This window comes from Anabas testudineus, chromosome 19 (genome assembly GCF_900324465.2).
Source record: "Anabas testudineus chromosome 19, fAnaTes1.2, whole genome shotgun sequence".
NCBI classification, from domain to species: Eukaryota; Metazoa; Chordata; class Actinopteri; order Anabantiformes; family Anabantidae; genus Anabas; species Anabas testudineus.
This window is the reverse complement of record NC_046628.1, coordinates 1335571-1595899: the sequence shown is the minus strand read 5'-3', so window position 1 is coordinate 1595899 and position 260329 is coordinate 1335571. Positions and strand designations below refer to the sequence as shown.

The following is a 260329-nucleotide window of genomic DNA, read 5'->3' as shown; positions in this document are numbered from 1 at the left end:
TATATAAGTATCATTAACACTACAGAAACAAGTTCTTCATGCTGCGAAACCCCATTGTATTTGGCATGATGCAAAAAGAACATGTGGATAAACCTGCTGAATTTTAGTAGTCTGGTTCTTGAAGACTAGATGTTTTAGGGACAGAGATTCTGGGACCCATGGATCAAGCAGTACAGTATTTCTTGCACACAAGACCCCATAAAAACACATCAGAAAGGCCTAGCACACAGGTGGTTCCATCCTTGTTGGGGTGTTTTACTGCTCCAGGAACAGGTAAATTCAAGATTCAAGATTCAAATTGATTGTGTGACCAGTATCGTGGAAATCTAGGCCATTTTGAAGAAGAGTGTAGTTCCCTCACTGCACTATCCAGCAAGACTTTGGGCCTCATGAAAGAACCACTCACATGGACTGATTTGTTCTTAACTGCTACGTGCAGTCAATTAAAGACTGTGAATCTGTGGCATTCCCCAATTTTCTCACAACCTGAATCATCTTTTTTTTATCAAGTGGTCCAGACCTGATCTGACTCTGCTTTACCCTTTTTCCTTGTTTGAATCAAGAATTTTAGGGGCTTCATGTGAATGAATTTGGAGGTAGAGGGTTCAGAACCTCATGATAAACTACTAGAAATATTTAATGGAGGTCATAAAGATCAAAGCATGCTAAATAAAATATTGAATATGAGGGCTTAATAATTTTGTCTATGGGCCTTTTGGTGATAAAAAAATACTTACTAATACTACTACTAAGATGAATTTTATGTTTACAAAAATGACTTAAATTATTTTATTTTGATGAACAAAATTGTTCACATATAAATGACAAAGTTTAGCATTTGAATTCAATGATTTCTGGGTTTATCAACCCCGTCCCTTTGACAATTAAACTGCAACTGCAATAATCTCTTTGTAGGAAACATAGTCACATGATACTTATGTAGTTGGTAAATTGCTACATTTATTAAGATTTATTAATGGAAAGAGAATCACCTTAAGTCAGTCATTGGTAATGGAGTTTGATCCATAAACTTTCCTTGATAACACAGTGCTGCAAGTGCCTGATTCCAAACATAAAATAACTTTAGTGACATAAATTTGGATGTTGTACTATAAGATTGGATATTTTTCAGAAAACAATACTAAATGTTACATGACCTCGATTTCAAAAAGTTATTACAAATAATAAAAAAAAACAGGTTAATTGGCAACAGGTCCATATCATGATAAAGTATAAAAAGGGCATCTTAGAGAGTCAGAGTCTGTCAGAAGTAAATATGTGCAGAGGTGTGACCAGTCTGGGAAAAAAATACATCTATAAACTGTCCAACTATTTAAGAATACTGCTCCTCAATGTAAAATAATTGTAAAGACTTAGAAAAGAGACCTAAAGAAATATTTATTTGTCTACAGTGCAAAATATAATCAAAAGATTCAGAGAATGTGGAGAAATGTGCGACAGTGCTAACCACCACACCACTGTGTAGCTCCAGTTGGAAATAAATGCTCCATAAAAACGTATTTGTCAACCTGAGACTCGGTTGGGGTTTTAATACATTAGTATCAGCCTGATTTTTAAAACCATTGTCCACTAGGCTTCACTTCTAATTGGATAGAACAGTGGATAATTGAAAGAATGCAGAAATAAAAGATTATTTTTCTCTAAACATACATGCTTCAGGTTAAATTGAGGGCTGTGCAGCATAAAGGCATTGAGACTGCATGCTTCAAAGCCTGGGTATAGTATCAGGCATGCTACTGTTTGTCAGGCTGTCGAGTGAGGTTGTCCACAAGAGCTCAGAAAGCATCCACCACAGAGGAGGCATAGGGCTGCCATTTTTCACACAAGCACAATCAAACTAAATGTTCTTAGGGAAACTGCCAATTCTCTTTTACTGTTGCTTGATCTGCTCCACCATGCAATTTGAGAATACAGTGATAATGTATTATGCATGTATGATAATGCATATAAAAATAGATGGTACAAGACTACATCTCAAATGTAGAAATTTGTAAACTAAAGAAAAAAAAAGCTCATTTTAAATGTAATATCAGCAGTACATTATGGGATGGGAAGATGGTTTCCTTTGTGTTGCAGCTCCTCTTCTTTTAACAACATGCTACCAGTGATAGGGAACAGAGGAGACCAACTTTTTGGGACCTAATTTTTAATATTTTTTGCTTCATAATAAACCTGCAAACAGGCCCAGATTGTACTACTGAGCCACACTGTAGTAACATGCACAAAATGTGGTTTGTCATTGTGTTGCTGAAACAATCTTCCCTGAAAAAGACGTGGATGGATGTTGCTCCCAAACCTGTGTATACTATATCTTATACAATATTAATGATCTGCACAGATGTGCAGGTTACTCATGCTGTGTGCACTAATGCACCTCCAAACCATTACAGATGCTGACTTCAGAACTGTGTCAACATAGTGTCCATGATTTCTAAAAAGGATTTAGACCACTTCACCTCAGTCCTCCTTAAACAAACCTATGACCAGAGAAGGCAGTTGTGCTTCTGGATCTTGTTTATATATGTTTTTTCTTTTCTTTACATGACAGAGTTTTAGTTAATATTTGTGGATGAAGCGTACAAATTCAAAAGAAGACAATGTTTCCTTAGTGATCAATTTGCAGCTTAAACTGCCTTTGTCTAGTACCTTGTAAGTTGCTTTAGATCCAAGCATCTGCAATTGACTAAATGTAAATGTAATCAATTTGTGTTTTAACATCTGATATGTTGCTACTAATGATGTTACTATTTTCAATCAAATATTTAAAATGATTAGCAAATCATTACATTCTGTGGGTGTTTACATTTTACACAGCGTCACAGTTTTTGTTTTGTTCTTTCAAACCGGCTAGAACATGATATATTGTAATAAATAATGTGGGTTTTGGAGAGATGAGCTGGTCATAGTGGATGGATTCTGGGCAGGGGAACTGTGGGACAATTCAATTTAATACAGTATTTATAGATACTTTATAGATATAGAAATGCAGACAAAGAGGCTAGATAGAAAAGCGCTATATAAGTGCAAAACATTTACCATTTACCATGTGTACTGTGCTCTCAGTAGCACCTTACCACAGCCTGGAGACGTCTTAGCCAGTGATGGTGACTGGCCTGAAGCGTATGAGAATGATGTTGGAGATATCTAAACCTTTTTTGCATTTATGTAAACAAGGACCAGTACATTTTCGGCTCTTGTCATAAAGTTGACACACAGGTGAAACGTGTGTACTTTTTAAGTGCTGAATGCACCAGCGGTGGTGAAAAATCCTTTAAGATGGTGGTTGCATTGCCTCTTTTCCATTAGTAATGACTGCTACAATAACTTGCTAGGCAGACAGTATGGCTGGCACCTCATAACAAACTCCACTATCAGAGAATAGTGGTCGGACACAAGCATTTGTTTCTTCATCATCTCCATGAGTCCCATCACACAATGATTCCTTGCCAGGAGGCAACTTCTGACTCTAATGATATATTTTTACTCTTGATTTTTAAACCATATGTCCTAAATGGGTTATTTTGGGGTTTTTTTATTTCTTTTCAAAAGTGCATTGTATTAACTCTGTGACAATTTCTGGTTAATAAAACACGAAGGCCACTGTCATGTTTCATACAGAGTAAAACAAAAACTGTAAAGAGGCTTATTGTGAGCAATTTTGAGCAATTTCTCATTGTTGTTGTCTTACACCCTCCATTAATTCTTTAATATCTGCTCAGGTGGATTGTGATCTTCCTCCTTATCTCCATCACCACTCTAGGAGTCTAGTCTCACTGCCATCACACTCCACATTGCAGTATTGTGGAGCATAGCACAGACCACAATCTGTAGATCCAGTCAAGGAGGGTCCAACCAGTTTAGTTCAATCAGCAGAAGCTGCGTTTATGGACTTCAAATGTTAGTTCCTGGCTGTGCTGCTCCATCACAGTAGAGGTGGAATTTTTTGGCTGGGTTTATTTTTTTTTGAACAGATAAAGTGGCCCTGTTGTTAAATGTTTTATTAAGGTTTAGGGTCTGCTGAAGCTCAGGAGGTAAATTTTCTAGCTGTCCTTTCATATTCCCGCACCAACTTGAGGGTTTCAGCCCCAAAATGTGCAGCAATATGTTGTTGAAGATTCTCAGTCGTCCAGGTGAAGTTGGAAGTTGAGTCATGGCAACTGAACATCCTTCTTGTTCGGTTTATACATTTCGCTAGTCATCCAAGTAGCGTCTTCTCAGGAGGTAAAGTCATCTACCAGTCAGGAACAGTAAAGAGTATTAACAAATATGATGTGCCTTTCTGGTCTTTCATGTCTTTATTGAGAACAACTATAAAAACCTCATAGTGCAAGTTGAAAAAGTATGTGAACCCTTGGAATTAACCAATAAATCACATACCTTTTCCACTGGCACTATGAGGTTTTTAAGGTTGTTCTCAATAAAGAAACTAAATACCAGAATTTTCTTAGTGTTATTATTTCAGGCACATCATATTTATTAATACTCTTGACTTAGATAAAGATCAGATTACGTTTTATGACAAAGTAATGCAGAAAACTACCAAATTTCAAAAGGTTCACCTATATTTTCATGCCACTACATAAATGAATATACATTGTGTGGAGTATTTTGTATTTCCCATGGTTCCTGAACTGCTTACATGCCTTGATTCTGTCCCAATAAAAGAGACCCCCTAACTAATATGGTATTTCACATTCCTATTTCACTAGCTCTGCTAGTTTGACTGACACACTTTCTCTCAGATAAATGTGTAATGAACACAAAACATTCATCAACAGGTTGTCAATGGTGTTGACATGTTACTATGCTATTTTAAGAAATTAAGAATATATTTTACAATTTACCATATTATTAGATGTATAATGAGGAGGTTCTTGGTGAGCAGCTTCAATAAATGAAGTGTTGTCTTCAAACACATACTTGAATGACTGTGCTGTTTAAAGCTGAGATCATTTATTACTCCTCAGATCTTGCAATCTGCCATTAAGAACATAATCCTTAAAATTAAGCCCCTGATCAAGAGCCACATTGTGTAGTGGCCTCTTGTCTTCTGTGTCAAAGTATGTTGCCAGTTCTAGTGTATTGCCCTAGAACTCATCTAATCATGTTTTATGTAGTGGTTAGCACAATCATCTCACGGTTCTAAATGACCCAGACAAAGGCCTCATAATGTCTGATTTACTCCAGGTGTGAATACAGCAGGTACACTCTCCTCCAAAAGTATTGTAACAGTGCGCCAGTTTCTTTATTTTTGTTGTAGACTGAAAACATTTGGGTTTGAAAAGATGAATCTGAGACAAAGATCCACATTTTAACTTTTAGGGGGGCTCCGATACACACCTTGATAGATAGCACCTTTTGTTTTTATCCACCTATACTGCATGTGAGCAAACGTAGAAAAAGTAAAGAAATGCCAGACTGAGGTATCCTTGGACAAGACACTGAAACCCCATAGTAGCGACAACTCAGTCTGGCAGATGTCCAAAACGAATTTCCCCAGTAAAGTATACATTATTATTATTATTATTATTTAAATAGATTTAAGTGAATACGACTTAATATTTACTTGCAAATTTTGCCACACCTTTGAATTCTTCTTTTGTGATGCTTTTCCAGGCTTTCACTGCAGCCTTTCTCAACTGTTTTTTGTTTTGGGGGGTTACTCCCTTCGGTCTCCTCTTTAGTAGGTAAAATTCATGCTCTATAGAGTCTGGAGACTGCCTTGGCCAGTCTAAGACCTTCCACTTCTTGCCCCTGATGAACTCCTTTGTTGTTTTGGCAGTGTGTTTTGGGTCATTATCTTGCTGGTCTCCCAATCAGTTTGGTTGCATTTTCTTGAAACATTACATAAGACTGGTATTATTTATTTGTCTTTAAGTCTTTTCTGCTCAGTGCTACTGTCCATATCTATCTTTTGGGAAGAACAAAATGAACAAACGATTTTGTGTGTAAAAGTTTTAGATCAGGACTTATAGGAAGCCACTTCAGAATAGTCCAATGATTTGTTCTTGGCCATTCCTGGGTGTCTTTTAGCTGTGGTTTGGGTTATTATCCTGTTAGAGGAACCATGACTTGCCCAAGCTTTCAGACACTGGGCAGCACGTTTTGCCAAAAAGTTGCAATTTTGTCTCATCTGTCCAAAGGACATTTTACCAGTAGCTTTACAACGTTTCAATATGCGTTGTCTAGCTTTTTTATAATTTCCTTTCAACAGTGGCGTCCTTCTCAGTCGTCTTCTATTAAGTCCCTTTTGGCTTAAACAGTGGGATGTGACACTGCTGTACCTTCACCTTGGATTTCACCTCTGGTCTCTTTGGAAGTTGTTCTGGACTCTTTAGTTACCATTTGTACCATTTGGCCTCTTGGGGCCACTGACAAGTTGCATTTTTAAGGACAACTTTAAAACAACTGATGCTAATTACAGGACACACTTTGGTCTAACATGTCTTTATGGTCAAATAGTTTTCTGTCTAGTTTGTTTTTTTAAATGCTTCTGTTCAACCACAACTCACAACGTAAAAGCAGTTGTCAGCTTCAAGTTATTTCAGTGACCAGTGATACCGAAATAACTTAATTAAGTTAAGTTAATTAATTAATTTCTTAACCGAAGGGTAAGGACCTCTAGTTTGCTTTACAACATTGCTGCTCATTCACTTCCAGCCTGAAACATATGTTGAAATCAACATTATATTGAACTCATCCTGTTTATTTTACATTAATTGCACAGCATGAAACAGTTAAAATGTGTTCACTTTACTGTTGGGAGCATGATGCTAGCCAACAGAAGAGGACACCGTTGAAAGAAACACAAATTGTGTATCACAATTGTTTATGTATCCACCCCCACCCCCCAACCACCACTTTCTTTTACAGTTTTTTACTTTACATTGACAAAGTCATTAATTAAAAAACAAATTTAATAGCTGTACTTCAATGTACACATCCTTCATGAAACAGCTATCAACCACAGAGATATGATCAATCAGATGATAGCACACACACACACGAGCATGCACACACACACGTTATATATGGTATGATATGGCGTATCATTGAACATACATCAAAATTACATATGTAAAGCCCCTTTTACACTGCCCATTTGAGCTGGGCTTGCCGCACCAATACGCCGCTGCCCGTATGAAATTTTAGCGACATTTTATTGTGAGATCAGCTACTGGAGAAGAAACAGCATTTATGACATGATTTGAACACAAGTACAGTTGTTATTCATTGTAACCAGAAGGTCATTGATAACATGGTTACATTCTGCTTTGTTTGACCAACGTCTTTAAGTGATTAGACGTATGTTGGAGGATAGGAGAGACTTAAAAAGAACAGCTATGGTTGGAAGAAGGCAGCAGAAGAAGGTGTTCATATAGAAAGTGTGTGCTATGCGTCAGACATCTGCTTATGCTTATAGTGACATTCATCTTCTTTCTTACCTTTACAGATAATAAATACTGTAAGTTGTCCTCAATTCCCAAAAATATTATATTGCATGAGTAAGGAACATGACTTTCATTTATTGTCTTTGACACATAAAAATGAATTGTTTCGTTTCTAGGACTTTACATTCATTCTAAGGCCAGTATTATCCCTATGATGCTGCACTTTCCTACCATGGCTACACTGATTGTGCATTTCACTGATTTAATTAATTGACAATACATCATGCTTTTATTTGTGTTGTCTTTCTATGGATCTATGTGGATCAACCTAATTTTGGATTGTGTTAAACTGCACTGGTAGGTTTTCCACTTTTTTTTTTTCAAGTTGGAGTCAACATTTTGAACCTATAAAAACCTATTTCAAAGGCTTCAATATACTGTATATTTACCAAAGCACAATACTTTAAAGTTGATATCATAATGCAATATGTTTACAAATTATTCACTTTTATAATTTTTCACTGAAAAAATATATAGTACTGGACAATCATGCCATTTATATTTATTGTAGAGTACCTAAATAAATTTAACTTGTGACCATTGAGTCGTGGCCATTTAAATGTATGCCACTGTTGTGCAAACTAAATTAGTTTACAGTTGCACAATGCATTTACAGATTGTGGCTGTGATTTACAAAATGTATACCAAAAAAAAAAAAAAAGCAGTTTTAGGAGGTATGGCAAACAATAAAAGCTTATATATGATGAGATTTAATTTATTATTGTTATTATCATTATTTGGGATAAATAGTAAGAATGTGTAAACACTGTTACACATTTCTAAAAATTTTAATTGCAGAAAATGTCATTTCAAGTTGCATCTGCACAAATATATATTTGGTTTAGGAGTTAAGGTGGAATTATGCTTCTCTGTAGGTACACTTAAACATCTGCGCTGGCCTACACAGAGTATTACAGTACTATGGTATGGGCCTACTTCTTGGGTACTGGGTACTTATGTCTAATGTTCCAGTGTAGAAGCAACACATATGCATATAACAACACATAAACACTAATTTGTTGCTCTGAATGTATTAATGCATACATTTTTAAGTTACCCAAATGAGATTTCAATATTAACCCTGGTATTTAACACTGGTATTTTTTATGGCATTGTTTGTGTTTACATCTATTTCCACAACACTTTAGGAGCAGGTTGATGCATTCATGTAGATGATGAGGATGACAAAAGTTGGTGCATTCATTCTTTTCATTTAATGTGGTAAACAACATGAGGCCATTAATACTCTCAGTCTCAGTTTGTCAGCAGTTTCGGTTAGTTCTTCTTCTGTTATATTTGTAACTGACAGCTCCTCAAGATATGTCTACTGCCCCCAGTGGTCAATAATGTGTAATTTACAGAAGAGCTTGTGATGTTTTTTGTGAGATTACAGGGAATTAAGTGCTTAACGTTTATTATTGTTACTCAAAAGACTGGGCTATTTGTTTACCATTCTGCGTAAAAGGTGAAATTTTGTTAATCCATAAATGTGGCCGCACATTATAGGCTGCACAGGCATTAAGATGTAATGTACAACATATCTAATCTGTCATGACGTGTGATGATTCTAACAACACATGATTCCAGGTGCCTAGTGGCTCTGAAGCAATACCTTTCCAGGGGATAGTACAGCAACAGGCTCACAGATCAGGCAACACTGATCAAACTGGAAAAAATGAAAGAAACAAAATGTCCAGATTAGACAGATTAGATTGGACATCTTAATTCCTCTCACACAGTCTTTATGCTGTATGTATTTGTCAGTGACTCACCGCTGGTGACATGCATGCCGAGTCTACTGAGTCAAATCTTCATACCAAGCTTGGCTTTCTGTGGAAAAGCGACATCACAGGTGACATCAGAGAGATTTAATGCTTCATGAATATCCAAAATCTGAAACTGCACAAAAATCTTTGTGATACTAATGTTTAGTCAGATGAAGCATGTATGAGTAGAACCTATGCAAAGCTTGTTACATAGGCCACTGTTTAGAAACTGCAGGCTATAGGCTACAACAGCTAAAACAGCCCAGCATTCTTCATGATTTCTTTATCGTTTCAAGATAAAGAAAATATGTTCTTCGCTAATTCAGGTAAAACACAGGGAGCATTAGCGACTAACACGCTCTATTGAACCAAACCCTAAGTATCTACTGAAGGCATCAAACTTCCCCTTCTAACAACCAGAACAACCAGGTCCGGGGGTTTTCCCTTTTAGGTTTGCACACCCCCAGATCTCAGCAATCATGTCTCATAACAGCAGTTAGTACACTATGATCTAAAAATAAGCAAACATTCATATACTGTTTATTACTGTATATTAAATTAAAACATTTTGTTAATACGGAACAACAAAAGTCGGTAAAATGTATAATAGAGGTAAAGGTCAACTTACGATGCCAGAGGCGTGTTTAGGTTTGACACTGTAGGAAGCCTTCTCCTTGGCCTGACGGAAAGACTCTTCTGCTGCTTTTAGCCTGCACAACACATTATACCATATCACAGAATGTTTTATTGTAGGCGATTTGAATGTGGTAACAATGAAAGACAGAAGGAAAGACAGAAGCTTGCTCCCATATATAAAGGAAAAATTCTCTTAAAATTTGCAATTTTAAGAGAATTTTGGCGACAGTGGTCAAAATGGTTTCCATCTAACACAAGGACACCAGAATTTAGCTGGTATAACGCTTATTTTGAGCCTTGGACAACACCTGTGTAAGCAATAGTAAAAATGAATATTTGCCTTAGAAATGACTACTTGTTAACTTGTACTGTTAACTTCACACATGACCTGCAGCACATAACTGGATTACAGCTGTGCAAACAAAGTGATACAAATACACTGTTTGTGTGAAAGCCCTGTGCTTTGCTGTCCCACCCATCCACCCCAATCTCCTCCTGACAAACTTTGAGGCTCTGAATAGTTGGAGGCCATGTAATGTTCACTACAGCCACTTGTCATCATACAGTACGTATTATAGGGGTTATTTTTGCTAGAGTTATAAACTATGTTGTATTGTTAAGGACAGTAACACACATGATAACATACCTCTCCTTGAGAATGGCTTTGTTCTCCTTCTTCCACTGGTCCTTGAAGTCTGACGAGAACTCATGCCAGATGGAGAAAAGTGTGTTGGGTGAAATCTCCTTCTCTCCTGCCTTGGCCTTCACTGAGAAGAACACTGTGAGCTCCAGGAACCTGACAGGACATAATGTCAACCAATACCTCATAATCCTGTGCAAAGCTGTATGCTTCATCTTTGTATCGATTGTCCAACTTTGTTTTCTAATGCAGTGTGTTCTTCTCTTTCTCCTCTCACATTAGTGCTGTAAAGCCTGTTATAATTTAATGGTGGTGTTTATGGGTTGTATTTTTTTTACAATATTATCTAAAAGCTAACCGTTGCCAAGAAAGAACTCCAAATTGCTTTCACCATATTGGTGTTAATAACAAATATGGCTGTATTTATAGTTGGTGAGGATTAGAAACAGCAAATTTCTTTACAAGTGGAGGAAGTTGTTGCCTAGTAACTGAAACAGTTATTTTAGATAGGAGCAGAGCAGAGTTGTGGGAAATAATGCACTCTTCAGTCAATTAGAGTATTCTCTGTGGACATGGTCCCAGATCTCGGCACTGGCCATAAAGATTTCCAGTAACACAGTCACTTTCTAATAAATTTGAATAAACACATTTTTTTATTGGATATATTGCTGTTCCGTGTTTGCTCAGAATCAAGAGTTAAATCAATACACACATTTTACGACAAATGTGCACACACTACAGACACAGACTCCAACTGGGTATGCATAAAGGGACACTTTTAGGCTGCATGTAGATGATCATCTCTTCTTCTTCTTCTCTTTCGGCTTTTCCCATCAGGGGTCGCCACAGCGAATCATCCTTTTCCACCTAAATCTATCATGAACATCTTCTACCCTAACACTAGCCAACCTCATGTCCTCTGTTAAGACATCCATATATCTCCTCTTTGGTCGTCCTCTTGCCCTCCTGCCTGGCAGCTCCATCTCCAACATCCTTCTACCAATATATTCACTATCCCTCCTCTGAACATGTCTGAACCATCTCAGTCTTGCCTCTCTGACTTTGTCGCTAACACAGGCAACGTGAGCCGTCCCTCTGATGTACTCGTTCCTTATTCTGTCTAACCTGGTCACTCCTAAGGAGAACCTCAACATCTTCATCTCTGCTACCTCCATCTCAGCCTCTTGTCTCTGTCTCACTGCTACCGTCTCTAACCCATAGAGCAGAGCTGGTCTCACCACTGTCTTGTACACTTTTCCTTTGAGTCTTGCTGACACTCTTTTGTCACACAACACTCCTGACACTTTCCTCCACCCGCTCCAACCTGCCTGCACTCGCCTCTTCACCTCTTTTCCACACTCTCCATCACACTGAACTGTTGACCCCAAGTACTTAAACTCCTGCACCTTCTTCACCTCAGCCCCCTGTAACCTAACGCTTCTACCTTGATCCCTCTTGTTCAGACACATGTAATCTGTCTTACTACGACTGACCTTCATGCCTCTTCTTTCCAGAGCAAACCTCCACCTCTCCAGCTGTTCCTCTACCTGCTCTCTACTCTCACTGCAAATTACAATGTCATCCGCAAACATCATTGTCCAGGGAGATTCCTGTCTGACCTCATCTGTCAGCCTGTCCATCAGCATAGCAAACAAGAAGGGACTCAAAGCTGATCCTTGGTGTAGTCCCACCTCCACCTTGAACTCCTCTGTCTGACCTACAGCACATCTCACCACCGTCATACTTCTCTCATACATGTCCTGAACTAGTCTGACGTACTTCTCTGCCACTCCCGACGACCTCATACAGTACCACAGCTCCTCCCTCGGCACCCTGTCATACGCCTTCTCTAAATCTACAAAGACACAATGCAGCTCCTTCTGTCCATCTCTTTTCCATCAACATTCTCAAAGCAAAAATGGCATCAGTGGTGCTCTTACGGGGCATGAAACCATACTGCTGCTCACAAATCTCCACCTTCTTCCTAAGCCTGGCTTCCACTACTCTTTCTCACAGCTTCATTGTGTAGCTCATCAACTTTATTCCTCTATAGTTGCTGCAGTTCTGCGTGTCACCCTTGTTCTTAAAGATCGGAACCAGAACACTTCTCCTCTATTCCTCAGGCATCTTTTCACTCTCTAGAATCCTATTGAACAAACTGGTTAGAAACTCCACTGCTGTCTCTCCTAAGCACTTCCACACCTCCACAGGTACGTCATCAGGACCAACAGCCTTTCCACTCTTCATCCTTTTCAGAGCCTTCCTAACCTCATCCTTTCCAATCTCTTCTATTTCCTGCTCCACAACATCAACATCTTCCTCTCTTCTTTCCCTGTCATTTTCCTCATTCATCAGCTCCTCAAAATACTCCTTCCATCTTTTCTGCACACTCTCCTGGGTTGTTAGTACCTTTCCATCTCTGTCCTTAATCACCCTTACCTGTTGCACATCCTTCCCATCTCTATCTCTCTGTCTGGCTAGCCTGTACAAGTCCTTCTCTCCTTCCTTTGTGTCTAACCTGTCATACAGCTCATCGTAAGCTTTCTGTTTGGCCTTTGCCACCTCCCTCTTCACTCTACGCTGCGCTTCCTTGTACTCCTGTCTACTTTCCTCAGTCCTTTCTACATCCCACTTCCTTCTAGCTAACTTCTTCCTCTGGACGCATTCCTGTACTTCCTCATTCCACCACCAAGTGTCTTTACCTTCTTTCCTCTTTCCAGATGACACACCTAGCACCTTCCTACCTGTTTCCCTGATAACTTCTGCTGTAGTTTCCCAGTCATCTGGAAGCTCATCCTGACCACCCAGAACCTGTCTCAACTTCTGCCTGAATTCCTCACAAGTTTCTTCATTCTTTAGCTTCCACCACTTGGTCTTCTTTTCTGTCTTCCCTCTCTTCTTCTTCCTGACCTCCAGAGTCATCTTACACACCACCATGCGGTGCTGTCTGGCTACACTCTCTCCTACCACCACTTTGCAGTCACTAACCTCTCTCAAATGACCTCGTCTACATAGGATGTAGTCCACCTGCGTACTCCTACCTCCACCTCTGTATGTCACTCTATGTTCCTCTCGCTTCTGGAAGTAAGTGTTGACTACAGCCATTTTCATCCTCTTAGCAAAGTCCACCACCATCTGTCCTTCCAGATTCCTTTCCTTCACACCAAACCTGCCCATCACCTCCTCATCACCTCTGTTGCCCTCACCAACATGCCCATTGAAGTCTGCTCCAACAACAACTCTCTCTCCTCTGGGGATACTCTCTATGACCTCATCAAACTCACTCCAGAATCTCTCCTTCTCTTCTAACTCACAGCCAACCTGTGGATCATACCCACTGACTACATTCATCATCACCCCTTCAATTTCTAGCTTTAGGCTCATCACCTGTCTGAGACTCTTTTTACCTCTAGAACATTGTTCACAAACTCCCCCTTCAGGATCACTCCTACCCCGTTTCTCTTCCTATCAACACCATGGTAGAACAGTTTGTATCCTCCTCCGATACTATGTGCCTTGCTGCCCTTCCACCTTGTCTCCTGCACACACAGAACATCTACCTTTCTTCTCTCCATCATGTCTGCCAGCTCTCTGCCTTTCCCTGTCATCGTACCAACGTTAAGAGTCCCTATTCTCAAATCTATGTTCCTGCCTTTTCCCTTCTCTCTCTGACCACGAACCCTTCTGCCTCCCCTCTTTCTTCGACCAACAGTAGTCAAATTTCCACCGGCACCCTGTAGGTTAACAGCATCGGTGGCGGTCGTTGTTAACCCGGGCCTCGACCGATCCGGTATGAAAGTCTTGTGAATGATTCGCATGGTTATTTTGGCAATTTTTACGCCGGATGCCCTTCCTGACGCAACCCTCTCTATTTATCCGGGCTTGGGACCGGCACAGAAGTCACTGGCTTGCAACCCCTATGGCTAGATTAGATGATCATCTCTGGTGTAACGTAAATTCAAAGCATAAGGAACTCAGGCTTGATCATTGCCTCCAGAATCCACTGGGATAGAACCACTTCATCTTAGTGAGATTTAGACAGTTGAAATAAAAAATAAAGCTTGTTCTTACAGTTTGTGAGTGTTCCTGAGTTGAGAATCCAGGGCTTCCAGCTCAATTTTAGCTAAGGAAGGAAGGATAAAGGCAAAAGGTCAAAAAAAGTACAGTAAAAGTTGGTCTCAGCTGCTTCCACTGATTCATTCTAGTGTAAGGTAATATACCAAAATATAACTGTGTATTTCACAGTATTTTAGTGATATCTGGTCTATACTAAAACAAGTTAATTAGTGTGCCTTTCCCTGAGCTTGTCTTATTACATCATAGATATTGACATGATATCACATTTACAGTGTGAAAACAGTATACTAGATTTTGGTTGAGTTTCATAAAGTTGCTGAACTTAGACCTGACCAACTGCAGCAAACACAGATCATAGCACTGCCCCCACAGGTTTTTATGGTAGGCACTAGGAATAATGAGTGCTCCTAATCAGACCACTTGACCTTCTTCCATTGGACAGTTCTTAACCCAAGTTTAGTAGTTTCAGCAATCTCCTTAGATGTATTCTTTGCTTGATGCATGCCAATAATTTGAACTTTCTGAAACAGATTGACGTCTTTTCTTGGTTGTTTTCCGACTTCCGACTTGGTTGTTTAAGAAATGAGATGCTACGTACTGCATCAGTTAGGGTTAAATAACTTTGAAAAATGAAAAATAATCACCAATGCAGTAATTATACTCTGTAAGATCTTAAACCTTACACTGTAAAGTGCCTTGAGATGACTTCTGTTGTGAATTGGCGCTATTCAATTAAAATTGAATTGAAAAATTTTAATTCAATTAGTTATTCAATGGGACGCGCTTACCTATTTGCTTAGTTAATTCCAGTTGGTGACCTTTTTTTGGACAGGCAATATATTCAAAGTTTTTACCTTGTGTGAGGAAGTCTTCCATCTTGTCTTTGAACGGCTGCAAGTTGTCCTCCTCTGCAGCCTTGCACACCTTTTCCACTTCTGTTGTACATGCTGACAAAATAATGAAGAGCAATATAATTTGATTTTTCAGAGGGATTTTTGGTGGTAACTGGGTTGTTGAACATGTTTCACTTCTCATCAGAAAACCTTCAGTTCAGTTCTAACTAAATGGTAGGAAGTCAAAGGCATTTAACGTCTAAGGAGTTGTTCACATGTGATTGCTGTCAGGATTGCTGAGGTCAAGTATGAAGTTACTATGTCTTGTTTGCGTCACATGAGTCGAGGTATGGACGGCTGTTACAGTGCCTGGGGTTAGGGTTGAGGAAGTAATTTGCACTTTCGCAAAAGGTTTTCACAGAAGACAACATTTGCAGTACGCAAAATACAATATGGCAAATGTGTAGTTGTCAGTGTGGTTAGATTCATTAATGCTTTTACAATGCATCTCCTTTTACCATTATTCAGTGTGGTATACATGTTAAATGTACTGTTATATTGCCAGTGGCCAACTACTGTATAAATGCTGTTGCAAATGGCCCACAGCTTGAATTTCTCAATTCACCTACTCTGTTACCAGTAAATATTCAAACAACTACTAAATTTAGCTCCAAAATGCAGAATGGCTCATTTTATGTAGATTTAGCTTATATTATTGGATTTATAAATAATTATTGATGTATTATCACATTTATCACTGTCACACTATCACATAATGTTGCAGCTAGTATATATGGACATTGTTTTAACCCCTTATATGCTCTTTTAATTATGTTCATATGCTGTGATTCTTACATGTCATTTGAATTACTTTACATACTGCTGGATAGTCAGTGACTTTCATATCAGGAATCTTGCTGATCAGATTCCAATATAGTGAAGTGGGAGGCAGAGCCTTTAGCTACCAAGCCCCTCTCCTGTGGAACCAGCTCCCAGTTCAGGTTCGGGAGGCAGACACCCTCTCTACATTTAAGACTAGACTTAAAACTTTCCTTTTTTATAAAGCTTATAGTTAGAGATGGATCAGGTGACTCTGAACCATCTCTTAGTTATGCTGCTATAGGTTAATCTGCTGGGGGACCTCTACTGATAAACCGAGCTCCTCTGCTCTCTCCTTTCTCCTGTATCAATGCAAATGCCACCATTGCATGTCATTAACTTTGTGTCTTCTCTCTCTTTAAGTTGTGTTTCCTTCTCTCTGTCTCCCTCTCCCTGTACTTTTCTGCAGGTATCCTCGGGCTGGAGCTGTACATCTCCAGAATCCAGTTCATCTGCCCAATGTTTCTTAAGCTTGTTGTTGTCTTTATTGCCTGCTGTTCTTTTCTCTCTTCTCTTTCCACTCAGCCCAACCGGTCGAGGCAGATGGCCGCCCACTATGAGCCTGGTTCTGCTGGAGGTTTCTTCCTCTAAAGGGAGTTTTTCCTCTCCACTGTAGCCTAAAGCTTGCTCAAATGGGATTGTTGGGTTTTCTCTATAATTTTTTGTATAAATATTTTCTGTAAGGTCTTAAACCTTAAACACTGTAAAGTGCCTTGAGATAACTTCTGTTGTAAATTGGCGCTATACAAATAAAATTGAATTGAATTGAATTGAAGTAAAGATATTTGCCTTTGAAATGTATTTAAGTTGGAGTAATAAAAATCCCTCAAAATTGTACAGTCCTTATGTAAATATACTTAAGGTGCTGGAACAAAGGAAGCACTGAGAACTGTTGTGGATCATTGCTTTAAATTTCAGTATGTGTATGTGTGCATGTTACCTCTAAGGTCTTTCCTGAGTCGAGTCAGATCTTTCTGAAAGTCTTCGAACTTCATTTGTGAAGCCTGGAACAATTCGTGAGGCTCAGGGAGAGGATACACACACGTCTCCCTGCCAGCATCCTAATGAGAGAGACCCATACATCGTAAAACATTGATAATAATAATTCTGACAGTTAATCACAAATGTCTGACGCACTTTCTAGGTTGAACACGTGCATTATTTCTCACTTTGCTGGCTGCAGATGCCAGATGTGCTCAACACATCAACACTGAATATGAGGTACATAGGAAAGGAACGACTTACCTCATCAAAGTGTCTGAGGTAGTATGCCACAATGAAACATAGAAGACTTTTAGTGCTGTCCTATGTGTGTAGAGAAAAGAAAAGAAAAACTTCAAAGTTCAAAACAAAGTTAACTGAAGGAGATAGATTAGTTTCAAGAACATGATATCTGCTGTGTATGTATTTCTGGTATTTCTCTGATTTTCCAGCTGTAAAGATTTTCCAGTAGCAAAGTAGTAACTGATGACATAATTTAATCAGTCTGCAGCCCGACTCAATTCAATTCTTCCTCTCTCTTTGCTGTGCCACTGCATTAAGCATTCACAAGACACTTTATTTCTGCAGAACAAACAAGAAAATAACTTTTTGGGAACAAAGCTACAGAGATGGCAGAACAAACAGGGATTTTCATGTGATGCAATTTCTCCTGTTATGTCATTTAATTTGTATGCATTTGTTTGTCCCTTCAATGTCCTCTCTTTACTTACACTGCTCTTGACATCTTTAAGTTTGGGCAGGATGTCGAGGGTGAAGCCATCAGCTTGTCCTCTAGTTCGATTTCCACCGTTCATGAAGTTACCAAAGGCTAGAACCAGACCTAGAATTTGCTTCACTGTCTTACTGTCCTGTAATGCCTGCAGAAGTGATAGACGTTATACTGTTGTGAGTACAATGAGAGAGTTAAAGGAAACACATCTGAAGATAGAAGGTATGAAGGTAGTCAGACAGACAATTATTTCAACTTTTTGTAACTTCCTTGGGACAAACTTTTTCCCATGGTGACTTTTCCCGATAGTTTTTCACAGGTGAAGCGAGAATATCCCTGGTTCCTGAAAGGCTCTTTTCAGTCCTGCACAGTCACACAGTCCTGTGAGGTCTTCCTTGATCAAAGCTGATGAATTATCATATTTTTTCTGACTCACCTTGCATAGCCTTTGCAGTATGTCCAGTTTCCTTGTTATGGATGACATGCACTCAGAGAAGCTAGACTGGAAGAGGATGCAGAAGACTCTGCCAGAGAAGTTTGGGATAAGGGATAGCTGGTACAGAAACCTGTAGCAAATGACAAATGCATGTTGCTTTGGTTTAAGTCTTTACAATATTACACATGCTTAGCAGTTCATCTGCTCTATAGTGTTTATGTATTAGAGGAATAGCTCACTGCTCAGGTTTGTCCAGAGGTTTAGCATTCTCTTTGTCTTTTGAGGACTTGATGTGCTTTTCAATTTTGTCCAGCTCTTCCTGCTGTGCCCTCTGTAGAAAAAACACAAGCAACTGATTCCATCTCTCTTCTAAACCACTAAATTTCAAATTCTGTAAAAGCATTTACAGCGGCATCAAAAAGTATGTGAACCTCCTACATTTGTCATAAAACCTTATCTGATCTTCATCTAACTCTGGGGTGTCAAACTCAAATTCGCAGTGGGCCAAAATTAGAAACTGGGACGAAGTCGCGGGCCAAACTTAATCTTTATTGAAAAATTAACTGCATTTGTGCATGTTTTCCCATTTCTCCAGATATGTAATGTTTAACCTTTTCATATGGAAACAAACTTTAGTTTTGCGTAAACATTGAATCTGGAGCAAGCAAAGCTTAATATTATAAATAAATGAGAAATTAAATTTGAAATAAAACACGCATCAGTGGTATTAATTTCTTATTATGTCTCTATCTGTAGTCTTTCAAGTTCCTTTTTAATGAAAATCTTTTCTCATAGGCCAACAACAAAACAACCAAAAAATAATAATAATTTACTTCAATCTTTCAACTATTAACAGTCCATGCCTTGGAGTAGAAAGACAGCATTCATTCAAGCTCAGTTTGCTACACTCTGATTTACTCTGATGAACACTGGTTCAAGCCAGATACCTGACATCTCTTCTTAGATGCAAGTGCATCAACGCCTGGGGTTAGGCTCTGAGCTGAGGAGATCCTCAAGATTGAGTGAAGGTTTTGATCAGTGAGACGACTCCTGACTGGTGTTTTGTTCATCTTCATCAACATAGATATGTCTTGCCGAACATAGAGAGCACGGAGTTCGGGGCAGTGTGTCGGGGAGGAAACATGGAAACTGTGCAGCACCCACAGAGTCATACTTTGACTTGACCGTGTTACTACACTGGAGTTCAATCAGCTCCATTTGGAGGTTGGTTGGTGCGCTTTCCATGTCAAAGCAAACTGATTATTGAGCAGTTGAAATCTGCATTTCTGGGCTTCTCGGCAAATCATAAACTCGATGAGGAGTACGCTGATTTGTTTAACAAACTGTGCACTTTTGCACTTTTGTGCATTTTTGGGGAGGGGTGGATTAACTTTGTCTGAGGTGACTGGTTGCATGGATGTTAATTATTGTAAACAGATAGGATACTGATGCGCCAACGCACTAACAAAACATTCTTGTAGTACTTGCAGTGTATGCGCTATATACTGGGGGCCTAGCTCTAATACACATTTGATATGATCTGGCCAAATATAATATATCACGGGGGCAGATTTGGCCCGTGGGTCTGACTTTGACACCTGTGATCTAAGTTAAGAGTATTAACAAATATGATGTGCCTAAAAAGATAACACAAAAAAATTCTGATCTTTTATGTCTGTATTGAGAAGAGCCATAAAAACACCATAGTGCTAGTGGAAACTGTTGCCTTACAATAACCTCAACTGGAGTCAGGTGCTACAATACCTTACAGGTATAGGTGCTCTTACAATACCTATTGGCTGTGGCTCAATAGGTAGAGCAGTTGTCTGCCAATCATAGGGTCGGTCGTTCGATGGCTCTGCCATCGGTGTGAGAGAGTGTGTGCGCTTGTGTGTGTGAATGGTTGAATGAGATGCAGCGTAAAAGCTGATTTAACTATTTAAAAAGAAAACACAGCACTACATCTAGCATAAAAAGGAACCTGCATATCATCATGAAAACATCCTCCCAATCGTAAAGTTCAGTGAAGAAAACACCATGATTGGGGCCTGCCTTGCTGCATTGGGGCCTGGCCAGCTTGCAGTGATTGAGGGGAAGGTGAATTCCCAACTGTATTAAAAAATCATCAGGATAATGTGACAATGTCTGTACATCAGCTGAGCTATTGTAGAAGTTGGGTGATGCCAGAGGACAATGACCCAGAATACAAGTTCACAACAGAATGGCTTCAGAAAAACAAAATCCCCCTTTTGGAGTGGCCAACTCAGAGCCCAGACTTCAACCCAATAGAGATGCTATGGAACGACTTTAGGAGAGCCATACACATGAGACGAAGTATCTGGTTGAGCACTGTGAGGTTTTTATAGCTCTCAACAAAGACATGAGAGATCAGAATTTTTTTGGTGTTATTTTTTTAGGCATATCATATTTGTTAATACTCTTGACTTAAAGATCAGATCATGTTTTATGATAAATGAATGCAGAAAACCATATTTCAAAAGGTTCACATGCTTTTTCTTGCCAATGTAAATGCCACACTGCACTGTACAGTATATAGTGTGTATTGTAAATAATAGCATTTCTACAGTCTTACTGAGAATTGCCCTTTGTCCGCATGAAACGAAATCTCAGCTGTGTTGATACACTCTGCTGAGACACCTTAAATTATTTCTGTGAGTGTTCTACGCTTTTATGTCCTGGGTCTTGGATATCAGGCTACATTTACTGCCATCTCTCATGACTGCATCCATGAAAGCTACTTCATGCTTGTGACTCAATGTGTCCACAAGAGTCTGTGTGGGTCAGACTATCTATCTAATTACTGAATAATAGAATAAAATAACCGACTGTACATTTGTGGAGAGTGTGTGCTGCTCACATTTTCATACAGGGCCTGCAGGGTCTCCAGGTCCACTACTGTATTGTCCAAATTCAGAATGGCTGACAGAGAGAAAGAGAAAAAGCGAGAGAGAGAGAGAGAGAGAGAGAGAGAGAAAGACAGAAAGGGGTTTGATTTTAGCTGTTGAAAACTTTCAAACGCTTTAAAACCTAATTTAAAAAAAAAACAAGCACATTGTGTTTCTTTAAAAAAAGAAACAATAAATATACACTACTACTTCCAACAAAAACTCAAGTGCTAAAACCATTTTGCATTATTTACAACAGTGGGTGAAATGGGTGTCTTCCCTCAGTGAACCTGATTCCTGCTGAAGATTACTGGTTAATGTCTAGAAAATGTGCCAACTGAGGTGCCAAAAAAACCCTTCAGGCGCTACATCACTACATTGGACAAGCCCCGACCTAACATGAGCCTTTTTCCTGTTTTTCCAAATCTTAACAGTCCAATCCAAAGAAATAATTGAATAACACCAGAGTCAGTGTTTTATTAACTCATAGATAGAAAGATTATATTGCCTCCACGCATTTCTGCAGTGTTTTAATATACCTACTAAGTAACTCTATATTAAATTAGTGGACTATTGCAATTCACTATTGATAGGAGGTCCCGATAACTCTTTAAAAAGCTTCCAGTTAATCTAAAATGTTGCAGCCAGAGTTCTGCCTAATATTAGTAAGAGAGATCATATTTCTCCTACATTAGCTTCTCTCCATTGGCTCCCTGTAAAATCCAGAATAGAATTTAAAATCCTTCTCACATACAGTACATCCAGAAAGTATTCACAGTGCTTAACTTTTTCCCGTTTTCGTTATTTTACAGCCCTATTGCAAAATGGATTAAATTCAATGTTTTCTTCAAAATTCAGCAAACAATACCCCAAGAAAGAAAGTGAAAGAAGGTTTTTTGAAATCTTTGCAAATGTATTAAAAGTAAAAATGTAAAAAAAAAAAATCACATACATGAGTATTCAAAGCCTTTTGCTCAAAGGTGTTGAAGCGCCTTTAACACCACAGTCTTTTTGAGTATGATGCTACAAGCTTGGCACCTACGTTTGGGCAGTTTCTCCCATTCTTCTTTGCAGTACCTCTCAACTCAATGAGTTGGATTGGGAGCGTCGGTGCACAGCCATTTTGTTCAATCAGGTTCCAGTCTGGGCTCTGGCTGGGCTACTCAAGGACATTCATAGAGTTATCCTGTAACTCCTACTTTGTTATTGTGACTGTTTGTTTATGGTTGTTGTACTGTTGAAAGATGACCCGTCGGCCCAGTCTGAGGTCCAGAGCACTCTGGAACAGGTTTTCATCAAGAATGTTTCTATACAGTGATGCATTCATACTTCCCTTAATCCTTACTAGTTTCATCACTACATAAAGCTGCCACTATCATGGTTCACTGTAGGGATGGTATTGGCCAGGTGCTGAGAGATGCCTGGTTTTATCCAGACATGACACTTGGCTTTCATGCCAAAGAGTTCAATCTTTATTTCAGTAGACCAGTAGACTCGTCTATCATGGTCTGATAGTCTTTCAGGTGGCTTTTGGCAAACATTTACTGAGGAGTTTTAGTCTGGCCACATACTATACTGATTGGTGGAGTGCTGCAGAGCTGGCTGTTTTTCTGGAAGGTTCTCTTCTCTCTCTACAAATAAACTCTGCAGCTCTTCTTTCAGCTCAGTTTTAGGGCAAATTTAAGTCATGGCAAAGACTGTACTTATCTACATGTTTTTGCTTGTTTATTTTCGTTTTTTAATACATTTGCAAAGATTTAAACAAACTTCTTTCACTTTGACATTATCGGGCATTCTTTGTAGAATTTTAAGGAAAATAATGAATTAGTTAGAAGTTAGTTAGTTAATTAGAAGTTAAGCACTCTGAACACTTTCTGGATGCACTGCATAAAGCACTCAATAATCAAGTTCCATCATATCTTAAAGACGTCCCATATTATTCCAGGTAGACACGGGATTCGAACCCCAGGGCAGCAATCTTACCACTACGCTATCTAGCCGGACTACTTTTCCGCAGGGATCACCGGCCTCTGAGCTGTATATTTTCAGAGTGCAGTTACTGACCCTACCAACCTGCCCAGTGTTTTTGCTGCTTGTTGTTTCTGTGTCGGGTGCTGTTCTTCTCTCTCTCGTCTTTCTACTTGCCCCAAATGGTTGAGGCAGATGGCCGCCCACCCCCAGCCTGGTTCTGCTAGAGGTGTCTTCAATTAAAAAGAGTTTTTCAGACCTTGCATATCCAGATCAGAACCGGACCTCAGACCCTGATTTCTCCCTAACCCTGATCAATATAGTAAATCACTCTCTGACCCTAACAATTCTGACCTATTTTCCTAGCTTTGGACCTTGTGTTTTGGATTTCGATTTTGTTTGCTGTTGATATGTGTCTCTGACTTCTGGACTGGTGTAAATATGGAGTTTGGACCAGTCTCTCTGCAGTCTCTGCTTTCTCTAGACTCCTACCTCGGACCCTAATTGCAGCCTAATGTGTCCTTCCTGAAACCGGTTGAGTTCCAAACCTCACAGAACCAGCTGACCAATAGCAAACCAACAAACTGGTCCCTTGTTAGAGATGGCTTCTTTCCTCTCTCCTCTTCTATATTTATTCAAAAGCTACCATTGCATGACATTAACTTTGTGTCTCTTTGTGACTTTGGTAATTCTCGTAGTTGTGTTTCCTCCTCTCTGTCTCCCTCTCTCTGTATTTTTCTGCAGGTGTCCTCAGCCTAGGAGCTGTATATCTCCAGAATGCAGTTAGTGGCCGACGTGCCTAATGTTATTGCTGCTTGTTGTTTTTTGTTGCCTGCTGTTCTTTTCTCTCTCCTCTTTCCACTCACCTCAACTGGTTGAGGGCACCCACCCTGAGTCTCGTTTTGGTGGAGGTTTCTTCCTCTAAGGGGTTTTTTTTCTCTCTGCTGTTGCCTAATGCTTGCCTAATTGGTTTTCTATATAATTCTTTATACAATTATAGACTTGTAAGGTCTAAAACCTTACATTCTGACTGACTTCTGTTGTGATTTGGCACTACACAAATAAAATTGAATTAAAATATGGCATCCACTAGACACACAGTACTGCACACAGACACAACTAGGTAGGTAGATGTCATGAGAAGCAAAACTCCTGTCTTACTGTATATACCCAATAACCTGCCACATCAACTACAGTTATCACAAGTTGGCTCAAAGCTAGACAAAGGAGGGGAGACCACACGAGTAATAACGATACGATAAGTATGTTTATTATACATAACTAGACTAACTAACACAAAGACAAACCAAACAATAAAACCAAAGTAGACGCCCAGAAGGCAGAGAGAGACTGGCTGACTGCCACCAGTTTTTATACTGCAGCAAGACTAGGTTTAACCAAATCTTACTGAAAACCCAACTGAGGCCATCAGAGAAAAGGAAGGAAGGAAGGAAACTGGCCTTCCACTGCCATTTAATGTTCCCAACTACACCTTTATACTGAACATGTACTATGCGTTCTTCCAGCTTGTCCACCCTCAAACATCAGCAACCATTGTACAATCTACCATGTTAAGCCAGTGTCTGCATTAAGGCCCAATCCCTGTCCACAAACGACCGTGAAAGCAGCCAACTGCCCCAACAAACAAATCTGGCACAAAAACTCAAGCGCTACAACTATTGTGCATTATCAGCACTAGAAGGTAGCCCAAACAAACATTAATATACAACCAATCCTAGCCCTCTGGCAGCTACTGATGAGGGGATCCACTAGAAACTAGTGGGTCCAGAAAGTCCCTGCTTTGCAGTTACCCCTAGGAAGCCACAGACGTGATTCCGAGCATATAGCTTTACCCCCTTTCACTACCACTTTCAGAAATCAAAATGGAGATTGCCACCAAAACCAGAAGGGAGAAAACTGCAGTAACAAAATTGACTTCTTAAACCAAAATGCACAAATGTGTAACCAAATCAAAAACAACAGGCCAAAACACCAATACTATTGCTCTCCCCATAAAAAGAAAAACTGAACTCATGCATGTTACTTCCGAGATTTGCAGTTAATCAAGTAGGCATACATACATACTTTTTATGTTATTAATTATAAACACACATAAATACCAAATGCCTCCAAACTAGACAAAACAATACTGCAACATCACAAACCAATCTGGGTCAAATTACCACACAAACATCACGGACAAGGCCCCAATTCTACAATTCAACAGCCTGGCTAAAAGCTGGACAAAGGAGGGGAGACCACACAAAGTGGAAGCCCAGAAGAGAGAGAGGGACAGAGAGAGAGAGAGAGAGACAGGCTAACTGCCACCAGTTTTTTTTACAGCAGCCAGACCAGTTGAGCTGAATCTCACTGAAGACCCAACGAAGCCCTTCAGGCTCTTGCAATGAGAAAAGCCTGTAAAGGCAAAGGGTCGTCACACAGTATTAGAAAACAGATGGACTTACCATGCTGGATGTCTTTCATATCAAGGTGCAGAGAGGACATTAGTATTCCAACTGCTTGAGAACGCTTGTTGTTTAGAAGCTTCACAACCTAAAAAGAAAAAGATTGGAAGGTTGGATTCAAAGCTGGTTTACTTTTAGCATATCTTGTGGGTCAGATGATGATGAGACTGGTTATCTTAGAGATTAACAATTAATTAACAATAATAAGCATTTACATTTGGAAGACAGTTATGTCAGACCTGTTTGGCCTTGGACTTAGTGATGGTGTCAGAGAGCGGCTGCTTCTTCTCCTTTACAGCTGTTTTGGAGAACAACTCTACAAACTCCTCAAAGTCAATGTCAGGCTCCTCGATTGTTTCCCACACCAGTGAAGAAGAAACCTCCCTAATAAAAACAAAACTGAGATTACTGTATTTAGTAGCATTTAAAAAATAAAAAAGCAGGTATTAGAAACATCTCCTTAGTCTTACTGGTCTCAAAATGGTGTTGCAATTTTGCATAGGTTTGCATTGTGCATTTTGATCTAGTCATTAATTTGTTCTATTATTCAAAGCATCCAAGGTTTAGCTCTAAAACTGGGTGGGGAGCTTACAATGAACTGAGTTTAGGTTAGTTCAGTCCCATTCTAATCATTATAACCTGTCTGGTTCTCTGCCTCCACCAGTTCCTCATCGACCCCAACAATAGACCTGCACCTCATCTGTTCCTTTGTAATTAATCCGTTTCCCTAGTATCTGCGGTAGCTATAACCTACTAATGTTCTCTTGTCTATCATCATCATCTTACGACATCATCTAGTGCACTTATGTCATGTCATGTCATGGGGTGGCTGTGGCTCAATAGGTAGAGCAGTTGTCTGTCAATCATAGGATTGGTGGTTTGATTCCCGGCTGCCATGTCACATGCCAAAGTGTCCTTGGGCAAGATACTGACCCCCAAGTTACCCCCAGTGAGTCAGGTCAGCTGCATAGCAGCTCTGCCATCAGTGTGTGAGTGTGTCTGCTTGTGTGTGCGAATGGGTGAATGATACACGGTGTAAAGCGCTTTGAGTACCAGTTAGGTAGAAAAGCGCTATAGAAGTGCAAAACATTTACCATGTTTGGTTTACATGTCACTGACCACTACTTTTCCTATAACGTCACCTAATGATATACCTGCATCATCAGCTTCACTGAAGCCTTCTTCTCTATATATTAGAGTTAACTGATCCACCGTACCTGCCTTTCTGACGTGTCCTATATGAACTTCATTGTACAAAAAGTCAGACCTCCTTGAGTTTCATCCATTGAAGCATGTGTTCAGATGACCCTCAGGTGGGTTAATGGATTCATCAGATGCTTGTTAAATTAAATCAGGTTGAAGTCATTGCTCTAAATTGACATGTTATGAATATGGGTTTGCCTTAAATTGCTAACTAAGTAACATTATGATAGATTGGGTCAATCAGTGTGAGATCCTGTCTTTGTCCCTACTTTTTTTTTACACTATTCCCTCCATAAGATATATCATACTGTATTTGGCCTTAAGGAAGTAAATACAGCATCAATTTGAGGCCATCATGGAGACACCTGTTACCATCTTTACTTTTTGGTGTGCAGCTGGATTCTGGTCCAGTAGAGGGGCTTCATAGGTCTGGGAGGCTCCACTACAGACTTCCTGGGTGGTTTCTCCTGAGTCATACCGAGAGTATAGAGCCCTAATGGTAGAGGAGGAGGCAGGAAACCCAGAGCTCCTGGAGGAGCTGGAGGAACAACCATTGCTCCTGGTGGAGGTGGGGGAGGAGCAACACCACCAGGGAGAGGAGGAACTGTTGAACCAGATGGTAGAGGAGGTGGTGGAGGAGGAACTGCCATTAAGCCTCCTGGTAATGGTGGTGGAGGCGGGGGTGGTGGAGCTGGCATTGAGCCTGCTGGTAATGGTGGTGGAGGAGGTGGGGGTGGCGGAGCTGGCATTGAGCCTCCTGGTAATGGTGGCGGAGGAGGCGGGGGTGGTGGAGGAGCTGGCACATAGCCTCCTGGTAATGGTGGCGGAGGAGGCGGGGGTGGTGGAGGAGCTGGTATCGAGCCTCCGGGTAAGGGTGGCGGAGGAGGTGGGGGTGGGGGAGGAGCTGGCATCGAGCCTCCCGGTAAGGGTGGAGGAGGAGGAGGTGGTGGAGGACAGGGTACCATAATTTGAAACTGATGAGGAGGTACTGCTTCTCCTAGAAGTGGAGGCAGAGGTGGAGGAGGCTGCTGCTGACATGAACACTGTACACCATCCTGTATGGCTGGGGGCTGTAGGAAGCCCTTCCCACCAACCGACTCACTACAAGGCACTTTGAATTTAAAGCAGTCGTCCATGGGCGAAGTCTGAACTGACTTGGCCTCCAGGCAGCCCAGTGAGGGACCTGTCTCTGTCTGCAAGTGAGCATCGCAAACAACCCTAAGCAGGCCTTCCTCTCCTCCACACTCCTTGTCTGTAGTAGAGATGGTGGGTTTCATACTGTCCCTGTCCAGCAGAGAGGGCTGTCGCTCCAGCTCAGCAATCTTAGTCCTGAGATCCTCTATGGTTTGTTCCAGCTGTTGAATGACGTTAATATGTTTTTCCTTTAGATTTGCAGAAGGGAGAACACATTCCTCCTGCAATAAGACAAAAACCAAGGATGACCAAGGTACAAAAAGGCAATCAAAATAAAAGTTATGTCATCAGACAGAGTTTACTCTTGCTGACAGATCCATTCTATAGGTTGAATCGAAAATAAATATTGACTCTAAGGCATGAATTTATAACTAAATGATTACTAGCAGATTTTTGTGTTAACGTTTATTTTTTTGACGTTAATATGACGTAAAATGACCAATAAAATGCAAAACAATCCCAAGGACAAAAAAAAAGACTGAAAATACACACAAAAATGACTGCAAAGATAGAGACACATGACAAAAAATGAAATGAACCCAGAGGAAGCTGCTGAAAAATGACCATAGATGAAATATAATAATGACCAAAAACAGACACATCACTACCCAAAATAAACACAAAATGAACCGTGACAGACAAAACCTGGTAAGAACAGATTAAAGTTGCTGCATTTTCACTCTAAGCCACTAAATGGCAACATTGATTGCGGTAGAGGCTCTTCTTATTACGTAGTTCCTACAAACATAGCATATTAGTCAAAAACTTCATCTGCATAATATCTTCGGTGCTTCAAACTCCTACCACTACAAACGTCATCTGCTAATTCCGATAATTAATTCTGATTACGAAGACATAATATTACTAGTAATTACAATAGAACAAAAATAAAAAATCGAAATAGAGGAAGAGTCATTCCAAAGGTGATGACTGTACATCAGTAAATACTGTACATTGCACGAGTTCAGCAACAATCTGTCCAGTGGAAAGTGATGCAGAGTCAGTTTACTACCCAACATCAAGGAATTTCAAAATAAAATGGAGAAACAGCTGATGACACAGTCTGACTTTGCCAATTATTTACTATGTGTGTTTAACACATTAGATAAAAGACAAAATTAATAACTTGATGGTGGTGGATACATCAGAAAAAAAACATCCATTCACAACATAGAAAAATGTACTCAACAAAACACACCTCATAGTGTGAATGCACACATTTGTCAAAAGTGTAAAACAAAACTGTAGTTCCGGACTGGAGTTATTGACTGGTTGCAGGACTGGTCAGTTTTCTAACTACAGTATAGTTTGGTAAAGGGGGATATTTTCAGTAGATTTAGGTACAGTAAACAAACCTGACATTCCTGGTCCTCCTTCTGTTGTTGCCTCGAATCCAGGAGGGATGCATGGTGTTCTGGACAAAGAGACACAGGAGCTATTCAGTAGGAGTAACACTTTTCACAAAGTTCATGTAGGTGATTAGAAAACACAGTGTCTGTTTACTTCTATTATTAGGCATAACAGTTACTCTGCAGCAGCTGAGCTTAGAGATACGAAGATAAGAATGAATCTTATAGAACCCACCAATCTTTCACGTGAGAAAAATGTATTATTGGAAAATGTAGACCTAAAAATGTTTCAAGTGAATAGGTAATAACTAAATATTAAATATGATATAATAACTAAATATTAATATTTAGGTCTCATCAGTCTATAAAACCTTGTCCTAGGATTGAGGCTCATTTCTGCTATCCTATACTTCTTGCTAATGTGGTTTGCATCATCTAGTGCCGATGTTTGTCACTTAGGACACCAGTGGTTTTGTTTTTCTTCAGTACATTCCAAATGGTTGTACTGGCTATGGCCAATGTTTGTGCAACAGTGGATTTTCCATCTTTTCTCAGCTTAACAATTGCTTGTTTTTAACCCACAGACAGCTCTTCGATAGTCAATATATGCAGCATGAACAGGCAAAACCTAAATCTAAAATTGAGCATAGACCTTCAGTGCTATTTATTGTTTGAATACTCAATGTAATAGGACATATCTGGGCACAGAACACACCTGTCAGCCGAATTTTCCAATACTTTTTTCTCACATCAAAAATGGGTGGGGTTCAAACAAAGGGTTCAAACAAAAGGTCCGTAAACAGACGTAAACACGTGGAAATGAAAGCTGAAATGTTGATCTTTATTCTGATATTCATCTGATTTTCTACTTTAAACTGGCTCAGTTTAAAGTAGAAAACATCACATGCTGTTAATTTGACTAAGGTACAATAGTAGGATTCAGGGGACACTCCACCCACTATACCTTATTTAAAATGATGATATTATCAAACAGGCAGAATACTTTTTGTGGGGACTAAGATCACTAGAAATCTGCTAGTGTCGGCACATTGCCTGGCTTTTATTCAGCAAAAAAATACAGTCCTCAGTTACAGAAACGATTACTGACCTTGATCGTCCTCTACCATCACCAAAAAATGCAGATTCAGACAAATATTGGAAGGAGAAGAAAAAGGAGAGAAGAATTCAAATGTGAGAGTTCTTCCATTAAACCATTTCATGCTACTGGATGGTAAGAAGCCAGCAACAAGCCAGTACCATCTATACAGGATGTATAGTTTTTACTATAGGTTTGAGTTTTAAAATGAGTCCATGACATTTGTTACAGGAAAATTAGACATCCTATCAACTAATGTTTGTATAATGTAACAAAATTGCAGTAAGGTATCCACCACCAGGCTTAGGCTTCAAGTACAGCATACATTAATATATACAGTATAGTGTTGTTCATGTCCAATACCACTAACAACATCTGTAGGAAACACACAAGTAAATGCAGGATGTGTGTACAGTATGTGTTTTTACCGTCCTCTGTAGATTTGAGTCCAGTCTTGGCTGGGGGCAAGGGGCTCTTGATCTGCCCTAGTAGCTTCCCTTCAAGAGAATCCATAGAGTGTGGTGGTTGGTTAACTGCTGCCCACGTATACAGCTGGTCGTGCTGGGGAGATAATTATATGGAGAACACATTATTGAACATCATGTGCAAGTGAATTATAATTTGTGAGGGTGTAACTCACTTGCGTAGACAGTAAGTCTCCAGATATGCAAATACATTCATGTCTGGCTAATAATCAGAAGCACCAGGTTGCTTTAGTGGCCCCATAATGCTTTGCAAATGCATCTAGGGCTTGGGGTCTTGACCATGAGACCATGACCACTACTGACCGGAGCAAACATTGATCCTGATGGACATCTCTGTGGTAGGTAAGACCTGCAACTTGAAGTGTGTGTTCTCACTAAAAATCAGTGTTTACCAAACTGAAACACTGTGAACTGATAAAATCATGTCACCTTTGAGTGTGACACAAAGTTAACAATGGCAATATTCAAGTTTGAGCACAGATCATGAAGAATATATTAAATCAACTACAAAAAACAGTATTTGGAAAAATAACTACTCACATCAAACTTAGCTGGAGCTGTAGAGGTGATGTGGGTATTGCTGCCACTGAGCTGCTCTCTAAAGCAGTCAGTGAAAGGCAATAGGAGGCCCATAGCCAAGATCCTGGAGCAGAGTCTTTCAGCCTCCTCTGGTTCCTCCTGCTGCTGCTGTAGGAACAGTTTCTCCAGGAGTGTTCGACCTCGATGAGAGAACCCAGGTTTATGTGACTAAAGAAAGTGCTTAACCAATAAGAAAAATTGCTGCATACTAAAAGCTTCACACGCAAAACCTTCATCCATGCTTTGATTCTGGAGACACTGGAGACACTGGAGTCTTGTCATCGACAACCGATGACAAGATGCTGATCTGCACGTTTAGTTTTATGGTTTTATTCAACCACATTTCCGCCTACACTGTTACTATATAACTATATGATCTTAAAATAACCTAGTTTATTGGTCAGCAGCAAGAAACTTAGTGAGTTAGTTACATTACACAACATTTTAAAGTCACTATTTAACTACTAATACTATTCAGTACCTAATATTTGTTTACTGACATTTACTCAGCTCAACTAGAATATTTAGTGTAAAGTAAATTAGCTTTAGTTAGTTCCATCAGTGATTTCAGTAGTTTTTTTTTTTCTCATTCCTTCTAGTCTTTCAGTTTTAGTCATTTTTGTTTAGGATAAGTAGAAGAAATTTTATACTGTGACCTGTAATGTTATGTGATGACTCAGCTGAACCCCAAAGTGAAGTCATGTTTCTCTTATCTATGAAACTGTGTGTGCAGAAAACTTAGGAAACTCTGTGTACCAAGATAAGTGTTTGTAGTTTGTCAGTATCACTTAACAATACCCCATTGTCTGTGTGATATGATGTACAAATTACTTTCCTCTTTGTAAGTGCAAAACCAGGAAATTTGATTGGTTGAAAGTCTGTTCGCGGGCTTCAGCACACATAGAAAAGAAGTGCGTGGGCACAGAGTTTCAGAGTTGTCATGCAACACAAGTGATGTGTGCAGCTCTCCCCCGGGTGACAAAGCAGACTTTTCTCTCATCATTTTTTGAACCAGGATCAGCATGGTTCAGTAAAATTTCGTCCACAGATACAAGTTGTCAAAGACCAGTGTGATGTGAAGAAAACATTAAAAAAATGAAGTTAATTATTTTACGGTAGTTTACAACCCTGTCTCCTAAAAATGACGTTTCTATGAAACTAAAACTTCCAACACAATTATGTTTTAGTAGAAAATGCAACCATGATATGACTATGTAACTATATATAACACTATTTATTCTAGATCTTATGAGGGTTAGGGCTTTTTATGGGATTCCATGTTAATGATTTGTTCACTCTGTTCATGTGTTGTATGTATACTGTCAAAATATCTTTAAAAGGGCAGTAAGTTTGTATTTGTGGGCATGAAAACAACTACATGAAAGATGCCACAATTTGCCTCAAACTTTTATTGAGCATAAAGTTGACCAGGCTGTTGATGGTTGTAAATCCTTGCTCTTGAGATGGACAACTTGTGCAGACAAGGATCAATGTTAAAAGGTTGCGTGTGTCTCCAACTAAAAATATCTCTATGCACTTATTGATGTACTTCACACAAATGCTACATTATGTCAAACAGCAACAATATCTATTTTTTGAGCATTGACTAAAAGCCCTTGACTTTGACAGAGAGGACAAGATTACATGTGTAATGCTGTTTAGTGTCTTAACTGACCTGCTCATACAGAAATGTATTAGATGACAGAAATTGTAGTAACAGTGCTACTATCAGCATTTCAGATTTCTAAACTGCTGATTTGAAATATTTGTGTAACCTAAAATTAAAATTATACAAGACAAAAGCATTGCACATGTGCCATTGCCATTAACAACATATCTTAAACTACAATGACCAAAAACCAAAACTATAATAAAATTGAATAGAAGTCCAGTCCAGGAAATAAAACTGAAACCAATTGTGGAACTAAATAAAACTAATTTACTCTGCAAACTAAAACTGTGAGATTATGAAACCTACCCCAAATAATTGGACTGCATGAGCTGAATTAGCTTTTATATACATCTTACTAGAGTTTGCTGCTACTGTGAATGACCACTGACATCCTCTGTATACGTGCTAACCTCCATCTGCTTTTCCCAAAATGCAGAAATCATTCAAAAAGTACGAAGTACAGACTTTAGCTTCTTTCTTAGTGTCATGTACTTTGCACACATTTAGCTTATTTCCCACTTTAAACAGTAATTATTGACTGAACCAAAACTGAGTCCACTCTAACACTCACCTGAAAAGATGTCCGGGAAGCCACAGGTAGAAACCTGTCCACAGGAGGATCTCCTGGTGGCACATAAGGGCTGGCTGCCTCCTCCTCTGTAGCCCATCAGATATTCCCCTGAACCTCTAGAGCCTCCACCGTCCTCCTCTCTGCTCCTCAGCCTCCTCTCCAGCTCCTCTGTCCAGTCAGCTGAGCGACTCAGAGACCCGGCGAGGCTTCGAGAGCGCTGCCTGCGCACCTGATGACTCCCAGGCATGGTCCTGTCAGCATTCACATATCTAGTTAGTCGATCAAGTAGATTATAATTATTAAGTTTGTAATATTTATGTTAGTTCATTGTATTGATCCTGTTGTCTTAGTGAAATACACAAAACAGTGACATGCTTTAGAGTAGGGCCAGCAGCATGGCTGCACATGGTATGTTACCAACTGTTTCAAAAATGTTGTTTTTGCAAAATTCTATCATTTTAATTTTATTACTTAACTCTACTGTGATGGCTCCAACAACAGCAACTGTCTAAGCAGAGCTGAGCAACATAAAGTAGGCCCTGCATTTTTCATCCAGCTCCACAAACAACACTTAGTATCTGTAGATTTACACCAGCACTGTTTTATCATGTTTCAAAGCTACGGGCACAGAGATCTGTGGAATGGATAAAACACTGTTCACTGCCATGCTATGTGGCTAATTTAGGGTTAGGTTTAGGTATCACAGTATTTTGTAGGATTGTATGGTTGTACTGAAAATCAGCTAATTGAACTCCAAAATATACTGGTTATTGACTGAACTCATCACGCTGGTGTTCAACCAGCACCATGACCGACAACCGGCAAAGTTTTTTTATTGTCCTGTTTTATTGTAAAGCCATTTTCATTATGAGGGGAGCAATAGAGGAAGTCAGAAGGCCTATAAAATTGACAGAGTCCATGTATTGAGAAAGTCAGGGTAGAGATGGTTCAATAAAACACTGGACTTTAAGGAGAGAACTTCTCGTTCCTGAAGGTTTTTTTTACCCTAAACTGTGATCTCTTCCCTAAACCTAACAAAGCTGTTCTAATGTGGGCTGGTAACATCACACCTTCAGCACCAATAGGAAAGCTTGACAGGTGCAGCAACAGTAACTATTGGAAGTAGGTGAAGGGTGAGGAACTGTTCCAGATTATTACAGCTTGAGCAAAATAGTAACAACAAATTATTCAACAAGTAACTGCCATGAAACATGAGCAGTCAGATTAGTGAGATGACTGTATCAGAAGCACAGGTAAACTGCACCTGAATACATACAAGCAGCATCGCTGTGTATCAGCATCAGATATCTTGGTAAGTACATTAATATCATTAACATCCATTATTATAAAAGTAAAACCCAAGCTGTAAAAAACTCTCTCAGATATCAGCTGATGATCATTAAAAGGCTAATGAAATCAAAGTTTAAGTAATATTATAATAATTTAATTAATAAAGTTATGTAATAATATTTTGCATGCAGCGGCACCACAGTTACCTGTGGAGGTGTTGGTGGGCTTTGCGTGGGGACAAGGGGCTGTGGGAGGGGGACAGAGCTGGGGAGTGTCCCGGGGAGCTCAGCTGTCTTGTGGTGGTCTTGATGTAGGAGGGAAAGATAGGGGGATAGGGTTTCACCACAGGGATAGAGGAGGTGGAGGAGTAGCTGGATCTCAGGAGTCTTTTAGCCAACGTGGGGCTCTCCTGGGGAGGCAGTGGGCTGAAGCAGACACTGCCTGCTCTGCACTGTCGGCTGGAGGTGGAGTTAGTGGCAGCAGCAGAGTGGTTGAGTTCAGAGCTCAGGCAGTCCTCAAGGGACTCTGCACTAGTGCCCGAGCCCAACTGACCCTCACCTTCTTCAAACACGGTCCCCGAGCTCAACCCCTCAGTGGCTTCAGGACTTCTGCTCTGGCTGATTGCGGGAGGAGAACTGAGATCCACATCCAACCCAGGCTCCCTCTCCTCCACCTGTGGGGATTTACTTCCTGCAACCCCTTCCTCTTCCTCCCCCTCCTCATCCCCAGGGGCTTTACCAGAACAGTCAAACATGTGACCAAGGAAGCTGTTACCACTGGTTGTCATGGTGACATGGCTGACTGCTGCCCCCTCTTCAGTAACCATGGGGATGGCTGCATGAGGGGGGTGCTGCACCCAAGCATGCTGGTCTTTTGTGCCTGTGGCAACACAAAGAGAGGCTTCTCTCTCCCTCTCTCTCTGCCCCTTCTCATGTAACCCCAAATCCTCATCCTCCCTCCTCTCCCCTACCTCTCTGTGAAAGGGGAGGTGTGGTGTTGAAGGCTCGTCCATGTGCTTGACAGAACCAGAGAGTTTTTCTGTCTCTAGGAATGACAGGGCATCAGACCCCAGTTCTAATTCAGGGGTCAAGTCAAGAACCTCTGGAGGAGTTAATTTAACCACACCGTTACTCTGTTTTGTCTTTCCCTCTCCACCTGCCCAGCTCAGATCCCTTTCTCCCTCTCCTTGTGCTTCCATAATTGAGTTAACCACCCCATGCTGCTGTTGGTGCTGCAGCCTTATAGCTAGCTGGATGTCCGCTAGCAAATCCTCGTGGTCAGGTGCTGAGTGGAAGCTGTAAATATCCGTGTCTGACCCAGAGCTCCCTCCCTTCTGCCCCCCATCCTCCATGGGGGAGGTTGCTGCTGTTGAGGGTTTCCGCTGCATTTCCTGCTTCTGCTCTCCTCCGCCTCCAGCTCCATCCTTTTTCCCTCGCTCCGGTTTCTCTTTTTTCTCAGGAAAAGCAACCTCAGTGTCCGAGTGCCCAAGCTCGTCTGCAGACAGATCAGGTGTTTTTGTGTCCAGCTCATCATGCTGAGATGCTAAAACGTCCTCCTTGGAGCCTGTTACTGATGAACATGCGTCTCCTTTCCCTTTCAGGTTGCCCTTTCTCTTCCGTATGGAGAAAACAGAGGACTTGGACTCAGATTTGTTTTTCTTCTTGCCTGGTCCTGTGCCATGCGACCCCCCTCCTCCTCCTCCATTGATGCCTGCTCCTTTACCTCCATGCTTACCGTGGAGTTTCTTTCCTCCCTTCTTTGCTATGTCCCCTCCTCCATCTTTCCATCCCTCATCCAGTGATGGGTAGCTTCCAATACCCGATGCTGCTGCTGCTTTCTTTTGCTTAGCCTCCTGGTTGCCCATGTCGATGCAGAGCGAGCGATGGCTGCCTACCTCCTTCAGGTCATGCCTGGGAGAGGTACCTCCAGTCTGGAGGAGTGTATAGATGCCTATGCCTGAGAAAGGCCTAATCTGTGGCTGCGGGCTTGTTGGAGGAGGAGCAGCCGCTGATGGTTGTTTGTTTTTTTTTTTCTGTCTATGTAGTGTGACGATCTTCCTCGTTGTTTTCCGGTGACGAAAGCTGGCGTGGCAGTGATGCTGGCGCTTATGCACGAGAAGCACATAGCTCCCTCTTCCTCCTCCCCTTTCTTACCCTGCCTTACCCTCCTCCTCTCCATCTGATGAAAGGAGTGACGCAGGCACTGCATGCTCAGTGGACCCCTGTTAGAGAAGCATCCTGGGAGTGATGGGGAGTGACTGGGATGGCCACACAAAGCCAAGTCTGCTGGGAAAAAAAGGCAAAGATGTGCAAGAGGAATAAAGATACTACTGGCAATTGATCACATGGATCTGTCAGTCACTGTCTGTCAGTGTATCTACCGCACTGCATTTCCCATGATTCCATGCGACTAATTGTGTGCAGGACTAATAAAGGGGTATCTCAGGAAGCTCTCAGTCACTGCTAGATGCTGGTTCTGCTGGTTAACATGAACACACATTATTCTCTTGCCCAGCTGTCATGGAACTGTTGATTCTTCTTGTTTCTTTATGTCTAGTCGTTATTTTTCCGATAGATCTTCATCATACATATCATGTCTGAGATACTTCATTAATCCCAAAAGAAAATTCTGGTGTTACAGTAGCCATTACACAGAAATACTTAGGTTGCTTTCACAACTTAGTGCGTTCGCTTTGGTCCGAATCAGCTGATGAGTTCTTAAACCTGGAGCTGAGTCACGTCAAATCACGCGAGAACGTCCTCAACGCTTATTGGTCAGATTGTTCCTTCCGCGGGAACAGAAAAGTAAATACAGGAAGAAGGTGAAGTGTCGTGGACTATTATATGTTTGTGTGACAGTAGGGAGATGATTTCACTATGAATGTTAGCATGGTAGGTCATCCCGTTAATTACTAGTTATTACGTTACATCACCTAAGTGATGCGGATCGAGACCACCTGATTTCGGGGGTCTCGGTGGAGGAGGAGGAAAAGGCGGATTACAATAAGACAACAAACTGCTCATTCCTGCACACTAATGTCATCATGGACATGAAGTGTCTTTCATTGATTCTGTAAATGCATAGTCGCTTGTTCAGATAATGCATTGTGATGTGTAATGTTTTGCTGTTTTTTGTGTATAGTTTTTACAGTTACTGTGCAGTTTTTTGCTTGAGTGTCTAAACAAAGAGAAAAACTGTAAGATTATCTGACCGTCTACACTGCTACATGCTCATTGGTTTATGCAATTGTCAAAATATGTCAGTGCACATGGATAGAATCAGTGGTTTTAATGTATTATTTGTTTCTTATTTCTGAACTATCCACATCCATTGGCTGCACATTCTACTGGACTTAAGTTCATGTTGAAATGGATTTAAAAAAAATAAAATGAAACACAGAAAATTCCTACCACTCAATTCAAGTCATCTCAGTTCTTGAATATATTTCATTCTAACACTGATACCAAATGACATTGTTTTTCTTAGAAAGAACCAGACAATTCTTCCACTGCTGTATCTCCAAGGTGAATGTCTGGTGTGAGAAAATGAAAATCTGTGGTGGACTGTGACTTAATCTTCAATGCACTTTAATTTTGCACATTGTGGTTTTGTGTTGCTATATACACACGTTGGATATTTTGTTTGCATAGTATATATATTTGTTGAAACACTTGTTGTTTGTTTGCTTTTGACGGATGCATGAAATCTTTCATATCAATCATGATCAACATTATTTGTTTAAAAAATCAAAGTTTAATGATCCAGCAGTTTTATGGTGAAACCACTTGATAAACTTACACTTACAGTGACAGAGTGTTGCAGAGTTGCAGCAGTAAACCCCATGTTAATATATTGGTTGACTCTATATTGATTATATTCACCAATATGTTAAAGGTTATCCATTTCATTTTATTGAATTTAAGTTCATTTGTAATGTACATGTTAACATCACAGCAGAAATGCAAATCTTGGACACCGTTGCACGCATTAAGAAACACTCAAGTGTAAAAATAAAAATACAAAAGTGATTATCTCACATTATCTCAGTAGCTCATGCTTATATGTTCTCATATAACTGTCATTTGTAAAAATAACTTGTGTGTCTCTGAAGAAACTGCATCACCTTGATAACATCTGACTCATGGGTTCTGTCAGCTCTCCAGCACATACAGTAGAGTGCCGTACCTGGGCCGTACCAGGTCCAGTTACTCACTCACCAAGAGTGAACCAAATAAACCAAACCACTTTTGATGTATGATGTTTGGTCCATATTTACTATTTTACAAGTAGGCTATGTTCCGGTTTACATCCACTTTGCCCAGAAGACGGTCAACAGTGCCACATCATGGCCTAAAGTGGTTCACATTCAGTTCACAACATATTTCAATCAGCTAAGGTATGAACAGATTTCTGCTGTATCTGAATCAGTGTTTTCTGCCCTCGGTTCCATTTTATTTTGTTTCAGTAAATGACCAAACCATAGCCTCAAACACTGGATATCACAAGAGAGTGAGGCAGCTTTTAAAAACTAACTGCATTTAGTGTATTTTCTGTGTGAGAGACTCTTAGAGTTGATGCCTGTTTATTCGGTAGACCCAGCTGAAGTTAATGTGGTCTAGAAACAAAACTAATACACTCTGTTTACACAAGTGATATTTAGGTAAATATTAAAACAACTTAAAATGACACATAGAATTCCACAGAAGCATATCAAATCTCTTAAAAACATGATTCATTTTATGTCTGTTATGTTCAGGAACTAAGAATTTATTTCCAGAACTTATAACAATAATTTTGAAATGACAAAAAAAAACCACAATGATACATTTATGCCCAAAATTGTCTAGTATCAGTAGAAAAATATCTCTCAAAAAGTAAAGTTCTAAAACACACCAAACAGTTGCATCAGTGGGAGCAGAGCAGGAAATATTGAAATACATCTCCGCTTTGAAAACAGTTTCCTTTCATGCAGATTTTTTAAATGTTAAGTGACCACAAGGCGATATACGAAATGGAAATAGATTACCCTCTGGGGTAGTGAATATGCTCAGTATTTATTTCCATGAATGTATGCAAAATTGTTGTGTTAAAGCTGGCCCGAATGTGACAATAAAATAAACTAATTGAAAGGTACACTAAATATTGAGTTCATACTTTGAGGACCATGAATATATACTTGGAAATGATTTGTTTCTCAGATATAAAATTGTTGGTGATCTGTGTGATATCTTTGTCCTGTTGCTGTGTTAAACAAAAGATCATATAAATAATTATCTTCTTTGGGCTTTATGATTTGTTCCAAATTTGGCCAGCAGTTGTCAAGATACAGTGACTTGGAAGGACTTTATGCCCCTCTGCTGGCTTTGCAAAACTTTCTTTAAGTCCAGAACAAGTTAGGGTGGTCCCAACATCAGTTCAACATCTTTCCCCTGAAAGATGAGGCATATATGCTGCATTCCAACTTTGAATATGGATCGGGAAATGCATTTTTAAACACAGATCCATATAATAGCCTTCTGCTCTACATTGGGTCTTTCTTCCGAAAAGCTGCTCCCTGTCTCTGATGGAAATGAGGCCTGTTCTTCTTCTGATTCCACTGGCACATTAATATATCCCTGAAAGTTGTTCGGAAGGTCTTGTTACACAGGGCATAGCACATGGGGTTGACTGTGCTGTTTACATAACACAACCAGTAGCCCAGTGCCCATAGAGTTTCAGGGATACAGTCCTGACAGAAAGTGTTGACCAACACCATGATATTATATGGTAACCATGTTGTAATGAAGGCAAACAGGATGGCGCTGAGTGTCCTCGCTGCTTTCTTCTCATTTGCCTTCTTTTCATTCTTGCGCTTGTTGATCTCTGTCTTGGCTTTAGAGGCAAAGCGTTTGGCCATTGCTGCATCTTTCATAGAAATGCCTGCAGGTGATTGGTCCATAGATGATGAGCTGACTGGGCTTGATAGCTGTTTATCCTTGTTGTTCTTTTTAGATTTCTTACCATCTAGATAGATAGATAGATAGATAGATAGATAGATAGATAGATAGATAGATAGATAGATAGATAGATAGATAGATAGATAGATAGATAGATAGATAAATAGATAGACAGATAGATAGATAGATAGATAGATAGATAGATAGATAGATAGATAGATAGATAGATAGATAGATAGATAGATAGATAGATAGATAGATAGATAGATAGATAGATAGATAGATAGATAGATAGATAGATAGATAGATTAAAATCTAATGTCCTGGCATTGGTTAATGTAAATGAAAATGAAATATGTGTCCAACCTGTAGGAGGCCTTGATTGGTCTGCACCATCACCTTCGTCCTCTGAGCCACCAACTTCATTGTTGTTCAAGCTTTCACAGCTGCTCTGCTCTGCTTTGCCCACTGCAGCTGTCATGATGGCAGAACTCTTAGATGCATGGTGACCTGGCAGCAGTGATGAAAATTGGAAGCACAACCTGCAACATGACCTTTCTTTGACCTTGTCTTTGTTATTCTTCTCGGGAGTTTGCTGATTTACTTCATAGCTACTGCAGCTTTGAGAGCTCATCTGGCGCAGCATGGCTGATGAATTCTTCATGCTGTTGGTTGCACCTTCCCCACTAGCTCTTTCACTGCCACTCTGAGCCTGGTTTGAGCTGTTGCCTGACCCAGATCCCTTAAGACCTTGTACATCTTTAGCTCGCTTCTCTGTCTCCTGATAGATCTTCCAAAATAGGAATGCCATGATAGTCACGGGCAAGTAGAATGCAGCAATAGCAGTGCAGAATGTAATAATAGGCTCGGACAGGAACTGGATGTAGCACTCATCAGGTGGGACTGTTCGCTCACCCACAATGTACTGCCAGAACAGGATAGCAGGGGCCCACAGGATGAAAGAGATGGACCAGGCAAGTCCAATCATAGTCATGGCCCTCTTGGTTGTACGCTTGGCCCGATAGGTCAAAGGTCTGGTCACTGAGAAATACCTAAGAGGTCACAGAAATACAAAACAGAGCCATTCATCCCTGTTTACCTCACTGTGTGTGATAGTGCCACTAAAACTGGCTCAACTCATAATATTCAAAAAAATGTTGGTAACCTTCCATTAAAGAAAGAAAAACTCACAAAGGTCACTGAAATAATGTGAAACTGACAAAAGTAATAATAAATAAAAATGTACTAAAAATGAACTCATGAAAATCAGACATTTCTTTTGAGTTGAGGTTCAACCAAAGAAAAAAAAGTTGTTAGAAGTTGAGACAACCTGTGCCAGATGCAGCAAAACAGCCCCAGAACATAACTGAGCCTCCTCCATGTTTCACAGTAAGTATGTGATGATGTGACTTGCCAAAAAGTTCCAGTTTTGTCTCATCTGTCCAAAGGACATTGGACAGAAGCTTCGTGCCTTGTCAATACGTATTTTCTAGCTCTTTTATGATTTGCTTTTAACAGTGGCGTTCTCTTTCTCTCTCATCTTTCATTAACTCCGCTTTGGTTTAAACAGTGACTTATAGAGTGATCGTACACTCATGTAACTTGAACTTGAATTTCACCTCATTCATACCTCTATCAGTTGTCATCAATTCAGTGAGGTTGGCCACAGTCCTGTGCACCTTAAACTTCTGAATATGTTTAAATGTGGTCACACAACAAGCTGCTTGGTCTTAGAGCCTTTACTTTTAACACGTTCTATCTTCGATCTTTTTATTCGCCTTAGGTTTCTGTGGACCATGTTCAGTGTGGTACAGACCATAATGCAAAACAGCACAGTGTCATGTCCCTAAGGTCAAATCCTTTTCTTTTCTAGGGGTTCCATCATTCAAGATTTATTAGTTTGTTTTTTAAAATGCTATTGCTGAATCACAACTTAAAATTAATGTCTGAACTAATTTTCAGTAATCTGTTTTTATTGTTATTTTTGTCAGTTTCAAGTTATTTCAGTGACCAATGTGTTTTTTATTTCTTTAAAGGAAGGGTACCAACAATGTTCTCCACTGTACAATAGCATGAATAATACATGAACATGTCTAGGATGAAGTTTATGGACAAAAATAAAAGCAATCACATTCTTGCACCTGTCAAAGCTGATGACAAGCAGGTTCATGACTGAAGCATTACTGGCCACGTAGTCAATTGCAAGCCACAAGTCGCAAACCACTGGGCCCAGCGCCCACTGGTCCATGATGATGTAGGTCGTATACAGGTTCATTGACAAAGTGCCGATGGTCAGGTCAGCAAATGCCAAGCTAAGGAGGTAGTAGTTGTTCACTGTTTTCAGTGCCTTATTAATCTTAAACGACACCAACACTAGGATGTTGCCAACAACAGTGACAAGAGAAAGCGATCCAGTGAGGAAGACAATTATGATCACCTAGAGATTAAGAGATAACAGAAGACACGATCAACGATGATGGTTAAGTGCTTTACAAGGTGTAACACACTCTTAGCTGTTTATGTTAGCTTTTGAAATACTGAGGAACTATCCTAATAAGAGAAGGCTGTTTTTGAAAAGGCTTCTAAGCTGCAAATGCAAAATGCAGTTGGTGGTGATGTGTCTAAAAATGACAGTGTGCTATCCTGAACCTATTCCTGAATCTAGAGACAGATGTCTGACTAAAGTTAAGTCTAGAAGTACATAAGAAAGAGATCACTGATTAGTTTAGACATGTCTCATGGCTTTCCTTAGATGCAGTTTATCTTGGAGCACCAACTACAAGCAACTTTTTTCCAGTGATCCATTATTTGCCTGCAGCACTGAAGCAGTCATGTGCGAGCTGAGAGTTTGGACACAGAACAATCCTGCCTGCTCTGTGGTACAGTGTTTTTCAAAGTGCAGTGTTGAAATGCTTCATGCCTGTACATTTGGGTAGTTGTAAACCACATGAGGTATCAATTATATGTCAGGTCCAAAAAGTCAGTTAATGACTTATTGTATACATATTCATTGTTACAGTGTCACCCGAGCTGAACTAATGATTTGGTAAGACAAAAAGCTAACGTTACCTGCCAGATAGTATGTCCTCCCAATGGATCAAACTCCTCTTTTGACCTGTTAAGTGATGGCTCTGTAAAGTTTCCTCCTTGTCTGGAGACATGACTGACATTGTGCTGTTCCCACACACCAACACCATCAGATAATACCGCCATCTCCTGGTAGGAGCCACCTGAAGATGTGGAGAAATTGATGGTGTACATCAAATACACATACAAATTACATTAGTAGATTTGATTTGCATTATGTTTACAGATTATCTCAGCACCTTTTGGTTTATATCACAGAAAGCCATTCTGTTGGCTTACTCATTTCTATCTTTCTTCTTCTTTTTTCTCTCAAATTGACCTCAGTTATTTTGATTTTGTATCTAGAATGACATTAAAAGAACCTTGCATTGATAACCTTGCTACCATTTAATTTAGATTAATAATAAATGACAATGATAATTGAACAAAATAAGCTCTTACATTGTTGTTAGAGGGGAGCTTTGTGCTGTAGGCAAAATATAAAATGGCAGCATTGGCATTAGTAGGGTTAGGGTAGTAGGAGTAGTAGGAGTAGTGGTAAATTTAATTAGTATTTTGACATGTACAGTATGTGGCAGGTTAAAGTTTCACACAATCCAATCCAACAATAAACACATATATCTATGTTGTGGAGCTCAACAGTTTGGGTGGGGCTGGTGAAGAGTGTGGGAGTGGGAAAGTTGGGGGTCAAACCCTGCTATTGCCCACTCCGGGTATTACAATCCCTACCACCCGCTTTGCTCTGCAAGCAAACAACGCCTTGTGGTCCCCTCACATCACCTCAAAAGATCCCAGGCAAAACTTTTCAGCTCAGCTGGTGTAATGACCCTCTCACCTCTCCGAGATCAGCTGCCTCATCCTCACTCCCAATTCTCAATTTTTTCACTCTTTTTTTTATTGTTCTTCTTCTTGGCTTAGATATGTTGTTTGCTTTGTACCTCACTTGTAAGTCACTTTGGATAAAAGTCAACTAACATTGTAAATGTAGATCTACCTATAGATGGCAGCGTGGGATATTGTGTCAGACAGGTTTTACATACCAAGTGAAGTGTTAACAACGAAGTGCATATGAGTAGGACTGGACGTCAGATTCATGATGACCAAAGGACATCTGGAAAACAAACAAACAAAGTGTCAGAATGCGGATTAAGGTGCTTAATAACTTTACAAAAGATTTGGGGCTAAAGTAGATATACTGATATACAATTTCACTCAATGGCACTAATATTCAATACTTACTAAACGTTCTGCCAATTTCTTGGTACCAGAGGAAGCATATTTAAAAACCAGTGAGATGGAACAAACCTGAGACAAGACAAAGTGCCACAGTAGAAAATGCTGGCAGATTGATGTGGTCATGGGCCCCTAGACTGCACTTGTCGGCCTTTCCACCATTTAACTGAACACTTATAGAATAATTCACTGACATACATATATGCACATAAGCACAGGGAAAACAAATAAAAATCCTGTCTGGTCTTTGAAGTAAGGGCATGGGTTCAAACAAGACAGCGTAGTGTTCAACATTTAAGATTTCCTGAGATTTCACTCCTCATCTTCCTCGAATTGCTGATTCTGGCATAGATTAGCATAGCCTGTAAAGAATAGATGACATTACTAATACAGGCTGTACTAATTAAAGCCAGAACCATCATGTCTCCTTAAAAATGGATGTGGGAAAAGAATGCTGAAGTTAAGGAACAGAAAGGTTTGCCTGCATCGAGAAATCTGCTAAACCAGAAGGAAGAACGTGAAATACACATTTAACAAACTCAATCAGTCCCTTCAGCATTTACACTGAGCCTCATCTCACTTAGCAATTCTGTCCGACAGTTATTGGTACAGTATAGATAATAGTTGGAAAAACCAGTGAGTAAAAGAATAAATGAATTCTCTTAATTCTGGAAAGGCCAGATATGTCAGCTAACTAAATATAACAGGAAACCTGACATTTCCACTCACTGCTGTCAATCATTGGTCTTGACATAAAGCTAAAGACAAACAATTAGTCCATCACCCTCAGGAATAGCTCACATTTCTTCAGATGTTTCTAAAAATAATAAGTCGCATTCCACTGGAAGAGTTATTAAGCCACAGTGATTGTTCTTCCTGTCCAAAATGGCCAGTGAGGAGATCCTTATTAAAGCTATCTCAGCGTCAGTGATGGGGGACAGCATTCCTTCAGTGCACAAGTACTTTGTTAAGTTCAGCCAAAGATAATAGGAGGCTTCAGCGGGCTGCATTAGACAAATTGAGTGGATATCTTCCAGTTACACTGTTTTTGGTGCTCAATCCCCCTCTCTTTTGTTCTCTGATGCCTGCTTCAGTTGTGTTACTACAGGAACATGACTTTTGTCTCACATGGACTCGCCATATGTCAGCCAACAATAAGCCTTTCAGTGTACATATGAGCACTGATTGAGCTCTTGATGTGAGTACTGAGTAAATGTGAATGTGTCCTAATAAGGAAATATTGCTCCTATGCTGCCAACGTAGTTTTTATTTCAAGTTGTTTAATTGAACAACCTCTGCATGCACGAATTCGAAAAGAATAATGGAATGATCAGAACATAGTTTCTCTTATATTTTTGTCATCACAGCTGCAGGGGAAACACTTATAATACTGCAACAGTTTCTACCTTCACAAACCCTATTTAAAGAACAATTGAGACGCTGTGTCAAATATAAACATAAACAGAATTGACTGATTTGCACAAGTGTACAAAGGTAAAACACTAGTTAATGAAACTAAAAAAAATCTTATTTTGAAATTCTGAATTTTAAGCCAGCAGCATGGTTCAAAAGACAATTCAAGATTTTAAAAACTCTGGGATTAATAAGGTTTTTTAAATCGTGAATCTTAAAACATGACCTCATCCTACAAATTATTAGATTAACTTGCAACAGGTCAGTATAATAACTGGGTAGAAAAAAGCTTTATACTGAGGCTCAGTCTGTAAAATACAGATAAGGCAAATATCTCTCTGTTTGAGAAAAATATAAAATTGCAAAGAAATTTGCTGCTTTTTTTTTATTATCTGCAATTCATAATTAGGAAAGAAGATTAGGAAAATTCAGACAAATCTCTGTGGGTAAGCAAAAAAGCTGAAATCCAGTACTGAATCATAGACTTTGGGTCCTCAGGCAGCACTGTATTAAAACCAGACATGTGAACATGGTTTGTTGCTGTATCCACAAATACAATTCAAAATTATTCCATGCAAAGAAAAACAAAACAGACATAAATAAACAGGATTCAGAAACCACCTTCTCTGCACTGAGCTAAGCAGGAAATCATTAACACCACATCCTCCAGGACATAGAGGACAGGGACCATCTCCATACGTATGGAGGTGCATTAGTGCACACAGCAAGAGCAACTTTCACCATTATTGTTGTGTGATACATGCAGGTTCTTTTATATTACAACAACACCAAACCGCTTTCTGCAGCATGGCTCAGGTATTAGTCTGGTCTCTTTATTGGAAATATTTGGCACATTATGAAGCAAAAACACGATGAAGAAGGCTCCGAACTGTTGACTGCTCTCCTCAGTTTGCATTTACATTGAGTCATATGTAAGACGTACATATGTAAAAGTTTCCAAACACCTATGTGTTGTTTAAAGATGAGATTATGCAGCACAGAGGTGATCGTGCTCTTATCTCAACATGTTGCTGACATCAAATTCAAAATAACTTTGTAATGTACTTTGTAAAGAACTGTGCTTGTTTCATACCACGGAATATAAAACTGATAACGTCCAAACTGAGAATATAAAACTCACTGTAAAAGAAGCACATTTTATCCTGGACATGTTTTATATTAAAATAAAAAAAACATATGAAGCTTTTCACACTCTTTTTTTCTACTATTATTCTTAATGTTAATGTAGAAACATTTAACATGACGAGATTATTTAAGACAAACATCACGTTTAAAAGTCTCAGATTTTCATGTATTTTGTCAAATGAATCCATCTCTGTATTTCGGACCATGTGTGCCTCTAAAAAAGTGAAAGTGTACTTACTTGTGTCGCCTCTTGCTGGGAAGCTCAGCTCTGCTCATTCAGCATGCTCCTGTCTGCTGTGGCTTCAACTGCTCAGTTGATCTGTGACTGGAACCTCCGGCTCCTCCAGCTCCGCCTTTGAACGGCTGCTGTGCTACTGTCCACTGCAGTGGAACCTCTCGGATTCAGGCTGTCTGGGCGATTGTGAGGTGTTTTATGTTGGAGGGAAACATATAACAGCTAGTTTGACAGATCATTTATTACAAATAATAAAGTGACACACACTGTGTGAATAATACACTGTCCACTAAAAGTATGTTTTATGTGTCAGATCATTTAAAATAAGTGCACAAAGAGTCTTTGTTCAGAGTATTTCAACAGCTTTGACTGATGATGGTAGAGACTAAATACAATTCTAACATAATTCTACTGAACTGTGTCCAGTATATAACTGTGATGCTGCCAGTATTGTAGTGATTATACAGGCACAGTTCATCACTGCATTCGTAACTAACCTAATAGTTATGGCTCCTTTAGCACGATGGCTGGTTGTTTCGTTTTCATTTGCTGATTTGTGATAACAGACTTTTTTGACTGCAGCCTTATGTGGTAACTTCAGTTAGTTTAGTTCCATTTATTATTCTGTTGATCAGCTCTCAGTTCCTTGTGAATAGGTGCTGTTCATCAGTCTAAAATGAGCATTTTTGTGCGAACGAGGGTTTGGTGGCTCTTACAAACGAGCCTGACTCTTTATGTAATCCCAGACAGACTCCACGATATTCACTTTCAGGCATCGTGACATAATACTGAAAGAAAATGTGTTGAGTGTTGCTCGATCGGCAGTTTTCAGCTCCACTGAACACATTTTCATCGTCTAGGACAGTGTCTTAGACAGGGAGAAAAACCTTGAAGCATTTGCTATATGGAGTGCAGCAGGTTTGTGACAAGCTGTCAGTAGAAGTGGGAAAGTGAACCTGACCTGAGGCCTTGAATGGCACCTGGCTGGATTGAAATGCTCCTGGTATCTACAGTAATATTCCAATAGTACATGTACATAGATAGATGGTTACATTAACATATCTCTCTGCCTCAAGTTGAAACGCAGCTCATGTCACTGAGGACTTTTTCAGTTCAGATGATGGGAACTTGTTGCTCAAACCAGTGAGATTGATCAACCTGCTCTTTGACATGATGTCCACTGGTAGAAGCACAGAGTTCTTTTAATGTCAGGGAGAAAGACGAACGGTACAGATGGTGATGAGCTTTGTGGAAAAGGCTGTTTATTAGTTCACACACAGTGTCCCTCTGCTCTGTAAAGCACTGAGTGATTCAAAAGCTGGATTTATTGGAATTTGAACTAAAATAATGTTCACTGGGTTTAGCTTGAGGATCCTGGATCTTATTCTATTTCACCACAGGAACCTTTTTCCAGAGACAGAGAACCGGGATCTAAAGTTCTGTAGCACTTTATATGATCTCCCCTTTTTGTAATTGTTGCAATGATTTAGAAATTTGTGTAATTTGTCTTTATCAGTTTAATTAATAATTTGAATAGTATCATTGACTGAGTGTATCTGAACTGCTGGTGCTCTGTGAGCCCATCTTGCCAGTGCTTCAAAAATGTTGTCTGTTCACTAAGACAGCTGCAGATATACCATAGGCCGATGGGTTTGGTCTCTTTTTTCACAATTCGTCCTGAACAGCTGCAGTTTTACTCAGTGTACGTTCACAGAAACGACACCTGCACCAGCGTCCATGATTGGTGACCGGCTTTCTCACAGCAGCATGTCCACATTAGTCATACTGTGTATTTTGGTTTACTTGCTGTTGCATAATAGCTCCATTAATCAGCCTCTCAGCTGTTTGATGTAATTGTCACGGCCTCCTATCATCTCTATATATGGTTTCATTGATGCTCTCCGTCTGTGCCTCTCCCTCCACTCACTCTCTGATTACCTGATCAGCTCCACATGTGCTCCTTCACCTCCTTTATTAGCACATGTGCAGCCCTCCGTTCAGACTCATTGTGCTACTTCAACTATTCACCTTGGACCTGCATCCTTACAACCTGTTACTGACCTGATCTGCTCACCTGGACCTTGGTTCTCTGCCTAACCCTGGTTGCCTATAACTACTGGTTCATTTGCTCATATACTTAAGTACTATATAAGTCTTTGCCATGACTACAGGTGAGGGTGGCTGTTGATGAGTTGGCAGAGTAGTCATCCATGAAGTGCAGGGTTAAGGTTTGATAGTCACATTCTCATAGCCACATGTTGATGTACATATGTATTTGTATTATACAGTCCACTCATCAGTTTTTACCACACATTTGCAAACACAGCAGACTCATAAAAATTGCATATGCCTTGCATCAGATGACTGAGAGGTCCGACTCTTACGTGGCTGATTAGCAGCCATTTTGCATCTAGCAGAGCAGTACCTCTTATCAACATCAGGTGGATCATACTGTACACATCAGTGGTAAAGACATACTAATGACTTTCAGGTGTTGCTCCTGCAGGGGGTAGCTGGATGTTTATAATGGCGTCCATGCTCTCGAGGTTTTGGTGCCGTTTCATACCAATGGTTGGGAACCCATGCTCCTCCAGGGCTGCTGCCCTGCTTGCTTTTTAATGAATCCTGGCTCTGGATCCTATCTGGCTTCAAGGAGCATGCCCCCTTAGGTTTTTAGACATCCCACATTATGCAATTTAAAGCATGCACACACTCTAACACACACACACTTTCTCATCCATTCATTACATTTAGAAGAAATATTAACAGATTTTAGCCTTTTGAGAAAAATATGGTGCATGGACACTTATGTACAGTACTTGAAAGATGTGAAACAGTAGGCTTTGATGTCACTAAATGCCAGTTTCTTTTGTTTAATCAATTGTGATATTATTGTCTGAATATTATATTTTCCTTTACCTACACAGCCTTCAGAAAAAGATTTCTTTCTTCACAATGTACAATTCAAATATATTGTGAAAAGATTCAGACACTGTTGCCTAAAGCTTGCTAAAATGGGTTGTTGTTGGGTTTTCTGTATAATTTTTTATACAATTATACTCCTTACACTGTAAAGTGCCTTGAGATGATTTCTGCTGTGATTTGGCTCAATACAAATAAAATTGAACTGAACTGAATTGAACTATGGAAAAATTCAAAAGACCAAGAGCAGAAACCACTGCTGTTATTGAATATAGACAGACGGACGGCAGTATTTAAAAACTAAAACTCCATCACTCAAGAAGTCAGCTATACATAAATTCTGTGCAAAGATTCTGCTGAGCTGCCTCTGTGCATGATCTATATGGGCAAAATCACAACAAAGTTCATATCAAGGGACTTTACAGTGTAAGGTTTAAGACCTTACAAAATAAAATATAACTGCATATGGAATTAGAGAAAGACAAACAATCCCACTTGAGCAAGTTAAAGTTGGAGGACTTGTCAGATTTCTAGTGTTTAAGGACCCAATTATAATGCCAGACACAGTGAGAACATTACATGAAAAGCAGTTTATTGTCACGGACATAATAAGTTGGGCTAATAGAGGTGAAAACAAGGAAGCCAACAGGGAAGCACGGGATTTTAGTAGAAACAAAAGTCACAGGGCAGGGGTAATAAATGATTTTAGAAAAAGTCTCAACTTTTCTTGAAATGGGGTTTGCAACAGTCTGGCTGTGAGGTTATGGCAAAAAAAGGAAAAGCATCTTGTTGAGAGTAGCTCCGTAGTGTGTGGATGTGTGAAGGTGAAACATTCTATGGCAAGAAATAAAGGCAAATAAAACGTGGCACAAGAAAAGGTCAGGAAGTGAGAGATCAGAACTGGGGGAAGCAGATCTTTAATGTCCTTTAGATGGACTAGCCAGGTGCACCCAGGTTCACTAATACAGACTCCACCTATGAGGACCTGAGGAGGGACAAAAACCCAGCTGAGGGCAAGATACAAACCTAGAGGCCACGGCATGGCCAGAGGGCATTCACATGTTTGTATATAAAACAACACTTCAATAAGAAGATTTCCATCTTCACAAGTTAAGAAATAAAGTTTTATTCTCATTATCATGCAAATCAGACTCAGACCTTCTTTCCATATTTTCTTTCTCAGAAGTAGCACAGACTTACTGAAAACCATCATGCTCTGCTGTGTGGCAAACTAAACATTCCCTCTGTGGTAAATATGGAAAATATTTATTTTACATAAGGAAAATGCTGCACATTAGTATCATTACTCTGCCTGGTCTGGTATTGCAATAGGTAAAAAAGACAGGCATTACATCAGTAGGGTACAATGCAACAAAACATATCACCCACACTATTTGGTTGAAACTGTATCATCCATTGTGTGATCACACTTGTACAGTCATTCTGGCTAAATGTAAATCACACGTGCACTCGCCTAATGTTAAAGGCGCAGTCAGTAAAGATGGCTCTGCAGCGGTCTTTAGTGGCAGCTTCTATTAAACTAGTGTAGCATCTTCTGCTTAACCCCCTTTATCACGTTAAGTACATTTAAATAGAATTTAATTTATACTACAGTGAATATGGTAAGAAAACTTCTTTACAATCAAATGTCACTGATGTTTTGCACATTTGTTATATAGCAAAAGCTAAAATGAAGTAGCCAGCTTCTTTGGCTAAGTGCATCACTCTGTAGGTTGTTTATTAGATGCCCAAATGGTTCAATATTAAATAGATAAGACATCTATGAAATATGTGATATAAATACACACAGATGTCAACTTGCTTGCTAAACATAATGATGATTTTAAAGGACAGGGTCGCTATTTTTTAGATCTGTCCTGAAACCACAGATGTGCAAAAATGTGAACACTCTTCTTGCTGTAACTAATCCTTCTGTTCATTCTGTCTCTGATCATTTTCTTACAGCTCTTTCTATTAAAGAAATGGGGGGGCTTTCTGACCCCAGTCTTTGTTCTGCGCAAAAAGTGCATTTAAATGCGTATCCAATGCTAATATAAAAGAGTTAGTTTGATATAAGGACCTGTTGTTCTCTTTAGTAAAAACCTCTCTCTTAGTTTTTCCCTGTTGAGGAAGAAACATTTAGGCGACTGGTGTAATGCAGCTGAATTGACCTTTTACATATCTGTTTAATGAGGTTATAGAAGGTCTAAAGCAAGCGCAGAGTAGTAGATTATTCCCAGCAGAATCACCTTTACCTGTCAGGAAGTTGGTAGCTGAAACAGATGATGATGCAGCCAATAAATGATCACTTACTGCACTTTTAAGATTAAGTGCTGAGCTAATATAACATAAACCTCATGTTTATATCTTTAGTAGTATTTGTTAATGAAATAAAAATAAATACATAAATAGAAAATAAATGAATAAATACAGAATTTTATTTAAATCTGAGACAATGTAATGCAAGCTTTCATTTGTTTTGACTTTGTTTGCAATTTACAATGGTCAGTCATCTTTCATACACTCGTTGAAGGGCTATTGCTTGAGCTTAAAACTAAATGATTCTTAAACAAACCAGTTACTCATAATATATTAAAACAGTGATGGTTACGTGAGAGAAACGTAGGAGCCACCGTTTTTTTTTTTTTTTACTGAAAGGATGCAGTTGTGGCAAAGGACACGAAAAGTTACAATGAACACTTTTACACAATAGTACAGAAATCTTAATCAGTCTTAAATAATCCTATTAAACAATTGATGGGTGACATAGATTTTGTGTAATTGTTATACTTATTCATTAATCCTGAACAATAAACATGCAATGGCATTTTGTACGATATTATAGCTGTTTTTTGGGGGGGTTTTGGAGAACATTTGTACAAAAAGAATAACTGCTGTATTGCATTAGTCCATCACCAAAAAAAACTAAATAATAAAGTGAACAATGCTTATTTGAAAAGTTTCCGAGACGTGTTTGTTGAACATTTGCCAGCTCAATCAATCGACACACACTTCTTGTAAGAAAAAAAATAAATAAATAAAACATCCTGCAGTGGTAACTATGCTTTAAATAGATTAGTTAATTTCTGATAGTGCCATTCATTTGGCTTTTATTTATGCATTCAAAGTCAAATCCTACAAGGTCCAAACTTTGTATGTTGTGTTCTATGGAAGGTTGGAGCTTTTCATCCACTTTAAACCAGTCAGGTCATGTTCCTGCTTTGCAGTGAAGGTGTAACATTTACAATACAAAACAGAATAAAGTGAGAATACAATCCAACATTTCATATTGAAATGGCTGATTCTGTTCGTCCACATCGACTCCTATGTTACATGAGGCAGAATGTATACAGTATGTGTGTCTGCAGCAGAGCGTGCACTGTACTAAAGCAAAAGAGATTAACCCATAGTTAAAAATGTTTTTATGGCAGCATCGTAAATGACAAATATTACGTGTCATGTAAACACTGCTGACACAGCTGTCACAAACATAGCTTGTTTTGCGTGGGGACTAAACAACCACTGCATCTTGTGCTCTGATGGCAGTCTGTTAGATAGACCCAGCTAAAGCTAACACTGTGTGATCCAACTACTATATGCAATAAGTCCTACCTGAGGCTAGTTAGCCTGAGGTGTTTCTATATTAATATTAGAGTAAATATTACAAATTCCTTGGAATAACACAAGTAAATTAACAAAAACATCTAAACACTACAAAAACATCAATTTCAATAAAAAGAGTTAAAGCTGAACAGAGGATCTTTGATGGAGGAGGATTTATCGCACAGCTTTAGCTTTAGCTCTGTGAACATAGCTGACGAGAAACTGAGTGGATGTTTTTAGTCACAAACATGTCAGTTGTCTGTGCAGCTTTTCAGTCACTCAGGTCATGGATATGTCAACGGTGCTGCTCAGTGGCAACTGGACTTTGTTAATGTCCTTTTAAGACAGGCATGTCTACGTACAATCTATGTATGAATGACCATGGCTCAACAGAGGGGGGGACTACAACACCATCCCTTCTTACGCAGCTGTGCATGACTCATGTGACCCTAAGGACAAAGATAATAGTTAGGTGGGACAACAACATCAAAAAGTTATTGATTTAACTACTCCATAGAGGTTAAATATCTGGGACTCCCAACCAGCCCATTAGACCTGGAGAGGGCTTTCGAATGAGGGATGGAACATATTCAGGAATCTCAAAGAAGTCCAGTTGCCACAGAGTAGCTCCTTTGTGACGACATGTCAGTCATTTTATGTCTCGTATAATAGTCCTGAGGACATTTCACTCTACATCTTTCCATAATTTACCACTTGCATAAACAGCCCATCACCATCAATTTTAGATCTTTACATTGTATTGTATGTGAAGCTATCTAACATTCATTTCTCCTCCCCCAGCTTGCATAGCTCATCCCTGGCTTATTAAGGCACTGTATCCTCATGTATCCTTCATGTATTCATTCACAATTAGTCTTCAGCCTGCCCTTGCTGCTTTTCCCACTGCAGAAAACTCCGGTTAGGATAGATTATTTAATCTTTGCCAACAAGCACGCACACAACTTTATATGCAGCTTTACACAGATTAGTCACCATTTTGTTGGTTTGGTGTTGCTTTTCATAAAATAACGCCATTTATGAACAAAGCAAACCCGAGCATTAATTAAATAAAATGTTTTAAAAAGCAGTGTAAAGCCCCCATCAGTGGCACCCAGAGGCTGATGCCTCATATTCACCACAACACTAAAGAGAGACAGAACAACATGCTGAGTGTTGAGCTGGTCTCATATTGGTAGCAGGGTACTGATGGCAGCATCAGGGGAAAGGTCATGTGGTAGGTAAAAAATTAAAATGGAAGAATTAGTGGCTTCTGTAAATTTTGTGCCAATCTGACCACATATATCAATCTGGAGCAGGATGTTGGACAAACAGATCACACTGCTATTTGGGGTCAATATATTAATAATGCCTTCAACCATTTGGCAAGAAGAATTTAAGGAACATTTTTTTTTCTTTGAAACAAAAGACGTCGATAAGTGACAGGCCGATGGACTTGTCGATAGCCACATTTTGCGGCATCGCCAAGTTTCCAGGTCACTCAGCTCGACTGAACAGAATGGACTTGTTGATCACTTAGTAAGGAGCCCTTCACACACAGTGTTGGCATGTACAGGGTGTGGACACAATATCGGCACACTACTAGTTTTCAGTGCAGTACAATAGAAGTTCTATTTGTGAGATCAGATTGCGTTGATACCATCTCTGGTGTTGATTTAACTCTGTGGAACTCCTGGTGGCTGAAGTTTGATGTACCACAAACTAAAAAGCCTAGAAAAGTTCCCTTAGAGTTCTTTGACAGTCTTATCGTCGGATCATGGAAGATTCTAAAGGCTCAGATTTATCACACAGTTGTGTTGGATTACAGCAGGTTGTAGAGGTGGTGTTGTGTCCAACCCCTGTACTTACATGCAACGTGCACTGTACACATGAAAAGTCGTAAACAAGATAATTCTAATGGCTGTTCTTTGAGGATTCATCACTGTCCCGAATGTCTTTCAGGAAGCATTTATCATCCTTTCACTCTTTTCCTCCGTGCATCTTTGAGTCCTCCATTATTCCTTTTCTTATTCATATTTTTGCTTGTTACTGTCAATGTAGAATAAGATGAAGCAAAAAAGTCTGAGCCAAAAACCTTGACGTGCCCTCAGTCAAATATCATACAGCATATATAATAATCGGATATTTTCTATGTACAAAGTCTTAGAAGCATTCCAAACAGCATGTGTTGGAAGTGGGTGTAGAACTGGCGAGTTGACTTTCTTGACGAAGATGAGCTGGAAGGGATGATTAGAATAGGGGGGTTGGGCCTGTAGGTCCTTCTGGACAGGAAAGTGAAGCAGGGTGTAAAACCTGCCATTTGGTAGCCCTCCTTTAAGAGCAGTAAGAACGGCTTAGGGGGTAAGCAGAGAGACGATGGCTGTTAGACCATGAAAGCGAGTCTGTTCCTCCAAGAACAGATCAGTTGAGCTGATCCTCATACTGTTTCCGGAAACAGTCACCAGCAGGGAAAAACTCCCAGCAACGCTCCTGGTACATCTTCCATACATAAGACTCCTTAAAGACATAGAATGGAGGATATTTACATTGCAAATACATTTTCAGCATCTCTTGACTGATCTACACTGTCCTCTACTGAGGAAACTAACAGCAGCGTTAGTGGCAAATACTTCACCACTAATGGCCTCAGTATGCTTCAAAGTATTGAAAGTAGTCATCAGCTCATCTCACTTTAGCTGCTATTTAGCAGTGGAGAAACCAAAGCTTCTAAAGTATTTAATGTGATTCTGTGACTAGTAGAATTATCATGTATTGTGCACATTGAGTTGGAAGAGGAATAGAGAGACTTGCAAAGGCTGTTTAAGGTGGTGCGTTGTATGATGACGTATGATCATGTTGTGCTCGATATGCATCAACTTTGTTCGAGTCAGAATTTTGTCTTAAATGTGCAAAACTAGCAAACGTACGTTACGGTATATCGGTCATTATTTATTTCAAATCTACTCGATATACAAATTGTTCAAACTACTTTTTACAACAAAAGGGGTTCAGAGGATCCAACCAGCACCTTGTTTAAAGCATACTGAGGCTTTCAAAATGCAAGCAGCCTACAACAAAGACAACAAAACACTGAAGAAAGAGTAGTATAGTACCACAGTGAACAGTGAGTGAGTTAGTTTACCTGGCCTGTGTGCTCTGTTTCATCTTTGTTAATGAGATACATCACAAAGAATCTGAAAGACACACACCCACACACATTAGAAACATATCCACTGACAACATTATCACACATACACAATAACACAGCAACAGTGCTGGATGTTAAATAAAATCTAACTGTAAATGTCAAATAGCTGATGCTGGTGGAGTTATTTTAAATGATTTAAACAAAAGTATAATTACACAAACTTTAGATTAGGGGTGCCCATTTGGTGTTAATTTAAAACCTGATCCTATTTTTAAAGCATCAATGGTAATCCTACACTGAAGCAAAAATAAACCCTGAAGAATCACTTTTTCACCTTGAAATGTGTTTCTTTATTGGGGAGGACAAGTGGATATGGGCCTAAGAATTCCTTTCTATGTTTGGAAAAGTACTGTAAGTGTAAAAATGTAAAAATGGTAAGACAGTTCAGCTACTACTATTGGTACAGAATTCAGAACCTATCCCAATTATGAATGTCTGCTTGGTACAAACATAAACTGCAGAAGTACTCACAGATAGTTGGCTAAGTTGTGCTCCTGTAGCGTGTGCGTTTCAAAGCCATGTGGCACTGTGTCAAAGTAATCGTTACCTATTCCACAGATAAAACATTTGGTCTAAAAGAGAAACACAGACATGCTGAGTAAGTCACACAAAACATTTACCCAAGGGCTTTTATCTGAAAAGTAATTGTGGTTGTGGGTGGTGTATGTGTTTGTGTGTGTTCACCTCCATGTCTTCTTTCACTTGTTCCTGCTGATCCCTCAATTCTCCAAAAGCATCAATGATCAACCCTAGAATTTAACAGAGCATTGTTGATGTAGAAGTTACAAACAGACTGACCCACAGTCTTTAGCTCTTCAAGTCAACAGTGTGTTACTTGCTGACGTACATTGACATACATGGTTCCTGTGAGGCACAGTGTGATTCTGTCTGTTCCTTTTTCTCTTTTCTGTTAATCTCTTCATTGAAGACTAAACAGAACAGTCACTCTTGATTTCTTAAAGTGTGGTAGCAAAGATTACTTGTGAGTACTAGTGGGGGTTTTTTTTAGCATCACTAAAACTGCCTTTGTTCACTAATAGAACATAACTCTTTATCATCCATCCACGAGCTTTTCCTTCTCCTCACTTGCCTAGTACTTCTAAAGGGGTATTTGTTGATCTTAATATGTAAACTGAAAGTTGAGTCATGGCAATTGGACTTCCTTCTTGTTGACTAACTTTCTCTGGCGGACCATTACCGGAACTCGGAACCTCTCTATCTTTCCTGCCTGTCTCCTATTCTGCAATTAGAATTCAATTAATAATAATTCTCTTTGTCCTCCAGGAGTCTCCAGCTGGTCTCTCCTATGTTTGCCCGAGTCTTGCCTCTTGTGTGTGTTTGTCTTCTTTCCAAGGTGCAAAGGCCCAAAGTTTAGCCAATCTAACCTTGTTTTGTTCAGGTTCCATTGTCTGATGTCAAGGGTTGTGATCACACTATTGCTCAGCACACAACTCTCAGATGTTTGACCTTCTTGTTTTAAGAACAACAGCCACTTCTGTGCGTATTATGCATACATATGTATTACGAAGTACATTCAGCGCGCATGCATGTTTGTGTGTGTGTGTGTGTGTGGGGTGTATCTCACCCTGGATGATCGCCAGGAGGATTACAATGACAAAGAAGAAGAAGGTGATGTCAAAGATGATGCGATAGATCTCATACTCGTCACCTGCTGGGTCCTCGATCTGGTCACCAATCCCTCCACCTGCTCTCACACCGACATACATATGAAACATGTAGCACTGAGAAGGGGAGAGAGAAAGACACAGAGATGTTTAATATGCAGGATTTGAAATGAGGACCAGACAGATTGTTACAGACAGTGCAATTTCTACACAAACATAGGAATCAACATGAATGTTGTACAGATTTTAAAGCTTGAGGAAAATTCCGACTTATTAATATTATATATACAGTATTTTGGTGAGTAAATATGAGTAGATGGTGAGGACCTCTAATTTAAGTAGTTGTTATTCTTAGAAACAAACACCTTAAGGACATTTGTTCAAATTTGGTACAAACATGTGCTTGAACTTATGGATAAACTGATTAGATTTTTGTTATAATAGGTCAAAGGTCAAGTTCACTGTCACCTCATATATGTCATATTCTTGGCAATGCTGTATCTCAGAAATGCCCTGTAGAAATTTCATCACATCTGACAAATATAAATTTTTACTCATGCATAAACATCTCAGACTAGAATATTAATCTGGATAGATGTAAATGTAAACATGTAAACTACAACTTCATATATAATCGCAATGCAGTAATTTCAGTTTTATTGTGAAAGGTTTGTATCATTAATATTTGGCCAATACACATGAACATAAACAGTGAGGAGGCTTCTACTCTATGAAAATAAGGAACAGACTACAGTGTTGTGTATACAGAGGGAACAAGATTCGTAGAAGAAACTGAGCAAAAGAAGAGAGGGTGAGAAGAGAGGAACAGCTCCATACAGAGAGAGAGAAGAACAAAAGATAAAGAGCAACAAGTGAACAGAAAAAGGGAGATCAGCTCAGATCCTCTCACACTGCTGTAAGTGTTATTGTAAGGGATTTATTTATATAAAGGGGGGAGAGGAAAGAGCAAAAAACCTCTGCAGGGCAGTGGCCCTTCATCTGTCAATCCCTCCATCCCACTAAGCCTGTGTCACCTTCTTGTGGACCAGGGAGAGCTGCCACCTGCGGCCCCTTAATAGGAAACAGAAGAGCTCTATGGAATGCTATGGGTGGCTGACTATAGGGGATTAGAGTGTGCGTGTCCTGAAATTTCCGGGTGACAGAAGGCTCCCCCTCCTACCCCCAGAAAATACACACAACTGAGCCCTTATATAGTATTTCTTTTAGATGGCTTGGCAGCCATCACAGCTGTAATATATTCTGTCTTTACCTCTGCCTTCCCCCATCACTGACAACAGAATCCAGCATATTTGAATAATTTGATAAATCTAGTCTAAGTCTACTTTTCTTCCCTTGTTGAGCTAACATTTGTTACAGCCTTTGTGCAAATGGTAGTTACATGACCTAAAATAAAAAATTACAGATCCCATTATCTACAATTGCCATTATTAGCTTTAATGACGCCAGATACTGTAACTAATCATTTTAAAGGCTGGTAGCATAAAATTCATCCTTATTGTCATGTGCACTGTTGTTGTTCCTGAAAAAGCTAACAGATGCCTGGAAAAGAAAGAAAAAGATCATGTAATCTTACAGCAGCTCCTCCTGAGCACAGATAAAGCCTGAGGGTGAACACAGCCTGACTAAAAGCTCTGACCCATGGCTTTCTGGCCATAAATGGAGCTGGACCCTATTTCCTGACACGCTTCACAGGATGTTTCCCATTTCTTATTCACACAAAGTTAATGAAGCTTTAGAGAAAGTTCAGTAAGAAATATCTCTTGCCTAAAACTCTGCTTGTTCCTCTGTGGATTAATATAATACATACTGTACTTCTGATCTAATTCTCTCACCACTTTTCAAATGTTATAAAATCTCTACACTTACAATCCTGACATCACCATATCTAACCAATGATTTTTCTGTCTGTGTCCCTTAAACCAATCACACACTGGATGCCAATATCAGTGCCACACTACCTGTTTGTCTTTATGCTAACATGTAAATAGCATGCAAAGTTATCTTGTTGTATGTCTATATCATTTACCAGAAACACTTTGGCAGAGTTTTCAGGGAAAGTTAAGAATGTATGTTTTAGAAATAGTTGTGGGTGAGGCTTTCAGGGACAGACCAAATTGTAGGCAATTTGTGTTTTAGAAACAGTAAGAGTAAAATTGTGAGGTGAAAACGTCTTGAGTTGGAGTCTGGCTTTTAAGTTTTTGTTTTCAATTTAAGTTGTGAACTGAAGCTATTAATCGTTAATCAATATGTTGGCATTATTTTGCTTAAACTTTCCTCTGTTAACATTGTTTTCAACATACCTTGTTATATTAGTAAAAAGCTAACTAATATATATATACAGCATTTATTTATAAGCAGCATATAAGCCACATACAGTTTACTGTTTTTATTTTTCCTCGGTTAGGACATAACATATGTTGGAAATGTTTGCTCAACACAGTTTTGGCCATACACTTCTCATACTTACTGTCAACATGTCATCACACTTCATGTCTGGCAGTTCTCCGTCTTCACTCTTGTTGTAGAACTTCCTAAAGAAGTTGAAGGCCACTACAGTGTAAAGATACACCACCACTGCTAACAGGCCAACTGTTAACACCAGCTGCAACACAGGAGAGGAGTACAATTGTCAGTTTCTCATTTACTGTCAAGCTACCTTTCATTTTTAATGTTACATAGGTTTAGCCTCCTAAGGATCAAAATAAAAAATCCTCATGTGTTAGTGAAAGTCAGAGGACTTTCTTTAAGTGAAAGTACAGTACAGTACTGAATTGCAGTAGAGTTTCACTGATGAACAAACTCCAAAAAAATGCTGAAGTACAGTATTATCAGCCTCCTAGTCAGTGTGATACTTGCATATACTTAGTTACCTGTTTGCCATTGTGTGTGACTGACGACAGGATGGTTCGTAGTGTCTTAAAGCCCATAGCAATATCGAGCAGATGGGCAGCAAAGAAGAAGTTGTTATAGTGACCCAGGATGGACATGGTCATGTACCAGGCCAGGTAGAGGAAGGACTGAAGGGAGGAGGAGGAGGAAAGAGGTTATTCTTTAGTCACTATTGCAGAAATTGTGTAAGAGGCATGGCTATTATGTTTTCATATTCACAAAATGACGCGCCTGCTGTAAACATTCCTGCTGTTCATTAGAAAACACAACAAGAGCATCTTCCACAGTTAGTCTTTTTCTGTATCTGTCCTTTCCCTGTTTATCTTTTTTATGGGTATATTATCCATCATCACAGTTGATCAAAGAAACTCAAAGTGGAAATACAAATTGAAAAGAACTGCACCTTTGGATGTAATTCTGCCTTATATTAACTTTGGAATGTATTGCAATGTTAAATTGAAAAGAGACCGTGTCCCCCAATTGAACATGAGCATGTCCTTTAAATTATGATGTACACATCTAGTGCATGTGATATACTGATGTCTTCAGACTTAACAAGCATGGAGTTTGGGATTTCAATATTTTATTTTTGATACTGAATATGTCAGCTCCTGCCACACAATATGAAATAAGATGATTTCAGCTATTTTGAAATTGCTTAACAGACAAACAAATGATGAAAACAGGAAGTTTAATGGAAACATCTGAAAACTTCATTATGGTACTATTAAAATGAAAGAAAATTCTAGAGTAAATGCACATGTGGAGCCAGATTTAGCTTATACTTCAAAATACTTACATTATCTGTAAATACAACCCCGAGCTTCCAAATCTGATACTTGACATCAATGGAGTTAAGCCTGTAAACAGATAGAACTGCATTAAATATTTCTGTTTGTTTAGCTTTTAAAATTTAAATGTTAATTCTCTGTGACTGGAAAAAATTGCAAAGACATAACATGGCCACTGTTAGTAATACTGCATCTGTTACTCTTTGGTGTAAAATAATCAGAGTTGCTTTTTCACTGCATACAGATACAATTAAGTCAGCAACACTCACACAGCAGCCAGAGAGCTGTCCCTCCTGGGTTTTCTCTTTTTGTGAGCGTCACTGAAGTCCAGAGCAGCCTTGTCCATACCTAGCAGCTCGCTGATGCGGTCATGGCCATAAAACTCACCATATTTATCCATCACCTGAAGAAGAGCAGTATTTCATGGAGAAACACATTGTCAATCAGCTTCTGCTCATTTACTGCTCAAAGTTAATTTTGTCAAACTTGGACAGAATCATCTAACATGAGGAAACAGAATTATTCCATACTGTAGGTTCACTAAACAAATAATTGTCGTTAATGTTGTGTACATTGTTTTACTTTACTTGTATATTTAAACTTGTACATTGTCTATGTTGTTCTTTTTGAAAGTTTAGGGGTTCTGGAAGGGCTGTGAGACAAAGAGGTTAATAGTTAGTCTTGTATGACCAACTATGAACTATGATCTTGTAAATGTAAGTGTTCCTGTAAGATCTCATTAGTCATCTAGGCAGATTAGAGAGAATAAAGTCACTAACATTTATCCATCCTGTAATAACTGAAAAATCTTTTGTCCAAATTGAAAATACACTGCCCATCCTGGATTTAACAAAGCAAATAGGTAAGAGCCAAGTTATTTAACCCTAACTGAGTGAGTAGCTTCTCATTTCAGAAGACACACGCTGTGGTAGTTTTAGAGGTAATCAGGGTCTGAATTATAATCGCATCAGGGTAAGAAGAGAGGCGGGTGAAGTGATGCCCCCATCATGCCTAGTGTCTACCATACAAACCTGTGGGGGCAGTGCTATGATCTGGGGTTGTTGCAGTTGGTCAGGTCTAAGTTCAGCAACATTATGTGTCCAAAGAATAAGGTCTGTTGACTACCTGAATATACTCAATGGATTTTTTTCATTCCCTGATGGCACAGGGGCATATTCCAAGATGAAAAATGCCAGGATCATCAGGCTCAAAGACACATCATTTTCACACATGGCTTGGCCACCAGACCTAGGAGTCATTTGGAATCTTTTCTCTCTCTTGGCGAAAAATTAATGCAGCTCTGGACAGGAATAAATGTTGTGACATTGCAGAAGCTTATCGAAACAATGCCATGGCAAATGCGTGCCATTATTGAAGCTAAAGGCGAACCAACAAATTATTAGAGAGAGTACCTTTTTTTTTTTGTATGGGCAGTATATAATAAACATATACGATATTACCAGAAATATTCTTTAAAAAGTATTGTGTGTGATATTACTGGGGGTTTCTAGGATATTATTGTGATATGTACCTTCCTCTTTACAAACTTGTCCCAGTAGTTGTTGGGGAAAGACCTGAAAAACGAACAAAAGCCTGATGAATAACATTGTAATGCTGCATTATGTGGAAACAACAGCACACCCCCCTCCAAACACACACACACACACACACACGCACGCACACACACACACACACGCACACACACACACACACACACACACACACACACCATCCTTCCACTGCCCCCAACAGAGACTACTCACTGTGTGTTGATCACTAGTCTGTCCCACTGGCCTTTGATGTCATCTTCAGATGGCTGCTCTGTGATATAAAGACCATCAAATTCCAGCTTCCTGGCCACCTCCTTCTCTCTCTTAAAAATCACCAGTGGAACCTACAATACAAAAAATTTAATGAATAAAGGAGTGGTGTTAAATTTAAGGCCATTCTAAAGCTTGACTTAGAAACACAAAATTGTACATTGAAAAATAATTTAATGACAGACCATTAGAATAAATTATTTGTTAGCTGATATACAGGCATACCTATATACATACAGTGGCATATGTGCTTTTGGAATTTTATGTTTTAAGTCAAGAGTATTAACAAATACAGTGGAAAAAGTATGTCAACGCTTTTTTGTAGCCCATTCTTCCTGTTGAACTGCTTTAGCTTTGTCATAGTCTTTGGACATTTCAAATGTGTGGTTCTCTTCAAGTCATTTCATAGCATATCATTGAGTTGAGGTCTGGTCTGGGCTTGTTATGCTCTTAGGGTCATTTTGACTGACCGCCCACTTCTTGGTAGAGTAAATGAAACAAAACACCTTTATTTACATGTTACAGATGAAATTGGTCCTCTGCATTCAACCCATCCCCTGGGGGAGCAGTGGGCAGCTACACACAGCAGGGAACTAGCATGGAGTGTCTTGTCTTGACACGCCTGGTGTCTGTGACGGGGTTTGAACCCCGAACCTTCTGTATCTCTTGCCAATGATCTACTCATTGAGCCACCAGGCCACCTTGTGATTGAGTAGCCACAGTCTTCAAGTGTCTCCATTTGTAGATTGTTTCCTTGACTTTAGTGTCAAAGTCTTGAATGTCTTTATGTAAATCAACAATTCTTGATCGTAGATCCTCTGAAAAGCTCTTGGCGAGGCATGGCTTACATAAGCACATTCTTCTTGTGTTGAGCAAACTCAAAAGGAGTGCTTTTTGCCAGTTAAAGTAGCTGTAGTTCACACCTCCAAACTAATTTTCTTAATTTCTTAAACACCTGATTCCAATTAGCTTTTTGAAGGTCATTATTCAAATGATTTTTTCACTTCCACTTTTAAGGTTGGTTGGTATCAAAAAGACATGAAAGATCAGAATTTTTTGTGTTATTACTTTAGGCACATTATATTTGTTGAATACTCTTGACATAGATAAAGATCACATCACATTTTTATTAAAAATGAATGCAGAAAACCATGAAATTACAAAAGGTTCACATACTTTTCCTTGCCACTGTATATATACTAAATATTTGAGCCTGCCTTGAGACAGTAGTATCCAATGATGCAGAAGAAGGCGATGACAGTGTGCAGGATGGCCAGGATCCTTAACATGGGCTCCATGTACCCACTGCTCTCCTCCAGGATAAAACGGACCATGATGGGCTTCAGGGGCTCTCCAGTCTCATCCATCACCTCCCCCTTTGTCTCTATTGCTTCTTCACCCAGTGGATCCCACTGAACGTTGCTCTCTGGTTGGCCACTGTGATACACTACTCTCCTTTCCTCAACCACAGATGAAGATGTAGAAACCTGGCATGAACAATTAAAAAAAAATCAAAAGTTAAAGAAAAGGAGGATCAAGGAAAGGTCTTCCTCTCCAGTGGTTTGACAGTGTATTTGGATGATAGAGAGAATACTTTTTTTACAGGTGGTATACTCTGAGAAAAAAAACAATAATTTTTTGTTATCTTCCCAAAATACACTGGGACTCCACGAACTGCAGTCTTAGGGGCCAGTTATACTTGTAAACACAGATGCCAAGATCTAATCCTTGCTGTTAGCTAAGTAAATGGACACAGCTAGCACATTAACCAGTCAGATCATAGAGGCTTCACCTCTGTATTCAGCTTCTGTATTTAGCACCACAGGGTAATGCCTGGCTTAATAATCTCCTCTCACAGAATAACCCCTTATACGTTTTCTTCTTCTTATCACTTTACTTTTATCGAATCAGTGGCACAGGTGATAAGACAAAAAAAGCCAATTTGTTAAATTTGTTAAGAGGGTCTGTGGAGAACTACCCCCCTTGCATACTGTACCTTATAGAATAAGAGGATGAAGTTTATTGCAAAGGCAACAAACAGAGCCAGCATTCTCATGTTGTAGAAGTTTCTGGCAAAGTAGTTCTGCAAAGGAAACAGAAAGAGAAGATATTAATGTGTTTCTGGGTGTCACAGACAGAACTCAACATTAGACAAGCTATTAAATAATCATTTGATTTAAAATGGTGCTGTTGACACCATCACTTGAAAAGCGACTGGATAACATAGCAATAAGATCGCTGTCCTCCATGCGGGAGACTGGGGTTCAAATCCTGGCTGTGGCCTACTTCCAGTAGGGGTTCAGTAGGGGAGGCAAAACCTCTTTATGCTTATCCTGCCTTTGCCTTGAATCTTGTACGTCGCTTTGGATAAAAGCGTCTACTAAGTGCAAATGAAAACATCATCCTAATCCTTTCACTGCAACCAGCTTATGTTTCAGTTATTGGTGTTTCAGGTTCAAAGTTGGTGTACCAGTAGTTTTGTCTGGTAGGCAATGATCTTCTTCAAAAATGCAGACTCCTGTAGGTCCGGTTCATCAGACTTTGAGGTGTGGTGCCGTCGAACTTTTATTTTCATCTTCTCATTTTTCTGCTGTTTCTCTTGTTTCTCTGTGTGCCCAGCTCTGAAATGAAATAATGATGATATTTGAAATAACATTCAAAGCAAAGCTAAGTCATAAACTGATATTTTTTAAGCCACTAGATTTTAAACAATTTCTATTGATTATTATGTTCTCTCAAGAACAAATAAGTAGAGCAAACAAGTATTGTATTCATTGTGTAAAAATTACTTATTTTGTTTGTGTACAACCAAATAAACATACTTATTTAATGTTGTCAAATTCTTAACTCAAGGACTACCTACCTACTAGCTTATCCTTTTTTTCCAAGATAATTTTACAAACTTTCTTAGTCAATGGAGTTTGCCCAGTTATGGTAGAGATAAATCCTGCCATCACTATGTGACTTTCATCTATTGGGTAAGACCATTAGATGTGGTTGAAAGAGAAACAATTGACAAGATTTTCCTGGAGTTTTTGTCAGAGTTAATGTCCTATTATTGCTTCTGAAGAAATTTCATACAAAATATCTGTTTCATGAATGCCCTGTGTTTATAATAGAATTTCCACTATCTGTACACACTGTGTTTCTGTATCAAAATCCATTAAGCTATATTAACCAATTTGTGTACGTACTCTGTTTTCTCTGGTCCGCATTTAGTCTCTGATGTTGCTTCTTTCTCCTCTGAGGAAAAGCTCTTTGACTTAGAAAAAGGCAAAAACACAAGACAATTAATACAGATTGTGAATGAGTGAATTTTACCCATGGAAATCCTGGTTTCATGCTTTAAAGGCCCTGAACATCTATGTATCCATCAACTATCACTTATGACTGATGAGATATTACAGGAACACTTGCATTTACAAGAATATTTTCATGAAAGCCACTTTCAGTCACAAACTAAAATGGTAGTATTTCTTTATTGTTCTGTTCTTTCATTGTTTGCAGTAGGGGGATTCATTTGGTTGTTATCCACCAATCAAGAGTTAGCAACATTAGAGTCAAAATAATATTTTCTCATATGAATTAGATTGACAGTTACTACTAATTAGGGATAATCTAAAATATATTACACAGTGTGTGTGTGTGTGTGTGTGTGTATATATATATATATATATATATATATATATATATATATATATATATATATATATATATATATATATATATATATATATATATATATATATATATATCTACCTTGTCTACCAACTTATCTCAATACTTTGGAATTCTTTTTTTAATCTAATACCTGCAAACATACTGAAATCAGTTCTGTTTACTGCTAATTAGCAAATGTTACAGCACTACAACATGCTAACAGCACAGAACAAGATGATGAACGTGCTAAACATTAACAGCTAAATATCTGCATTTGAGCATTATCGCTGTGAGTATGTCAGCATGCTGTTGTTAGCATTAAGTTACAGTAAGTTCAGCCTATAGAGCTGCTACAGAGTGCTAACAGATGTTTTGCAGCCAAATATTTGAGATCATCTGTGATTGATCTTTGATTTGCTCATTATCACAGATATACAAAAATGTATTTGGAAGAAATAAAGCGAAAGGATTAGAGAGAAAATTACTACCTGATGCCTCTGTCTGAGCTCAGGTGGGGGTGCTGTGGTTGATGTCTGTGGGGTCGGGGAGGGAACTGGGGAGTTGAGCAGTTCAGTCAGGCTGGCGTTAGGGTTATGAGGAGTGATCTTGTACTGGCCCCCCTCCCTTCTTAGATCCAGACCAAAAATGTCTGACAGCAGCTCAGTCTCACTGGTGTTGACCGCCAGGTCAGCCAAGTCCTCCCTTGGGGAGCTGTGGTCAGATGGCCTCTTCTCTCTGTCTTCCCCCTCACCACGCACCTCGTCTTGGGTGGGGTCAGGCATGTTGGCCAGCAACTCTGAAACCTGTAGATATAGGCCGTTTAGGAGGAATTCTTTGCACTGTATTTACTGTAGTTTGTTTGAAGACCTGTGGATACACTGCTCTATTGTTATAAAATTACATATAATAACCTTTATGGTCTTGGCCCCCTCTACCAGATTGCCTCCCATGAAAGTGTTGTAGAAGATTCGGCAGAATCCCCGAGCCACACTGAATGCCACATGGAGAAGGCCCAGCATCACTGACCAGTAGAAGGACACCAAGGTGGTCACCATGTCTTTCACAGTCATGTTTTTTATCTTTTTCATTTGCTTTTTCAAGCTCTTTGTAGACAGAACCTGAAAACAGAGGAAAAGTAAACTGTTTGTTCACAAGACATGTAACACAATCCAACCAAGTCATGTTTCTGATACACCTCTTACTGTACTGAACTGACCACAATGTAGCTAAACTTACACCTCGGTCTTGTTAGTTGAATAATTATTAGTTGATAATAGGGTACAAATCAAAGTTCACCTTTATTAGCAGCATGACGTTGTATCTAAGAGCTATCAGGGCCATGCACACTGTGGTAACAGAGAAGAAGCCCATCTCTGGATTCTCCTCATCTGGTTTCTCCCGCTCACTCTCCTCTTTCACCGCAGAGCGTTCACCAGCGTCAGACATCTGAGCTGCCAGCTGCATCTCAAAGATGGTGTCCTCACAAAAATTCACAAACAGCTCCATCTTCTCCTTCTCTCCTCCCTCATTTACCACATCAAATATGAACTGGCGTTTGGACTCTTTGACCTGAGGAGTGTATACATTAAAGAGGTATTCTGTTCATCTTTGAACACCGTTAAGACGTTAAACATCTCTTGTATGTGACAAATCTCAAATGGCATTGTTTGCTATACTGTAACATCTTTACCTGTGGCTTCTCCCACTGTGTTCGACTGGACTCGCTGATCTCAAAGTAGACCCTCTCAATGCGCTTGGCGCTGCCCATGATCTCGATCCGGCCCAGGTAGGGTTGGAAGTAGTTAAGGACGCTCTCTGCCAGCTCCAGGAAGGTCTGTAGCCGGGTGTCATGAGGCATGTGCTCCGACAAATTGGTCAACAATACCGCCACATTGAAGCCAATATCCTTTAAAATAATATTACAAAGTGAGTTCCTTCTTTTAAATAAAACCACTTTTATTTTTAATATGGTCTTCGTTACATTGGCTTAGCACCTCTCAGAATCCTTGCTAGGAATCACAATGAAAGTGAGATTATACTCTTACCTCAAAATAGGATACTGAAGTTATCTATGAAGCCTCCTAATTTTACTTTAAGCGAGGAGTAGGACCACTCATAGGAAAGTGTATTATGTCACTGTTCTATGACAAGCAGCCTAGGAGTGCCAATCATAGTGATGTGTTGTATTAATGTTAATTGTGTTATAGTTTAATACAGTAAAAGAATCTAATACTAAAATCAACTCCAGTTTTCAAGAGGACTCTTTATGTTTATAGGCAAAACTGGTAACAGAAGACTATTATTATTATTTATTATTAATATTAATATTATTTAGTGTATAAACTTCACACTAATTCTATTTCAGTAGCACTGTACATAAGGTAATTGCCCCAGTGTAACCTACTGCGTTTTATGGATGGATGTTGATAATTTGCTCTTACTTGTACTCCTAAAAAAAACCCAAATGTATTGAAGGAGAAGCAGTGTAAATAAGCTTTTTGTACCAATAAGGTAGAAAAGTGCTATATAGATGCAGACCATTTACCATTCAGCAGTGATTTACTATCTGAGACAATTAGTAAATATGGGCACTGGATGGCACTAGGGGGACTTAAAATGATAAATTAATAGTCCTAAAATATTTGGAACAGCAGGGAAGTAACAAATATGCAGCAACCTACCAACCAATCAGAAAACCTTCAATATTTTACTTTAATTTTGAGAAATAGGGTGGAGGTTTCAAAAAAAGTTTTTTTGTAATTGGGAAAAACTGTAAGACACAGGTGGTTATGTAATTACACAGTCTAACAAATGGAATGTCAGGAAAAAAAAAAGACAAAGAAGACACAGAGGGAAAAATACCAAGAAGGTTCTCCTGCTAGACATATATTTTAAAAAGACATTTCAGTCATTCGGAGGGGCTTACATTTTGACAATGCGAGGCCTTTTTTAGAGTTACTGTAAACATCACGCCATTTACCTTGGCTGGCTCATGAAAGCGCTCAACAAATTCTTCATAGTCCAAGAGTTCATTCTCATCAGTCTCAGCACAGGAGAGAAGGAACTCCGTCTCCGACTGGGTGTAGTGTTTGTGGCTCTCCATGGCTTTATGGAAGTCTCTCTTGGAGATGACACCTGATAGTGAATTCATACACACATTTAACGTGTCTATGTGTTTTTAAAATCACATGATGAATTGAAATGACATAAATTCTGATGATTCTTCAATATGAGATGTATTTTTAGAGTCTTGCCTTTTCCGTCAGGGTCATACTCCTTGAAGGCATCTGATGAGGTGAGATCTTTCAATTTGAGAAACATGTCAAAAAACTTGAGGATCATCTCCACGTTGTTGGATGACTCCACCAACATGTCCACCATCTGCTTACCAATTGTCCCATTCACCACATTACCTGCCAAAGCAAACCAACCCATTTAAAATAACAAAAAATGTCCCCATCGTGGGAGAAATAAAGTCTATCTTATCTTATCTTATCTTATAAAAAATCACGTCACAGAGTGGCATAACACATGTAATGAACCAGAGAAGACAAACATTTTTGACAAGTATTTGTCAAAGTATTGTCAAGTTACAGTACTGGCATTGACTAGATTTGTCAATGCAGTTTGTTTGTTTGGAGATGTTTATGTCACCTCTATATTAATAAACAAATTCAAATGATTTCTACAAAATAATGTGCAGTACTGGGCCAAGACATATTATTAGTATTTTAAGATATCTTTTTATATGTGAATAACAGATATGAACTTATGTTTCAGTCTATCAGCTCTTTAATCAAGACACTCATGATTTAATATTTAATCCAACTACAATATGCTCAAAAACCTACCCTCCAGCATAGACAGCAGCATGACCACCATGTCTTTCTGTAGATCCATCAGTTCTTTCAATAAGTCAATCTGACTGGAGTCCTGAGGGGAAAAAGGATTTAAAAAAGTGGAAGCTTTAATCATTTCAAAAACCCAAATTTCAGTTAAAGATCAAATTATGAATATGAAATATAAGTCCCTATGGGATTAATCAAGTTTTGGGATCCTGAGTCTTGAAGTCCAGAGTTTCAGGTTTAATGATTTTATGGTATTTACACCAAAATTAAACACTGCAGGACATAGAACCTTTTGTAACACGTAAAATTATAATTAAAAGTATTGTACAGAAGGTTTTAAAGAGAATTTAAATCCATAAAACTTATTTTGTTTCAAATTTGCAATAATTAAGTCAAGCCTGTGACTTGCTAACATCCCCAGACTGTGAATTTCTGCTTTTGATTAGCTTTTCCAGGTTTTCATTACAGCCTCCTTCAGTTGTTCTTTGTTTGCACTTCTCCCGTAAATTTCCTTGCTAGCAGATTAAATGTGTGTTCAGTAGGGTTAAGGTCTTAACTAAAGGGTTAACTTTTTTTATTTTTTGCGCTCAGTACACCAGTGTTTGTTTTTTCTTTTTCAGAACATTCATTCCAAATTGTCCAATCTTGACTTACTATGTCTCTTTTGTCTGCTTCTCCCACAGAGACAGCTCACTGATTTTCAGGTTGATTTATCCATTCTTATTAACAATAAATGAATTCTTCACAGGTGACCCAAGGCGGGCGAAAAAGGCTATAATTGGGTTCTTTCTTTTTTCATGAGAGTGTCTTAAGGTGGGACAAGGTTTTTGACATGTAGCAAAGGTCCTCAGCCAGTCCCACACAAGACATAATCATTATATAATACCTATCTAAGACCCATAGTCTCCTCCACACTTTGTGATCCTAGCTCACCTGAGACAGTTTCATCTGCATATGAGCAAAGACATGGAGAAAACCAACCACAGCGTCCCACAAACGACTATGTGCCAAACTCTGCTGGTTGCCAGTGCACGGACCCTACAACATCAGTAACACATGCGTCACAACCAACAATCTCATTTTATTTTATCCTATTTCATTGTGGCAAATATTATATCACTTTCTCTTCTGTATAGTTGACAAAATATGACTGTATATGACTGTAAGAAACTATTTCAGACTAAATCATTCAAGTCTTTTAACTTAAAATATAAATTTTAATATAAACAATTGCATGTGATTCTACATAACAGTGATAACTGCAGAGGCTTAATTTACCTGGATGTATTCAGTCAGTGTATTAAAAACTTGCTTGGCCACATTAATTGCCTTGGAGAAATTCCTCTGGCCCTGTTCATCAATAACATCTTTGCCAGAATAATACCAGTAGAAATCACTAATCGACTCCTGGATGAGAGTGAAGAATAAGGCCAAGAAGGTAACACAGAGGAGGAAATTAGACAAGAAATTTGACAGATTAAAACAAAATACAAGATACTGTTCTATGATTAATATTAGCAGTAATAATAAAAGTGCTCCAGAGGCTAGGAATGACCATTGTTTCTTTCTTGTGGAAATTAATTTTTACAAAATAATGTGATGATGTTCATGTTCATGTTTTCAAAAAAACAACTAAACAAAAAAAAACTACAGTTTGCTGATATCAAAAGAGTAAACCTAGGCTACTAATACTTGCAACAGGAGTTACATGTTTGTAGTTTAGTTTCAGCTTAGAACAACACAATACAACCTTTATGAAGCATCAGTGGAGAACAGAAGGAGCTAACCTGGACTCTGAGGAGGTAGTCCACAGTAGAGATTATAATGTTGACAGTTGTATTGTTCCCTGTTTGGGTCCTTAAGTAGTTCTGGAAGTCTAAAACACAATTTGTGAAATATTGCAATGTCATGCTTGTAAGATGAGCTCAGAGAAAAAGCCTAGTGGTAGCATTACAGTAAAATATTGCATGATATTCTTATGTTTAAGCATCAAAATGAAACTCCTTTTTGAATCTAGTGTCAAAATATAAAATAAGGGGTAAAGTATTATTGATGTTGTGAAATATATGAGATAAAATGCCAGTTACTGTAACTGAAGTGGGAATCAGATTGGTAGCCAGTACAGTATTGTCAGAAGAAGAACAGCTAAAAAGTTTCTCCACATCATTTCTATATTTACCCAAGATTTTGATTCCCAACCATATTCCTATATTTAATCCAATAGTGATGGAGAACACACAAAAGCACACACACCTGAGTTGTGTCCTTCACAGAGCAGCTGCAGAAAGCGGAAAAGGTCACAGGTGAACTCATCATCCTGCATGACCTTCTCACCTGGCCAAAGAGAAGAAACACACACGTACCCACACAGCCAGACACGCATGCAGACACACGTATGCACAAGCGCATACACAGGTATGCACAAATGTACACAGACGCACACACAAACAATTGCATGCGCAAACACACGCATGAGTGCGCGCACACACGTTCATATAAACAGACACACATACACACAAAGAAAGTCAGAACAGAGAAGCAAGAAAGGGGACAGACAGACAAGGAGATGGAGAGTGAAAAACTTTTAAAAAGAGATGGTGCTAATGTGAGGAAACCCTCAGTGTTTTCTTCCCGTCAGTAAACCGTGTCAGGCCATAATTTACCAATCACACACAAACACACACACACACACACACACACTTAGACAAGTAGTGGGTAGTCACAGCATGTAAGGTGGTGTACTGATGTGAACTGGTCTTTAAACTGCAGCATTTTACAGTCAGCAGTAGATTTAGGCTATCTTTTCATATTTTCATTCCAAGGCTGTTGGATTTGGTTTGAAAAAACATATAGTTGGTGGCTGCTTCCATTGTAGATTCTGCACAGATCATAAACACATTTACAGTATGTAGCTGCTCTGACTGTGCTAAAATGCTGCTTTGAACCAAGGAGTGCACAAGGAAAAGAAAGTCAGAAGAAGGAAAATGAAATGCTGCACATTAACTCAATACGATAACAACATATACATCAACAGAATACATCCGTACAATAAGAAATCAAACTGGACAGAGCTGAATAGAGGAAGGAAAGTCTGTAGGTCTGAAACAAGCCTCAAAGTGAATTTCTTTGTTTAATGCAGGCAAATTGGTGGATGTGTAACCTTTTCTTATCAATAGTTCAATTAACTGTTGTTGTTTTTTTATTCATCATGGCTTACATTGGCTGAACTTGTGCCAAAATGTATGCATCCACTTGTGGTATGCCAACTAAAATGTATCCGACTGCATCTGTTACAAATACCAGAATTGAACTGTGATAATTATTTTATAAAGTATCTGCTAAAAAGGCTGATGATGATGATGATAAGGGGGATCACAATTAAACAAGCCAAATACCAAAACTTATTTATGTATTTGCTATGGAAAAGTATTGAATATTATGTTTGAGTGTCGCAAAACTAGGTGAGCCTCTAGAATGATTAGGTCATTTAAAGGGGAAATTAAGAGTCAGGACTTTTATTCAGTAAGATGCAGTCAGCTGTGAGTCTGGAAGCTCCTCATGTAAAGAAGAAAAATCTGACAATACAGGTTTGTGTGTCACCATTCAAAGAAAGGAGATTTCTGAAGACCGTAGAAGAACTGTTGATGCTCCCCAGGCTGGAAATGGTTAAAAAGAATTTCTAGGAGTTTTCTGAAACTTTTTTGGTTGGAATGAGAATAGTTAAGTTTGGTTATGGCTAAAATGCATTCATGCATAAGAAGCTGATCCTGTTTGTAAAACATGATGGTGGCACTAAAATTATTTGGACCTTCTTTCCTGCCTCTGGAATGGGACAACTTAACATAATTGATTGAGATAGGAATTGAGGGTGGGTCTACAGGAAAATGTCATTGTCAAGAGCAGTCGCTGGTCAAGTGTGGTGGTGTGTGGTAGTGCATGATCTTGGTCATAGTCTGAAGAGGCCAAAAAGAAGTAGAACTATAACATTTGCGTAATATGATATGATATTCTCACTGTGTATATATTGTGTTATTGTGTTATGTTATACATTATGGCACATATAACAGAATTACAAACATCTGTCTGTTTCTGTAATTGTCAGTAGTTCCTATTTCTGGAAAGGTTCTCGATCATCCAGCTGAGATTTTCTGAGTTTTAAATTGAGTCATGGCAAATGTTTTCACTACCCAACACTTTAGTTCCCTTGAGCAAGGCCATTAACACCAGTTAGGCATTGTGCAATGCACTTTCAGGCTTGTTCCCAACCCAGTGATAAACAGATGAGGGGGATACACTTTTCAAAACACTCAGATCATATCGTTTTATTTTTAATATCTCAACAAGTAAAACTCTGTTAAGCTAAGGATGTGGTGTAATTATACATAAAATGTCATCTAGTTGGACAGAATAATACATGACTACATCTACAACCAAATCATAAATTTTAAATAAAACATTTGGGTAGAAACAAACTAAAATCATGAAAAAATGGCAGGAAGTTTTCAAATTATCAATCAATGTCATGAAGGACAAATGCACTGATCAGAGAACACAGCTCAGCCAGGAAACAGAGAAAAGAAGAGAGGAAAGAAGGAGAGTTCCCTCTCCTCTTGTTGGGGAGGAGCATGGCCAAAAAAAGTTTAACTAGTAAAAAAATAAACAATATTTTACAGTCCAAAGTGCAACACTTACAGAATCAAGACGTCTACCAAACAGAGGAAACAACAGGGCTGCAATTTCTTATGTTGATTATTTTCTTCTCAAAATGTATATACATTATTAAATTCTTTTAAAAAATCGGGCACAACATTTTGCAACTGACAGGACTGTGTGAACTCTGGTCTTTGGTGTGACAGTTGCCGCCATCCATTGCCGTAATATACTGTATGTGTGCCGCAAAATGTTGCCTTATATAATGACTTTTTCCTGTTTTCTGTTTTTCAAATACAGCACTGCCTAGGACTGCCTTTAGATCTTTTGTTTTTATAATAATATCCTAATTTTATTGACTGTAATTTACACTCCCCTCCAAAATTATTAGAACAGCGAAGCCAGTTCCTGTATTACTGCTTTGACATCAAAAGATGAATATGAGATAAAACATCTAGACTTTTGCTTTTTTTTTCAAGTGTTACATCTGGATATAATAAACCATTTTAAAAAAGAAGATGGCAACTTTTGTTTGAACCCACCCTTTTTTGGAACATGTGACTGACAGGTGTGTTTTGTTTCCCAGGTGTGTCCTGAATGTCTGCACTCAGTTTCAGATTTGATTTTTGCCTGTAAAGATGGCATTTATAGTTAAGAGGTGTAACCAACATGACAAGAAGAGAGCTGTCTATCGATGAAAGATAATCAAATGTGAAGCTGAGAGAAGATAGAAAATCAATCATCGTTGCATAACCATTAGACATAACCAGTATAATAATTTTGAATGTCCTGAAAAAGAAAGAAACCACTGGTGTTGAATGGATGGACTAAGGAAAACAACAGCAGTTGATGACAGAAACATTGTGAGAGCTAAAACAATTGTTAGTGACATTAGCAACAACCCCCAGAGGGCAGGAGTAAATGTACTGTTGACAAAAGACTTTATGAACTAAAGTACAGACACTACACTCAAAGATGCAAACCACTCATTAGCAAGAAAAATAGAAAGGTCAGGCTGGAATTTAAAGAAGTGAGTCTCTTTTCTTTTCAGTTTTTAAGTTTAAAGGCTCAAAAAGGGGAGTATTATGGACTGATGAGACAAAGATGATGCTTTACCAAAGTGACGGAAAGGCTTAGGTTTCAAAAAAGAAAGAATCTGCTCATGACCTCAAACATAACAGCTCATCTGTGAAACAAAGTGGAGGATAAAAGATGTTTTGTTTTATATTCATCCTTTGATGTGAAACCCAAATGTTTTCAGTCTACAGCAAAAATCAAGAAACTGGCCTTACTTTTGTAATACTTTTGAAGGGGAGTGTCAAACACAGCTTTAGTGATCCACACTGTCCATAATGATTTTTTTTAGAGCAAATGGCTACTCTTGGTACTCTGTGCTGGATGATAAACTGAACCAAACCATAAAATGTGACAAGAGGCTTGTAGAACTATGAGAGCTGGTTGTGATGTGGGCTTTACCTTTAACATCATACACACTTATTTCACACATTAATCCTTAAAATCCTATTATTTCATTTTTGTTCTTGGATACAGTCTAGACTATACTTTTTAAAAGCTCTTCTGGTGTAAAAAAGAGAATGATGTTCTTCTTTTCTCAGTTATTCAGGGCATTCATTACATTTATTGTAATTACAAAAAACTGCTGTAATAGCTCATCTGTCTCATTATCCTTGAGTATTTTATTTAGAAGTAAATAAATGCATCTTCAACATGATGTTGACTTTATATACTGTGCAGTTTCCACTATAAGTAGCAGACTGGCTAGTTACGCAGTCTACAGCTGTGTCAGGCGGTCAAACTGCACGTCCCAGTTTGTCACATGTATAATATGTTTGAAGAGGAGCAGGAAGAAGTACTGAGACTGTTTGAAGCTGTAGGCGGGTGGGCTACTGCTGCTCGTGACAGAGATTTTTTTTACTGCAGAGTTTCCAGAAAACAATTAAGATGAATTCACAAGAAGGAAAATTGTTTCCTGTATAAAATCATCTCCTCGTTCAACCACCACAGTACAATGCTGTGTGTGCATTAATAATTCATTACCAGTGGCATAAAAATATTATTTCTTGTTGTGCATGTTTTAGGTGATGGGTGGTTGTAGAAGCTTTTAAGCACATTTTAAGATAAATGTGATGAAGAGACAGTGAACATGAAACAAATGCCATTTGTCTTTTCTTATGATTAGTGTGGATTTTTAATATAACATGTTATTATACCTTTTTTGGTTTGTGTTTTTGTATTCACTGCAGCCCAAAGAGAGTGAGTCAGAAAAAGATAGAGATAGTGGCTGAGGACACAGAGGGGATTGTACACTGCACAACAGATAACAACCATCACAATAACCATCTCCATTACTGGGACAAAACAACCAGCTGACTTCAGTTGACTATGGGACTGAGAGGGTGGGGGTGGAGAATGAGGGTGAGGGAAAGTAAATACTCATATTAGTAATATTTAGAATGTGCCAGATACTGTACAAATCCTGAGAGGGAGGCATGGGTACCATTTTAGATAGCAGGCAAACAGCTTAGAACTTCTACTGCTTCTGCCTGGATGTGTTAATTCCAGCTTAAATCTTAAAGGGCAACTTCACAGATTTCCAAATATCTAGATTCTAATTACTATACTATATACTATGTATATTAATGGCATTAAATGTCCCTAAAAATATTGCTCTAAATCCACCAGATAATGTCATCAGGAGTTTTTCAATCCAGATGATGTCATCTTGTTGCTCATTTGTACCCTTTTCCACCAAAACAGTTTCAGGTATGGTTTAGAGATGATGTTTAATTTTGAACCAGTAATTAACATTGCCTAAGAACTGTCTCTCAGCCAGGAAAACTGGTTTCAGATTGAAATCTTTGCTGTTGTAGAACCAAGAACCGCTTGCATCAAGGGCTGGATCAACTAAGGCTTGGTTTTAAAGAAAGAAATCAGTGTATTAATCAGTGCTCATTATGAAAATTAGTAGTAGTTTTGGTCAACCTGCTTCTGCAGAACTCCTCCAGATGGCACCATCTGAACTGAGAACGTTCTCCAAATAACATCACCTGAAGGAGTTTTTCAGCCAGAAGCAAAAAGATATTTTAGGAAACAATAAGGCTGAGGGATGTTTAATGCCATTCGTATACATGTGTTCCTCACATTACAACAAAAAGAAGCCAGCTGGAAATAACTGAAGTTGCTCTTTAATTTCTATATGATATATTTTAAAACAAGTGTTCATATAATTATCAGTTTGCTGTTACAGAAATCAATGGCATGACACATTTTATATTAGTGGACTAACACATTTAACATTATTTAAAAAAAAGACCAACTCAAATCCAACCAAAGTAAGTTATAATGGATCTATTTTAACTAGAGCGAGAGAGAAAGAGAGGTAGAATAATGAGGAAAAGGTAGAAAGGTATCTACAAGCACAGAGCAGGTCAGAACGACATTTGAAGATCTACACTCAGGACCTGGACAGAACTGACACAACCGCTAACCAACCATAGTAAAAGAGGAGGAGGGAGAGAGAAAGAGAGGGAAAGAGAGAGACACCAACCCACACACAAGAAAATGGCAGAAGGCATAATTACCACGCTCATGAGTGATGACTGAGGAAGGGAAGAAAGTGCAGTAAACCAAAATAAGAAAAGGAAAACAGGGGGGAGAAAGAAAGAGAGAAAGAAAGTAAGAAACAAAGAAAAAGTTTACATATAGGGAAAAGAGCTTTAAAAATTCCGAATTCGATTGTTTGGTCAACATGGGAAAAATAATGTGTTAACAGAAAACGTGTACAGCTTGTACAACACAAGCTCATGATTGTGGCGATGCCACAACTGAGAACTTCCTCCAAATAACATCATCTGGAGGTGTTTTTCAGCTAGAAGCAGAGCGATAGTCCGTTTTATTATTTGGGTCTTTTAAAAATGGGAAAGAGTGTTTATCCTTACAAGAGGAGGAGTACCTCTTATTTTCTCCATTCCCGGCAACCCTGCTATATTTACTGTACCTTATATTTCAAATGAATTAGAAGAAAAATATTGGAAAAAGGACTGTTTCTAAATAAGTATTTATGTTTTGACAGATCTGACAGTAGCATTAGGCTACAAAGAGGTTTTAGGGCCATGAGGTAGATTTATTCAAATTTTCATGTTGAGATTAAAATCGAAATTTTGAAAATAAAGTTCATGTTCAGAATGAATCAAACTACTAGCTTTAGGATAGTAATTCTCATAGCATCAGAATGTACTTGTACTTGAGAACTAGTTTTAATAACAAGGTTATTATTTCTCTTTTAGCTTATTATTACAGTGTGGTAATCAGAATTAGGACATTAGATTGTGCCTAAAATTGCATTTGTTCACAACTAGAAACCACACTTTGATCTCCACATGCACTTGAAGTTTTTTTTTTTTAATTTTTACTTAAATGACATGAAACTTCAAAAGAAATCTTCCTCATGGCCCTAAGATTCAATAGAATCAGTAGAAAAAGTGTTACAGTTTTTCTCGATTGCTAAAACACTAGGCTTTTGAACTAAAATGTCAAAACCATGCCGCCATTTATCAAGAAGCACACTCAATTCCCTAAACTCTAGACACTACTCTACTGTTTTCACACACACCCATGCCTTCATTTCTACACATCAATCAGATCCTTCAGTTCATTGAGTTTTAGAACAATAGATTCATATGGAAATGAAGGAATACGTCAAGGAGGGAGGAGGAACATAATTGGCCATCAGGCTACTGTGAAGGTCCCTGGCCAGCACACAGGGAATGTCACTATGTGTGGAACCATCAGCCAACAAGGGATACTCCACCGCCTTTCTAGGACCCTATAACACAATGCTTCTCCTTGCTTTCCTTGACGGTATAAGAAAAGAGAGCATGTGTTCCAGCTGGACCACAGGGAACCAGCACAGCCAGAGCAGCCTCACTACACTGTTGTTTGGGATAATGTCAGCTTCCATTGCACTGCTCTGATTTATGACTGGTTTTCAAACATCTTTCTGCCTGAATACTCCCCCTTTCTAAACCCAGTAGAGGAGCTTTTTTTGTTCGGCATGGTGTTAGAAAGTGTATGACCAAGAACCATGTTCACCTCGTCCAGATCATGGAAGAAGCCTGCCTGACATATCAGTATATGCTTGCCAAGGGTGGATCAAGCATGCAAGATGATATCCTACTGCCTGGCTAGGGCCAATATAGCCTATAATGTGAACGAGATTCTCTGGCCTGACCCAGACCCAAGATGGGATGCTGAGGCAGAATAATTTTGTGTGTGTATTGTAGTTTATGAATGAATAAAAATGTGCCAATGTATACATTGGTTATGTCTTTTGTGTTCATCATGTTCATCAAGCGACGTAACTTAACAGGTTTGGAAATATTGCTTTAAATTTATTGCACCACTGTGTAAGACTAGGTTGTAGTGTATGCTTTTGAGGGCTTGTGTGTGATGTCTGAGGGCAAAGTTAGTTTTTTTTTAGCAAGAGTGAATGGTTTTGAGTGTAAAGCTTCATTTTGACTTGAAAATAGGATGTTTGATGGATTGGGTGAGACAGTAGAGATTTGTGTTTACTGTTTTAAGAATACGAGACATAGTTTCAAGAAATGTGTTTAAGCAATCGAGAAAAAAAGAGAATTATAATTCTAAAAAGAATCTGCCAATAATTACCTATTATCACGCAGTACTAAGTATTACTGCATATTATCTAGCTTTAATATAGTATGAACAAAGTTTATAGGGCCTTTTTTTGGCAATAATATCTCAAATCTGTTATTTGTTAATTTACTTGAAACTTTATTCATCTGAAAAAAAGTGTTTTCACTAAGTAATGTAATTGTATTTTGTAATTATTTCTCAAACTTTCTAATTGTTTGAGAAATAATTGCTGCAGTTTTACTGTGTGTGGACTTCTATGTCTATAAAGTCACTCTGTAAAACTGTAGCACATGCAGAATGAGGTTTAGTATTGACTTCCTGGGAAAATATTTCTTTAAAATCCCTTCTCTTTTATTACTTTGGCATATAGTATGTACAATAAGTTACTCATGGCCATCACAGATTGTAATTTCTCCTAACAGACTGGATAGTCTTCTTTTTCTTTTGAAAAGAGAAACTGACATCTTTTATTACTTAAAAGGAGCTCAAATGTGGACTCATTTGACCATAGAACATGTTCCTACATTTCTGTCCATTTGACATGATCTTGGACCCAGGGTGGCGTTTGTACAGAGAATTCATGTTTGCTCTTATAGAGTTTCAGGTTGCAGTGGTGGACTGTGTTAATTGACAATGGTCTGTCAAAGTACTCCTATACCTTTGTGGTCATCATGCTACTATATTGATCATAGTAGCATGATGGTTTCTCATGCAGTGCTGTCTGGGGGCTCAAACACCTTAGGCCAGATTTCTCTGGAGCCCCTGAATCCTTTTCACAGTATTATGAATTGTAGATGGCAAAAGACCAAAATTCTTTTCACACAAAGAACAAACACAATACTTTACACTGCTGTAAGTTGTCATGAAGGTAACTGATTAGCATTTTAAAGAGTACCCGTATGCAATCTACAGGATGATACTGAATGTTTGAAATAAATGTATACAGAAGGTGTAATGGGCAAATCATAAGCACAAAACACAGTAGTACAGCAGGAAATCATACTGGATAATGTAAACCACAGGTTGTACTGCATTAGCACATAAATCAATGACAGTATAAACAGGACAAAGCAAATTAAAGGATGATGATTTGACAAGGAAAACAGAACTTTCATGTACCAGGGAGAACAAACAAAGTGTGACACCATAGCACAAGTACTTTAATGACCACTTTCTACTGGTCTATCAGTGCTGCACATGCTAGTGTCAATGCTTGCATGAGAGATGTTGATCTTTTGAATTGGAGGACAGATTGCAAGTACACTACAATCTACCTTTAACATTTAACTAAATATAAACTTGGTGATGGTTGCAGCAAGCTGTGCTGAAAGTTAAAGCTAGGTTTTCATCCTAAGATTAAAAAAGTGATATTTAAATATTTTACCTGTACCTGGAGAAAAGAACATTTCAATATTAACATACACAAGTCTGATTAGGCCTTTTCTAAATAATTAATAAGGTACTTCCTCTTGTTTAGTAACACCAATCACCTACTCAGAAAAAGACAAGGTCACTAAAGTTTTTCTATTCCAAACACCATTAAAGAAATACATCTGCAGGGTATAAGTATATTGGAGCTTACCTGAGCCCTCCTCTGTCACCATTCCCAGTCCCTCTGCTTTGTTCTGCCTCTCAAATGCATTTAGATCCAGAACGCTGGAACAAAGACCAATGTACAGTGAACCTGTGGTATTTTATGGTTAAATTCGTAAATCATCCTCATGAAGAGTAGCATCTGAAAGGTGCTCCTCATTTCTTCATTCCCTCAGTCAAAATCTTAAAGCAGTGCTGCAACAAATAAGGACACTCCACCCTTGTTACAAACAAAGTGCAGATTCAACCTATTCATTGCAAAACAAATAACAGTGTTGGTGTATGTACATAAGAAAACGGTACAGATCATTCCAATTGATGTAATGAATGCAAATGTACAAGTTCCTCTGATAAGAACACCTTTGAAGGAATAGTCATTTGCTTTAGCAAATGTTGGATTTAAAGAAAATGCAGCATTGCTGTGTCTAAGGATCACTCATTCCCATATTTCATATAATCTGTTTATGACATTTCATATTATATTCCATTCCATAGCTACTTAATTGGTTTTATTTTTGATGATGGTAGGGCATTTCTTTGTCCATTTTTTGTGTTTTGTGTGTGTAACCCTCAAGAGTTCATGTCAGTAAAGATTCTCAGTCGTCTATGTCTACTTCTTTCGTCAGGACTAAAACAAATACACTTACAGTACACATACAAAGTCTTGACAGCTGGAAGTTGAGTCATGGCAACTGGACTTCCTTCTTGTTAGGTTAAAACGCTTCGCCAACGAGGAATACCCCGCCGACATCCATTTTAGGGTATAAGAGGAGATGGCAGAGGTGTGACTATTACATTTCACCTAACGAGCCTATTTAGGCCAGGGGTGTAGTGAAACCAAACCTGGAGTATAAATTGTGGGCTCCAACTAACTATCTTCAGACTGAAGAAGCTACTTGGATGAGTAGAGAAACGTTTCAACCTAACAAGAAGGAAGTCCCGTTGCCAAGACTCAACTTCCAGCTGTCAAGACTTTGCATGTGTACTGTAAGTGTATTTGTTTCAGTCCTGACGAAAGAAATAGTTTGTTGTTACCTGCATGACTGCATCAGACCAGCCAGACTTTGAAAAAAGCCCACATCCTTCTTGTCTTTCAGATAATCCAGCATTTTCTGGAAAAGAGACAGAGATCATAAGGCTATATCTGAAGTCAATATGAAAAGATATAAAATAGAAATGCATAATGTCAAATCTATTTCCATGCATAATACATAAAATTCTATATTTTTTCATATTTCAAAAATAACTACACAAACACAAAATATAATCATAACTGGCCATTCAGAGGGCGCACTCCAGTACCTGCTGAACAGTCGAGTTTCCTCCGTTAAGAATAGCTATGCCCAGTTTCAGAGTGGAAGCTACCATGGGACCCATCTCACCTGGTGAAAAGGAATACACACCAATGCCATTTATTAAAAAGTAAACCAACCAAATCACTTAACAGGTTTGGAAAAATTGTTTTGAATATAATGCCACAGTGGGTAAGACTATGTTGTATTGTGTATTTTTAACAGGTTGTGTGTGATGTCTGAGGGCAAATTTAGTTTTTTCAGCAAAAGTAAATAGCTTTGAGGGTAGGGCTTCATTTTGACCTGAAAATAGGATGTTTGGTGGATTGGGTGAGAAATGTGTTTAAGCAATTAAGAAAAACTGTAGTTTTTAGTATTCTGAATCTGTGACTTTTTGGTCTTTATATATCCATAGCTACCTGCATCCCAGTAGCAGAAGCTTAATGTCTAACATGACATATAGCACTCTTGTCGGTATATAAAGCACAATGCTGTTGGCACTGATAAGCAAACTGAGAATTAATGTGCTTTTTCTTTAAATCCGCCAGTAGTGGGTCAAAGACATAACACATCATCAAAACATCTCCAAACCACCTCTCTGCTACAGATATAGGGACAATCATGGCAATTTTACACATTGCAAGCTCAACAGCAACCCTCCCATGTTGGGTTTTGGCAGAATGGTGGCAAAATAATGCCATAATCCTGTAGCTTACAGTAGATCTGCTTCTGTTTATTTTATACAGTCTATTATTAAAGACAAAACTATCCAAGAAAAATTGCTGAGGCCTTGAACCTACCTTTGCTAGCACTGATGGTTTGAAGCACCATCTCAGCAGCTCCTCTGTCATGCAGCCGAGCCTGCTGATACAACAGCTTCTGCTTCTCCATCTCCTTTTCCTGTTTGTGAGAATCGGGACACAAGTTTGACAAGCAGCTGCATACCAGTGAACACCTAGAAGAACTATCAGAACTGAGTGACAGATACACCACGGTGACTAATGACCTACTTCAAAACTCTTCACTTCCTCTCCGTCTTCATCCTCTTCATCATGGCAACTCTGAGGGAAAGAAGAGCAATGAAAAAAAGAGTACCACATGTTGACACTGTATATCATGACTGTTATTAGCTTCACCCTGTAATGTAAAGGTCTGTAGTACTAGTTTTCAGCAACTGGTACCTTGGCCATGATGTCAGCATAGGCCATGTAAAGATTATCCTCATCCAGTTTACTGAAACAAGAAATGCAAACACAAACATGAGCACAATTTAACTGGCAATATCAAAGACTGAAGTGCAGTTCAAGGCAGCTCATGTTTCATTTGAGCTGCATTGGGTAATTACTTCTAGCACTGCTGATCTCACTGATAATTAACCTTTACCCACTTTAAGCTCGCTGACTTGGGAGTGGTTACTGAGTTATACATACATTATGTATTACTTATAGTTGCATGGGCCATGTGTGTCACCACATTGTGCAGCTGAGGTTTTATGTATTTAGTTTTTACTAGTATTTATGCTCTAGTGGCCTCACTGGTTTGAGCTGTATTCCTGTTCAGTCCATAGTCTTTACATTGTAATGACCACATGAAAATAGATCACTTTCCCTAGGCTGAGAAAGTTTTCAAAATACAAAATCTATATGAATTAAACATTAATGTGAGGACTCATAATTAGCCTTTTCAGTATAATCTTGTATCTTAGATATGCACAAGGACCCACCACTTCTCTGTGAGAGCTGTTCTACTGAACAGCTGAATGAGCTGGTGCAGGGGATCGATATGCTTCACTCCTTCCTCTTCTTCAGAAGGTTCCTGTTCCCCTGGTTTCTGGCATAAACACACAATCAAAATCAGATGAGACTCAACAATGCAAAAAAACTCACATTCATCTATCATTACTTTCTAAAGTAGGAGAAACAATCCGGGAAGATAAAATAATCACATTTGTTTTACATTTAGAATAAAATGAACTTACTGCAAGGTCCTCTATGAGTTTATCTTCAAAGTAGTGTTCCTCTGCCTCAATCCAGGACTTCTCATAGCCTTGCAGGAACAAGTTGACAGCTCGGTGCCTAGTTTTAGGAGATACAGGAAGAAGGATTGTTTTTTCAAGAAACATATAGTACTCATACTGTATGAGCTTTATGTGTTTAGTGATGTGGGTGTAGAACTTACCTGGGCAGGTTATAGAGCGGTGCCATCCTAAAGCAAGCGACCACTGCTCTCTTCCTCTGTTTAGACAGCAGTTTGTGCCACACTGCCTTCTTACTGCGCTGAGGATGTTCAACCTAAACACGCACACTGTTCTCAGTGCAGAAGTGGGTCAATGTCTGTGTACACTTCGAGAACAGCTTAATAAATTTGTATAGATTTGTAAATTGACAGTTATTTTACATCACTGCAGCTCTGCTAAGATAACATTGTTTAGAAACCAATGTTCTCATCAACCCAGATATGAACTACAAACGTTGTATGTATAGTTTACATTCTTTGTATTACCTCTTAACTGAAATTCAGTGTTGCAACTGTGTCATGTTTTATTCTCCATGCACACACACAGACACACCTGGTCTAGATGAAAGAGGACATGAGCAATGTCCAGCACTCTCTCCACAGTCTTCTCGGGGTCAGAGGTGTCTTCATAGTGATTTGGCAGGTCTCTGTACAGAGCCATCTGCCAACGAATGGCTGGGTCCTCCAACTATACACACATCACCACACAGACACACCACAGTCACAAGTAGGAAATGCATGTATGCATGAGCGCTTCTGTGTGGGTTGTCACTTGACTATGAACCAAATGTTGGAACTATCGAGTCTCAGACCATCCAGTACAAAACATCCAACATCATTATCCACAGGAAACGCAGAGTAATTACAAATGATGATATCATCTCGTATCACCTATGTCAGTACAGGTTACAATCACAAATAAAGTCAAGTTGCTGACTGTAGTCTTACCTTCCCATGTAAATGGAGATTGTTTCTAATGATCTCTCGAACTTCATCCTCTGTATCTTTCTGTTAATAGAGTAACAATGTGGTCCATTAGAAGGTCAAGAAAAAACTTTCGATGGGGTGCTCACATGGCTTAGGGTTTAACACGTTGACCATGACCTGCAATATTCCTGGGTGTTGTCTGGCCAGGACCCTGTGGTGTTACTCTACTATCACTATTTTATAAAATAAATACACAGGAATGCACCACTAAAATCTGCCTGCAGAGTGTTGGCTAAATAGGACTCAAATCAGTCATGTTTGTATTAGCATAGAATTATTTTTATTTTTTTATCAGACTTTGAAAATGGGTCTTCAGAATTGTTTTTTTCTCTCATTAAACCCAGGCGGCATTTTCAAAATGTACTGAACAAGATCTATTATTTTCTACCTGGGTGAAGCGGTTCTTAGCTAGAGTGATAAGCTCTTGTTCCCCAGGGGCACAGATGTTGAGTCCAACAGGCAGCAGACGCTTCAGAGTGGCAACGATCAGACTCGTCTGCATTGAGTATCGATCCCCCTTTCTCTTCATTTTCTTCCTCTCCTGGTCTGATACAATTCCCTGAGGCAACAGCAAACGTCAGAATATTACAAAAACAAATCTTATTTTGTCAGTGTTTTGTAAATGACTTGTGGTTGACTTCTTTATTGTCGATGTGTTTTTGATTTTAATAAGACTGAATCTATTTACAAGGATATATCCAAGATGCTCATACCTTTGACATCTTACACTTTGTGTCAGTGATGAGAAAGGACATGTTGTTGATTTCATTCTGGACCACAAAGTTCTGCTCTTCTCGCTTAAAATTCTGCAGGAAAACAGGACACCATTCAGCACCAGTATGTTTGAGGTTTTTGATATTACACTTCTCATCCAAAGAGTTTCTTTACTTAATAATTGCTTTTGGATAAGAGGTGGTTGGGACTCCCAGGTTTTTCATTTCTATGGAATGGTTAAGTCATGGTCATTGACATAATATGTTGATCATTGTCCTACTTGACCATTAACATGTGTTGTTAGGGTCACGTGTAGTCCCTACTATGTGGTTGCTCCACTTTTTACTCCATCATCACTTAACAGAGGGAGATCTACAGTGCCATTCACACTTTGACACATACAATGGTCTGGTAGGACAATGTTGAGACCACACGTGGACCCATGACATGACAAGTTCACAGAAGGTAAATAATTGGGATTTCCAACCAGAGTTGGAAGTTGGTTTCTTACATGAGACTTGGCCCAGAAGATGAAAACCTCAGCCACCATGCGAAACAGCTCCTCAGCCTCTGGGTTGGACTCTTTGAGCCATCTGGCCCTGTCAATAGAAAACATTTAGTGGATGGGTAGATGGATTAGAAGGTAGTCAGCTGGGATTGGCTACAGTCCCCTGTGGTCCAATAATGGAGTTAAGTATAGAGAATGGATAGATGCATGGTCATACAGTATATTAAGCTATTCAATATTTCAGGAAAAACTAACAAACAAATAAACTACTGTATGGACAAGCAGTGAAGTGCGGCTTCAGTGAGAGCATTGTACCTGTTGTAGTCGACGAATCGAATGAGAAGTGGATAGAAGGCATACAAGTCTCTGACCAGTATGGTGAACTGGTCCATGATGAGAAGCTCCGTCTCTGACATCTCACCCCTCCCCTCTGCTTTGCTGTGTTCCTCATCCATCAGCACAACTGCTGCTTTCTGCACAACACAGCACAGGATCTTGTGATGTGCACACTAAGACCAGTTTTATCATAACAGTAGTATGATGATCGTACTTTTAACTACTGTAACTGCTTTTATTACTGAGTCATTATATGTGTATAGCAGTCTAACCATTGTGTTATGTTGGCATATGAATGAAAAGCTCTTTTGTCTGTCAGGCCTGTTATTGAAGTAACACTGAATGGTGTGTGTGTGTGTGTGTGTGTGTGTGTGTGTGTGTGTGTGTGTGTGTGTGTGTGTGTGTGTGTGTGTTTGTGTTGCACCTCTAGGCCAAGAAGCCTAACAAAGATGGTGTGAGATGTTAACAGTAAACAGCCACACACCCTTTTCCATGTGTCTTTTAGTGAGACTCACTTTTTTCAGTTTCTCCATCAGAGGCAGGAAATGTGTCTTGAGCAATTGAGGTTTGGCCTTGCTGATGATTGGCTGAGAGAAAACTGGGAGGCGAGAACAAAAATCTGTTTCATTTTCTTAAGTCCAATTTTGCGTTGTATGTGCTTAGTTCACATATGTGCACTTTCTTACTTCACTTGGACAAAAACATATTTAAATATTTATGAAGGCAAAGGTGCAAAATCCACAGCATGCAAAGTGTAAAAGACGCAGACGTCTGGGCGCACCTTTAGTACTGTACATCAAGTCAAACTGTCAAACTGTCAGTCTATCGTTCAAATATGCTGTGCCATCATGTTTACCAGCCAGTCTTTTCATCCAGGCCCCCTCATCTATTCCCAGGTTGTTATAGATGATCTTTAAAATGTTTCCCAGCAGAGTGTTCATGTGCTCAGAGGTCACAGTGGTGCAGCAACTGTCAGCTTTGTGTGGGTTGCTCTCTGGTCCATGTTCCCACCAGTGAGACATGTAGCTGCATAACATGGGCAACACCACCTTGAGTGAAAGAAGAATATACACCGATGGTTAAACTATCATGAGATCAACCCCCTTTGCTTATCCTGACAATACTTTGCATTGCACGTTTGTTAGTTGTACAGCAAAGCTTACCTCCATGACATGGGGCATTTGAGTGTATCTCATGCCAGACTCTGCCAACTCCATGATCTCCTCCAAAGACTTATCTAAGTTTGGGATCAGAGGACAGACCTCTTCAACCTGCCCTGGAAGACCTAAAGCTGGAAGGTGTCAGAGACATGCACTTGATCATGAAAGTCTTACATAAATTAGCTGATTATTATATTTTTTATATAAAATTAAAAAAATATGTTTATATATTTATTTATGTATTATATGTATTATATATGTATTCATTATATTTTTAATATGAATGTGACATTTGTCTTTTTCTGTGATCTGAGTCTTAGTAAAGAATTGCATTTAGAGTGAGTGTAACTGTCAGAGAATACAATTCAAATATGACTTACCTTGTTATAGCTCTATAGTACATCTAATGTACATGAAGTGAAAGCACAGAGAGCTGCTACACATTCAAATGAAACACACTGACCAGTACCTGCTCTGTCTTTAAGTCCTTTGCTGTTGTAAATGGAGAAGCTGTTGAACCTATTGATGTGGGGCTCAAGAAAGGCAACGGGGAAGGCTGCTGAGAAGGCAGCGAGACACTGCCCTAATGCTGGACGCTGTCTGGAGAGGAGAGGAGAGGAGAGGAGAGGAGAGGAGAGGAGAGGAGAGGAGAGGAGAGGAGAGGAGAGGAGAACTTTTTTTTTTTTCATTTCATTTTCAGTGTTTAATTATTGTTGTCAAATAAATATTCCTCAGTTTATCTACTTTCAGATTTGCGTAATGATTCTACACTTTTCAATTTTTTACAGGAAACTCTAAATCACAAATTTGTGACTAAGTAGATTCTATTTATTTACCCATGTGTTTTAATTGTATCCTGTGTATTTTGCTGTTCAGATACAGGTTTTAAAACTTCACACTTAGGAAAAAGAGCAAATATAGACTGAACACAACTACAGGTAAACCAAGATTTCTGTCCAATTCTAGACTAGTTTCCTATTGCTTGATGTAGGGAAACTCAACCTTTCTACATAGATGCTTTTGTTCGTTCCCAGAAGGTAGAGGCTGTTGAGGATTCTGTAGCAGGACACCTGGACATCATCCACTGGTGAAACAGACACAAATAAAGTAAGTTTGGTTAATAAAGAATTTGGCTAATTTTGTCATCTGTAGTACACAACTTCACAACTTCACTCACAGATTCAGAGAGTCTGAAGAAATCTGAAGCCATTACAGACTCTATTCTGTAATGTAAATCACTGCATGGGCTCAGAAAACCCTCTGACAACCTCAGTCAGATAACATGTTTTGTTGCTCTATGCACAAAAGCAAGTTAAAACTACTATGCAAGTGAAAAAGAAATTGGTGACCTTTAAAAATTAAAGGTTTTAAGGTCTTCTCAGTTTCTGTTTTACTTACAGAATTGGTGACAATTGTGTTCCAATGATTCTAATACATGATTCTGACATCAAAATTCAAAATGAGCAAATATATTTCACACAACTGTAATATATCTCCCTTTAAGATGTCATGTGGTTGTATGTAGCTCTTTGTAGTATTTACATCAAAAAATGATTTATCCCTTTCATGCATTAGTGTTTTTATTCCTCTCTAGGCATGAAAATATTTTTTATGAACCTATTTTTCATTAAGTTACAAAAAATGATGTTGCAGTCACCATAGACCAGTACTCACATATAAGGTCTTCTCCAAACATGTTCTGTCCGATGTGTTCAAACAGGGAGGAGAGGATGGGCAGAAGAGCGAACGTGGTGTAGTTGATGATCTGAGTGACACCTCGCGGTTGCTCTCTGCTGTGGGTGAACTGTCCGAGTTTCAGGTTCTCCTGTGTCTTCTCCAGATCCTCTGCTGCACTGTCAAAGTATGACCGCAGCGCGGCTTTCACTGACTCCAGACCAGTCTTCATTACTGTCCTGATATGCAGGAGGAGTTATTATAGAGTTTCACACACTATTTTTTCTTTTTCAAACTACAGCAAAGCACAGCACTGGTGAAATGTCGGGATCTGCTGAGAAATTAACTGGTAATGGTGGTAATGGTGTAACTGGTAATAAGTAAAACGTAAACACACACTCATCAATCACGACAGGAACACCTCCTGGTGGTAGTGCCTGGTGCCTGCAGTTAAGTCTTTTAAAGACCAAATTTACACCCACTTAAGAAAAAGGGATATGACAAAATATTAAAATTGAGTTTTCATGTTTAATATGTGGTTTGTCAACAATTTTACTTTATGTGCAAAACTGCCTTTTTTATTCTTTAGCTCTCAAAGTGGTCTTGATATGCCCACAAAAACACATCTGCATGTGTTATTGTGATGAGCAAAGAGAAACCACTAAACAGATCCAGACAACAGCTGACTTTCACACACTGCACTGCTCATGTACTCAGATAACATTATAAATGGTGTGTCCTTAGTTACCTGGCATCCAGGCTTTGTCCCAGTATCTGCAGGCAGTTGACTATGGATGTAGCGTTGTTACCTGGAGAGCAGAAAGGTAAAAATTTAAAACTGGTTTTAGGAATGTGAAGGTAGTTATACACTAAAGCACACAGTCAACAATCTGACAGCCAAAAGTCAGAAAACCAAATATGAAGACTCACATCTGTCACATTCGTGCACTAGTAAAACGCACAGACAAGCATCACAGTCAAAGAAAAAGAACGTTCCTTTACAAAATAAAGGCTGTTATATGAAAAAGTGTGGATAAACTATGCAGTCTGAAATGTAGTTCAAATATCTGTTCTTTTTTAAGGAACGTCTTTTTACTTTGAGGACAATGATGTAGTGGTATGCTCTCGTCATTTTTATATGTTGCACTATTGACCACACAGCACGCACAGCTGCTGAGCAGAGGATGAGTATACACTACAACATCATGCATGCATGCACACACACCTGTGCACACTTATGTGACTGCAAACTATATATAAAATAAACAATAACTCTGAAGCATTATTTCTCGTGTACTGCTCCTTACCAAATAATGATATCCTATATCTGACAAGAACTCCCAGTTTGCAGAAAAGACTGAGTAGATTCAGTGACAGGAGAGAGGAGGAGGAGTAGGTAGAGAAGGAAGCAGAGAATTTGGTAAATGAAAGGTGAGCCAGAGGAAAACAGAGAGTACAGATCCTCATGTCCACCTGATGACAGCTCACAGAAATTAGTCATTTATACAGCACAGTACTCTGCATCAATGATTTTCTGTCTGTCTACTGTATAATTTTTCGTACTCACCTGGTTACCATCTCTTTCTCCTTGTTGGAGGCGTGGCCGCCGCTGCTGATTGAATGAATGGCAGTGGACAGGAAGTACAGCCTGTGGTTTTTAAAATACTGATCCACTAACGGCAGGACGACCTGTTGATTTAGCAGAAACACTTAATGCACAGAAATTGTCAAACGTCTAACATGTATCCAGTGTGAAGCAAGTATTTGTTTTATTAATTATTAATTTTTATAAGAACTAAAAGATCTCACGGCCATGTTTCACTAGAGTGTTTCCATTTTTATAATTTTTTTTCTTCTCAAATCACAAGGCCAAATGCAGACATTCTGTTAGTCATGAGTGATAAGAGATGACAGGTTCTGACCTTTCCAAAAAACTTAATTTGCTGTTCATGAGGAATCTTCTCCCCCTTTGGTCTCGCTCCCACATCTAAATGACCAGAAGAAAATCAGAGATGGTTCGAGATGGGGATAGATTTACATGGAGAGAGCAAGCATCATAATTACAAGGCTTACATCAGCCTATAAAACACAGGTAATATCTGCAGTTACTACACATTACAGCTGGATCTAACATTAAACCTCTACATACTGACTACATGCCTCCTCTCCTCTGCTGTATGGGTTTGCAGAAAATAGGGGTGTTTAGATGGTGTGTTTTGCACAAATTCTCTGAACCTCAATTTAGGGATGCTTCATGCTTCCAGGACTCAGTGCAGACTGGTTGTTCTACTGTATCTCTCTATTATCTGAATAGTCCTGACTAGAAGGAACTGTTATGTCATCAGCACTGTATTTTTTTTACTGTATGCCTACTGGCTTACTATCCACTCTACACAGGCATTAGGAATCTAATTTAGTGATTATTACTTCTCAGTTACATACTTTGCATGTAAAGTATGCTGCATCATAATTATATCAGTAATTTGTCAGACAGCAGAAGAGTCTCACCAAACTCCATCATGTGTTGGTGGGCCTGGTCCACGTATGTGATGAGCTGCTGGAGGAAGGTGTAGGCAAATCGCTTCTCTATAGCTGGAGTGTCCAGCTCCTGTGACTTCACACCTCTGGAAACAACAAACACACTCTTATGGGAGTGGCCTGACATTTTGGGATTTACACTCACTTTTTTATCTTTTAATTTAATACATTTAGTTTAATTCCTGTGCCTGTAGCACAGTCTCATTTTAAAAAGGTATCTCACATCTCTGAAATCTTGTTTACTTGCTGTCACGATAGAACATTATACAATACACTAATGTATGTATCAATAATAAAAATACATTTAAAAATCTGATTCCAGGCTAGTTACATTCAAATGTGATCTAGTACATTAAACATATCAGCATGCTGACTATGTGAACCAATACATAGTAATACCACACAACACACATAAGGACGTATTAAGGCTCAAGGTGCCTCTTACTGAAGCCTGCAGGATGTGCAAAGGATATAATAGTCAAACAGCAGGGCACCTTCAGTAAGAGGTAAATAAAAACTTACTTTACTTTTAATCAGTGTGCAGCATGTTTACCTATTTCCTACCTGGACACAGTGTAGCCATTAATCTGCAGGAATTTGAGGATGTCTTGTGCTTTCTCTCTGTCTATGGATTTCTCTTTGGCTGTCAGTGTATCATAAGGAACCAGAAGAGGGTGGTTACCTCCACCTAAAGACAACAGCAAAACAGCAGAGTGGAGAATATAAAATAAACAGGCTAACAGAAAGAGAACCCCTGATTTTTATTTAAAGTCAGTGAGACTGCAGCTGCCTCCAAAACACAACTTTTGATCAACTTCAACTTCAAACTTCAACAGTTTTACATGATGATTTGCATTATATTCAGACTGACATTCAGACCATTGTGTACACAGTTTTTACGTTACATTACATTATTACAACATTGACTTATGCCTTTGTAATTGCAACAATAAAAGTTTGTGGCAATGGCAGCAAACAGAAACACAGTGTGTGTGGACGTGTTGTGTTACATTTACCTTTGGCTTCCAACTCTATTTTCTTTTTCCTTGCCCAGATATTATGATAATTCTCAGCAAGCAGTTCTGCCATAGACTGCACGAAGACAATATTAATCATAGGTCACATTCCTAAATATCTACTTATTTCTATTTAGATATAATATAAACATATATATTCTCCCTGGTCTGTTTAAGCTCAGCTCTCTATATAATTATTCATTTTGTAATGTTTTATTCTTGTGAGCATTAACCTACCTGCATGTCTCTGGACAGTGTAACATTGCTCATATCAATGGGTCTAGGAGTAAAGGCTGGAGCTCCTTCAAAAGACAGCTGTGGAAGAAAAGATATACAGTATAAGGGTGCCACCGGTGAGTTTTCTTTCCTTCTGTATGAATACCCTTTACAGCCTAATGTCAGTGTTTGTGTGTGCACATCTACCTGGCTAGCTTGTGATATTCTCCTGGATTTGTTATGGAGGCTGGTAGGGTCTCCCTCTCTGATTCTGTCAATGCTCCAGCCCCACGACAGCATGGTCTTCAGAGACTCTCTGACTGACCAGCAGTACAGCTCCTTATCCTGCAAGAACACAATCCAACTTCACAATTCTCTTATAAAGTGTCTGTTGTAACAGTGGAACTAAAAGGTTTCTGTTTTTAATTTTCAGTCAGTCCTCTCACTGCAAGGCTTTTGAACAATCTTTAAAAAGACCATTATGCTGATACAGTAGGTATGTGAGGAGAGAAGGATATATAACCTTAAGGTTTGCTTTCACTTAAAGCTTTGATCTTTTTGTAATCAAATTAAAATGAAACCATAGCAGTTACCAACACTGGGCTAACATTTACTAGTTTACCCTAACGTTGACCTCCACTTTAAAGCAGGGGTGGTGATGAAGGACTAGGACAAATTCCTAGTGCTGTAAAATGCCCTTTATCGCACCTGGCAATAAAATGTTTCTGATTCTGATTCTGATTCTGACTCTGAATATAGACTATGATCTCTGAGCCAATACTAGCCCAAAGATGGCATACAGGAGCAAAATTTGTTTTAATAGTAGATTTTAATTCTGGAATTTCTGCAAAACAGCGACAACACAGGGAAGTTGAAATTACTTGAGTTAACTTAAGTATGGCCCACAAGTGCATAAATATGTTGTATGCATGTTGTTCTAAATTCACCTAAGACAAGTCAACACATATTCAAATCACTTACTAAAAGACTTACAACATCTTAACATGTTTACAGGTTGGTGCGACCAAAGTGTGGCAAGTTCTTACAGAGGTTCACATAATAACTTTCCCATCCCATTCTTCTTTTATTATTATTAGAAATCTTTTTATTAGTAAAGAAGAAGTAGTTGTAGGCCTAGTAGTAAAACAAATGTAAAGTAGCCCCATATATTCTTTCATATATCTTTCAAGTCATTCTTTTTACTAATTGCTTCATTATACAGAATTTCTTTCAGACATTTATATACATTTTTCATGTGATATGACAGATAAGTGTTTTCACTGTACATAATTGTAAAAGTGTGTTCACAAGACCAGGCACAGAACCCATGTGACCACAACTTATGGATTCATCAGATCTGTATCAGCCAATGGCACGTGAAGCTTTACATGTGAATAGATTAAGACGGGTGAATGAAGACTACCTTTTCAGAGATTCCTTTGTAAGGTTTCAGTAAAGGATGGCTCTTGTTGATTTCACACATCTGCTCCCCATATGACCAGCCACTGGAAAACTGCACAATATACACAAGATATTTCAGAATTCAAACATGTCCTCTTCATCATTAAAACAAATCACAATTTCATGTCCGACTAAATGTTATGCCACCCGTACCGTATCCTTACCTTTTCTATACACCACTTCTCATGGTTGTGCTCTGCATATCTGGTTATAAAATAGTCCAGTTTCTCTGGAACAGTCACACTAATGACAACAGAACAAAACAAACATATTCAAACATGGGGGGACAACTACTGAGCAATTCTTCCTTTAACAATCCTCCATAAAATGCTGTGGCAAAAATAACTTATGTATGACATACAACATAAAACAATCATTTAATCCTGATACTCTGTAATAGAATATAACTACTGCAACATCGAGTATCGAGTAAATATGTATACTTGGAGGTGTCTGCAGGCTGTGGTGTGAAGTTTCCCTCTGAGTCCATAGATGACTGTTTCTCCATCATGGCCATGTAGTTAGACTCCATGTAGTCTGGAGGAAGAGCTCCAGCCACAGCACTAAGACATGGCAATGCCAGCTTAAACAGCTCCTGGTCATACTGCTGCATCATGAAAACACACACGCACAAACACATGCTGCTTTATACATAATTTGACAACACTATTACACTTCCTTCTCACTATTTTAAAAGGAGTGACCGTCTCTGGACACATTTATCACCTGATTAATTTAATTCAGTCATTAATTAACTGTTCTATACAACTGATTTAACTCAGTGCCTTACCTTGTGTGACAGAGCATCAAATATCCCCCAGAACAATTTCCTGGAAAGGTGAAGTTCTTCATCTGATGCAGCTCCAAAGTTGCCCCAGCCTCCAGCCAGGCAGTAATATTTCCAACAACGCTCATAGTGATTGGTTAACAGCTGCAGAATGTCAAAGGATATTCATCTGTCACTCAATCAGAAAAAAGGAGATCTTGATACTTAAGTTGTGCCCTTGAAAACAAAGGATAAAATGTTGATGTTCCTCACCTTCAGAGGCATCTTGGTGTGTTCGTTCAGCAGCGGGACATCAAACACCAGCCTCCTCAGCAGATGCTGCATCATTGAAGGTCTCAGCTTACTGCACGTTATTAACATGACACATATTTGTAAAGTACAACTGCTGGGGTATTAGAGATATAAAAGTAGACAGTAAAATAGTAGACAAAAAGATTGTGACTTCATTGAAGTAAAGACTGACAGACAGAAGAAAAAAGCTGCTTAAGAATATGTCAATTTTATTCAATCAGTCAGTGACTCTATTTTATCAAACCGCTTTCACCACCTGTCCATTTCCAACATCGTTATCCCAACATCTATTCCCAGCTGTTTGAGCAATAATCCACACTTTGGGATTGTAAAGACTGATATATTTAATATATCTGACTTAATATAAATGTCTTAACTCTTACCCACAAACAGCCAGCAGACATTCTTCTATTGCATCCCTCTGGGCCTTGGTCAGGCAGCAGCCTTTGGACAGGCGGTAAACAGTGTGGAGGAGGGAGTCAATCAAGGACGCAAATGGCTCCGTCCCAGCAAACAGCGGAGCACATTTAGTCAGGAGAGGCAACACAGCTGTGCACAGATATCTGTTGAGGGCGAGTGCCATGTCTGTGGCACTGAGAGCAGCCTGATTCAAACACAGAGAAAAAAGAAGGGTGTGATGATGGAGAGAAGTTTACCAACTAACCTAGACCTAGAGGAGACCCCCTCCTCTAGATTTTCCCTTGAAAGACATCCCTACTGGTACCCTCAACAGCACTTTGTTGATTTTATTTAATATTTAAGATTATGTAAGAGTTTTAAAATACTTTAAAAGCTACTTTAAAGCCAAAAACCCTGTGCTTTAGTACTAAAATGCTGACAGTAAAAGAGTAGTGGCACACATACACAAGCACACACGCACACAAACACTCACAGTGTCCAGAGAGGCTGCAGCTCTCAGGTCAGGTAAAAATCCAACTTCAAGCAGGTGGAGCAGGAAATTCTGGTCTTCTATACCATAGACCCGGTCCAGGAATAGCACCATGGCTGCTTTGTGGTCTGGACAGAAGCCAGCTGACATGTCTGGCTCTACCACCATCCCATCTATGCATGCACAGGCACAAACACACTTAAAGTAAGGATTTAGACATTACTAAATCTGAACTGCAAATTGAAGTTAGCACTGCCATTTATTTGTGTCAGGATTACTATTTTATGCAGTTTTATGACAGGTGTAGCAGGTGCTGGGTTTGCCTACCTTTAGCCAGACTGGGCATGGAGAACGGAATGCTGATGACTCCCACTAGGTCTTCAATAGGGATGAGAGACCTCAGAATGGCTCGGATGCGTATTGCTTCACCTTTCCCAGCATGAATCAGCTAATACAAAATAGGTTCGGTTAGTGTGAACATGTATGTAGCAGAGCACATAAGCAGAGTGGTGTGATGAGAATTTCTGGGCATTTTGGCATGTTTTGATCTCATGGTATGAGCAGTACTTGACCAAAATAGGACATAGGGTAATACTACCTCAGCAGCTCTCCACTCTGTCTAAAATCCACCTGCTTTCGCCCCGCTCCACTCATGTGCTCTGACGTGTGTGTGTGTGTGTGTGTGTGTGCGTTCACGTGTTTCTGCGTCACCACTCACATGCATCTCTGGAGCACAGCGACCCAACAGGTCAATGAGCGCAGCATAGAAGGTCATGATGGCATTTCCCATGTGGATAGTATCATCTTCATCCTCTTCTAGCATGTCACTACTACACACACACGTACACACACGCACACACACACACACACACACACACACACACACACACACACACGTACAGTCATAAACGATAACATGCCACTTACTAATACTTTAACACTATATTCTTCTGAATTTTTTTTTTTCTATTTTCTATTGAACCTGGTTGTATAACCAGTCTCCACATACTTTCATTCTTAACTTGAGCCATTTTGTAACTGAACAGCACAGTTCGCTCCACTTCAGTTTTGACCAATGATTGTTAGCAACTAAAAAGAACCGTATGAAGCTTTAAATCAGCTCCTCATTAATGTAGATACAGATCAACACAAGACACACTCAAACACGGTATGTCCCTGGAAATCTCATTATCTAATACTAGCAGAGAAAATAAATGGGAAGTGACAGATGTTAACTTACAGTGTCTTGCTGCTCTCAGATGTGGGAGAGGGACCATCCCTAGAGGAATCCTGAGAGATCTTAATGGCTTCCTCCATCGCCGCCAACAACCCATCACCACCTTCGCCTCGAAGAGCAGGGCCAAAACATTCTGGTCGGCGAATCAGAAGCCTCACCACAACATTGGCATTCTCCTCCACGCTTTCACCTATCCCCAAGAGACAGAGGAGGTGTCCATGCCAACATACCGCATGCCAAACACGTTCTACACTAGCACAGATATACTTTCTAATTAAAAGCAACACATTTGAAAAGCAATATAGTAGACTAAGCATAAATTAAACTGTAAAATAAAAATCTTTAAAGTTTAACCATTGCAGAAGACAGCAAAACGCAGGAAGTCAAGGTAGCGTTCCCCCTCGACAGGGTTCCAGCCAATGTCAGGGTATCCTTTACGCACTAGCATCACGCAGCTCTGCAGTCCGCAGCCGGCCAGGTACTGCACAACCTGCACAGGTAGACAGAGGAACAAAAAAGGGTTTTACACTACACGGCAAACTGTATGTCTGCCAACAAGTGAAACCGTTAAAATGCTTGTCTGTCCAGACTCTTTATTGTTATCATCTTATCATTCATCCATAAGTCCAAGTGGACGTTGTGCTAAAGTTGAACACATTTCCTTGAGTTACCCAAGTCATGGATGCACCCTGAACATGTCTCCTGGGGATTACAGGGCCAAAATATAGAGACAGACAAACATTCACATTCACATTCACACCTGCATTCACACAAGGACAGTTTAGAGTGCAATTGGCTGCTTCCAGCTTCTCAAATGTGAGAATGTGTAGCTTTCCTCTAATAAAACAATATTAATCAACTATAGTTACAGCTATAGAAACTTCTATAGCTTGATTGTCTTGAAGTCTAAACTTGACAAATGAAAAAGAACATGCAGTGTATTTCTACATGTAATGCATCTAATATGTACAGTATTACAGCAATATTAAATGTTAGAAACTCCTGTTTAACACAATTTAAAAGCAGCACAACCTGCATCCTTCAAAAATCAGAATCACCTTTTTAGCATTCACTGCATTTCTGATATATTTTGGCAAACAACACTTTCTTTGTGTTTCTCTTAGTTTCAGTTATTGTCAGCCTCACCTTCTCCAGGTCTGGCTCTCTCAAAGCTAGAGCCAACTCATTATTATCCATGACTGATGCTGCAGCCACATCAAGAGGAGTAGATCCTCGCATGGATGGAGATGCTAAAGAGACAATAGTAGAGGAAAAGATCCACAGTAATTGCTATAGAAACCAGAACAAGGGAGTCTTTTATTAATGAAAACAGCTACAGCACTGTTCATACAGCTACTATTGTCTAAGTTACCCAAAACCCAACTCTCATCAGAAAACAGCAAGCAGTTGCTCTTTGTACACACACTTACAAGCAGGAAGAAAACACAACCTTTAAAGGAAAACACTGGTGAAAACAGTGAAAGAAAGAAGGGAGCAGAAATCTTCATTTACAAAAATGAGGCAAATGAGTATCCTAGGTTTCTTACATGCACTGATGGGTGAAGAAATCATGTAAAATCACAAGTAAGGAGGAAAAATAATTTAACTGTAGTTCTAGTGAAACTGAAGGTGAGTCCTGCATATCTATTCACCATGCTTTCTGGGAGATGCCACAAAAATGTTCTGCATCCCTTTTTACATTAGGCTGCACTTTCACTACTTTTAACAACAACAACAACAAAAAAAAAACTAAAGAATGCCAAAAGGTAAAATAAGGTCCAGAACATGACTGTACAGTACCTACATGTCATACAAGCCATACAAACAGACACACACACAGACACACACTCACCGAGGCCAACACTGCTGTTCTCCAGCAGGTAGCTGAGATGGTCAAACATGGCTTTCTGGTTCTGACGACTGATTCGACAGAAATAGCATAGAAAGCGACAGCAGTTGGCAACCATTTTAGGAAAGGTTATTTCCTGCCAAAACACACATAACAGGGTTGTTACACAGAGGTGACAAACAACCTTATTGATTTATTTAAACATATTTCATGTTTATAAAAAGGACATGTTTGAAAAAAGCCCATTTCAAACATCCTATGGGGACAGATGGATGACAGTTCAAACACTGAAGATCCAGCTTTAGTTCTTAAGGTCAATTTCCTTGCTCTGGGGTTTATAAATATGTCATACCTTGGAGTCTCCTCCACCAAGTACATTGACCATGACCTCCATGACAGTCTCGTGCATCCCCAGAGCTCTCATCAGGTTAGGATGCTGGTAGAACACCTTGTTGTTCATGATGTCACTGCAGATGAGGAATAAGGTATTTAAATGGCAACACAGCACAGTCATATTACAACACAGAGGATGGAAAACATACAGTGTGGTTCTTCACAGGTCATTTTAACTGTGGACAATCCAGTCAAGGTGTCTGTGTGAACTGAAGCATGTGGACTAAGACTGGGGATTGGGGGGATGATAACAAATTCAAATAAAACTTTAATTTATTGGGCACTAAACACTGGGCTGACACACACACACACCGCTTTAAAAATAAAACCACCTCCAGTTATCTCTTTATCGCTTTATGTTTGCAGCACTTTTTATCTACTGCTGATTAATGAGTGTCATCACCCCAGTCCTCTGATCATCAGTTTCTCCTCCTCTCTTCCCATGCGGACACTCAGCAGGGATCTGATCTGACCCAGAGCAGCCAACAGGTTGATTGTATCCTCGATGGATACTGAGTTTATAGTGTAGGTCTTAGGAAGAGCTCGCACCTGGACAGAGGAATTTAACAAAATGTACAATGTTACATTGATTTCCCTATCTTGAAGTTTTTTCAATGCTTTTGCTAACAAGTATTGGTCAACACTGAAACTCTTCACACAACCTGCATTACAAACATGCATCTCAGCTGAACAGTGAGAAACATCTCGCGTCAAAAAGCCTCTCTCACCAACAACAACAGGGAACATTACAAAAAGGAAATTTTATCTTCAAAGGTTTAATGTTTTATTTTTTAGTTAAATCAGCATTTTTTAACAGAATAAGATCTTTGCAATTTATTGGTCTTCTAAATTATTGAATCTTTTATTGTATATTGTAACAGGAATCAACAATTTGCTTTAATTTCAGTAACAGATTCTGTTTTACGCTGCAAGATCTTTAAAAAGTAAAGATAAAGTGCGCGGAGATAATTGTTTTGTTAATTGGTGCTACATAAGAAATTTGCATTTAATTGAATTCTGCCTTCATTTGTTTTCAGTTTTGAACAAAGTATATTAGCATTTGAAAAATGTGCTGTAGTATAGTGTTTTGCATGGGATCGTGTCTGACTGAGAAAGGAGTTCATGAATTTTTGTGTGTTATGACTGAATGCATTTTGTGTGGAAGCAATGAAAAGTGATTCACAGTTTGCTTAACATTAACTTCTGTTTTGCTGACTGTATGAAGAGTTTTCAAAATGTGACTGCAATGTTTACCAAGGCTTGTTAGCAACTGAAAATGACACAGTTGGCATCTCTAGAACATGCCTTACTCTGACACTTTGATCAACACCGCTAAATGATATGGCTGTTCCATTAAAATGAACACAAACATGCACACTCTCTCACACACACACACACACACACACACACACACACACACCTGTCCTCCGATACCATCATACTGTCGGTGCAGCAGGACAAACATGGCCCTGACCAGCTCCGGATCCTCAATTACTGACTCCTGGGCCCAGCGAACCATAGTATCTGAAATCAGCTGCTGTAATGTACCTGCAGACACAGACAGACAGAGAGGCACGTATCTATAATCTGTCGACAATTGTACAAGTTTAATCAGAAAAAACATCCATCACCATTAAGGATCTTGTTAAATCCAAACAAAACTCAGATCATAAAGTTCATACAGTGTTATATGAAAACGTTTATGGTGTGTGTGTGTGTGTGAGCGTGTGTGGCCTGGTGCACCAGACTTACTGGGTTTCCTGTCTTTTTTCTCATTTGGCAAGTTGGCCATCTTCTTCTTCAGATAGGCCACTTTCTCCACCAGCGACATGAGTCGACCTCGGATGGTGAAGTCACTGTCGCTGTCTATGTCTCTCTCCTCGTCCAACTCTATACCTGACACAATAGACAAATCAATGTACAGTGTATACTGTATGATTTCAGTTTATGATTATACAGCACATTTGTAGATATTCTTAATCTATGGTCCCTGCAGCTCATTGCAATGCTCTGTGTAGGTGAAGCGGACAGGTAGTTTACCACAGTGTCTCATCAAATCTTCATGGAAGTCAAGCAGCTGTTCTCGGATGTAGTCAGGACAGGGACATTCTTGCTTTTCATCCTTAAAATTCAGCAGCATATTGATCTGAATAGACACACAGGCAGTAACAGAGTGACTGTGACACTAATTCTGCCCATTACAGTTAATGACTTCACAAAAACGCCTGGATTACATTATAGAGTCTGTCCCTTTTTTATAACCTATTCTACAGTACTCCAGTCAGAGTCAGTCATTTCATTGGTGCTCCTACCTGTTCCTGTGGAGGAGATCTAAACTCTTTTGTCTTCTTGGCAGTGAGGGCTGCTGACATGTTGAGCGCCAGCATCACCTCATTGTAGCGGAATCTTTGGTTTTCTTGGAGACAGGCCACAAAGTCATCAGAGAAGGCCACCACTGCCTCGATACGATGACGCACCTGACAGTCACACAGGTACTGCAGCACATGGCACATCTACACACACAAATACACAAGTATGGTACCAGTCAAAAGGCTGAACAGACCTACACAGGATTTGTTCTTTCAAATATTTTATCCGAACATCAGAAACATCTGTCAGAATGCAGTCATACAGCAGGAGTACAGTGACAACAATCTCAGACTGTCAGTAAGTGGTGCCAGAGGAAAATACAGTTTTACAGCCTCAGGATGCCTGAAAAGCATGTGAGGATAGGATTAAAGAACCTTTTAAAGGTGCACTAGGTTAATGTGGTGATTTTAGGTACATCTGTCAAGTAGTCTAGGTCTAGTGAAGCTAGACATGCTAGCTTCACTGACCTAGTAGGGACAGCAGCTAGATGAGCAAGCAGGCCACAGGATTCATCTTACACTGATACTATGAAACTAAGTGCTGCCTTAGCAAAAGTATAGGCTGGGTCAATCAGTTAGGTTTGGATGATAGTTGGAGGTGAAAGCAGCTTATGTTGAGTTGTCTGCTTACACAAAATGTACTGTAGGATAGAGATAGAGAAAGTTGTGGCAAAGGTTGATCGGTTAACAATCTGCTTTGCAGCATACTATTTTGTGAATTTAAGTTAATCATTTAATTAAGGTTGGACCGAACTTTAAAGCTCTTAAGGATTGAGGGTACAATAATTGATCAGGGCACATCTAGTTTAAATTCAAACACTGAGGAAAGATACTGTATTTTTGCTGTAGACACATGTAAAAACATTTGGTTTGGAAAAAAGATTAACATGTCAGCATTTTTTCCCCAAGTGTTTATGGCTGGATCTGATACACACTTTTATTTGAACCCACCCATTTTACATGTGAGCAAAACCCATGAAACCCATAAAGCATGTGACCCATTACATTCCGTTTCCTCTCAGCTTCACAATTGCTTGTTTTTCATCCATAGACAACTCTCTATGAATGCAGTCTGAACAGGCAAAACCAAAATCTAAAACTGAGCACAGACATTTTGTGTTATTTGTTTGAATAATGAAAGTCATTCAGAGACATTGAACAATCATTGGACATAGCCAGTATAACCATTTGGAATGTCCTGAAGAAGAAAGAAACCACTGGTGTACTAAGTAACAGGTATCGAACAAGTAGACTAAGAAAAAGTAGCTAATGACAGACTCAATGTGAGAGCTGTAAAGAAACTGTTAGTCACATCAGCAACAAACTCCAGAGGAGTGAATGTATCACAATCAACTGACTTAATAAACAAAAGTACAGAGAGACTACACGAGAAGATGCAAACCACTAATTAGCAAGAAGGTCAAGGCTGGAATTTGCCAATAATGATAGAAATGAGCTTCAAACATTTTTATAGACTGATGAGACAAAGATTAACCTTTACCAAAGTGATGGAAAGGCTAACATTTGGAGAAAGACAGGATCTACTCATGACCCCAAACATAAAAGCTCATCTGTGAAACACAGTGAAGTCAATGTCATGGCTTGGGGTGCATGGCACATCTACAGCACAAATAAAGGAACGGTCCTCACTGTTCAAATACTTTTGGAGGGGAGTATATCTGATGTTTTCCATCAGGAGAGATGACCCCATGAGACAATAAAAGCTAAGTTTTGGACTACTGAAAACTAACTGTAAATCTGACATACTGTAGCTAATAACCTCGCTACTGGCATTGACATTCTGTGAGGGAGTTTACTGCCTATTACCTGCAGCTTTACAGGCTCTGGCAGCTTCATCTGTAACAGTCCTTCTTTTGGCATGTTCCTCCCTCCGTCCACTCCTCCATTGGTCTCCACCTCTTTCACCAGGTCCAGCTCCACATGGCTCTCCTCCTCCCCTCTTTCAGAGAACACAGATGGCTCAATCAGTCGGAGGATGTTCTTCAGGTCTCCATTTTGGAAAACCCCCATTATGAGCATAGTATACAATAGCTTGATGAGGGGGACAAAGAGAAACTCTGTGCTGCCTCCTATTGGATCCCGCACGTGCATGCTTCCCTCCCGCACCGCCTCTGTCAGCATCTCAATGGTTTTAATTTTCAACATGTCCAAAGGGAATTCGGGGCTGTACTGGAAACAGTCTCCTGATCCTAATCCATTGTTGCCATTGTTACGATATGGTGATCTCATCCCACAAACAAAACTTGGAGATGAAAAGTGCATTCTGGGCCTCAGGGAGGTACTGAGGCCGATGCCTGGCAGGCCATGTTTCTTCTTCTGATCTGGAAACAGAGTGATGCTCTTTGTTTCGTCTGTCATGGGGACAATGTACTCATTGTTCATCATGAGGCGAGCTGTGGCGTAGCTGCTCAGGTGGATGTCGATGAGGAGGTCGTAGTAGCCCACTCGAAGAAAACCTGTGGGCGAGAGACAGAAAGGTCATCATGATATAACATGATTATAACATCATGAGGCTGTATGTTTGTATCTTGATTAGCTTTTCATTTAGGCCTGATATAGATTCAAGCTGCTACACAGTGGAGATACAGCTGTTCTGCTCTTTGAAACCTACACTTTCTCATTCTGTGAACATCTGTCTATCAATAAAACATTCTCCCAGAAGCACTGTAGCAACATGTGTCACTGTATCCATGCATTTTACCAAACTTCATTCACTTGTTTTTTGTTTGTTTTGTTTGTTTGTTTGTTCGTTTTTCTTCAAGAGTGGGTTCTTCCTGGGACTTCTCCTATGTAACCGATTAGGAAAACAATTTATGATCTCAGAGATCAGCTTGTACAGTATTTGTTTATTTCAGGGATGAATTTCATATAAGACATCTACTAATGATGAATCACATCTGACTTGTCACTGTCCTAAGCAGCAGAATGCTGCACAATAGAGCTCAGCTGTGAAGCAGCACTACAACACCAGCAGGTTGAGAATTAACAGGGAACTCAGTAAAGACGAGATGATATTTTATCCAATACCAACAATACTAATCCTCTGGATCACTGTGGGCCATTCCTAGTCATTATCATTAACATGCTGTAGATTACTGTAACTCAATCTCATGTATGCAAGGCCTAGGAGTTGGGTAGGGCGAGGAGATGATAGGAAGTTAGTCAATGATTATAAATGAATGTAGAACCTTCAGCACAAAAACTAACCTAATATAAGGCTGAAATGAGTAATCAGGATAACAATATAAATGATTAAAAGAGGTGTATTCATATTTTTTGTCACACTGAAATTCTGTAAAACATTTATGTAACCACCTATGGGACTAACAAAGTGGCTCTGCACATGGGATGTGTTGACACAACGAAACATCTTCCTTACATGTTTGAAATTTTAACTGACCACTTACAACTAACTTTGATAAACAGAGGTTGTGAATAAGTGAATTAGGGACATTAGGGCTTTACTGGTATGAACTACGTTTAAAGGCATGCAGTAGTATTTTTGGATATGTTGTGTGTATGTTACCTGGCATGTATTTATTCTCTATAGCCTGCAGGAGCTGGGCCTCATCTACATGGGAGCAGAGGGCATGTGCTACTCGATTGTTGCCCAGAGCACAGATTGCAGAGTACAGTCTGAGGGTATGGTAGTGAAACTTTAATAAGCCCCTCTGCTCTGACAGCTCCAGTATATCCATGGACCTAGACAGCACAGAGAAAGAGGGAGACCAAAACTGAAAAAACACTCATATTGTGGTGACACAAATTGGTTTACAGTCACATTGTAAGGACTTGACTATGCTTTTGGGACAAAAAGGAGGACCCCATAATTTTACGATTAATACTTAAGTGTGTGTGTGTGTGTGTGTGTGTGTGTGTGTGTGTGTGTGTGTGTGTGTGTGTGTGTGTGTGTGTGTGTGTGTGGTACTCCACCTGTTCTCCTCAGGTATGTGCAGGGACATAAATTGCAGAGGCTCATTACACTGGACTAGCCAGCCATGTCTGTCATTGACTCTTGATGCTGATACCTGAAAAGAATAATTGGTTCAGGTCCATGATCAGCACTCTGAGGCACCGCAGACAGTTCCCTATGCACACTGTCCATACTTTATGGTATTTAAATATTGTACAGGTAATCAATAACTAATATCAGGAGCTCAGCATAATTTCACCAGGAGTTGTTACCCTGAGGAAGTGGTTAGGAGCACGACTCCATAAAACAGGATTGAGGAACTGGACATGAAGTCGTGGAGGGCACTGGGGAGCTGGGTTCTTCTTCTCACTCTTGAACAGCCCAGCTGACAGAGGCATCACATTCTAGCAGCAAACAGACACATGTTTGGACAAAAACAAGAGGCGAGTGGAAAACTTTGGAGAGACGTGATCATTCAAATCCATTTTGAATCATGAGTTTGTTTGTGAGTTAAACACTGAATAGTAAGTGAATCAGGTTAAAATTACCAGAACAGAGTGTGAGGGTTTTATATTATTTTACTTTTAGCTTTTATTGAAATGTAAAAATGTTATTTATTAGGCTATTGAGTTTCACTTAATTTAGAATACTGGGTTTGTCTGTTTCACTTTGGTTTTAAGTTTTTAAAGAAATGTTATTATAATTTGATTTTATAAATTCTATAAATATGTTTTATTTTTTTATTTGGATTTGCATTTGTACTGTTAGGGCTACAGTTTACATGAATGGTAATGAGTTTTTGAGTTGCACTCTTCAACAAATCAATAAAGCTCTTTTTTTACTTTTACTTTTACTGTTTTATTTTATGTTACATAGCCTCATTAGTGAATTCATTTTCCATTCTATTCTCAGCTGCAAATTTATGTTTTAAATTTCATTTCAGGTTTTGTTTCCATTTCAGTAAACAATACTAAACTTTGGTCTCCATCCTTAACCTGGTTAATTTTCATAGTTTATTATCATCATTCATATAACAAACCTCGCTGCTGGAGTTAACGCAAACGGATTATTTTCCACATTAAAATCTCCCCAATGGAGGGCCTCTGGAAGGCTTTTCATGTTAAGCTGCTGCAGGAAACTCATGATTATTTGTGTATCAGTGTACTTCTTACCTTTATTCGTCCCAATTCAAACTGGAAGACATTTGGGCTGGTGGCCTTGGCAAACACTGCTGGGAACAGCTTAGTAGCGGGCTCCACCTTTAGAGGGGATGGATTGTTAAGCTATTAGTTTACGGTAATGTCCAAATAAACTCTGGACACTGTAACATATAGTATTTCTGTTTCCAACCCAAAGAAAATGTGCTGGTGGCTTTGACGCCAATAATGTTTGATGGAATTTTATACTGAGATCATTAGACATATGAGAAACAAAATTGATGAATAACAAAAAAAGAGGCATTTTGATCTAGGAAGCAAGCTGAATGGAAGTACAGACATGGGATAAACAGAGTCAGGAGGGACAGGAATCTAAAAAAAAACTGTAATAACAAATATATCAATGTCATATATCCACATCAGAATATATATCAAATGTTTACCTGGTAATATGTACTGATTTCTTTGCCGTTGGCAGTGAATGTCAGCAGTCCATTTGTTGTGTCTACTAGACAACAAATCTCTAAGCCACTGTTGTTCCTCCCCTGCCCAGGACTGCTGCTTTCTCCAGCCCACACCATGTAACAGTTACTACGCTTTATACTGGAGAAACACAAACACACCATGTAACAGTTACTGTGCTTTATACAGGAGAAACACAAACACACCATGTAACAGTTACTGTGCTTTATACTGGAGAAACACAAACACACCATGTAACAGTTACTGTGCTTTATACTGGAGAAACACAAACACACCATGTAACAGTTACTGTGCTTTATACTGAAGAAACACACAAACACACCATGTAACAGTTACTGTGCTTTATACTGAAGAAACACACAAACACACCATGTAACAGTTACTGTGCTTTATACTGACGAAACACACAAACACACCATGTAACAGCTACTGTGCTTTATACTGAAGAAACACACAAACACACCATGTAACAGTTACTGTGCTTTATACTGGAGAAACACAAACACACCATGTAACAGCTACTGTGCTTTATACTGAAGAAACACACAAACACAACATGTAACAGTTACTGTGCTTTATACTGAAGAAACACACAAACACACCATGTAACAGTTACTGTGCTTTATACTGACGAAACACACAAACACACCATGTAACAGTTACTGTGCTTTATACTGAAGAAACACACAAACACACCATGTAACAGTTACTGTACTTTATACTGGAGAAACACACAAACACACCATGTAACAGTTACTGTGCTTTATACTGGAGAAACACAAACACACCATGTAACAGTTACTGTGCTTTATACTGGAGAAACACAAACACACCATGTAACAGTTACTGTACTTTATACTGAAGAAAACACACAAACACACCATGTAACAGTTACTGTACTTTATACTGAAGAAACACACAAACACACCATGTAACAGTTACTGTGCTTTATACTGACGAAACACACAAACACACCATGTAACAGCTACTGTGCTTTATACTGAAGAAACACACAAACACACCATGTAACAGCTACTGTACTTTATACTGGAGAAACACAAACACACCATGTAACAGTTACTGTACTTTATACTGAAGAAACACACAAACACACCATGTAACAGTTACTGTGCTTTATACTGAAGAAACACACAAACACACCATGTAACAGCTACTACACTTTATACTGAAGAAACACACAAACACACCATGTAACTGTTACTGTGCTTTATACTGAAGAAACACACAAACACACCATGTAACAGCTACTGTACTTTATACTGGAGAAACACAAACACACCATGTAACTGTTACTGTGCTTTATACTGAAGAAACACACAAACACACCATGTAACAGCTACTGTACTTTATACTGGAGAAACACAAACACACCATGTAACAGCTACTGTGCTTTATACTGAAGAAACACACAAACACACCATGTAACAGTTACTGTGCTTTATACTGGAGAAACACAAACACACCATGTAACAGTTACTGTGCTTTATACTGAAGAAACACACAAACACACCATGTAACAGTTACTGTGCTTTATACTGAAGAAACACACAAACACACCATGTAACAGTTACTGTGCTTTATACTGAAGAAACACACAAGCACACCATGTAACAGCTACTGTGCTTTATACTGAAGAAACACACAAACACACCATGTAACAGCTACTGTGCTTTATACTGAAGAAACACACAAACACACCATGTAACAGCTACTGTACTTTATACTGGAGAAACACACAAACACACCATGTAACAGTTACTGTGCTTTATACTGAAGAAACACACAAACACACCATGTAACAGTTACTGTGCTTTATACTGAAGAAAACACACAAACACACCATGTAACAGCTACTGTGCTTTATACTGAAGAAACACACAAACACACCATGTAACAGTTACTGTGCTTTATACTGAAGAAACACACAAACACACCATGTAACAGCTACTGTGCTTTGTACTGAAGAAACACACAAACACACCATGTAACAGCTACTGTGCTTTATACTGAAGAAACACACAAACACACCATGTAACAGCTACTGTACTTTATACTGGAGAAACACAAACACACCATGTAACAGCTACTGTGCTTTATACTGACGAAACACACAAACACACCATGTAACAGTTACTGTGCTTTATACTGAAGAAACACACAAACACACCATGTAACAGCTACTACACTTTATACTGAAGAAACACACAAACACACCATGTAACAGTTACTGTGCTTTATACTGGAGAAACACACAAACACACCATGTAACAGCTACTGTGCTTTATACTGAAGAAACACACAAACACAACATGTAACAGTTACTGTACTTTATACTGGAGAAACACAAACACACCATGTAACAGCTACTGTGCTTTATACTGAAGAAACACACAAACACACCATGTAACAGTTACTGTGCTTTATACTGAAGAAACACACAAACACACCATGTAACAGTTACTGTGCTTTATACTGGAGAAACACACAAACACACCATGTAACAGTTACTACGCTTTATACTGGAGAAACACACAAACACACCATGTAACAGTTACTGTACTTTATACTGGAGAAACACACAAACACACCATGTAACAGCTACTGTGCTTTATACTGAAGAAACACACAAACACACCATGTAACAGTTACTGTACTTTATACTGGAGAAACACACAAACACACCATGTAACAGCTACTGTGCTTTATACTGAAGAAACACACAAACACACCATGTAACAGCTACTGTGCTTTATACTGGAGAAACACACAAACACACCATGTAACAGTTACTGTGCTTTATACTGAAGAAACACACAAACACACCATGTAACAGCTACTGTGCTTTATACTGAAGAAACACACAAACACACCATGTAACAGTTACTGTGCTTTATACTGAAGAAACACACAAACACACCATGTAACAGTTACTGTACTTTATACTGGAGAAACACAAACACACCATGTAACAGTTACTGTGCTTTATAGTGGAAAACAAGTAATTAGTTAATCACCGAAAATCACAGGGTAGCTTTAAGATGGAGTGAAAACCCACAGCATAAAATGACAATAACAGAAGAAGTTCCTCCAATCTATTGCTTGGCTGGAATTAGACTAACCTCTCATGAACTTTGCCCTTCTCATCTCCCAGGGTAACAGTGACAGTTCGAACCTTGTGCAGTTCAAAGGCTGGGTCATACTGATGGAAGTCAGAGGTTACCCAGCCAACCCACACGCTGCTGGGCTCCTGACCAGGGAAGATTCTCACTGAGTAGTAGTGCTGGACAGAGACAGAGGTGCAAATTAGTCTATCAAGATTAATTGCAGTGTTCTTGATGTTGATTCTTAAAGGGTTTCCCCAACACATTTTTGTGTGTGTGTTGCCTTACAGTAGAGGCTTGCATGAGGAATTCATAGTCATCTCTGTCGTCAGCCATCACTTCCTCTGACAGACGAGCAGATGAGGGAAAGCTGTTGTCTGGCTTGTTTCTCTTCAACAAGAACCTGGTAGAGGGTTTAGGTTAGGAAATAATGATCAACCAACACAGTGACAAAAAGGTCAAAAAGATTAGTGTGCATATACACATATTGGAAACTTCCGTTGAACTGCTGACTGTTTACTGTTCACAACCACTTAAATTTAAAAAATGTCATCTGTACATGAGGAGATAGAAGGTTTACCGTTGTTTGAGCTTAGATGGCTTCTCCTGATTATAATCTTTGTGGTTGTTGAATTCATCTCTCTCAGGTCCACTGGGACCATTGTGACCATGAGACGACTTTATCAGAACCTCGAAGTCTGATACAGTTTCAAATTCCTCTAGTTCCTACAGAAACAAACAGTGAACACACCACATGTATTCTCAACCAAATACCTAACACTGTAACTTACATATACAGATGAATGTGAGAAGTTAGTCAGCCATATTTATTCAGGACTTTGAGCAAACAAGGAACAACCTAGATAATTCTCATAGCAAGTTTTACTTAGGTTCACTTTAGATATTTAAGATTCAAAAAACTTTATTAATTCCAATTGAAATTGTTTAAATAAAGTTTTGACAGAGCTTGTGCAGTTTTACAAAGACTGGCATAAAATTTCAGCGGCCAGAGCCTATATAAGACCTATTCACACAGACTCCATGCTGTCCGTACAGTCAAAGGTGCATCTACTAAATACTGACCTGAAGGGGGTGAATATTAGTGCAAACACTGATTTCACCTTACATATTTTTATTTAATTAACATTACTTTGTAGAAACCTGTTTTCACTTTGACATTAATGAGGTATTTTTCTGACATTTTTTGTCAAGATGCCAACTTTTCTTGACCATGACTGATTTATAATGTCAATAAAAGGATGAAACATCCAAGGGGGTGAATACTTTTTATAGACACTGTACAACCACAAGGAGAAACCACCAGCCAGTAAATTCAAATACAAAGCAATGTCATGTGCAAAGGTATTCCAGAGATTTGCACAGAATGCGTGAGCTTAATGTCTATGAAGTAGAGAAAAGTACAGGATCCCTAAGGATAATTAATAATTAGAAATAATAATAAAACCACTGCTATTGTCTCACATGGAGAGACTTTCCAATAGATCCTGCTGCTGTGTGATAGTTATTTAATTAGACACAGCTGTGAGCATCACACACAGTTTTTCTTGTCAACATTTTTGTAAAATTCAGACTTTCATGAGGAAACAGAATGTGGCCCTGAGAGCCCAGAAAGTGCACTGTCCTAGCAATGTGAGAGCTCCTCAGAAACTGTAACCATATTGTGCCTGAAAATGTAAGAAATGTGCAGCTTTTAAAGTCAGAATATTCACCTTTTTTACCTGTTGTAGGCCAAATTACATTTATGCCAAGAAACATTAGTACTGTACAAAGTAAAATGTATTCAAGACCACTCAACGCCACGTGTGGTCACAGCTTCATAATGATCAGCTAGAAACAAACCAAAACGAAGCCACTGTTTTGTTTTTGACTACTACTGTAATTGACTAAATTAAAACAAAGCAGAATAAAAGTGTAAATTTAAGTTTATGTTGTTTTTGACCACAGAAAGAAAAAGTCTTATTCTATGAAATAAGAAAAAAATAATATATTTGTGTGTGTACGTGTGTGTGTCTGTTACCCTTTTTGGTGAGAACAGGCTGCCATTATGCTGGGATCTGGAAAAAGACTCTGCGCACTCTATGGGCATACTTAGTCTGTAAAAGGTAAGGTCGGTAGAACTGTTCTGGGAGCCAAATGACCTCTGAGTGACCTTTAGGCATGGACACGACTCAACAGTCCCATCTATCCTTGTCACCTGAAAAGAGGAAAGAAAAAACAAATTTAATTTGTTCTTATTTGCTCTAAGCACATTTTCAAATGTCCAATGTCTGAGAACGTAACTTCACTTTCAGTTTACTACCTCTAAAAGCTTTATCCAAGAATTTATGATACAACAGATCCTTCCAGGTACAAGCTATTGTGCATAGTGTTAAAGGGTGATTTCACCAATTTTAAAATGTCTTGCTATTGTTCTAATTTGGGGAGTACATAAGAATAAATTAAAAAATGGTTCTAGCTGGAGTTTTTCAGCTAGAAGCAGAGAGATATGATTAGACAGAAGGAAAGTGGAAGGTTTAATACCACTTATAAAAATTTACTCGAACTAGAACCATAGAAAGCAAGATGAAAAATGGTGAAGTCAACCTTTAAGTGAGTACAGCATGCTTGTGCTTACCTGTATGTGCTGGTGTTTGGGGGGGACAGGTACAAACTGAGGCAGCCTCTTGCTGAGCCACATGGTGACATCTCGGTTCATGTTGACAGCAAACGGCTCGTAGCCTTCCTGCAGGCCACAGATGGTGAAGTATTTGAGAGAGCTGACATCTTTACCAAAGTTCATCTGCCCCACCTGACACACGCCTAGACTGCATACTGGAATAAACCCTAGAACAGACAGAAGAAATCACATACTAAAATCAAGTGTAAAATCAAAATCAACACTACTCACTGGTGAGTAACGAGGCAGTGAATTTTTTTTTTTTTTTTAATAACTTTTGATTGACAAAAAAGGGTGTGGAAATGTCCTTTAGTATGATAAATAGCTCTTAGAATTTATTTGTAGGCTTAAAAGTGAGTTGTGTTTCTAGTTACAGAAGTGTTGTGCTTGTCAGCAACACAGCTCTGACCTTCACCAACTTCAAAGTCCTTAAAGGCCAGTTCAGAGCCAGAGTCATCTAGCAGCACTTCTCCATTGAGTGTGAACATCATGGTGTGTTCATTCAGATCCACCATGCACCCCACCACATCCCCCGTCTGCCAGGCACGCCCAAAGTGCTCATTGCCCTGGTGCCAGCGCTGCACCTAGGATAAAAATATTCTCCATTTATGACCACAGATTTTGACAGTGCTCTCTATAAGTAAAATCGTTTACAACACTAGGCACAGACAGAGGGTATTCTATATTTCAATGATATATACTGAAAAACAGCTTAAGCAAATAAAATGTAGACACCTTGAAACCATCAAACACAAAGGCCTGGTCATCAGACCCAAGTTCCTGGTCTGGGAGGCATCCTGGCCTTGCCCAGCCCACCCTCATCTCTCCTGCTGTCAGAACCTGAAGGACAGGAAGGGACAGGTTCAAATCCAGAACCCTGCAGTCTGAGGTTCTGGTAACATTGAACATTGGCACATATTGCCAGTTTAAAATACTCTGCCAAATTACATATTTTTGGTAGTATATTATAGTATTATTACACTATTATAAACAATCGTTATGGTAAATGTATCTATGTAACAGCTGATATATTTCAAAGCAGAACCATCATATCATCTCTCATCTTACCTCTAGCTCAAAGTACCACTTCCCAGCATTAACACAGTAGGTTTTTTCTGCTCTGAAAATGCGGAACCTCTCAGCAGACATGTTGCTCAGGTCAGATTGAGCTGCTGGATAAGACAGAGGGTGGAAGGCAGAATAACGTATTACATTCTGTACTTTTTTGTAACACAGTGGTCATTTCTGCCATACGTATTGTACAAAATATGGAAAAATCCTTAAAAATGACAAGTCAGTGAATGAAGCAATGGGCTGGTATTGTACCATGGTCCTGGTCAGGAGCTTCCAGGTTGTATCCATATCCCAGCAGAGTCCTCACGGCCTCTCTAAGACTGTCTTTGTTAGACTTCTTGGTTCTCTCATCCAGCAGGGTGTAGGGAACAAGACGTGGATTCCTACGATTCTTCACATCCTAACAGAAGAATACAAAAGAAACAACTTATTAATTCAATATTGGGTGGAGAAAGTCTACTGTATTGTAATACTGTATTCCTGCACTACCACATACTTTCATACTGTGAGACATTTCTTTAAGTATGGATAGAACTGTGTTTACCTTAACATAATCCCATAATTGTTCTTTGATAACTCGACATGACCAACTATGGAAGCTCCAATGACAATACATTACACAGGTTGAGCCATGCTTGATGCTCCGCCCACTCATTTTACTACATTGTTACTACTCCTAATGAGATACTGTGAGCTCTCTCTGCTTGTCCAGAAAGCTTGGTTACCTGCTTTACAGTTAACAGACGACCCGTATAGCTGTCTGTGAGCTTAGTTGCCATTAGTGGAAACTAACCTGACTACTTGAGTGCATGTAATCGCACTGATCTACACCTCCCTACGACTTGGTCACTGGCCTTAAGGATACCTGTTGGATGCCATAAGTCCAGCCCTGGCGGATGCGATCTCTTGCCCAGACGTTGTGTGCATTCTCAGCCAGTTTGTCCACCATGGCTTCCTGGGTGGGAGTCAGTTTGATATGACTCAGGTCCAAAGGAGCGGGTTTATAACCACTGGTCAATTCATAGCTGGACACATAGAATTGACGTACAAAATTACTAGCAAGTCCACTACTTAACAATCTTGTTCTTCTGTCCTATTCATTAAATGTTTGTATCATCCTTAGTATTGGCCTTATCTGAGGTGACTTACGTCAATGACAGTTTCATGCTCTTGACTTTCTCCACAGCGTGTTCATCTGCTAGGCCAACATGACAACCTAAAGCCAGGAGAGTTCTGTAACACACAGGTAGACACACTGCTGAAAACATGTGGATGTACCACCATAAATGCACCTGTATTTACTTGTATAGTAGAGTGAAACATAAGGAAACTGAGTTTTAGTGTATAATTAATGTAAACATTTGAACTGCAAATGTTTTGCAGAATTACTTGAGCGTTTCCATAGACATCTGTAGGTTGTAGCTTCGTTCCTGCTCAGGAAGTTTGGAGAACTCCACTAAACAGGGGTGCTGCCGTTTGTTGTCATCTCGCACCTGAAACACACACACAAAGTTAGGGGGCAGAAATGGAATCCGTTGACAACTTTTGATCAGGACAGCAAGAACCAGAGAGCCTGGATGTGCGTAGTCAGAGAACTATGGTAGGGATTGTTTGAGAGCTCAGTCGTCTAACTAGGTTTCACTATTCACCCTTTGGGATGTGATCAAGTAATGACCAACCTGGGGCTGTGCTTGAGCAGGAAAATGAAATTACTTTGAGTTGGAAGGCTGAGTCAGGAGAATGTGGGCACATGGCTCATGACTCTCCCACCTGTTGTCTTAATCAACAAGAGGAACAGGTTCCAGTGGGATCCAGGATTTCTGGGAAACATTAAGAACAATATCGCCTACATGACTGTAACCTGTGACCTGGATTTCAGCAGTGGTGGTTTGTACTGTTGAAGAATATAATCTGCAAGAGCTCTAAATGATCAATCTTCTGGACCAGCAGAGGTCAACACGAACCTGTCTCCCCTCAGAAAAGACAGGAATTGTTTCAGGACCAGATGTACTGGTAATCAGGTAATTTATGTGAAAGGAACCCATGTGAGGGTGCCAGTCAGCCTCACTCTGGCCTGAGCTGAGACTATGAAAAGACCTATAGAAGAGATGGTCTGAGTTGAAAGAAGAACACTCTTGTCTACATTTATTTTGAAACCCAGATTCAAAAAGTGTTCCATACGTAATATTGTGTGGTCTGCTGCCCCCTGGCAGGAGGACACAACAATTAGCCAGCCATATGTGTACGTGGCCACTCAGATGCCTCACTGTTCCAGCAGCCTCACTGCTGCCTCTGTGCAGAGGTGACATTTCCTGTGCGGGGGTATAGTAATGTAAATATAAGCATCCTTAAGGTCGATTGATGTAAACCAATCCCCTGGGCACAGGAAACACAGCACAGATGTGTGTGTCAACATCCTAACCTTGTACTTTCTCAGGTGAATGTTTAAAGCCCTGAGATCTAGAATCGCACACATGCTGTGCCCCTCCTTCTAGGGAACCAGGAAATATCTTGAATAGATGTAAATGGTCTGCACTAATAAAGCGCTTTTCTACCTAATTGGTACTCAAACTGCTTTTACACTGCATTGCATTCACCAATTCGCACTAAAAAGCATACACACACAGATGGTAGAGCTGCTATGCAGCTGATCTGACTCACCGGGGGCAACTTGGGGTTTAGTATCTTGCGCAAGGACACTTTGGCATGTGACAGAAAGAGCTGGGAATCGAACCACCGATCCTATGATTGGTAGAAAACTGCTCTACCTATTGAACCACAGCCAATACATAGAGCTGTGTCAAAGAGGACAATTCTGATCGCTCTTTTCTCCAGTAGCGATGCATTCTCCTTTCCTGTAAGAAGCGAGCGACTTTGCAGGCAGCTTGTAACTGAATTATTGCCTTGAACTGAGATGGAGTTACAGCAAACTAAAGCCTGTAACCTCTGCTCAGGGTTTGTAAACCCCATTCTGAGTTTGTGCATTGTGAACAGTTGGCTGTCTTGGTGACACAGGGCTGACAAGCTAGTCTGTCATACATGGAGTCACGGCTCCCTCTCGATGTATGGGAGAGCAGTATAACTCGCTCTGCATCATTCATGGGCGAGCCAATATGCCTGTATCAAGATCGTCCAAACATGACAAAGGGGTCACTCCCTGTGGAAAATGATTGACAAAATAGTTTTGCAACAATGTTTTTATGTCTTTTTTAACTGTGCCCACAGCACACTACCTGGCTACGACAGTTAGGACAACTTTAATTTTGTGAAAAAGTGAAAAGTGCATATAGACATGGAGGATCCTCCTCCTGAACCGTGTCTCTGCTTCTCTTATATATGGTATAACAGTGCTATAGCTAACCTGGTGTGGCTAGGGGATAGTGGAGCCAACTGGGAGTGGATGACAAGTTAATCTGAGCAGATCTCTCAGAAAACTGTGCCCACCGTGAACAAAGCACCCGGTGAGTTTGCACCCCAGCTGTGTGCCATCTTTAATTACTTTTCACCAGCAACCCATAGCCCAAGTGCTTCCTTTACTATGATACCAAGTATTCAAATAGACCTTGTGGTTGCAGAGATTTATTATTTTAATGTTATACTCATCTATCATTTAAGGTTAAATTATTATACAATGAGCAGTATGTTAAAAAGTTTGCTTCACCATAACCAACCACATTAAGCTGCCTACACAAAAGTGCTTGGATAAAAATAATCTTGTGCTCCAGTATAGAACCAATGTGTAGAATTGCAATTCTAAATAAGTGCACGTCTCCCAACCTACCCTTCTTGAACTGACATTGGTACAAGGCTACTACCGACTGCCACAACTGCAGTCTGGGTTGCTAAGAGCAACATGTAATTCACATTCATTTACATTTCAGTGTACACAACTTACAACTTACAGTAGCTACTATGTTTACCTCATGGCAGCATAGATGAAAGTGCAACAAAATGACCACCACCCAGAGTGAGAGGAGGCAACAAAGGTCTGAGCAGAAGTACCAGCTAATCCTCTATGTGAAAGCAGACATTACAACAGTCAATCAAAAAAGCCAGAGCGGGTGTCAGTCCACTAATTACAACATGCCCCATATTCAAGGGAGAAGATAAATCCTCTGTTGTCACAGATGGTGGCACAGTACAGGAAGAGCAGCACCTCAGGACCTAAATCAGCTTAATCAGCTCATTTGCATGGAGGGGACAACGACCCCAAACATGCCTTCGGGTGTTATGGGGGTGTCTAGGAGGTCATGCTTCTCTTTGGTTGACAGGGTGGAGAGATTCGGGAGGATGAAATACAGGTATGTTCTCTCCATCCACTCACAATCAAGCATGGAACTGCCTGCTTTTTCTCTATATGGTTTGCTGCACCAGGAGATGGTAAGTTCCTCCAGCAACTCTAGAAAGATCGGCAGGAGTTGTTTGCCCATCTTCTTCATTTGAAGGACAAAGGACACTCGTTTGAGGACAATGATTTTCACATATTAGTCAGGGAAGACAAGTGGTTTAGTTTGTGCAAATAAACACCAACTCACTCAACATAGGTGAAGGCCTTACACACAACCTGTCTTCTATTTATCGTGCTGCCCTTTCATCCATCCTTAGATAAATCAGGCCCAATTAACACCTCCACTGGGTTGGCTACACATAACGGCCCACTTTAAGGGGTAGGAGGGGTTGTCAGAGGTGTGACTATTACATTTTTTCACACCCTTCCCTTCCATTATTTCACCTAATAAGACTATTCGGTCGAAACCAACCTAGAGGATATACATTTGTGGTCTGTCACCAACTATCCTCAGACTGAAGAAGCTACTTGGATGCATAGTGAAATTAGTGTTTCATGAATAGTACTCACTGCTCCATACGTCCAGCCCAGTTCTATCTTGTTCATCACCCACAGCTCATGAATGTTTTCTGCAAGCTTCTCCCTGATCCTCTCTAGGTGAGGAGGGAGCACAATCTACAATCACAAACACAAAGAGAATATTCTTCAGAGAACATAGGTTTTCTTTGGATCCAAAGTTCAGTCAAGTCACTCTGAGTCTTGAAGTATAATGATGAAAAAGACTTCTTATTGTCACACGTCTGACTCCATATTTCCCCCAATCAGGGTAGAAAACTTAAAAACAGCACACCACAAGGTCAGTTTCAGAAGAATATGTCATCAAGACGAAAAATGTTTTTTGGTTGGAGGCTATAAATTACACAAACAGTACTTGGAGCTAAGTAAATTTGCAATTTGCAAGACAGACAAAAAACCTGCTGTTGTCTGTTTCTTAAGTTTCTTTCAGCACCTGTGTTTCTGCCTGAAACATGTTGGTGCCAGCTATGTAGCATTAAAGTCTTTTTACCATGACTCAGATTTCAGTCATCATTCTTGTTTCTTTTGCAAAATCATACATGCCATAATTTGTTTCTGTATTTATGATAACTAGTTTAATCAAAAATGAACAGACTAGATCTCCATTAAAGAAGCCCCTTAAAATCCTGAAAGCTTTAACAGTGGTTTCTACCTGGCTGGTGTCCACAGGTGTTGGTGTGAATGCTGCCTGGCTCAAGGTGACAGTTGGTCCCAGCAAGTCTCTGGCTGCTGTCTGGTCCTGACAGGCTTCCAGCTTTAGTTTCTCTCTGGGCAACACCGCCTCATAACAAGGAGCATAACCTGGAGGAGGAAGGAACTTAAACTCTCCATGACGTCCCCCAAGGAGGAAACGCACCCTGCAAAGTCAGATATAACAGGAGTATAAAAAAATATGGCTGTCTGAAAAATGTTTGATTAATTTATAAAGTCATTGTGATTAATATATCAGAGTAAAACATGGATTTTTTTTTTCTAATGCTAAAGTTAACAGATACTTCATAGGGAACCACAACAGCAAACCCACTCTGTTTCTATTAGACCTTGTGTTGTAACTGTAAACATCCATTCCTGAGATTTCAACCAAAACACACTAACTTTAATGGATAAAGTTGTCAGTTGTCGTGGAGATGGAGCCATTGATATGCAACCTCAGGAGTTGAAAACTTAGAGAAAAAGCTAATAAGGAGAACCTGAGTTAGGGATGTTTTGTCAGTTTTCTTTTCTTAGGGTGTTTGTTGAGATTTCAGAAAAATGGTAGCACTTGTTACAATTATTTTAAAAGTCAAAAACCTAAAACCAAACGCCAGAAGTGCCATAACGTTTTGATTAATGCCATCTTTATATTAAGCTGTATATTAAGGACTGTAAACTATGCAAATATTTTTATTCCTCAAACTTGTGTCATCCTGAAAAGCACACTACACATGTTCTACAGTAGATAAAGTTGTCCAGCTGTCCAGTCAGCTGAAAAGGTTGTGACTGCACAGGATTCATAATAACAAAATTTATGTATAATTACATATTTATAGTTACAATCATTTCCCATTGTGATTTCTGAAAATGCTGACCTAAAGGACCTAATGTTGGAATTGTGCTTGAGGGTCTAACCGTAGTGATGTTAAATCAACTGACAATAACAAAATGTTCATTTGTGTGAACTGGCTCCAGTGAAGCACTGACTTGACTCCGGCAGAAAAGCTGGCTACAGGGAAGAAGAGGCCGTCAGAGTTGAAGTTCTCGAACATGCCCTGAACTGGCTGACCGTTGATCCTGAAGGAGATGCTGGGAACACTGAGATCCAGGCAGCAGCTCACCACATCCTCTGCCCTCAAGAGATGCTGGTTAGGGGAGCTCACAGTTCGAGCAATGCAGCCTGCAAGAGTTTGGTAGAAAGACAGTGAGGGTGGCTTGGTTTGAGTTTGAGCCTGCAACATGTGAATTTTGATTCATTCGCAATAAAAGAACTTAATGTAACATTTATTTAGCACAATTTAACGCACAGCTCACCTGACCACAGATGGAGTCCATCAAAGCCATAAGAGTAGAGGTCATCTCCTACACCATTGCCTCCCCACCCTTCCCCCCCACTGGGGTAGGGTGCATAGCCGTTGGTATTTGCCCAGCCCACCCTGAGGTGAGTGGCCTCTGCTGTGACAAATGGCAACACTTGGTCAACAATCAGCTCGTAGTACCACTTCCTGTACTGAGCGGAGCCGTCGCTGACACCAAGGAAGATATTAGGACGCATGCTGTTGGGAGAAAGAGGAAACATATTTAATATGTGGCACAGTCAACCCCCAAATTTCTTTATTGTTTTGTATGACTGTCAAACCAAATAAAATTAAATCATATAAGAACATTTCAGACTGTTGGAGAGGGAAGCACAGTGAACACTGTAAAACATCTGATTGTTGTAAATGCTATGATCATCACAAAATTCGATTCACTGTGTGTTTGTGTTTGTGTGTGTGTGTGTGTGTGTGTGTGTGTGTGTGTGTGTGTGTGTGTGTGCGTGTATACCTGCTTACGTGGTTGATCAGGCGGGTCTGCAGTAACAGATCTCTTCCTGGCAGCAAGTTGTCACAGATGAGGTGCTGGTTGGAGCGCACAGCTACGCCATGACATACACACAGCGAACACAACACATCCAGAACCTAAACAGCATGCACAAAGCGGACAACATGTCACTGATGGTCATCCTGGCTAGTTCTGAGATCATAAAGGGCTATTAAAACCTGATGGATGAAAACTGGCTATGCCCTTGCTAAGCTGCAAAATGATTATCAGTCTGCCTGAGATAGTCCAAGGCACCGTGAGGTAATCAACAGTGACGTTCATTTTAACATTTATTGACACCACCTCTCTTACATGTGACTGTTCTGTACCACCTGATCCAGTTAATCCTTTGAACTGTCTAACTCATATTCAGCTGCTTCGCCTTTAAAATATATCCACTTCTATTTAACTCACAGACTGATGACGAAGATGTCATCTCATCTCATCAATCAGAAAATCGTGATCTATCATTTTCTTCTTTACAGAGACCTGGCTCAGTGCTAAAATTCCTTATGAAGATATATACATTACTGGATAAGGATTAATAAAATAATTGCTCCAAACTGGTGGTGTTATTGTTTTGGTGGACAGGGGTCAGCATGAGAAACGCTTAAGAATAACTATGATGATGTCAGAAAGCACCCTGCATTGCAGATATCTGCTGACCAGTCAGAGTACGCCTTCACTTCAACTCAAGTCAAATCAGTTTATTTATATAGTGCCAAACCACAACAAAGGTTATCTCAAAGCACTTTACAATGTAAGGTTTAAGACCTTACAGAATATAAAAGAATAATACAGAAAACCCAACATTTCCACTTGAGCAAGCACTAAGCAACAAGATATTTAACATATGTAGTTAAGTTCAAAGTTCATAACTGTAACAACTGGGGAAGACTGGTCCCTGCTTGCGGTTTCACATCACACATAATTATCTGTGTAGTTTCTAAAGCATGTAGATAACTGTATGAATATATAAGATTAATGTGTGTACCTTATGGTTTCGTCCGTGCTTGTCAAGCAGAGATATAATAGATTTGATGTGTCCCTCTTTGATTATATTCAGTGCTTCAGGACTCTCCACCAACACACAGTGAAGCACTTCTAGTATACCTACAAACACAAGACAAATACTGTACAGTACAGGAGATAGTATAATATCTACCTACAGTATGTTCTATGTCAGGCTCATGTATATTTACATTTTGTTTCTCATCCACTAACACAGGGACCTCTCGACCTGCCACTCTGTGTGACTTCTCAGAGCGTTAACAGAATGTGTTCAGGTGCATTAAACTACCTAATAGTACTAAATTCTAGCATATTCACTATTACTGAGAAAACGATTAGCTGCTCGGGTGCTCCCACTTTATTAAGGTGTAGCTCTACCAGGTACATTTTCAAAATCAAGCTAATCAAGAAATATTTCGTTTGGATTTGTTTTCTGCAGTTTTTGATCATCCTGAGCTAATGCTAAGGTTTCTTTCACCTGCTGCTGTGGGATCCTCTGATTTCAATATCACCTTTTTATGAGTGTTCAGTGGTCCGAACAGTCATAACAGTGTGAAGTATGTTATCAGAGACAAGCTGACCTACCAGAAGAGGCCTCCAGTCGCTCTAGTCTACTAATCAGCCAGTCCAACGAACCAGAAAACTGGGCACAGTTCTTCCTGTTTCCTCTGATCAGTGCAGCTAGTGGAGAGGGGAGGTGCTGTTATTATGTGATGGTGATGATGATGGTAAAATTGCAGAAAATGTTTTCACTCTTTTCACATCTACGTTGAACAGAGGACTTAAAATGTGTGTATACCCAGTAGCTGATAGAGAGAGTTGAGGATAGAGCTCCAGGCATCTCCTGCCTCCCTTCCTACTGCCTCAGCAAAATGAGCTGCACTGCTGTAGACATGAAGCCGATCAATACACTCCAACACCAGGCTGATCATCCCCTACAGACACAGAGGTTGGTGGTTTGACTGGTTTAATCAGCAGCAGCCAGAGAATGCTCTCAGGTTCATTTTTTTCATATCACTTTTGAAATTAAAACAAAATTCACGCAAAACCTATCTGGACACACACATACACACTTGAATGGGTTCATTACACTGGTTAAACTGTCAAACTGGCCATGATCCTACTAAATATACCAATAACACACATAAAATACCTGTCTTTGTAAGAACATGTGTTAATATAATGTATCTCCCAGCCCAAACCTGAATCCTACAACTAAGTCTTAACCCTTTGAGGCTGTAAGGATCAAATAAAAAGTGTCCTCCCTTTCCCAGAAATGTCCTCAAACTCAAATTTGTCCTCACAAATTTAGCCAGACAAATGCACACACACACTCACGCCCACCTCCTCCTGAAACAGGTTCTGTCGGTTCTTTAGAGCTCTCAGTCGGTTCTGCTTGTCTTCGTGTTCCAGGTGATCTCCAGGTGGCTGGAAGTATCCAATCAGATCCTGCAGACTCAGGCTGACTGAATCTATTGGTAGGTCTAAAGGAGAGCTCCTCCCCTTTTTCCTCAGTGTGTCTAGACCCCTGGAATATACATACACAGAAGAACAGTACAACCACCAGTGCTACTGTAGTGTTAGCTTTTACTGCTGTTACTTTGTTGACTAATACATAAGATGTCGGTGCTTTTTTTCTCAGTTTTTACATTAGAACAACTAGAAACACCAGACGTGGTTGCTTGGCTGCTATCCTTCCACAAAGACCATTTCTGATCGGGTTTCTTCAGACTATGGATTAACTTGGCATCCAGATGAGGCTGGCATGGCACCTTAACCCTAACCCCTACACTACCACATTAAACCTAAAATGATGCAATTAATATGTCATTGAAGTATAGACTTTCAACTTTACATCTAAGGGTTTAACAAAAGTATTCAATTAACTTTTAAGGAGTTTCAGTCATTTTTTAAAAAACTCACCAATTTTTATAGGCTCGAACAAAGTAAGATAATACAAAGTGTGTTTTTGTGAAGTTGTTTTTCTTCACCAAGGACAAGTATGTAGTCTGTTTGTCCTAGAATAACAAGTGAACAGGCCACACCTAGACATTAAAATAAAAAATTAATTGTCTAATTACCTGAGTCTTTGAAAATGGGGGAGATTTAAAGGACTGTTGTTAAACTTCTGTAATTAAAGGTGTATGTACTTAATATATAAAGTTTATACCTAATATTACATTTTAAATCCCCTGTAGTAGTGTAAAGATGCAATCACAAAATGTGAATTACTGTTCAAAAATGTGTGGACGTGACTGTAGTATATGTGAAGTTGGTTGTGGCAGGCTTGTCATTTTGACAGTTGCCTCCTTGCTGCTTTACATCAGTTTGATGTATGGATGTGATGATTTGGCAGTCCAAACTAATGCATTCAGCTTTATGTTTAAAACACTGTTCCATCAATTTAAATTGCTTGTACATACAGCAAACAATGGAAGCAGAATGCCAAAAAATACATCTACACTGCATCTTTTTCTGCATAATACTTTTGCTACTGCACTTTAATATGTCATTCTGTTTCTACAGAGTTCTTCCTCAGAAGGCCATTTCAACAACATCTGAATTTTTCCTGAAAGATAGCTGAACTGTTGTTGCACTGATATGTACATGAAGCATTTTGATAAACATAATTATTGGTGTGTACTTAGATGTTAACCAGAGATGCACATGTCATATTTGATGACGGCGTTGCTCAGTGCTGTTCATTATATATTAAGTCGTTTTTGTCGTTATTATTGATGATTTAGACATACTGCACACTGCAGGTCTGCATATACATTATATGTCTTGATCTCTGTGTTGAATGTGCTTCTATTTGCACTTGTTTGCATTAATATGAACTGAGAATCACTCCAATGACTGGCTGAGCTGCATTTACGTGATTTATGCGGGCAGTATATCTGTGGCACACCCACTTGCAGACAGAGAGCAGCTGCTGGGACTTCATGCTGAATTACAGCTGCCAGTTTGACATAAACACCACACATGGTATAAAGATGTTCTGCAGTATTCTGCCACATGTTTCTCAAGTAGACAGGTCTCTTCTTAAATGAAAGGACATTAAAGGAGACTGCAGCATGCTCACTGCTTCATTTACACTGGGTACATTTCTTGCAGGTAATTTGCTTTCAGTTAGGTAACTGTCATTATCTTGCCTCATGTTCATTTGAAAGCAGCCAGCATTCTTCTCTTGAGCTTCGTTTTTGTTGCCTTTCACGGGAAACTACAAAACTGCAAGAGAGGTTGCAGCATGCTTGTCATATAATTTATGTTATATTTGATCTGAAAAAATAAAATATTAAAAATATTGAATAAAAAATCAAACAGACTAGAGTGTTTATGGTTCATCTGCTCCAAATCACATTCAACGTGATGGACAGACAACAACTCAAGCAGCTATGAGTCTGAAATGAATTTCAAATAAAACAAAAAAATCCTAGGTCCAAAAAACTTCCTCAGCTACCAGTCCACTGGTGTGTGTGTGTGTGTGTGTGTGCGCGCGCGTGTGTGTGAGTAAGGGTGTATGGTAATGCACCTGATAAAGAGATTGAACAGAAAGACAGTACTGCGGATGACTCTTGCAGTGCGACTCTCCTCATGTTGTGACCGAGAGAGTGTGAGCCCATCGTCCATGTGACCCTCGTGGTGCATGATGGCCTGAAATTAGAAGAAACATTCTGAAACAAAAACACTAAAGTCATCCAATTAGTGCTTTCTAAAGACTTCATGTCTTGTGAGAAATTAGTGACTTTTAGAAAATGTTATCATCTAACCATAACCATTGACTGGTTATCAGGCATAAGCTGGAGCTACAGACCTGCAGTACTGAGCCATGTTCTTTTCATTGTCACTTCATAATGCATAATGAAAGGCGTTGGTTGGACATAGGAGCACGTTCAGCAAAAGGCTTATTACCATTAAATGCTCTACAGAGCGCCACAGGAGACCCTTTCTACCTGTGGCAATCAATCTGTACAATTCCTCCCCCCTCTGTAAGGGGTGGGGGAATTGAAAGTGTCATATATTTGCTGTGAATCTACATATGTTATATATATTGATCCAATTTCATTTATCTATTTTACATATACTGTATATATATATTGAGTTTTTCTGTATTGATGTTATTATTGGTTATGTGTATTTATGTTGGTGTTGGATCTTTCCTGGTTGTGGTTCCTTTTCTTTCTGTCTGTTTTGAGAACAATGGTAATGAGGCAAAATAATTTCCCTCTGGGATTAATAAAGTTCTTGAATCTTGAATCTTGAACCAAATCAATTCAATTCAATTGTATTTGCATAGCGCTTTTAACAATTGTCATTGTCACAAAGTAGCTTTACACACCCCAAGAAACTAAGGAAGTTTATATGAACAGTGAATGTGTATGAATCAGATTGTCCCTGATGAGCAAGTCGAGGGCGACGGTGGCAAGGAAAAACTCCCTGAGAAGGCAACAAGAAGAAACCTTGAGAGGAACCAGACTCAACCTACCGGACCCATCCTCATTTGGGTGATAACAGAAAGCAGTTAATCATATAGCCATCATGATTTACTCTTCCTTTAGTTCTATTTTTTACTTGTCATCATTTTTTTTTTGATACAGATTAGTTGAGTCAAATATTATTTCTCCTGCCAGTGAGATCCTGATCTGTTGTAAGTTTATTGACTTAACTGTGCAACATCTGGACATATTAATCCCTAAAGTAGGTTTTTCCAATTAAAACACTCATGATTTCTTACCTGCATTCAGATGTTTGGATCTTCTTCTTTGCTGCCAGTCTAATTTCTTAATACTCCTACTGCATAGTGATTGCAAAGTTTACTCTATTGTTAACAATTATTGTTTAACAAATGTTACTGTTGTAAAGTAATCTGCTTGTGCTCTTGTTGTTTTTTCTTATTCTTTGGCCTACAGCAAACTTATCTTGGACTATAGTTAGAGGAAACACGAGACAGGTGATGAAAATAAAATGTCCAGTGCCGTAAGGTACCTTTCTTTGTACTCCACCCATGCGTGCACACTTAGCATTAACAGTCTGGTATGTGAGCCACAGGCAGGTGTCTACATGTTGGATGTAACACACAGAGTCGCCATATTTAATATCAGGAACACCCATCCCATCCACCTCCTTCTTCAAACCAGGGTCCAACTTTTCCTGAATTCAAAACATAGGAAAATCTAGAATTAATACTGGTTAAATGTTAAAGTAGGTAGTATAATGTACGGTTCTACTGCTTTCAAGGATGATGGTTAATTCTTTAAGATTATACTTAAAACTCTGTAGTAATGTGTCATGTAAATAAATTCAGCTAATTCAGATAATTAACCACGAATATAACAGATAAGTTGTCATCATTCAGACAACTACAACTAAAATTCCGTACCTTTGAGGACCTGAAGCAGAAGGCTGTAGACTTGACATCAGCTTTCTCTTTATCCATCAACTGCAGAGATTTGTCTTCTATCAGACTGAGATATTTCCCTGTGGTGACATGTCTCAGTCTGAACGGCTGACCCCAGCGGATATGGCTCCCACTCCACCTGGATACAAAATGTCATGATAGTTCAGACCTTTGTCTGTTTCTCTGGCTCCTGTCATGTCTTCTCCAGCCACCAGATGTTTCTGTCCCTTTCCCCTGGCCCTCCTACGCCCTTTATTGTCTAATTGTCAGTCCTACAGCCAGCCCACCAGGTCCTCACTGGCTTATTGAAAACTTGACAAAATCCATCAGATAACACAGTCTACAGAGGCATTTTGCACAAAGAGTCTTTAGACAGCCTTGAACCATTTTGTCGGGAAAAAAGGTTGCGGGTGGTGCTGAGGTTCTAAAAATATAGGATGCAGCGCCTGAATTGAGACACAGCTTTTGTGTATATAAGAGCAAACATCAATAAATTATAGTTTCAAGTTTAAATGAGTGACATACTATATATACTCTGAACTTATTTATTAGTATGCATCACCAAGGCACAATCTCTTACAATGACAGTGGAGCACCTAACAGAGTTATATATTTCGTTAGTTGGACTTGCAAGCCTGTAAATTGTATGATAATTACCCAATAATTGTTTCATAATTTAAATGATACATCAACCAATTAGTACAAAATCATTTTGAAGTTTTGATATAAGTACCTGGTAATTTGGCTGAATTTAAAATAAAATTACAGCTTGTGAAGTTAATTTGAGCACTGTTAACATAATATTTCTCATAATTACTGTGGAAAAACAATATCAGAATATCCCCTGAGAAAACAAACGATAATACAAAAACTGTACATTTATCTTAGTAATCTTATATAATGAAGCTCACTTTTAATAAGAAAAAAGTTTCTTGGTGAAGTATTTCCAAGCTGTTAACTGTGCGTGCACTAGATTGTCAGGAGTAATGCTGGTTATGAAAAAGACGCATTCACATCAATTTGAAATTGGAGTGTTAATTTTTAAAGAAAAGCCAGAATTCAAATAATACTTCAATTACCAACAGTGTCAATATCAAATCATAGGTAGTTGGTTAATAGGTAATAGTTTAAGAAAAGCTGCTGGTGGTTAATACAACCGAGTGACTTGACATTTCCTTAAAACGTAGAAACTAATCCTCAGTATCAAGGGTTGCCAGGGAAATGTTTACATTTAAATGTAATTACTTGGCAGTAGTACAAGCCAAGCAAAAAAGCTAAGTCAGGGATAAGACATACACAGATACAGTATATAAAAAAAACATGTGATCTATACTGTATCTAGATATGTTGTTTAAGAAAAGTATTAATGCCAGGTATAAATGTACAAAGATCTGAATGTGACACCATCATACATTGAATGAATCTTCTTGCTTGTTATATGTGTGTACATCTGGGTACTATACAGTATGTTGTACTTACACAACCCGCAGCGTCTCCAGCCTCCACAGGGACCTGGCATGAGTCGACACTGCCCCCCCCCTCATAGTGCACTGTCCTGGTGGCAGAACATCACACTATTAATCAAATTGTATTTTTGCACTTTGGAAGGTATTCAGAAACATTTATTTTGCACTTAAGAAGTTAGTTTTTGTACAGCTAATTCAGTTGCCTTAGTACACCTTGATATGTTACTCCCTGGATGAGTCAGTAAACCTCAGCAAACACTCTCACTGACATTGTTTAACAACACGGCTGTCCCTTTTGGGAACTCTTTAAACTATAATTACTAATCGTCCCTACTGTGTGAGTCGCAGCAGACAGCTCAGTCAGTAATGGGAATTGTTAATCTCTCTCCCTGCAGGCCGTGGTAATTTCCTTACAAAAGCAGCTGAATACTGTATGTTTAATGGTTTCAATAAGAGGGTGAAGGAAACCCACGTTCAAAGCATAAAAAACAGACTGCAGAGGTGACTTTCAAGTTTAGATAACCTATTATTTTATCTCTAATAAATGTATTTCACTGTTGTTCACATCCTATGATAATTATTTCAACAGACTTTGAAAATGGTAATATTGTTTCTAAAGAATAGAAATATAGAATATGGCAAATGGAGGGTCAGTTTATATCTGTGACTGGCAATTCCTCCTCTGAGCACAGATATGATCATTCATGTGATCAGCTGAGAGTTGCTCTTCACAGTGTCTGTAAAGCTATATTTAAGCTTCTGTGTTGAATCCATGCAGACTGGTCTGTGCCATTGTCAGCATTTTTATTTGTGCACTGGTGTGTCTATGTCACTCTGCAATGTCACCATCAAAATGCTACTTGGCAGTGGAATTTCTGTGCATGAGTGTTGACCTTCTTCACCTCTGTATTGAGTTTTTGGCGTTCTATAATGCAATGTCAAACAACAAATAGAGGTAATACATATTGAACAGCACCTACCTTTTACCAAAATTACATTTACAATTACAGAAAAAATACATCGGGGGAGATGTCTGTTTGACCACTGAACCACTGATCTGAATGCTACAAAGCAGACTAATCACTGTTGTTGTGGTCTGCTTTGCTGCAACATGCAGTTACATTTCTGGAGAGTACATGTCAGCATGGGTGAATGCCATTCACTATTACATAGGGTTTGTAATAGGGCATGATAGCAGATACAGTGTAGGGCATGGTATAGGGTACAATGTAAGGTATAATGTAGGGTATGGTGTAGGAAGGTGTAGTGTATGAAGTAGGGGTACAATGTAAGTTATGGTATAGGGTATCTATCATAACTAACTAACTACATCTAACAAAAAAAAAACAACAAAAAAAAACACAATCACTGCACAATCACTGTAATAGAGATTCATTCTGCAACATCATGTCATTGTGCATGGTTTGACCAGAGGACTTCATCCACGTCCTATAAACAAGGACATGGTCTACAATAATTGATTGAATTTCAATAACCATGTTTGTTCCTGTTCTTCCTCGTCCCCTTCCTCTTCATCCACCACCTCTCATATAAACTCTCCTCTGCCTCTCTGTACGTTTCTCTCCATTAGAAGAGGATGCACACTTGCCACCTGTGCATTCTGAACTTACTTTTATTGATTGGTCTTTAGAAACATGTGTTCAATTTCGAGTTGTATGTAAAAGATGACGGAGTCGGAGTTTGCATTTTGAGCCAGTATTTAAAACTATGCAACACAAGTGTATCACAATGTGAAATGTGTTTAGTGACTGAATGTGTTTAAGGTTTAGCAAAAAAGGAGCAAATGAGTTTTGTAAATTGCAAATACCTGGACAGTGTTTGATTTGAAAAATTAATTTAGGCCACTGAGAATCTAAGAATGGGGTTTAGTGTTTTAGCAGCTGAGAAAAAGTGTAAATCATTATTGTAGACTAGAGCTGTATATGATACAGTATGTCTGATAACTGCCAAAATTAAGTCACAGTCATTTATTCCGTTCATAGTAAACATCCTGACTAAAAGGGTAACAGAGGGTAATAGAAGGTAATTGCAGCATGGAGCTGGATCAGTTCAGACAGAAAACTAACCAGTATGCAGTCAGTAACAGTTCTAAGGCACAGACCAACTTCATGTTGAATGAACCTGGTGTCAGTCTGCGGTTTGCCTTGTGCCACCAATGTGTGCTGGTGCAAAGACTGACTCAATATATTACTTTTGCCTCAATGAATTTTATCATTTAGTACATGTAGACCTTTATTCCTATTTATTCAAGATAGTTTTTACTAAGAGGCCAAATCTCTTTGGCAGGAATGTTATGTTCACATTAACACTATCACACATTTTCACACCTCATAAACGATACTGTGTAATTTTATCAAAATGTCTATACATTGCAGGCAAAACTACTTAATATAAAACCATAGGAATTACTGTCAATTAGTCTTGGGCATCTAAAGCATCCCACTTGTAATTATAAGTACACATTACCTCCTCTGCTCATCTCCATGTTCCCCAGATGGAACAGTCAGACACTCATCCATGTGTCCGTGAAGGACACGCAGGACATCCCCTCCTATCAGGAAACCTGCAGAATCAGGAGAGAAAGTGAAATGTTGAGAGGTAGGAGAGGGGTGAAGGAGAGTGCAAAAGAGGGGTGAGAAACAGAGAAAGACAGAACAGACAGACACATCAATCACAGTCCAGTCACATTTGCTTAAAAGCACCAGAATTAGTAGCCTTGCACTTGCCTAAACCTTTCTAATTTTGGAATTCATCTGAGTATTCAGTTAAACCTCACTGCTAACAGGGTGGAGGGCAGCAGGGCAATTATGGTTACTGTAGTCCCTGATAGACCAAAACCACCCATCCCCAGAGAGATGCCTTTGAGATTTCAGCAATTGGTTTTCTGCAAGACACACACTACATGGATCTAGCAAACCAGGGTACAACATCAGTTTTGATGTTGACAAGTAAAGTTGTAAGATGGCATTTGAATTTCTTTATAAAGGCCATCGCACACCATTTTGCAGCCATGGCCAAAGATATCGCCACGTTGGTGAACTTTCAAAATGTATTCTTAATCTAATTTTAGGTTTAACAAAATCAGCATAAAATAACAGAAGAGATGAAAACAAAAGTGTTCCTGTGTGTATACAGTATAGGTGTGTATAAAATCATATATATATATTGTATCTATGTCAACACTGACACATGTTAATTATGTACAAATGTGATTTTGCACACAGTAAGTTTAAATTTGACCAGTGCAAATGTCTAGTCAGAATTGTTTGCTTTGTTCTTGTTATTTAATCAGTTTGTTTCTGTTTGTAGAGAACAGTGTGAGTTTTTACAAAATTGTGAGCCTTTTATTAAAAAACATGACTGATGCAAAGCAGTCCTGCACCTTTAAGCTCTGCAGTTCCCACTTCACTACCATACTATCATATCTATTGACAGGTTATACTGGGGGCAAAGCCATTTATTCACTTAAACATTGTTTTTCTTAATAAAGCCCTTCAACAATTATGAAAACTTAACAAGCTATGTTTTAAACATATTTCACAATGATGTCATTCCATTGTCCTCTGATCCATGACCATTAAGGTTTGTATAATGACAATAATGGTTTAATTACTGACTGACAGTTTAAAGTTTTAGACAATTTCCTAATATCACAGTCTAAAATGAAATATTTGACTTCACTCACTCACTGATTTTACACTTTCACATGCTTTTTTTCTTTCATGAAACACACAGCAACTAAGCTGTTTTTAAATAATTGAAAGTTAACCTTTGTGGCCACTACAACATACTGACCAGGTGCTTGGTTAACAGCTCTGATCTGCTGTTACATACAGTGGCAAGAAAAGTATATGAACCTTTTGGAATTTCATGGTTTTCTGCATTATGTTGTCATATTTGCCACGCCAAAAGACGGATTTTGTTTTTCTGAAGCCATTCTGTTGTGGACTTGCTCTGGTGTTTTGGGTCATTGTCCTGCAGCATCACCCAACCTTTGCAAGTTTCAAGCTGACATACAGACTTTCTCACATTATCATGAAGAATATACTTGGGAATTCATTTTCCCCCCAATCAGTGCAAGCTGGCCAGGCCCTGATGGTCCATCATACTTTACGATTTGGATGTTTTAATGATGATATGCAGTGCCATTTTTAGACCAGATGTGGTGCTGTGTGTTCTTTACAAATAGTTCAATCTTAGTTTCAGTACTTTATTATTATAATATATTTTTCCAGTACTGCTGTGCAGTTTCAATGTGCTCTTTGGCAAACCTCACGTGTGTAGCATCCTTTTTAATAAACAGTAGGTTCTTTTGTGGTGTCCTACTATAGACACCCTGCTTGTTCAATGTTTTACCTACTGTAAACTTATGAACACAGATGTTAGCTAGTTCCAATGATGCCTTCAAATCTTTGGCTGTCACTCAGGGCTGTTTCTTTACAGGGTTCACACTTTTTCCACCAGCACAATGGGGTTTTTATGGTTGTTAGCAAGAATGATAATGACAACAGAAATAATAGTAACAGTAAGCAGAGCACAGTGCAAACATACAACATATACCAACCAGTTCAAGCACAAGCAAATATACCACATCTCACTATATGGAAAGCCAAACAGCTCATAAGAACCCGTTCATGCGCCTGCCATAGGCACAGTCATATGTAAAAATGAGGTGAAAGACACACCGATCACCTCTAAATCACACATGTTACATTCATATGTGAAAAAACGGGTATAATGATGGTAAAACTACTTTTTAAAAAAAGTCTCACAAGCAAATGTAAAAAGCACATGAAAAGTACAAGTACAGTAAAATTCAGTTGTTAGGCAGTCAAAACTGGTGCAAATTAAAAAAAAGTAAAACAACTGTAAACATCATGAGTGAAACTGTCAAATCAGCTGTAAAATAGAAAAATAACAAACGTATATGAAAAAGTTGATAAAACCTCTGTAAAAAACTGAATGAAAATTCCTCCAAAACACATGGAGAAAGAATGTGTTCAGTAGCAATGTTGCACATTTTTGCATACAAGGTGAGAAATGTAGTTTCTTTGTTGCATCTCTTCTCTCATTTTCTGTCTCTCTGTATTTGTAAATGATCATATACAGAGACCTATATTAGGTACAGGTTGTATGTAAATAAATATATATACTTGAGTACTGTTAAGTACTAAGTACGAAAGGATGTCTATTTTACTTTCACAGTAAAATATAAATAAGATATAAATAATTAAAAAACATGTACTCAAAAATAAATTATGATTGAAAATGTGTGATTTCTCACAACGCTGGACTATATTTAATCACAATAATATACTATTGTTGTTGTTTAGTTTCTTCAACACTCCTAGATCCAGCTAAACAAGCAGTCTGCTCATTGTAGATTTGAGAGATTGTACATAGAGGCAGAGCATGTGCAAAAAGCTTGTGCGCAGAATGACAAAGAGTGCATTTGGAACTCACTTTCAAATTACCAAAACACTATATAGAACATCCAATCACATTGCTGTTTCACATACAAACTCATAGACAGCTAATCAGCGAGCAGCATAGCTGTCCTTTGACCTTTCAAGTCCTGGATCTCCCTGAAGTTTTACATGGTTACACTGTTTTTTATATTAGTCCTTCCATCATTACACTTCGTAAATGTAACACGTGTAATTTACAGGTGATCGGTGTGCACCCCACCGCCTCCAGGGCCAGGAGGTCTGAATGCCCACACACGAGCGCCCACACACTAACCCTCGCCAGTGCACCACACAGACAGACACACATGCACTCCCACAGACACCTGCCCATCCATACCCATACGCACACATACACACTAGACTCATACTTGAGTAAAGCAAGCTGCTGACTGGAAGGCTGCCCTAAACAACTGCCTCATTCCCCTGCGGCCACAAGGCCACCAGGCATCCCATAACTACTTTTAACACATTGCTGTCTACAGATTGAGAGACGCTCACAAAGCACAACATGCAGACTAAAACAATACTTGATTTTCATATTTGCTGTGCTGATTCCACAATGCTTTGCAAAAGGAACTTGAGAAGCTGCTAACAACTACAAAACACGTAATTAAATAAAATAAATTGTGAATAGTAGTGAAACAGTTCCAGACCATTTGACTTTACATTAATATTCATCACTACTAGAACAGCTGTTGTCTTCTGATTATGCAATTGATGTGCCCAGACAACTAAATTTAACCTCACAAATTTGGACAGAATAGAATGCCTGGATTTATTTGTGCTGGGTTCCCCGATGACTCAGAGTTGTCCCGTATACTGATGATGACTGGATTCAAACATGACTGATGTTGGGGTACCAGCTCACCACTACCACATGAAAAAACATCAGCAGCCTCTACATTAGAAAAGTGGACTAGTTAGTAGGATACATTCACAATAATACTTCCTACTTCCTATGTTTCTTGATAACACAGAGTAAGTAACAGAGGAATGTTTGTTTTCGCCTTTAATCTTAATTTTTTACACTCGCAGGCTGAATTGGATTCATTCTCACTATAAAAGTTCTACTTTTTAATGATTTTTTTGTACAACTGTACACATATATAAATTTGTTGCATTGTAGAATTCCTGCATACATGGGAGTAGAAAATGATAAGGCATAAATCACTGTGATGTGCTGCTCCCTGAGACATCATTGGCTGATACCTTGACCCCTACAGTCAATCACTAACCATGTGAGTATAGAAAGACAGAAGAGCTGCTCTGTAGGGCCTCTTAGCCACTTTGATGCCTGGTTACAACAAGAGAAATTGTGAGTTTTGCTCAGCTGGTAATTTAAAGTTACTGCTCTTTTCATATATTAAATAGTTCCTGATTCCAAGCCAGGAATTCCTGTAGGACTGCCATTTTTATTACATTCAATGGATAGTACCTTTCTTCGGCACTTTAGTTAGTATAATTTATTTGTATTTAGAACTGTTTGGTTTGTTATTTTGGATGAGGTTCTGCCTGAAGCTATATTCAAGCTTCTTTATTCAGGGTAAATGTTGATACAATTGATACATTCTATGGTCTAGTTCTATGCATCAGTATTATATTCCTCCCATCTCCCCCAGATCAACACTCAACAATAAAAGAAGTTTTAAAAACAAAAGGCTAAAAAATCAAAAAGCTTAAGACAAGCAGATGGAGACAGAAAACAGTGAAACAAAGAAAAAGAGACATGTGTACCTTGTGCTACTTCACTGCCAGAACAGATGGGAGCCACACTCCACAAAGTCTGCTGGAAGGCTGCATCTACATGGAGGCTGCCATTACCATAGGACAAATGCTGCAGGAAGAGAAAAATAGGAACCATATTTAAAAACGATTTTTTATATAATCAGATTAAATATATATAAACACAGGAGGATGTTGTCTATCTAAGGTATAAAAGCAAAGAAAAGGAAAAGAATAATGGTGAAATGGAGTGAAGGGAAATAATAAGAAGGAAAGTTATTTGTAAGATTTGAGCCCCTTCTCCTCACATGTTCCCACACACAGCTGCTACTGACCAGATATCTTTCAGAGGAGACGCTGACCAGGATGAGATCATCTCCCACTCTAACCTTCTCTCCCTCTGAACGCTGCTTTGATGCTGGATGGATGGTCCACCAGCACGCCTCGCCTACACACACACACACACACACACACACACACACACACACACACACACACACACACACACACACACACACACAAAGCAAATGATAGCTCAGAAAATAAAGGAGAAATGTGTCTATGGCTCACAGGTTTACATAATATAAACTCATGTAATATCACCTCATCCTTTTTTCTGTAACAACAGCAACATAGGAGATTGTGTAGAATGTGTGACTTTGTTCAAACCACTGAGGTTAGGAGGCGGGTCAGGATTGAGACTGTATCTGACACAAATAGAAACAACCTGACAGAATAATACTAAAAACACTGCAAAGCTTTATTATCCCAGTCTAAGGGGTCAATATCAACATTATTCAAACACTGTGAATGTAGAAAGCAACACAGATGCAGACTCCTACCTGTGGTATCTTCCTGCAGCCCCACGTCAAAAGCCAGTTTGTCTGTGGATGACCGGGAGGTTGACAGACAGCACAGGTACTAAACAGAGACACAATCAACCAAATCAAATAAGATCATCCAGATCATTTATTTATGATTTATGATATTTTTTACTATTGTAGTCACATGCCAGAATGTAATTTTCCTTTACTCCTGTTAGCAAGACTGTAGTAAGTAGTGTTTACTAACCATTCCACTGTAGGAGTGTCGCAGCAGGACAGCGTGTCCGTACAACAAGGTGCGATGTCCACCACCCTGAGCCGTCTGGGCGAGACAGACAGATAGTGACAACGGAGAGAGCAGAGTTACAGACGATGCAAAATCATTCAGACAGAAAGAGTGAGAGACTGCAAAACAGAGATATCACTAAACACCAGACACAGAAATACCAACAAAAAGAGATGCAGACAGGAAGAAGTGGACAGCTGTAAAATTTTATTCAACAAAACACTGCACTGTTATTGATCCCCGTCAACCAGTCATCACATCCATCACCTTATCATAGTATTTTATAAAGGTATTCTATGAAAATCAATGCACCACTATCACGTTAATGTCCCTAGCTGCTGGTATAATTAGCATCATACATACTTATAATCTAATTAAAATGATCATAATAAATATGACTTGGGCTACCACACAGATTAAACCTGAATGGGTGCACTCCTGACTAACTAACTTTGTGCTAGGAGTAGCTGCTCTGGTGTATCAAATCAAACATCCCCCATTCACAGGTCAACTGCCATACTGAACAATCACAGCTCTCTGCTCCATAAACAGCTGCATTTACGTAAACTTCTCAAATGGGCCTGTGAATGGAATGTTAACATGTGAAAACCTTTGTTTTTTATCACGTTTAAGTTTGCATCACTTAAACATGTTTCTTGTGACTAGAAATGTGTTCTGTGTTCTTCTATTAAGACACTGTAAGTCACTGTAAACATTAAGAAGGTGTACATTCATTCAATATCTATTATATACAAATCCTATTAAATGTGGGCTTGAGCCAACCCCTAACATTGGCAAGAGGCTGGGTACAGCCTACACAGACTGTCAGTCTACCACAGGGCTGACAAGCACTCTCTTTGAATTGTGGAAAGAGACCAGTAAGTTTCTTCTTTCCAGACCAGTTTCTTTTGGCAAATTATGCTAAATATTAACCATATAAGCATGAAGCACAATAACTATAGTTAGCATTTTTATCACTATAACACAGCCCTGCTCAATGAAGCAGACAGCACCAAAAGTAGAGTGAGCAAAAGTTATATTGCCGCCTGCCCAGCAAAACTACCCAGACTGCACCAGGAGAATGTACAGCTGGGAGCGCTTGTCTTCTTTGCAGAAACACTGCTACAGTCATAGAATATATATACAATACATGTTGATATATCATATACTGTATGCATATTACAAGCTCTTAAATATAACACAAAGAAATGAAAATCTAATAATAAAATACAAGTAACATGTCTCAGTCTCAGTGCTGAAATATTTTTAAAGCAACTGCAACAGCACATCAATGCAACATGTCTTCTGTTACGATGTAATTCTTACAGTTTACTTGTGAGCAAACAACAAACTTAAAGATTTGATTTGATATATTATTGTTTTCAGTACCTTTAAATGTCAAAGGCTAGTGTGAAACATGCACTCCTCCTGCTCAAAAGCAGGATCTGCCATTAATATCACACACCCTTTTAAAATGAAAAACTAACTGTATGTTTTTTTTTTCAGCTGCAGTTTTTTACATTTATGATCTCAGAGAACTTTTTGTCTTTACACCTGAACACAACAACAAGAACTCTGAGGGAAACAAGGTCCAGAAATTGTGCATAAGCATTTTCTATTTGTACAACAAAAACATGCAAAACACCTGCCCTGCTTGCAAGTGGGACTATTTGGAACAGCTGTTGATCCTTTGTATAGGTAGAAATATGTCTCGGTATTGGTGACAAATGTGTCTTTCATTATCTACAAATAAAAAGATTTGCAAATGGGTATGCCAATTTTTGAGTAATGTGTAGTGCTAACAAACGTTCAATCAACAAACCAATTTTACAATTCTTCAATTTTAGATTCATTGAAAGCAACAATCCACAGGTCCTGTTTTAAATGTACAGTGCCTATAAAAAATATTCACCCCATGGATGTTCATCCTTTTACTGACATTATAAATCAATCATTATCAGTGAAGTGAAAACCGGTTTCTACAAAGTAATGTCACTTAAATAAAAATATGTAAGGTGTTTGCATTATTATTCACCCCCTTCAGGTCAGTATTTAGTAGATGCACCTTTGGCTGCAATCACAGCCTGGAGTCTTTGTGGATAGGTCTCAATTAGGCTTGCACATCTGGACATTTAGAGGTCATTGTCTTACTGGAAAACAAATCTTCTCCCAAGCCGTAGTTGTCTTACCAACTGAGTAAGATTGTCCTATATTTTGCTGCATTCCTCTTACCCTTTATCTTAACAAGCCTTGCAGGGCCAACTGCCTAGAAGCATCCCCACAGCATGATGCTGCCACCACCATGTTTCACAGTGGGGATGGTGTGTTTGTGGTGATGTGCAGTGTTTGGTGTGTACCAAACATAGAGTCTTGTATGATGATCAAAAAGCACCATTTTGGTCTCATCAGTCTAAAGTACCCTCTTGACCATGGAGTCTTTCACATGCCAAGTCGTGATTTAACATGAGTTTTCTTCAACAGTGGCTTTCTCCTTGCCACTATCCCATAAAGCTTTGACTGGTGTGTTAGTGGCCTGTCTCCGTAGTCTCCTTCTTGCACGATCACTCAGTTTGTGTGGAAAGCCTGTTCTAGGCAGATTTAGATATGTGCCATATTCCTTCTATTTCTTGATGATGGATTTCATTGAACTCCAGAGGGTGGTCAGGATTTATCTATCTTCTGACTTATGCTTTTCAATGACCTGTTCTCTGAGTTGCTGTTCTTTTGTCTTAATGGTGCAATGGTAGCCAGTAATACTGATTAACCAGTGACTGGACCTTCCAGACACAAGTGTCTTTATACTGCAATCACTTGAGACACACTCACTGCACTCAGGTGATCCCCATTACACTAATTGTGGGACTACTGGCCCCAAATATCTGGACCTCTGTTGGATTGGGTCAGTCAATTTAAAGGGGATGAATATTAATGCTTACTGCATTATTACCGCTGATTTCACCCTACATATTTTTATTTAATTGACATTACTTTGTAGAAGTAATGTCAATTAAACTTTGACAGTCGGGTATTTTTCTGACTTTGCCAACTTTTATTAACCATGATTGATTTATAATGTCAATAAAAGGTTGAAACATCCAAGGGGGTGAATACTTTTTATAGGCACTGTATGTCTACTTTGATCATGTTTCATGTGGTCATGTGTCCACTATTACTGTGGTAACACACATTTGTAAATTCTGGAGAGCATAGTTATGCAACCCTAAATGAAAGGAGTGGTAGAATCATTGACATGGTGATACCAATATCAACATATGTACGCCTGAATCCTGAATCATGCAGTGCAGCTTTAAATGTGGCTACATTTATTGTCTCACATGTGGCTTTCACTTGTGTTACATTACCAGAGTTTTTCAGTGCATTCACTGCATTTCGAGTCTAACTGAGGAGCTTTTCTACCTATTATATCCCCTCTCTTCTCCCATACTTCCTGCCTGATTCCATACTATCACATAAATATGACAAAAAAGTTTGGATTAAAGACATTTAATCAGTCTTTAATTTAAAATCTTGCTGTTTATCTCCTCATCTCGGTGCAGCACTGTAAACAACAGACAACGCGGTGTCATACCCTCCCTTGTCAACTCAAGTGGGGGCGGGGGCTCAGAATCCTTGTACTCCAGGATTCTGAGTCATGCAGCTGGAGTTTACTGATGAGAGAAGAGGTGGATCTGTTTACCTCATAGCAGAATTCTTACTGGATGTTACTGTTCTGTCTTCCTCTCCAAAACAGAACCTTCTTGGGAAAGCACTTCTGCCTTTCTACAGAACATCAATGCTGACATTCCACGCAAATAAGGTAATGTCTAAAACCACCGTTACCTCCAACACTTTGACGCTTGCTGTGTAACAAAAACACAAATGTGCATGGCAACTGTGTGTTCATTTTCCCCCGCTTTTTGGGGGGTAGGGGCCTCTCAAAGCATAGATGACCTACACACTATAGTGTTGTGAACACCTTACTACTTCACCTCACACCTAATAGACTGTTAACTCTATTCCAAACACAATGTGCATAAGATATTTCATTCCACAAAAACAGTATAACCCTGTATTAAATTAAAAAGAAAAGCTATGGTCAAAGCAATAGCACTTTTGGAAGTGAAATTACTTTTAGTTGTAGAAAAAAACAGCACCAGACAATATTTTCCGATTCAACTGCCACTTAGTTGTCTAATTCAACAAAATATTAAAGATAACTAAGCAGGCAATCATGCACCACACTTCATTATTACTTAATAACACTACCCTGCAGAATAAGCCAGTCACCATTATACTTGGAAAATTCACAATCTCTAATGCAGAATAGTTGCAATTCATCCTCACAGATCTGCTCAGACGATCAGCTGATTATCACAAAGCAGTAAGTGATAGACATGATGTAATTCATCATTTTTTTAAATGGTAGCAGAAACATTGCAGTAGAGTTCTTTTTTTGGATTCAGCCAATATGAGCATGGTGAAAAATATGTGTGCAGATACAGAGAGCCATGTGTTGTCTGTACTGTTCACGATTCTATTGGCACACATGGTATACTTTTTTATTTGCCACACACAGAAGTCAATTTAGGCCGGCATAACAAGCATGTGCTGTTATGTGTGCTGAACAGATACGAGTGGCACAGACCAACACAGTGCTGGTGAGGTTTTGGAGTGCACCCTTCTGCAATATGTAAGTGTATGAGGTATGCAACGAATGTAGCTGATGGAGCTCACACTAGAATATGCCTGACTTACTATACTAATGACGTACATGCACCTGATGTGTGTGTCTTGTCTCTGATGCATGTCTGCATGCCTTTCTCACTGTGTACACACACATTTTTCAACAGGCTCCAGGACTGTCTGCAATTAATGCAGTGAGACTATAATGACAGTCCTTTATACATACACACCTGATGGTTTATGTGTTTTTGCTGTTTTTCTGCTTGTGTTTATGCAAGTATGCATTATGTGTGATTACATGTGCCTACACAAAGCCATATATATGTGTGTGTGCGTGTGTCACTGTGTCTCTTGGCTCTGGTTTTGATGTCTGCTGACAGTGAAAAAAAGGAGAAATTAATAACCCTCCCGTTGCTTCATTAAAAAACTGCAAGTCACGATGAAATCTGACATGAGCCCCATCTCTATTAACGCCTCCTCCACTACAACAACACCTGCACTGCAGCTCTGTTTGTCCTTAGATACTCAGTTGAGTTTTTCTGATCAAATTCCAAATTTGATGTTCAAGAATACGTAAAATTAAACAATCCTCCTTTTTAAAAAAGGAATTTCGCAAATCTGCCCCTTCACTGAAAGAAAATGCAAAAGTGTATGCAGTATATGCAGTAGGGCTAGAACAGTCTCACCCCTCTCATTTTGGCTCCAAATCATCCTACCTGCTCTGTTCCTCTAATACACTCATTTCTAATTCTGCCCATCCTCATCACTCCCAGTGAAAATCTCAGCATCTTCACCATCACCTCCAGCCATGCTTCCTTCCTTTGCCTGTGCCACTGTCTCCAGTGCATACAAGATAACTGCTTTCTTGTAAACCTTCTATTTCCCTCTCCCAGATACCCTTCTATCACAGATCACTCCTGACACTCTGTTCCACCCACTCCACCATCCCTGTACTCTCATCTAAGTGAAGAAGAGAGTACAAGAAGATTCTCTATGACACTCTTTGTTACTCTTAACAGGTGACCTTAAGGCTAGAAATACATTTGCTGTTTGCTGACATGTATCCATAAGTAATGAGAGCATCCCGGCGTCATTGTTCTCATACTTCCATGAGTACTTTATGTGTGTCTGGAGGATTTGAAAGTTTAGCCACAAGGGGGCAGACAAAAGCTTAATCATCCCTGACCTGGTGAACTTCCACCTCTGCACAACGAAGACATAGTGATGGAAATTTATGTTGAGATAACAAATAACATAAATATGCAGATGCAGGTAATTGTGAAAAACTTGTTGTGTTTTTGTTTTGTTTTTTTACATCTTTTTCAACACACTATTTTTGGGGTGATACAAATACTGTTGCTGGGTTCTTCTGATCCTGATCCACCGGTTTAACGCAGGACTGCATATGCTGCATATCCATAGCATTAATTTTTGACAACATAAAACAAACTAGCAAAAATTTTAGATATCCAAATCCATAGTCTCCAGTCTAAATATCTGAACTAATCCAAATCTATTCTTTGCAACTGCACCATTCTACCACCTTCTTTCTCATTTATGCTCATTTGACCCATCCTGCTCCTACTGACTTCCATTCCCCATCTCTCCAGGCTCATTTCAGTCTGCTTCCTACTTTCAACACAGATCCACAAAGACTCCTGTCTGATCTCAGCTCTCCTCAACTTGTCCATCACAGTTTCAAATAAGTACAGTAGGTTGGAGAGCCGATCCTTGATGCAAACTCACCTTAATGTCAACAAAACATAATTGGTATATTTAATTTACTACACATAAAGCATTCACATTGCTATCACATTAACTTGGTAAAGCTTTACATAAAGTTTTAATGACGTTATGATGCTTACAAAGTCATTACATCACAACTAGGCCACCATTCGTTCTATTTGCATCAGCAGCTCAATGCAATCCCCCACTGAGCTTTTCTTTCACTGTAAAAAAAAATACATCGTATCTTCCGCACTATAAGCCGCACCTAAGAGCCTTCAATTTTCTCAAAAGCCCACAGTGCGCCTTATAATCCGGTGCGCCTTATGTATTGATCAGTATTGAGCCGCAACAGGTCTCTGACTGTAAACAACTACGGTAAACAGCCGCCGACTCCATTTTCCCTCGTAGAAGAAGTAGGGTGAGGTGCATGCTGGGATATATGACTTGGCGAAGCGTGCCGTTTCAATTCCATTTGTGTGTTTGTGCAAAGACCCCAAAATAGCTCCTATTAAGAGACACGCTTACGACACAGAGTTTAAACTCAAGGCGATCAGTCACGCAGTAGAACACATGAATAGACCAGCAGTGAGAGAATTTAACATTAATGAATCAATGGTGCGGTTTCTTGTCTTTACTGGAGTTGTGAACTGAGGAGTACATTGCTCTCAACTACAATTTATCCTATCTTTTCTTTATGTAACTGAAATAAACAGAAAGAAACTAAATTAACAATAATACACATCGTTACACATTTGGTATGTTACACTCGCACACGCTAGCTTGACTTGAATGAAGCTAATTACAATAAAACGCACACGTAATTTATCACATGTAACAACTAACATACTTCTAATGACAATAAACATGTTAATCCTTACAAAGACAAATGCTTTCCAAGGCACAAACGTATAAAGCACACTCAGCATAAACATGAGCCAGTTTGTTTTACTGTGGAAACTAAACTAGTTTAATTTACAGACAGAGAAAATACGTCAAAGCTGTACTATTGAAAAGAAAGTGGAAAGAGCGCTCACTCTGCAACTAATTATCTTAACAAAGATCAACTAAAATACACAACTCTCACTCTGATACATTTTAAGAACAATACTATAATACTTTTTAGCTGCCTTTGTCACAACTTATTGTTATTCATTTATCACTTGAACTGAAAGGCATGACACAGCCAGAGCACATCATCAACATGGACAAAGATAAACTGTCACGAACATTCTACGTCACTGATGAAATAATAAAACAGCTGTTTATTACTTTTGGGAGTGAACTGAGTCCTCAGAACGCTGGTTTGTAATCTATTAATAAAGTTTGACGACCTATCTGACTGTTTTGTTGACATTCCCTTTAGCGCAGCTCCATCTAAGGGTTGCATAACGTAACTCAAGCCTCTACTGTATGCGCCTTATAATGCGGTGCGCCTTATAGTGCGGAAAATACGGTACTACTATACTATACTAACTACTAACTTCATAATCATAATATTGCCACATTTTTGCAAGTTTACTATCTCAGAACTACTGTATATAATGCTGTAGTTATTGGGTAAAACTAATATAATAACTGGATAAAGCACTCATGCTCAGGATGATGACTGATGACAGTTAACAGAAACAGTCATCAGTAGCTGGAAGTACAGAGCTCAGTAAAGCAAAGCAGAAGATTAAGTGCTCAAAGGTGATCAGGGCAGCTCCCTGTTATTCACTGAGGATATGTTTGGAAAGACAATGCTGATACTGTGCAACAAACTCAGCTGCTGAATGAGGACATACCAGCAGTCTCCTTCCCACTGATTTCAGTTGTGCATTAGAGCTAAAGACCTGACATGAAGTAAAACTCATGACCTCAGTGAGGAAACCTGCTCAACTCCCTGCTGTGTGTCTGTGTGTGCAAAAAGTGACAGGTGTCTTCACACTCACCCCCTCAGCTTTGTCTTCGGAACTGGCCAGCATCTCCTGAAGTGCTCGTACCGACAGTGACTGTTCCAGCACAAAGGTGCAGATGGACAGATCTGGGGGCACATTCTAAAAGAACAGGAACACGTTACCCTACTCAGTGAAATAAAATGCATGTACATGTAGTTCTTAATACAATGTTATCTAACAGATAGCAGGAGATCCATGCACGACTGCAGCTTACAGCACCAAATTAACATAAGGGCACTTGAGGTCACACATATCAAAGCTAATTTTGTTATCTGTTATTTTGTTTATTCTGGTTTTCATGTCATTACAAACTTTGGTAACATGGTAAAATTGGTAAAATTTGGTTATTTATTTATACCAGTGTAGGTTGCCATGCTGCATGAAACTGTCATCGACTGCTGTGAAACTGCCAACACACACAGAACCAATGGAGGATATTGACATACCGCAACAGAGGTTGTACCAAAGAAGTACCAGGATCTATCCAGAACTTTTGCCAAATGTTCTGTGTGGTTGATACATTTTTTTGTAAACAATAGAAATGTGTACATCAGTACCTTAGAGTTGGAGATGGACTCGAGAAAGCAGAGTCTGTTTCCAAAGCCTTCAGCAGCCAGGCAGAGTTTCTGTTGCTCCTTGTGGATTGTAGCTGAACACTGTAGGACCACCTCATCATCCTAAACACACATAAAAAGACAGTCAAAAGTTAAAACTCTTTAACCCAGAGTCGTTGTGCGTGCAACATCCTGGAGTAGGCGTTTCGACCACATGTCCATACTTAACCCAGTTTAGCTACAGTATATGAACTGTAGCACTTCATCTTACCACAGTACAAATGAAACACACACTGTATAGTTTAAGTATTAGATTAAAAATATCCAATTCACTAGTTAAATCCAAAACAGAGAAATGAATCCAGGTAAGAAAACTGCCAATTTCTCTCTAGTATTGTTGGATGATTTTGCAAAACCCTGGATGATGATCCTTGACAACTCTGGTCAGGTGTTAAAAGTACTTCATGGCCATCCACCAGCTCAACCTCCACACTCTTCACTCCACTCCAGTCCACTATGTTACATAAAGACTGATAAAGTTGGCAGAATCATCCAATATGACCACAACTGTGAAGTACCAAAATCTAGCATTAAATGTGTGACAAGATTTACATACTTGTTTAGTTATTTATTTACTTATCTCCCTCATTAACCAGTTAATAATAATAATGGTAGGTATTTTTGGGAACCTGAGTATTAATTTAAGGTGAGACACATGTCAATGGGAGCTGATGGTAAGGTTATCCACGGGGTTATCCATTTACTTACCCTGATCAAATAGTACCTTATTTAAAAACCAAATGGATGACTTGTTCAGTCTGAACTAGGCAGATATAATTTCTCATTTACTTCAAGCCATGCATTTTAATCATGAGTTTTGAGATCGAGACAGACAAGCACATAGTGGCAGTACAACATCAACCAGTTCTGTATACTCGCTGCATCACTCACACTTGCTAACACAAAGTCACTTAAACACTTGTCTTCTTGTAGTTGTGAGGTAACTTACTAATATAAAGGCTCACACTACTCTACTCCAAACCCTTACCCCTGTGCTAACCTTAACCTAAGTGGACCTGAACTTGGACTCTGACCGTCCAAAATGCCCTCACAACCCTGGAATCTAACTGAAACATGTCCACATAACCACGCAAGGACATACCCTCGCATATGCACACACAAACACACACAAGCTCAGTATATGCTGAGGCACAGTGTGTCCTAGGCTATCATGTGGCTATGATAAGCTTCTTATCAGACAGTGCAACAGCGACAGCACTACAACATGTCCGGCACCGGAGTGTTACAATCAATTAGAAATCAGTCTGCTCACATATTACAGCAGTTAATCCATAACACACATCTGTTTATCTGCCAAAAGTCTGTCTAACCATATTGTGTGCATACAGTATTACAATCTGAGTTACACAAGAGTTATGTGATATCTGGTCTTGAAGTCACACACAACCCCGTGCACGACTACAAGTTCCTCTCTGCCTCTGCTCATAGTCTAGTCCACAAGCATCACCTAGATTTAAGCATACATTCACAACCTTCTGTCAGTGAAGAGGAGGTCTAGACTGCTCAGGAAGGCTCAGAAGCAACCAAAGACCAGAATAGACATGGCTAAATCAACAGGGACCACCAGAAACATCCCTGTAGAACTCTCCTATGTGACAGGACTGGCAGAACAAGAAGTCAGCACTTATCAGATTTGCTTTGCTCCTTCTAGTAGTAGGTGCAGAGAAGTGACATCTCCAAGGCTGCAACAAATGTATACAAAATGTCACCAAATAGTGGAAAATGGCTGCTGTATTTTCCCAAAGCAGAAGATGATGTATTCACATTGCATGTCTTCTTCAGAAACCAGTCCAAAAGCTAAAAAATCTCATTTAATACATTTCATTTGGCCCTAAGATATTTAGCACTTTTTGTACACTCTACAGGGGGTGCATAGCGGGGTTGAGCAAAGTTTGAATTTGTTGACTAATTATGTAATACACTAAAACTGTTGCACAGAGAGGCATTCAGCCAGCAGTCCCACTCGTTCAGAAAACACAGCTACACACTTGCATGATCCACACACACACACTCAGCCTCACATTTATTTAATTGTACATGACCAAACTTTACCCCTCTCTTGCCCTCTGTCTCCCTGGCTTATCTCAGGGCAGCGAGCTGTGCCCACTTGCTGCAGTGCTTTTATGTCATGAGAAGATGATCAGATTAATGGAGAAGTCTCATCTTACACGTTTACATAGCTAGACATTATTTTAGTAGTTCACACAATTTCTAGATGCCAAATCAGATTTCAACTTAATGTATTTATTTAAGTATGTGTACAGCCCATGTAAACCCACTTTGTGCCTCACACAGTACAATATTACATACATTTGAGCCACAGTTCAAACTCTTCAAAACTCTCCCCCCTATAAACAGCACGGTATTGACATGTGTTTCACCTTATATTACTGCACTGGTTCTTAACTTAAATAACTAATTAAAGAATAGTGTTATTGCACAAAAAGACAATTCTATATCAGCCTAATCTGGACAATACTCACATAAATTCTGAGGACATTTTATGAATCCTACTGAACTGTAGACTGATGAATATCTACTTTTTAAATTTTTTATAGATCAGGGTACCTCTAAAGCACACCTCCATCCTCATTTCAATGAGCTCCACCTGACTCTAGTTGGCATTTAGTGACATTAGAAGCCTAGTGTTTCACTTAGTTTTTTTTTACCATCACTCTGTCTGTTTAATAGGGGTTTTCAATAAAAACATAAAAAAAACATGACAGTTGCATTTGTTAATATGTGAGGATCAGAAAACAGCTGATGATGATGAATTTATGCAGAAAACCAGGTAACTGTTATGTGCCATTACTTTCTCCTGTGTGTCAATGAGATTTTTAAATTACTACCGCTCAAACATTTGGGATTACTTATATTTTATTCCAAACACACACTGGAGGACTGACAACTGCTAACAATAGTCCTATTTGCAAAAATGTACTGTAGGTAAAAATCATTTGATTCATTTTAATTTATAAAATTATAAAATGACCAAGTCAAAATGATCTACCTACTATAAAAATGCTAAACATATATTTATAAATATATTGAGTTTTCTTTATTTGTACAATATATGTTGATGTATCTTGCTTTACTGCATGAACCTATATTGTGCAACAATGAGTCAGCTGCTTCAGCGAATGCTTTTACCCTCTCTGCGTCTTGGAAGAACTTCTTCTGCTTAACGATGTGAGTAAAATGACTGCTGTCTGAATAACTGGGATTTTAGTTCCTTCACCTTTCTCTTTCTCAGCTCCTTTTTCAGTGAAATAAAAGTCCTCCTCTCTTTCCGTATGGAAATGGTAGGTTTAGAGCTTCTTTTCTTGATCCAGCTCCCCCACTCATTTTTATACCCTTTCCTGAGTTATAACTCAATAAGCCTTTCTTGAGTTAGAAATAAATTGGAGGCTAACTAGGCAACTCGGTAGCTTGATAGAGTTTTTTGGCGCGGTTGTTTGCGCATGCGTGGTGACCCATGTGTCAGAAAAGGTCAGATGTCAGACTGGCTGCCCTGAACGTCAATCAAGTGATAAATGTCATAGTGACGATAGATGATAGGCTGACGTCTATGTTTTTAATGCTATACGATCTACCCACAGTACCTCTGTGATCGACGTTTGAGCCCTATTCTAGTATATCTTATTCAAACAAGCTGTCAAAAGCGTTTAACATACTGCACACAGTGACTATCAAATAGCTGCTATCTGTACATGCAAATGTCCAAATTCCATCAGCATTTACTGTACGATGGCAACAGATTCACACAGAAATCAGGTTATTTTAGGGGCATCACTGTGGGTAAAAAGTCACTAACTGTGACTGTGGAACACAGTTTTTCCCCAATATTAAATGACTGATCCAACAGACATGGAGTCAGAAACAGAGGCTCTTTTATTTGCTGAGTCACTCTTACTCTAAGCTACCTGCAGCTTGTTTTCACAGACCAAGTGAGTCTTACTGTGCAATCTACAGTCTGACTGAGGTCACAGATCACATTAAAGGTCACTGTGCATTTATTGTAAAGTGCAATGTATTTACAATCTTTTATTTTATTAAACATATATCATATTTAAAATGTGAAATCCAGAATGTGCATTGACTTTCATTGTAATGAAATGTCTTCAAATAAATTTGACATCACAATATATACTGTAGAAACTGGAATCTTATTTAAGAATGATGATGCCATAGCTACCATACACTAGTTCTTCACAATATTTACAAATTCACACACATTCTTTTCATTTATAAATGACCTAATTAAAGAATTATGATGAGAATTATAATTGAAAATGGCCAGCCCTGGCCCTACTACTGGACCTCAAAACTGTGTTAAGAACAGCTTAAAAAAAACACCTGAACTATTCATTTAATCTTGCCTGCTCAGCTCTTATCACACCCAGAACTATTTGAACCGACAAATCAGAGATGCAGGTGCTGATTCAGCAGTCTGATACTGGCAGCAATCACAATTCCATACATACATATTCATAAAAAAAGGGGGAGCATGCAGTAAATGTTTCTACAGCAGCTTAGAGTACGATGAATGAGGGCTTTCTTTGTTGCTTCATCATTTATGAGGACTCTGTACACCAGAAGTGCAAACAGAGTCAGCATGGCTGGAAAATGGCCACAGAGTGGAAGGTATCTCTCTGGAGGACAATTCTGGCAATAGTCCTGCTGCAGTGTTTCCCTCTGGTGGACTACTCTGTGGCTTTTATTCCACACCCCAACAATGTCGTTTCATAGATGTAAAACGAAAATAACTACACAGAGCCTGGTTGCATTTGAATACATCAGTCACTGTGATTCTACCTAATTATCTAGATGTGTGGGCTGAAGGAAAACCACCACCCACCCACACACACACACACACAGAGCATGTAAGATTTGTTGAAAACCTTCCTGTAATGTCTTAATGACACTTGTATAGTAATGTCTGGTACATACAGCTGCTCCTGCCCAAATCTACTCATGCACACATGAGGAAGGTAACTGAGCTACATATCTATTATAGCTATCATTAGTTTGGACCATGCCTTAGTAACATTTGAAATAGCTGCCACACATACAGACACACACACACGCACACACACGTTCCAACATAAACTGCTCTGGTGTCTGTCAGCAGTATTTTGCATTCCAGCCTTCTATGGAGAGAGAGAGAAAGTGATAGAGAGACACACAGAGTAATTGGAAAAGAAACAGACACAGATAGACTGATGGAAGATCATCAGCAGCAGTTCTGAGCAACGAGTAGTAATTTCAAGTCTGGAGTGTCTGTGTGTGTGCGTTTCAGTGCCTTTAACTGAAATGGAAACCATCAGATAGTCAGTAGAAGGAGACACAAGCTGCATTTCCTCCAACAGCCACTAAAGGCAGACACAGAGACAGAGAGAGACCAAAGCAAATAGTCAAATCTTTAACTGGCATTGTCTTTAAAAGCAATCTGATCTTGTGCAGGCCAACACTCTTTGTCAGTGACCTTGTAACGATTCATTGTTCAGATATTCCATGCTATTGTTATGGTTTGGTTTTTAAAAAGATCAAGGGTTCTGATTCAAAACAATTACTAATTTACAGAAAAAACATTTTACACTTTGATTTTTATTTGCCCAAATCAACAAACTAGGGCCAATGTCTGTATCAGTAATTATAGTACTGGACTGAGTGATGTAATTGCTTAGATAAGACAGGCTTGTAGATAAGATGACAGGCTTGGGAGATTAGATATAATAACTTTAGGAGGTTAAATGGATAGTGAGTCAGTGTGTGAGCCTGCAGAACAAATTTCACCAATCAGTGGTGGTTTTTCCATGACTGTTAAAGAAACAGTCATCGAAATGGTTCTGAAAAAGCAACAAAAGTGGGAAATAAACATCAATCATGTCAAATTCACACATTTTATTGATCCAACCACAGGGCCAGCTGCTTTAATAGGGGACTGTATGATAATGTCATAATTCACATGGCAGCTAAAGGGGTTTATAAAAGTGAATTTGCTCCCTTCACATTACAGTTTTATTCAATTTTAGTACTATTTGTTATTTGCGAGAGTGTGATCCAATCTCAGTCCAACCCAAAACAGCTAGTTGACAGCACACCTTCTTTAGAAAGCGTAAAGGTGGGTTGTAACATAAAGATGCTTCTCCAGATCCAGTTATTCTCATGATGCATTTTCGTTTACTTGATTTTTTCTGCTTTCAAAATCCCAAGTCATTCATGTTTTCTATAAAATTTAATGACCATATGTTCACAATTAAAAGTAAATGACACAAGGCAAATATGTTCATGTTTAACATATTCATTTAAAATACACAAGCAACGTGTTTTGCATGTGTAACAGCTAAAAAGAGAGGGAATAGTCAACTTAGATCATATAGACAGAAACACATGTCCAGTTGAATCATCATGTTGCTCTGTAGCTGCTGCTACTAGCTTTGCACATTATTAACAACACAACAACATATAAAGCTGGATAATGAGGAGTGTGGTGTGCAGTGTGACTGATCTAACAATACTTGTAGGCTTTGATAAAGACTAACCTGAAAGCTTCGCTCTTACCAACAATAAGTATCAAATTTGTAATTGCAGTGAAACTCTATTCTATTGAATTGTTATTTCTGTTGTACTCTGTTGTTTGGCCAACCAAACAGGACACCTGCTGCACTAAGCTGATGTCAAAATCATACAAACTATACTACTGTCTCCTGTACTAAATCATACCTTATCTATTCAGGGCTTTATATTTCTGTGTGCATATATGTAGCTATACACTGTGTGTTTAATGGCAGAACAGCTTCCCTTGCTTAAGAAAAACACCCTCTCAGGCTGCATCTGCCCTCTACCCACACACAGAACATAAATTAGCATGTCTGTAATAGCATAATCACACAAACACAAACACACACACATGCACAAATGTGTGCACAAGCTGAAAACCATTTGGATGAAATGGGCACACACATGCACATTAGAGTGCATGCTCAGGGCTCAAACTCAAAAGCAGTGCAGAGGTGAATACACGCCGTCTTACACAACAGCTTGTTCAACAGTAGCAGCCAGAGGAAACATGAGCAGGAGAGGAGAAGGGAGAATGAGAGAAAGACATGTCTGTAATCCAAATAGACATCACAATAATAATTAATGCACCCGCGACACCACAGAGATGAGAGAAACAGACTTTGAAAGAGAGAAGTAAGGAAAAGCGATATTAACATCTTTAATACCTTTGCTGAGTGCACTGTATTTAGGTCCAGTGGAAATCCTGAATATCCTAGGATGCCACCTTTGTCAGGCCAGTGCACCATATTCTTAAAGGCTCAGCAGTTTACTAAAACAGGACGAAATTGTGTGTTGGTTGGGGATTTCTTTCAGCTGCAAATTAGTCCACACTGGTGCACATTTATGGCAGCATGTCAGTGTGTGGGATATAATCAAAGTAATTACAGTGTGTGTTCATGGTTGAGCCAGTGTTACAGTATGGGACATTATATCATCTTAGTAGTAATAACCAAGAAAAAAAAAAAAAGGCAAAAACAACACTTTTGGCAACAACAAAGCAGAGAAGATGCTTGTGCTAATAAGTCTAATTACAAAAGGCAATAACAACAATGCAGCTGACCCAGCAGACCTGACTCTGCTTTTTCTCAGTGTTCCTTTTCCAGTCCTGTTAACACACAAATGGATGTGTTTTAATTAATAAATGCTAAAAATAAATAAATAAATAAACTGTAGCTCATCAATATGTTTTAATAGTTCCTGGGCAGCAGTGCAGTTCTAGGGATATCAGATGAATCTGATACTGAAATTTAAATACACAATACAATGAATAAAGATTAAAATGAAAAACATAGATAAAAATAGAGCATCTCACTATTCAGAAGCTGAAGTGATGAATATTGGTGTACAATATGATAATAATAGGAATAAAGGAAAGGAATAAAATGTGTCCAAGATCATTATCATCATCAGATCATTTATCTATATCACATACTTTACATTCCCTATGTGGCAGCGTTTATAAGAGGCACAAGCTGAAGTTTGATTTCTCAGAATTTGTTCAATGAAACCTGCTTTTTCCAGAAACAATCATTGAGAACAGTGCAACTGAACTAACGGTAATGCTGTTTGCTGTAACTAAAACAATTAGCTAAGATTTGATCATATTATTGCATGAGACGCCCATCACATTGCACAGTTAAGTCATTCATTATTAATATAGAAATATTGATTATAGCTTTAGCTTATGCTTTGAATTTGAAGTATCTACATTTGAAATATAGTCTGTAATGACCTTTAGATCACTTTTAAACATGAGGACAATTTATTGCTGCAGAGGTAAGGCTGCTTGCTGATTCTGGCCCTTATGTCAGATTTCTATTGTGACATAAAATATGGTCTGACTCACTGTAAAACCCTTCACTAGCATTATATTTAGTCTGCTTGTTCATATATTTAGTTGTTCTGATTCCACACAAGTCTGTACTAAAACAGCAACAACCAGTGATTTCAGCAGCTGCTGCATTGCTACAGGTCTGCTTGTTGTTTGTCAGTGTGTACTGTTGTACTGTGAGTTGTATTCCAAGTATCCAGTATTATATAGCATTGGGGATTTTGGAGACACACACACACACACACACATGCATGCTGACAGTGGGCAGGTCAGCGGAGGAGGGTTTAAAAGCTTGGCACACACAGAGACAGAGTGAGTGTGGAGGAGGGGAAAGCGTCAATGATGATGTAATCTGAGAAAAGCAGTGGAAGAGGAAAACAGAGAGAGAGACTGGACTCTGTGATTACATACTGCTGCACAACAAAGAAATACTGATACTCAATTGTGTGTTTCACATTCTTTAGCAGATAACAGTTAATTTGCAACACAATCAATAATAATGTTTGTACAGTGGCGAGATAAAGTATGTGAAGCTTCTGGAATTTCATGGTTTTCTGCATTAGTTTGTGATAAAATGTAATCGGATCTTCATTCAAGTCAAGAGTATTAACAAAAATGATTTGGCTAAAGTAATAACAAAAGAAATCTGATGTTTCAGGTCTTTATTAGGAACAACTATAAAAACCTCACAGTGCAACTGGAAAAATTATGTGAACTGACAAACTGATAAAAACCACTTCCTCCACACAAGAAGAATACATTTATGTGAGCCATGCCTCGCCAAAAAGAGCTTTCAGAGGATCTACACTCAAGAATTGTTGATTTACATAAAGCTGGGAAGGGTTACAAAGTGATGTCAAAGACTTTAGAATTTCACCAGTCTACAGTGAGACAAACAATCTACAAATAGAGAAACTTTGGCACTGTGGCTATACCAAGAAGTGGGCAGCCAGTCAAAATGCCCCTTAAGAGCACAACAAACACTCCTTAATGAGGTAAAAAAAACACAAAAACACAGAGAGACAGCCAAAGATTTGAAGACATCACTGGAACTGGCAAACATCTGTGTTCATGGGTAGACATTACGTAAAACAGTGTCTATGGCAAGAGACCACGAAGGAAGCCGCTGCTTACTAAAAAGAACATTGCTGCATGCCCGGCGTTTGCCAAAGAGCACATTGACACTCACCAGCAGTCCATAAAACTATATTGAACTATTTGGAAATAACACACACCATTACATTTGGCATAAAAAACATAGAAAACATCATCGCAACTATAAAGTATGGTGAAGGAAACATCATGATTTGGGCCTGCTTTGTTGCATCAGGTCCTGGTCAGCTTGCAGTGATTGAGTGTATGAAATACAAATACCTATCTGCACAGACTCCATACTGTGATTGCAGTCAAGGTGCATCTACTAAATACTGACATGAAGAGGGTAAATATTATATATGAATATATCCACCTTACATATTTCCATTTAATTGACATTACTTTGCAGAAACTTGTTTTCACTTTGACTTTAATTAGGTATTTTACTGACATTGTCAAAGTCGCCAACTTTTATTGACCATGTATTTATAATGTCAATAAAAGGATGAAACATCCAAGAGGGTGAATACTTTTTATAGGCACTGTATATTCCCACAAAATGTGTTTGTGGTTGCACTTAAATTACACAACACCAGTGTCTTATGTGAAAGTCCTGTCTTTCTCATCCTCCAACCTCGCTGACTCCTGCTTTGTTGCTCTATAACTACATCACCTAATTTTCTCTTTTGCTTGTGTCATGCCAAACGTGGCTTAGAGGTATTGGACTTTGTAGCTATATTTGAAATCTCCAGCATCCTTCTGAAATTTTATATCACAGCATATTTTGGGGAAAATTAGAGTAATACAGATTCTGTCATTATATAACTATGGTGAAACAAGATTACCCCAAAACTAAGGTTCTGACTGCAGCAAAAGTATGTTTTGTTTTCAAAATGCCCCCATAAAAAATCATATAGAAAAACAAATATATACACAATCAGAAAGAATCGATCATTACACTTGCAGACATAGATTGAAAGAATATAGTTTTCCTTCCCGATTTACAACATGATGAAGGTCAAATTCTCCAAAACATGTGCTGTGACATTTAAAGAATGGCAACATAAAATAAAGGCTATCCCCAGGGGAATTATACAGCTGATAAAATGTCACTCTAGTGCTGCAACTGCTGCAGGAAATTATATTAAAAGTAATCAATGAACCAAACATATAAAGAAGCATTTCTGACAATTTCTATATATTAAAAATGATAATGGATGGAACACTTATTTAAATTCTATATCTCAACATGGTTCACTTTAATTTTATAATGATTAACTGTATGTAAGAATGTGGAAGTGTTAATTCTGTTGTTATGGCATATTCGTACATGAAGTTAAAAATGTGTTACACTAGATTTCAATAAAATGTAGTGTAAAGGGTTGATCATTGAAGGCAAGAGATACATTTTTTAACATAGCCAACAAACCTAGCTGTAGTAACAGAAACAGCAGTATTTTCTTTTGTGAACTCAACCACAGGAGATGTAGGAAAATAATAGAAACACATGTCAGCATAAGTTTGTTTTAGGTTTATTGTTTATCCGATTATAATGTTAGTGCTGTAGTGCTGTTACTTTATTTTGCATTTCACTGGACTGCTGGAAGACATCAAAATCTTTTTCTGCGAGCTAATTAGAGATCCAAAGACAGAATAAAGAATGAAGAATAAATTGCATCCTCCAAAAATTATCAATCATAAACAGCTTAAGCAAAAACTGGAGAGGGTACTGTTGGATTCGACTCCTCACACTAATGTGTTGGATGCTGTGGCTTCACCGTGAGGTATGTGTATGAGGGGCAAGGACAGTGTTATTGCTGAGGTATGTATTTGTATGTGAGTAATGTTTCATTATGTTCTCATTATTCACTTTTTGTCACGTTGCGGGTTTTGTGGCTATAAAAGGAAGCGTGTGGAGATGCAGAGGGAAAACGACCAGCTTCTAGCTGAGCAATGTTTGTTTCATTTCTGGAGATTATTATGGAGGTTATCGTTCTTATTTATTAGTTTGCTCACAGTCTCATTTAATTTTGTTTTCCATTTCTATTTGAGGTGTATTCACAACAGTTTGACACACATTTTTCTGTTCTTTGTTTGTTGTGGCTCTTTGTTTTATTGTGTTCACATGTTAAGTCAATGAATACTGTAACACAGTGCCCCAAAGTCTGAGAACCAGACTTGGGAACCACTGAGCTAATCAAATGTACAGATATATGAATAGTGTGTAATGTGCATTAAAGAGAATCCTTGTTAATGAGTGGTAATGAGTGTTTTTCTTTGGTTCTGATAGAATTCTAATTAACATTGTGATAACCAAGAGAATATACAACTGCTGGCAGGTTGCCGGCCAACGTTTCTCATACAGCAATAAAACATCAAGCAAATACACACACACACACACACACACACACACACACACACACACACACACACACACACACACACATAGATAACTGACCAGTGACATTCCTAGCATAATCCCCAAAGTCCCTGTAATTACAACAACAGACCAGCACTACCTGCCTCCTACTAAGCCGGACTGGGAGACGGATGGAGATATTAAAGAGAGGATGGAAAAGATAGATGCTAGCAGAAAGAAGTAAGAGACACAGATTAACTTGTGCGCACTGAAATGTGGATGGGTTAAAGCTGGGAGGTGCAGCCAGCTGTTATGCAAGTCATGTCTTTATGTGTGAGGGAATAATATCAAAAGAGTACTGGACAGATTTTAAACTATATCTCCTGACTCTCCCAATTTTATCAAGGGAGACTTTACTGCTCAGTGGTCATTGGTGTTCACCAATATCTTACATACACAACCCATCTTAAAAGACTGTGGACAAATGCTGTGGCTCAGAATCAGATGCATACAGATCTGTTGCTCTCCCCCCACTTGGCTCTGCTGACCATCACTCCACTTTTCTTGTATCAGCATACAGTCCAGCAGCGAGGAGGGCACAGATGGTGGTGAAAACTATCAAACAGTGGACCATTGACAATATTATCAGGCTACATACAAAGACAAAAAAAGAGAAATACAAAGACAAAGTGAAACAATCTTCTGATAAAGGTAACCTCTGCTCAGCCTGACAGGACCTCAAGAATATGGCAGCTGTGAATGCTGCTCCCCCCACCAGGGCAATAACCAGGCAACACTCCCTGATGACCTTAACTTCTTCTACTCTAGGTTCGAGAGAGACAACAGCACTCAGCTCAAAAAAAGTATTTCCTCACTCAAACTGCTGCCACTCTGCCCTTATATTTATCAAAGAGGATGCAGTGCGAAGATAAATACATCACTAGGGCCAGACAACATCAGTGGATGCACCCTGATGTACTGTGCTGAGCAGCTAAGAGGCGTGTTTCTGCTTCTGTTCCAGAGGTCCATGGCCTGCAGCACAGCCCCTGAACAGTCATTCCCATCCCAAAGAAGGGTGGCACAATCAAAGTCCTGAATGACCTTTCCCCATGGCCCTGACCTCTCTGGTGATAAAGGCAATGGAGAGGGTCAACAAAAACGATATCATCAGTAAGACGGACTCGCTAAAGGACCCTCTGCAGTTTGCATATTGCGCATGCAGAGGTGTTGACGATACCAAAGCATTCATCATTACCATACCATTCACAAGCACCTGGAACTCGCCAACACCTGAACCAAACTTGTCTTTACAGACTTCTCCTCGGCTTTCAACACTATGCAGCCCCACATTCTGGCCCAGAAACTCTCCAGCCACTTTTACCTCGACAACCAGCTCATCCTGTTGATAATAGACTCCCTCACAAACTGGACACAGAGAGTCCTGTTTAACAACACCTTCTCTGGACTCCTTCACACCTCAACAGGGCTGCGCCATCTCACTGCTGCTCTTCATCCTCTACAGTGACTGCAACCAAAACATCATCTGGTCAAGTTAGCAAATGCCACAACCAACATAGCACCATGACTCAGCCCTGCAGGAGTTGGTGGAGTGGTGTGACAACTCCTGTCTGCAAATGAATGTGGCCAAGCCAAGGAAATGGTGGTGACCTTCTCCAACAAGCAGCGGGAACTGGCTGCAGCAGTTACCAAGACCATCCACAGGAGATCAGAGGGGATCGTTAAGGACTACCGGTACATGGGCACCATATTTGCCCTGCTGCTGAAAATTGCCTCCAACGCAGAGGAGATCCTCAGGAAATGCCAGCTGCGACAGTACCTTCTAAAGAAACTCAACTCCTTTGCAAGGTCATCCTCCAATTGTTCTACCGAGCTTTCATTCAAAGCAGGTTGGAAGGGTTAAAAATTATTTCTAAAGAGTTTGGATTCCACCACTCGATTGTCTGACAGATCGTGTACAAATTGAGAAAATTCAACATGACTGTTACCGTACTCACGAGTGGTCAACCAACAAAGATCACACCAAGATCAGGTATGTAATAATCCAGGATATTCCATGAAACCCCAGGGTAGCATCTATGAAACTAAACACCTCTCTTACAGTGATTATCAATCAATTTATGAGTTCATCATCAGGAGAACACTGAACAACACTGGTGTTCATGCCAGAGCTGCAAAGAGGAAGCCAGAATTCTCCAAATTGAATATGCAGCAAGATAAAAAAACTAAACAAAGGCTCTTTACCAAAGAACATTAAAACAGAAGAATTAATGTAATGTTTTGAAATAACAGAGGAAATGTCTGATCCTAGACCTCTAGAAAAGTTGTAGAAGGAGTTAGGGTTAGGCAAACAACATCGCTGAGTTGAAGCTGTTCTATGAGGAAGAATAGGCTCAAATCCCTTCAAGCTGGTGAACAGGCTGAGTTGAAATGCTGCTGCAAAAGGATTCACACCACTTAGTCAAGGGTTTACATATTCTTGTCAAAAACAACCATTTAAGATCATGTCTGAGCACAATTTAGGTTGTATTAATGCAGCAAATAGAGAACATTTTGAAAGGATTCAAAAACTTTTAAGCCTCTCTGTCTTAGCCCAAATTCTTCTCTAACCACTGCATATATAGTAGATAGATTAATAGACCATGATCACACACAGCCCACACACCTCCCACTGCATACATGACCCCTACAGCTGAGACACTTCACACACATATCCATGAAAAAGGGATGATAACTGAGACAGCCACGGCCGTGCACATGATAAACACTGCATCATTGGTGTTATACAGTAATTTGTATTACTACAACCTCCACGTTATACTTTTCTTCAGTATACTGGATAGAAATTAGTGGGAGAGAAAAATGAATCCTATATAATCCTGATGTTTTGTTAGTTTTGTTGTCGTTTTTTGGATCAGACTAATTACAACAATTAGAAAAGTTTATGAAACAGTCCATACTATTCCTAAAAGCACTGTAAAAAGAAAATAAAACATACTAACACTGTAAATAATTTAAAAGCTATTTCAGCTTTCTTTGTTCTCCAATGCCCTTGAAATGCATACTAACTTAGGTTATGAAGATAAAATAGTTAATTCCATGTCAAATTATCTCAACACACACATCAGGATCATATTAAAGTAAGACAATTCATTAATTAAGGGTAAAAATAATAATTAGTTGCAGTCTTATCCAAAGCAAAACACTTATGTATGAAACTGTTTCAAATAGCTGCCATTACCCTTGATGCTATTTACTTTACTTTTACCAGAACAAACTGTAGCTGTCAACTGTCAGACGAAGACTGTGAAATTGAAAACACTCTATCACAGTAATAGCAATCAGACTGCTATCAATTTATCAATATGTGCCACGTGCAGCTCCATTTTCCCAGCTTTCCACTTAACTCTGTAGATCATCAGCTAGTCTCTCTCCTCACCTAACAAAACCTCTGTCAGTCTCTGAACCATTCTGGTCATCACACCACACAGCTCTCTGTGATGCACTCACACATGCTGCTGGTATATCACACACACACATAGCTGGTCTGAGAACAGTCCTTACCCTAACAGCAACCATCACAACTGCATGATTAAACATGATCACATGATCTTATATGCATGCAGGCTACAGCTGCAGCAGATGTACACAAACACATATTTACACAAATATTATTTACTATGTATGTGTCAGCTACAGACTGCTGTGAGAAAGGCAATGTTGCTGGGTTACACTGGCCCACCAGTGCAGCTCGATGGTAAGTGACCCAGTGATCAGGATAGGAACATCATGACATTTTCACATATGCTGAGAATACTGTGCAGTCAGTTAATGTTTCAGTCAGTCGAGTGCTCTCTCCCACTCACAGAACACAGCTGAACAACAGCCATAGACAGCAGGACCCCACATTCACTCAGTGTGTCTGATGTCTGCCTAAAAATCAAAGGGATTAGTCTTTAAAATGCTGTAATTTACTCCAAAAAAGCTGTAACTTTCTCCAAAAAATACAGTTTTGGAAATAATGAAATAAACTGTCCTCTCTGATCCTACTAGGTGTTCAGATTGAGGATGCAACAATAGCATGAGGTCATCAATCATTTCACTCTACTCAACCCAGTCCTCCCTGATCCTCCAGGAATATTTCATGATCTACACAGAAAGTGTGAAATGAGGAAATTTTAGCAAGTAGCAAAGCAGCTGGAGCAGCTTTGGACCTGTCTGTGTGTCTACAGAGAAGGTGTTTGGGTCAGACACTTTCAGTGTAGACACGGCATCACTCTAAAATTACAAAGAATAAGAATCTAGCAGTCAAGCAGAAAAATAAGGTCTCCAATGATTATTTAGAAGGGTGAGCGTGATTGATATGTATGGCATGCAATAGATTCTCTCCTGTTTTAATTTGTCTACACTGTCATTATCACTTTTTTTTACATGTTTACACACATAACCACGGTGACTGTGTCCTGGGCTTTGAACACATCCAAAATGCCAGTAACCTTAGGTTTGTATTGGACTCAGAAGCCTCTTTGTAGAAACGTGCAGGTCAAAAGCTGCTGCTGCTCTGCTAACATGGTGATCACCCTACGCCTTGATGAGCATCACTCATCTATGAAATGTTCCCAGGTACCCTTGACAGCACCTCTGCCCATGAAGATATCCTTTAGAGCATTTGTCTACAGAAAAAAAATTAGTTCAACAAATATGCAGCACATAAGTGAAAAAAATGATTACACAAAATGGGAACCACTCATCTGATATGTCCTCTGTCAGTGTTATCATTACCAATTCATCAAAGGAGGCATACTAAAACGCATGGAATATTCGTCATCAACACCAAAAGCAAATAACCAAGTACAAAAACTATGTACAAAAGGATAAAAACAACAAACTAGTGTCTGGTTTTTAGGTTATCTCATTGAAAGATTTGTTTCTGCTGCTCGACATAACCTTTTCAGTCATCTCACAGTGAATGATAATGGTGAACAGTCAATTAAATTAGCAATTTTTATAAATGCATCAGTTAATGTCACTCACAGTACTGAATGTAATTAATATTTGATTTACAAAGGAGGCAATTAATCAAGACATCAGACCAGGCACTGCCCACCAAATGCATTTTGAAAGTGATGGAGAACTGCTAAGGTGGATTTTGTCTGAGATCAGCAACATTAAATTGAACTTGAAATTGAAATGATAATGTAGTTATGGTGCAGAGTGATACTGGTGACTACATTACTAAGATGCACTATAATGTGTCTATTGACACTCTAAAACCTACACCTGCTGTGATTGTATCTTATCTTAAGAGACAAAAAATTATTAATGCAAAAGTGACTCTTTCAAAATGGCCGTGCCTTAGTGAGCACAGCAGAAGTAAAACATTAAAATTCAACATGTTTTTGACCACAAATATCAGCATACACACTTTAAAGTCAAACAAATACAATGGTCAAAAATAGTACTAAACACAATATGTGAGTTTTGAATGTATTAACCAAGTCAGCTTTCGCCAATAAGCTGATTTTATACTCATATAAAGGAGTCATACAATTTCCACATAGATTGATTCCTTGGGTATGTAAGTATGTAACTGGGTTTCAAGAATATAAAAATGTTCTTGCAAGAGGCAGTTTCTGATTTCTGATTCTACTGGATGGTTTGTAACTCTGTGTTTATTGTGCAACATTGTGACAAGAGTGTCCTTCATGGGATGTGATCATGGTTCTAGCCCTTAAAGAACTCAAGTTGAAGAACAGCTTAGAGAACAGATGTTTGTATCATTGGCGGTCTTTCAAGATCAGGCTACACACTGTATGATCAATCATCAACAGAAGATTAAAGGGTCACTGCACCAGCTACACATAAATCTGTTTACTAGGCATAAGAAGTACTGCTTAGCCTGTGAACACATCTGCATTAAGCTGTGGTGTATGTGTGTGAGAGACTAAACCTGATGATGTCATCACCCAACTGAGATCCAGTGGCAAGAAAAAGTACTGTATGTGAACCTTTTGGAATTTCATGGTTTTCTGCATGAATTTTTTAGAAAACATGATCTAGCTCTCTAGATATGGATCTTTATCGAAATCAAGAGCATTAACAACTACAATGTGCCTAAAGTAAAAACACAATCTGATGATGATGATCTTTCATATCTTTACTGAGAACCTCACAGTGCGAGTGGAAAAACGTATGCAGGAAAAAGTATTTTATTGTTGATTTACATAAAACTGGAAAGGTTACAAAGTGATGTCAAGACTTTAGAAATTCACCAGTCTACAGTTAAGCAAAGAATCTATAAATAGAGAAACTTCGGGACTGAGACTATTCTACCAAGACGTGGGAGGCCAGTCAAAATGACACCAAGAGCACAACAAACATCCATTAATGTAAAGAAGCAACCCTGAGTAACAGCAAAAGATTTGAATGCATCATTGGAACTGGCAAAACATCCGTGTTCATGAGTCTACAGTGGGTAAAATATTGACAGGTTGTCTATGGCAGGACACCACAAAGGAAGTCCTGGCTTACTAAAAAGAACATTGCTGCACACCTGAAGTTTGCCCAAGAGCACATTAACACTTCAGAACACACAGCCCTACATTTGGTGTAAAAAAGAGCACAGTAAAACATCATCCCAATCATAAAGTACGGTGGAGGAAACATCACAATTTGGGCCTAATCTATGTGTGTAGTCTACACAGTTTAACATTCCTATTTTGCTAAGCTGATGGAGATGGTGCTTATACAGACGGCAACATCAGTGTGTTGGTCAGGCAGTTCACCACTTTAATGTAGACTGAAATATGCCAACAGCTATCTGACGGACTGCCAACAAACCCACCTTCCCCTCAAGATGAATCACACCAAGTGTGGTGATTTCTTGTACATCATGAGGTCCAATTTGGATTTTTTGTAGTTTCTGATCAACAGACTTACAAGATAAGAACAGCAACAAAACAACATTTACACAAACATCTTCTAATAATTAGCATGTAAGCATTAATGTGAGCATGATGTCTTGCTGATGGTAAGTTTACCAGTTTTATTAAAGTACAGTCCTGACTAGAGTATCCCTGTTAAGATATACTGTCAAACCACTGCTAAGAGCTTCTTGTCCATTACTTGCACATCATCTTCCTTATCACTTGCAGGACTCATTGCTGGAAGTTGCATAAACATAAGGCGTAAATAAAGTCATATTTTGCCTCTGTTCCTAAACAATTTTGAGTGTTGTGGACAAAAATACAGTCTCTGAATTTGCTTTTATTTACAATGATAAAGGTAAAAGTGAAGTAACAAATAACAGAAAAAGTCCCAACTTTTCTTGTCTAACCAGGGACGTTTTGGGGGATCTCTCATTATCACATCCAGGCACTGCTCTGTAATAAATGATCAGTAAAAAACACATCAATGCCAAAATACTTTAACTGATAATTCATCTGGGTAGGACATATAAGGCATTTTCCAGGTTGCTGTCTGTTGTGTTTCCACACTGCTGCTGTTCTGCTTCTCTTTTCTATGTTCCATATATGGGACACTTCACATAAAGTTTGACTTTACTGAGTTTTGTGGTGTCTTTGAGAGGCCGCAGCCGGCGGTTTGCTCTTGGGACAAGAGCAAACTGCAGCACTGCAGCAGCAACCTGTCAGTGTGTGTTATTTCTAAGCCATAGGTAGGTCTCCTAGAAATAGGCTGCCCATGCAGCCAGCCATCCTTCCACAGCACACATCCGCCATGATGTATGAGGCGCAGCACGGAGCCCATTATTCAAACTCCTTATATGCTCTGTTACTTCTCTGACACACACACTCATACTCACCTGTATGTAGGTTGATGCGACAACTGCTAAGGGTCACAGCCCAGAAAAAAGAACAACTTTATCCTACTTTTACCTGTTTCAAAAAGTAGGACAACAAGGAGCACAGGTATTTTAATGTCCGCATAGGCTGCGTTTGACTTAGACTGATCCTATCTCAAGGTCTACACAAATAACATTTCATCAACAGTTATTCATGTAATTAGTTATTTTGTGCTATAAACATAATAATTGTAATTACAAAAATACAAGTAGTATATACTGAGGAAAGAAGAACACTCAGGTTCAGGATCTCTATCATTGAGTTTGTGACTAAATGTGCTGTTCACATTAAGTAAGAGGAACCATAGTTTAAGAGTTTGGTCAAAAATAATATCTGTTTTAGTTGCATTGAAATATATATATATATACACAACCTATCATAAAATAAAACAGCAAAAATGAAACATATCAAATTCAAATTTTTATCTTTATCAAACAACAATATGTGTTTTATATGGAAAAAACTTTCTGCTGGAAAATAGCTTCACATGAACATCACTCTTAGAAGACACAGAAGAGACTGAGCAGCTCTTCACACAAGAGCAAACACTAGACACACACAGTGTTTTGTGCATTTAGTCACTGTGTGCACTCTTCACTTATTGTCTATGCCCCGCGCTTTCACCTCATTTCATTTTGTTCTCTCGCTCCTCTTCCCACTTCTCCTCAGCCATGTGCCTTCTCCCCTCTCCTTTCTTCCAATCTACTCTGCGCTAGAACGTTCCGCTATGATCAATCAGATTACATAAGAGCACTGCAGTGAGAAGCAGCGATGAAGGCAGAAACACAGTAGTGAGTAGTGCCACGCCATCACACTTTCTTTCTTTAACACTGCTGCTGCTAGCTCTCTTTCTTTCCCTAACACACACCCGATCCTCCCTGCAAGTGTCCAGACTGCAGTGAGGGTCAAACAAAGGTGAATAAAATATGTTGCAGCTTGAAAAGACAGAAAAGAGGAATCTGATACATGCATTTCCTAACCCTAACCTAGCTGCAGCCCTGTTCTTTTTCAAAGCTTAATGAGTCTGCGTCAGCTTCTTTCTGATGTTATACTCTACTTTCACCAGAGTTCTTAAGAAGACATTACTTCCTAAAACCTTTCCTACATGAACATAGTGTTCACAAACATTCTGCCCTTCACCAAATTTGGGATTTGTTCTTGGGTAAGGAGAAAATCTACACACACTGAAGAGCACACGAAATTACAATGATATTTTTTCAGTAATTAAATTAATTAATAAACTCTTTAGACTTGTGCCCTTTAACGGGCACTGTCAGAGCATTTAAAAGTGCTAAACAGGAACAACATCACTCTTTCATCTTTTACAAGGATGATGGAACTCATCAAGCTAAGAATGAAGTCAAGGCTGAAGAACACATCATGAATTTTACATAGAAAAAAAAACAAATCATGAGATTCTGAGAATGCTAATCATATAAATCTATCCCTAATTTCACAATAGTACTGACTGAAGTATCACGAACAGTGAGAGTTTAAACAGTGCACTCAACTCATCCTATTAAACTGTATAGAGTTAGTTACAAACAATGGAGATAATTAAACTGGCTGTTAAGGTATGTTTACAGCTTATTCATGCTTCTTTCAAGCTGCTGATTGGTTGACAAAATGCGCTAAATTAGTCGAATTAAAGTAGTTAAACTCGGACCCTAATGTTTCCAGTGAGTTGGAAACCACTGTAAATATGCTTAAAACTCAAGTTCAGCTTCCATAAACATTTTAATGGAACTTTCTTGTGCTGTAAAAAGCCTGGCTTCAATTAGCTTAATGTACTAAGCCAGGGTTTAGTTTTTGCAAGCCAATTATTGTAGCAAATATTGTAAACCTGTTGTAATTATCTGACTTTCTGCATAAAAATCACATCAAATGTAATCTGGTCTTCATACAACTATAGGCAAGGACAATGTGCTAAAGCTTGTAATACACAAACTATAACAAACTAGAATTTATTATGTCTTTACTGAGCATGTCTGTAAAACACTTAACTTGTTGGTGGAGATACAGATTAAACCAAAAATGCTACCTTGAGTCAGATGTTACCAAACCTAGAGTCCGGTCAATGAAATTAGCGTATAGGGCATGTTGTGTTTGCTATTAACGAGCAGCATGTATGCAAGTATGCTTTTAGTATGAGATCTCAAAGGTACAATCAAGAGTTGTTGGTTTTCATTAAGCTGGAAAGAGTTACTAAGTAAGCTTAGAGTGTTAAATGATCACCGGCCCAGACCTCGACCGAGTAGAAATGCTGTGACGTGACCTCAACAGAGACGTTCACATCATATGTGTTAAGAATATGTCTGCGCTGAAGGCGTGGTGTAAAGGTTCCTTCTGGACAATGTGCAGGTCTAACACACAGCTGTGTTTGTTTGACAGTACTTTGAATGTTTAATGGGTGTGATCTATAAAGACATGAAATATATATGACTGTTTGTGTGTTATTAGCTTAAATATGTTTTAAATAAATGTTTAATATGTCCACTAAATTCTATATTCACACGAAAATCACATCCTTTTATTTTATAAGATAGCACTGAAAAACATCGCAATTTAGGACATTTGACAGCAATCAGGTTTGTACAAATGCGCTGTCAGTGGATGATTAAAAGCTTTGTAGTGTGTATATACACACACAGTGTATCTGTATGTGAGGATGAAGAATGGCTCACGGAGTCAGGAGCAGCCATGCAAAGCTTGTTTGTGTTAGTATAAAACTTACTGTACCCATTCTGCCAGTTCAGCACTGTCCTAAATTCATCAAGGGAACTCAGCTCCCCATGTAAGGACATGCTGACCGGCATGTGGAGCAAAACAAGTTTTATTAACATTAACACTGTGCAACCAGGAAACAACTGAATGCATAAATAAAAAGTCAGCTGTTGTTCCAAGGGGTAGTGGGAGCTAAATACAAGTAGTATATACTGAGGAAAGAAGAGCACTCGGGATCAGGATCTCCTTGACAAACAGTATGTTGGTACAATAACTTAAAACTCTCTCATTGAGTTTGACAGGTGTCAGCTGTTCCAGATACCCGTGTGGCAGCTACAGTAAATGTGCCGTCCACATTAAGAAAGACTTTGGTCGAAAATATAGCTGTTTTAGTTGCATTGAAATATGCTGGGAAATATTTGTCTTTGTCTAACACCACACATTATTAGTTTCACCAATAAAAAATTAAAATAAATAAAATACTGCGTGTTCAACTGGAAGTCTTGTCACACAACAACAAAATGATAAGAAATGTACTGCAATTCTCCTACTGCAAGTAAATAAAACGAGTCCGCGTTTTACAGCTTCAGAGGTTTCATGAGCAAATCAGTCTTTCTAGAATGTTCCTTCTTTAAGTCAACTCAGAACATCACAGAGGGTCTAACACACTGTTGTAGTGTGGAAGTTGTCTTGTGTGGTGCAGGATGAGGGGGTGGTAGTGGTGTTGCATTAGGTGGAACAGTGGAGCTGACAGGGCAACACAGAGAGAGAGAGAGAGAGAGAGAGAGAGAGAGAGAGAGAGACTGATGCACCCTTTTTCCCAATATGAAAGTTTAATGACTTCCCTCCTAGTTTCATAAATGTTATGTCCTCTCTCTCAGCCACACAATTCCCTATTTATCAAGCGAACACTGCCCCTGTGTGTGTGTGTGTTTGAGGTGGACTGCCTGTTCACCTCAAAGCAACATCCTTCGTCTTTAAGGACAGTGATACCTGTATGTACCAATGTCTAAAGAATGACAGTCCTGCAGCAGGCTAAGCCCTTTCCACACAGGAAATACATGCAAGCCTCTTCATATTGTTGAAGAAAAGCTTTTGGTGATTCAGAATTCTTCTTTTTATGTTCATGTTCTTCACAGCTTTACACACGACACCACCTGGAGAATAGTTTTTAGTTAAAGCCTTACTTACTGACGATTAAAGTGACATAGAGACAGGATATCGACATATTGAATTGTTATCAATTATTAGTCTGAATGAGGTTCTAGTGGTTCAGTAGTCTGAGCATGAGCAGGCGATGAAACAGATTTGTGTTTCTTTAGCATAGATTATTATGTGTGTATTATGTTAAGTGTTAAGTCTAGTTGTGCTATTTTGTTAAATACTACCTCCGTGGTATAAGAGCAGGATCAGACCTGACGTCAACTTCATAGATTTGTCCCCCAAGGAAGAATCAGCATTATTATTGATAATATGATTATGTATTCATCTGGTTGTTATGAATTAATACCACGAATTCCTGTGGGTGTTGCAGATGTTGTTTAATTCTAAATGTCTTGGCTCCATTTCTGAAGGGTAGCAGGACAGATAACTGATAGCAGTGTGATAACATGTTGTCTCTTTATAGTCAATCTGTTCTACATAATTCTCTTCTTGCAGACATTTTCTGAAATGCTACCCGTTCTAACAGATCAGCCTTTTGCGTTTACTGTAGATGATGTGTTCTGTGTTATGTATATGGCAGAAGAAGCAGCCACTATATGTTTTAGTCTTCACTGTTTAGGCTCAGCTGTCTGTTCACCTCTGTGAAAGTGAAATCCTCTCATACGAGAATGATAAAACGCAGGCTTTGTTTAATTTAAAAATAGCTTCTCTTAACTATTTCTGGTGATGCTTGCTTTTTCATGTACACCAATGCCATTATTAGGTTTAAATCCCAGAAGTTGAAATAAAAAACCTTGTGAATACATTTCTAATGTCTTAGTGTGGCCCTGTCAGCATGCTCCATGGAAAATAAACTCACTTTTCTAGGATCTGTTTAAGCTATGCAAAATGTAAATGTAAAGATTCAGATTAAAAATAAACAAAGAAAGAAAGAAAGAAAGAAAGAAAGAACACAAGTGTCCGAAGTAGCTGGACCAGACAATAAATAAACTTGATCCTGCCAGCTCCCTTAGTCTGAGTAATGCTCCATAGAGCCCATGTGTGACTGCAGTAGATAACTATCCAGAGAATTCACAGCGAGGGAGTGGGCATGTTGTTTTTTTTTCCTGCTGCTGCCTCGATTTGCTGTAAATAACCGCTCACCTAAATCAAGTTCGAGTATCCCCATTAGGTAAGAAAGTGTTTGACACAAACAATCTCTTGCTGTGTCCTGCATGCTGATGTATCAGGAAGGATGCAACTGTAAAGCTGAATATGAAGTCACACAGTTTCCTAAAAATTCTATGTGTGTGTGTCTGACTCATCATGGTGCATCGCTTTCTTAGTCCCTCCTCCACTAATCCCTCAAACACCCACACACACACAAACACGCAAAGTGGTTGACTGCTCTTCTTCAGGTCTGGTCAGGCTCAATTAAGCAGTGTGTGCCACTGCTGAATAATTCAAGAGGAGCAGTGAGGCTGATTGGTGGATTCATAATTAATATTGGACAATATGTTGGTCGAAGCACTGGTGTAATTTAGAGCCTATGTGTGAGTCTGTGTGTTGTGGTTATTGCTGCTATCACTAGTAGTTAGACTGATGTTGGTTTTTCAGTGATCAATGCTGATTTTTAGAGAGCAGGGACAACAACCAATACATTGCTGTTACAGTTTTTCTTTTTCCAATTTAAAAATTACAAATAACGCACAAATATCCCGAACTTAAATGAGCATGTAGTGAATAATGAAAAATGTTATTTCAAGTGTAAAAAAGTTCAACACAGATGGCCCACCTTCTGTACTGTCCCAGCAGCTGCTGCTGTGAGGACTGGTCATGAGATCATGGGTGTACTCACTTAACAGGGGCACAAAACCGTCACTCTGGAGAGGGTCTGTTCGTGCACATTTTCAGACTTGCTGCGTTCCACCGCTTTTTAAGCATCACCGTGTACAGGAACATCTTTAGGAATCTCTAAACACTAACAGTAATCACCTTGTGTTGGGCACACTCTGTGGTCCAGATTTGACATTTTCTGGTGGATCCTTAAGTTCTGACGTTGTGCTATTGGTAGGTTAGTTAGGATTTATAACATATGCACAGTTTTGACGTTCTGGATATGAGTCCAGACTTTAGACAGAGTGTTGTGTGACAGTAATAATATAATAATAATGGTTAGAAACAATAGAAGCTTTGAGGCAAAGAATTTGCAACAAGAATTTCTTATAAATCAAGTTATTTGAGTTTCTTGAGGGATCATTTCAGCCCTATTTACTTTGAATGCTGTTTAAAGTTGCTGTCCCTATATGTGTATAGGAACTGAAAAAGTCAGATCAGTACATCCCTAGTAGCAACATACAATCATAAATTTATACACTTTCAGTTTACCTGGGCTTCCTCCGTTCTCCTGCCTGCTGCCCACACTGTGTGGAGGAGCTGAGAAACGGCGTAATTGTATTTTCAGATCCAGTCATCTAACTCAATACATCCCAGTGAGTCACTCACTCTGGTGCACCCAAATATTTTTTTTACTTTCATAAACAGCTATTTTTAGTAACATATACACATGTAAAGCTCCCAGTGAAGGCTGCGGATCTATCTGAAGACATTGTTTAATAATCAGCTGACATGAGAGCAGACATCAGCAGATTCCAATTAATTTGAGATCAGCCTGATTAATCGGCTGAACAATAGTTGGACCCATCTTTTCTGTTTCAAGCCAGGACCTTCCAAATAAGAAGTTCAGAGTTTTGCTTTTGCCCAGCAACCTCTAAAATATGAAATGTCATGAAATAGTGCAGTAGCCATTAGCCTCATCAGTAGCTGCCAGGGAGAATAGTGGCTGAACTGAAAAAAGTAAATAAAGTTCAATTTAAATAATTGTGAAGGCTCTATAAAACTCAAACTCTATGATCAGCCAGACATGTCAGATGCATTACTTCACTGTCTGGATGCTTGTTGCTTGATGCTCTTTGGGACTAATAGTTTTTACTTTCTTCCACTAAAGGATAAGTCTGCCAGTATCATCTTTAGTACCTAAAAATGTAAATAATATTCATACACGCTGTGTGAGTGTTTAAGTATTAATTTAGTAATAAGAGTTACATAAAACAAACGTTTCATTCACAACATGGATGTGTAAACATACACTGGTTTGCAGGAACACTGACAAAGTGGTGAAGTTGGTTGTTCAGCTTCATAAATTGTTCATGCTTCTCCATTACTGGTGCAATTTGTGGTCAGCTAAAGTAAAATATAACATCCCCTCTGCTCTGCTGAGTCTGTGAGTGGCTCACCATTCCAGAGGAGAGATGTGAAATGTGGGGACCCTCAGGCTAAGAACCACAGCTGCAGAGTAGAAGTAAAAAAGGATCAGTCAATATAATGATTTTAGCTCATACTGATCCTTCAAAATATTCCTGGATCGGGCCAATACTGATCCTTAGGATTGGTTCAGGATAGCATTACTAATACATGTAATGTGTGTATAAAAACCTGCTCTACTGAGCAAATAAAGCATAAAGGAATGAGAAGAAGTAAGCATGCAAGCTGACTAAAGGGTGAGAAGGGGTGAGACAGCAGAGCTGCCACAGGTACAGAAGACTGCGTATGCTCTTAGGTCGCTTGCCACAAAAGTGAAACATGCTTTGAAGGTGACCTTTAACGGGTTCAAAGGATGAACACACAGAAAGAGAGGGGGGTGCATGAGACAGATTTGCACCAGAGGATGAAGGGTTCCCTTTTTATTCAGCAATAACAGGACTTATAGAACATCCCATTGTCTTACTAACGATAGGATCACACAGCAGACTTGATCCAGATGCAGAACTGGTACATTTATCTGTAGAATATAATTCATCAGTTTATCATTTGTCAGTTATTGTGAGATTTTTGTCATAATTATTATTCTATCCTCTGTGCAGCAGGACAGAATAATAATAATGAATACTTCATTGATCCCATTGGGGAAATTGTGGTTGGACACCTGTCAGATAGTACATGTCAGCACTACCTCAGCAAGTAGCTACTGGAGGAACTAGCAACTGAACCACTCACCCTAGGGTTCGCAGATGACAGCTCTACCACCTGGGCTAGTGCAACCGCGAAGCAAAGATTGTCGCCTGTAGTAATGTCTGATCTGTCATTAATGCAAATACCTAATGCAAACCTGTGTGAACCTATAGAAACCCTTCACAGCTTCATAGGGAGGAGGTCAGGGTGGATGGCTGGATAATGCAGCATGACATGAAAAACTGCTGTTAGCTGCATATTTTGAAAGCATGTGGCGTATTCTGTCAGTACATAAAACAAGTAGAAAGTACTGAGATATTCCTGTGAACAAGCAAGAAACTCGTTGTTCTTAAGTTGTTGTTCTTTAAGCCCAGGTATCAAAGTATTAAAATGAGTGTTTACTTGGTTCTCAATATAATAAATTTAATGTTACACATGTTTATGTGCTTTAAAATTATCCTTCAAAGTGCAATGCTGTTAAGCTGAAGGATTTTCTTCAGCTAAACAAACCTCCTATTTTCTTTCTGGATTGTCTGCTAGTGCGACCATGTCCATGGACAGTTCAATTCTGCTGCCTTCATACTATGGTTTATGCACTGTGGATCATCACAATACATCACAAGTTATTTTAGAATCCTTTTTAAGGCCAAAATGAACATGATAGTGAACAAATTATAGTTGAAAATCACAAATAAAACATTTATTTCTCTCATTGTATCCCTGGTATTCTATTTGATTACTGTAATTCACTTTCGATCACCAGATTATTTAATGACAATATCCTGTGGTAAAAAGACTTTATGGGAATTGGGGAAAATATCTCCAGAGTTTGGGTGAGCGTTGTACACTGCATTGTATTTGGAATTAGTTATAATTAAGTGCACAATACTCTGGCAGCTTGAAATCCACACTAGCACAATTCAGTGTAGCATTTCATGTGATGGTAAGGTGGTTTAGACATACACATCATACAAGAAATTACTGCCCAGCACTACACTCAAGCCTAATCCACAGCAGTGGTAAATCTAGAAACATATAGATAATTTTTTTAATGGTGACTTCTGATGGTTTAGGAAGGCACTAAACAAGCTGCCCTTCTGAGAGAGACATCACATTAGAAAACATTTGGGTGGTTTAATTCATTAGGTGGATGACATTAGTAGTTATCATTGGCTTTAAAAAACAAAACAAAAAAACTTTCAGTTCAATTCAATAAAAAAGCAGTGAAATAAAAAATTAATTCAATATGAAATGCTAATTTAAACAATAAAACAAATTTGACTCATTACTCAACTTATAATTACAGTTTAATTTTGCTCATTTCTGTTTCATCTAGATCTATAGAGGGCAAAAGAAAAGTGGAGGACCCCTTAATTGAACTGTAGTAGCTCTCCATTTTCACAGTCTACAAACACAGACATTTCTCTGTAACAGATCAAATTAACACAAGCACACAGCTGCTGCCATGCTGTTTGCTTTGTGCTGAGACATCAGCAGTCACCAGTTACCATGTATTGATCTGCATTCAAAATGCACTTAGCAGGGAGTGCTGCAGGATTGGGGGGGGCAAGATGAAAGGTAGGGATGGAACATCAGGAGGGAAGATGAAACAGAGAGGGGGGAGGATGAGGGGGAGGAGACACAAAAGGAAGAAACAAAAAGCCTGAATGTAAATGTACTGCTACTAAAAACAGTATTACAGTAGAGTATTAGTATTAGTATATAATAATGGGTTGAGTTTCAGCTTAACAATGAGCAGACAAAAAGAGAAGAACTGTTTATTATGGTCAATTTCTTATGTGAGTCATTAAAGTAGCTGTAATTCCAATGTCCAGTGTCCCCGCAGTGCATCAGTGGACATGTCACCTGTCTCCTATCACTACAGGACACATTTTGAATACACTGTGCACACAAAGCTACCAAAATTGTAAGTGACCGCTCCCACGTAAGCCACAGCCCTTTTACCTTTTTGCCATCTAGAAGGTTAGTCCTGGTATCTAGATAAAGATGCCAGGACTAACTCCACCGCTTTTCCCCCAGGCTGGGAGACCTCTGCATGCACTGACCTCTCGTCCCTAATGCTACCTCACTGCTCTCAGAGCAGTCACAGTCAGAGTCATGTCTTTCTTCTCCCTTCCCTGTATCTGCTGTTAAATGGACCTTCCACATCTGGGGGGCAGTAGTTACCCAGCAGTTAGAGAGGTGAGCTTGTGATTGGAGGATCACTGATTCAGTCTTCAGCCCAGTAGTGCATAACGGTCCCCATGTGTTCCCATGCAATGACGTCAACATGTTAAAAAAACCTCACAGGGCTGGTGTTTCTCCACTCTGGATGGATTTCTAATAGATCAGGTTGATCTTCAGTGGCAAAAAAAGTATTTGAACCTTTTGGAATTTCATAGTTTTCTACATTTATTTGTTAAAAAATGTGTTCTGATCTTCATTTAAGTCAAGAGTATTAACAGATATAATGTGCCTGTAATAAAACAAAAAGAAATCTGATCTTTCATGTCTCTATTGAGAACAACCATCGGAGTGTTAAGAGGAAAAATCATGCATCAGGCATGCATGAGGCCTTGGCCAGCTTGCAGTGATTGGGGGGAAGATTCAGAATAATGTGAAATGTCTATACGTCAGGTGAAACTCTGTTGAAGTTGGGTGATGCAACAGGATAATGACCCGAAACGCACAACAGAATGGCTTCAAAAAAACAAAATCCACCTATTAGAGTGGCCAAGTCAGAGCCCAGACATCAAGAAGGGATGCTATGCAACGGCTATAAGAGAGCCACACACATAAGACGCCCAAAGAATATGACAGAGCTAAATCACTTCTGCCTGGAAGAATTTCCTCTCCACTGTTTGCCTTGGGCTTGCTCAAGTTGGTCTTGTTAAGCTACCTGTGTTTTCTGTCTTTCATGTGAAGTACGTTGTAACATATGTTTAGAAAAGTAATATTATAATATTATATTGAAATTCCTACTGAACAGTGTACAGGTGTGATCCACTGCTACAGATCAATCAGTTATTAAGAGTTTGTTGGAGGTTATTATTCCATTTCACTTACTTTTTCTACTATCACTATGAGGTTTTCATGGTTGTGCTCAATAAAGACTTGAAAGATCCAATTTTTTGTGTTATTATTTTAGGCACATTACATTTGTTAATACCCTTGACAAAGATATATAATCAGATCACATTTTATGACAAATGAATGCAAAAAAAGGTTCACATACTTTTTCTTGCCACTGTTTGTTTCTGAGATATTATCTTATAGATGAAGTCAAGGGAATCGACTGAACGGTGTTTCCAATTCTGAACAACTTCTGTGTTCAGTCCGTCTGTACCTGGTGAGGAGCTAATGCTAACTAGCCAGCTGTGTGCACATATCAACCTGATGCATTGAGATGAGACACAAACAGCAGGAACAGATGGAATGGTGTGCAGTCTCTGTCTTCTTGGCTCTGTCTATGCTGAAAATGCTTATTACAATGGAATTCCACGCTCTACCTAGTTGACGGATGTGACACTAACATGACACAGATGAATGGGATAACTATTCAGTCTTGCAGGTTATTATTTTTGCACCACTGTCTAGGCACTTATAAAGTGCTATAAAACATAAATCGTTTCCCTAGGAAACAAATCACTGACAGTCGTTGGTCTTACTGTTAGTGATTCTAGTCCAGATCATGTTGAATAACATGTTCAGCGTGGGCATCTGCCTCATTTCACCACCACTGTACTATTAGGACTGTCCACAGGAGCATATGCGTTTATAATCCATATTATTACCACATGACACGCAGAACGAGCTTTCTGTATTTCCCTTTTTATGATTCACTGTGCTGAAACTCTGTATTGTGGCGTCTTCTTAAAAGACTGTTGCTATGCTACTCACTTGTCTGTGTCAATACTGTTTGACTCTGATGAAGATATAGTGCATGTCCAAGCGTTACACACTTGCACCTAATGAAGTATTAAATGAAGCAGAGTGCTCCGGTGCCTTCCCTGGATTCAGTGCCTGTGATGTGGCCCTCACATCCTCCCTGGCGTCTGAGCGATGCTCCACTAAGACATGCATCACTTCACCTGAATCATTATCAGTGTCAATCTAGCAAAAACACAAGATGTGTTAGAGAAAAAGAACATACTCAAAGCCAAAAGATCTTAAACCAGTCACAGTAAGTCCTCCATAGCAAACACATTTAGAATAAATTAATTACCTGCCTTATTCAAAGCAAAAAGATAACTACAAGTGGTCCAGCTTCCTCTAACACATGATTTGAGATTCCATGGCAGTACCACCAGTCATTGGCTTTAAATTTTTTACAGTATACATCTAAGTCGACAAAGAAAGACAATTATAGACAATTATGTCTATAATATGGTCAATTTGGTATTTTATTTCTTTCAGAAAGGCACTAAAACACTAAAACTGTTGGTTTTACCAAATGCTTCTAAATAGTTTTAATTCTTGAAACGAGCCAAAAGCTGCATTACCTGTGACGGTGATCTAAAGTGCAGTTTTTGTGGAGTGGACTGGATTATTCTTTAATTCAAACAGTCTGAGGAGTCTATTTAGGGTGAGCATTGTCTAGATATATATATAAAAAAAAAACTGCCAAGATGAGCTGATTTCTATGTGACTCAAGTGTGAAATAATTATGTGTAATGATTAATAGTAATAGGTGTAATGATTCTCCAAATGTATGGTTCAGCTCAGAAATATTTTCAGCCACTGTGCAGTTCTTTTCTTGGTTACTGTTTTGTTTTTGTGTTTTAGTTTTTGGGGAAAGATTGTTGCATGCTTTGATAACACAGAAGACCTACTACTGTTCCTCAACACCTTACATAGATGACCGACAATCTTTACTGTCCCTGAACACAGCGTATCAGAGCTCATTCTGTGCCTGACACTTCTTAATGTAAAGCCCAAGCACAAAAGGCAAATAATAGATAAGGGCAAAGCTTGTCTAAAACGTGCAAACTCAAAATGCTTTCAGAAAATATGTTGTGTTGCTTGCTGGGAAAATCACAACATCAAGTGGGTGTAAAGGTTTACTGGTGCACATAGTTCCAGAAAAATAGATGATACAGACATTCTCTAGGCTAGACATAAATCCCATATACCTGCATTGGGATCTCCCCACTAACACAAACATAACAGAATCACTGTCGTGTATGAATCAAAAATAATTAATTGTACAGTCCTAGGAGATATTAAGCTGGCTCAAGATTTATGATGGCATGCCTGAGCACAGGGCTCGGTGAAAGCATGCATCTTCTGTCAACACAAATGGTGCTTAATTGGTGAAAAGGACACTGTGTCTTACCATTCATCTGATAAAAAAGAAAAATTAATGGAACTCAGCCTTGGAGGCAATGTGTACAGGAATTAGATGACAGGCTTTGCCAACAAAGCACGGTTCAGAGTCCACCACATGCTAGCCTGCTGGGAGCCAGTCTGTACAGTAACCAGGACCCTTCACTGCAGTAGCTGTCCCAACATGAAGGACATGAGAGGCCACATAGAGCTGAACGACATCAACAAATGTGTAAAGAGCTTGTGTTCTGAGATCTATGTAAAAGACTGAGCACAGACACGCTGTGAAGGAAACTCATATAGAGAATTATACAGAGAAAATAGTAGTTCGACATGACTGTCTCTACAAAAGTGTCTCTATAAGAACGAATAACATTTTTGCGTAAAACAAAAACACCAATAATGTGGAGTGTTTCCGTGTGAACCATTATTAATCTGATTTACTCCACTACTTCATCAGTTAGTTATTAACAGGTGGACACTGCTGGAAATTAGGTTTGAATCTCAACCAAAGCAAGAGGGGCAAGACAATGAACTGGAAGAAATTAGTAGCTGCCTTCGTCCATGGAGCAGAGGGGATCTGCAGAGGCAGGTGATTGTTCTACGAGGGGTTGTCACTGCTTGCAACTCATTTTACTTTAGTCACGTGAGCTGAACTGATATAGACGAGTTGATAGATGCAGCTTTAAAATGCAGTCCTTCTGAATATGTTAAAGAATCTGTAGCACAGCCATGTTCAAAGATTTTCTTTAACGGTGTTATACACAAAAATGTCACACACTCCAGTGTATTGTTAGACGAACTTTAACTTCGATGGCGACAAGCATTCGCCGTGGCATCGTTTCAATAAGCTTCTGCAATGTCACAACATTTACCCCCGTCCAGAGTATTGACGATGGGAGAGTCGGACCACTGCATAAAGTCTGGACTCTGTGGTGGCCAGTCCATATGTAAAAATGATGTTTCATCCTCCCTGAACCACTCTTTTACAATCTGAGCCTGATGAATCCTGGTATTGTCATCTTGGAATATACCTGTGACATCGGAGAAGATGGCAAATCCATAGATGGAATAACCTGGTCATTCAGTATCATATCAGACAGTCAGTTAACCTCATGCTTCAGGATTTGTTTTCTGACATGTTTGTTTAATAGATAAGAAGCTACTCACTGCATCACTTAGGGGTCATATAACTTGTTGCCAGCTGAAGAATAATCATCCATGCAGTAATTATCCATTGGGATGCTATTGCTATGCTATTTTCTCAGTTAAATGCAGGTGATGACTTTTTTTTTTTTTTTTTTTTTTGATGGGCAGTGTAGCATCTAAACGCCATGGCAGTCTTTATTCTTAACACTGGCAACACCAGAAGGATTTCTCCCCTGCATGAACGCTGCTTTCTTCATTTCCATATGCGCAGCCTGCTCATTCATATGAAGATGCTTGATTTCCACAGGACCCAGTCGGGTACAGTGGAACTTCATGTAGCAGCAGCGGGTCAACTACGAGCTGATTCCATTTCACTACACGACTACATGATGATTACACACACACACACACACACACACACACACACACACACCGCGGCATTGCTTCAGCTTACTGAAGACGAGCGAAGCAGATGCAGCAGGCTTCACGCTGCCAGTCTGCACCGCACCGCACCGCACCGCACCGCACCGCACTGCGCCCCGCATCCACCCAACACCTGCGACTACACACGCTGCTACACTCTCATGTTTCCGGCTCCAACAGGACACCTCCCTCCATCACTGCCGTGTCTCTGTCTGTCAGCGGACTCTCTGACCGATGACTAGTATGTAAAGGAGCTGTCATCCTTTATGCGGTAAACTCCCACACACACACACACACACACACACACACACACACACACAGCCGGGCACAAAGACGCAGTAAGAGTCAGCCGACGGTCGACACTTACAGTCCGCAGGAACTGGATTTCATCCTCGCCTTCTCCTCCTTCAGCCATGGTTAGCTGTCACACGGAGATGCTCGTGCGGTGTCTGCGTGTAGAGTCCAGGCTGGGGGTGCGTGTGCGTGCGTGTGCGTGCGTGTGTGTGTGTGACGGTTAAAGCCAACGCACTGGAAAACTCATTCTCATTGGATGGCGCGTGCTCGCCGAGGGAGGAGCTGCACAGGTGTGTGTGTGTGTGTGTGTGTGTGTGTGTGTGTGTGTGTGTGTGTGTGTGTGTGTCTGGCTCCCTCTATCGGCCGCTTTAGCGCGGAAGCTCATTCCCGCCATAAATGTTTACAAGTAGGCTACTTTAAACCTTTTAAGTCATCGTAGTTTTCGACTTTGTGACGTGTTTTGGACTTTACCGTGATAACTTGGAACATATTAAAGTATACAAATGTTAAATATTATTCAAATAAAGGGTGAAGTGGGACAGTGAAGGTCACAGGATCAAAATGATAATAATAATAATGACGTACTTTTTTGAAAACAGGTCGCATTTCATGTAGCTAGCTTCCAAGTTAGTCCTTTTTTTTCTGGCAGTTCATAAAAACATTCAGGCCAGGATGTACGGAGCTAAACTATTGTACAATATATTGTCAATATCATGTAAAAGTTGTAGCTAAGTCAAAGATAATATCAGATGTTATACAGCTCGCTGATTTCAACGTGCTAATTTAGGTCAAATGTGAGGAAAGCACATCACTAGCTCCCAGTGTTTACTGTTTCAAGTCTCATGGTTGCCACCATTGTTGGAAAAGAAACTGTTGGAGATATCGTCACACTCACTAAATTAATTCTGCCTAAGCATAATCCTAATCACATTTATCTTAATACACATCCATTCCTAAAAATCAACACTGAACTAATCATTACAAAGTATCAGTGTTGCCAACTCCTGAAAAAGTGAGTAAACACCATCATGTTTAGACTTAAACTTTCTTTTTTGCCATTGAGTTAGGCCATGACTTCTTAAAATAACTTCATGACATGGTAAAATATCTGATGTCTAACTTGCTACCTCTACGTCCAACCGCTCTGGCAGGACTGTACTTTCATTGTGACAGTGAAGAAACATGTCCGTGTACGTCACTGGGACGGGGAGGGGCTCACGATACGTGCTTCCACGTCACGTCGGCAGCACTTGGACAGTATGACGTTTAAGAAAAGAGACTCTGTGGATATGACGTCACTTCCAGGGGGTGTGGCCCTGGTGGAAACGAAACTTTTTTTCCTCTCAATTTTTAAATAAAAAAAATATTTTAAAGAATAGTGAATCATTTCTTATTTATTTTCGTCTTGTCTAGCTATTAGCATTAAAAAATATCTAATTATTAATTTACCTATTAGCATAAATAATTATACAACTTTAAGGTGAAAGACTAATATAGTCATCACAATAATGTTTCAGAAACTAACTGCAGAGGAGTAGAAAAGAAAGAATGTGTCAGGACACATGTAGGCTGTAAGTCCACATGAAATTTTAAAAAGTGATTTAGTGTTTCTAAATGCAAAAACTGAAGGTGTTGTGATTGTCCCCCTTTGCCAATAGCTCATAAACTACACTGCTCAGATTGGATGAATTGGAGAAAAAATCTGGAATGATGGATATTTACACGTCTTTCCAAATAGTTTAATAATGCTTCATCAGTCCACAAAATATTTTATAATAACGCCAATATTGGTGTGGAGTCTCAATGTGCTCTTTGGTAAACTTCAGAAGTGAAGAAGGTTCACATACCTACCACTTTATATGTCATCATCTGGTTTAGGAATGGCTTGGAATCGCCCAGTAAGCTGCATATAAGCATATATATATATATATATATGCAAGGATATCTTAACTTTCAGCTTCTCACATTTTTTAAGTGCCAGCAGAAAGTTGATCCTACATTTTTCATAATGCAACTGAAAACACTGGAAAAATGCTCCAGAGCTACAAAAGACTTTATTTAACTGCTTTCACAAGTGAAGCAGTATTAGTAGCAGTAACAGTAGTAGCAGGTAGAAGTACGAGTTTAAACCCAGAGAAACACAGGTGGAAAATATTTATACAGTTTATTATTTATTCATAATAATAAAGTCTGATTTATACTGTCTTACAGTGTTTCATCATATATATTATGTAAGAAAGTAAAACAGATTAGAAACCATTAACGTCTTGACACACACTGAGACAAACCACTGCAGTGTGGGGCATAAGACAAGTGAAGTGCGCTTTAGCAGCTTACAGAAAGTTCTGAATGTTTTGTTTGCTAATTTGCTGCCACATGGACAAAAGTGTAGAGGATTCCAGAACTTGTAGATATGTTGTAAGGCACATCAGTACATCACTGATGAAATGTGGATGTTGATGGATGTTGTAGCACCTGACAGCACTGTAAAATACGCTGTACCTGTACATATTGTCACATGTTGTGGTTCATAATTATGACCCTTCAGCAGAGCATAAGTTAGTTTTAGCATCAATACATGACATTAATATGTCACATTTAATAACAGTTTTGAAATATTTTTTTTCTTTTGAACAACTTATATCTGAAGTGATTTTCAGAGAACAGATCCTTCAGAAAGGCTTTCATCAAGTTACAGTAGAGACAGACCAGCAGTAATTAGCCAATCAAACACTTGACCCTTGGATTCAAATATTGAATGTGTTCTTCAATGAGGTTGTGCTGATGCAAAGACTGTATATGTAAAAAACATAAAACAGCTTCTATAAAGATTGCAAAATAATAAAAAAAAAAATTATAAAATGAAAAAACAAAACAAAACATAAAATGAATACCTGATTTCAAATTACTTAAAACCACACCAACAATGGCATCACATTATACTTTAGTACACATCTACTCTTCTCAGTACTGAGCTCAGCAAAAACATTGCTTGCTTTAAGGTCCATGCTGCATTTATCCTCTACTTTAATGTCTGTAGTAAGTAAGTAATGCAGTAATGTGCCAAACCAAAAACTTAACCCACAGACAACTCTGGACACTAATCAACTTCACTGTTAGAATGTTACACCATTAATGTGATTTCAAATAATTTGAGATTCTGAATTTTTTTAAATTATTGTTTAATTGGTGGAATTGTGTCTTTATAAAATTTTAAAATTGCATTATTTTACTGAAAATGCCTTTATGCAAATGCTAAAATGACAAATACATTTAAATGAACGCATGCATGTAGGCATAGACCTACACTTTCAGTTCCACATACTAACATCTACAACTTATGAATAATGATTTCTAAAGCATATATCTGGGGCCTTATAAATGGCTGTAGTGTATCTAACTGTCACTTATGCATACTGGATTTTGTTCATGGAATAAAAGATTATTTGGCTTTGAGGACAGGTAAATGTTCCTGTCTTAACAGTGACGTCATCTTGTGCCACTGCGCCTGTACTGACACCAAAACAGGCATTCAGGCACAACACTTGATCATCATTTCTGTTAGAATGTGTACTTTTAGACTTTATAAAGCACTTGGCTAGTTGTTTTCCTTCCGCTTCCAATTTTGATGCTAAGATAGGCTAATCACATAACATCTTCTTATCCCATTCTTACAACGGACGCAAATGACCATATATTGCAAAATGCTGAACTATTCCTATAACATGACATAAGAGCTGATGGTAGAAGTCCTAACCCCTCTTTCTTTTGGTAATTTAAAAGATGAAAATGTTGTTATAATCAACAAACTGATCATTTTGGCACTGATTCAATGTCCAGCCCAGCCAAGGGATGAAAGTGAAAATAATTATGTCAACATTGAGCAAAATGATTGTGACCATGTTTGTAGCATGATCATTCAGCACCACTGGAAACACATTTATAATGACAGTAATGTGATAACATGTGTTTTGTGCTATTACTCCATTAAAAGTTTTTCATTACCTGCCTGCACAGAGGATTGAAAAAAACTGTGAGCCATTCTGAAATATATAGTAACAACTGTAAAATAGCAGGGCTTTATGTGTTCATCCATTATGAGATGTTGGCAGTGGAAGCTGCCACGGTAAAAACCTGCTACAAGGTATGATGGAGTGACTAGACTTTAAACACAATGTGCTGTTGTGTAGTTGTGCCCTGCCCTGATCTCTCTGTGTTCTAGCTGACTGCTGGAGCGACAACACTCTACACATCAGTATCATAACCCAGTATGGGAGCCAGCCATCTCTCCACCTCCTCCACACTCATCTCTTTCCTCTTTGCGTAGTCCTCCACCTGAAGACAAGGGCAGAATCAACCAAAACAACGTTATGTTACAGTCTTTGTCACATCACAACTCACAGGATAATCTAATTTTCAGTTCTTCATTTTGTTTCATTTATACACAGATTAATAATGACATTAACATATGTTTCTATATTTAATTTATGCTTAAGTTTAATATGCACACGTATCTCTACACACATCATCATACTTGTACTTTTTTTATAATGTAATAATAATATACAAAAACAATATTATTCAGTTTGACCAATAACAATAACATATAAATTATAAAAAGATTATAAAACAAATAATAAATAAATTATTTGAAATAATATACGTTTGTATGACTTAGTATAACATCTTTACTGCAGAAGAAGACCAGGGACTGCATCATCAATTCAAATCATCATCATCAAATCAAATCATCAATTCAACCAAGTGTCATGATGAAGAGTTCATGTAGCCTGAAGTAAACTAAATTCTAAACATTAATATACCATTTAGATGGAATGCTTGAGGCTATCACTGCAGCTGAACAACTGATGATGTAGCTGTGTGACACACAGTAAACCATCCAGTCCTGCTACCAACTAAAATAAAGCAGATAAAAATCTGATGCTTTCTTTCATCAACTCTAGCACGTTTTGTTTTAACCTGCTGGTGCTGCCCTCCTTAACAGGCAGCCTCTACAATGCATTCATATTATATTGATAGTTTATGATATTTCATATTTTTGATAGGAAGAATTCCAGTTCTTAGATCTGCTGTCATAATGTGATGCTAATGGGATGTATGGTCAGCGTATGCCACAAGAGAAGAAAGTTCAGTTCTAAGAAACTTAGAATTCCAATATAAATCTCTCCTTGGTTTTGGTTCTGACACAAAACCTAACACGATATCTAGTTATTAAAGGCAGTTTAAGATGTGTGTTGTTTTTTTTTGTTTGTTTTTTTTAGCCAAACCTGTTCCTTAGTGATCTTTCCCACAGCAAAGTATGAAGCCTGAGGGTTGGAGAAATAAAGTCCAGACACGGAGGCAGCAGGCATCATGGCCAGTGATTCTGTCAGACTGATACCTACACACAGACAAAAAAAATGTAAGCAGTTATTATATAAGCATATACAACAAAGCACACATCTGTACACATTACAACACAAAACTTTCACAAGTAAAATGTCAAAATGGACACATCACACATCAGGATTACATCTGGACTACACACATCCTGAGGGCCCCCACCTTTGTGGTCAGTTTGGAATGTGTCAGTGTTTCAATGACAACACTAAATCTCTCCACTTGAGACAGTATGATGAGTTAAACAGAAGGTTGACTAAGCCAGCATTAGGGGAATTAGCTAGCTCAGTTGGTAGCTGGACTGAAGTCTGAAGAGGTAGATGACAAGCTGGAGTACAGTACATAGCCTGCCTTCAGACAGAGACTTGCTATGTGTCAAGTATAATATGATTGTGACTGACTTTTGGCCACAAAACACCAACAAGAAAAGTCACCAATGCAGCCGCCAGCTTCTCGCTGAGTTTGCAATGACGTTAAGGTTGACAGAGGAGACTATGTTGCTAAGCTGCTTAGAAAAGATCACAACAACTCAGTATGCCTGGGAGTTGTTACAGTGAAGGTGTTTTTGCTGCTCTCACCAGTCTTTTCCTGAACACCAGCCAGGTCCCACATGGTGATTTTCTCAGTGTGGTCAGGCTGGCTGGGGTAACCGGGGGCAGGTCTGATGCCCTGGTATCGAACTCTGTGGAGGTCTGAGGTCTGCAGAGCTTCCTCACTGCTGTAGCCCCACAGCTCCTTACGCACACGAACATGGAGCTCCTCAGCAAACGCCTGGAGGTTAAGCAGTATCCAGAAACCAAACCAGTATTATGACACCAGTGGTTAGTGTGTTAGTAACAAATGAAACACCAGCAGAGATGAAAGTCTGATGTGTTGGGAAGTTGCCCACACTGTACCTCAGCCAGTCGGTCAGCCAGTGCTTTGACCATGATGCTGCTGTAGTCGTCTCCCTGAGCCTCGAACTGCTGACTCAGCTCCTTGGCTCCAAACACGCCAGCAGCAAACAGACCGATGTAGTCTGCCACACCGCTGTCTACAGGGGCCACAAAGTCTGACAAGCACAGGTAGGCTTCAGAACTAGAGCTGTCCTTCACTAACTGTAACACATAACACACACACACACACATATAATTGCAATGCTTTTACAATGAATAATTATATTGTTATCAAATGGCAAAATATTCAAATGGCATTCATGAAAATCTCTGTAGTACGTTCCATTTCGCGTTTCACTAAAGTTAGGTTCACTGTGTTTTATAACCGTGTGTGGTTATAAAACAAAGGAAACAGCAGTAGTAATTCTGGAATTACCAAATGTCAAAGTGATCTGTAATCTGTCTTGAACAAAGTTTTTAAAGCCTGTCATTAGACTCTATCTCACTTTGAAATTAGTTTTAATTTTGTCGATACATTGTAAACACAGGATCCATATTACAGTATGTGTTAGTATTTATGTAACATCATGTCTTTCTGTTGGCTAAAAATGTATTTTTATTAGTGCTAATCAGCTGAAAGCATTGGCTATACTGAGAGTAAGTTACAGTAGAACACAATAAGACTAGGAAGTCAAATTAAGTCTGAATGCCCACATGACTGGTGCAATTATGATTCAGAGCAATAATGCCTTAGTGGATATAAATGATTCTGAACAGCACCTGATCAGCACCATTTATGATCACAATGTTTTAGTATTTCCTAACCTGTTGTCGTAAGCCGTGGAATGTGGCGATAGGCTTGGTGTCTCTACGCACTTTGACATCATCTTCATACACATTGATGTCATCGCCATAGCTCTGGGCACGCCAGAATCCCACCAGGCCATGTCCCTTCAGGCTGCTGCTGTCAATCATCTGGCTGAGCAGCCGCTGGGCATCATCAAAGACTCGTTGAGCCTCAGAACCTGCAGGACCCAAATATTACTCCAATCAGACACAGTTTTACATGGCGTTGATGATGATGAGCTATTGCTAGTTGGCATTCTTGTAGTTGTGTGGTTATTTTAGTTTCAAGATTTCTCTACTGATAAAAATGGTCAATTATGCAGATTTTACTCATTTGTTTTTTTCACGGTTCACAATCATGTGATATGAATCCAGATCCAGTCTGAATACTGCTGTTGTTGGAAATTGCCATGCACATACAGGTTTAACTGACATGTAAGCCTAAAGCTAAAAATAAAATCAACATCATCATTTGTGTTACCAAATCGAATCAAATCGCACACTTTCCTCAGAAACTTCCTTCTAGTTTAGTTGAGGTTAGGACCCTTGTCTCTGTTGTTGCTCTCCTCTGTGTTTCATTTTAGCAGGCTGTGAGGTGCTGACATTAACTGATGACCACAGTTGATATGTGCACAGAAGTCAGACATGAATTCCATTTGGAAATCTCACTGTGGATGTTGTTTCTTTTTGATAATCTGATTTTTAACAACAACCAGTAAACAAACTACAGTATTGAATTCTGTTTATAATACAAATGTGATGAGCCCTGATCAACACTGAGCTCGTACCAACAGTCTTGTCGTTGAAGATCTTGGGGTAACCTCTGTTGGGGTATTTCCCCCTTAGCTGCCACACATCAAAGAAAGGCTTCCAGTCGATGAAGTCCACCAGACTGTTAAGGTCATAACACTCAAATATACGGGTGCCAAGGAACTGAGGACGCACTGAAACAGAGATGACCACAGGACGCCTTTGGTTTGAATTTGATGGGAAGTTTAAAAAAACACATAAATACTTAAATACTACATAAATATTCTGTTTATGGTTGTTTAAGTATTCTAATTTGAACCCAAGTTAACTTTTTTCATCAAATGTAAATATTATAGCAATTCTCTACATCAGTTCTTAAATTCAGGTAAGTGTCTTTGGAAACTTTGTTATTCCAACAGACTGACCTGGTCTGGGCTGAGAGAGCCAGTCTATATGTAAAGCCTTCTCTCTGGCCTGGGAAAGAGACAGGTACTGACGATCCTGAAGACAACACAGGTAGATGGAGGATAAATTGGAAGACAAGACAATTTCGTTTAGTTTGTTTGTTTTTGTTTGGGTGAGTGGCTCTGTGGTACTGTATATGTATTTTAATCAAAAAAAACAGCATAGGAAGACTGTGATAGGACAGTGAAATACATAGTTACGTGTGAGCCGTTTAAGAAAAAAACAATTTGCAGCTGCGGTCAAATTAATGAATTTGCATTAAGTTGTCAGGGATTTAGACTCAGTGTGTATTTGGTCTAACTATTCTAACATAACATTACTGAGATTCCAGGTACTGTAGTCTTTAGAGTGGAATTGTGAAACACTGTTCACCTGGGAACACTCAAATCTTCTCAAATGGTTACACCCTTTGAACTACTCCTCACTCCAAAATGTCATGGGGGAAATCTACTGAGAGGTCATTGGATTTGTGGGACCTTACAGTTTGTCATAAAATGTTATCTGATCATCACTCACTCAAGTCAAGAGTTTTGAGCAATATTATGTGCCTAAAGTATTGGCACATCATATTGTCTTCCCTATGATGACATCATCACTCAAGAAAAAATCGGATCTTTCACGTCTTTAAAAATAAACATAAACTCACAGCGCTCACAGTGCGACGCGAAAAAGAATATGCACTTATTGAATAATGCTAATTGCAGGCTAATTGGAGTCAGGTGTTAGCATAAGTTTAAAAATGTGGTTGGAGGTGTGTACTAGAGCTACTTGGACTGATAAGACTATATTGAACTATTTGTAGAGAATGTAGCTCTATATTTGGCATAAAAACATTTCAAAAGCTTCACATACTTTTTCTTATCACTATATGTTATTGACTGAGCCTGAATGAGGCTGTTTGAAACTGCAGTTTATAAGATGTGCTCTGTTGTGTCTGTTTGCAGGTGCTCAGGTGTGCTAAACTTGTTCGGAGGCAGCCGATTCCAGCTGGCTGTATTTAGATGCAATAAGAGTTTAAGGCACGTGGACATGGCGACTCAAAGAAGATCACCTATGTGGGTCACTGAATCTTTGAGAACACTTCTAAACCAGGGCAGTGAATTCTCCCCTAGTGCTGGCAGAGCAGCCATTCTTACCATCAGAGAGTCATAGTGGTCCTGTCTGATCTCCTCATATTCCTCTTTTACCTCGTCAAAGTACTCTTCCCTCATTGTCTCATCCAGCAGCTGGGAGCACTGACAGGAAGACAAGCAGGAGATAAAACCCATTAAAGTCAGTGTGGACAGCATTCTGATGCAGAATCTGATCCACAGACTATTAGAGTGATCTGTAAAATCATGCAGCACTGGTATCCAGAGGCAGATTAAAAGTTTCTTCAACATATTTTATTCAAATTTAAAGCTCAGGTAATATTCTTACCACCACCACACTCCTGGAGGCGTCCAGAACATGGACAACTGGACAAGAGTAGCGAGGGGCAATCTTCACTGCAGTGTGTGTCCTGTCAAAAAAGAAAAATAACATATCTTTCATAATACAGATGATGTAGCATAATGTTTTGGGAAATGAACACTATTGTGAACCAAAGCATCATGAAGATGCACCTAGCGTCACTTGGAGAACCTGACACACCCATGTGTCACAGCACTCTACCACTAATGCTTCCTAATCTATACAACTGTTTTTCTCAGTATCTATCAGCCCCATAGTAGTTTAATTTGTGTGTGGATTACTTTGATGTGGTGGCTCCTCCAATCAGCAGTGGTGTTTTGATGCCCAGTCTCTCCATCTCTTTGGCCACATAGATCATCTCATCCAGAGAGGGGGTGATAAGACCAGACAAACCAATGATATCTGAAAAAACAGAATACATATCCAACCTTACCCCACAGTGCTCCACATTACCACAGCTGCTGATATAAGAGAAAGAGGGTAAATGCAGCAGCAATAGTCTGAATAACTAGCATGTATGGCCAGAGGACACATTGACTGTTCACTATCAGATAGATAACCAGGCTGTTCTGAAGCGGTCACCATGTTCAACTAAAGAGACTTCCCAAACTGTTTGCCTTGCTTTGCTAATTGTCATTCTTATAAATATGGTCAGCACCTCATACTGACAACATGTAATCTAAATGATAAACTGTACCTGCTTTCTGTGCGATGGCCTCTCTGAGGATCTTGTCACAGGGAACCATTACACCCAGGTCAATCACTCTGAAAGAGAACATCCCAAATTCACTGGTAGCACTCTTCCTTTAGTCTCTCTATGTCTTTGATAAATATGTATCTCAGTACAGATTCTTTATGTTGAGTTGGTTAGTTTATCAGAAGAAGACAAGTTAAAAAATGCATCTGCTCTTTAACTGCAGACACTATCAGCTCGTGCTCGCTGTAGGCTCTCTGTGCCTTTAGTCTTGTCTTCATCTTCATGTCATTCTACATCTTCAGCCAGAATTAACAAAGCAGATTAACAAAGTTTGCTTTCTCACTGGTTCTTTTAATGTTCCAGTTCCAACCTAGGTAGATTTTAAACATAATCAGAGAGGTGTGGTGGGGAAAGAACCTGTTGATCAGGGGAGGATTTCATATTGTAAACAATTGATACTTAACAGTGAACTAGTTTTACCTAAAGTTGTTACAACCCAGCACCACGCCTACGATGTTCTTGCCAATATCATGGACATCCCCCTTCACTGTAGCCAGAACTATGGTGCCCTGGTAGGGATCCTGCAGACCAAGGAGAAAAACATCAGGGGAAAGAGATGACCACACAACAGACTATGTATTCCATACTTTATTTTCATGCACAGGGCTTACACTTAGATCAGAAGAAATAACTAATTTTACCATACAGTACATACAGTATTTGCTATCATGGCACCTAAACTATGGAATAAACTGTTGTTCACAACCCATACAGTACTACTGTTGCAATAAACAACCTACTAAATGCATTCAAATTTAGTTGACACTGACCAACTCCTCAGTTGACCCTGTCGATGCCATCATCTCCTCCCTCTCCTTCTCCATGAAAGGAATCAAATGGCTCACTGCCTTCTTCATAACACGAGCTGACTTGATCACCTGTGTACATACACAAGTACTTTAATGCATCTGTTTTATTACAGTAGCTTTATTATTGCTGAATATGAAGGAATAGGTACAGACAGAAATATTTAGGGGAAATTTGGGGCATTTTTGAAACAAGTTATGTATGATTTGTCTTCTGTTGATTGAAATTCAGTCCCTTAATTTGGGGATACAATCGGTTACAAAAATATTAGAAGTATCACAGAAGGTCACTTAAAGATGAAAACAACCCAGCTGAAAGTTTTCTGTGAAATGACACAAATTGAAAACCAATAAGGTAGAAAAAGAAGAACACAGTATCACAGAGGAGATAAAGATAAAAAATCTATCTGGCCCCATCCTACCTGTGGCAGGAACATCTTCCCAGCTCCAAAGAGATCTCCCACTACCTTCATACCGTTCATCAGAGGGCCCTCGATGATGTGCAGGGGTCGAGTGTAGCGGTCAACCTGGGTGCGACACTCCTCCACATCCTCCACTATATACTTCTCTATTCCCTGCACAGGAACGCATGGTGGATCACTCATCTTTATATAGATGTCTACAGTGAGTGGCCTGGCAGTATAGTGAATTGTGGGACCATATATGCACAGGCCACAGACAGAGTAAAAGCATAGGGCCGACTGTCAGCTGTCACACCCCTAAAGCAATGTTTCTCCATCTAATAGTGTTTAGCCAGGGTACTGTAGCTAAAGCAAAACTGTTAATATATCAGTAATATCAGCATGTCAAGAGCCTCAAATAATAACTAGGAAAACGATAGCACTTACAACAGTTAACTACAGACCACAAGGTAAATTCCGTATAATGTCCATTCCTACTACTATACCTGTCTCTTATTTAACCCCAACACAGGTCTGGTAAATAAAGCTATGTAAATATCTTACCTTGATCAGGGCGTACTCCAACCTCTCCTCCACACTTCCTTCTCTCCACTCATCTGTTTGAACTACCTTCTTCCCTCCTTTTACATTGTTCTGATAACAAGAGTAATAACGTCAGCATCTGTTAACTAACAACTTGGTGTACTGTTTACATGTCAGTGTGTGTACCTGTGCATAAGCCAGTAGTTTATCAGTAGCACCAGCATCTCTGTTCCAGATGAGGTTTTCACAAAGTAGCAGCAGTTCTTTATCAATGTCATCATATACAGGCAGGTTCCCAGCATTCACTATCCCCATGTCCATACCATCCTGAGACAGGACCAAGAACAAATAATTATTTTTGAAAGAAAAAGATTATTTTGTCCCTTAAAATAACATGAAATTAAGACAAATACAGTAAAACACTGAAGACATGGTTAATGTTTTACATGTGAAATGAAAAGAAACTGAAGATCTCATTTAACACTGTGTACTGCTCCCTCAGCAGAACAGTGCAAACAGAAAGAGAAGGCCCCCCATTGCACAACTGAGCAAGAGGACAAATATAAATAAAATGTGTAGTTTGAGAAAACAGATGCCTCACAGGTCCTCAACTGGTAGTGTCATTAAATAGTTCCCATAATTCAGACTGGCCAATAAAAAAAGAAAGAACAAAGTGTTATGGACAGTCAAAAAGGTCTATTGTGAGATGCATACTCAGCCATCTGTCATGGTGGAGGTACTGTGATGGTCTGGAGCTGTTTTAAAGGTAAAGAAAAAAGGCTATCCCTCTATTTTACAACACTATGCCATACTCTGGACCTACAGCAGGACACTGACCTGAAACACAACTCTAAACTACGTGAGAACTCTTTGGAGGGAAAAATCTATCAGCTGATATTCTCTCTATGATGAAATGGCCAGCAGTCACCAGATCTCAAACCTACTGAGCTGCGTAGTGGAACACTACTTACTGCCTGGTGCAGTAAAGTGGCCACAAGCCAGTCTAACTTGTAGGCACTTCAGGAAGCATGGAATGAAATCTCTTCAGACTACCTCTATAGTGGCCAAAGTATATGAGGCTGTAACTCCTACAAATGGAGGATTCTTTAGAACCCTTAAGAAGCCCACAATTATTAATTATTATAATAAATAATTAAAAATAATTTATTTAACAACTTTGTCAGTCACTATAGTTCTTATTCATTTTACTGTAGTTGTCATTGTAACTCATTACATGTATGTTTTCATGGAAAACAAGAACATTTTTCAGTGACTCCAAACATTTGAATGGTAGTCTGTAGTTTATCATATTTGGAATCACTATTTCACACTGTGGAAACCTTCAGTCTCAAATCTCAGTGAAAATGCGGATGGTGTAGTGGTAAGATTGCTGCCTACCATATCTCCCCTCCATGCGGGAGACTGGGTATCAAATCCCAGCTGTGGCCTAACTCCAGTAGGGGTCCATAAGCAAGACCCTCTTTACGTTTACCCTGACTTTGCCTAGTACCTTGTTCCTCACTTGTAAGTCGCTTTGGATAATAGCGTCAAAAGCTACTAAATGTAAATGTACTGCTACTCTTCCAAATTGCACTTTTACGCTATGAAACTGAAACAGCTCTTTCTAGAGCACCTTACTTTAAAGTTTGTCTTATAAGTCACTTTGGATAACAGCATCTGCCAAATAACTAAATGTAAATGTGATGTATAATGTTAAGGTGTGTAGATGAAAAGCTATGGCCTACCTTGATAGCATGGTAGAGAAATGCTCCATGCATAGCTTCCCTGATGGCCTCCATTCCTCTGAAGGAGAAGGACAGGTTGGAAAGACCTCCACTTACCCTGGCTCCTGGTAACGTCTCCTACACACACACACACACACGCGCGCACACACACGCACGCACGCACGCACACGGAAACACGCGCATGCACACACACACGCACACACACACACACGCGCACACACACACACACACACACACACACACACACACAAATTAGATGACCTTCACAAACATTTCTGTCATTGTTGTATCAAGTCACTCTTGCCCTGAACCCAGCCTGGCAGGCAGTGCTTTCTAACAGGTTGCATAGAGGTCCAGATAACCATAATAATGGTATTAATGCAGGTACATACAGGTGTTGTGATTGGTTGAGTTTACATCAGTTTGTCCTTGCAATGCATTACCTTGATAAGTTTAGTAGCCCTCATGAAGTTGACAGCATACTCATTATGTTCCTCCATGCCTGTGCCGATAGTGAGGATGTTGGGGTCAAAGATGATGTCATTGGGGTTAAATCCTACTTTGTTGACCAGCAGCTTGTAAGCTCGAGTGCAGATCTCCACTTTGCGGTCTGTATCTGTGGCCTAGAGAGGACAGAATGCTTATCTACCTATACAGTGAATGTGAGTTTGCATGTTTGTTTGTTGTCTCTTACCTGTCCCTCCTCATCGAAGGCCATCACCACCACAGCAGCCCCATAGCGCTTTACAGTGGCAGCTCTGAGCAGGAACTCCTCCTCTCCTTCCTTCAGACTGATACTGTTGACTATGCACTTTCCCTGGCAGCATTTCAAGCCAGCCTCAATCACGGAGAAGTTAGAGGAGTCAATGCAAAGAGGAACCTGGATGCAGAATCTGTCTGTCATCTACTGCACACTCATAGGTTTGTTAAAAAGCTTTTAAATTTTTTTAAAACCTTTTTGACACTATGGCATATTAAATGTAAATTAATGGCTTGACTGCAGTTCTCTTACAATTCAATCTACAACACATTAACTATAAACTGTGTGTACATTTCACTGCTTCCTACCCTTGCAATGTCCGGCTCAGAAGCAATCAAGTTACAAAATCGGGTCATGGCTGTTGCTCCCTCCAGCATCCCCTCATCCATGTTTATATCCAGGACCTGAGCTCCCATCTCCACCTGCATCTTAGCAATGCTTAGTGCCTCCTAGACAACAAAGAGGAAAACATGTACCAAACAAACTGATGCCATTATCACATATGCCGATGATTTTCTCTGAAACTTCTGTCTCACCTCATAGTTTCCTGTCTTGATCAGCCTGGCAAACTTGAGTGACCCAGCCACGTTGCACCGCTCACCAATGTTTACAAAGTTGGTGTGGGGGCCGATCCTAAACGGCTCTAAACCTAGAGAACAAAAACACTTAAACTGACATCCTGTATGTTTGATAAGGAGGAAGTGACACAGGGAAGAACTCTCCTCATACAGGGCAGGGTGATCTCAGCACCACTGTTTACCTCTAAAGATAAAGGCATGGGCACTTGTATGTCTGAACATATATCTGTATTGGTTTACAAGTTTGAAACATCTGAATTGAGTTTTTAGGGGTGTAGCAAAATTATAACCTAAAAACGATGATCATATAACAGCTGGGGGTGTATTGTTCATGAATATATAACTGGTATTTAATTCTTTACATGCTTACTTTTAAATGCAAATTTCTACAGATCTTATTCTTTTAGTAGTAGGAAGGCTCGTGTCCTAAACACTAACATTTTGAGTTTTTTATTTATTTCCAAATCCTACTTTTTTAAAATTTCTGTAAAGGTTCCATGAATAAACTGCAAAATATCCTGTGTATATTTCAAATTAAAAGCCTGTCAAAATTCGTTTTCAGATTTTGCACTGTTAGATTATTAAAATGCAAACAATGCAGCAGAAATGTTTTCCTGACATCAGCTTAGCAATGACAGTCATACGGTACATCAAAGCAAGGTTGGATGTCACACAATGTAGTTGCAATAAACCTATAGGACCGCTAAATCCCAGTTAATTTTACAATCACAATTACAAAACTGAACAAATAAGAAAGGGACCCTACAAGCACATCAATAATAACAACAATTACAACAACCCAGCATCCATCGATACCTGAGAGCAGCAAGCAGTCTTGATAAATGTTAGCAACAGGAGCTCGTGGCTTGCAGTGTCTGACTGCTTCAGATATGGCTCTGTGTGAGGAAAGTTGGGAGGGAAAGAATTCTGACATTTTCAAAATTGTATGAAATGTAAGACAAACAGTGATTTGTCAAAAGTCTGTTACTTGTCAAGGACCTGATGTGTCCTGGAGTGGTCCCACAGCAACCTCCTACAATATTCACAAGTCCATCCATAGCAAACTCCTGCAGACAGAAGTTATAACAACAACTTAGCTGCAGCAAGGAGGCAGCCAGAGACAGCTGAGGTCACACTCTGAGACGAAAACCTCTTTTTTGCATGTTGTTAACTTTGTGTCTTCTTTCCCCTTGCGCTTCCCTTGCTTCCAGCCTGCATGCTGAGTTTGGCTAACTATATCCTGACTATAGCTCTGTATATGAACACAGTATTAGTATCCCAAAGTTGTGAAAAATCCTTGATATTGTCATTTTGTCAGATAAGAGTTGTTTTGACCGTTTTGCATTTTGCCTTCAACTTCTATAGCAGAATATGATGGAAAACACTGGCAGAGTGTGGCACCTCTCACAAGAAGACTCAATGGTTGAGCAGTAAAGAAACACACCTTTAAATTGGAGGCTGTTACTTCTGGAGTTTCATCATATCCTCCAAATGTGTTGGGAAGACCTTAAAAAAATAGATAACATACAGATTACTGCAGCCATTTCAACATGTGAAATGTATAGTTAGAAACAATTTTACTTTAAGTTGTTTCAGGTCTTAACTGTGTTTTAAATTGAGTGTGGATTACCTGCATTGGGATAACAGATAATAAAAGCTGTGGTGCTTTGGCCTATGGTCTCAATAAATGGCCTCATCTCTGTCGCACCTAAGGCACAGTTCAGACCGATACTGCGACACAGAGAGAGACAAAACCAGTAAGAGACTGGAGATCAGAGGAAAACTGTCAAACAGAGAGACACAAAACTAGTAGAAAACTGGAGATCAGAGGCCTACTGCAACAGAGAGAAAGAGAGAGAAAGAGAGAGAGAGACAGACAGAGAAAGAGAGAGAGAGACAGAGACAGAGAAAGAGAGAGAGACAGAGAGAGAGAGAGACAGACAGACAGAGAGAGAGAGAGAGAGAGACAGAGACAGAGAGAGAGACAAAACCTGTAGGAAACTCATGATCAGAGGGATACTGCGATACAGAGAGAGACTAAGCAGTACCGGAACACAGTGTAGGTGTGAGGTCCAGTGACTCACCACAGTGGTTTAGCATGGGATACACTGACGATAAAGGCCTCTCCTGTCTGACCAGACAGAGTTCGTCCACTGCGGTCAACAATGGTACCTGAGATCTGAATCACAAGTGTGACAAGAACGCAAGATAACATTTTAATAGATTCTCAACTAACATGTAGAGAATACATTCATCATTATCTCAGCTGCATGACCGCTGACACAGAGGCTAACTCTCCATCTTTTTATTCATCTGACAATTGGTGAAAAAGTGATTAAAGATGTTTGTCAAGCACAATTTTACAATGATAGAGTTTTTAAAAGAATAAATAAAATTAAGTTCACTTATATACAGAAAATGTTTTACTTTAATTATGCTTTTGTGCAAACCACTCCTTATGTATAAAATGTGACCACAACACAAAGATAAGAATAAAATATCATACACTTACAAATATAGGTTTTCTTTCGTAGCTCTTTTCAAACAGCAGGTCGATCGCGAACAGGGCAGCCTAGAGAAGGAATGTACACAGACAGACCCATCATTCCTGTACAGAAAACCTCAGGTCACATAATGTCTAGAAAGAATAAAAACACCATAACTGTGGCCTAAAGACTGTACAACTCAAAACCCACTAAATTCTTTGTCTTTAAACAATAATAATAAAAATCAACACAGACTTTCTAGGTGCTTAGATAAAATACTCTAACAGAATAAATTCACACAGAGAATGAGGACTACCTTAGCATTGGCAGTGTCGAAAATGGTTTCAACCAAAATGAGGTCAGCTCCTCCATCTAATAGACCTCTGACTTGCTCTGAGTAGGCCTCTACTAGTTCATCAAAAGCTGGGTAGGACACACGCACACATACACAGAGGTTTCAGTCCATCAAATAATTACATGTTGCAGTGCTAGATTCTCATTTGCATGTTGGTGTCACTCAACTGGTCTGTCACAGCAGACACTGTGAAACATACACCTTTGCTTTTTCCCATGACCACATGTCAAAATCAAAACATCAAAATATGTTCAGTAGTAGTTGTTTTCTGATCTAGAACACTTCTTGATAAGATCCTTCATCACAAGAAAAAAGTGAAACTAAAACCATCACATAATGCAACAAAAATACTACAAATCTGATACTAGAAAGTGCATGAGGCAGGTCACCCAGGACACCACCTGTATTTGCACACATATTTATTCTCAGTGGCCACTTTAATAGACCAAACTGAAAAATAACAAAGACAAAAACTCTAAGTCATCTTACTGATGTTCCTGAAGTCTGGTCTCTCCACAGAAGGTGATACAGACAGAGTTTTATTGGTGGGACCCACTGACCCAGCTACGTAGCGTTTACAACCTGAAGACACACACACACGTTACACATCAGCAGGAATTCTTATCGTCAAGGATGCTACTGTATTGATTCTAAAGATTCCACTCACCAGTTTGTTTGGCTACATCGTCGGCTGCTCTCCTTGCCAACTCTGCCGACGCCTTGTTCAGACGATATGCCTGACACCAACACACAAGAACAAAGCCACAAAGAGCTGAAATGAGCTGCAAAGCTCACACCAAATCACTAACCCGCTTTCTTAAAACTACTCCTCCGTAAACTACTCCTCTGTTGTTTTATTAAACTTAAAGTTAAATTTCACGTCATGTATTATTGCATATGTCATTATTATTGTTTCTCAAAATACAGTTCATTGGCATGAACTGATTCCAGTGTTTGGGTCAATGTATCTTGGTATTTGAGCCTGACAACAGCCTGCATAAAAAGCTTGAGCAATGTTAATACCTATTGATAAAGCAAGTGACTGATGGAGTATGCTGTAACCAGTAGTCACATTTTGACATCACTAATATGCAGATGAGTGTATGGCATAATCGTGCGGGCTCCAGCTGCTTTCCACTAAAAAAAGTTAGTAATTTTCCTATTTCCTAATTTGTAAGTGTAATTCATAGCTCCATCAGTGATGACAATTCATCAGTGTAGCATGATATGGTAAGACTTTAAGAAATTGACATCGTTGAAAAAATTGATCAAATCAATTTAGTGTAAAATCATCACATAAAATGTAGTTTGTGCCCACTGAGGTATGAGGTAATGGTTAAGGTGGACATATCAGCGAGGGCACAGAGGTGGGTGAACCATGTGCAGCTGTACACAGAAATGTGGACAGCTCTCATACCAAGAAGTGGTCCATCAGTGGTTAATGAGTTAACACCACTCAGTCTGTGTACTTGACCTTTGATTCTATAGCAGCATAACAGCATGAGTTGTCTCTGGTGCTCCATTGGTCTTGACATCATACCATATGTTCAAGTCCATAGTCCGCCTGAGCGACCGAAGTGCTGCTGAATGTGTTGGTCTCTATGATGTCGGCACCAGCCTGCAGGTACTCCTTTATAAACAGACAAGCATGCGTTACACACAGCCATGCACACACTGAGGTTTAAATCCTGTTTAGAACACGACTGGTGGTGGTGATTGGATGGAAAAATTTTAAATTAGACCATTGCACTGTAAATCATAACTGCACATTTACATAGCACATCCAGTATATAGTACATAGTATACTTTAAATTTTTTTTATTATATATTATATTTATTTATCTATGCTTTTATAATACTTAACATTTGTATATTTATTTTTTGCATTTATTGACAGCAAAGGAAGAATATTACTGTACAGGGAAACAGGTTTTCCTCACTGTGCACATGACAATAAATGCTTTGACTCTTTGAATTTGTTATTCAGTAGATAATCCAATGTAACCAGCTAACTGAACAACACAAACAAATTTCCATTAACTTATAATATAACTATAATGTTAATTAAATAGATACTTCACTACACTACATCAGTAGTGGATAGGTGGCAGATGAACAGTCCTAGTTTTTCTATTGGGTGAAGTACCTTGTGGATATTGTAAATGATATTGGGCTGTGTGATACTCAGGAGGTCGTTGTTGCCCTTCAGTGGAAGAGGATGGTCTTTAAACTCATCCCCCCTGAAATCTTCCTCTTCAAGTTTATGGTGCTGGATCATGGTTCCCATCCCACCGTCCAGAACCATAACCCTCTTCTGAAGCACAGCTCGTAGCTCAGACTCTAATGGACTACTGCATCCTGGAATGAAAATTTGACTTTATTAATCAGAGATAGGTATATACAGTAAATGTCCAGTCAGGTACTACTATCTTGATTATCTTGATTCTACTATTATCTTGATTGTTGAACTGTGCAACTTGAGTGAAGAACTTGGTTGTTTAAGAAATGAGAAGCTACTCACTGCATCAGTTAGGGTTAAATACCTTGATGCCAGCTGAAAAATAATCATCCATGCAGTAATTATTCAATGGGAGGCTCTTACCTATTTGCTTAATTAAATCAAGGTGGTGATTTTTGTTTTTTTGTTGTTGTTCTGGACGGGCAGTGTATATATACACTCTTTAGCCACTTCATTACAATCTGTACAATCTAATGTGATTCAACAAAGTAGCACTGCCTTGAATTCTACTTATACAAGGTCATAACCTCTCAGTTGTAGTTGCAATTCTAATATATTTCTTTATTATTGAGATCATGGGGTGTTGGAGTCATACTATCAGGTGGTTCTAATGTTTAACCCCATAACAAAAAAAAAACAAATTAACATTTGGAACCCTCAAAACATTAGAAACACCTCTTAGTGTAATCCAGTACGATGTCTCTTATTTTGGTGGTGAACAACACACTGAACTATCATGCTACTGTGAATACTATCATAGCCTAGATGCTGCTTGACCTGTTTCTAGCCATAGGTGTAAATGGTAAATGGTTAATGTTTGCACTTATATAGCGCTTTTCTAACTGAAACTCAAAGTGCTTTACATTGCATCTCATTTACACACTGATGGCAGAGCTGCTATGCAGCTTATCTGACTCACTGGGGGCAACTTGGGGTTCATTTTGCCCAAGGACAGTTTGGTATGTGACATGGCAGCTGGGAATCAAACCACCGATCCTATGATTGGCAGCTCTACCTATTGAGCCTCAGCCACCCCGCGTGAATGCATCAACTCGGCCACCATCTTGGATCAGGGATTCTGCACATCTTAGTGCATGAATGCGTATGGAGGCAGAGGTTTATCGACAATTAAAATCGTCAGACCTCACTTATTTTACAATTGATTGTCAGCAGATGGGTTTTATACAAATGCCAGAAATATATTTATGATAAGGGGATAGACACACATCTTTTGCTGTCTGTTACACTATTATTTTTATTTTCTTACTGCATCGATTGTTTCTTATACTTGTCTGTTCTTGTCTGTTCAGTCATGTTTAAATCTTCCACTTTTAGGAGCTTATTTTCTTTTCTTTTTTTTAATAGGTTGTGAAACTAATATACTGTAATATTTAAGGTGCCCTCACCTTATGTAATTCAGATTTTACTAATTGAAATATTATTATTATTACTAGAGTGATCGCTCCTTGTCTGTTTAGTCCTGTCTAAATCTTTCACCTTTAAATAACAGCTGTAGAAACTATTTGTAAGTCATTTCTCCTCAGTGCTACTGTACATTCACTGTCACTCTACGTGTACGTACATTGTCACTTGTCTTAACTCTTACTTATTTTGATAAACTATATCAAATTAAACCAGCACAAAAGTCTGTTTCTATCACTTCAACTGCTCAGTTCACCGCACAGTCCTGAACCAATACGGAGGAGCGACAGGCGCATGCGCATATCTGTATGGATGACTGAAGCACAGAGGCTGTGAAGCGTTCAGGAGCACTCAACACTGTCGCTGCCAATGAACTCAACATTCACTGAAACATATGCTGCCATCAAGGAAAAGTAAAGATGATTTAACACCGTGGTAAACATGACTTTGTGTCACCTTTTGTGTGCGTTTCAGGCATCAGAGTCTAAATTCGCTTCTATTTGAAAACTACAATTTTTGTTGATCAGTGAAAACACTAAACATGTGTGTCCGGCATTAAGAGTTTATTTTTGACTTTGTTTCATTAGTATGTGTGTTCATGAATGCTGATAATCCAGGACCCTCCTTATCATCTTCTTTCTCGTAGTTCTAGTCTGAAACAACATTTACAACATTTACCTAAAGCGACTTACAAGTGAGGTACGAAGGGACAAGCAACACGTAGCATAACAGAATAAACTGTCCCATCCGGTTACATCTACCGTTAATTAGCTAGTAAGTCCTAATTAATCAAACATACACACACACACGTGGCGTGTGAACAGCCAGGCAGAGGCAGCTTTACGTAAGACTGCCAATGTTGCAGAAGGCTAAAAAGCACAAGCGTGAGGTTATCAAACGTTAATAAAACACCGGGAAAGCGCATGGTATTCACCCGATTCTGAAGAGTACTGATTAATCACGTTAGTCGGAGCCATCTTGACAAGCACAAGTCTTGAAAAAAGCCCTGCAGTCGGTCTGGAGAGCAAACGATGAATGTTACAGCTCAAACATCTACAACGAGTAGGCTAATATTTCGTCGGAGCGTGTTTTTAGCTCACATGCAGCAACATTGCAACTTCTGGTTTAAACCTTCACAATAAAAGATTCTTGACAACCCTGTTATGCAACGTTTTCCTGTAGCCCAAAATGACTTGGAACAAAATATAATCAATATATAAATTAGAATTAGTGTGGATAAAGCAAGCTCTCTGTACACAAGGGGTCTTATTCCAGTAGGCCTGCTGAATGTGTGTAGCCTACTTTATTCACCTGTGCAGGGGGTTACACCAAGTCTCTGATAGTAACATAAATCTTTATTCTTATTGTTTAGTCTTTTTCAGGTTTTTCACATTTGAATGTTTGCAGTTTTCACTGCTTCACACTGTTTCACTGTCGTGTATCCCCCAAAAGCTGCCTTTTTTCTCGTTAATAAACTACATTTCTGAGTAGATTAAATTAATTGAATGTTGTTTTTTCACAGTAACCAGTCACAAATTCATTTATAAAGTGATTCTCTTCTTGAATGTTTACAGGAATTTAACTTAAGACCTAAACAGATTTTTGCAGAAACTTATTTCCGATGCTCATGTGGAACAAATTTGGCTTGACTTGTAAATACATGCAATCAAGAGCATTAAAGTCATTAGTGTTTTAAGATACTAAATAAAACTAGAGAAAGCAATTTCTGAAGAAAATACATGGGAGAGCTGATCTGCTGCTGAAAAAGACGCCAACCGTTAAGTAGCTGCTGACCAATGACAAGTTATAACAAATTCTTATCTAAGAACATCACAAAGAAATGTTGATAAAAAAAGTAAATGTGACAAAAGGAAAGAGGAGAAAGTTTTAAAAAGAGGACGAAATAAAAAAAACACATAAGTCAATGAAAAACAAGAAGTAGACAGTAAATGATAGGAGAAATAAAAACAATCGAGTAATAGGAATCTGAACATTTACTGTCATATAATATAATTTTACAAAATTATCAAATAATCTTATTAACCCATCATAATCAATAAGCCAGAACCAGAAGTCTCAATGTTTAATTTAGCTATTTATGCAAGTGAATGTAATTTATGTTTTTATTTTGAAAAGGTTTGGAGGAAGTCTGTGTGGATAGTTACTAAACAGTCAAACACTCTTATAAACTAATAACAACAAAGCAAAATTCTCCAGATATAATAAAGTTTTCGATTTGTGCTTTTATTTTGAGAGGACTTAGAGGAAGTAGGAACTGTTTATTACTCAACAGTCACACAGTATTATTTACTAATCATAATCAGTAGCAAAATTTAATATTTGTCTATGTCCCTTTAGTGCATGTCCGTTATTTTTTTTAACATAAAACATTTAACATTGTGGGCAATGGAAGAGCTGAGGGGGACTCCCATCACCCTGAGGCTCACATAGAAAATGTTATTTTTGTCTTAGCTTAGACAAATAGTTTATCATAATCAATTTAATTGTATTTGTATAGCGCCAATTCACAGCAGAAGACAGGGATATTCTGGTCAAATATAACTCTGAGATTTTTTACAGTATTAATTTAGGTCAATACTAAGTCATCTATGAAAAGAATGTGATTAGACATAGTGTTTCAGATTTTAGGCCCAAACTGTATAACCTCTGTCTTGTCTGAATTTAGGAGAAGGAAAATTGGAGGACATCCAGGTCTTTATGTATTTTAAACATGCTTGAAGTTTGATTAATTGATTAGTTTCTCCTGGTTTCATAGATAAGTATAGCTGGGTATCATCCGCATAGCAATGGAAATTTATAGAGTGTTTATACTTTATATAATATTGCCTATATAAAGTATATACATATATATAGTGTGAAAAGAATCAGTCTGAGCACAGAACCCTGTGGAACTTCCTTGCTAATGTTGCTGTGCATAAAAGACTCATCATTAACATGTACAAACTGGTATTTATCTGATCAGACATGATTTAAACCACTCTAGTGCTTTAATCCCAAATGACATGTTCCAGTCTGTATAATACAATGTTGTGATCGATCTAACATGACGAGTACAGAGAGTAGACCATTGTCTGATGCTAATAGAAGATTATTAGTGACCTTTACCATTGCTGTTTCTGTACTATGATGTACTCTAAATCCTGACTGGAAATCTCCATACAAGTTATTGCTACGCAGGTGGTCGTGCAATTTCTTAGAAACTATCTTTTCAAGAATTTTAGAGATAAGGGGCAGATTAGATATTGGTCTATAATTTACTAAACCCCCTGAGTCCAGAGTAGGCTTTTTGAGTTGGGGTTTGACTACAGCAACCTTTAAAGCCTGTGGTACGTAATCTATTTGTAAAGATAGATTGATCTGATGGATGGATATTAAAGTCACCCACTATAATGACTTTATCTGCACTAAGAACTAAATCAGATAGAAACTCTGAGAATTCAGTTAAAAACTCAGAGTAAGAGACAGGAGGACGGTACACAATAACAAACAGGACTGGTTTTTGATTTTTCCAGTTAGGATCAGAGAGGCTAAGAGCGAGGCTCTCAAATGAATTGAAACTATGTTTAGGTTTGGGGTTGATTAAGAAGCTTGAGTGGAAGATTGCTGCTACTCCTCCACCCCGACCTGTGTTTCACATGATAATTTATATGACTTGAGGGGGTCGACTCATTCAGAGAGACATGTTCATCCTGCTGCAGCCAGGTTTCAGTAAGACAGAATAAGTCCATTTGATGGTCAGTTATCAAATCATTTACTAACAGGGATTTAGACAAGAGAGACCTGATATTTAAAAATCCACATTTGATTGTTTTCTTGTTATTTTGTTCTAAGAGAGGAGTCGTCTTTATTTTTATTAGGTTTTTATGAATAACTCCTCTTGTGTTAGTTTTAGATATAAATAATTTAGGTACTCGGGGAGCAGACACTGTCTCTATGGGGTTATGGTAGTTTTTGGGGGGTGACGGCTGTAAGGAAGCTGCAGAGAGGTGTGTGGGGTGCGTCCTGCGTCCTGGGCTCCACTGTTAGGGTTTAGGTTGTCTAATAAAAATTTTCTAGATAGTAAAAAAGCAGCATCTGAAGTGGGATGGATGCCGTCTCTTCTAATCAGCCCAGGACAAACATTCCTCCAATGTCAGAATGAAACTTATGGCAGTGCTTTGCTAAACAAAAGAAATTTGGTTTAAAAAAATCAGCCCCTCCACTCTAACATAGCCCACCCCAGCTGCACCAATATTCAGTCATTCAAAACAATAGATAAGAAGAAAATGAAGCAAAAAATGAAAACTAAACTAAAACTGACAAAACTCAAAAAGTATAGAAGATACAAAGAAGCTGGCCTAAAGGGGAAAAGTTGAAAGTGTCTGCACCCATTTACAGTTTACATGACAAAGACAAAGTTTGACAATATGGGAATTCGATAGGAATTTGAATTACGACTCTTATAGATGGCCATCTAAAATGTAAATGAAAATGTAAAAATAGCATGTCGCCTAAAAAGAAATGTTTACAACTAGTTAACAACAGAAGAAACGGTAGAACACAAAAAAAAAAAGAGTGAAGATAATAATAGTGTGAGAGCTGTCAGCTCTCCCATTCATAAATAGCGAAGATAAGAACAGGGTGAAAGCTTCAAGTTCTCCCACTAATAAATATTGCTAAATAAGACTAAGTTAATTTTAAAGCATGAAGGAGAAGCCAGAAAAAAGGTGTCTCATATTAAAATTCCTAATCCTTGGTCTAATATCTGTAATGTTAGTAAGTCTTATTTATTGGAATTACAGAGAAACAATGAACTAAGAGACTGTGACGCAATCTCTGACCCTGTGAGGTACAGCTGAAAGCTTCATGTGTCAGGACTGAGCTCTCTTTACTATTTTATTAAAACAAGCTCCAAAAGTCAGACATTTTACTTAACAGATGACTCTCACTTTAATACAAAACAAGAAAGCAGTTCAAAGAGCAGAGAATTCAGTCACACACAGTCTACAGAGGTTTGCCTCATTAGTCCAGATCCACAAACTCAGTCATCCTGTGGCGCCCCCTTTAGACTGGACTTCTGCTTCTTCTGGTCGGTCTGGCCCATCATTCGGTACAGTTTTTTACGTGCCTCCTTTTGTCTCTTCAGCTTAGCATCCTCCTGTTTCTCCTTCTGTTGCAGGAACTCCTTGTGTTTGGCATGCTGCACTGTGTGGGCTTTCTTCCTCTTGTAGTTGTGAACTGTGCTCAGAGAATGAAGCAGGGCTGCCACCTACAGGAACGGCAAAAGAAAAACAACACTTAGTGATATGGATATGTTTGACTACAGGGAGTGGAACAAGGTTGTTGTGTAGTTTTTTCATGGTTTGGCCATGATTTGTTCTATTGTTTTCACCATGTGTATGTCTGAACTGTCTGATCGGTGTTTCCTTATAACTAAACATAAAACTAGGACTGACTGTAGCCACTCAGCTGCTGTTCTGACATTGTAGTCAAGTTGGCTCACCTTCCTCTCGTGAGGCTCCCTGATCACGCTAGGACGCTGCAGGTCTCTGGGGGTCTTTCCTTTGGGTTGCTGCTGTTTGGGTTTGCTTCTAAATGGCAAGGCCTTCTGGAGCTCCTTGGGGATATGGAGGGGGTTGAAGTGCCTCTGGCCTCGCATCACCGGCTGAAGGGAAAATTATATTTAAATGTAAGTGTCAAGTTAAGATTACAGTACAGTTAGAGTTTACAGTCAAGCCAGCCAGCCCTCGGTCAACAGACACACCAACAAATCTATTCTAGGGCTTCAACCAATGATTATTTATAATTGATCTATACTGTTCAGCGCATTGTTTTGTCTATAAAATGTCAGAATAATGAGAATATGCTGTAAGAAGCTGTTTTGTTTAATAAATTTAAACACTTCCAATATCTTGGTATTAACAGTTTCACCTTTTCATTGTCAACCCTCTTATTTATGAAAGACACTTAAAAGGGAAAGAAATTAGTAAACTGACCACAGAATAACTTTTTTTCTATATGCAACCTACACTGTACCTACAACTGTACAAAAGTGTGGGGTTAATGTAGTAAAAGACTATTGTAGCTGAAAACAGCTGTTATTTTTAACGGAATATGTACACAGATGTACATCTTCAGCAAACAATGACAGCCATTGAAAGGCAATTATTTTTATAAGAATAAAAGAATAATTGAGAATATAATAAGTAAAGATGCTCTGGATTGAAGATGGATCACTCTATTGCATTGTCTAGAAATGCAGAAACAGTTCCACGTGTGGTTGTACAGCCTTGTTCCAGAGTGGAGCAGCTTCTCTGATAAACAATCTCTGTTAGCAGCTACAGAGAGCACTTTAACCAACAAGTTACTCTCAGAGTTAATGTGTGACAGCTGAAATGACCTGTTGCCTCAACATGTGTCATTGTAACCAGTAAATCAACAGTGGCTAAAGATGAGAGGCTGTTGGCTGATTGTTCTGTACACTGTAACATACTTACAATAAATAGCATCACGGTGCATTTTGTCTTGTGGCATCATGTCATATTAGTGACTGTATAATCCAATTGTCAGTTGAGTTCAAGTTCAGTAAAAAGATTATCTGATTTTTAGTTGGTTTCTAGCAGCCCGTCATTTTTTGTGGGTAAGAACTGCTGCGGAAATCTCCAACACACTATATCAAATGATAACCTTCCTCCTCAGTGCTGTAGTTTGTAGTTTGATTATTGCACAGTATACCTTTTAAGATTTACTTTCTGTAGCACTGAACATGTTCAATTTCTCTTGATCCTTTGTTCCCTTCCATCAGATCAGCTGTTTGCAGGTCCATCAGAAGAAGCCTACCTTGTACAGAGAGTCACTGTTGGGTTTGTTGTGGATGCCCAGGTCATTTTTGAGCTGGCCCAGAGTCCTCATGCCAGCCCAGCTGTCCTTCTGACCAACAGGCAGCAGCAGGGAGGTGACAGGGTTGTAAAGCTGAGGAACGGACACTGGATACCAGGAGCGCAGGAACACGATGTCTGCAGTCACACACACACAGAGCAAAACACATCAACAGCTTTACATAATTGTCTAATGACCTTGACTTAGTTCCCACAAAATCAAGAGAGTGATAATAAAGATAGCAAGTAGCTTCACTTTAAAGGTAAGTTGTTTTCCAAATTAACACTACACTTCCCAGAAGCCCTGATGCATTCAACATGTTGTGGCCTTTCTTTACCAAGTTCACATCTTATTGAAGGAGGTATCATAACTACCAGATTGCCAGGGTGAATATCCTACATTACCTCTGTCGGTAAGGTTACGGAACTACAGTATACAGTTCTGCACGCTTCATAGAAGACACTCACCACTCATGAGCAGGCGGTCCTCAAATGTGGCTCGGAAAGCACCTGGTGGTGTTGCAAGCGCCTTCTTGATCTGACCTCTGACCCCTGACACAGTTCGTACAGAGGCACCTTCAAATTTAGCAACTTCCAGTACTGTGTTGAACATATCCTATGAACACAGAAGTGAGGTCAATGAGGTACTTGTTAGTAGTACTATTAATGCATATTATACAGTATATCACTATCCTGTGCCACCCCACCAACATCTTATGCCACCGCACATACAATGTACAATGTTCACACTGGTGAACCTAACCTAAGAAACCTTGACCTGAATGATGTTGCAGAACAACCAGTCACTACAAGACATTTAAAAAACAGTAAATAACAATAAACTCAACGTAGGTTAAGAGCAGTTTGTTTACCTTAACGAAGCATGTGTTCTTGAAGATCTTGTAGGGGTAACCGATCAGTTTGAGCTTCTTAACTATAGTCACAGATTTATCCAGTTCAAGGATCACTCCTGTGGCTGCAATACGGAAGTTAGCCTGCAGAGAGAAAAATGCAATTCTTAGCTAAACTAAACGTTCTCACCTCTATTATAACTGGTATTTTATTCATGCTATGTCAGTTACCTGATCTTTAACAATGTAACTGAAGCAGCTGATCATACCGACTTAAACTAGAGCAACTACAGACAGTAAGACTTACTTTAGTTCCTGCTACTGACTGGACAGCCAGGAAGCCTGTGCCCTGAGGTGTGATGGGACCTTCAGTCAAAATCAGACAAAAAATACATTTTCATTTCTGCAGAGTTGCTTGTTTCAAACACACAAAACTGTGAAAAGCTAAAACACACATGAAGCCTTTTCCTTCAAGTAGCCTATGAAAACCAAAATCACACTCTCATTTTCTGCCTGAGGATTTAAAGAGACACCATGTAGTTAATGTCCACTGTGATTCAAATCTAAGTCATTGTTGTACAGCAGCAGTTAACAGCGTTTTAGCAGCGTCTCACCCCAGATAGAGGCTCCACAGTGCATGTGCTGTGGCGTGTATTTGAGCAGGCGGTGACGTCTGTTGTGGTCCTCGATGTGGTACAGGGGGATGGTCTGGAAGCGCCTCCAGCCTAAGGACAAGATGAGGGGGTCGCGTGTCTTGAGGATGCGGTCATACCAGCGGTGTTTCTTTAGCCGCATCTGACACAAACACACACACGTAAACAAACAAACACAAAGTTCAGAAATTGACTGAAATGTTACAAAGAAGAAGTGGAAGGGTCAGTTCTGAATACATAAAGAACTATGGTGAATACTAAGATCTGACAAGCATCTGATTGACAAGAGGTTAGGATTTGTCACAGACATATGTCAGAATACTGTAGTGGTAATTAGTGATAACAGTGCCTTACTACAAAACAGCAGGTGGTGCTGCTGGAAACTAATGGCTGTATTCTGCCTAGCTTATGATGAACACTCTAGCCTTTCATTTACTGTAAGAATGTTGATTTGCGCACTGATCAAGTCAAGATTAGTTAAATGTGAAATTCACAGGACATCCTAAGGCAATATTATAAGGTTATATTAGCCATGTGTAAACCATTACACACACCTGCAGGTATCCTATGTTGCCTTCACTCGTGCCCAGACCTCCAAGGATGATGGGGTAATGGGGATCGAAGTTGGTGACAAACTCACAGGGAAGAGAGGAGATTTCTACTCTGACATACATTCCCGGCCTAAAGCCTTCATACAGAACTCTGGTCTCGTCATCCACATCCTCGAACTCTGCTCTATTCAGCTGAGGACACAAACACACAGCAGGTCAAATTAGAAAACGGAGACAGCTGTAAGTAGTGAATCACAGAATGTAGATTATCTAGTGAAACAAAGACGGTTTACCTCAGCCTGCTTCTGCATCTCCTCCTTCAGGTCGTCAAAGTAAGTAGAGTCTCCGTCATCATATTCTGCATTAAACCGCTCCTTCAGTCTTCGTTTCTTCTCCAGAAGCTTTTTCTTCTGAGTCTCCTCATCATCCATCTTCACCAGACTTTCCTCAGCTTCATCCCCATCCTCATCCTCATCATTCTCACTATCCTGTAGGTCACAAGGTGCACAAGACAAGACAATATTATCACCTGAGCTATCTGTACAGGACACAGTATGTTTCAGATACAATCAGCAGACCAAGTGAGTAAGTCTTAGTAAAATCATTTCTCTTTGGGATTTACTACATCAGTGTTTCAAATACATTGCCTCAGACTAAGGTGAATTGGGTCTTTTGAGTCAATGGAAATCAGTTACTGGACGGATTTGTGGGGAATTTCTTTTAATGGTTGTTTCAATAAGCATGAAAGATCTGATTTTTTTGGTATTACTTTAATTGTCATTAATATCTTGATTAATTATTGATCTGTTTATGACAAATCAATGCAAACCATGAATCCAAAAAAGTTATACTTTTTTGCACTGATATGCTATCTCACCAGCATGCCAACAAGATAAGATATATCATAATGATATATCGGAATGCCCCAGGAAGAGCTGCAAAAAGCTACTTGGGAAATGGTTACCAGGACTACCTCGCTGAACGTGCAGCCACTGTGATGGAGCGGTGCAGAAAATGGATAGGTAGCAACTCTAGTGTTTTATACACGGAACTCAAAGATTAAAAATGGCAATAATTCCTTCATTATTCACCCAGTGCAAACACCTTAAACAGTGTTAAAGCCTCTCAGTCAGTTTCCCTCAGCTTACCTCAGCAAGGTTTTGTTGAGACACTAGGAGATTTATAATTTCAGGTTGTCCATCTGTCCATCAATCACATTCTTGTGAATTCAATATCTCAGAACACCTTTACATAATCTCACCTACATAGTCGATGGACTATATTTAACTCAGCTCATCAAAACACCAGGACATACCTCAGCCTGATCCTGCTGCCCAGTTTGACCCTTGTGGACTTCTCCTGTTTCCAAATCCTCAAAGTCACCATAGAGTTCTTCTACATAAAGCAGAACAACAAGCTGGATGTTAAGTTTTTCTTTCCACCAATTGTTTTGTGCTCTTCAACAGTGAGAAACAAAACAGTTTTCCCTCATCACAGAACTTCTTAACTCATTTGTAGCACCACTACTTACCATCCTCCTTCAGTAGTGTGGCAGCATCTTGGTCTTCCTCCCATTTACCTGTTACAAAGCAGTCCCTGATGGAGTTCAACATCTGAAAAACATATTTTATTTTCATTATAAAGTCCGTTTTGCATAACCACAGGAAGAAGGAAGCCAACATCTGTTATGAATTTTAGAATAATGTCACCATGATAATACCTCCTCCAAGTCCCAGTTGTGGGAGTTGTCGGGGTTGAAACGGGAGCAGTCCAGGGCGTTTGCCTGAAATTTTTTGCTCTTCTGTGGGCGACTGACTCGAAAAATCCCCCCCAACTCCTTTTCATCCTCATCCTCAGAATCATCGACCTCAACAACTAGGGAAAAACAAAACAAACAAAAAATATACAGTTTTTAAAGTAGCTATATTCGGATCTCTCTCATGACACATTGTTGATACAACATGATTCATACAGAAATAGCAACAACACCATGCTTTGAAACATCCTCTTTATAATAATACCGAGGCAAGAAAAAGTATGCGAACCTTTTGGATTTGTCATAAAATGTAATCTGATCTTAAAGTCAAGAATATTGATAAATATGATGTGCCTAAAAATAATAACACAAACAAATAGTGCTGGTGAAAAAAGTATATGAACCCTTGGAATAATCTTTTGACATGACAAATAATTCTTTTGTGTTATAACTTTAGGTACATTGTATTTGTTAATACTCTTGACTTAGATGAATATTAGATCACATTTCATGACAAATCATAAGTTTACTTAAGAAGTGAACCATTAAATTCCAAAAAGGTTCACATACATTTTCTTGACATTGTATATATGTCAATATACAATTATGCTAAATGATTCCCTGAATCTTCTCTGAAAAGTAGTACGGGCAATTGATTACCTGAACCATAAACCAGTTTTCTCAGATTGGGGGCAGCTTCTTGTTGCCGTAGAAATGCTTGTGCTGCCTTCTGCTGAAGACCTTCCTTCCACCTCAGAGCCCCTGAGGACAGAGTCGGGAAAAACTCAGGTAATCATGGAATGACTTTAAATGCACATACGACAACTGGCTACTGAAAATTAACATTTGCCGCAGATCAGTAATCAGATTGGTCTATTTTGGAAGCAGTCACAGATCTTAACCTATAGACACAGGAGACACTGCTTCCTGTCTTTTCTTTTTGCTGCATGCAGTGAGCTGACTGACATCATTGTAAGAGGAAAAACAGTAAGACAGACAAAATGCTCTTTTTCATGACACAAACTGAGTTTAAAAAAACAAAACCCACTGCAGTGAATGTTTGAGTCATAATAATAAAATAATAAATAACATGTCTAACATCCTTTACCTTGCTCCTTCTCCTCGTCTTCCTCCTCACTTGATTCGCCAGTCTTCACAGTAGCTTCAGCAGCACCATCCTCTTCTTCCATCGATTCATCTTCCTCCTCTTCATCATCACTGTCTCCCTCTGACTCTTCAGAGCAGTGCCCAGAGTCTCCTGCTCTGCCACCCTCCTCGTCAGTCATCTCCAAGTCATCTTCACTGTCAGCAAATACTGGGGCCTCCGTGATCACTTCCCCCCCTCTCTTCTTCTCCTCTAGTTTCTGCTTCTTTACTGGTGGAGCGTCGCCTGGTTCATTCTTTTCACCCTTTGATTTGTCTCTCACCTTCTTGAGATATGTTGACAAGTTTTCCTCCTCCTCATCTTCTTCCTGCTCCTCCTCCTCCTCCTCCTCTTCGTCACTGTCCTCACTAACACCATCTTCATTATCACTGGACCCACTGCCTTCATCATCCTCCTCTTCCTCTTCCCCAGGGAAAACCACCATTCTCCTCTCTCTCTGGGTGTTGGAATCCCAGACACGCTTCTCACGAGGACCCTCATCCTCTCTAGCACACAAACAAAACAAGAACATTTACTTTAGCATCATTTTTCTTTCCAGATAATGTTAAGTTTATTTAACACATCACATATGCAGACAGAAAGTTCCAAATGATGAAAAGCACATTTCCTTTTTGACTTCAGTATTTCAGTACTGTAGTAGACCAGAAGGAGTAAGAGAGAGGAGCAGTAGCTGCACCACAGCGTCTCACCCGCTCTGCTGCTCTATGTCTGTGGGGTCCAGGGTGGCAGAGCCACTGAACAGAGACACCTTACTAGCAGCCATCTTTGCATCCAGGGTGGCATGTGTGTCGATGAGTGACTGGACCAGCTCTGTGGTGGGCCGCACCTCCTCCTGTGGTAGATGAAGAAGAATACACTTCACACCAAGAACGCTTGTCATCTGAATTTTGAACTTAAAAGTTAAGCCTTGGATTGTTCAGATATAAAGTAAAACACACACACCTGCTGCTGATTGACATGGCTGGCAGGTAGGTCGATATACACAGCATCTTTGTCATACACAACGCCCCCGACCCCGGCCATCGGCGCATAGAGCAGTCGTTCCTTCTCATTTAGTGCCCTCTTCTTCTGGGCATCAGGCAGGGGACACGGGTCAGGCAGGAAGTTCACATCTGCCACCTGAAAGTCTCCTACACCTGAGAACAACATGCAGTATACCTATTATACATGTTTATACGTGTATAAAGACATGACTAAAGGTAGACCTGTTTTTTCATCACAGTAATTTGCAGCAGCAAAGCTTATTGAATACATTTTGTCAGGGACTAAAAAATATTACTACTTTTTTAAAATATTAATACAACTACTACTACTACTACTACTACTACGTACATTGCATGTGTAAGTATATGACAGAATCACTGAACACTAAATGCTTATAAGTCCTGATGCTTGAACATCTGCTACGCTATCAATTACAGATAACATTACAAACTAAAACTACATAAGGAGACATTAGAAAGTTAAAGCTGTTCTGTGGGGGGGAATTGGCTCAAATCCCTCCTGCTCATGTGCAGGCCTGATAAATAGTTACTAGAAATGTTTATTTGAAGGTCCTTTGACAAAAGGGGTCACACCAGTTAGTGAAGGTTTCACATATTTTTGGCAAACAAACACTTAAGACTGGACTTGAACAAAAATGAGAAAAAATAATAAGAAATAACGTTTTCACTATTTTTCTGTAACAGTACTACACTTATGTACCTGGTATATGGACCTGGCCCTTGTTTTTCAAATATGTCCCTCTTAGGTAGCCGTAGAGTGACACAGTTCGATCGCATTTGGGGTCTGTCCTCAACTTCTCAGGGTCGGTCAAGTCCTCCATACTGTGTCAGGAGGTAGTGTTGAGAAATTAATACTTAATTGGGTACAAAGTAAAAGCAAGGACCACATTACAGGTAATGGATTATTCTGCTAACACTGAACTCATAGGAGTTAGGAGGAGTATGTGGCTTTCTAGGTCAACACTCACCGGTCAACCAGCACATAGGGATGGGAGGTCTGCCACAATAGAGGACGAAACTTCATGACGGAGATGAAGCGGCCCAGGTTCTTCACTTCCTGAATCTGATACTCACCGTACACCATACCAGACAGGTAGAACAGCTTGGCCCCCTGACAGGTTCAAACACATCACGTAAAACATTCGCACTGACGTACAAGTTATTGTTTCAGCAAAAATTATTCTGCATACGAGCACACAAGCGTGTTGTGTACCTGGTAAACCTCTGTCCAGAAGCGATGTTTCAGGTTCTTCTTTGTTTTCCTCAGTGTCTTATTGTTCTTGAACGAATCCAGGTGAGTCAGCACACCCATGATACGAGGAAAGCCGTGCACCTGACAGATGTTGAGAAACTCAAATGTTTCCATCTCAAAACCAAAGCTGGCGTCGATTAACATCAGAACCTGGAGAGAGACAACACACATTATTTACCCCCTCTAGACTCTATTCAAGCTAAGTGAGTCTGGTTACAAAAGGCTGGAATGATTATATTATAAAGTGAACTAGCTCTGCTTGGTATTACATGTATTAAATATAAACTTACCAGGTCTGCTACTTTTGCGAGGTCAATCATAGTGTTTATGTCATTATTACACTCTATGAAAGTGAGACGGCGCTTCTTTCCTAGAGAATACAAAGAGCAGATATTTATTAAACCCATATATTATTATTGTGACACAATGATTCTAAAGTTGGCCATAAAATGTTGTCTAACATTGAAGAATTTTCCATTTTTAAGGTAGCTTGTGACATTATTATGCAAATTAGCAGCTGAAAGGGACAGACACAGCTGGAATCATTCATATAAATGCAACTAGAGGGATTTCTATTAAAAGGTTAGTGTAAGAATGTCAATGGAAAACTGTCTTGACAGTAGTTATGGAAGAAACCTTCACAACAACAACAAGTCATCAGCCAAACTCACCAGAGACAATGGTCACAGGTCCACATATGTCACCCAGCTTCTGCCGTGTGAAGTTTTTGATCAGGCAGCGGATCAGGGTGCTTTTTCCCACCTTGGGGGGCCCAACGACAACAATAATAACTGGTGGTGGCTCCAGTGGAGACCTGTCTACAAGTGGGATGTGATGCTTTTTGGTCTTTATGTCCTGGGCCCTGAAAAGGAAATGTACCCAGGAAGGAGTTAGATACAGTCTCTTTAATTACTCATGCTTTTACTTGTGGGCTACACTTGGGTTTAGCTCAGTTATTGATTATTGTCATGTTAGGTTCAGAGTGACTAAAGTGTCAGTGTAAACATAAAAAGAGCCATCAGCACTAACCTGTGGAAAGTCTTGGCCATGCGGACTGCAGACTGAACTGCAAACGCTTTGGGGTTGCGTTTGCGCTCATCCTCCTCTGTTGAGGCTCCCTGCTTCCTGAGCTTCTTCTTCTCCGCCTTTGGTCCGCTGTGCTTCTGCTGATGTCGCTTCTGTACCACCCCCTTCCCGTCCATCTTGTCCACTGCAGCACAAAAACACAGATATAAGTGAGGTATGAATGGAACTATAGAACATATATCCAACTAGAAAGGGAAAGCTTTATTCAATTACTTTTGTAAAAGTAGTTTGGAAATGTATATTTTAAATATGTTGTTGCTACATACTTAACAATAACTTTCTTTAAAGAATCACTTTGTCAAGCTAAGTGCAAAGCATCTACCAAAAATCTAGTAAAATTTTCAGGTGTTTAAAGAGAACAACTATAAAAACAACAACATAGTGCATAGTCTTTGAAATCACTTTCGTAGCAGTTTTGTGTAAATCAACAATTTCCTACAAAGAGCAGATTATTTAAACAGTGCATCTGCCAACAGGCTCTTGAGGACTGACTTCATTGATTTTGCTTCCCATGGTTCTAGCTTGAGTAGTAAATGTATTCGAATGGGAGGTCTGTTGTTTGAACATCTCACTGCTTCCAGATTATTAGTTCAGATGATGCCATCTGGTTGCTCAGACTATGTAAATTGGAGTTTTAGTCAACTCATTCCTCTAGATTACATCATTTGAACTGAAAAACACAGGATCACCTGGTGGAGTCAGAGGAGAGTTTAACACCAGACATTCACACATACTTTAGAACCATACAAAGCAAGCTGAAAATTGATGAAGTCGCCACTTTAATTAAACTTTCTCCAACCTGGTGAGCATCTTTTATTTTCAGCAACTATACTGAGACTTTACGTCAGTGGGGGGGGTAACATAGTGAACCATGAGGAGTCTAGGCTCAGGTTTGTGCAGAGCACAACAAACACTCCTGTGGAGACTGAGACTAGTCAACTGTTCGCTAGCAGCGTCTTCACAACATAAACACAGTCAGTTTACAGTTCCGAAACCAAACAGATAACACGAAGTCACATTACCTGTGTAAGAACCAACTGTAGCCTGAAACCAGTCAATGCCTGTTTTCTTTTCTCCTTACATGTGTACGCTGACCTCCGACCCGGAATAGTACGGAAGTGTCACTCCATGGTAAAACCGAGTGGAAACAAAGCGGATGAAAAGGTTCCGCACAGTGAGCTGCCGTTCTTTACAGTGTCGCCCCCTGCAGGCTGAGTGGAGAAGAACGAGGCACAACATGTAGTTTATTGATTCCAAATGAAAGAGGGTGAAAGGCGATGCACGGATTTAATTCAAGTGCAAGTCAAAAATAAACGCAATTAAACAAATCAATGTGCTTATAACTGATAATGGAATACTTTGGTGAAAGAATAGTTCATCTCTCTTCTTTTTGTGAGAGGTTCTCTGCGTTGCTGCAGTGAAGATTTTGAGCCACTAGATGGAGCCAACAGCAAGTTACATTCTCTTTTCTGTGCAACATCAGATACAAACCAACTAAACAGCCACAACACAGATTTAATAATGCAATTGGAGTAGTAATGGATGAAATCATCATTATAGGTCGAGTGAAGAATGTAGTGGGAAAAAGTTTGTAACCGTTTTTTTTTTTTTTTTACAGAAACAAACCTAGGAGTGGTCTTTCCTCCCAGATCTTACAGTGTGTGATGCAGTCACCAGCATTCTTGTCATCTCTGCCATGATTAACATGGAGTTATGAAGAGGCCAATAAACACTGAGCTGCTCTTCTGGGTTTCAAAGCCTTTGAACTTTCTCTCCTTAACATCAAGTGCTTGTTGTCCTCTGGAGAATCCATTTACACCTCCCTCCTAATAATGTCAGTACCGTTCTCATTGCTACACCTGGTATTTAACCTGAAAAAAGCATAATGACACAGGGTCACAGCTACTGACAGTGCACCAGGGACTGATCATCAGCATTTATTGTGAATTTTATTCCATTTGAATGAAGTTGCCATTGTTTTCTTATTTTAACTTCATGCAAAAAATCCAACAACAATTAAACAATCATCACATCTAATGTCAGAAAGGCATAAAAAACAGATTACAGCTTCCTAGTTTTTGCCATGGATTGGTTATGAACTTTTTCTTGCCTCTGTACACACACAAACATCACCTAAACAGGAACAATTTACCTTTAACTAATCCCATCGTTTATCGTTTCAATAGAACTTATTTATTGTACGATTTTATATTAAGAGCCCCTCCACTCACCAAACAAGCCTACTGGCCATTCAGGCCCGAGTGATAATATTTCTTATTTGAAAGTAACAGAGTTCAGTTAAGAGACACAAAATGGCCTTAAAGAGATAAAACTGTGAATACGATAGACTGGCACAAATTTACCTCACACAGTTGAAAAATGACAACAACAACAAAAAACTACCACATACTTTTGCACAATAATCAAAAGAATCCCAAACAAACAAAAACAATAAAAAATAGACACACAGTGGCCCCAGATGTATTAAACTGGTCATTTGTGGTCATTTTGTGTCTCTTCCCGTCTGGAGCCTGCAGGAGAGGTGGGGGCTTTTACCAATCTGTGACCATGGGCTCTTGGTTTCCTCTTGGTTTCCGAGCTTTCATCATTAATACAACAATTAATTTATCTGAAGCAAGTGCTTACACTGCTGTAGTGGAGAATTAAAAGTAAAGCATGTGAACCTCAACCTGCTGAAGCAGTTGAAACAGCAGTTGAAGTGTGAGTGGTTAAAGAAGTCCTGGAAGGAGTTAGTTTTCATTTGAGTGATAAAACATAAAGAACATGTTAGTTTCAAGGGATGTAAAGTGCTGAAAGCAGCAAAGTGTCAAATGAAAAGCAATCTGCAATGTTGGGTGAATTGTAAGAGCTGAAAGTCATTTCACAATCAGTTAAAGTCTAAAAAGGACTGTGTAGGTGCTAAAAGCTGGTGAACCATAGACAACAAATGGTTAAAAGTTAAACCTTCAGTAATCGCTCATACATGTATTAACATAGTTTATTGATTTGTTTATTTTCACCTGGTATAGTGGTATATAGATACATAAACCCCATTTCTAAAAAAAAAAAAAAGAATTGTCATTTGATAATTCACTTTTAACATTTTATTTATCTAAAAGAAGGAACTTTCAGTGTCACTTGATTGAACTTGATTGTATTTTGAAAGCACACACACACACACACTTTCAGAATAAGAAGAAGCCAAACATCAATTTTGTGCAGAAATGCTGCTAGGTTAATTTTAGAATCTTTCAGACAAGGAGGTGATTTCATACATTAAAAAAATATATATATATATATATTGTAGATAGTTTGCAGATTGTTTACTCCTTTTTTTTCTGCATAAAGAACCTAAACTCAAGCACGAGTGTGTTTCTCTCTTTTCACTCTTTTTTGTGCTGGACTGACGGCCATCCTGACCCCTCTGTCTTGCTCCTTCTTATTGTTAGTGAGTCATTCCATGTGTTTTGGATGTGAAGCTTCATTGTCCACGACTCCCAGCATCTTCCTAGTCTCTCACTCTCCCTTGTGTTCACATCATCCCATCCATGTCTCTCTCTCCCCGTGTTTGTTGGTCTGCCTTCTTCCTAGGTCTAAATAGTGGAAAGGCGTTTGCAGATCAGGTCCTATCTGTTGGTGGTATCTGGAACTATTAGGGTTGTTGTTCAAGGCTCAGGGAAGGCGGCCAACTTGCTGTAATGACAGTGAACAGGTGATGTGACCTGGGATTCATACTGTGAGCTAGTTAGTGGGTGAGAAACAGGTGAGGTGGAAGCCAGGTGACTGGAAAAATCAAATTAAGTAACCTAATCTCTGTTACACCTTTATTTCTTCCTAGATCTCCTGAAATATTTCATCAATCCATATCTTACATCTGGAGGATGCTGGTCAAAGTCACTAGGGAGTAAGCAAACTTCCATTGGTCCTGTTGGTCCTGCTCAGGGCCAGTGCTGTCCCGATGTGTCATAGCCCCCCTCAAGGGTAATCTCCTTCAGTTTCTGCAAACTGCAGTTTCTGGCTTGTACTACACTTTCCAAAATCCCGTCCCGCCTCCTGCCACCATCTTCCATACCTTAAATTCACCAAATGCATCATATCTAACTGCTGATCCCCCCTTAAATGTGCATGGAAAATAAACATTGGCTCTATGGGTTATCACAAAATGTATCTTCTCATCTGAAAAGTTAGAACAATCCATATTTGAAAATGACACTATCTGATGTATCTTTTAACATGCCTTCCCCAGGTGGAGTAACCTGCTGTTTGCTCTGTCTCTCTGTACAATAGATGAATGAAAATGGGTCAGTATTTATAGTCCATGGTGGAATGACAGCGATTATAAGACATACATTTGAAATTTTCCTCCCCCATCCTTAAAGAGGGGGGAGGAATGGTAGAGATTGACGGGCACAGGTAGAAACGATCTCCTGTGGCGCTCTGTGGAGCATTTGATGTTAATAAGTCTTTGGCTGAACGTGCTCCTCTGTCCAGCCAACACACTGTGCAGTGGGTGTTAGGGATTGTCCAGGATTGAGAGCAGTTTGGACAACATCCTCCTCTCAGCTACATGTATGTTATTTATGGTAAATATCTGACTTCTTGTGCAATATAATCAACTACTAATGGAGATGGTATGAGCAATTTTATTTCCAGAAACTGAACAAGTAGAATACCAGTTGTGCAGAAATGTGATGTCTTCATTGTTGTTTTCCGCGACCCACTCACTGAAGTCCCCTTTTCACCTCTAAACCAGTATAAAGGCCCATTCATAGTTTCTGCCTTTGAATGGACACAGACTATGGACATGCTTCTGTCCTCATCACAATGGGGTATGTGTAATCATGTTTCAATTATATGCCCTACAAAACATTATGGCTACCTCTTGACAGCATGGAGAACTCCTTTGTTTCTTTATATCTGAACAAAATCTAAAAGTCAAAGAATTAATAGTGTGTGCATACACAGAGCAGAAAGTAAAACCAAGGATGGGAAATAAACAGTATTCTGTGGTCAGTTTACCTGTCTGTGCAGATGATACATGCAGACTCACATTTTTGGCTTTCCATTGTATTTGTTGCAATTGCAAGTCAATTGTTGCGAACAACAAATATTTGATTACTAAGTTTTGTTACTAAGTTGATAAGCCTTCTAATTATTGTAATTGAGTCATTTACAACACCTGAATACTAATACCTGAGTGTGAGGGTGTGAAGAGCACAGGTAAGCGGGGAGAGGAAGGACTGTGCAGAGCAGAGAGGACTGATGTTTATATGAAGGGTTTAGCTTAAGTTGCATATTGTGGTTTTACCCATCCATCCATCTATTATCCTTCTGCCTTACCTCTTAATGGTGGTGGGAGTGCCGGAGCCTATGCCAGCTGTAACTGGGTGAGAGCCAGGGTACCCCCTGGACAGGTCACCAGTCTATGTCAGACAGACAACCACTCACAGCTATGGGCAATTTGGAGTCACCAACTATCCTAACATACATGTATTTGGACTATGAGAGAAAGCTAAGGAAACTGGAGAGAACCCGTGCAGACACAGGAACAACACGCAAACTACACTTGGAAAGGCACTTGGCCCAACCTTGGATTTTAACCTGGGTGCTATTTGCTGTGAGGTGACAGTGTTAACTACCACTAGCCCTAACTAACCCTAGTTTTAACCAGCTATGTGTAAATTACTTTAACAACCACAAGTAAAACATTTAGGCTCCAAACCTTGGTTCTCAAGGACCCATGTCCTGCTTGTATCGCAGCTATTCAGGTTCTGACTGACACACCTGATCCAGGTAATGGACAGTGGGTAAAGCAGGGACAGTTGGAAAACAGTCAGGGTAGGGAAGGCTTGAGGATCAGTGTTAGGAAACACTGCATTAAAAAATGCATCCACCTGAATAAACTGAAGCAAAAGCAATTGGAACCCCAATCCAACAAACTTTGTAGGGTGAATGTAAGCTGTAGATGAGATTTAATATTCTCAGACACCGACTATTAAAAGTCCCAGATCAGGATTTGGGCCAAAAAGACTTCATTCATAATCCTGAAAAATCCTGTGTTGGGGTAACAGCTGCCCAACTGAGAAGACTGAGTAGTAAGAAGTAAGAAAGTAACAAAAAGATTTAACTGTGGCTCAATGTTCCACTCCCACCCACCAAAACAACTCTCACACACACACACACACACACACACACACACACACACACACACACACACACACACACACACAACTTGATGAATTGGTCCACTTTTGATGTTGTGGTGTTTGTAGTGGAATGATCCGTCATTTAGTGGAGATGACCTGGTGTTATCAAAGAGTACGAGAGAACAGAGCAGAGAGAGATGAATGAGACAATAACAAATCCACAGCCAATATTTCCACATCACTGGGTCTGAACTATAAGGACACATACTGTTTACAGGGTTTAGGGTCATGGGGACAGTCTGGGTCCATCTGCTTCAGCCTCTTTTGACCTGAAGTAAGAAAAGCTCGGATAAGATCTGATCTGGCTCGTCAGTCGCAGCCTTACAGCCCAACATATTATTATACATGAAATTATTACTGTATGACTGATATGGATTTATATCTGTGAGCTAGAAAGTTAATAGAATGTGCACAAGATTAAAAGTTCAACAAAACAATTGTACTTTCATCATCACTATGACAGTGCTCCTCTCTCCCTACAACGTCACAGTCATGGTCGCACACATTTCACAAATATAACTCATGTCATGTAATTGTGGAATTGGAAGACTATGTTTAGCTGCATGACTTTTAAAATTTGTAATCACATACACACACAAATCAACAAAAAGGCCTTGTCAATCATCCGTGACCTATGAGCTGGCCTCGATCAGTTGCTTTCACTTCCCTGTTTTTGGATCTGTGGATTCCCCTCGTAACAAACACACAGATACAGTTGTTATGGCACAGACGATATTGAACCTCGCTCCATTTAAGGCAAAATAGCATTTGCATGTCTTAGTTAGCAGCCATGTTGACGTATAGCCATTATTTACATCCTGTGTAATGGACTAATATGCAGGCAGTGTGGTAAAGAGTCCTGTGACAAGTTGTTAAGGTAGTCTTTGTTGATTTGCAGCCATAATGTCTTAGTTTTTCTTTTTTAGTATGATTTGGCACATCTGCCAATGAATTACAATGTATTTTCCAACAAAGCTGTGACACTGTGTCAAATGTAAAGAGAAACAGAAAGCAGTGATTTGCAAATTACAAAGACACATTCAAAAGAACATCTGAGAAATGCATATTGAACTCTGATGTCAGCAACACAAAGACAAATTTGGGATGTAAGTCTGAGAACTGAGGAGACCAACTGCTTTAATATGACCCCGACAGGTCTGGACTGCACCTGGACTCCAGACTCTTTTACTACTGAGCCATGCTGTTGCAATACTCAGAGAATGTAGTTTGTCATTGTCTTACTGAGATAAACAAGACCTGTGTACTGCATATCATTCAGCTTTAATGGCGCCTTGACAGAGGCTCTAATGTGTACGGACAACAAGGCAGACTGCACCTCTTGTCTTTAGCCTGGTTAAAATGGGGTCATTTAAAAAAAAATAAAATAATAATAATAATAATAAAATCTAATTTTGTAATAATAGCATGACTCAAAATTAGATTTTGCAGGATGGTTTTCAGAGGTGTTCTTAAGCCCCAACTGAGTTTTCTACTACAGAATCATATATGTCTTTTATGTCATCCGTATCATGATCCACCTAATGTGGTTCATTTTGCTGATGAATGAGTTTGTACAACATCTGAATGTAGAAATGCTGCAGATAACAAATCATTAGATAGTGGAGGGAAAAGCCTGTTATATTGTCCTAGAGCTGACACAGAAATGCACGAGGTTAAACCATCATGAAAGACCGCAGACACTGTGCAGTATTTTAATGCTAAACTCGGACATACAGAGGAATAATGATAACTGCAACAAATAGAGAGTGAGCGCAAGCTGAAGAGATTCGTCTGATAACATTTCAGTAAGTTATCATTAGATCAACAGGAGTCTTGTGCGACTTCCTGACTAAAATCTCTACCCTACTGCTGCCACTATCTTTCCACTTTAAAGACATAACACAAAACTAGAGCAAGGGTCTAATCAGCAACAGTAAGTGAGAACACCTATGTAGGTGTACAGCACCTTTAACAGACTTTCCATCTTACTGTATTTCCCAAAAACGTTCACAGACAAAAGTTACACCATCAATTTTTTCACAGTTTAATTTTACACAATTACTGCAGTATTTTTTAGCACTGCAATAGTTTATTAGTTAGTAAAGTAGTAGTGACTATTCAATTTTCATGTGTTAATCTCTAACTCCCACAGACCCTACATGTTGTGTGACCATAAATGTGGCTTTCTATGTATGGATTTAAGCTGTAATGACTGTATTATTGTGACCACAGGAAGTGATTCATTGCAGACATTTGTGTTCATGTGTGTCAGGTCTTTGTGCAGCAGGGACATTATTCAGATATTACACTGTATTATCCATTCAAAAATTGAGGCTCCATCTCTGAAAGATCATAATATCCATTTCCTGTCTGACTCATGATCTGTGCACATACTGTATATCCACACACACACACACACACACACACACACACACACACACACACACACACACACACACACACACTCACATACCCTGAGATGTGTTCATAACAGCATCACCTCTTACAAACACACATTACTCTGTTTTAATGTCATTAAGCTCATCTCTCTAGCACTTCCTTGTTTTTCATCCTGTGTTCCACTGTCCTGTGCTCTACCTTCCATCGTTATCTTCCCTTTAACTCAATAATTTAAGTGATTGTTATGTATTTTATAAAGTTTAAAATGGACAGAACTGACATAGGGAACAATACTTACAGTCTGAGATTTTACAACGTGAACATACATTTTGGGAATGAAGGCTTCATGAAGGTCAGCAAAACTGACTCATAGATTATGGGGTAATGCAGAGTGTGGATTCCTGAACTGACTGTGACGGGATCAATCAGACCAGGGTTTTGGCTCCAGATTTGGGTTTGGGTAGCGTTTGGTCAGGAAGGTTGAACTTTAAGTTAAATATACATAATGGCAGTACAATAATAAATGGCTGGAGCACTCAAATGTCTGCTTCATTTAATGGTCAGTGGAGACTGAAATTTCAACCTGTAGGTCTTCCTCAGAGGCGAGCGAGAGGGACTAGAAAAGAACTGCACAAACTCACTTACACATGAAATACAATTTTCATGAATACATCTTTTCTTAGCATCAGCCTACTTCTTTCTGTTTACTTGCTCACTCTCTTTCTGTTACTGTCAGCACTTGAAGCTTGTTAGTTACGTGTAAAGCACAAAACATATGAATTCACTGAATGATGCATGGTGAGGCTCCTTCCCTAAATGTATTCAATTCTGCTATAATCACCATGAGTTAATGTATATAATCAATAATAAGTCTCTTCCAGAAGCAGCCATTGCCATGGCCACCTTCACCACACTTCACAGATGAGCTTGTATGGTTTGGACCATGAGTTAATCCTTTCTTCTCCTATACTTTTATTTCTTTGTTAATAAGAAATACTGACTGTATCTGTACATTTAAGAAGCACAAAGTGCAGAGAGGCAGCACCATGGGTAAACTGCCCCAGATTATATTTGTATTGATCAGCTTCACCTTCAGACAAACTGGCAATGAAATATTCTAAATGAATTCTGAGACAAATTCTTCTAAAAAGTATATTTGAATATGCAACAAGAAACAGTATGCTAAATTAAGAGTAAGCAGAGATGGACAGAGGTCTGGTCACTCCTCATAACTACAATTTCAATTATTTTTGCTTGAATAGTAGATTTTATTTATTAGAATTTGATCATGACTAAAACCTAGAACACCTTCACAGATTTTAGCGATGACTCTGCAGAGTACAACGTTAACATTACTGGTATCTGTGAAGAACCTTATTTTAAAGCTGCCACTTGCACTTGAGGTTCTTGAAGACATGTCACCTCCCATCCATATGTTTTCTTCTTCAATTAAAGAAAATGTTTAGTAGCACCTTACATCATTACCCCTCCACTTAGGGAAATTCTTTTGTTGACAGGCTGCCAACTTGAGGCATCAATCATGGGTTTGGGGTTCAGTGTCTTGCCCAGGGACGATTGGACATGTGGCCAGGAATCGGGGTGAGCCGACCGCGCTACCAACTGAACCACGGTCGCCCCTTCATTTTTAATAATACGTTAAATGTGTTTAGTTGTAACAAAGAGAAGCTTGAAAAGCAAGGTAAAGTTCCAGTTGTCATAGAGCCCCGAATTACAATGAAACATTTATTGGAGAGGGGCCACAAACAGCTGGTATTTAATATTTAATATACTGACTCCTTAACGTTTGTCCACCATCTTTAGTTAAGCACTTTGGTACTTAGCATTTAGTCCTTGTAAACACAAAATACAGCTGAGGCTAGTGGGAATGTTAGTCCAATTTATCCTGACGACAACTTATCCAGTAGAGATCTACTGATCCAGACTGATCGAAGAAGCTACAGTGCCATGCAGTGTTTATGAAATAGTTGACTTGAATATAAAATGTGCTTCTGTTCTATTCTTACGTAAGGTCTGGACTGTGTTACTTGTAGCATGCTTTTCTCTGTAGGACAGCTCCATCCACATATCAGCTAATGGCTGCTTTCTGCAAACTCAGTCATCTCAGGAATGTCCAACAGGAACCAGAGGACCATGGATCCCCTTTACCTCTCCTCCACTGTCACCAGTCTACAAAGACCTGTGCAGGTCCCCTGTCCATCCATCCATTCCTCAATCCTCTCAGGCATCATCCATCCATCCATCCACCTGTCAGGCTGTGGCAGAAACCAGTGCGGCCGACAGACGTCAGCCGCCGTCAGGTTGACTCTTCTCTTACGAGGGCCCCTCTCAGAGCTGTCCAAGGGCCTCATCGGAACCTGGAGAGCCATGCCAACTCAATCTTAGTAGTGGACAAAGTGAAGAGAGCGGGAGCCATCCCATCAGTCTCCATTATGCGACAGCGTTGTTGCTTCGCTGTCGTGTTCCTGTGGTACTCCAAAGGAGATGCTGTCTCATACATCATCAGGGGACAAAGGGCCTGGATTGGGGGGTGGGGAGAGGAGGTGGATCCTTCCTGCCCCTGAGACACACACACACCAACCCCCTTCCACAAGCATCAGTTCTCCTCCCAGTGGGAGTTCTGCTCAACTTGAGGTTCGTTTTAAAATGGCCTTCCAAAATGAGCAAAATGATCATACCTGTGACAACAGTATGACCTTTAATAAGAACAAATGTTCAAATGGTAGTGTTACAAAACTTGCTGTGTGTTAGGGGTTTGAAGAAACGCTTCATAAAACATTAGTAGCCAGACAGATAATTGACAAAAATTATACATACTGCATCCAAATATATCCTCTTAAGACCTGAGCTCTAGTTAGATATGCATTTTGTATTTCTCTTTGATATTTGGGCTTATTGGAACCTGATAAGTATAAAAACTAGGCATCAGCTTTTCATCCTTTTACAAACAGTTTCAGGAAGACATCATATGCCTACAACAACAAATTATAACACATTCAAAACATTTACCATTAAAAACGAGCAATGCCCTTTTCTTTACACACCTATTTGTGAAAGGCTGTGTAACAGTTGCGATCAGCTAGAATACACAAGAACCCAAAATGTGATGTACACGCACGGGTACGCCAGGTCCTAAGAAGATATAGATCAAATCTTGGAAGAGTTCAGGGTCCAAGAAGGACAACATATGTAGACAAAGTATTATTAATGCATATTATTCCAATTTATAAGAAAGGGAGTGTATGTAAGTGTGTCAGAGAGCGAGTGAAAGAAGAGATCCTCTGGCAGCTGCAGTGGATGAGCAGGAAATTAGCATAGCAATGAAAAGCTCGGCTGTCAATCCAGTAGTGCCAATCAGCCCGCCCCCTGCAAGTCAACAACAAGTAAATAACCAGGCTGTTTTCATACCAACTTTCAGACCTGTATGTAAAAATTATTATTTTAATATTGGTACAATAGCTCTTCAGATTACTCCTAACCACTGCTGCAGCTGTGTTTCACCCTATGTTCAGTAGATACTGATGCTCTCCCACATCTCCCACATATGCCAATTCCTAGGTTGTCTGTCTGCCTGTTTGTAACTGACAGTCAAACTAAGGGCTGATTTGTTAGAGGTGGTGAAATACACTACACAGGTCCCAATTAAGTCATTGCAGCCATATCTCTTTGCATTTTTAAAACTCTGTGCTACGTTAGTGAGCAACTCCTCGTTGATTACTGGTGCATTGGTTGGAGGCGACCCTGGCCTAAACATTTCCTTCTCCTCATCCTTACTTGCACCAATGATTAAATCATTCTAGACTAAATTTATAGACCAAAAAGAACATACATAAATTGCCAGAGAGCAACAACATAAAGTAGAGCACGGTTGCATGAGTATGAACGCTCTGACAGCTGTGGATGATGCACACCCTCCAGCTAAGGGTAGCAGGCTTGTTGGAATGATGTCACTACTTCGATGCTGGTCAGATTGACATCATAATAGAAAAGTGACTGGGTGTTTTACCACAGACAGTGTAAATGTATTTGTAACATTTGTGTGCTGTGTTATAAAGTGTGGATAAGAAGGGTTATGGGTGGCGCCCCTAAAAATCTAGTGTGTCCAACAGGACACTGCAGGCAAGTGGTACCCATCACCGTGAAACACACTGAAGTCAAACAATTTACACACAACTAATAGTTTCTATCAAAGCAGCAACAGCAGTGACAAATGGGCTGGTTCCACCCCATTGTGTTACACTTTACTCATGCTCCCGTGGGCCCTAAGCGATTGAGATGCTGCTCTTTTTATCATCAGTTTTAGATGTGGAGACAGGTGTTCACAAAGCAATGTTACCCCAGCAGTGTGTGTCAGAAGGAGTCAACAGCACCTATAATTTACAATCATTATAAGTAAAATAAAAGCAAAATAAATATAATTTAATTTTATCAGCAGAATCCTTGCATCCTCTTAGATGCAGTCCTTTTTTAAACATATTTCTAGTAGTGATGTGCTAATTGATCTTGAAAAAAATGTATTCTACTCATGACTACTAAATGTGTATTTTCTCATCAACATGTTAAACATTAGGAAATAACTACACAAGATCGATAATAATACCAGTTGATATGAACTACTTCTTGTTTATTCTTGAAGTTTGAGATTTTTAAGTTCATTCAACTATAAATATGCTCACAATTTCAATACAGTTGTTCTGACTTAAAGTATTTTTACTTACTCGAGTTAAATGAATCAACATTTGAGACTTCACTCAACTCAATGAATGAAGAACCTGCTTTCCTTGTTAAGCATAATGAAGGTTACTGTTGAATTCAGGAGCTGTATACTTAGAATTTATCAAAGTCACTGAGAGCAGCTGTAATGAAACTGCTGCAATATATGTTAAATGCAAAAGTCTGTTAACTTCAAAGTTCTGTACCCAAGTGCCAAAAATCAGCCGTCAGGTAAATTAAAAAGTGTTTATTACAAGCTATAGCAACAGCAACAGCAACATCAACAAGTCTTTTCAACAAAAAACTTCAATTATGACAAAACAATATATATATATATATATATATATATATATATATATATATATATATATATATATATATATATATATTGAGGCCACAACAGCCTCTAGTGAATCTCCTTTGTTATATAACTGCTGTCATTCCACCCTGGACTATAATCATTGACCCATTTTCATTCATCTATTGTCTTCTATCTCACATATTCTGTACATATATTGAGTTTTCTGTATTTGTGTTGATGTAGATCTTTCCTGGTTGTGGTTCCCTTTCTTTCTTTCTGTGTTAAAAAAAAACTGTGATAAGGCAAAACAATTTCCTTTTGGGAAGTTTTTAGAACCTTAAATCTTGAATCTCATTCCAGTTACTGAACAAGATTTGTGCACCAGTTTGTCTAGCTTCCTTCTGCTTTATGCTGCCTCCCTAGCAAACTGCAGCATAAACAACACATTTGCTACTGTAGTTTGATAGTTTGTAGTTCTAGTTTGATGTAGTCTTATGACCTAAGCAGCCTTAGGAGGAAAAGCCGTCTCTGTACTTTTTTATGCGACCAGTCCAACTTATTGTCCAGGTGCACACCTAGATATCTGTAGGCTGGCACCATTTCAATGTCCACACCACTCATGTTGAGCGGATGAGGAGCGGTTTAGAACTTCGAATATCCACTACCATCTCCTTGGTTTTCCTTTTGGTTTTCATCTCCAGTCATTGAAGGATTGTATCAGTCTTCTGTACTAGATGGAATATGACAAAGAAATGAATCATGACAAATTGCTCAAATGAAGCTGACACATACTGTACTGACAATGGGAGGTTGTTGGTACACTTACACATACCTATACCACCTTATGTCAGACAGGATATTTGATATTTCTTTGTAAGTGAATTAATTGTTTAATTTTTAAAAACTGAACATAAGTAAAACAAATATTAAACTAATTAAAATGTACACAGTTTAACAAGGTCACAACATACCAGTGAGACTTCTCCCATCCATACAAACAGGTGTTGAGTGTGTGCATGCAGACTTACCTGTCGTCATTCTTAATCCAGAGATCTCAGTTGGGTGGACAGGGTCTGCAGTCTGACCATAAAAGACACAGGGAACACAGTGTAGTGGTGTGTGTGTGTCCCCTTGGAGGGAGGACATTTTAGTTGGTTCTCACAATGTGAAGGGTTATTAGAGAGTATTTTTTGGGTTAAGACTAAGTTTTAGGTTTTGGGTGAGGCAGTTTACATTTTCATTTAGCAGACACTTTTATCCAAAGCAACTTACAAAGTAGAAGACAAAGGTAGGGTAAGCATAAAGACGTCTTGCCTAAGGATCCCTATTAGAGGTAGGCAGGATGTGAAGCCCAGTCTCCCGTCAGAACACAGCAATCATACCACAACACCAACCAGCCACAATAGTCAGTTATAGTTACTTATTGCTCCTCTGAAAAAGAGGCTAGTGAATCAGAGAAAGTCAGCTATGGAGTTCCACAGGGATCTGTGCTCGGACCGATTCTTTTCACTTGATATATGTCCCCCTTAGGCAATATTATTAGGAAACATTCTATAAATTTCCATTGTTATGCAGATGATACCCAGCTATACTTATCTATGAAACCAGAAGAAACTAATCGATTAATAAAACTTCAAGCATGCTTAAAACAAATAAAGGCCTGGATGTCCTCCAATTTCCTTCTCCTAAATTCAGACAAGACAGAGGCTAGTTTGTTTGGACCCAAAAAAATCTCAGAGACACTATATCTAATCACATTCTTACCCTAGATGACTTAGTATTGGCCTCAAGTAATACTGTAAGAAATCTCTGAGTTATCTTTGACTAGCATATGTCCTTTACTTCATTAATAAAAGATATCTCTAGAACTGCCTTTTTCAATCTGAGAAACACTGTTTCTCACAGCATCCTGTCCCAAAGTGATGCTGAAAAACTAGTTCATACATTTGTTACTTCCAGACTGGACTATTGTAATTCATTATTAACAGGATGTCCCAATAACTCATTAAAAAGCCTCCAGTTAATCCCAAATGCAGTAGCCAGAGTTCTGACTGGAATTAGGAAGAGAGATAATATTTCTCCTACATTAGCTTCTCTTCATTTGCCCCCCGTAAAATCCAGTATTGAATTTAAAATTCTTCTCCTCACATATAAAGCACTTAATAATCAAGCTCCATCTTATCTTAAGATCAACCAATATGGAGTTCCATAGTTCCATATCTTCCAAGCAGAACTCTACGTTCTCAGAGTACAGGTTTACTTGTGGTTCCTACAGTTTCCAAATGTAGAATGGAAGGGCAGAGCCTTTAGCTATCAAGTTCCTCTCCTGTGGAACCCCCTCCCAGTTCAGGTTCTGGAGGCAGACACCCTCTCTACATTTAAAACTAGACCTTTTTTATAAAGCTTGCATTTAGAGATGGCTGAGGTGACTCTGAACCATCTCTTAGTTATGCTGCTATAGGTTAGTCTGCTGGGGGACCTCTACTGATACACTGAGCTCCTCTCCGTCTCCCGCTCTCTCTGTACTTTTCTGCAGGTACTCTCGACCTGGAGCTGTACATCTCCAGAATCCAGTTGACTTGCCCAATGTTTTTGCTGGTTGTTGTTGCCTGTTCTTTTCTTTCACCCCAACCAGTCGAGGCAGATGGCCGCCCACCATGAGCCTAGTTCTGCTGGAGGTTTCTACCTCTAAAGGGAGTTTTTCCTCTCTACTGTTGCCTAAAGCATGCTCAAATGGGATGTTGGGTTTTCTACATCATTTTATACAATATATACTCTGTAAGGCAGCTGTGTCAAACTCAAATTAGCAGTGGGCCAAAATTAAAAACTGGGACACAGTCGTGGGCCAAACTCAATCGTTACTGAAAAATTAACTGCAATTGTGCATGTTTTCCTATCTCTCCAGATATGTAATGTTGGACCTTTATATGGAAACAAGCTTTAGTTTTGCTCAAACATTCAATCTGGAGCAAGCAAAGCTTAATATTATAAATAAATGAGAAAAAACATTTGAAATAAATATCAGTGGTATTCATTTCTTATTATGTCTCTATCTGTTGTCTTTCGAGTTCTTTTTTAATGAAAATCTTTTCTCATAGGCCAACAACAAAACAACCAAAAAATAATAATAATTTATTTCAATCTTTCAACTATTAACAGTCCATGACTTGGAGTAGAAAGACAGCATTCATTCAAGCTCAGTTTGCTACACTCTGATTTACTCTGATGCACACTGGTTCAAGCCAGATACCTGACATCTCTTCTTAGATGCAAGTGCATCAACGCCTGGTGTTAGGCTCTGAGCTGAGGAGATCCTCAAGATTGAGTGAAGGTGTTGATCAGTGAGACGACTCCTGCATTTTGTTCATCTTCATAAACATGAAGATCTTCATAAACATGTTGTATGTATGTATGTTGCATGGATGCTAATGATTGTTAACAGAAAAGGAGGGGAGCAATTACCAGTCTCGACTGACTCACTAACAAAACATTGTGGGATTTGTAGCGGTGTATGCGCTATATACTGGGGACCTAGCTCTAATACACATTTGATATGATCTCGTGGGCCAAATATAATTACACTCCTACAGCCTAAGTTTGACACCTCTGCTGTAAGGTCTTAAACCTTACACTGTGAAGTGCCTTGAGATGACTTCTGTTGTGATTTGGCGCTATTCAAATAAAAATTAATTGCATTTAAATTAATTGTGATATTAGGGTTAGTGGAAGGGGCTATATACAAAGTAGATTAGCATGGCCCACTCAACAGTAGGGGTTTTATGTCAATGAGTGTCCTCACAATGACTGCCATACAAAAATCAGTTTGTATGTCTAATGGCTGTGTGTTGTCATGATCTTTAAAGACATTAAACATCATGACTGTTTGTGTTTTATCAGCTTAGAAGTATTGTTTGTTTATATTTGTGACTTGAAGATCTGATCACATTTCACGACCAACTGAGGCAGAAAACCATCATTGACTGACTCATTCACTCATAAATGAAGTGAAGTAAAAACAAGAAGAAACACCTCATTTCTAGAGCTATGGACATGCAGGGGGAGGGAATGAATAAATACTGACTGACAGAGATATATACCATAATTCATATTCTTTGAATAACTCAAAATGTGTGACAATCTTTACAACAATATCTTTCTGTCACATGCATCCTGCATTTTTACGATGTACAGAATAAAAACAAGAGTTCTGCACATTGTGATCCTGATGGACATATCCCACAAAACCTCTTTTTCGATGGTAAGGACAAACATTAGCATTGCATCGTCTCCTGTTGCTTCCCCTCAAGTTATGCTGACATTTTTTCCAGCAAGCTAATGAATTTTCATCTTTGGCCCGCATTGTTAGCTTTCTTTGATGGACAACAGAGTTGGCTTCGTTCTCAATGATGGCCTGATTCAATGAGGCCATGGGAGGGGGGAGTCAGCTAATAAAGGGCCGCTCATGTTCTCAACAGTGGACCACATTGCGAAATAATGACAACTCTGATATCAGAGAACAGGCTGCGTATTGACTGAACACAAAGCCTACGTTGACTCGTTGCACTAAGTGATCCATAAGCAGCTGTTATCATTGTCTCATTGTCTCAATATGCTGATTCCAGAGGAATGTGTGCGTGTGTGTGTGTGTGTGTGTGTGTGAATGTATTTCTGTGTGTTTGTGCAAATGCATATCCAGTCACACTCACATACTTGATGAATGAATGAATGCGTGCATATGAACCTGTGCTTCAACCTGTGTGCACATCTGTATTTGCACACTTACACATGTCTTCATGTGTTTGTGTACTGCCATGCAAATAGAAGACTAGCTGAAAACCACTTCATTCCATTCAGAGATGCTCGGCTGTGGCTGGGAGGACAGTATGATTGAAGCTTGCTTGACTTCTTTGCAATGTCAGTCATGCGCATTTTAAACAGCCAGGGAATAATGTCGGCTTTATGTCCAAGGACCAGCAGCACATGCAAATAAGATCTCAGACAAACAGGGGTCTTCACAACTTTGTCCTCAGTGATCGCATAATTCAAACAATATTGTTGCTTGCAACTTAAACCCAGGATGGTGAGCTGCCCTCTGAGGAGATGCAAATTGATATAGCCTATGCATCTGCTGGCCTGTATATTACCTTCCTTAATGCCCATGGGGAAATTCCTGTGGACAGGAAGCTACATTTGAAGCACAAAGGTTTTGGGTTCAGAGTCACATTGAACATCACACACTGGATGAGGTCAGCTGCCACAGTTAACTTAAACCTTTGTACTTTAAGCTAACTTCTCCATTAGCAGGTTGCTAATATGATGACGTTGTTCAGTTTTTCATCTTAAAACGCAGAAATATTCAACTGTTCTCAAAAGTAATTATTAAATGTTCAACTCAGAAACTTTCTGAGAACCATTTAGCCTTTCCCACAGGTTAGAGAGCTACCTTAGAGCCACATCTGTATACATCTCCGCTTTCACAGTGATGCTAACGCCAAGCACAATAGCAAAGAATACACTGAATGTAAAATGCTAATGTTGGCATTGTTAGCTTTAGCCTTTAGCTAGCCAACTGGCATCAATTACACTGGTTTCAATTTAGAGCAAACCTTTAGTTGATCTTGTTAGTGCTGTACTTCACATTATCTCAAAATCAACAATTATTTAGGGATCAAAAACGGACAAATAAGTTGGTCCAAAGACTACCTGTCTGTCTGTGATTTCAAATGGAATTAAATGAGTGGACCACATGCCTTATCTAATTAAGACATGTCTCTAAGCAACCCAGACCCATCTTCTAGAGCCATGACACCGTGCCTGTGTTAACAACACAGAAGTGTGTGTTTTTGCGTACGCGTGTATGTGTGTGTGAACTCGTAATGAACTGGCCTCATTATTTCTCAAGAGGATATTGTTTTCTTTGTGTGTCCCTCACTCGTCATGCAGAATGTATAATGCTTAATGCAACACACACACGCACACACACACACACACACAAACACACACACACACAAGTGCACTGAGAGGATCACAAAAAATAAGAGTGCACACATATAAGGAGCTAATCCAACCTAAACCCACACACAACTGTGTCAACTGTTTAATTGCATTGCATGTACCCACACACACACACACACACACACACACACACACACACACACACACACACACACACACACGCACGCACGCTATCACACTCAGGGTGTGTTTGTTGCGTGGGTGATTCAGCTCTGTGTGTTTTAGAGTGTTTGTAATGTTGGTGACTCAGCCCTGTGTTTTGTTTTTCAGGTAATCATACGCACTTCTTTCTGCTCCAGAAGCCAGTGTCAGGCTAAAGACACTAGTCTGATGGGTCAGCTTTCTTTTCAAAAGATGTCTCAGTAGTCACCATATCAAATCCACATCACACTAAATCTGAACATTGGTTCAAGATAGTCTTTTCCAGAAATGTCAAAATTAAAGGTAAGAAAGTTAAGAAACAAAAGCAACACAACCTCTCTTGTAATGTTGACCACTTGCACTCAAAGTAGGGACTTTTATCATTTATTGTAGCACACTGATAAAGAAAAAGCATATTGCTTTTGCTGTATACTGCACATAGATGTGCAGTATACAGTACGATACTTGGGCCAGACAAGGAGGTAGCACAATGAATACATAATCCTTTAATAATTAATTATCAATATTAGTATTACTGTTGTTGTTGCAGATCCATTGTTACTTCACACACACAAAGTTCTCAATAACTGTTTGAATAAAAGACCAAAATGATGTAAGCAGTGGACATGACCTCATTAAATGGAAGTAAGAACTGTGATGTTCCTGGCATTTTTGACATACTACTGAAAATGTGTCATCACATATGAAACACATGCAGTTTATTATTACCCTTGTGTTGTACGTCATGCGATGCGTTATTTTGCTGGATTTGTAGAAAACTTGCGCTATGTCCTATTCCTCATTCTGTTTAATATTAATAATGGCTTACCACTAATTCCTTAAAAAAGGAATTAGAGGTAAATATGAGTCATCAACATTTCCTTAAAACCCAAACACCAAAAAGTTGGGACCTTGTTTAAAATCCACATAACAACAGAATCTAGAAATGTACAAATCTCATGAAGCAATATTTTATTTACAAAAAAACTTATTCTTTTTATTTATTGTTCTTTTGGTATGACTATTGTAAAAACAATGATATGTTTATGTAAGTTCTTGCAAAGTTAAGGGGGATATATAACAAGTATATGTAAACATAACCTAAACCTATGCTGACCGATCTAGAAAACTGGTCATCCTGAACCCAATTCTAGGTTGATTACTGTTCCAAATAAAAAAGGAGTACAGTAGGATTTCCCTTCTGGCTCATACCTTTGTTTTACTCAATAACAAATAAATGTGTCCACTGTAAGCAGACAAGGCTTTACCCTTAACAAACTAGAGGACCTATGAACACAAAAGCTAAGTTGTAATAATTTATCACTTTTCCTTATAGATAGCACTCCATCAACTGTATTACTTATGATCAGGACTTCACCGTTTTGAAGTCTTGTGAAGGAGATGAATACAGAAACGGTGTTAAAAGAGCTGAAAGCTGTCCACACAGACGCTCAAGACAAACTGCTGCACATACAGTCCCACCTATTCTTTTAAAGAACACTAGTTGTCTCTTTATTATTAATTAGGGTCCTTATAGAAAACTATGAAGATTTAATGTACTTTCTATAACAAAGCCTGCTCTGTTCAGTCCATGATAATGATATTCTGTATGACCCTCTCACTGCTACTCTAAATGACAATCAATTCATCATTCATTTATCATTTGCTCTTTGCAACTGCAATTGTTTCTGTTCCCAGGCCACAAAATGATGGAGTATCCCTAGTAGTATTATTTTTCTAAAGACCTTTAAGTGTTTTTTTTTATTATTATTTATAGATCTTTTTTTAATGCATTTATTTAGTTTATTTGTCACATTTATTTAATGTACATATTTACAACCTCAATGCCAAAAAACTTTATTCTGAAATAGTTTGACTGAATAGGGGTTGTAGTGAGATTCTGTATTTAATGGACTGCGCTATCTGTGTGAGACATCTCAGCAGCCAAAAATAAATCCTGATTTTGATTTTAGAAATGGTTTGCACAACAGGAAGGTGAGAATAGATGAGGCAGCAAGATGAGGGGATGCTGGGCCTCCAGAAACGGCCGTGATCACACTCTCACACCATCTCCATCTTTTACAAAAGCTCTTACTGTATCTTCTCCCTCATAATGCATTTTAACCTTAAACTGAGTAACAGACTCACCTGAGTATTGTGTAACACTTTCTCAATACTTCTGAAGAGCAGTGGTGGATCTGCAGGGTGGTGTCTGACTGTACTATTCCCCCCAGCAGCACCTTAGTGCTTATTTAGACCCCTTTTAGAGTCTCTGAATTGTCAATTTTCTTCTGCTGCTGTCGTAGAGTCGTAACAAAGACACAAAGTAAGAAAAAGTATTACCTCTTACTGTTTTCCTGAGACTTGGGGCGACCTCACAGCTCCTAGGAGTACAAAGTACAATGCACAATCATTTGTAAATTTGATTTAAATCAAATGCATCACTTATTGCAATTCCACAGCTAAATTAAGAGTTTTGGTAAGTTGTTAGCTTTGTGCAGTTTTTTTTTTTCTCTTTGTGAGAGTATTTTTATATTTTTTTAGTATTTCCCCTCCACATCAGCATCGTGTCTCTGGTATGAGGAAAGGACATAAACAGTCAAATATCCCCACATATACATAGACACCTGTTGAGTTTGGGTGGAAGTCTAGTTAAGCATGGTAAACTGTGACTGGCTGGGGTTAAAGATGAGATTAGGGTTAAGGTCAAGGTTAAGATTGGGGGAAACACCGTGACACAACAAACACAGGAGCCCCACTCTCCTTCTTCTCCGTAACCCGTCTCACAGTCTGCGGGGAGTTCAATGCTCTGCCAGGCCTTTCCCTCTGCAACTTCTATTACGCCCCCACGACTTCTGGGAAATGTAGTCTCACTGAAATGCAGACCACTTTATTTTTTTAATAGTTTTTAATTGTCTCGGTATATTCACCGATCTTACATAATCACACAAATATCTGTGTGAAATACGACCCAGCTATTCTTTGCTTCACGGCTAACGCTCGCGTTAATGACATTATTTGTCATCTCTGGTGAAACTCCATATCCCTTCTGCCTTTGCTTTTGGCGCGCATGCTCCCTGGGCGCAGACAGGGAGACGATAGGGTGGAAAATGACTGGAGGGAGGCTCCAATCCCGGAGTGAAACTGGACATTATCACCATGAACTGTGCTGCGTTGTTTGAAAAGTGCTATTTTTGTCCGGTCTGAACGTCGACCGATCATCTCCGGAGGAACTCTGCTGACGCTGGAGGGTCTGCGAGACGTTTGAACGCGCACGTATTTGCTTCGGATCAGTGCCAGGAACACACCGATAACCCGTTAGTTTTTTTATTTATTTGTTTTCTTTTATTTCCGCAGCCAGAATGCCGCGGGACAACAAAACTGTTCTCATCCAGAAAATAGCAAAGCAGGCCTGTGTCACGTTCAGAGGCCTTCACAATTCCGCCAAAGCTGGTAAGAAACCAGTGGCGGACAAGCAGAGTGAACTCATCTCTTTAGTGACCGCGGTTAGAGCGGCAGACCTGAAAATTACTCCGCGGAAAAGTAAAGCGAGCTCCGGGGCAGCGGGGCTCCGCAACCCCCCGGTCACCTACATGCACATCTGCGAGACGGACGTGTTTAGTATGGGAGTGTTCCTGCTGAGAACCGGCGCCTCCATACCGCTGCACGACCACCCGGGCATGAACGGGATGCTGAAGGTCTCTCACACCTCATGTCTAATATGCTCTGGACTGTTGTTGTTTTTCAACTAGCTGTAAACACACATGACAGCTCATGTAACGTTAAGTCTACGGGTCGGCACACAAAGGTTTCCGTTAAACTAAGTTTCCTTCCTACATTTCCTTCGTATGTTGGTTTAAAGTCCATGCAGGACGTCAGGTATATAAGGATGGAGGTTTTATATGACAGAGACCATGGAATGAGTTGGGACAACTAATGTCTCTTGTCACTGTAACAACCACACTACACACATGTTGTATGTTTACATCTCCAAGGGCCCAATGCATGCAGGGGCCCCTGTGTGCACACAGAGGACAAGCCACATACTAATAATGCACCCACACTAAAGGTGGCACAAACACATTACCCTGAAGTCCTTCAAAAGCCATAGCTTCACTACATGCCATAGCTAAAATGTAGTTTGAGAACATGCAAGAGCAGATCAGCAGGTTAGGAATGATTCATTTATTTAGAGCTGAATTTGCCAGTCTTTGAGGACCCCTGCCCTACCCATGGCTTACTACCTGGATCAGGTGCGTCCAGTCAGTCAAAATCTGGAAACGGGAAAACAAGCAGATCAAGCAGTGGCTATCAAGGGCCAGGATTGCCCGCCCCTGATTAAGTCTTATAAATACATATAGACAAGTTAAGTTTTTTAGTGCATAGCCCAAGTAAACCACACAACTAATATAAATTAACTATTTCTATATTTACACCATATATGTCATATATTCTAACTGCTCATCATCTTGTTGCTGTGAGCACTGAGATTGATCTTAGGTAGAAACTTTGTTGAGGTTTTTCAATGAAGACCAAACAGGTTTCTGACCAGACAAACATTACACCAATGAGCCGAGTATAACAATGTATAAAAGCTTGAGGCCTAAAGAAAGTTACAAAAGCTAGGTTATGCTGAGACAGCCAATAAATCGTGCACCATAGAGTTTACAGTGGTTTTTAAATTCCTGTCTGTGAAACCAAATCGCAGAACTTGACTTCCTTCTTGAAGTTATTCCAGGTGTCTGGAGTAGAATGTTTTTTCTTATCTATGTACATTAGGAAAAGACAGCACTGCTCTGTCAGGTAAGCTTACAAAGTTGTGATGGGATTTACCTCACCACAACAACTACAAAAGATACGTGGACAAATGTATCCCAGACCCCTCAAAAGCTGGTTTTAGACTGTGACTATTTTGGTCACTGTCCATCTTGGTGGTCGTTTACACTGGTGCTGTCCACTTGTGATTCGTTCACCCAAAATGCATTTTAAAATCAGATGGAAACAATATCATGTGGTTCTTAAGGTGCTCACTTTCTGTGATCACAGGTCAGTTCAGTCCAATCCTTGGGTAGTCTTCAGGGAAGATTTCAAATTTGCAGTTGATTTCAATTCTGGAAAGGTTCTGACATGTAAACCTGTGAAATGCAGTCTAGCAGGGGTTTGCATATGTAACTGTTGTGTCTCTTGTTCAGGTTCTCTATGGGAAGGTCAGGGTCCGCTGCTACGATAAACTAGAAGATAATGTGATGGACAAGGTTGCACCTCGTTTTGATCCTCCACTGACCTCCCAGCAAACGTCTTCCATTTGGCGGTCTGTGCTCCACTCAGTTGCTGTATACACAGAGACTAGTGGACCATGCCTTCTCACCCCTGTGAGGGACAACCTCCACCAGATCGAAGCAGTAGACGGGCCCGCTGCTTTCTTGGATATCCTGGCACCTCCGTACAATCCAGATGACGGACGGGACTGTCACTATTACCAAGTCCTGCAAAAAGTGGTGGACGGGGATACAACAGGTGGAAGGAAAAGCGAGGAGCAGGAGGGAGAAGAACAGGAGAAAGAAGATGAGACATGGCTGTTAGAAATTCCTCAGCCAGAGGACTTCTGGTGTGGTGGGGAGCCCTACCCAGGCCCTGCGGTATCTGTCTGAATCAAAACTCAGATAGGGACATGGTGTAGGATATCCTTCACCCATAGGAGGAAACATTTTGTCCTCTTCCACAGTAAGGCCACACATAATGGTTATTTATGGTAGATGACCTGGAACTCAAATGAATTAATTGCCTTGCTCAAGGATGCTCCGCCAGGAGAGAAACTTTTAGAAAGTGGATGGAATTATGACACCACATCCACAAGAGGAACCGCTGAACTGCCTCACACAAACCTTAAATAACACTTTTCCTGCCCATGTTACCGTGTACACATGAATGTCATCAACCGGTCATTCTGAGAATGGTAGGTGTTGTTAGGGTTGTTGTTTGTTCTGTGAAGTCCTTTTACTCATATCTCACTGTGACGTAGAGGACTTCCACCTTGTTCCTAATCCCAAAGCCTGTAACTCAAGTCATACCTGCCTTATTTGTGAATATCGAATGTATTCTTCTTGATAGTGCCATTAGTATTGTACACACTTACTTCCTCTTCCAAAGTGCACACACTACATTCTATTTACTTTTTAAAGACAGACTGAACTCTTTAAACTCAGTCTATGAGTATTACATTTTTAAAAATGGAAGCTATTTGGAAACTTCTTCATTCTTCTCATGGTTTTAAGTCAACACCTTGTAGCTTGATAAACACTATATCATTCCTTTCTCTAGCTCATGTTACTGCAGCTTATGTCACAATGCTCTTATGGCCTCATATTATACTTGACGTGGGCCTATGTGCCACTTGGTTTCTGTTACTCTGATGTTGAATGTATGTGGAACAATAAAATACTGTAGATGACTCAAGGGACATCTAATTTCATGCATTTCATTTGTTTACAACAACAACAAAAAGTTTTTATTTCAACTACCTGACCAAACCAAACTCTACTAAGACCCAAACATGGTTTCTAAATTTCTGCCTGTCAGTTGGGGTATTTACCCTCTTAGACCCAGAAACATTTCTCTGACATTTTGTCTGTCCAGTTTTTATTTCATATTATTATTGACGTCTGAATTTGAAGATTAGGTTGATAAACCTACTTTCAACAAAACCCTGAAAACCCCAGAGAAACAACATATTCATCCTACAGAAGTGTCTACAAGAGTCTAAACATGTTTTGTTCTTATTGCACAAGTCTGTGTAAGCATTACAGTGAATGGAGTATCTGTTTATGTATTCCAGAGAATTAATAAACAGTGCATTTGAATTACAATGTAATATGATGCCAGAGGTCTCTAAACATTTCTCTGAATTTAGCCACACACATTTTGCAATGCAAAAGACATCAATTATGATATTTAAATCTAAATGGCTGGTTTAAATAACTGGGTTAAACTGAACCTGACTAATTGCTTATGGACTGTGTATTGTAAAGAAATGCTGAACAGAGACTGACAATGAAAAAAATATCCATGTTGTAAAACGGTTTCAAACAGACAAACAGCATAAACAAAAACTGTCTAAGTTGACTGAACATGAAATTAACGTTACTCATTCCAAATAAAGCTTTTAGAAGAGGAGAAGGCCTCTGTTAGGTTCTAACCATTTTAACAATGAATAGATTAAACGTTATTTCAATTTTAACCATTTAATTTTAATTAAACCTTTTTAGGCACCCTTGGCTTCCAGATTTGCGGTCATCAAAGGTCTTTTAAGGTCGACAGTTGGAGCTTAATGTAAAAAAAGAGCAATAAAGGGAATGTTAATGTTATATTGTCACAGTTGTCCATCCAGCGTCCTCCGCTTATCTGGGGCCGGGTCGCGGGGGCAGCAGTCTAAGCAGGGATGCCCAGATTTCCCTCTCCCCAGACACCTCCTCCAGCTCTTCTGGGGGAATGCCGAGGCGTTGCCAGGCCAGCTGAGAGACACAGTCTCTAATCTAAGTAATAAGCTAACTATGATAGTGTGACCCTGGGTTGTTCATCGTCTTCTCCAGAATCAAAGCAGTAGTTTAATGTAATTTTCAACCTCTCTATCAGAAAGCTCCACACGGAGCTGTGTTTACTAAAATGTTACATTACCCTCAGGTCAGGAGTGAGGCCAGAGGGATGGTCAGGGGTGGCACATGCCCCACAAAAAACCCAGTGGAATTTTTCAACGCCAGTATCTGAAATTACTCAACTAATTAATAAAGGCAAGTGAAAGTAATAATATCAGTTTATTTGTAGTTGTTGCACAGGTCAGTCACCTGCTCCCATGTGGTTAATCTAAATCTTACATTATCTGACAGTTTATTTTGGGGATGCATATGCTTTAAAAAAGCAAAGACTTGTTAATTTGTTGCATGCAAGAAAGACACAAAAGTAAAATTTAAAGCCAGACTTTAATATGCATAGGATGACCTCCCTGTCAGGTGCAGAAATGAGTATGAGAGGGTTTCATCTATCGGATGTGGGTTGAAAGTCAGTTTGACAGTTACATATGATCAACATTTATTGTCATTATTTCACAAAATAACGACAGTGAACAAACACTAGTGTGCTCCCCTCCTTTGATCGTGTGCCCAGTAGGCACCCCATCTGAAAGAATCTAGACACACTCCTGCTTCAGATGGCTCAGACTCCCAATATGGAGAAACATCAACATTATCTTTATTGCTGGAGCCACAAGCTGCAACCATTTAAAAAGAGCACATCACAACAAGCAATTGTACCGCCAATAAGCAAACTTTAAATTAGAACAACTATGTTCTATATGTCAACATCTTCGAAATACAAGAAGACAAAGAGAAAACATATGAGTGACATTAAAAGTGTGTGGAAATGCATTATTTATGTATTTTTGTAACAGATATGACTTTGAAAAAAATCAATTAAAAACAATTCCAATATCAACAAACAGTGATTTCAGATGCACTTACATATAATTAGACTAGTTTCTTGTCATGTGTTCATTCATTCTCACAACACCGCTGCACTATGAGTCAGAAAGTAGCTAACCCAACATAGAGTCAGGTCCATGTATTTGGACGGTGACACTATTTTTTATAATTATGGCTCTGTATACCACCTCTATGATTCTGACAGTCAACATATGTTAGTGTTAGTGTAAGTGTAGACTGTCAGCTTTAATTTAAAAATACTGAATGAATCCTGTATGAATTACAGTGATTTCTATTCACAGCTCAGAAAATATTTGGTCAAACATAGTCATAAATTATGACTTTCAATATAGTCAATACGTGGCCTGGGGTCCTCGGCCCACAGACTTTACCAGATGCCGGGTTTCTTACCTGGTGATGCTCTGCGATGCCTTTACTACAGCTGGCTTTACCTCTTCGTTGATCTTTTTCTTCTTCAGTTTTGCCTTCAGCAGGTGAATTACTGTACCTCTCTCCTGTGTGTTAGACCCTGATCTAGATATTTCACATTTTATTTCACATTATCCTGTGAGCTTAAGTGATATTATTTATATCTATTAAAACATGAAATGGCAGGTCATTGTAATTACTTTGTGGGGGAGAGAGGATAAATTAACACTGGAATAACCCTTTAGGTCATTTCAGTGTAAATATATTAGTGAAATGCGATCATGCTGTAACATACTGTGCCATTCCCTGCCTACAACAGGGGGGATGTGTCTTCCATGTTGAGCTGATGCTCCATTTAATGAAGAACCCTTTGTTTTGTCCTTTATGCATTTGCTAGACCGCGGCAAAAATATATTATTATCAAGTGATAAACCTTAAGGTGAATCACTAGAAATTAGGCCACAAGTGAGAAATAGCCACATCCTGGTTTATTAATACAAAGACATTTAGTAAATGGAAAGACATTGTCACATGAAATCATACAGATTAGAATCTATCTTAGAACATCAGAACAGAGAAACACACATGAAAATGCACTTCTCTTCAGTAACGTTTGGCACAAACAACAGATTCATTTCTGATGTTTTCTGAGGATTTATACATTCCCACATGTAAAGAATTCAATTTACACTGAAGTCACACGAATGTCCACGCACTGCTTCTTTTATAGGCTGATTTTGTAGACAATGTACATACAGATACATTGTACAGGTATATACAAATAAACAGCCAAATAAATACAGGTAAACTAATCTATGAACATACTGTGTACAGGATGCCGTTTTTATTCCCAGCTGTGTGAAGAGCATGCACACTCTTCAGAGCACAGTCTCAATACTTTGGTTTATTTGTTGTTATTTGTGTTTATTTGGTCTTTTATATTTCAGAGGTTTCTCTTGTTTTTTGTTGTTTTGGTTACTTGGAATAGTTAATGATTTAGTCTAAAATATACTTGAGCTTAATGAACTTCGCGATGAGCTTATATACAAACTGTCCTGTTTATAACTTGATGTGACACCTAAATAAAAAAAAGGTGGGTGGATGAAAGCACTGAGTCAGAGATGCCACCAGTGACGCAACGTGGGATTTACCCAAATAAATTTCCAACATCAACAACTTCACAAGTAGTTTTAAATAAATTATAATAAAAATAATTTCATTCACCACCTCCAGCCCATGAACGCGGTTCCATGAACGCATCACACTTGCCACCGCGTTGTGCTTCAGTTGAAAGTAATAAATCCACCTGATACATGTTGATCATCGTCAGACATTTAATAAATCTCAGAACACACCACAAAAAAACAAAAAACAAAATGTCAAGTTGTATGAGTTTAACATATTTACACCGCAACATGTTTTTTTTTACACGTGAACCACAACTGATTAACACACGAGACGAAATGTGTACAAAAATAGAAAGTCTTCAAACTTTACATATTAAAGGACAAATGTACATTGCATTAGAAGTGTCCTTGAATCAGTCAGTGTACAAAAAAGACACATAGCAAGGCACAAATTAAGTCATTAACAAAAACGTTAGAACGAACTCTTTGTCACTTTAATAACAAAGTTTTCTCTATTTAAAAATATTATTGCAGTTATTTCCCATTTCTATGAGCAGCCTCGCGCTCACTAAGTGTTGGCGATATTAAACAGCTCTCTTCATTACAACCGCCCTTGATTAAACCTATGAATGAAACGCTAGATTTGCTCTTCAGTAGACTGTCCAGGCAAAGTGCATTCGTGTCAGTCTCTCTGTCACTTCTGTAGCAGGAATGGTTGGATGCGCGTAATTACGCACGGCTGCACGGACAAAAGAAAGTCTTTTCTTGTTTGTTTGTTTTTTTTCATCGTGGTGTTTAGGTTTTTATCTTGTTGTTAACAACATTTTCTGAATTATTACTTGATGGTTCTTTTCTTTTTAGGGGTTAGTGTTCGTCACGCAGCCATGGTGACAACAAAGTTTCTATGAACAAATCCCGCTGCTCGCGCTGATCCCTCCTGACGGCCGCTCCAGCCCGGAGCTGGTGGACGAGGAGGATGACGATGAGGAGACAGTTGAGGACTTCCTCTCCTTTTGCCTCAGGTGGATTTTAGTGTGTCTCTTCCTCTCGTCGCTCCGGGCGAACTTCCGACCGCAGTAGTCGCAGGCGAACGGCTTCTCTCCCGTGTGCGTGCGGATGTGTGTGGTGAGGTGGTCACTGCGGCTGAAGTTACGCATGCAGATCCGGCACTGGAATGGCTTGTGCCCAGTGTGGATGCGGATGTGTCTGGTCAGTTCGTCAGAGCGGGAGAACCGCCGGTCGCAACCCTCCGCAGGACAGGGGTACGGCCGCTCGTGGATGGGCGTCTTGCTGGGTCTGTTCGGGTACTTTCTGGGCCGCAAGATCGGCCTCAGGGGCAGGTTCTGTGGGCTGTAGGCAGAGGTGAGCCTCGGCGGTCCTCCTTCGGAGCCGCCACTACCCGGGCCCCCCAGTGTAAAGTTCCTGATAGTGTTCAGTGGTGTCAGGGGTGGGGGCACGCGGAATGTGTCTAGAGGACAAGGGCCGAACGGTTTCCGATCTTGGATACCGGCCGTGTGCATGTCCCGCTGGCAAGGAGGTTGGAAGAAGCCCGGGTATTCGGGAATGATAGGGAATAGCCCTGGCGCGTCCGAGCCCCCGGGCTGCTTGGGCGAAGAGTAGGAGGGCGGCGGGTAAGAGGCGATGGGGCAGGTGGAAGTGGACAAAAACGCCGAGGGATCCTGGTACACCTCCCCGCAGCCAGAAGAGGAATAAGGAGGCGGGGGGGAATAGAGGTGATGGTGATGGTCTATCTCAGCATGGTTCTGAGCCGCCATGGTGCAACTCAAATTTCCGCTGGAGAAGTGATTGGGAGATCCTGAAGAAGTCGGGGAGGAGGACGCTGAAGAGGAGGGAGGAGGAGGAGGCGGCGGCTGGGCCACGTTGAAGATGCCCGAGACGATGTTGATGACTCCCTCGGGGTTCCAGTTACCTGGATACTGGGAGTCGATGGAGAACTTTCCCATGTAGGTGAAGGTCTGGTTGCGGTGGGACGCGGGCTGAGAGAAGCCGCTGGAGTAGGAGGACAGGTCCAGAGAGCGCTTCTCTGCGCTCATGTCCGCGCTCATCAAGCCATCTGCAAGAGGAAAACAGGCATTAGAGAAATCATTAGTGAACCTATTAACACCAGAATCCAAAGTGGACTTGAAGTGAGAGGGAACTGGTGCGCAACCAGTCTCTTTGCCATTACGCACGAACTGCTTTTTACCATTATAGTCAAAACCAGATCTTATTCATTTTTCTGCAAACTGATTTGGAGTTATAGTTATTTTAATGTCGGTATATAGACAACTTTTCATCTATGACTAATCAGTATTTCTTCAGTCTTGTTAAGTATCTTACCTGCAGTCACATTAATCTGGTCGTAATGCGCTCCTAGGTCGCTGTTGGGGAATATAGCCACAGAGGTCGGCAAGCTGGTGGCGATGTCATCCATGGAGTAGACGCTCTCAGCTACGGGATGCACGAACCCCCCGAGATTCACTGGCACCTTCTCCAAAGTTTTGGCCGTCATCGCGGAGAAGAGGAGAGAAAGAAGGAAACAGCGGCTGCGTTCGCCTCTCTCTTGTGCTTGTTCTCTTGTTTTCCTCAAAGCCTGTAATGAAGGTTGAAGGTGCGTAACCCAGCCGAGCGTGGGTCACCACTGCATGTCTCTGTCTGTCACCTGGTGGGATAGGATGAGCAGCGTGTGTGTGTGTTTGCGCTGCGCTTCACGCGCTCTGCTGATAAAAAGTTCACACCGCCTAAAGTAAGTCTCATTGAGGACGGCCGCCCTGGCACTACTATGTATATATGGGGAACCTTTTGAATGTGCCCGCTACGTCATTGCCCAAATATGGAGTAGGAGGGAGAGGCGCTGCCGGTGCTGATTGGCTGAGAGGCTCCGTGACGATTTCATAGGGGAATCGCTTGTCAGTGGAGAACCCGCTGCTCCAGGACACATACAAACGGACTATTTTCCACTCGATGCTAAAAGGGAGGAAACACACACCATAATAAAAAAAACAAACAAACACACACACACCAAGCATAATGTAGCACATCGAGCATCCACATATGCACTCTATTAAAATGACTTCGCCACGTTATTCTTTGTTTTTTTACCCGCAGCTTTTTGTTTATTTGTTGTGTCTAATCGCGGTCGGATATCAAAAGAGGAATTCCGGTTGAGCTTCTTACACCATAAAAGGTTGAATCCGGTAAACAGGGGAACACCCTCACGCTCCATATTTGGCTCTGATTCCGGAATATGATCATCGGAAAGTGACGAGTTTTACCGAGTGGAGCGAGAGACACAACACACAGAGAGAGAGTGAGAGCGACAAAGCAGCTTCGGCGTAACCACAATCAAATGAGCCGGCCAGAGAGCGGAATTTACTCCTCTGGGTGCTACAGGCTGCATGGGCTCGGAAACTTCTGTCAGTCTGATTTGACTATGCTCTAGGAAAGAAGAGATTTGGTTGAGTGAGGAGTTAAATATAGTATATTTAGAGAGATATTTATAGCGCTGAGCAAAAGGTATGTGAGGCCATGTGAGACAAACACCAACTAATGAACAGGATTTCTAAAGGTAGCCACAGAAATCAGCTTGAAATGATTGGAATCATCCCTATCAGCACGATGTTGTCTGATGATCATGTGTGTGTTTACATGTTGCTGTTTACTTCTGCTTTACTCATAAACACTGTGAACGCTGTGCTATAAGAGCAGGATCACTGTGCACTTTGTCAGTCCCGAGAGAACTGTGTGCCCTCCAGTGGCCTCTTTAAGAAGTGTGCTGCTTCTCTCCCTCCCCCTCACACACACACACACACACACACACACACACACACACACATAATGGAAACTAAATTCCACCAAATATTTTCTATTTTCTGTCTGTCAACTTTTGTCCACCCACGGAGGGACTTTACAAGATCAGAGCGACAGAATGAGTCTATGACCTGTGTGTGTTTATTTGTCGCTCAGTAACATCATATAATCACCACTGTCATGTTGGAAGCTAAATATAGATTTATCACCACTTTATTGATAATGTCAGAGGAACCTTTTATTGACCTTACTGCAAACAACACCTGACATACGACTGAAGTGCTCTACATCCTGTTTTGGTTCAGTGCAGGACATTTTGACAACAAGCAGGAAACCTATCCATATGTTAGACACCAGATGAGGGAGAGAGCAGTGAGATAAAGTATGAGATGAAATAATGCAGATGTGTTTTTCAACTGGGTTATCATATCAGCAGTTCTTATTGTTTTTTAGAGTAGTCCAGGCCAGACGTGACACACTGTGGACAGAGACTGTTTTAGTTGTGGGAACAACAATATAGTTGTTCAGCATAGACCTGTTGTGTTCCTTCAAGTTCCATCATAATCAGACTGAGCAGGTGCATGACGATACCCACCTTCTCAGTCCATTCAATATGAAAAAAACATCATCTGATATTACGTTTTTGGTTTTGCTTTAGCTTCCCCTGGAACCAAAAGAAAAAAAAAGTGTGGTATGTCCCCAGATGGAGCATAGTCAGTCTTTTAGAAAGAAAGAGATGCTGCGCTCATGGATTCTGATTGAGACTTTTACAGCCATTTATAGAGTTGCTCTGTTGCTGTTGTTTATTTTTCATGCCTGCTTTAGTTGGAAAAATGACTAAACAGCTAATCATCATTAGTTGCATATTGAAAAGCTGCAGACAGGCCTCCTCATCTCCTCATCTTTGGGTATTTTATCATCGGTATCTGCTTTGGTTTATGCGGGGCTTCCTGCACTTGCAGTGCTGTCTCACTGTTTTGCACTGCTTAACCAAAAACGATGAAAGTGAAAGAAGAAACACGGGTGATTTGTAATTAGTTGTGCCTCTCAGGCTTGTAGTTGTCTTTACATCTAGCACACTGTGAGTAATGAAGCCACAATTTTATTAGCTTTAGAGTGTCATGTGCACACACACGTCCTTCACATTAATCAACGCACTAGTCAATAATGACTGTCACTAACAGCTCTATTAATTTAACACATGCCTGGATAGTGTGTGTTTGTGTCAATGTGACACTGAATGTTCACACTGGACACAAAATGTGAGTTGTAGAAGTGTCCAGAATAAATGTAACTCAAAAGGATATGCTCACAGTGACAGGGCTAACATGCTGATGTTCAGTGGGTACCATGTTTATCAGGTTCACCCCCCTAGTTCAGTCTGTTAGTATTCATTTACGTACTAGTAGGGCTGATGTGAATGGGAATGCCATCAGCTTTGCAGGCGTTTAGTCTTAAACCAAAGTACTGAATACGCTGAAGATTAGACCTAATGGTTTTTCACTAGAGAAAATACAAGATCACCAAAGTTATTACGATTCATTTTCTGAGGACCATAAAAGTCTGTAGGAAATTTCAAGGTAATATTGGACCAACTGAATAACATTGACTTCTGTAAACTAAGCACTTAGTGATTTTTATAGACACTATGCTGTCACATCCTGGTCACTTCTTGAAAAGTTGCAAAAATCTGCTGTGATAATCCCCTGTAGTTAGTAGTTAGGCAGAGGATCATTATGTCATTGCTTACTTTTGACATCAACGCATAACAGGCGCTGTAACCTGCTGTGGCAGCAACAACTCAGGGAAAATCCCTGTACTGTCCCTAAAATATACCTACTGTACTGTGACTGATAGTATGCCTGTAGGTTGATCAAGATAAACAGAAGACAATGATCTATAATATTACCATAGAGACTGACAGTGAGACTTAAACAATAGTTGTCAATAGTATTTATTATATTTTGTCATCTTTTGTTATTTGAAGTAAATCCTTTACAATTTATGCCACAACACAGTTCCCTCATCTTCAGGGAATGACACTTGATTATGTCCTGTTTGGCCTTCTGTACAAAGCTGTGCTGCATTCCAGTGAATCTAAAAATTGCAGATTGAAGTTTTTAAATATTCAAAGAACAATTAGTAGTAACTCTCAAACTGAAATTTGAAATTGAAATTTGAAAGCTGTGTACCCAGGTAGGCACACCTTTCTGACAATACCATCTCATGGTTATCTTTCTCGACAGGTTAGTTCACTTTCGAACATTACCATTTACAGTGCTGCCATCAGATTATTACAAAAGAATTTCCTTGTCTGTTAGATTGTCACAGACTTCGAGACAAAACCCACACTGGATACAGTTTGCATTTGTAGCCCACATACTTTCTCTGTGTGTGGGAGTACGACAGCCAGGGTGTGTGGATGCAAATGTGTGTTTATACGTGTGAGTGAGGTGGAGAGATGATGAGTGTGCAACTGTCAAAGTGAGAAAGCCAATATGGTTTAAATTTAAATCTGACCTGTCTTCAAGTGACAGATAAAAAAGACCAGTCTCTGCTCCCACACATACACTGGTGACTTTGACTGCCCATATATGGAGAGCTGAGAGGCTTTTTAAAGACTTTCAGTGACCCACATCTTAAGTCATTTTTAATAGAAGACGTCAGCCTGACAGTGTGTTTGATGGTCTTCAGTCCACAAAACAGCTTCAACACTTGACATTTCAAGTGTTAAGTTATGGATAACTAAATGGTCTATTTCTTCATCAATATAGTACATCTCTGCCATTAAATAATATTTTTTCATGTAAGACACAAGTTTGTTCTAGAGATTCATCCATGGAAAAGAGCCACTTAAAACCAAGAAACGTTTAACCATTTCTTCAATAAACTTTTATATCAGTATTTTTTAATATGACTCAATTTTGAGCCATATGAGTTGTGTTAAACAGATACTACTTGTAGCTACAGATAATCAGATCCTGACATTGTGCAGAGTTGCACAGGAGATTGTCTGTGTCTGATGCGTTCTCATTTAGGGAAATGCTGACGCAAAAAGCACACCACAAAAAGTGGACTTTACCTGTTTTCCTGATGTTACATATATACTTTAGCGAAGTTGGGCACCAATCTTAAACATAGGCAGAGGCCCAATGCTTGAGGTGAATGTGTGTTTGGAGGATGTTTGGTAGTAAAATGCTCAAGCTTGTAACCCCTTCAGAGTCATCGGTGAGTTAGTGGCCTCTCTCACTAGTCTCCTTCTTCCTCTCTCACTTCAGTGTTTGTCTGTTCTAGGCAGATTTAGACATAATTTCTTGATGATGGATTTCAACTCCAGAGGATGTTCAGTGCCTTGGAGATTTTTTTGTATCCACCCCCTGACTTATGCTTTTCAATGACCTGTTCTCTGAGTTGCTGGGAGTGTTCTTTTGTCTTCATGGTGTAATGGTAGCCAGGAT

At 39.3% G+C, this 260329-nt stretch overlaps 7 protein-coding genes across 8 annotated transcripts; 1 reads left to right on the top strand and 6 right to left on the bottom strand.

The window, feature by feature from the left end:
* Positions 1–6950: 6950 nt before the first annotated feature.
* fmn2b (formin 2b) lies at positions 6951–37214 on the bottom strand. The gene is made up of 21 exons (XM_026351994.1): positions 35435–37214; positions 33939–34189; positions 31657–31835; positions 31060–31192; positions 30644–30655; positions 29542–29600; positions 27374–28407; positions 26029–26173; positions 25790–25877; positions 21329–21390; positions 18690–18781; positions 18451–18580; positions 18016–18162; positions 17549–17608; positions 17244–17364; positions 15446–15538; positions 14586–14637; positions 10521–10670; positions 9867–9948; positions 9245–9302; positions 6951–9138 (listed from the first exon to the last, which is right to left on the bottom strand). Exons 1-20 carry the CDS (start codon positions 37090–37092, stop codon positions 9276–9278), a joined length of 4575 nt encoding a protein of 1524 aa, XP_026207779.1. The 5' UTR covers positions 37093–37214; the 3' UTR covers positions 6951–9138; positions 9245–9275.
* Positions 37215–40749: 3535 nt separating this feature from the next.
* On the bottom strand, positions 40750–45346 carry LOC113156595 (muscarinic acetylcholine receptor M1). The gene is made up of 5 exons (XM_026351829.1): positions 45292–45346; positions 44234–44394; positions 43306–43601; positions 41531–42216; positions 40750–41231 (listed from the first exon to the last, which is right to left on the bottom strand). The coding sequence occupies exons 1-5, from the start codon at positions 45344–45346 to the stop codon at positions 40750–40752; spliced, it is 1680 nt and encodes a 559-aa protein (XP_026207614.1).
* An 8332-nt stretch (positions 45347–53678) lies between these two features.
* ryr2a (ryanodine receptor 2a (cardiac)) lies at positions 53679–164795 on the bottom strand. The gene is given in 118 exon segments (XM_026351828.1): positions 53679–57317; positions 57943–57994; positions 58480–58580; positions 58693–58757; positions 59594–59750; positions 62122–62256; positions 62525–62671; positions 63343–63403; positions 63604–63737; positions 64866–64908; positions 65098–65228; positions 66372–66641; positions 67151–67237; positions 67625–67775; positions 68349–68416; positions 69303–69617; positions 69726–69932; positions 70111–70383; positions 70505–70720; positions 71795–71949; positions 72069–72227; positions 72666–72747; positions 73596–73700; positions 73941–74069; positions 74450–74538; positions 74916–74996; positions 80915–80932; positions 84571–84644; positions 85617–85693; positions 85884–85963; positions 86674–86773; positions 86884–86934; positions 87055–87106; positions 87597–87703; positions 87852–87948; positions 88052–88164; positions 88443–88577; positions 88838–88897; positions 89265–89435; positions 89590–89682; positions 90102–90189; positions 90414–90571; positions 90950–91032; positions 91291–91483; positions 91598–91725; positions 92064–92194; positions 92597–92678; positions 93269–93507; positions 94017–94077; positions 94576–94625; positions 94836–94957; positions 95191–95255; positions 95777–95892; positions 96371–96494; positions 96823–96898; positions 97060–97137; positions 97246–97383; positions 98462–98551; positions 98664–98742; positions 98943–99106; positions 99290–99430; positions 99539–99629; positions 99961–100181; positions 100470–100639; positions 100794–100914; positions 101185–101296; positions 101707–101893; positions 102058–102193; positions 102850–102953; positions 103556–103688; positions 103905–104019; positions 104349–104494; positions 105366–105493; positions 105698–105841; positions 105986–106091; positions 106258–106458; positions 108142–108791; positions 109862–110037; positions 110269–110363; positions 110521–110652; positions 111421–111507; positions 111849–112008; positions 115029–115189; positions 115299–115413; positions 115591–115736; positions 117049–117225; positions 117646–117854; positions 118097–118271; positions 118423–118527; positions 118756–118859; positions 119014–119161; positions 119627–119786; positions 119911–119994; positions 120151–120254; positions 123620–123724; positions 124278–124482; positions 125306–125498; positions 125633–125874; positions 126146–126279; positions 127176–127294; positions 127778–127873; positions 127992–128127; positions 128537–128720; positions 130728–130849; positions 132182–132346; positions 132576–132732; positions 134073–134131; positions 134133–134148; positions 136547–136643; positions 141283–141382; positions 141606–141718; positions 142113–142191; positions 142342–142416; positions 150723–150827; positions 151286–151405; positions 164182–164336; positions 164473–164637; positions 164786–164795. Coding segments are annotated over 118 exon segments (15198 nt in total). The 3' UTR covers positions 53679–57221.
* Positions 164796–188308: 23513 nt separating this feature from the next.
* Positions 188309–209129, bottom strand: mtr (5-methyltetrahydrofolate-homocysteine methyltransferase). Of its 2 annotated transcripts, XM_026351443.1 has the most exons (33): positions 208976–209129; positions 206527–206738; positions 205921–206010; positions 205048–205117; positions 204870–204962; positions 204342–204448; positions 204052–204111; positions 203624–203718; positions 203170–203270; positions 202984–203045; positions 202539–202606; positions 202356–202435; positions 201498–201610; positions 201270–201410; positions 200896–201081; positions 200645–200824; positions 200202–200318; positions 198643–198783; positions 198478–198567; positions 197935–198087; positions 197477–197584; positions 197127–197227; positions 196647–196714; positions 196231–196351; positions 195917–195998; positions 195634–195732; positions 194458–194533; positions 194071–194226; positions 193262–193461; positions 192458–192658; positions 192140–192332; positions 191450–191562; positions 188309–190496 (listed from the first exon to the last, which is right to left on the bottom strand). In XM_026351443.1, exons 1-33 carry the CDS (start codon positions 209016–209018, stop codon positions 190407–190409), a joined length of 3810 nt encoding a protein of 1269 aa, XP_026207228.1. In that variant the 5' UTR covers positions 209019–209129; the 3' UTR covers positions 188309–190406. The 2 variants fall into 2 exon arrangements, with proteins under 2 accessions (XP_026207228.1, XP_026207230.1); XM_026351445.1 differs by lacking the exons at positions 188309–190496; positions 191450–191562; positions 192140–192332 and having other exon boundaries at positions 192464–192612.
* A 3846-nt stretch (positions 209130–212975) lies between these two features.
* On the bottom strand, positions 212976–224340 carry bms1 (BMS1 ribosome biogenesis factor). The gene is made up of 23 exons (XM_026351899.1): positions 224260–224340; positions 223181–223361; positions 222823–223013; positions 222442–222521; positions 222113–222301; positions 221868–222010; positions 221600–221721; positions 220838–221031; positions 220585–220727; positions 219839–220380; positions 219391–219492; positions 218695–218849; positions 218506–218587; positions 218290–218369; positions 217268–217462; positions 216978–217166; positions 216385–216565; positions 216078–216136; positions 215792–215914; positions 215388–215535; positions 214882–215057; positions 213545–213706; positions 212976–213310 (listed from the first exon to the last, which is right to left on the bottom strand). The coding sequence occupies exons 2-23, from the start codon at positions 223351–223353 to the stop codon at positions 213083–213085; spliced, it is 3657 nt and encodes a 1218-aa protein (XP_026207684.1). The 5' UTR covers positions 223354–223361; positions 224260–224340; the 3' UTR covers positions 212976–213082.
* Positions 224341–246129: 21789 nt separating this feature from the next.
* On the top strand, positions 246130–249843 carry LOC113155824 (2-aminoethanethiol dioxygenase-like). The gene is made up of 2 exons (XM_026350515.1): positions 246130–246729; positions 248224–249843. The coding sequence occupies exons 1-2, from the start codon at positions 246394–246396 to the stop codon at positions 248680–248682; spliced, it is 795 nt and encodes a 264-aa protein (XP_026206300.1). The 5' UTR covers positions 246130–246393; the 3' UTR covers positions 248683–249843.
* Positions 249844–253250: 3407 nt separating this feature from the next.
* LOC113155922 (early growth response protein 2b-like) lies at positions 253251–255812 on the bottom strand. Its single transcript, XM_026350667.1, has 2 exons — positions 255402–255812; positions 253251–255135 (listed from the first exon to the last, which is right to left on the bottom strand). Exons 1-2 carry the CDS (start codon positions 255571–255573, stop codon positions 253964–253966), a joined length of 1344 nt encoding a protein of 447 aa, XP_026206452.1. The 5' UTR covers positions 255574–255812; the 3' UTR covers positions 253251–253963.
* Positions 255813–260329: the final 4517 nt, after the last annotated feature.

Bases quoted from the DNA above. Each gene is read 5' to 3' on its own strand.
- bms1 (XM_026351899.1), bottom strand. From the start codon at position 223,353: ATGGACGGGAAGGGGGTGGTACAGAAGCGACATCAGCAGAAGCACAGC. The intron at 218,370-218,505 runs GTAAGTAGTGGT...TGCTTTATGTAG, and splicing joins CACACTACTGAAGGAGGATG to AAGAACTCTATGGTGACTTT. The intron at 215,915-216,077 runs GTAAGTCTTACT...TTCTCTCTGCAG, and splicing joins AGTCAGTAGCAGGAACTAAA to GCTAACTTCCGTATTGCAGC.
- LOC113155922 (XM_026350667.1), bottom strand. From the start codon at position 255,573: ATGACGGCCAAAACTTTGGAGAAGGTGCCAGTGAATCTCGGGGGGTTC. The intron at 255,136-255,401 runs GTAAGATACTTA...TTCCTCTTGCAG, and splicing joins CCAGATTAATGTGACTGCAG to ATGGCTTGATGAGCGCGGAC.
- LOC113155824 (XM_026350515.1), top strand. From the start codon at position 246,394: ATGCCGCGGGACAACAAAACTGTTCTCATCCAGAAAATAGCAAAGCAG. The intron at 246,730-248,223 runs GTCTCTCACACC...TCTCTTGTTCAG, and splicing joins GCATGAACGGGATGCTGAAG to GTTCTCTATGGGAAGGTCAG.
- LOC113156595 (XM_026351829.1), bottom strand. From the start codon at position 45,346: ATGAATCTGACGTCCAGTCCTACTCATATGCACTTCGTTGTTAACACT. The intron at 44,395-45,291 runs GTATGTAAAACC...CCACATCTTCAG, and splicing joins CGTTGTTAACACTTCACTTG to GTGGCTCCTACCAGGAGATG. The intron at 42,217-43,305 runs GTGCAAGAATGT...GTGACCTCTTAG, and splicing joins CTTGTCATCAGCTTTGACAG to GTATTTCTCAGTGACCAGAC.
- fmn2b (XM_026351994.1), bottom strand. From the start codon at position 37,092: ATGGGCAACCAGGAGGCTAAGCAAAAGAAAGCAGCAGCAGCATCGGGT. The intron at 34,190-35,434 runs GTAACTGTGGTG...GAATGCTGACAG, and splicing joins GCCCACCAACACCTCCACAG to GACCATGCCTGGGAGTCATC. The intron at 17,365-17,548 runs GTAAGTCGTTCC...CTCTCTCATTAG, and splicing joins ACCTCAGACACTTTGATGAG to GATGCTGGCAGGGAGACGTG.
- mtr (XM_026351443.1), bottom strand. From the start codon at position 209,018: ATGGCTCCGACTAACGTGATTAATCAGTACTCTTCAGAATCGG. The intron at 202,436-202,538 runs GTCCTTGACAAG...TTCCTCACACAG, and splicing joins ACCACTCCAGGACACATCAG to AGCCATATCTGAAGCAGTCA. The intron at 196,715-197,126 runs GTAAAACTAGTT...GTTCTCTTTCAG, and splicing joins CTGGGTTGTAACAACTTTAG to AGTGATTGACCTGGGTGTAA.